Source organism: Symphalangus syndactylus, chromosome 6 (genome assembly GCF_028878055.3).
Source record: "Symphalangus syndactylus isolate Jambi chromosome 6, NHGRI_mSymSyn1-v2.1_pri, whole genome shotgun sequence".
Taxonomy (NCBI): domain Eukaryota; kingdom Metazoa; phylum Chordata; class Mammalia; order Primates; family Hylobatidae; genus Symphalangus; species Symphalangus syndactylus.
The window spans coordinates 32952168-33240525 of record NC_072428.2 but is presented as its reverse complement, the minus strand read 5'-3'; the positions used below and the strand labels follow the sequence as shown (position 1 = coordinate 33240525).

The window sequence follows — 288358 nt, the reverse complement described above, 5'->3', positions numbered from 1 at the left end:
CAATTAAGTATTTCATTTTTTGAACAATTATAAATGACATTGTGCTTTTCACGTTAGTGTTTATTACTCTTATATTAGCCCTATGCTTAATTTTGTATACTTTTTTGTATCATGTAAATATGCTGAACTAATATTAATTCAATAAGTTTTGAGTTTGTTTTTTAGTTTTCTGGGAATTTTCTGTGTAGATTTCACATCATCATCATCAAATGGGGACAGTTTTACTTCTCCCTTTGGTGTTTTTAAATTTCCTTTTATTGCTATTGTATTGGCTAGAATAAGAGTCAATATATTGAATAAGAGTGACGAGAGAAGACATCCTCATGTTGTTCTCAATCTTGGGGAAAGATATTTAGCCTTTCACCATCAAGTATAAAGTTAGTGGTAGGTTTGTCTTGTAGATGCTCTTTATCAAGTTTAGAAAGTTTCTCATCTACTTCTATTTATATGAGAGTTTTTATTATGAATGGGTGTAAATTTTGTCAAATGTACCTTCCATATCAGTTGATATGATCATGTAAGTTTTCTTCTTTAGTCTTCTAATATTGTGGATTACTTTGATATACAAATGTTGAACCAGACTTGCATCACTATGTTTCACTCATTTATAATTCTACAAATAGTTATCATTTTTTACGTAGCAAGATTATGGCTTTGCTTAAGTTTTTCTCTGTCTGTTTTATTCAAAATCTACATAATTTTAGGAAACGAAAACATGAAGTGTCTATTCAGAGTCTGGTCTTCTTAAACTGGGTTGTTAAATTTCTTATTGTTGTATTTTGTGTTTAAAAAATTATTTATATATCCTGCATATACCCATATTTTTTAATGTGGGATAACATATACTATATATTTCTTTTTTTTATTATTATACTTTAAGTTCCATGGTACATGTGCACAACGTGCAGGTTTGTTACATAGGTATACATGTGCCATGTTGGTTTGCTGCACCCATCAACTCATCATTTACACTAGGTGTTTCTCCTAATGCTATCCCTCCCCCAGTCCCCTACCCGCCGACAGCCCCCAGTGTGTGATATTCCCCTTCCTGTGTCCAAGTGTTCTCATTGTTCAGTTCCCACCTGTGAGTGAGAACATGCAGTGTTTGGTTTTCTGTCCTTGTGATGGTTTACTGAGAATGATGGTTTCCAGCTTAATCCATCTCCCTGCAAAGGACATGAACTCATCCTTTTTTATGCCTGCATAGTATTCCATGGGCATACACCCATGTTTTTTACTGGATATATAATTTTCAAATAGTTTACTCCAGTCTATGGTTTGCTATTTCATTCTTTTTACAGTGTATTTTGCAAAAAAAATTTAATTTTTGAAAAGTCCAAATTAGTCAGCTTTTCCTTTCATTCATCTTGCTTTTCATATTTTACAATTCATGAATATATAACATAAGCTTTATTTTGTAGAATGTGTAGATAACTCATATATGTATTTTTATTCATATCTCCATCTGTATCTTTATCTACATATATATGTTTATCTATCTGTATCTATATTGGGTTTGTATCATAATCTTGTAAAACATATTTCTGCACACTATAATCCTGAATATTTAAATCCCAAATGATCAAAATCTCTAAAGATCAATACCTGTAAAGTCTAAATGAATGAAGTCTAAAATACATAACAACAAAAATCCTAAAAATCACAATCCCCAAAGATTAAAATTTTGAATGTTGAAATCCTGAAAGCAAATTCTGAGAAAGGAATTAGCGTGGTTTTTGTTGTATGTAGAATAGTGGCATCATGTTTGCTTTATTGTGTTTGGTGGAACTATCATCTTGTTATTTTTATTATTTTGAAATTAAGTAAGGTTTAAGGAGATGTGTATGGATGCCGAGTTGACCAAAGATGAACTTGATTCAATTTTAGGTGTCAGCTTGACTGGATTAAGAATGATCTAGAAAACTGGGAAACATTATTTTTGCATGTGTCTGTGAGATTGTTTTCAGAGTGATTGATGTGTGAACCCATGTGGACTAGGTGGGGAAGATGATCCCTCAATGTTGGCCTTCCACATCCAGTCAGCCAGGGTTCTCTCCTGGAGAGAACATATGCAGAAGGCAAACTAGACTCTCTCTGAGAGCAAATACAGACTTTCTTTTACTGCCTTGAACATCAGTAATTTAACTCCACCAAAGTGCATTATCACAAAGCTGACTTTGTGTGTAAGCATTGCACATGTATGTAAAAATGCTGGCACTTCCTCAATAAGTGAAGAGATATCCTTTTGTACATCTGCAATTGTGAAAGGTACAATTTCTCAAGATCGCGGCTCTTTGGATGAATGCATATGCTGTGGTGGCCTGTCACAGTTTTTGATCGATCTCTTCAAAAGACTTAGATTGTTTTTCGTGGTATTTCAGGCAGCTACAGTATAAAACTGAGTGTACACAATTACCAACCACAGTGGTATTCATTTATACATTTCCTTTTTGTCCTATTTCTTTATGAACTTGGTTAATCTGGTCATAACTGTTATATATATATTTAACTGTCATTACTATATTTGAGTGTTTATGCTTGCAAAAATACATGTGTTGTTATTGCTTATTTTATTGTGTAAAGTTGCCTATGAAATATTCTGTCATATTTATATGTTCCTCAAATAAATCTTTTAAAATTGTAAATAAGTATATTTTAGAGAATTATAAAATTCTTTTAGAGTAATATTTTTGGGATTTTGATCTTTTGAGATTACAATTTTTAGAATTTTAGACTTTTGAGGTTTTGTTCTTTTGGGATTTCAACATTCAGGATTATGGTGTTTGAGATTGTGTCTTTTGGGATTATGATTGGCTCTCATATATATCTATATCTAATCATCTATTCTGATTTCTTTTGTCCACAGTGGACCCAGAAAATGCAATAACGCACTAGTAACAATGAGTCTATAATCAAAGTCTTAGTTTCTAATTCCCCTTCTCCATTAAGAAGACCAAGGGTTCCTGGGAGAAATACTAAATTGAGAGTAGCAGCCTTATACTAGAAGAGCCAAGAAAACTTTGTTGTAGTAGAATGTAAGAAAACTCAAAAAGATAAGATATATCAAATAACACAAGATCAAGTTTGAAAGAATTATCCTTCAAATTTAATGAAAATATGGGTCACTTTGAGCATAAAATAAATAGCAAAAGGAGTGAATTATCACTCACTGAATAAAATACTCTATTGTCTTCCAATGATACAAAATTCAAAATGAATAAAATCTAGAGGAGAGGAAAATGCTCTCCTTATAGAGGAATACAAAATAAAATATAAAGAAATGGTGGAACCAGAAAATTACCACTTGCGGCCATTATAGTAGTAATTGATTTAGCTAAGAAGGTTCAATGTTTCCTACAACCAGTTTGTAAAATTTTAATAAGAAATAGATGTTTTAATATTCTAATATATCTCCCCACATATCATTGATTAATTATATAAGGAAAATTTTAGTGACTAAACCTGTAGAATCCTACTTTATTGATGTGATGAAAGTTAACCTGACCAAAATTGGGAAAAATTGACCTCAATTTCCTAAAAAAAAAAAAAAAAAATAACCACCCATAATCATAATCTAACATGACAAAAAAATCAGCAAACTAAAACTGAAGAACATCCAAAATATGTTAAATGCAATCCGTTATAAAACCATCATATCTCATGAGACTTACTCACTACCACAAGAACAGTATGGGGAAAACCGTCTCCATGATTCAATTATCTCTACGTGGCCCTGTGCTTTATACGTGGGGATTATAACAATTCAAGGTGAGATTTGAATTCAAAATTAACCATTTTGAAATGAACTCTAACAAAGTATATTGTTTTGGTGAACATCTTTCTCATTTAGAATTATTATAACTTACCTTGTTAGCAAATATGTAAAATGATTTTGTTCTCATTGCTTTTATGTATTGTTTTGCCTTCTCCTGATGACTCAGTAAATAAGCTGTTCACCATAAATACCCAGAGAGGACAACAGTTCTTCCCCTTTCATTTAGTTAGATAATCCTGCTCTATTTTACTTCCACCTCTATAATGATTTTACTATCAGCAAAATTTCTGGTATGTTCCTTTAAAGCATTTTAGTTTGATTATATCATTCTGGTATTCACTTTTCATATTTTAGAAGACATAAGGAAATGTCTATAAGTAATTTTTCCTCAACTTTACATACTTACAGCCTTACTCAGGAAATAACAAAAATAATAAATAAAGCTTTAGTGGATTTCCATGACTGAAAAAAAATTATTTTGCAGTACAAAAGCAGAAAATGTTTTAAAGGGTAAACTAAACACACAATTTTGCTCATATTTACATGACCAAATTAGTTCCTTGACCATGATTGGATATGAAATAGAAAGGTTGTGTGGGTACATATGTGTGTTATATATCACACTGGGGATAAACTGGGTTTCAATTTCCAGTGTAAAATTGTTCTCACAGTCAACTTCTTTCATTACATGGGAATGCATTTTTGCTTAACATAAAAGGACTTGGTATTCTGAAACTGCTATTTTTGCATAAAGATAAACAAGTAGAACTTCTAATATTAATAGCTTGTCCCCTAGTTTTCATAAATACAAAATGTATTTAGAGTTCATGCCTTTTTGCAATTTCATGATAATATTTAATATTGTTTAACCTTTGAGCTAATGTTTTAAATGTTAGAGAAAATGAGAAAAATACTTAATTCTATTTTGAGAAATACTGCCTTTCTTAAACAATACTAAATAATGAAAATGAAGTCTTTAAAAGCTAATGTATCTAAATAATATATGTAGATACAACCAAGATGTAACTTAGTCCCCTATCCCTGTTTTTATATGGGTTAGACTTAGTAGCTGACTCCCCAAAATAGAATATAATAAATAGGGAAATAGATTAACTTTATAGTGGAGAAATCTGATAAACACTCTTTAATCCAATGATTGTGGTTAATATCACCAGGGATATCATGTGGAAGTCATGTAACCTCTGACAGGATGTTACAAGAAGAGAAGTTCACTTCTGATAGTCTTTCCAAAAACAAATAATCCTAGTGTAATTAGTTTTTAAACATCAGACCATTCAAATTTGAAGGGCATTTTGCAAAATTCTTGACTAGTCTTCCTCAAAACTGTCAAGGTCATGGAAAACAAGGAAACACTAAGAAACAGTCACAGACTAAAGAAGGCTAAGGAGACATGAGTAAATGCTTTATGATATCTTTGATTGAATCTTAGAACAAAAACAGGGTATTAACAAAAAACTGGTGAAATATAAATAAAGTCTGCAGTTTAGTTTATAAGCATGTACCAATGTTGGTTTCCTAGTATTAACACATATATCATACTAATGTAAGGTGTTAACAGGAGGAAATGAAACTAGGTGAGGGAAATATGTAAACTGTCTGCATATCTTTGCAACATTTCTATAAATATAAAAATATTCCAAAATAAAAATGTAATAAAAATATATATCAATGGAGGAGACTCGATGGCTACCGTGAAACTCCTTATCTATAAACTTGTTTTATTAATTTCAGGAAAGATTTTAGATGTGGGTTAATAATATCTTCTATTTGAAGTCAAAGCCTTAAATTTCTACTGCCTGAATACATCACTGATGTATGAAATACACACTGATTAGGATCCAAACAAATCTGTTTCAACACCAAGCCAAGTTATCAACTTAAAATTCGTCCTTATTCAGCTTATAGAATCGCTAATTTTTAGAAGTGTTACATTTCCACATTAGAAAAAAAAATCTTTAAAGGTCATCTAGTCTAAATATCTATTCACTATTTGCTTTCTCTTGTGTCCATTTCTCCAAAGTGGCTGTCTAATTTAGTTAAACTTCTGCACAGATGACGTTCCCATTCATGCAGTATAGCACATTAACTGGATAGCTGCAATTACTAAACCACTTCTTATATTAAACACAAAGTCAATTTTATTGTAGCTCCCATATTGGTCTTAGCACTGCCCTCTGGTTCTATTTAACACAAGTGTCATTTCTTTCCCACTGGGCATGTTTTCCAGTTTTGGAAGACAACAATCATTTCCACTCAAACGTCTTTTTTTGCAGACAGAATTTATAGAATGATCATTAAGGAGATTTCTAAGTTAAAAATGAAAAGCACACCTTTTCCTGAAACAAGGTAAACGTTAAAAGAAAGCATTTTTAATTTCTCAACTAAAGGTTGAAATAATTTCTAGCTTAAAGAGTAAAATGAAATTCTACTCATATTCACGTTTACTCCCACAATCTTGTTTTTGTAGCAACTCCATATATTGGCCTGCTTTATTTCACACTAGATAAACCTGGCTTTTCTGAGGCACAACATCATTTCTCTCTTTTTTTTTTTCCACACTGTAAATGTCCATTTCTCCCCAGCCCTAAAACTACACCCATCCTTCAGTACTGTAGGTCTGTCTTTTTAGTTCATATCCTGTGATATCCTCCTTGGGCATTACTCCTCTCTCTACTTTCCTACAACCCACACACTGCAGTGAATCATTAAGATTTATCTGGGCAAACTCTGTTGGAGAAGATAAAATTGTGTATGGTAGAATATGCTTATGTGTTACTTGTTAAAGTGAGAAGGCATATACATGGTGAAAAATGAGCAGCACCAATAATATTTCCTTAAAATATTTTTAATTTGCTCCCATTATATTTACATTTCCACACATACTCTCATTATATATATATTTACATTTATATTTGCTCCAATTATATTTACATCCCATTCCCTCTTTTTGATCATTTGTAAGCAAATACAACATATTTGAAGGGGAATAAATGAAATGATGCTGAAAATGTATATTTTAAAGAGCACTGGAAGACACTTATAATATTATTTGAAAAAATGCCATGTGGAGGAAATAGTTTTTTTTCTTTTTACCATAATATTACAGTAAAGGGCAGAACAAGAATCAATTAGGTAAAAATGGCAGAGATAGATTTCATCTGCTAAGTCTCCCAGGCATCTCCCACTTATTCTACCCAAATATAACCCTTGATTCCCTCCTCAATCTAATCTATTCCTCCCAAGTCATCCCAGTCAGTAAATGCCTTCACACTTTGATCCAACGAAATCCTAAAATTACTTCTTGATTGCTTTTCTTCCTTCCCTCTGAATACCTAATCTACAGCTGCGTCTTTCAGAGTTAACCTACAAATGCATCCATCCACTTGTTTTTAATCTCCACTGGCGCGACCCTAGTCTAAGCCATCACCATTCCTCACTAAGTCTAACTGGCTTTCCTATTTCTATTATGGTCCTTGTACAACAGATTCTATTTAAAACATCATACTCCTTTTTAGGATACAGTGTAAAATTTTAATTGACTCTATAAGTTCATATGTTTCTCTTCCTTGTCCAAAATTTCTTGATGATTTCCCATTCGTCACCTAGCTCCAGACATGCAAGCATATTTCCTTTCCTAAAATATGTCAATTTAATTATATGCCTTAGAAAATTTTGGGGGTTGTTGAGTGTTTTTTACCCTTATCTTCATGTGGTTGGCTTTTTCTTGACATAAATGTTTCAATGTATGTGGCCTTAAAGAGACCTCTGGCCTCCAATCTAAAATAGCTCCCAATCTCTATCACAAAACCTTGTTGCCTTTGTCTCTTTTATTAGAAAGTTAAGTTCCACTGGAACAGTGTCCATATCTATTGTCTTACTATTAAATGTTTAGAAGTTGGATGAATATCTGGCACATTGTTGAGTAGTATTTAGTAATATTGAAGGTCAGAGAAAAACTGCCTAAGGATAAAACGACAAATAATAAGCAACACAAGAAGTGATGGATGTGGCTGTGTTAGAATAGAATTCAATCAGCTGAATGGAGGGTTGTATTCGATAACCATTAAAACTTTATTAAGCTTGAGATTATATGGGTTTATGATTTTGGATATTTATCTGGAAAAACTTTTTGAAAAATAGTACATCCTGATGGTGCTTATGGGATTTGGAAGTGGACTGAATAGGGTTCTCACATTTGCTAATCCTATGATCCTGGACTATTTACTTACTTTCTCTTTTCTCAAGATTCTGATCTGTAAAACGAGAACAATGTTTGTATCTCTATAATGTACACTGTTTGCTGTATCTATAATGGCTGCTGATTTTATTAAATAAGAAACTAAAAATAATGCAGATAAAATGCTTAGCCTAGTGCCTTCCAGATAAGATGTGACCAACACGTGTAACTTTAAGTTTTAAATTTATTATTTTATATTGAACCGCATAAAAAGTTCAAGTTTGCTTTGCTAAACCATTCTCAGCAATGCCACTATGTTTTCATCAACATCATTCCAGTGCCGCATTTTCATGTCTGGTTTTCTTTGCTGCTTCTCAGTTCTCATGAGCATTCTGTCTGTAAAGTGTATAATATATGTGTGTCATGTGGAAAATATCACATAATACACCATGAGGCTCTTTCACTTTTATATTATCTTTTAATGACATAATATTTTCTGCATATTTATGAAGCTAAGCAGCCTTATTGAGATTATATTTATGCACTTTAAATATGTTGAAATGTGTTTAAATATGTTGAAATGTGTTCACAACATATGTGAAAAAGTGTTTAACGGACAAGAGCTCTGGGGCTGTTGGACGGCTAATGGTCTTTCCAATATTTTTACTAAGTTGCAAAGAGTTTGGCCTTAAAGATTCTTAAGGCTAAGCATTTAAGGAGGATATAGGAACCTCACATGAATGGGTAGTTGCTTTTAAGAAACACCACTTTTCCCTCTACTATTACCATGGTTTTCTAAATGTACTAATGGGAAGTTTTATGGAATAAATTATTTGATATTTCTGAATGGTACAAATTTCAGGAAATATTAGTAATGAGAAAGACTTTTTATGAAGAGGAACATAATTAAGTACATTTCTCAATATGCATGTGATGATTAATACTGAGTGTCAACTTGATTGGATTGAGGGATCCAAAGTATTAATCCTGAGTGTGTCTGTGTGGGTATTACCAAACAAGATTAACATTTGAGTCTGTGGGCTGAGGAAGGCAGATCTGCCTTTAATCTGGTGGGTACAATCTGATCGGCTGCCATCAAATATAAAGCAGGCAGAAAAATGTGAAAAGGAGAGCGGGGCCTAGCCTCTGAGCCTACCTCTTTCTCCTGTGCTGGATGCTTCCTGCCCTCGAACATCAGACTCCAAGTTCTTCTGCTGTGGGACTCGGACTGGCTCTCCTTGCTCCTCAGCTTGCAGACAGCCTATTGTGGGACCTTGTGATGATGTAAGTTAATACTTAATAAACTCCCCTTTATATATATATGTGTATGTGTTTGTATGTATATATATATATGTATACATACAAATATATACAGTATATACATATACATATATATATCCTACTAGTTCTGCCCCTCTAAGAGAACTCTGACTAATAGAATGCATTAACTTTAGAAACCTTTGTGCTTGGCCATCCAAAAGTACATTATTTTGGAGAAACTAAAGGAATATAAATAAAAATATGCAGTTGAATTATACTCTTAAATAGCTGAGTGATCAACCTTCAAGAATACATGGAATCAATTTTTAAAAATTCGTAATTGTGTATTTAATATTGCTAGAATATGTTACTAAACATCTGAATATACTTGACTGGTCAGGAGGAAGATTCCTGTATGACTGTACAATTAAAGTCATTTGGGTTTTCTGTTGAACATTAAAAACTAAAGTATTTTCATATGGTTCACATGTTTTCCTTTGCATAAAGGAAAAAATAAGAGGTTTTGTTAAATGATGTTGAAAATTAGCTCATTTAAGAGATGACAAAATGTTCGATTAATAAAGCTTAAAATATAAAAGTAAAAGCAAAAATAAAATCTCTACCTATTTAAATGCAATGCTTTGTTGTAATGAGCCAATTGAAATATAAATGGAAGATATTTTAAAATATAATATATTACAATTATGAATTTCAGAGGGTCAAGTTGGCCAAAATACTTAGCTGTTCCCCATGCATTTTACCTTTTTTTTAAAAAAAAAAAATTAAAAACATCTCAGGATCATTTTGGCTCTGAGAATGTATGTCAATATCAGGAAAAAGGAATTCTTCAGCCCAAATGCCCATCAACAGTAGACTGCATAAAAAAAATGTGGTGCATATACATCATTGAATACCATGCAATCATAAAAAAAACAATGAGATCATGTCCCCTGCAGCAAAAAAGATGGGGCATATCCTAAGTGAACTAATGCAGGAACAGAAAACCAAATGCTGCATGTTCTCACTTTTTAGTGAGAGCTAAATATTTAGTACATATGGACACAAAGATGGAACAATAGGCACTGGGGTCTACTTGAGGGTGGACGATAGGAGAGTGAAGATTGGAAAACTACCTATCAGATAATATGCTTATTACCTGGGTGACAATTTGTACACCAATCCTCTATGACAGACTGCCTACATAACAAACTTACACATGTCCCTCTGAACCTAAAATACAAATTGTAGAAAAAATTTTGACATAGATATGAAACATCTGTACACTGAATACTGTAAAACAAGATATGAAACATCTGTACATTGAATACTATTAAACATTGCTGAGTGAAATTAAAGATCACTTAAATAAATGGAGAGTTATGCCTTGGAGAAAAAAAAAGAAAATGGGATTTTTAGTAATAACCCTTATTCTCTAAATGTTAAAATTCCACCCAGACTTAGCCTATTTTTTTGGATAGGACTGATGGCCTATTTAGTGAATAGTTTCAGGATAAGAATAAACAAAAAGACTGAGGACAGAGATATGCCACAATCTTCACATAAATGCAGAATACCTATAAACATGAGTATTGGTTTATTAGGCCATTCATTATATTCTGCTAAGTACGTGAAGGAACAGGAGGGAAGTGATTTAAAAGAGTTTTAATTTCCTCAAAATGTTGATATAAGAGTCTCTTCCCCTGGATTCTCATGTAGCCATTATGCTAAAAATCTTTCATTTAAAATGACCTTGTATACTATTCAAGCTCCACAAAATTAAACTGCTAAATATTATTTCTGTCAAATTATTCCAATATATCATTACTCCATTTTTTTAAAAAAGAGCTGAGCTATTTTGTAATTAAATAAAGAAACCATTTTTTTCATTTTCTGAGAAGTTAAAGAAACTTCTAACAAAGTTTTATTTTATGATTCTTTTTTCAATACTGAGAATGTCACTAAAATATAAATCTTATGTGACTTTAATTCAATGAAAATAATAATCCAAGATGTAATTGTTAACTTATGACCTAAAATAATTCTCTGCAGCAACTATGTCTAATTATACAAAGGAAATCTCAAGAAACATGCTCATTTTGTATAGATTCCTTTAGAAATTGCCTGAGCTCATTAATTAAAGAAAAACTGAACTATATAAACACAAACAAATTAACATTGTATATTTCAGCTTCTTCTGGGGATATCAAACTTAATTTAAATTTAGAACATTCTGTGGTAAGAATGCTGCTGAAATAAACTAATACTAGCTATAAGTACAGGTGTGACAGCTATGAACGATGAGTAAATTAAATAGTATTCAATGATTCTGGCAAATCTCAATGCTTATTTGGTAGTTTCTTATTATATTAACAATAAATAGCAGATTCATCATGCAAATGAATCCCAATACAAAGGAGCCCCATCTGTAATTGATTATTTGGTTATCAGTCATTTAAAAACCATTTGGTCTAATTTAAAGTTGCTTCAGTGAATATACAGTTATTGAAAGTAAAAGTGGAGAAAGGCAAATGAAATAGTAAAATTACAGTGCTTTAAAGAGATAAATAAACATAAAATTTGTTTGTGCAAATATCTTAGAACTTTATTTTACCATAAAAAGAACTTTCAGAGTTGGAAGTGACTTTTGAAATCATGTATTCTTTTCTCACACTGTCAGTTCCTCCCAGCACCTAGCAACTTAACGGCAAAGGTAGACAAACACAGCGCCCACAGCTCCTTTCCTGTGAATTTTCCACTGACTACACCATGTAGACTTTCTATCTGAAAAATATTTAATAATTCGTGAATACAGTTAAAATACTGTTCTACTTCAGTAGAATTTTATGGTACATAATATTCTGTTTCCTTCTGATCCCCTGAGTTGGTTCTAATTAGAAAGAAGTGCAGTTTAAGAACTTTATTCACATCGAATCCAATATCACAATGTTTCCACATTCTAATCTTTTTCACTGAAACAAAGAAGCCTCTATGTAAATGACTAACTCCAGCAGGTTAAAAAATACATACATTTAGAGAATATGACTCACCCTATTGTAATGATTAACAGAAGTCTAAAAATACTCACAATGCAAGGGAAATGTGAATGTGGTGAGGTGCAAAGGGTATTGAATAGACTGAAATTATTGCACTTCTTCAAGCCTTCATTTCTTGATATTTAGAATAAGTTGGGTTAAAATGCTTCCATTTGACACTCAACTGACTCTCAACTGACTCTCTCACTCAACTGACTCTCAACTGACTCTCACTCAACTGACAAATTTGGACAATTTGCCCAAATGAATTAGAAAGTTAACAAGACTAACATTATTCTGAATTTTCCAATGATACCTAGTAAATCATACTGACTGTATTGCAATAAAGCCAATGATATCTATGATTAATATTTCAGAAGGAAATCATAGCAGCAAAAATATTATCTATCATTTTAAGGACATACATACTAATAAGAACAATGATAGCAGAAAAATTAGATTTTTTAAAATTTTTAGGTGCCAGAGAAAAGGGACTGTGACATTCACACTTCTGTAATGGGATCCTTATGTTTTTGAAGATGAATAAATGAGCTTGGAAGTGTAACTCTTTTGATTAGAAACAACAAATCCTAAGCAACTGGCATAGGAATTTATTGCAAGGTTTTAAGTATACAAGGTATTTCAGAAAGTCCAAGAGTAAGAAATGAGTCAGTCCCACAAAAGAGTTGAAAGCCGACCTGAAAGTATTTTGGTAATTTATTTAGTCTCCTCTTGCTTTTGCATGACTTTTTTCATCCTGCATTGTCTGTTTTCATTTCTCCATTTCTATAAACTGTTTTTTTTTTTTTTCAGTGAGAGCCAAAAATATCTCAGCCATGGCTCAAAAGATTCATTTGTTTTTCCTACTGAGACTAAATAATCATCTCTTGGGAGGGACATTTCTTTGTTAGTAGGATCAGATGTCCACCCTGTTAATCTCCTGTGACAATTAGAGGTGAAGTCATGTGATAAGAATCTGACTGCTTAAAGGCTCATCTGTGTCTTTATAGAGCAGGTAATTCTCAAAAAAGGGGTAATGGTTTCTGCATTGAATGAAAAAAATACACACAACATTTATTATTAGTATTTTTAAATTCCATCCCAAGGACAATGTTCCATACAAAGGAGATGCTAAATAAATAATTTTGAATAAATATCTTTTTTAGAATGACAATTTTCAACTACCATTCTTTATTTCTGGGAGAATAATTTGCCTAACCACACAAACTTATGGAGGAAAAATAAATAATAATAACTGAATTTAATAAACTTTTATTACATGCCAGAAACTATGTTAAATACTTCACATGTAATCAATAGAACAAAGCATATAATTGCTTTATTATATGTCTAATTTTTCAGATACCATTCTAAGGACCAGAGATTCAGATACATGAAACATTTAACTGCAATTGTGGTTAGTATTCCTAAAGGGAAGCAAAGGATGCTATGGAAAAGTAGAGTCAGGAAATCTATCTTATTTCATGCTCACAGGAACCCTACTACATAGAGTTACAGATGAATTACCTGACATTTAGCACTATTGAATTACTTCCCAAGTGTCACAGAAGGGTGGGACAGAGCCTACATTAGAACTCAAGCTTTTCTGATACAGAAGTCCTTGTTCTACTGAGGGGATACTTGTCCTAGTCCATTTCCTGTTGCTATATCAGAATACCATAGACTGAATAATTTGTAATGAACAGAAATGTATTTAGCTCATGGTTTTAGCAGCTGAGAGGTCCAAGAGCATGGTGCTGGCATCTCATGAGGGCCTTCTTTCTGTACCAGAACATGGCAGAGGGCAAAAGGGCATCACATGGCAAAAAAGCAAGAGTGTTCATGTCAGCTCAGGCCCCTCTATCTCTTCTTATGGAACCACCAGTCCCATCATGAAGACCTCATCCTGATGATCTCATCTAATCTTAATTACCTCCCCAAAGCCCCATCTTCAATCGGTGTATGGATTTTGGGACTATATTTTCAATACATGAAATTTGAAGGACACGTTCAAACCACAGCAATACTAAAACTTGTAATTTGTGATGGACACAAAGTCAAACACATGGTAATTCCTGGCATAAATGAAGGCCAGAACAAAGGTTTGCTGACTTTAAGTCACACTCTTTCTCCTGCCAATAATTTTTCTTTACAGAAATAAATAAGTAAAGAAAGAATGGGCTCAGCTTTCTCATGAACTAAATTATAAAAAGTGTCAAATCCATTTAGTTTTGTTGCTAGCAGTGACATGAAAACCTCAAATCCACACTTTTCGTTAGATTTACCTTTTGGAGAGAAAATCAATTTCTTGTAAAAGAGGTGCTGGCACAAATAGAATCTTTTGAATTTTACTATTACAAAGGTATTTATTGGAAATACAGTTTTATGTTTTGTATTTTTTAAGTGAGATTTATTTTAGTTCCACTGCACAAATAAAATTGGAAGAGTCGGCTTTCAAAATCCATCAGTTTGGATGTCTTTTACAGCAACAAATTGTTGCCCTCACCTCTGCAATTTTTTTTATGGCTGAGTATACTCTAAAAATCAAATGATTCTCTATAATTGAAGTATGAATCTTATTTTCAATGAAATAATTACTGGTTAACTAAATGACATACTTCTTATGTAATTTTTGAATTGTGCGTTTTTTTCCTCCTGTTCGATTTGTAGAGAAAATTTCTGCTATAAATTCTTAAGATTATTTACCTTAGTAAATCACTTTATAGCATTATATAATAGCTAATGATAATTGCTAAAATATATTCAAATGTTACCATTTGCTTAATATGCATCAGTCAGGAGTTGGAGACCAGTCTGGCCAACATGAAGAAGCCACATCTCTACTAAAAATACAAAAAATTAGCCTAGCATGGTGAAGGGCACCTGTAATCCCAGCTACTCAGGAGGCTGAGACAGGAGAATTGCTTGAACTCAGGAGGCGGAGGTGGCAGTAAGCCGAGATCACGCCACTGCACTCCAGTCTGGGCAACAAGAACAAAACTTTGTCTCAGAAAAAAAAAAAAAAAAAAAAAAAAAAAGCCTCAGTTACTAAAGCAACAGTTAACAGTGCCATTAAGGGCTAACATTCTAACATGACATATTTCAATTTCAAAATATCACAAAATCTATCTATTCAACATAACTTTACTTTGGGCTAATAAGAAAGGGCAAAATAGAGAGTTTCTTTCTCAGTGTTCCCTTGTTTCTTAATGCATTTTACTTTCTATCTGGCTTTGTCCTCTGAAGACGATAACGTATTTTACATTTCCTAAGTTTTCTATGAGGGGTTAATAAATACTTCCAGTATTTCCAAGAAAAATAATAAAACACAATAAACTATATATAAGGCTCTTACAAATTTTTTCATTATTTTAACTTGAGTATTATGATTGTCTTTTGTGTTTTTCTTTTAAATTGGGAGTATTTTAATGCTGAATGAAATCTGAATATGGCAAATTGAAAAAGTCATGCACTTTCAATTGTTTCAAGATTAAATAGATTAATCAAGTTTGTCATATGTTATGCTTTCCTATGGTGTTCCAGAAAGATTGATGTTATATAGAGACATTAGAAAATAATCAGGCCAGGAATGCTGGCTCATGCTTATAGTACCAGCACTTTGAGAGGCATAGGTAGAAGGATTGCTTGAGCCCAGGAGTTCAAGACCGTCTTAGACAACATAGGGAGACCATTTCTCTATAGATTTTTTTTTTTTTGATTAGGCGGCGCATGGTGGCTCACATTTGTAATACCAGCCCTTTGGGAGGCCAAGGTGAGAGGATCACTTGAGCCCAGGAGTTTGAGACCCATGTAGGCAACATAGTGAGACCCCATCTCTACAAAAAATAAATAAATAATAATAATAATAAATAAAAAATTAGCCAGGTGTGGTGGTGTGCACCTGTAGTCACAGCTACTTGGGAGGCTGAGGCCAGAGATTTGCTTACGCTCAGGAAGTCAATGCTTCAGTGAACTGTAATCTTGCCACTGTACTCCATCCAGCCTCGGCAACAACCTTGTCTCAAAAAAAGAAAGAAAGAAAGAAAAAGAACATTAAAAGCAAACAAAAAAGTACCCAAGCCTTTTCTTGTGTGAGTTTATGAAATTATTTTCTTCAAATAGCACTCACTGGTGTGTCTGACTGAATTTTTAATTAGATGATATGAAATATTAAGCTTTTCAAGGTCAATAATTGAATCTATTATTATTTTGTCTATGGTTTTGAACTGCATGCACTGTGAAACACATATGTAAAAGCTGCTAAGCGAAAGAAGTGAGTTGTATTGGGAATGGAAGAGAGTTGGTAATTAAGCGTGCAGCAGGCCAGGCACAGTGGCTCACATCTATAATCCCAGCACTTTGGGAGGCCAAGGATGGAGGATTGCTTGAGCCCAGGAATTCAAGACCAGCCTGAGCAACATAGCTAGATCCCACCGCTACAAAAAAAAAAATAAAAAAATTAACCAGGAGAGGTGGCACATGCCTTTAGTCCCAGCTACTCAGGATACTGAGGTGGGAGGGTAACTTGAGCCCAGAAGGTCAAGGCTGCAGTGAGCCATTATTGCGCAATTGCACACCAGCCTGGGCAATGGAGTGAGACCCTGTCTCAAAAATAAATAAAATGAAAACTAATAAAAATAAAAGAGTGCAGCAACCAGAATTGCTTGGGCTAAGAAAAGTCCAGGCTTTACATTCGGTAGCTATATAAATTTGGGCAAGTTAGTAAACCTCTCTGTAGTTATTTCCTTATCTATAATAATAAAACTAGTACGCCATGGTGTTGTAGGGATTCATGTAATAACATCTGCTAATGCTTCATAAATTTCATATAGTATCATAATTATTTATCCCTCAGCATATCAATACTTTTTTCTATACTTATCATTGCTTATTTTTGAACTGTTGTAAAAAAGTAAAAACTGTGGCACTTTATGGAAACTCTTCAAAAACAGAAGGCAACTTGTAGAGGTAGCAATAGATGCAGATAAAATATAAAGATCTCTGATTTCTGTGACTTGACTAGTTGCCCTAGGATACTTTCTCTTAACTCTTTTTATATAAATTGTGTCAGTTTTAGTTTTACATACTTTAATGAGATTTTAATTAACTGCTGTGCCAAATTTGAAATAGATAAGTAACAGTAATAACAAAAGTAATAGTAACAGGAATTATAGTAATTATTTATTGTAAGTCAAGCTATGTGCTACTTCTTTATATTTGTGTAAATTATCTCATTAACTGAATTAAATATAATCTATAGTTGTCCCTATTTTGTAAAAGAGAAAACTGAGGTTTAATTAGCCATGAGTATGACAGTGAAGAAGAGTTTTGCAACTATTGACTATCTGCTAAGAAGTCTAATAACTTTCTTCCTTGCCTCGTTTGTGTATACATATTTCTTAAGTTAGACTTTCCTAAGTTATAAAATTCAATTTTTGTTTGTTTTATACAGAAGTTATTTTTTTATTGTGTTTTTTTTTCCAAAATGAATTCAGTATCAGAACTTAAAACTGCCTTAAAAAAAAAAGAGGAAGAACTGCAGGTAAAACACAGAATCCTCATACTAAAATTCTAAATATATTAGAGCTAGATAGAAGAAAGTTCTAGTGTTCTTTACCATTGTTGGATGAGTATAGTTAACAATAGCATGTAGTTTCAAATAGCTAGAAGGAAGATATTGAATGTTCCCAATACAAATAAATTATATGTTATCGAGATGATGGATATGCTCATTATATCTATATCTATATCTATATCTATATCTATATCTATATCTATAGAATGTATCCCTTTAGTATAAGGTCAGACTACTGTATCTATTTAATTTTGTTGTTACCTTTTTATATAGATGGGTACATTTTCAGAGTTCTCTTTAGCGTATTTCATAGTGATCTGATCACTATGCATTATATTTATCAAAACATCACTACGTACCCCATAAAAATGTACAATTATTATGTCAATTAAAAATAAAATAAATTTAAAAAATAAAAACACCTTCAAAAACAATAAAATAAAATGCTAATTATTTATTTTCTCCCTTTGTTTAAAAACATTACCTGTACTTATGAATATTAATTGTACTGTTCAATTCTTTAATAACAGTAGAGTTTTTATAAAATGATGGTCACATAAAAAGTTTATTTCTGAATTACATTCTCTAGAAATCTACATCTTAGGAGCATAAAATAGTGCATAAACATAAAATAATTCATTGATAAAAGATTCTTATTTAATTTATTTGAAAAAGGTGTCAAATATTTATAAAGCTAGATTTTTGTGCAAAGTTTGCATTTTGTGTTTTACTTCTAACTTATGCAGATACAGGAAGCTGCTTTTGGGACTTTATTTTCACATAAATTCAAAAATGTTTTCTACATGATTATGGAGACAAATTTTCAAATTAACTCAAAGCTCCTGAATTGTATTGAAATGGAAATGTGCTAATGTACTTTAGTATTGTAGAAATAAATATTATTCTGGAATTATAATTTCTGAACCTTTGCATTCTTAAAAATTATGAATTGCTATTTTCCCTGTAGATGCTTCAGTTTGGCAGAGTAATATGATTTGACAATAAGAATTATATAAATACAGTAGTACCCTCATTTGCAGTTTTGCTTTCTGTGGTTTCAATTATCCCTGGTTAACTAGGGTCTGAACATACTAAAGGGAATGTTTCAGAAACAAATAACTCATAAATTTTAAATTGTATGTCGTTCTGAGTAACATGATGAAATCTTCTGCCATCTCTCTCTCTCCTGCCTGGGACATGAACCACCCTTTGACCCGGCATAGCCACACTATATATGCTACCTGCCCATTAGTCACTTAGTAGCTGTTTCAGTTATCAGATTGACATGGTTTTACAGTGCTTGTATTCAAGGAATCCTTATTTTACTTAATAATGGCTCCAAAGCACAATCGGAGTGATGCTGGCAATTTGGATATTCCAAAGAGAAGCGGTAAAGTGCTTTCTTTAAGTAAAAAGGTGAAAGTAAAAAGTGAAAGCTCTCAATGTAAGGGAAGGGAAAAAGTCATAAGCTGAAGTTACTAAGATCTATGGTAAGAATAAATCTGCTATTTATGAAATTGTGAAGGAAGAAAGAGATTCATGCTTAGTATATAGTTTCAGACATTTATTAAGGGTCTTAGAATGTATCCCTTGAGGATAAGCGCTGACTACTGTATCTATGTAATTTTGTCGTCGTCTTTTTATATAGATGGACACATTTCCAGTGTTCTCTTTGGCATATTTCATACTATGTAATTTAGTTTTCTTCAAAAGAGAATAGAATAATTCATCAGAAATAAAAATTTTCAATTCATAATTTTTTTAGAGGGTAGGATGTGCTCAATAGTGTCAGACTATTATTCCCACCAAAAAAACAGGAAAAAAATGGATGAAATATATGTATACACACATATATATACGTCTGAAAGACGTATTAAAGGGAGCTCTTGAGACAGAAAGACTATGATCCCCAAGGAGAAACACAGATTGAAGAAAAAAAAGTAGGAATAGGGTAGTGCAAACAAACATGTGGGCAAATATAAATACCTAAATCAGATATTGAAGGTATAAAAACAATAGCAATATCTTGTGTGTTTTAAAATTTATGTAAAGTTATTACGTTTGGCAACAATAATGAAAATACAGGAGAAGTAAATGAAACTAAAGGGTTATAATTTTTTAGCAATACCAAGACAAAGTAAAAATTATTATTGGTTTTATAAGCCAAAGAGTTAAGTTATAATCTTTAAGGCTACTAATAAAAGATAGAAACTGATTTTATACTTAAAAAAGTAATAGAAGTGAAAACATGATTATTCAAAAGAAGGCAAAAAGGGAAAATTAACATAAAGCAGGTTTGCTGGTATAAAACAAGCAAAAAGATGGTAGTTATGAACCCAACTTTAGCTGTAATTACATTACCTATAATATAGGAAATTATTTTGTGTGTTTCCTGTATTTTATTATAAAGCTTTATTTTTTAACCTTTCATATTTAAATTAAAAATACCTCAGATAATACCTTTGTGTATAGTATGAGATAGAGGTCAAGATATAACAATATCCAATTGCTCAGCATTACTTACTGAAAATCCATCTTTTCCCTTCTGCATTGCTGCAACATCTTTGTTGTCAGAAACCAATATGTGTTTACGTGTCTATATCTGGTCTCTCTTCTTTGTTAGTGTAATTTTAAAAAATTTTATAATATGTCTTGACACTTAGACCGACATAACTTTTACTTAGGCCCTTACTTCCAAAGTTAGTACCCACTTTGCATTTGTAACTATTAATAACTGAAACTCTTTTGGGCACCCCCTTACGTCCTATCTTCTCCTTGAAAGAACATCCTGACTACATAAGCTTGTGTGTGCATAGGAAAATTATGGAAGATGAAAGATCTTACAAAGTAAAACAATATTGTAGGTTTGAGCAAGTTATTTACTTTCTCTTCAGTTTTTTTCTTCATAATATTGAAATTATAGCTGTAGTTTGTCAATAAAAATGTTACAGGGTTAAACTTGATAAGAATATACAGTAATTTGCACAGTATCTGGCACATCGTTATCCTTCAATAGATGTTCTAAATTCAGGTTACTTTATTTTTTTACTATTTTATTATAGATGAGAGTAGGCACACTGTATATAAAGACTCAAGAGGAATTCAAGTTGGCTATATTAGGAATTTATAATAAGCAGAGAGAAATCAGTTAAGAGAACAAATTATTCTCTTCACTAGGTGTTCTCTTAACTAATAGGTACTAGTTTTAGAAATAGGGGTTGTAAATCAAAATGATGTTAATCCAAACAGATTTCAAATAGAAAGTGATATAGTACAGTCTTGACAAGGGTGTAATCCTCTCCCATGATTATATGTATCTACTTAAATCAATAATAAATAAGACATACGTGCTGTGAAAAGTTTCAAGCTTTCCAAAACATATTTCAGCCAATAAACCAAGGTGACAACAATCACATATCATCCTGCTTAAATGATGTATTGCTATATATAGCAAGCTAATAAAAAACTGTGTTTTATCCTTACAGCAACATGTTAGAAGGTAAAGAGTCACTTTCGTTATGGTCAGGAAATGTTGAAATTGTATCACGCTTACAACGTGTTTAGCACTGTTCAATATGCTATATATATATGTGTATATATATGTGTGTATACATATATATATACACACACACATATATTTACCAATTTCCTCCCCAGGAAAACTTTCATTGCATAGTCACTGCCAGTTTACAGATGTCAAAATTGAAACACAGATAATTTAGATAACTTGCCCAAGGTCACCCACCTAGCAAATAGAGGAGCTGAGATTCAAGCCTCGCCCTTTAGCTTTGAAGTCAATACAATACAGAAAATCAATATAATGTTTATGAGAACTTGAATACAATATAAAATTACTAATGTCCACCAGAATGCTTTCAATGTATTATAAACACTTCTAATATTGATCAATATAAAACATTACGAGATTTGGAGGACTGAAGAGTTCTCTGACTTCCCAGGTTGAAATATCTTTAGTGTGACATACTAGGATTTTCATGACATAGACACTACCTCTCTGTCTTCTCCACCCACCATTTCCTTAAACATCATTTGCAGTTGTGTTTCAATATCACAACATATCTGAAAATTTCCAGTTATACCAGACTCTCTCCTTGATTCTGAATCTGTTCCTTCCATCTGACTATAATGTCTCCCCCATCTAACCCTGCTGATGTCACCTTCTTCATCAAAGTTTTTCTCACAAATAAAATCAATATCTCCTTTATAAGCAGTTTTGCCTTTTATATAATTTTTTGGCAATATTTTTACTTGATATAGATTTGTTTGTTTCTGTATCAATTTATACTAATTGATATTAAGTAAAAGATTAGGTCTTATTCATCTTTTTATTGCCATTGTTTAATTCAATGCCAATCACATGGTTTGTAGTCAAAAGTTATTTATCATACAAATAAAAAAATATAAATGAGGCCAGGCACAATGGCTCACACCTGTAATCTGAACACTTTGGGAGGCCGAGGTGGGAGGATCACCTGAGGTCAGGAGTTAGAGACCAGCCTGGCTAACATGGAAAAAAACCCATCTCTACTAAAAATACAAAAATTAACTAGGGGTGGTGGCTCATGCCTATAATCCCAGCTACTCGGCCGCCTGAATCGAGGAGGTGGAGGTTGCTGTGAGCCAAGATTGCGCCATTGCACTCCAGCCTGGGCAAGAAGAACGAAACTCCATCCCACCCCCCACAAAAAAAAAAAAGTGAATGAATGAATATGCCAAAAGTTTATGAAATTTGACCACTAAGATTCTAGGTTTTGAATAATTTTTTTTCCTGAATTAAGGATAATAATGCATAGAAACATACACTAATTTATAGAATGGATAATTTTTTTTTTTCTGAGACATAGTCTTGTTGTGTTAGCCGGGCTGAAGTGTAGTGGCATGATCTCAGCTCAATACAACCTCCGCCTACTGGGTTCAAGCCATTCTCCTGCCTCAGCCTCCCCAGTAGCTGGGATTATGGGTGCGCACTACCACGCCCAGCTAATTTTTGTATTTTTAGTAGAGACAGGGTTTCCCCATGTTGCCCAGACTGGTCTCGAACTCCTGACCTCTTGATCCACCTGCCTTGGACTCCCAAAGTGCTGGGATTACAGGCGTGAGCCACCAGGCCTGGCCTTAGAATGGATAAATTTCTATACCATGTGTGCGTCTCTGTACTAGACGGCCACAGAATAGCTAGAAAGGTTCATAAAAGATACTAACAATTATAAGATACAGTAGAAGATAATAAAGGCTACAAGAAATGCTCTGATAAAGTGCTATAGAATTTTAAAAGAATTTCTAGTCATGTGAAAATAAATTTTAAAAATTCTGTTACTCATCTATTATTTTAAAAAAAGTCTTCGATGTCTTGTTCAGTGCTGGGCACATAGTAGATTCTCAATTTTTATGCCATGACTAAATAATTTAGGCATGTAAATAAGTGTAAGAAGGACATTTTATTTAGGGAAAGAAATAGATAAAACAATCTCAGAAGCCAAAAACAGTTGGGGCAGGTGTGGGGGAAAAGTGTCTATTTGTTTTAAGTAGGGGGATAAAGGGTTTGGGGGTGTGGTATGAAGACCCAGCAAGAATAACATTGCACTAGAGTATTTATGGATTCTCTGTCCTGCAGAGGTAGAAAAGGAAGAATAAGTCAGACTGATTTTATAACAGTTTTATTGAGATATAATTTACATACATACAATTCATTCAAATAAATTGCACAACAATGATTTTTATTATATTCACAGAGTTTTGTAACGATCACCACAAACAATGCCTTCATTTAATCATAATTCTAATGGCTCAAGGTTATGATAATTAAATACCATCAGTACAAGTCACTCAATATAGCATCTAGTTCCTATTAAACATTGTTTAATAAATTTCAGCCACATCTCGTTCTAGTAAATTATAAGTGACAAGAGAGAAATTCTTTGAAATGTCTGCAGTTATCTGAACCTCTGACTGCCACAGTTATTAAATATGAGCAAATTGTTGACCTACCTCAAAGAGTGTTCAGGAAACATCTAAACAGCAAGTCAAGTTTTTTTTTTTCATTCTGTTGCACAGCATGGTGAATATCATTAATAATAGAGTGTCGTACATTTAGAAATTGCTACGAGAGTGAATATCAAGTGTTCTCACCACAAAAAATGTTACACGTTTGAGGTAACAGATAAGTTAACCAGCTTGATTTTAACAATCACTGAAAAGCAGATCTGTAAGAGTCAGTAAGTCAGCAAATCTAAGAAGCTAGCTAAATTGACAGCATACCCACAGAGGAAGGGGCAAGCTCACTACCAAGAATCATTCCATTAGCAAAGGTCATGGATGAGGCAGCCTCTCAGGGCCTCCCATGGGTTCCGGGTGGAACAAGTTCCTCTCTGACCTGTGACTTAAACATGCTAGAAAAAAACGATTCCTCTATGATTTTTATTAGCAAATCTCTGTGGTCTTTGAATGTCAAATGTAAAAAGAGACAAGTGCAGCTGTCCACATGCAGTGGCTTATGACTTAAAATGGTTTTGAAAAAAAAACCTGTAATGTTACAAATCCTTCTTGTCAACCCTTTTATAAGTATAAAATGTCATATTCTCTTCCATCCAAAAAAGTAAAATGAAAAATAAATACTCTGAAAAGGAAAGTTTTTGAAGTCCCGTTTAGAGCATCAACTAGTGTAAAATTTCTGTGAAATGGGAGGTAGAAGGTGGAGTAGCTCAAGCCTGTAATCCCAGCACTTTGGAAGGCTGAGGCGGGTGGGTTACTTGAGGTCAGGAGTCCAAGACCAGCCTGTCCAACATGGGGAAAACCTGTCTCTACTAAAAATACAAAAATTAACCAGGTGTGGTGGCATGTGCTTTAGTCCCAGCTACTCGGGAGGCTGAGGCAGGAGAATTGCTTGAACCTGGGAGGTGGAGGTTGCAGTGAGCTGAGATCATGCCACTGCACTCCAGATTGGGGGACAGAGTGAGACTCCATCTCAACAACAACAAAATATTTTAAATTACCTTCTTATTGTTTTCATAGTAAAGAAATACATACCTGTCAGTTCAGTTGGAGCTGGGTGCATACGTATGTTTGCGTGCTTGCCTGTACATCCCTCAGGGAGTGGATCTGTGTTCTCCTTGTGGTTGCTAAGGATTCACTGTCCTCCCAATGGGGAACACTAGCAACATGCACTGTCTGATCATTTAGAGATCACCTGGTCTAACTCCACTGTTCAATGTGACTTTCCAATAGTTGCACAAAATGCTACAGGAAGAACAAAGTTCAAAAATAAATTTAAGATAGACTTTTCAAATTGTGACACGAAGCATTTCATAAACTATCTCCCCAGTGAAACTAGAATAACTGGTGAAAATTATTAAGGAATAACCATTCTATGTCTCTGGAAGTTGTCCCAAGGACAGAGAAAAGACACATATTGAGACACAGATCACAAGTGTGATTCATTGAAGAGATAAGTGGATTTTCTTACAGAGTTGAGTAGAGAAAAACAATTGGCATTAACTGAACACTCACAATATTTCTGTCAGTGTGCCAGACATTTGTAATACATTTTATTTAATTGAAATCCCACAAAAGTTCCAAAAGATTCCTACGCTTTTACTTTAAGTGAAATATTAATTCATTCATTGGATAACATATTTACTGAGCATCTTCTATATGCCAGACATTGGGTTAGGTCTTGAGGATGCAGTGACCAGCAAGGATGAATCTTTCTGTATAGTGCAGGATAAACATTGAACGACTGATGCTAAGTTTACAATGTAGTAATTATATTAGCACAAATACAACTATCTATCTATCTATCTATCTATCTATCTATCTATCTATCTATCTATCTAATCTATCTGCTATTGACCACTTAATGTGTACCAGGTTCTGAGCTACATTCTTACCTATAATACAACAGTGAACATTTATGTGTCAGGTGCTGTTTTAATACACAAAAGAAACTATAAGTTGAGTGCTATTAATGTCTCTGTTTTACAATTGCTGAAACCAAGGCCCATAGATATTGATAACTTAAGATCTTACAGAGCCCGTTAATGGAATTTTGAGGCTTCAATCCTAACTATATTGACTCTAGAAGCTTTCTCTTAAATACTATGCTATTTACCTTCTCAATTAACTGTTCCTGTCACCCTTTCAAACTTATAAGTAACCACGCTGAAACTCAAACTGTGTTTCAGCTTTAGAAACTACACTCTGAACCTCTCTGCCACGCTGTCAGCATGTGAAAAAGTGCAGGACAAACTACTTAGTGCTGAAAGAAATATAATGAGGAGATTCATCCAGATAAGGTGTCAGGAAGGAATGCTGAGGTTGAGTTGGGTGAGCTGTGTAGTGGTGACTTAGTAGAAGGGTGAAGAAGGGGAACAATGTGCTGGGCAGAGGAGACAGGTTGAGAAAGTACCAGAAATGTCAATGAACTTAAAGTGTTAAAGGAAGGTGAGTGTAGCTAGTGCATGTTCAGTGATAAGGGAAGTAGAGCTGTATGTGTCTGGAGAGATAGTCAGTGATCAGCTCATTCACTGAAGATTAAAACATGTACACACACAAAAAGAAAGTTAATTATCAGTTTTAAATGGGAGTCAGGTAAGAATCACACCTCAATTTCTGATTTCCACACAGTTGCATTTTTCCATTAATTATTGGGTTTAATTTCAGTTCTTGTTTTTAAAAACAGTTTTTCAGGTGTTCTTTCCAAAGTGTGAGAAAAATTAGGAATCTGATATGAAAGATTTCTACTATTTCTATCCAGTAGCTATAAGGAATTTGCATATCAGATTTGTGGATTTAGAAGTTTCAGTGGAAAGCCTTTATCAATATTAATTAGTAAATTTAAAAAAAGATTTTATCATCTAACAAGAACACTTAGTAAGGGGAATCAAATATATTCCATGTAAAGACAGATTGCTAGATCTGAAATTGAAATTTTATTGCAACTTTAGATAATGAATATGTTATTTTATGACCTGTGAACTGTTTAGCCATAATTATAATTCCTTCATACAGAACGCTCGTTTTGTCCTTCCAAAATTGCATCATTTTTTTGGACAAATTTCAGAAGAACTCTAATTAATAAGTGGAGCTATTTTCTTGTTGGCCTTTATAAAATTCCCTTAAAAGTCAGCCCTCCTGGGAATAAAATAGTTTATAATTAGCAATTCAAATCAGCCGTTATACACTGTTTCCATTTTTTTTTTTTAAACTCTTGCAAGTAGATGTGGTTAGGTAGAAAAACAATTAGAGATGTGCTGAAATATTTATAATAATTTTACACTAGCTATTTTCTGAAGATTTTTTGGGGTTCATGTCTCAATAGTATTTTAAAACAATCTATAAAGATAAAAATTTCTGTATTATACATGTTGTAAATGACAGTTGAAATAACAGAGATGAAAAATAACGACTGCCTTGATATCAGATTTAAGATGGCACAACTCTGACATATAACTTCATTTTTATTCACGCACTATTCATTCAACCCATTTCTATTGCATTTTTATTGAAGTTTTACTCTCGGCCAGATATGGCATTAATATTGGACATAAAAACTGAAATAAGCCAAGATCTCTCTTCTCTAGGACTTCATGATCCTAGTGGAAAAGGCAGAAATTTAAAGAAATGCAATGACAAGCCCAAGTACTCTAACAGATGTGTCTAAAGACTGCTATGGGTTAAGAGAGAAGAAAGACTGATGAAGTACTCGCAAGAATGTGCTTTTTAAACCACATCTTGATACACTTGGAATGGAGAGCTGAATCTGCATACCATTCACTCTGCCTCTGTTTCTGCACATTCATCTTTTAGTGTAGACTTGCCAGATTCCCCCATATCCTGCTGTCCTTCACCTCCACGCTTTTGCACACATAGTTTTCTCTGCCTAGAGTGCCCTTTTCCAAGCTCCACCTTTCCTTACAGTATCTCTTTTTTTGGGGGGGAAAGGGGGGACAGAGGCTCTGTCACCAAGTTGGAGTGTGGTGGCACTATCTTGGCTCACTGCAACCTCCACCTCCTGGGTTCAAGTGATTCTCCTGCCTCAGCCTCCCGAAAAGCTGGGAGTACAGGCATGTGCCACCACGCCCAGCTAATTTTTGTACTTTTAGTAGAGACGGGGTTTCACCATGTTGGTCAGATGGTCTTGATCTGTTCACCTCGTGATCTATCTGCCTCGGCCTCCCAAAGTGCTGGGATTACAGGCATGAGCCACTGCACCCGGTCGTGCCTCTTACATTATTAGGTTGGTGCAAAAGTAATTGCTGTTTTTTTTTGCCATCAACAGAAATGGCAAAGACGGCAATTACTTTTGCACCAACCTAATATGTTAAATTTTAGCTCAAAGATAGTTGCCTTTGAACTTTCCATTATTCTTTTTCTTCTCATATATCATTTAATCTTATTTGTTATATTAATGTTTTCCACAAAGTTATGATTATTTGACTATTTTCCCCAGTGCTACCCTTGAATGTAGGAAATATCTAATCTCCTTTGTATCATTTATAGACAGCAATTAAGACGTAGTTGGTGTTTAATAAATGTTCACAGAATGAAGTTGAATTGAGGAAATGTTTCCAAGGCAGACGAGATAGGGCATGTGGAGTTCCAGGCAAGGGAGGAGTCTATGAGCAGGAAAAGGAATGCAAGACAGCACAGTGGTTTCTAGCAATGGCAATCAATCCAATGTGGATGCAGAAAGTTTAGAACAAGGCTATAGAAGGACAGAGATTTAAGAAACAAACTGGAACTCTAGCTTGCAAGAGGGCCTTGTTTACTTTGCCAAGGGGTCTGGGCCACCTCCTGCAGATGAATTGCAGAGAAGATTTGGAAGAACTTAAGCAGAAAAATGAGATGATCCTATTGCCAGTTGGTGGTATGAATGATGAACTTCATATATGAAGCTCTGGAGTTAACCAAATCGGAGAAAAAATTTTATTTAAAAAAGAGCAAATTAATTAGAAAGATGCTTTACAGATGGGAATCATAGGCTCTGAAGAAAATATGGACTTAGACATTATTTTTAATGTACTTTTTCTAATGCAGTATGATGGCATGTCATACTGTACAAGGCAATGTTAACTGTGATTTTTGGTCAAATATTGTGCAAACCATTGTTGGATAGTGCTGGAGCAGCACAGTTCAAAAGGAAATACTGTAGTAATTTTCCTCCACCACTAGCCACCCTTCTCCAACACATGGATCCTATCTTTTTGGAGGAAGAGGTGAGGAAAATTCAGTCTGACTCTAATGCTTTCAAGTGAAATCAGCTGTCTTTGATTACAAATTTAGGGAACAATTAAGATGCCATTACTGTGTGTAAGGTTTTGCCTTGAAATAGTTTCAATAGACCTTTTTTGTGTGTATGCAAACTCAACAAATTATTTTTAGTCAAAAAAATTTATTTCTTGGGAAACATGGCCATCCTTTTATTTTTCTAGTTCTAGTAACTGGCACACAGTTATCACTTAATAAATGCTTAAATGAATGAATGACTGAAAGGAAGATAGAAAGCCGAATGAAGAGCGAAGAAAGAATGGCATGTAACTGCTTCATGATTCTAGCACAAATGTGTAAGGAACCATTTACTTGATTCCCAGCAATAAATACTTTTCCCAAATGTTTGAGCATAAGAGGTTTTACAATATTGTTTTTTTAAATTTGCATGCAATATTTGTTTTTGTCAATTTTTTAAAAAATAAAATAAGCATACTCCAAAACATATAACTTTCAAATTTTAATGGCTATACTATTCCCAAAATAATATTTATTTAATATATTTGTCACTTAAAGTATTTATTGCATTACAATCTAAATGTTCTTTTCCTTTTGCCATCAACTTAACATATATTTATTGAGGAACTAGTATGCCCCACATGCTGCCGCAATGACGAGACATAGTCACTATTTCCAAATAGTTTATGGCCTTGAGAGGAGGAAAAAAACCATGCACATAAACAACTTCAATAGCAGTTATGTAGTGTGTTAGTCTACAAGCGCTGCCATAACAAAACAGGCTGGGTGGCTTAAACAACATAAATCTACTTTCTCACAGTCCTAGAGGCTACAAGTATAAGATCAAAGTGTGGGCAGCTTCAGTTTCTTATGAGGCGTCTCACCTTGTCTTGCAGATTGCCACCTTCTGGCTGTGTCCTCACATGGTTGAACCCATGAATTGTACATTTGTCTCTTATCTCTGTGTATATCCAAAAGTCTTCTTATTATAAGGACAACAGTCATATTGAATTAGGTCCCACCCAAAATATCTCATTTTTACTTAGTTATACATTTAAATAACTGTTTCCAAATATGATTACATTCTGATGTACTAGAGGTTAGGACTTCAATATATGAATTTTGGGGAAACACAGTTTATCCTGCAATAAGTAGAATATAAGATATGGTCCATTTAAAGGGAGCAAGTGTCTCAGATTCTCAAGTTAAACTTGAAAATAGAGATTTTTTTTTAAGAAAGTAATTGTATACACAATTCTGTGCTGATGAAGATGTTTACATAAAAATATAAAATTTTTACAGCTCTATTACTGTGTCGGCTGCCTGCTTTAATATGTCATAATTATTTCCACAACCCCAATGGATATGTCATGAACAACAAGTTTAGGTTTTTCTACAGAACAGGAGAAAATTTTTGCAATCTATTCATCTGACAAAGGCCTAATATTCAGAATTGACAATACTTAAAAAAATTTACAAGAAAAAAACAACCCTATTAAAAGTGGGCAAAGGACATGAACAGACACTTCTCAAAGAAGACATTTATGCAGCCAACAAACATGAAATAAAGCTCAACATCACTTATCATTAGAGAAATGCAAATTACAACCACAACGAGATATCATCTAACACCAGTCAGATGGGCCGTTATTATAAAGTCAAAAAACAACAGATGTTTGTGAGGCTGTGGAGAAATAGGAATGCTTTTACATTGTTGGTGAGAATGTAAATTAGTTCAACCATTGTGGAAGACAATGTTGTGATTCCTCAAAGACCTAGAAGCAGAAATACCATTTGACCTAGCAATCTCATTATTGGGCATATGCCCAAAGAAATATAAATCATTCCATTATAAAGATACATAAACATGTATGTTCATTGAAGCACTGTTCACAATAGCAAAGACATGGAATCAATCCAAATGTCCATCAACAATAGACTAGATAAAGAAAATGTGGTACATATACACCATGGAATACTATGGAGTCATAAAAAGGAATGAGATCATATCTTTTGCAGGGACATGGATGGATCTGGAAGCCATTATCCTTAGCAAACTAACGCAGGAATGGAAAATCAAACACCACTTGTCTCACTTATAAGTGGGAGCTGAACAAGTAGAACACATGGACACGGGGAGAGGAACAACACACAGTAGGGTCTGTTACGGGTTTGGAGGAAGGGAGAGCATCAGGATAAATAGTTAATGCACATGAGGCTTAATACCTAAGAGATGGGTTGACAGGTGTAGCAAACCACCATGGCACATGTTTACCTATGTAACAAATCTACATATCCTGCACATGTATCCCGGAACTTAAAATTAAATTAAATTAAATTTTAAAACAAAGTTTATGCTTTTAGAAAAGTATCAATGCCTGCAGCAGATACATGGCAGGCACAATACATTAGATGACAATTTTAATGCAAATTTCTTTGCAGAAAGAATGAGGACAATAGACCAATGGATACAGGATGGTGCCTGTGAATTACATCTACAGAGAAATCCTCTCTAGCAAAGCTCATCCAGGACACCTACCTGCATTTTTCCATCAAGGTTGAAACAAACACTGCTTGTTCACAAAGGAGTAGACATGTACTCCAAAAATATATTTGCCTTCCTTGCCTGAAATGCTTCTGCCAAACCCACCATCTGTGAACTTAAGGAATGCCTTACTCATGATCATGTTATTCCATACTCCTGACCAAGGAATTCATTTTACCAAACATAAAGTGCAGAGATACTCATGAAATGTATTGCTCTTATCATGATCTTCATCACTCTAAAGCAACTGGCCTGAAACAAAGGTGAAATGAGCTTTTGAAGTGTTAACTGAGTGACTAAATTTTGTGAAGCTAGGATAACGTTCTCCACAATGTGGCATATGGCCTCCATCAGCAACCAATCTATGACCCTGTTTCTCTCATAGTCAAGATTCATAAATCCAGAAAACAAAGGATAAACAAGAGTGACTCTTCTTACTATTACTCCTAAAGATACAGTAACAATGCTATTACTGCCCATTCTCAACACCTTTGGACTCTACTGGCCTAGAAGTCTTAGTTTTCAAGGGATCAATGTTTCCACAAAGATCTATAGCCATAGTTCCACTAAACCCAAAGCCAAGACTCTTAGCTGGCTTCTTTGGGCTCCTCATATTCAACAATAGACAAAAAGAGCACTGGTGTTTGGCCTGAGGTGACAGATTCTGATTATCTAGAATAAATTGGGCTGCTAACACACAATGGGAATAAAGAAAAGTATGTCTGGAGAGCAGGTGGTCCTCTGGGTTACCTCTTAATATTCCCATTCCCAGTGAGTAATGCCACTGGAAAATGAAAACAATTTAATACATGGGGAACTCCTATGGCTTAAACCTGTGGTCCCCAACCTTTTTGGCACCAGGGACCAGATTTGTGGAAGATACTGTTTCAGTGGACTTATGGGGTGGGAGATGGTTTCGGGATGAAACTGTTCCATCTCATATCATCAGGCATTAGAGTGTCATAAGGAGCATGCAACCTGGATCCCTAGCATGTGCAGTTCACAATAGGGTTTGCAATCCTATGAGAATCTAATGCCGCCACTGATCTGACAGGAGGCAGAGCTCAGGCAGTAGTGCTTGCCTGCCACTCACCTCCTGCTGTGTGTCCCAGTTCCTAACAGGCCATGGACCAGGGGTTGAGGACCCCTGGCCTACACCAAATTATAACAAGCCAAAGTACTTGCTTAAGACAAAGGGTAGTAGAAAAAGGTAATTATAAATACTATGCATGACCATATGAACAATGGCAGAAATGAGCACTGTAATACTTATGAGTGTTTTCCTTATTTTAATATGCAAATAGTTGTGTGTATATTAATATTTTTTCTCTTTTACATTTGCCTAACATCTAACATAAAAAGTATTAATAGTAATTAATCTTGTATGATAGTGTTTAATTTGTAAGATATCAAAGAAGGAATGTGACTCAGGTAGAAGGGTGATAAAAGTCACTCAAGAGGCCGGGCGCGGTGGCTCACACCTGTAATCCCAGCACTTTGGTCAAGGCTGGCGAGGCGGGCGGATCACAAGGTCAGGAGATAGAAACCATCCTGGCTAACACGGTGAAACCCCGTCTCTACTAAAAATACAAACAAGCTGGGCGTGATGGTGGGCGCCTGCAGTCCCAGCTACTCGGGAGGTTGAGGCAGGAGAATGGTGTGAACCCGGGAGGCGGAGCTTGCAGGGAGCCAAGATCGTGCCACTGCACTCCAGCCTGGGCCACAGAGCAAGACTCCATCTCAAAAAAAAGAAAAAGAAAAAAAAAGTCAAGAATGAATAAGTGGATTTTGTGTCTTATTTGAGGAGAAAGTTGTACAAAGGACAATTTCATTATGTTATAGGGAAGCATGACTTCGCTATTGTCTTAAGGTAGAAGTTATGTTAAGTGCAGTTAACAGAGGTGTACATAAATGTGACATTGACAGGGAGAATTATAGTAGGATTGTATTGTGCCAGTTTAACAAAGATAGAAGTACATTTCCCAGAAGTCCCTTCCCTTTATCATTCTGGTTTAGTGTGAACCAGATATTTTTGGCAAATATTAGAGGCTAGTATTGAAATAATGGTTGTCTTTTTCCATTCAAGAGGCCAAATCAGGTCACCAGGCATGAAAAAGTTTTTGTGTTCTTTTGTAAAAACCTGGAAATCTGAAGTTAAATGTGTGTATCGGATTATTATTCTCAATCACTGTGCAATTCGAAGAAATATTTTATCAATTTTAAGAAAACAAAATACTGTGAATTGTGTCATTATTAAACCAAATATGATGCCTGCACAGCTGTAGAAAACACATTTTAGAGGGAACTGACAAAAGCCAATTATTTCATTTCATTAAAAAACCATAAACCTTTTCTTACCATTTAAAAAAATGCAAGAATGATCATTTTGTAAATATTCTATGAATCATCAATCCTGCCATTTTAAAGTAGTTTGTAATTTAGGAAGTTAGGTTAGTGTTTAAGTATTTCTTAAATTTTAAGCCCTATTTCCATTATCATTATTAGTTTTTGCATCCTACTTTGGAAAAACTAGTATGTTTTAAAGAATTCTATCCTTACACTGGCCATTCAAACAACAAAATTTTTTCAACGTTTTGATTTATTTTTTCCTCTCTAAGTATGTCACCCTGGGTAAAAATGCTATTAATGACCAGATTAAGGCATAAAAGTAAAAATATGGACTTGGCACCTGATAGCAGTTATCTTTTCCAGCTCAAAATTATATTCCCTTCTAAATTTGCATTATAGTGTGAACAGATGGAGAGTCAGCCAATATATGGTTTGTTATTGCATTTATAATCTTAGAAAGCACAATGAACTCATAAACTTAAATTTGAAATTCTTGGGCAACAGCTGAAATCTGTTCACTTGGCAATAATGTTATCATTATATGGAAGCTATACAATTCAGATAAGAAAAAGATGGTATAATACAGAGAAAAGCCCGGAAGACAATTATAATGACACATTTTTTAAAATCAGAAAACAAAAAATAAGTTGTTTAATAAAACAGTCAAATAAGACATTGTGACTTATTGTCACAATATTTATTTATTTATTTTTATTTATTTATTTATTTATTTTTGAGACGGAGTCTTGCTCTCTCACCCAGGCTGGAGTTCAGTGGCGCGATCTCGGCTCACTGCAAGCTCCTCCTCCCGGGTTCACGCCATTCTCCTGCCTCAGCCTCCCGAGTAGCTGGGACTACAGGCGTCCGCCACCATGCCCTGCTAATTTTTTTGTATTTTTAGTAGAGACGGAGTTTCACCGTGGTCTCAATCTCCTGACCTCGTGATCCACCCGCCTCGGCCTCCCAAAGTGCTGGGATTACAAGCGTGAGCCACTGTGCCCGGCCTTGTCACAATATTTAAAAACCATCTTTAAATATCAAATGAAATTTTACTTTAGGGAACATGCCTTTATATCTTTTTAAAATTATATTTTGCCACTTGCTTTAGCAGGTAACAATACAAGTTGTACTTATACATAGCAAATTAAAAATTTGAGAAATTAGGACTTGAACTTAAGATTCTAATGTGTTTTAATACATTCATTTATTGAAAATTATGTTGGATTTCTCTTTCAGTTGGCAAAAGTATGTAGTGAAGCAATGAGAATGCAGTCATCAAGTGATTCTTTATTAGAGCTATATAACATCTTTAAAGACATTAAAATAATCTTCAAATTGACAACCATTCTGCAATTAATTACACTTGGAAATATATCACATTTAGATCCAAGTCCAAAGTATTATGTGCCATGTATTATGTATTGACTCAATTACATCACATATTAAATGCAATCATTGGATTTATTTTTCTAAAATTATCCTTTAGAAAATGGGTCCCCAAACCTCAGGCCATGGACTAGTACCTGTTTATGGCCTGTTAGGAACTGGGCTGCACAGCAGGAGGTGAGGGGGAGGCAAGCAATCATTACCACCTCAGCTCTGCCTCCTGTCAGACCAGTAGCAGGATTATTGTGAACTGCGCACACAAGGGGTCAGTTGCACGCTTCTTATGGGAATCTAACTACCTCGTGATCTGAGGTGGGATAGTTTCATCCTGAAACCAGCCTCTACCATCATCTGTGGAAAAAATATCTTTCATGAAACCAGTCTCTGGTGCCAAAATGGTTGGGAACTGCTGCTTTAGAATACATACAGACTACAGAATTTATAAGAACGCCTAGAATGTTTAGGAAATGAATAACAATGTAATTTGTAGCCCCTTATATTTGAAATTATTTTTAAATAAATTATCCTTATTAGTTTCTTGAACTAGTAACTGTGTATGATAGTTTCCTCACATGCGTATCAAAAAATCTCAACCATGTGCTGTACATGAAAGACACTGCAGTTAAGAGAGATGGATTCAATAGTATTATTTTTACTAAATTTATAAGCCCTTCCATGGCACTTTGATTTCCAGTACCTCTTAGTGGAAGGGGTGTGTACTCTCCCTTCCTTTGAAACCAGGCTTGACACAGGAGTTGCTTTGGTAAAGGGAATGTAAGCATCCATCACTTAATGGAATGTCCAACAGAAGCTTTATGAACCATCTCATAGTTTCACGAAGATTCTTCTTTTCTATTTTCCATGATAACAACAAGTTATAGATAAAGATTACTCCATTAGCCTGGATCTACAAATGAAGAAGATATATAAAACAAAATTGAGCAGGGACAAGCAAAGCCAAAGCTATGTCCTGAATAAAGGTGATGAGAAAGAAATAACTTTTGTTGTTGTTGTTGTATGGCACTCTCACTAAATCATTTGCTTCCAAACGTTTCTATTTTATTTATATTTTTATGAAGCTCCATAGTAGATTTTATCTATTTTCATCTGTTTATATAATTATATATTTTTCCCTCTTTAATGTATTGATTGAGTGGGTTATGCTGCTACAATTCCTTAGTTATAACAATACTCTTGGAATAAATACTACTTAGTTATAGTGTGCTATTCTTTTGAGATTTAATCATTTCAAAATGATTAAAAGCTGGATTTTACATTATCGTATTTTCATTGGGATTCTATATTATAGTAATAAGCTAAATTAGGTTTGTGGTATTAAATTTGGTGAAAATAATTTTGTAATACTGTATAGCATGAATAATTGTAATGTTATAGTTACTAGCTTTCCAAAAGTTGCTGGGAACTTCACTTTACAACTCTCTGTACTAAATTCCTTTTTTAAGATGGCAGCCTGAGAAGAGGCTGCAATCCTCTTCATCTTCTCCATATTTCTAAGAATTATGAGAAAAAATAGAAAACTAAAAGATAAGCAGAAAGAGAACATTTCCACAATTCTAATACTATGAAAGAGTGATAAATATCTAAAAGATGAACAGTATGAGATAATACAGGAAAGTCACCAAATATAGGGCAAAGGCAAAGAGGCAAAAATAGCACTAAGACTGTTTTATACATGGAGATGGTGGGTACAAGGAGCTGATAGAACCAGGGGGACCGAAACAGGAGTAGCTAAGCAACTGCATTTCCAGTATTTGTTTCCAAACAGGAGCAATGGGTGAGTGAACTCAGGCAGAAGAGACAGTGCAGTGTTGTTGATGGCAGAAGTTGGGTGGTATAGGGAGGACCCATATATAAAAGTATAGCACTGAACATACCATCAAGCTACTACCTTCTTACTTTCTCTGAAGCTAGGCCAGGATTCAAGACATATTTTACTCTCTCTAAGCAGTCTGTATAAACAAAAACAGAAAATAGTCTAAATGGAAACAAAACTGCAAAGATAAGCAAACAATCAAGATGTCTAACAGATCAAGACACCCAATATAGATGAAAATCTCAACATATGGAAGAATCTAAACATCAGCGAAGTGTTAACTGATGGGGCAGATTTAGACTTTCAAATAAGAATATTAATCATAGTAGCTAACATTGATTATTTTCTTTGTGGATAGAACCTTTCTAAGTCTTTGTATTCTACCCTTGATTGGGTTATATAAAGGAATAAGCCACCATTATAATACAAGAACTGGAGAAATGGAGAAGTGGAGAAAAAACGGAAGGTATCTTAGAAATAAAAACTGTTGTTCAAATTAAAAATAAAAGGACAGAATGGACTGTGAGGAAATGTAGATTTGGTCTTAGAAGATCTTGTTAAAGAGTGAAACCAGAAGGCACCACAGATAGAGAAGGAGGTTGGAGATGTAAAGGAAGTTTGTGAACCAATGAGGATGCATCCAATAGTTCCAACATCAAACTAGGAGGAGATTCAGAGGAGTATGTCACCCTGGGTAAAAATGCTATTAATGACCAAATTAAGGCATAAAAGTAAAAATATGGACTTGGCACCTGATAGCAGTTATCTTTTCCAGCTCAAAATTATATTCCTTCTAAATTTGCATTATAGTGTGAACAGATGGAGAGTCAGCCAATAAATGGTTTGTTATTGCATTTATAATCTTAGAAAGCACAATGAACTCATAAATTTAAATTTGAAATTCTTGGGCAACAGCTGAAATCTCTGACATATAAATGGTCAATACAATGAGTAATCTAGAAGTGAAGAATGAATTTTTTTAGTGAAAATAATCCACTCTTTCTTAGGGAAGACATACTAAAAGACGAACTAAGAAATTTAGATACAATGGCAAAGAGTAATTTTACCAAAAATAAAAACAATCTAGAAAATTTAGTTACAGTGGCAAACGCTAACTTTACCAAAAGTAAAAACAAAATCAAAGAATTTTCTAGGAAAACATGAAAATAGGGTACTGGAGGAAGATGGCAATGAGACGACATCTTCACGCAGAAGTAATGCAAACAGGTAGGGAAAATATAGTCTTAAATTCATTTGTTAATAAAAAAGACTAAAAAATCAGTAAACTATGCTGTCAAGTTAGGAAATAAACCTATTCAAGGTATAAGAAGGGATTAATAGAGAAAAAATAGAAACTAATGTAATAAAAATGAAAGAATAGAGTTAACAAAAGAACAAACCTTAAAAATAATAAAATAATAATACATAAACTTTGTTGTATGACAAAGAAGAGATATGGAACAAATAAACAATGTTAGAAATAAAAGTATGGAATAAGTACAGATACCAAGAAGACTAATTGTAAGAAAATAATATGGACAACTTACCCTATTTTGTTTCTGGGCAATACACGACAAAAAAAATAGCTCTAGAATCAAATAAGTGGAATAAAAGTGGAACCAAATTGTAACCTCCTGAGACATTGAAATATTTGATGAAGACCTGCCAGCCCAGAACACTTTCCTTTTGATAATCCAGATTTCAAATTAAACATTATTTCCTTTGAGACTTTCTTGACCATCCTAAGGAAGTAAGTTGCCCAGTCTTAGTTCATTACCTACTTAATTTTCTCATAGCTTTTATCAGTGCTTGGTAATTTGTTACATTGTTATGTTATGTTTTGACCTGACAGTAGCTACTAAGTTGTTGTCTAATTAACTGACTGATTTATTAATTGCCTTTAATTTTCTGATTTCTTTATTATTCTTTTTGTTGTTTTCCTCTTTCTCAATTCTTACCATTTGTTTGATTAATCTTTTTTACTTTTCTCTTTTTTTTCCTACTGAATTCCAAGTTAATCAGACATGACATTTCACCCAGTGACAATTTTAAGGGATGAATTTTAACAAACTTTCAAGAAACAGAGTTTCCATCTTATACTTACTCTTTCAGCATTGGAAAAAGAAGAGATGAGTTTCCCTTCTCATGTGGCATGATGTTTTCTTTATCTTGATTGAATGGAGCTCAGAATCATCCCATAATGTAAAGCTCAGTAAAGCTCAGTAAAATCAGTAAAATTTCAAATGGGCATCACATGAGTTGTTATAAATAGATGAATCCCAATCTAAATAACAGCATCTGCACATACATTAAAAGGAGTAAGTTCTGATGAATGAATGCCAGTGTGGAACACAAGATCAGATACTTGTGAATTAACAGAAAAACTGTAAAATTTTCAAATAAAAGTATTGTTAGAGACCAGAAGCCACAGTAAGATGCAGCCATAGGCAGCAGGAAGGCAAGTCATCCAGAGCTGGATTGGTGAGGTATATTTAAAGTTCAGGGGTGAAAGGAACACCTAAGTGGTGGACGAGGCCACCACGGTTGAAACAACAACAACAAAACACTGACCTAGGTTGGGAAATAGTGAAATGGCATCAGTTTTCTGCCTTGAGACTCTGAAACTCAGGCCATTTGCACTGAGACTGCCACGTGGTTCAAGGTATTATTTTATTAATCATTAATTAATGGATTTTCTGAAAGCACAAGTTAATTAAGTCAGTACTGAAAAAGAATTCTATAAATCATGAATGCTGCAATCCTTCAAAGCCCTTTTCTTATATAGCCAGGGCAGTCATTATACCACTTAAAAAATGAAATTTTTATCATCAGATTATTTATTCACATTCTTTTCCCTTTCCTAAAGTTAGTGATTTTCATAGCCAACTTGATTCCTAGGCATGGTTTGATATATCTAGCTTCTTAGACCAAAGGCGCATTTTTAATGTACAGAAGAATGGAATGGCTCTCAGTCTTGTTGTAGACATAAGCATACTCTAAGTAGGTGTTTTTTGCATTTAATTTTGGATTTTTACGTAAAAGAAGGACGATATGCTGTAACTTTGAGATAGGTAACGTAGTGTGATTTCTTGACTTTGGATAAGTGGCAGCTGTGAAAATGAGCTCTCTAACTGCTGGGAGAGTGATTGACTCAGGGTCCCAGAGGCTGTACTCTGAATCCACCAACACCCAGTTCATGTCAAGATCATACTTCCAACAGGCTGCTCCCAGGCAGTGGCTGAGTGTAGGCAGGAGACTGCGGCAGGACTGTTTCTGGGGGTTATTTCCACTGAAGGACTCAGTAATATCCTTGATGAAATTTCTTGGAACTGCACTGCAGGGTAACATGCTTCTACACAAACTCCCTTCCCTCCCTCTCTCTCCCACATGGATCAAATATGCACTGATTGCTTCCTGTGGCTCCCTTCTCATTTACACTCACAGGCAGTGCCCTAATAAATCTCTTGCACATACAGTTATGTCTTGGTATCTGCCTCTCAGAGGACCCAGAATAGCAATAGATTCTAAAATTGCTTTAAAAATATCTTTCAACCTTGTCTTTGGTAATATTTCTGGAAAAGTTTCATCTTGCTTTTTCTTCTTGTAATAAATTGTCAGGTAAAATCACCTTAGTGTTTGAAAACCCCAAAAATAAAACTTGGTAAAATAATTCCTTTGATGTACTACACATATCAGTTAGTATGTTCTGCTTTTCTGGGCTAGAGCTGGACTAGTACTTCTTTTTACTGATTCGGGAAACGAATGTCACAAACCAACAAACACCTTAAAAAGTGTATGTAAGAACTGTAATTCTTTTTTAAAGTTGTTTAAAAAATATAAAAATATTCCCTGAGAACTGTGTGAGTTCATTTAGATCACTGAATTAAGGGCTGAGTGTAAAACACTGTTTCAGATGTTAGAAATACACATCACTCCCTAAAAGCATCTAGGTGCCCAGCGTATTTGTTCCTGCTTTGCAGATATTTACCATAGTTTAACAGAGTTGAGGGTACTTTCCTTTAGTTGGGTCCCTCAGGAGAAACCACTTGAACAAAAATCAGAGTGTTTTCGGCTTCTCAGCTTGACTGTGCCACAGCAGCATGTATGGTTTTTCACTAGCTGTTGATTCTCAAGGCCTCCTTTTGGGCTTCTCTAGTTCCCCTGCTTCATTTACACAGGAGTAGAAGAGAAAGGACTCTAATGGCAAATGCCTGAGAAATTCTTGAGAGTTCTGTGTTCCCAGAGGAGCATGGTCCAGCTTTTACTCCAGTTTCCTCACATTTCTCTTTGAAAATTCTACAAAACACAACAAAAAATGTTTTAAATATTTCTACAGGACTAATACAAATAATAAAACAATCTATACCTTCAGGCAGAGAAAATCAGCCTCTTCCCAATTAAAAAAAAAAGTGCCTATGTGGGAGGTAGGGGTAGGAGATCCTTCACAGCTCCAGTGTCAGAGTGGAAGTCACAGCTGTGGAGCAGATCAGTAGCGGATCAGAAGGACTGCTGTACTGAGAAGTGAAAGAAATACAGACACAGCATGAGCAGTGACAGAACTCAGAAACCTCAGCAAATAGAATGCCCTGCAGGAGGGGAGAGCACCATCGTAACGGACATGGAGGTGCTTTGGTCAAGAATGAGGTCTAGGCAGACATCCAGGCCTGTGTGACTCAGCGAGTTTAGGGTGCAGGTGCATACTCCACTTGTTATATAACCTGTTTGTGTAAGCTCAAACTTGGCTCTGAGCCACTATTGTCTGTAGAGGGTGTAACTGCCCTGCTGAAGCTATGGGCTGTTAGGTATGGCTTGACATGGCGCTGGCGCCCAGAGAAAGAGAGAGAGAGAGAGAGCCAGAGCTGTCTGTCTTGCAGAAGGATATATAGGGGAGCCACAGCACGGCTCATGCTGGTGCCCAGAAAGGGAAAGAATTAAGCTGCTGACCCTGAAGGCAAGGGAGAGCCAGCTGTGTAGCTGCAGGTTTGGGGTGGCAGGAGCCACAGAGCTGGAGCAGACAGCCAAGATAAAGGTGGACAGTGTTAGAGGGCTAGTGGGAGTAAGCCGCTGATGAGAAAGCTGCTGAATAAAACTACATTTCACCTGCCTACGGCCCCCCTAGAGAGTTCTTTCAGCTATCCATCCACTCCCCTCAGACATCAGCCAGGGCTGGACCCTAACCCTGGGCGTGGCATTTGGCATAATCGTGGACCTGCACCTAACAACTATGAGTGGGAATCTGCTGTGGCGAAGTTTGAGAATGAAATGATCAGGGCAGGAGAACTGGGAAAGCAAAAGGAAATGATAGGGAAATTTGGACTAAAGCACAAACTTTAATTAAATAAACTGCCTGAGACATAACAGAAGAGGGAGCCCTTGAGCTGAGAAACCCAGACAGCTTCTGTAAACTTTTCCTCTCCTGTGCTGGTAGCTCTCACTTCTCACCTGCCAGGTGAGATAGCTGGTCCAGGGGAAATTTACTAATATGGAATGGAAGTAGAGGCAGAGCAGAGAGGGCAGGGATGAAAACAAAGAAACGAAACATCTTCGTATGCCTGTCTATATCATTTTGACTCAAAGATCCTGTAAGTGTATTATGCGTAAAACCAACAATTTCTTGAAATTAAACACAAAGGGAAACAAAGTAAACCCAATCATACATCAATTTGTAAAGTAACTGCACAAGGAATGGGACTTCACAGAGTAGACTTTTGACTGTACATCCTTAGTAAACAGCATTAAAAGCACAAAAACAAAACAACTAAAAAGAAGTATCAATTTTATGTAGTAATTAATAGTAGTATGATTAGTAATTATTTTATTCTATTTTATTTTATTTTTTTTGTGACAGGGTCTCACTCTGTTGTTGCCCAGGCTGGAGTGCAGTGGTGAGAATATGACTCACTGTAGCTTCAACCTTCCCAGGCTCAGGTGATTATCCAATCTCAGCCTCCTGAGTAGCTGGTAATATAGGTGCACACCACCATGCACAAATGATTTTTGTATTTTTTTTAGAGACAGGGTTTTGTCACGTTACTCAGGCTAGTCTCAAACTCCTGGGCTCAAGTGATCCACCCACTTTAGCCTCCCAAATTTCTGAGATTATGGATATGAGCTACCATGCTGGCCATAAATGTTATCTTGAGACTGTGTCCTTCATATATTGAGTGTTAACACAAGATCTTAGGGTCTGTGGAAGAAAAACAAAAGGGCACTTTATTTTCTAAAAAAATAAGAGTCTACAGATCAGGGAGATGTGTAGCCTCCAATGTAAAGGGAAAGCATGCTCTGGAGAAAAAGAGCAGGTCTGACTTAAATAAAGGAAGTTCATGACCCAACCCTCAAACACATCAGTTTATGCAAATGAAGAAATCAGGCCAAGTGCAGTGGCTGATGTCAGGGATCTCAGCACTTTAGGAGGCTGAGGCAGGGGAATTGCTTAACGTCAGGAGTTTGAGAGCAGCCTGGGCAACATAGCAAGATCCCTCACTGCAAAAATTAACAAAAATTAGCAGGGCATGTTAGTGTGCACCTGTGGTCCCAGCTACCCTGGAGGCTGAAGTGGGAGAATCATTGAGCTCAAGAGTTGGAGGTTATAGTGAGCTATGATCATGCCACTGCGTTCCAGTCTGGAGGACAGAGCATAGGCCCTGTCTGTTAAAAAAAAAAAAAAAAAATCAAATTTGGTCCTAATTGGGTGGTTTCCAAGCCCAAACTAGAAGTCTCTGTTGGATGACACTTTTAGGCTACTGGTGGGAGAAGTTTTCCAACTACAGTGTCTCTATTTTAGCTCAGAAGTACAAACAGGATGTTAGGTAAGAATCATGTATTTTAATACAGTTCATCTAAAAGCTGTACATGTTCACCTTGTGCCGTTCCACCAGATCTAGTCATTTCAACCTATTCAACTGTAAATAGGATTGGGAAAAGTAATAGTCTGTGCTTCCAGGACAGAGAGAAGAAAAATATTGATGATCACTAATGTCTACTACATTGATATCAAAGTTTCCTATTAATAAAAATGTAGGTATAAGCACTTAATTTGGCACTCTTTGATGTATTTGGTAGGTTACATGATAAAATATGGGGGTGTGGTCCAGGCATAGATATATATTCTAAAGCTATCCAGGTGAGTATAATGTATAGCTATGTTTAAGAACCACAGGGAGGAAAGCCTGTTACAGTTTCTAATAAAGATATTCAATATGCCCAAATTAAATCTGCGGACACGTAATTTCATATACTGTTATTTAAAGTAATAAATTTAAAAAACTAATAATAAAACAAAAAAATGCAGAAATGTTAAATAATAATAATAAAATAATTTTATGTGTAGCAAATATTTATGAATGATCCAAATAAGCTTAGAAAGAGAAGAGAAACAAAAAAAAAAACTATTTTAGAGTAACAACACTCTTTTTTTTTGTTTTCAAGGATCTTTTAAAATTCTTACAAAGGATTAAGGGTTTTGGTAAGTCTTTATATGGGTTATTTCTATCTATATTTACTACATTAGAAATAAAAACTGTTAAATATTAAAATGTGTATTTGCTAATTCATTCAAAAAGAATAGTAAACCAAGTACCCATTAACATAAGCAACATATTTTTATGAAAATTACTAAAATTTCCAAAACCAAAGAAAACATTAATGAAAAGAGTGACAATGTTTCACAATTTTACAAACACTATCAATGTTTGATTTTATAGGCTGGATTCTCATATCTTTTCCTGCATTCATCTTTTCAATATTACATACCCTTTCCATAGCTTCTGAAAAATGCCACCGTACACTTGACAGACTATGAGAGCAGAAAAGGGCAAATAATATATTAGCATTACTTTGAAAATGCTTTTGGCGTTATGAGTCTGCAGAAAAGATTGCAGAAACCCCTAGGAGTCTCCAGACCATCCACTGAGAGATATTTGTGAGTTGTTGTATACGTATTTCAGCTTCTGAGTTCAAATGATTATATTCTGCATCTAGTTGTGATAATGCTAGGAAATGGTAATATCAAGATTATGTTCTTTATATTCTCTGACAAATCTCTGGAGAACACATAATCTCTCTTACAGGTTATGTACAGTTAGCAGTAAGTAATATTGTTAGAGCCACTCCAAAGGCCATTTTCACCTGCAATATTTACTAGACGAAATTGCCACTGCAGCCTGTGTATCATGGCTAATTAAGATGACTGAGAGCACTGGCTGTTCTGTCTTGATTAGACTCTGAGGGGGATATAGTCTTTGAGGGATTTTATTATCCCACAATGTAAGAAAGCTCTCCAGAGATTTTACCTCTGTCTCCTGGGAAAGAAACAAACAAGCATTATGAGGCTGGACAGGACATCCAAGAGTCTGGGCTTAGATGCTTATCGGGGGAACCAGCCCCCAATATTTCAAGGTAGGTTCTTTCTATTTTCCCTAAGTGTCAGCCGGTCTGAGAAATAAAGAGAAAGAGTACAAAGAGGGGAATTTTACAGCTGGGTCTCCAGGGGTGACGTTACATATTGGTAGGTCTGTGATGTCCCCTAAGCTGCAAAACCAGCAGGTTTTTATTTGGGATTTCAAAAGGGGAGAGGGTGTATGAACAGGGAGTAGGTTACAAAGATAACATGCTTCAAAGGGCAAAGCAAGATCACAAGGCAAGGGCAAAATTAGAATTACTGATGAGGGTCTATGTTCCGCTGTGCACATATTGTCTTGATAAACATCTTAACAGAAAAAGAGCAGAGAACCGGTCTCACCTCAAATTTAGCAGGGAGGGATCTTTTCCCCACCCTAATAAGCCTGAAGATACTGCAGGAGACCAGGGTGTATTTCAGTTCTTATCTCAACTGCATAAGACAGACGTTCCCAGAGCAGCCGTTTATAGATCGCCCCCTAGGAATGCAATTCTTTTCCTAGGGTCTTAATATTTAATTCTGCTAAGAGAAGAATTTAGCGATATCTCTCCTACTTGCACGTCTGTTTATAGACTCTCTGCAAGAAGAAAAATATAGCACTATTCTGCCCGACCCTGCAGGCAGTCAGACCTTATGGTTGTCTTCCCTTGTTCCCTATAATTGCTGTTATTCTGTTAATTTTCAAGGTGCACTGATTTCATATTGTTCAAATACATGTGTTTTACAATCAATATGTACAACAGCGGTCCTGAGGTGACGCACATCCTCAGCTTAAGAAGATAACAGGATTAAAAGATTAAAGTAAGACAGGCTTAAGAAATTATAAGAGTATTATTAGGGAAGTGATAAATGTCCATATTTAAATGAAATCTTCACAATTTATGTTCAAAGATTGCAGTAAAGACAGGTGTAAGAAATTATAAAAGTATTAATTTTGAGAACTGATAAATGTCCATGAAATCTTCACAATTTATGTTCCTCTGCCGCAGCTCCAGCCGGCTGTGTATGGCATCATTCTCACTAGAAACTAATCACTAAGAGTGGGGAAGAAATATAGAAATGTGTTCCTGAAAGAAAACCATGTGAATAGAGATTCACCCAGTGAGTGGCCAACACACCACACACACACACACACACACACAGACACACAACGTCAATTAGAAAAGCTAAACCCGGTAGGTTCACAGTCAAATGTCAGTTGGCTCTTTCTCACAACATCTTTCACTGTAATAATGTTATCACTCGACATGAAGGCCTAGCACTTCCAAATTGTCTTCAACTTATTTCTGCTTTTGACTCTCCATATTTAAACATTTGCTAAGTTCAATAAAGTCTACTGCTTCAGTGACTAATTTATTTCAGCATGATTATAGTTCTGTATCTCATTGCTGCTTGCTTAAATTATTGAAGTGCCTCATCAGTGGTTTGAGTTTTCTGGTTTTTTTTTCAGTCCCACTCTTGCAATCACACAGTTCTAATCATTTTCTGTTTTTTCTTAAGTATTTCAAATATTTTTCCAAAACTATAGTAGCTGGAATAAGCTTATTATTTATATTTAATAAACTTTAGTTCTTTAACAAGATGTAATATTATACAACTCTTAGAATTATAATTCTCAAGAATGTAGAGGTTATATGCATATTATGGTGTAATATTAAAGAAATAAAAAAGCACATTGTGACAACACTAGTTATGCATGGTGCACCATGAGCACCTGAATGAAGAAAGAAATTAATTCACAAACACCTTGGTGTGATGTTAGCATTAAGTGTTTTCTTTATATTTTTCTTTAACATCCATGATAAGACATCTGTGGTAAAGACTTCCAGTGCTCAAACATTTTGATGGTCTGTCTGAGCCTATGGACATTTGAGAGGTTTGTGCTTCTCAGTCCTTTTGCAGCCAGGTGGGATCATTTGATTGGTTCTGTCCAATGGCATGTGACAGAAGCGACATAGGACATTTTCATGCTGAAGTATTTGTTTCCTGGGGTGAACCTCTCCAACTCTCTTTCTTCCCTTGGCACAGTGATCAGAGAATAATTTTCATGTGGAGAAAGGGGAGCCACAGGATGTAAGCATCTTGGGTCACGCAGTTACTTTACAGAGGACAATTGCCTTGCTGAGTCATCCAGGCCACTGTGCACTGAACATGCGTGATAAATAATCCTTTGTTGTGTTAACATAATGATTTATGTGTTTATTTGTTTAAGCAAGATAAGTTAGCTTATCCTGATTAACACATCTTTTAAATGATAAAAGTAATAAAGCAAAAATATTCAATAATCAAATGAAGAAAAATTCTTTTACATGCTTAAATAAATAGAAATCACAATTACAATTGTCCTGAGGTTTTAAATCCATTTAGAAATAAAGTAGATTAATTTTAAAATATATTTTAAAATGAATTAATTTTCTGCTGAAAAATATTAATTTGGATTTATTTTGCACTTTCTTTATGTCTGGCTTGATTATTCCCTAGTACATTCTAAATTTGTACCAGCCCTTCTATGACTAATAGAATTGCCATAAAAGATAGCCATGCTTTTATTTAATTCCAACAGTAATTCAGTTTGATGTATTTGTTCATTCATTTATTCTTTTGTTAATTTATGTAATATATCTTAATTGAAAATCTACCATGTGTCAGACACTGTTCTAAGTACTCAGGATACAAATAACAGTAACCAAAATAACTACATTTAATAACTCTCTTTTTTTTCTGTTCTATAAATTATTTGAAGCATTTTACCTCATTTGATTCTTGTATTTATGATGAGCCTGGTTATTATTCTAATCTTGGGTAACGAATCTAAGTCCTAGAGAATTCAAGTAATGTCCGTAAAGTACCACAGCTGATAAATGAAAAACCTAGGATTCAAATCCATGTCTGAAACCAACATGTAACCTCTTTTCTTCATGTTAAGTGTTACCATAAACCCCAGTTTTCAGTTTACATTTATTGCCCTATTTTATGTAAATACAATAACCTATCACTCTTCAAAGTATCCTGGTGTGGAAGATAAAATATATGGCCATTTTACTCATGCTTTATAGCTTCACATGGTCACTGCTCACAGGATAGGGAAAATTCAACCATGTCCAGAGGTATTTTCAAGGGTAATCAAACATAAGGGTAACATTGAAAGACCAGTAAATCTTCCTAGTTCATTGTTATCCTATGTAGTAGAGGAGTCTCAACAGAAAAGGGCACTTTAGGAAAAACAAACAATAAGCAGGAAATTGGAGTAGTGATACATAAAGAAATTCAGAAACAGCCAAGAAATGTCAACAAAGAACCCAACTGTGCTAATTTACTGCCAAGAAGGCACACAACTGTATTTCATAATGTTAAATTATATATGACTTTCCCAAGCTTGTTTATTTACTGGATTATGCAAGAGTACCCAGATGGCCAGCCAAGGTCGTATAGATAAGTGGCATAGTACAGAATGTTGACTGAAAAGAGCAATATCACTGCTAAATAAGAATAATCAGTCCCTGAACATCACACTCATTTGTGAGCCTACATATAGATTAAGAATGAAATGCTGTGAGAGTTTATTTTGTGGCTACAGATATCAGCCATGGTGGGCCTCTTTGTCAGATTATAAATTTGGAAAGTTATTTTATATTTTACTTGACTGACCACTAGTTATTATCTGATTTACGTCCCATAGTTGTTCTAAATAAATGAATAAAAAAAGAAATGGGAGAGAAGAAGAGAGAAAAGAAGAATTGTAAGACAGTTTCTACCGCAAAGATATAGACAAACTAGATTTCAAATCTTCTATCTTAGTAGTTATGGCACATGTGGAAAATGTTTAATAACAGCATCAATTGTCAGTTTTCTCATTTATAAAGTGGGAGCATATCATTTTGTTAGAACTGTTGGGGGCATAGTAGGTGCATATATGAAAAAATAAAATAACTTTCAAAATGAGTCAACGATACAATGAATTCATATACAATTTTAATGTTACTTGGGTTGGATACTTTTATGTCCAATGCAAAGCAAATAATCCTGTGCTCTACCCCAAGATCAGCCCATTTCTACAGGACTGATACTGACACTTGCCAGCAAATAATAAGTGAATATTACCAGTCAGGGACTCACTTGGGGGATAGTGAAGGCCCTGGAATCCATGACATATCCTTTCAAAATAGTAGAAAAAAAAATGTGGATATTTAGGTTTTATCTGGAAAAACATGAGAGAACTTATCTTTAAATACTCAAAAGGCTTTCACAATCAATCAGCATAAGTAAATCAATCAAATAGTAAATGGCCTGGGAGTTAGGTTTGGTGTAATAATTGTAACAGTCCATAATTTGTAGATTTAAGAGCGTGCTTTAAGTGGCTGGGTAACCATTTACAAGGGCATGAGAGAAACTAGCAAACATTTTTAAAAAGTTGAAATTCTTGAATTCTAAGAATTCTTTCAACTCTTATATGTTTCTCCATGCCCAGTAGTTTACAGTGAAGCAGTATATTTGAAATGTCATGCATTCACTAGAAGTTTATGCAAAAAATGAAATAGAAACAAAACTGTGGAGGACAAAGATGTAAAAAATAAGATGGAAAATATACATTGCAGAAACAAATCAGCTAAAAATTATTAACAAAATAATTTAAGAAACATTTTAGGACTTAAGAACTTGACTTTCTAGATTGAAAGGGCTCACAAAATGATGAAAAACTATGAAAACATAAAATCGTACTGAAGCAAACATACCATTGTGGATGTTCCTAACACTGAGAATAATGTGAAAAAACTAACGCCTTTCAGAGGATGGGAGCAAAAAGGCCACAAAGCTAAGGTGTCAAGAAGCAAAATTGCTTTGGACTTCTGTTTTCTAATTTTTGGAGTTTGAAGTAGTTTGGTTTCTTAGAATGTCGGAATGTATTTTCTGCTAGTCTTGTAAAGTAGAAAAAGTAAAAACACTTTTATGTTCCAAATTCTTTTAATTTTTTGAGCATAAATATTTTTTTTAATCCAGGGTTGGCAAAATAAAGCCTGCAGGACAAATCTGGCTCTTTTCCTAGTTTAATAATGACCTGTGACCTAGTAGTTTTGACATACTAATGACAACTTAAATAGCTGGAAATATCAAAAGAGGAATAATATTTTATGACACATAAATATTATATTAAAATTCAATTTCAGTATGCATAATGTATTATTGGAAAATGATATGTTTATTCATTAACATATTGTCTACAACTGTTTTTGCAATGCAGTGAAAGAGTAATTGCAACAGAGATGATATATGGCAAAGTAGTAGCGGACTACAATCACAATACTACAGTAATAATTGAATAGCACTTCCAGTATTGTCTTGCCACAGCATTTTAGTTATATTTGTTTAGTGCTTCTTATCTTATTTTGCACGTGCATACCAGTCATGACAAAATAAGAGTAGAAAAGTGGGCTTTGAATAATGTGATCATCAGCCACAGTACACTATAGCTTGTTTTGTTACTGAATTTGATAGCACAGCATGGAAGTTGTTACGTGGTAACATTAAAGGCGTGCTAAAATAATACATCATACATTAATACTACCTGACAAAGCACTTGTCGGATATTCCCAACTCCCAAGAAAACGATGGTCAGAAACATTAGAAAATTTAAAATGTTTTTATCAGAGAAGAATTTCTTCTAAAAATTAAAAAATCAAAATGTGCCTGCTAGTAAAGTAATCTTTTGTGTAGCTCAATTGTTAGTTGAGCAAAGAAAATCATTTGCTGATAGTGAGGTAATAAATTGTGTTTGGTAGCAGCTGCTGAAGAAATGTGAACAAAGAAATACACTTTTAAAAAGGTTGGCCTTTTGCTGAGAGGAGCATATAAAATAATGTAATTGACATTCATAGTGAATTTTTTAAAACTCAAATGATTTTTGTGGCTTCCCTTGTCTTTTGAAAGGACTGATATTACTAGGTTATTGTTTATTCAGAGAGTCAACAATAAGTCACTGAGAATTCACCTCCATGAAGTACTTTGTGGAAAACTATGACTCCACCATGTGTTATTGAACTAGTAGTGACAGTAGTACACTTCATTTGCTCTTGTATATTCTCATGTTCTCACTCATTGTGAAATAATTATATATATAATGTGTGTATGTGCTTAATGTGAAATATCAACAATCGATATTTGAATTACAAGAAATGTTAATTTGTCTTGTATAACTGCCATGATGTCAAAAGTTAAATCAAGTAGAGACACCTTCATTCTTACACAGACTTGCGGCAGAAAATTTTCTGAGCCCAAATTGGAGTTCCAGCCGCATTACTTGGATTTCGAATCAAGTGCCAGGGAAATTTTTATATTTCAAAATCTATTTAACAGGGAAATTTGGATATTTCTACCAAATCTTCAATTAGAATTATCTCAAAGAAATGACAAGCAATGAGTTAAATATTAATCCATAAGATGTACATAAATGTCTTCAAATTAATGAATGTGCTCAATTAAAATCATATGCTTGTGGATTGATATTATAGTACCTATATGTGTAAAAACACACTTTTTTTTTTTTTTTTTTGAGATGGAGTCTTGCTCTGTTGCCCAGGCTGGAGCTCAGTGGCACGATCTCGGCTCACTGCAAACTCCACCTCCTGGGTTCACGCCATTCTCCTGCCTCAGACTCCTGAGTAGCTGGGACTACAGGGACCCACCACCACTCCTGGCTAACTTTTTTGTATTTTTAGTAGAGACGGGGTTTCACCATGTTAGCCAGGATGGTCTCGATCTTCTGACCTTGTGATCCGCCCGCCTTGACCTCCCAAAGTGCTGGGATTACAGGTGTGAGCCACTGCGCCTGGCCAAAAACACACTTTTAAATATGAGATATTACACAATGTTATTAAAAATCACCATTAACAGATGAACATATGTAACTGATTTGATAAAAGGGAATACTGACTTTGGATCCCAATTAAGCAAAATATTATCACTCCCCAAAGGAATTATATTATTCTTTTTTAACTTTTATTTTAAGTTCAGTGGTACATGCACAGATTTTTTACATAGATAAACTTGGTTGTGGGAGTTTGTTGTACAAATTGTTTCATCATCTAGGTATTAAGCATAGTACCCACTAGTTATTTTTTCTGATCCTTTCTCTCCTCCCACCCTTCACCCTCCTATAGGTCCCAATGTGTGTTGTTTCCCTCTGTGTGTACGTGTGTTCTCATCATTTAGTTCCCACTTATAAGTGAGAACACACGGTATTTCATTTTCTGTTTCTGCATTAGTTTGCTAAGGATAATGGCTTCCAGTTTCATCCATGTTCCTGCAAAAGACATGATCTTCTTCTTTTTTATGGCAGTGTAGTATTCCATGGTGTATATTATGTATCATGTTTTCTTTACCCAGTCTATCATTGATGGGCATTTAGGTTGATGTGATGTCTTTGCTATTGTGAATAATGTTGTAATTAACATACTCATGCATGTATCTTTATAATACAATAATTTACATTACTTTGGGTATATGCCCAGTAATGGGATTGCTGAGTTGAATGGTGTTTTTGTCTTTAGGTCTTTGAGGAATCATCACACCATCTTCCACAATGGTTAAACTAATTTACACTCCAACCAACAGCGTATAAGCATCCCTTTCTTTCCACAACCTCAACAGCATCTGTTATTTTTTGACTCTTCAATAATAACCATTTTGACTGGTGTGAGATGGTGTCTCCTTGTGGTTTTGATTTGCATTTCTCTAATGACCAATGATGTTGAGCTTTTCTCATATGTTTGTTGGCTGTATGTGTGTCTTCTTATGAAAAGTGTCTGTTCATGTCCTTTGCCAACTTTTTAATGGGGTTGTTTGTTTTTATCTTGTAAATTTGTTTAAGTTCCTTATAGATGCTGGATATTAGACCTTTGTTAGTTGCATAGTTTGCAAATATATTCTTCTGTTCTTTCGGTTGTTCATTTGTGATAGTTTCTTTTGTTTATACACACACTCTTTAGTTTAATTAAATGTCATTTGTCGATTTTTGCTTACATTGTAATTGCTTTTGGCATCGTCATCATGACATCTTTGCCTGTGTCTATGTCCTGAATGGTATTGCTTAGATTTTCTTCTAGAGTTTTTGTAGTTTTGGGTGTTACATTTAAGTTATTAATCCATCTTGAATTCGTTTTTGCATATAGTATAAGAAAGTTGTCCAGTTTTACTCTTCTGCATATGGCTTGCCAGTTATCCCAGCACCATTTATTAAGGAGTTATTTCCCTATTGCTTATTTCTGTCAGGTTTGTTGAAGATCAGATAGTTGTAGGTACGCTATATTCTTTCTGGGCTTTCTATCCTGTTCCATTGGTCTACATGTCTGTTTTTGTACCAGTACCATGTTGTTTTGGCTACTGTAGCCTTGCAGTGTAATTTGAAGTTAGGTAGTGTGATGCCTTCAGCTTTACTATTTTTATTTAGGATTGCCTTGGCTATTCAAGCTCTTTGTCAGTTCCATATGAAACTAGAAAAATAACATTTTCTAGTTCTGTGAAGAATGCCAATGGAAGTTTAATCGGAATAGCATTGAATCTATAAATTGCTTTGGGGAGTATGGCCATTTTATAAATTATTGATTCTTCCTATCCATGAGCATGAAATCGTTTTCCAATTGTTTTTGTCATTTCTGATTTCTTTGGGTGGTGGTTTATAGTCCTCCTTGTAGAGATCTTTGACTTCTCTAGTTAGTTGTATTCCTAGGTATTCTGTGCTTTTTGTTGCAGTGGTGAATGGGAGTTTGTTCTTGATTTGGATGTCAGCTTGATTGTTAGTATATGAAAATGCTAGTGATTTCTGCACAATGATTTTGTATCCTGAGACTGCTGAATTTTTTTTTTTACCAGATTAAGAAGCTTTTGGGCTGAGGCTATGGGATTTCTAGATAAAGGATTATGTCATTTGCAAACAGGGATAGTTTGACTTCTTCTCTATTTGGATGCTCTTTATTTCTTTCTCTTGCCTGATTTCCCTGGCCAGGACTTCCAATACTATGTTGAATAGAAGGGGTGAGAGAGGGCATTCTTGTCTGGTGCTGATTTTCAAGAGGAATGCTTCCAGCTTTTGCCTATTCAGTATGTTGTTGACTGTGGGTCTGTCATAATAGCTCTTATTATTTTGAGGTATGTTCCTTCAGTATATACTTTACTGAGAATTTTTAACATAAATGAGTGTTGAATTTTATGGAAAACCTTTTCGGCATTTGTTGAGATAATCATGTAGTTTTTGTCTTTGGTTCTGTTAATGTAATGAAACACATTTACTAGTTGCATATATTGAACCAACCTTGCATCCTGGGGATAAAGCCTACTTGATCGTGGGGGATAAGGTTTTCGATGTGCTGACTGATTCAGTTTGCTGGTATTTTGTTGATCAACATTGATGGGCATAAAGGATACTGGCCTGAAGTTTCCTTTTTTGGTTGTATCTCTGCCAGGTTTTGGTATGAGGATGATGCTGGCCTTGTAGAATGAATTACAGAGGAGTCCTTCCTCCTCAAATTTTTGGAATAGCTTTAGTAGGAATGGTACCAGCTCTCTTTTGTACATCTGATAGAATTCATCTATGAACCTGTCTAGTCATGGCGTTTTTTTGTTTCGCAGGCTATTTATTACTGCCTCAGTTTTAGAGCTCATTATTGGTCTGCTCAGAGATTCAATTTCCTCCTGGTTCAGTCTGGGGAGGGTGTATGTGTCCAGGAATTTATCCATTTCTTCTAGATACTCTAGTTGATGTGCCTAAAGGCGTCCATAACATTCTCAGATATTTGTTTGTATATTTGTGGGGTCAGTCATAATATCATCCTTGTTGTTTCTGATTGTGTTTATTTGAATTGTTTCTTCTTTATTAGACTAGCTAGTGGTCTATTTATTTTTTTTAATTTTTTTCTGAAAACCAGATCCTGAATTCACTGATCTTTTGAATGGTTTTTCATCTCTCTATCTCTTTCAGTTCAGCTCTGATTTTGGTTATTTCTTGTCTCCTCTTAGCTTTGGAATTTGTTTGCTCTTGTTTCTCTAGTTCTTTAATTTGTGATGCTAGGTTGTTAACTTGAGATCTTTCTATCTTTTTGACGTGGGTAATTAGTGCTATAAACTTCTCCATTAACACTGCCTCAGCTATGTGCCAGAGATTCTGGTATGCTGTATCTTTGTTCTCATTAGTTTCAAAGAACTTCTTGATTTCTTCCTTAGTTTCATTATTTATTCAAAAGTCATTCTGGGGCAGATTATTCAATTTCTATGTAGTGTTATGGTTTTTAGTTAATTTCTATGTTTTCATTTCTAATTTGATTGTGCTGTGGTCTGAGATACTTTGTTATAATTTTAGTTCTTTTGCATTTGCTGAGGAGTGTTTACTCCAATTATGTGATTGATTTTAGGGCATGTGCCATGTGGTGATAAGAAGAGTATATATTCTGTCATTTTTGGGTGGAGAGTTTTATAGGTATCAGGTCCATTTGATATAGTGCTGAATTAAGGGTCCTGAATATCTTTGTTAATTTTCTGTTTAGATAATCTGTCTAATATTATCAATGGGGTGTTAAAGTCTCCCACTATTTTGTGTGGGAATCTAAGTCTCTTTGAAGGTCTCTGAGAACTTGCTTTCTGAATCTGGGTGCTACTGTGTTAGGTGCATGTATATTTAGAAGAGTTAGATTTTCTTGTTGAATTGAACCCTTTACCATTATGCAATACCCTTCTTTGTCTTTTTTTTTTATCTTTGTTGGCTTAAAGTGTCTTCTGTCAGAAACTAGGATTGCAACCTCTACTTCTTTCTGTTTCCATTTGCTTGGTAGATTTTTCTTCATCACTTTATTTTGAGCCTACCTGTGTCATTGCATGTGAGATGGGTCTCTTAGAGGCAGCATACCAATGGGTCTTGGTTATTTATCCAGCTTTCCATTCTGTGTCTTTTAATTGGGCCATTTAGCCCATTTACATTTAAGGTCAGTATTGATATGTGTGGATTTCATTCTATCATCATGGTGTTGGCTGGTTATTTTGCAGACTTGTTTATGTGGTTGCTTTATAGTGTCACTGATCTGTGTAGTTCAGTGTGTTTTTGTAGTGGCTGGTAATGGTTTTACTTTCCATATTTAGTGCTTCCTTCAGGAACTCTTGTAAGGCAGGTCTGATGGTAACAAATCCACTCAGAATTTGCTTGTCTAAAAATTATCATATTTTTTTCTTTGCTTATGAAGCTTAGTTTGGCCAGAAATGAAATTCTATGTTAGAATTTCTTTTCTTTAGGAATGTTAAATATTGGCCCCCAATCTTTTATGTCTTGTAAGGTTTCAACTGAGATGTCCACTGTTAGTCTGATGGGCTTCCCAGTGTAGGTGACTTGGCCTTTCTCTCGAGCTGTCTTTGACTTTTTTTTTATTTTGACCTTGGAGAATCTGATGATTATGTATCTTGGGGATGCTCTTTTCATGGAGTATTTTGCTAGGGTTCTCTGCATTTCCTGAATTTGAATGTTTGCCTTTCTAGCTGGATTGAGGAATTTCTGATGGATGATATCCTGAAATATGATTTCCAACTTGGTTTCATTCTCCCCATCTCTTTCACATACACCAATCATTCATAGATTTGGTCTCTTTACATAATTCCATATTTCTCAGATATTTTGTTCATTCCTTTTCATTCTTTTTTCTTTATTCTTGTCTTCAGAAAGACAGTCTTCCAACTCTGAGATTCTTTCCTCTGCTTGGTCTATTCTGCTGTTAATACTTGTGAATGCATTATGAAATTATTATAGCTTGTTTTACAGCTCTATCAGATCTGTTACACTTTTTCCTGTACTGGCTATTTTTCAGTCAGCTCCTACAGTATTTTAGTATGCTTTTTAATTACCTTGCATCAGGTTACAGCATACTCCTTCAGTTCAGTGAACTTTGTTCCTATCCATATTCTGAATTCTACTTCTGTCATTTCAGCCACCTCAGCTTCATCCTGGTTCCAAATGCTTGCTGGAGAGGTAATGCAGTCATTTGGAGAAAATGAGGCACTCTGGCTTTTTGAGCTTTCAGTATTCTTTTGCTGATTCTTCCTCATCTTTGTGGGCTTATCTGCCTTTAATCTTTGAGATTGCTGACCTTTGGATTTTTTTCTTTTCTTTTATCTTATTTGATGACCTTGAGGGTTTGATTGTAGTACAAAGTGGATTCAGACAACTGGCTTCATTTCTGGAAGATTTTAGGGGCCCAATGTTCAGCCCCCAACTCCTGGATTGCATGGTCTAACTCTAGGGAACTTGTATTGATCCCTGAATTTGTTCTCTGGCTTCTTGATGTTTGAAGTCTCCTGAAATGGGGGGACCAAGTTGTGGTAGCTGCAGCAGAGTGCTAGCAGATACAGGGGTGCCTGCCTTTCTGTGGGCATTCACCATAAGGGTGGAAGCAAGGCAGCTGGAAAGAGGGAGTGGGGGGCCCTTTCTGGATACTGTGTGCACTGTTGCACTGGAAGTGGTGTTGGTTTTGGGCAGGTTGCTGGCCAGGTCAAGTCTGGGTGCCTTATCCGTGCCCCACAATTGCTCAATGTGTGCAAGAATCCCTTATTCTCTATGTGTTAGCACAAGCACTGGGTGCTGGCAGGGGTGAGGCTTCCCAGTCCTGTGCCTGCCAAGGCTGTGTCTGCAATGGTAGTCAGTAGGGATCCTGGGGTGTACTGCACTCCCACATGCTGGTAGGGCAAGCAAGGCAAAACCTGTCCATGCAGGCACACACCAGCAATGTGATGTGATGAGTTGCCATGGGCTTAGGGGAAGCTGCTGTATGGGGAGGGAATGTGTGGTCTAATGTGTGTCTGTAGCAGCTGCCTCTCTGAAGCTCTCCACCTGTTAGGCATGGTGCTGGCTCAGAAGCTATGGTGTGGGCCCCTAGTGCACCCAAGACTGTGCTGGAAGCATGCATGGCCTGGCTGGGTCCCTGGGAGAGGTCAGCAGACCAAGAAGTGCTCAGGTTGGACCAGCCCCATCTGGTGTGCAAGACCACCTTGCAGATATCCTGCCCAACAGTTCCCCTAGGGCTAAAGTTTCTTTTTTCTTTCTTTTTTTGAGAAGGAGTCTCGCTCTGTTGCCCAGGCTGGAGTGCAGTGGCGCAAATCTCGGCTCACTGCAAGCTCTGCCTCCCGGGTTCACGCCATTCTCCTGCCTCAGCCTCTCCGAGTAGCTGGGACTACAGGCGCCCACCACCATGCCGGGCTAATTTTCTTTTTTGTATTTTTAGTAGAGACGGGGTTTCACCATGGTCTCGATCTCCTGACCTCGTGATCCGCCCACCTCGGCCTCCCAAAGGGCTAAAGTTTCTTATGGGGGCAAGCCAAGCCTAGAGGGATGGCTGTACTTGGCCACGCTTCACCACAGATGTTTCTGCATCAAACCCTCTGGGCTCCACATCAGCTGGCTTGTCATTCCACTACTTTGCTTGTGTCCTGGGGAGTTCACCCTGGAGAGATGCAGGTCAGCAATTGCTCAGTGCAATCAGCCCAGGATGGAGGGTCTGTACTTTGGGCCCAAGCCAGGGGTTCCCTGTCTGGTGACAAGCAGTCAGGGGGTATGTGGGACCCAAGGGAGATGAACTGGCCTCCTCTTCTTGGGCCGACTGCAGCTTGTTGGAGGTGTGGATAAGGCACTTAAGGTCTCTTTGCTCCTTTGTTAGTTTGAAAGTAATAAGGATAGTTCCACTGCAGAGAGACGGTGGCAGAGAGGCTTTCAGTAGCCTCTAGAGGCTCTGTTCAGGGAATTGCCAAGTTGTTATTGGCTTGAGAGCTCTGGCTGGGGGTGGCTAGAGGCATAAGCCTGGAGGACCTGTCCAGTAAAAAGTTTGGGGATGGACACCCACATAACAATCTGACTGCTTTTCTTTATGGCTGCTGTTGTATGCTGGGGGTCTGCTCCAGTCCCTAGTCACCTCGTTTTTCCCATTACCTGGAGGTATCACCAGTGAAGGCAGTGAAACGGCAAAGATAGCAGCCTGCCTCTTTCTCTGGGAGCTCCATCCCAGGGAGGTATGAGCCTGTTGATGGCCTGAATGCACCTGTAGGAGGTAACTGAAGACTTCCGTTGGGGGGTTTTGCCAAGTCAGCAGGAACAAAATTGGTGTCCTACTTTTAAAAATAGCCTGGCCACATTTTTCTAGAGCAGCTATGATGTGCTGGGGGTCTGCTTCAGCCCCTAATTCCCTTGAACACTCTGAAGCCCAAAGACTGGAATGGCCAAGTCGCCCAAACAGCAAAGATGGCAGCCTGCCCCTCCCTCTGAGAGCTCTCTCCCAGGGAGTATTCAAATCTCTGTTGGCCAGACAACACTGGCACGGGTGGCTGGAGGCCGCAGTTGGGAAGTCTTGCCCAGTGAGGAGGAATGGGATTGGGGACCCGCTTAAAGAAGCAGTTTGGCCATGTTTTGATACAGCAGCTGTATTGTGCTGGGGATCCCTTCTGCCCCTGGTCAGTTTGGACTCTGCAAAGCCCAAAGGCTGGATTGGCTAAGTCACCCAGACAGCAGAAATGGCAGCCGGCCACTCCACCCAGATCTGTCCCAGGTAGGTGCAACATTGCTACCATTTGCTGGCTAAAATTCCAAGCCAGTGGGTCTTTTCTTGTGAGGTGCTGTGGGAAGGCGGTCTGCAGACTCTCACTACTTGGCACCCTGGATTCAGCTCCTCTCCTTGGAATATGTATGGGTGTCTAACCTCCCACTATGCCAGAGTTGCAGTTACTTTTGCTGGGAGGACTGGAAAGCCAGAGTATCTAAAGCTTCCAGATCTCCACACATGCTTGAGCGGCTGCTATGCTGAGACCCCAAATAGCTCAGTGTGTCAGACTGAAGGCGCTGGTAAAGTGGGCTCATGAGGGGATCTCCTGACCTGAGGGTTGCAAAGATCTGTGGGAGAAGCATGGGTTCCCGGGATGGCACATTCACTCACTGCCTCCCTGGGCAGGCAAAGTTTCCTTGGCTGTGTGTTGTTCTGAGGTGGGCCATCGTCCTGCCTTGCTTTTCCCAGTTCTCTGTGGGTCGAGTTGTCTCCTTGATTAGTTCCAGCGTGAGTACCTGAATGTTTCCTTTGCAGGTGCTGCATTTACTCACCCCTTCCATTTCCTCTCTGTGAGAGTCATGAACACTAGCTGCTTCTAGTCAGCCATCTTGGCCACTCACCCTATATTATTCTTAATGGTAGTACTGTATTAAAAATTGTACTCAGTGTTACAATATTTTACATTTCATCAATTAGATTTTGTGTGTATAGTGTTATCTCTTGTTATGTAAGTGCTTATGTATGTAAAATTCTGTATTTTGCATCTTGGTCTGCAATGCCTAAAACATTTTGGTCTTTACAGGAAAAGCTTGCCAACCCCTCTTTTAATTTTTCATGATATAACTTTCTTAATAATGTTTAATATTAATCTTAGTAATTATTTTATCATAATATTAATACTTAATAATATTGAAGTACTTTTACATATAAATATTTTCATATTTATCTCTTTCATAAATAATTTATAAGTATTTATTGAACCATATACTTTACATAGCTAAAAAAATATCTTCATAAGTACTCTGGGAAACTATAGAAGACAAATTCATTTTCAATTTTTATACAGAGGAAAAATGTCTTATTAGAAGCTAAATCTCAATTTTATTGTAAATATCCAAATACCAGAGACAAAAATTCTTTTTTGCTTGATTATTTTTGTGCCTTCTATTTATAAATGGTTTGATATGAACAAGTTTCTACATAATAAAATGATTACTTAGAAGCGCAATTCAATATGTTTATGTTTTTCTCGTATATCTGGTGGTTGTTTATAGTGTTCAGTGATATTTCTAGATCTCACCTTTTTTCATGGTAGAATAACAATCATTGTTCCTTTGTAGAGGTTCCATCAGCCTTGGTTCCTGAGTAACCATAACACAAAACTGACTTGAGATGGACACATAGCCTGAGTAAGAAATAAGAATTGGAGGTTCTTGAATTACTACAAAATAACCTAAGCTATCCATATTATTATGCTTCATGGTTGTGAATTTTTGAACGACTTTTAACACATAAACAAACCAACAATCATAACTAACCTCATAGTTACTTTTTCTCTTAAAAGTTCAATTAGTATCAGCCTTGAGTGAATGAATTAGTAAAGTTGCCAATCCATTCATTTTAGACCCTTAATTGGGAGAGCGACCAACCAGGACAGAATAAGTAGAGTCCACTAAAATTTGAGGGCATATGTAATAGATACACTGTCAACTATTTAAAACAAAGGAGGCAGTTAAGGGGTTTTATGATTATTTGAATCATCCAGTCTTGATGCTCACTCTATCAGCGAATGGAGAAGGGGATGTAAATATTTAAAGTACACCTGTTCCTTTTTCACTGCTACTGCTGCTTTAGTATTATATCTTATATTGTGAATAGTATTGTAACCTAACCACTATAACATTTAGAATCCTTAAAGTTCATGGGCTCCCTCACATTGAGCTTTCTGACATTGTGAATGTGATCCACTTGTCAGCAATGGGGCCAACAGAACTTACTTTACATTAAGGGGAGAGCTGGATGAGGTTATTTTCAAAGTTCATTCTATACTGAGGTTTTATTATTTTATGATCCACTACAATTTCTCCATATTATTCTGGATAAATAAATTCCATTGAATTATCTTTGAAGAATAGCAAAGGCTTTCTAAGAGTCTGCATGGAGGTGCATCCAAAGATTTACAGATAGGTACATAGCATCCTGAAAAATATTGCAAGATTAACCTCTTTTTCAGCAGTTACAGAAGAGAAGCAATTGTCAAAATATTGTACAGGTTAAAAAAAACCAGTCAACTGCTCAGTAAGATTAAATTTCTCTCTGCTCATATACTGTGGTGTGTCCCATAGGAGACCTAATTCCTCTGTTTTTCATTTAAACATGAAACTTAGAAGCTAAAATAAAAGCAGATCAGTTGTGCATGTATTGAAACAGTTCCCAAAATTAGCCTCCTGAGAACACTGTCAAAAGATGTTTAGTAAAATATCTAGTTATGTTATGCTGGTTGTATTATGGTCACAATATGTTATTGGTTCAGGGGCAGAAGTGAGAAGTCAATTGGCATTTTGCAATAATTTTCTACACTCTGATCAACCCAGAAAAAGACTTTTTAAAGGACTGTCAGCTCTTTCAGTTCATTGTACAGAACATATACATCCCCTCTGAACCTACTTTCTTCCTGTCACTCCCAGCTTGAAAACTAACTCCAATGGCTCCACAATGCTTATTGAATTGCATACATGCACTCTAACATAATAAATCTATTCTCTCTTGCACTCTGGTACACAGCTAGACTACATTTCCAACTCTTTCTTTTAATTAGGCAGGGCCATCTGTCTCACTTCTGACTGATATAATGTGTGTAGGAGTGACAAGGCTCTGTGTTTTCATGGAGTCATGCGTTTCTGAATAACCAAATGAAGAATGACCTTGCTAATCAAAATCATACCTGCTCAGAACTGCTATGCAAGTAAAAAATCAATTTATGTTTTATGAAAATATTAAATGTTGGGCCTAATTGTCTTTTAGCAGCTAAGCTATAACTAGTCTACATGGCATTCAAGGTTGCTTACAATATATCAAGCTAATATCATCTCTCACTCCATTTTTGAAGCATTTTTTTAGCCATAATAGTTTTCTTTTTATTTTTAATTCCTCAGTGATTTAATTTGTCCTTGTTCATACTGTTACTTTTTGTTAAGGATACTTTTTCACTGGATAACATTTAAATGCCTAGAAAACTCCTATTCAGACTTCTGCAGAAATAATCCAGTGTTAGTAGTGAAAATAATTATTTCTGACAAATACTCCCACAGCACCTTTTAAACACATGTTATGGATCTTATATCTATCTCATCAACAGTTCCCAGTGAAGGAACTAGCACTTAGTGTCAATAAAAACATTGTGAATGAATTCACAAATTTATCAGGATCTCTATTCTTCTATATTTTAATAATAAGCCTATTCACTGGTTTTCTGTTGTTTTGAATTTGATTTATTAAGATTCTGACATAATGCAAAAACACACAAAATAGTTAAAAGATCATTAGATTCTACATATTCATGTGAATGGATATGGTTGACTCTGAGGATAAGTCTATATACTAGAGAGGGATAACAGAGCATAGTACTTAAAATGGGGGGAGGGGTGGATAAAGGAGAAGAGATTTTAGGACAGAAATAAGAAAGAATTGGCTGGAAAGGGCTATTTACAAAAACTTATTGCTGTTTTATATAGTATTCTGTTACTTGTAGGAAGTTGAACATTACAATGTATTTTGGATGCCACATTTTAAACATGTCTTTCATGTCAGAAGTCATTTACTAAATTCCCACTTTATGCAAGTGATAATAGGAGTGAAAATGAACAAGAAAATAAGTTTGCCCTTAATGAGCAATTTCAGAGGGAGCTAACCAGGAGAATGAAGTTCAGGAAATTGGCGAACCAGTTATGGTTAAAGAACTTGGAGATGTTCATTTCAGGAATACAAGTTGTAGAGAAGACTATGCATGATACTCAACCAGCAGCTTGGGAAGAGGAATGCACTGAGGTTCTAGGTGATAGATCAAAAGGAAAAACTGGGAGAATGTACAGAGGGGTGTATTTTACTTCAACATAAGGATTATCTTTGAACATGAACTCATCTAGCAGTAGAAAGCAGTATACCTCTTTATAAAGGAGGAAATATTTAATTTTGGAAGAGGTTCAAGCAAAAACTGAATGACATCTCAGATGTGTTTGATAAAGTTTCCTGCCTCCAGTGAGAAATTGGAATGCATTACCTCTAATGTCTCCTGTAGTTCTATATTATGTTGGAACAGGTAGTTCAGGTGGAATTATCAGTCTTTACTAATTCTACTACTGCCCTTTCTTTAGCCAAAATCTAAGGTTACTTAATGTAGCTGCTGTTTATTGACACCCTATGAAGCTGCCTATGCAGTCGGTGTTCTGGGAATGATCAACAGAGCTAGGTGAATTGGGTACTTCCACATCTGTGCAGGTTTTAACAGATTTCCTCAGAACCCACAACTGTTCATTTAATCAATCATCTTCTATTGTTTTTCTTTCTTTTGCTATTTGCAGTGTTTTCCACTCATTTTGATCACTTAGTTCCCTGTCCTGTAAGGTCTGAGGAGTCTCTTATTAATATGTAATGTTGGAAATTTACAAGAAATAAAACAAACAATCCCATTAAACAGTGGGCAAAGACACTTGTCAAAAGAAGACACACGTGGTCAACAAGAATATGTAAAAAATCTCAACATCATCGATCATAAGAGAAATGCAAATCAAAACCACAATGAGATACCATCTCACACCAGTCAGAATGGCTATTATTAGAAAGTCAAAAAATGACAGATGCTGGCGAGGTTGTGGAGAAAAAGGAATGTTTATATAATGCTACTGGGAGTGTAAATTAGTTCAACCATTGTGGAAGACGGTGTGGTGATTCCTCAAACACTTAAAGATAGAAATACCATTCCACCCAGCAATCCCATTACAGAGAATATACCCAAAGGAATATAAATTGTTCTATTATAAAGACACATGCATGTGTATGTTCACTGCAGCACTATTCCCAATAGCAAAGACACCATATTAACCTAAATGCCCATCAATGATAGACTGGATAAAGAAAATGCAGTACATACACATTATGGTATACTATATAGCCTTAAAAAAGAATGAGATAATGTCCTTTGCAGAGACGTCAATGGAGCTGGAGGCCATTATCCTTAGCAAACTAATACAGGAACAGAAAACCAAATACTGCATGGTCTCCTTATAAGCGGGAGCTAAATGATGAGAACACATGGACACAGAGGGGAATAACACACACTGGAGCCTACTTGAGGGTGGATGGTGGGAGGAGGTAGAGGATCAGGAAAAATAACTAATGGCTACTAGGTTTAACCCCTGGGTGATGAAATAATCTGTACAACAAGCCCCTGTGACACATGTAACCTATGTAGCAAACCTGTACATGTACCCCTGAACTTAAAACAAAACAAAAAAGAAGATTTAAGGTTGGGACTAAACTCAGAAAAAGAAATGAAGAAGCATCTGTTGACAAGGCACAATTTGAAATTAGAGAGCTATTTGTAATTCTCTATTTATATAAAGAATGATTGGAGTTTTTCTCACTCTTTCTCTCTTGCTTGCCCCCCACCCCCACCACCACCCTGAGCCTGGGAAGTTATTTTAGTGAGTTTGAGCTGTTATAACCAACATTTAAAATAGTTAAAATTTATGTGGCACCCATGGAAGACAATTTTTAGAGCATGCATATTGTAATTATGAGGTTTGCTTATTAATCTTGAAAATATGAGAACAAAAAGGCAAATTATTTTACTACATATTTCTTCTTCTCACCCCAAGGTCGTCATGGCTACCTCATTGTGCTCAGCAACTACAGGCAGAGTCCACCCCATGTGATCACTTTCTCAGTCTTCATTATCTCCCTGCAGGGCTCCTGCCAGTCAAAGTCATTATGCAGGTAACTTGCAGTTTCCATTTGTACAAAATTTCCCTTGACCAATAAATATGATAAAAAATGGCATTATTTTGGTCAAAGTAGCTGAATATCAGTCCTCAGTTTAGACTGGAGATTTGCACTAATCAGAGCAAAAATTTACACCAGAGAATCAAATTTCCTGGGAAACTGTTAAAGCTCCACTCTTCTAGGACTCTGAGGTGAATATTTTTAGAGGAGTTCTCTTTCTGTAAGAACAGTGATTCCAATTACATTCTTTGACAGAGTCGGACAAGCCTTGGTCAAAACCTCAACTCAACCACAGACAAACCAAGTGACTGAGCAAGTTATCACTATCAAATGGAAATATTGACCGGCAGCAGTGGCTCATGCCTGTAATCTCGGCACTTTGGGAGGTCAAGGTGGGTGGATCACCTGAGGTCAGGAGTTGGAGACCAACCTGACCAACATGGAGAAACCCCATCCCTACTAAAAATACAAAATTAGCCAGGGGTGCTGGTGCATGCCTGTAATCTCAGCTACTCGGGAGGCTGAGGCAGGAGAATCACTTGAACCTGGGAGGCAGATGTTGCGGTGAGCCTAGATTGTGCCATTGCACTCCAGCCTGGGCAACAAGAGCAAAACTCCATCTCAAAAAAAAAAGGAAATATTAGTAGTATTTTCATTTGGGTTTATTGTATTAAATTATGTGATGAATATAAAGCACTTTTAGAGATTCATGGCACGTAAGAGCTTGGTTAATGACAATTATTATTAAGTGTCCTGAACAAGTCCTTTTTCCTTTATATTCACCATCTCCTTGTTATCATATTTATTTAAAATAAAAAGTATTAAACTAATACCTATTAGTTTTGCTTCTCGGGGCTTGGGGAAAACTATTTAATCCTTTTTAAATACTCCAGAAGTTTGCATGTTGCTGAGCTGTGGTATAGAAATCAATACTTAGTTGAAGTCCATTATTCATGCACTGCTGAAAGAAAATGGAAGCAGTCAGTGCCAGAGATATGTTGACACAGTGTTGGGTTGTTTATTTTTAATTAAGGACGGAATAGAATGGAGCACATACTTCTGAGACCAGACCATACAACTGAATATCTGAAAACTCTCGTAAATCTTCCCTCTGGATACTTACAACCATTTGAGAATTGTTGCAAAGATTTTATACCTTAAACAAATCTACAAAGCATCTCCTTGAACTTCCTGGAAGCTCTGATGCTCATGAACTTCAGAATTTATTTTCATCATAAAGTTCATTTCTAAATACCCCTTACCCCCATTTTTGTTCTGTTTTCTTTTCCTTTGTCCCTTCTAATTCCACAGATTTGTCAGATACATTATTTCTGTGGCATAAAAGAATGTATTTTTAGATGTATTTGATCTAACTAGTAGAGATTATACAGTAGATCAAATCTGTTCTGCAAAGGCCCCCTTATATAAAACAGAGCATTTTGTTTTGGATTTCTCTTACTTTGGTTTTTTTTTTGTCTCTCCTTTCTCCATTTACTGTGATCTTTACCAATCTGTTTTCCTATGTATTTCTCTTTAGTTTCTGTATTTTCTTTGTGACAATTTTATATTCCTTTTTTCTTTAATTCTATTTCTTTTAACACATGCATCCTTATTATCTGGCATTTTCAATATTCTTGCTTTTTCTGTATTCTCCCTACCAATTTTTTAAACTCTCTAATTTTATGTTTCCTATTAATTACCACATAAAAGAGGACAAAATAATTTATGTTTTTGAGATTTTGTCACATACCAGCCCCTCAAATGAGCTCTTTTCTTTGTAGTAGATGGTATAATTCCTATTTTTCAATTGAGGAGACTCAGTGAGATTATAGAGCATGACTCAGGGGGGTTATGAAGCAGCTAGATAATGATGTAGAAGTTTCAGCTGGATAAATGGGTTTCCAAAACTCACTGTTTCTGAAAACTAATGAGTAAAAGAAATAGTGAAACATTTTACAAATGGGATATTGTTCTTTTCTCCTTAGTTTTCGTAGAACATTTCTAGCATCATCAGTTGCATATACGATGACTAAACATTTGGTGGCAACAAGGAGAGAAGACACTAAGAAAAGCTGTGCCAGGGTCCCATGTGCTTGTCAACGGGAAGAATCCCTGGGCTATTTTAATGATTGTGAGGGACCATCTGCCTTGGTCCTGAACTCTTTAGGCATGCAGACTCACTCTTATTTTTTTTTTTTTTTTTTGAGACGGAGTCTCGCTCTGTCGCCCAGGCTGGAGTGCAGTGGCGCGATCTCGGCTCACTGCAAGCTCCGCCTCCCGGGTTCACGCCATTCTCCTGCCTCAGCCTCTCCGAGTAGCTGGGACTACAGGCGCCCGCCACCACGCCCGGCTAATTTTTTGTATTTTTAGTAGAGACGGGGTTTCACCGTGGTCTCGATCTCCTGACCTCGTGATCCACCCGCCTTGGCCTCCCAAAGTGCTGGGATTACAAGCGTGAGCCACCGCGCCCGGCCACTCTTATACCACAAAATTACACATATGTGGCCTACAGGTTTGTGCCACATACAACTTTTATTCAGTCCCTAACCAGTTCTTTAACTTCTTGGCTTGTGACCTTCTTGGCTATTCTTGCTATTTATTGTTGTATTCATCATTCATATTTGATACTCAGCTCTCCATCTGTAACTTAGACTTTTCCCTTTCTACTTCAATCATAATCAAATTCTCCCTGAGTTTATAGCAGTTTGGCTGCTAGTGGTAACTACTCCACTTTGCAGCCTAGACCCATAAATATTATAGTTCTGTTCAAGTTCTTGTGAGTAGTTACCCTAAAGTTGTTGGCTCTGCATTCATGAGCATTTCTGAGACTCAGGGAAGAAATTTGATTGGTGTGGAACTTTTTTAGTCATCATAAGCAAGTAACAGAACTAATAGTTGTAGCTTTTCTTGTAACAGAACTAATAGCTGTAGCTTTTCTTGACTGGTCATTAAACCTGTTTTTACAACATTGCACCACTAATAGTTTATGAAAACAAGGAGTGCTGAAAAAGTCAAGAAGGAGCATTTTTCTGTTTCATTGGATAGGGGTCCTAAAAATAGGGTGGACTCTTATACATGTCTGTGTTCTAGGAGTTTCACTTATTCAGGAATTACTTAATTAGAAAATGGGGAGAAACATAATTTGAACCCTTTACAGTATGGTTGCATCAAAACACATTTTATTGAGAGCTCAAACTTGTAAATGATCCAATTTGTGATTTTCTGTGCCTTTGAGATTCAAGACTGTAATATTGACAATTTATTCTGGCCAAGTGGAGTTGACTGCAAAGGAGTAGGGCAAAAGCACTATTCCATTACATCTGTGTGCAAGTCCACCGGCAACTATTGAGGGAGTGTGTGTGTGTGTGTGTGTGTGTGTATGTCTCAGCTGAAAGACTCTTGTAAAAAGTTTCTTTAGTGCATTTGAGGAAACTGACATCTATAATTCATCAAAACAGCCATTTGGAAAATGAATAAAACATACCCACACTACTTTTGAATCACAGGTTTCAGATCTGCTTGTTAGAATAAAAGTTACTTATTTTGAAAAGATGTGAGTTATAGTTCTGGTATGTATGTTTATAGCTTTTGCAAATATGTTTCAATGTTGCTGCTTTAAACTTTACAGTTTTTTTTTTATTTTTAGGAGTTTAATGTAAGATAAAAAGCGATTTTATTTTAAATAATAAAAAAGGCAGTGCAATTAATGTTGTAGTGTTTGAGAGGTCTCAAAAAATAACACCCAAATTCCCTGCCCAAATTTTGAGAAGAGAGTGACAGATGAGATATCAGAATACCACCTGTATTCCTGATAAAGCTGTTATTGGAAGGCATGGATACATATGTAACAAACCTGCACATTGTGCACATGTACCCTAAAACCTAAAGTATAATAAAAAATAAGAAAGCAAAACTATCTACTGATATAAACTTTAAAGTTTTTAAAGTGAGACATGTATCAAGAAATAAACACCTTTTTTTCTTTTTTTGCTATCATTCTTCCCCATGCCTCCCCCCAAAAAATACTATAACACCTGAAGAGATGTTTGCCTATACAAAAGATCAAACCCACTGGAGAAATAGAAGCTTGCATTATGAATTAATGCAGTATTTGTTTCGTATTTGACTCATAAACAATGTTTAAAAACCTTTGAAAACAATTCAAATTTTAAAAAGTATAAGTAATCACAAGAGAGCCAAAGAGATTAGAAAAGGGTAAAAGAGGACAGTAAAAATGAAAAAAAAAAAAAAAAAAAAGAAGGAAACCCAAACTGCAGTCATTACAATAAAATTCAATGAAAAACTTAGGTCAAAGAATGATAATAGAGCAACAGAGAGATTCGTCTGGCAACAACAGTGATGACAAAAAAATTTATTTTTTTTAATGTTACATTTAATCAGAGTTGTTTGACCAAAATTCTTAATGTGGAATTGTGGCATAGTTAAAAGAGTACTTTAGCCAGGTATTTTATAAAACTAAATGTAATTACTGTTACACATTTTTCATTTCCATATGAAATGAAATGAAGAAGGTGGTTCCTTTCGTATCAATGGCTTTATTGTTTTCCAATAATTTAAATACATAAGGAAATGTGATTCCTGAAAGCTTCGGTCAAGCATATCAGTAGCAATTGAAGAAAGAGAAAAGGGAATTGACTAAGAGATTTACACAACTGTGAAGCTTTCCCAACTTTCTTCTCGTGCAGGGAAAAGTGCCACAAAATAGCTCAAAAGAAATAGTCTTATACACTCTGTGGTTGGCAGAAAATTTCTGGAAAGAACAGAGATTTTGCCTAAAGGTTGACAGTTCATCATAAAAGCCCTTAGGATTTCTGTGGACTTATCAGGTTATTGGTGAAGCCTGGTATTAATTTAATGTCCTGTAGATAAGCCTCTGGTTTCCAAATTCATTGATCTCTTTGCTCTTGACAAAGCATCTTGTCTTGTCAGGATGCTGAATAAATAATCTTTCTTAAAAATGCCTTAAGGACAAATTTAATTTCAGATAATTCATCTAATTTCTCCAGTTATTCCTTTAGAATATATTAGCAACTTCAAGTTGTGAAAAAGGACCACTAAAATATAAAACCTGAAAGGTCAGTTGGGAAAACAGAATTTTGTAATTTCTAAGATTGGTAATACAGAGGTGGCCATGAAAAACAAAATTTGGGGGTCTCCTTTGCTTATATACAAAAAAACTCATTTCTTATGAACTTTGTGTTTGTAAGGATACACTATTATTGCCTGGGAGAGTGCTACTAATTGATTATGCTATGAAAGTAATTGTTCATATTGTTATAAAAACCAAGAGGTAGGGAAAGTCTTCCCCCTTACCTATGCCATGTGGTACAACAGCTGGGATACTATAAGGAGTTAGACAACTTAAACTCCATTTTTGTCACTTATTAGCTGGTGAATTGAGCATATCAGTTACTTATTTGATTCACAGTTGTTTCACCAGAAAGATGTTAAAATAATATATAATTCATAGAATGGCTGGAAATCTAAAAAAAGCATTGACAAAGTGTCAGTAGTCAATAAAATTGAGTCTCATCCCCCTCAACAGTTCATGAAAAGTCATATTGGTCAACTGCTGATTGATCTGCAGATTCTCTGGTACCAGTATTAAATAACTTCTGTATGAATTTCTCTTTTCTTGGCTGGATCTTCTTTTACACAATGATTTAATCTCCTTGTTAAGTATCATTAGCATAAGCTTTTAATTGGGTTTTACCTTCTGAATTATTTCTGGTGGATCTCATTTTCCTGTTTAGCCTAGATTTATAAAAATTGTAATGAACTAAGTGACCAGATGTTTTTATGCATCAGGAAAAGCTTCATAAGTCTAATTTTACTATACTTTAGCCCTCCCATGTCTCCCTCCCATTTGTATTTACAAGTAATTGCACATAGTAAACAAGTACTTAGATAATTTTGAATTATGCCTGTGAAATCATATTCCTGTTTCATTCTCATTTCTAAAAAATTATATTTCAATAGCTTCATTGTTCTCAAAAGCTATAATAATTTCTCATTTAAATATTGTGCTTTGTGCCTATTTACTATTTATGATCTATCTGTGTTGTTAAAATCTTGCAACTAAGACTTGGGAATTAATGAACTGTTGGATAAAAAATCTTCTGATGTTGGCCATTGAAAGACTAGATTATTTTCTACTAGTGAAAAGATAGAACGGAGATATTTATACAGGTGCCCATTTACTTCCACCTTACCATATGGTTTGCTGGCTGGTTTGCAATTACTGTCAAATTGAAGATAGTTTTGTAGCTTTGCTGCTGTTGGATGGGAAAGTTACATGTTGAACATTGAGGGTAAAGAGTAGGGATTATAAAGATTATAATTACAAAGATTACAAAGATTATAAATTGCCCAGTCTTCAATGTATCTTGTTCAGTAGTTTGAAAACAGACTAATACAGAGTCTTTAAAAGGGCAGATCAAATAACAAAAACTTATCAGAATATCTTTCATAGTATTTTGCTATTGTAACTATGGGCATACTATATGCCCATCCACCCATTCATCCATCCATCCATTAGGCAGATATTTATTAAGCATCTTCTATATACAAAGCACTATTTTAGGACCTGAGGATGTATAGGTGAGATACGTAGGTCACTTTCTTTCTATTGGATCTAAATATGTAAACAAATAAACATGTAATTACAGATTATGTTAAGTGACATAAGAGAGATAAATAAGGTGATGAGATAGAGAGTAACTGGAGGAATGTGTATGCAAATATTTGTTAACTAAGGGTTAAAACTGTGGAAGTTGTAGATGTTAAACTTGTAAGATTCAAATTTCTTCTGTCTGGTAGCAAAGATAATCCTGAAGTTTATGGTTTATTTTCTGAAAGACATTAACTTATTTTGTATCTAGAAATCTTAGTCCTGTTTAAAGATAAACACCATGTAAACCCAATTTCTCAAAATGTTCTTGGAGAAGAGTTTTATCTTCTTATTGGTTTCCTCATTAATTAATGAGTTGAATAAAATTTTTGACACATTTTTAAATAATTACAAGTAATATGCATGATAATGAATCAACCACATAAACCAGGAACTACAACTATTTCTCCAAATGAATCATGCAGAATTACTTTTTTCAATGAATTTGACCAAAAAATGGCACAGTACAAAGAGGAAAAAGACTTGTAAATACAGTTAATCAAGAAATCAATCATGTAATTTAGCTAATTGTACAGAACAGTTATTTGAGTTGTTAAATATTAGCACTTTGTAATGAATTTTGGGCCTTCTGTGGTTTCTTAGATAGATAAATGAAAGAAAATAATTACTTGAACTTTCATGTAACATCAGAAGAAAAAGATGGCTTTGGTTAAATAAAACTATCCTAACAGCAATAAATTACTGTATCTGAGAATACATAAGATTTCATGCTTTTGATTTGTATTTCTTCAATTTCATAGACTATTTAAAATAACCTCTTAAAATCACTGATAAAATTACTGCGGTAATTGATTTTTAAGTCATTGTTTATTGGAGTAATGCAATTGCTATTAAAATTGCCATCACTTCTGCAGTTACAGAACTTTGCTTAAAAGCAAAATATTATAACATTATTTATTAATAAGGTTAGAAGCCTGAGATTGTACCAATTAATTTATTTTTCATTTCCCCCACCATGAATGCTTCAATACATCTATCTTTAAAACAAACATTTTTCTTTTGGCTGCATTTTGAGGTAGACAGGTATATACACTTAGGGCCATTCTCAATGCCATAAATTCAGAGAAAGTTTTGGGGAGAAAATGGAATCTTCTGAGATAATGCACCATATAGCCTTCGAAACCTTCAGAAAAATAAATGTGCCTTATCCATTCTATAATATAGGTTTTGTTGTAATTTTTGTGTTAAAAACAAAAAAAAAGTTGTAAGGCTTCATCATTAAGCTATCTTAAAATTATATTATTAAATAGTTGATTGCTGATTTGTTCTCTCAGAAGTAGTATACTAAGGGAAACAAATAAAACAAATACAGATAGTGTATTTTCTGAACCCAAAGCTCATATTATTTTCATTGTACATGGCAGCATGCATCAACATTATATTTCCCCCCTTACAATAAATTTTCTCATTACCTACCATCGTCAGACCTGTTACCTAAGGCTTGCCATCATTCACACTTAAGATATTGAATTAATGCAATACATCAAACAATTCTGTCTGTGATTCTGTTCTTGCTATACACAGCTAGGTGATTAGCCCTATATCATGCTGGAGTATACTTTATACCTTGAAAATTATGGTAGAAAACTTGATTGAATGAGGCAATGGTCTTAATGAGACTTCCTTAATGAACTGACCATCAAGCAAATACAAATATTATTTGTGAATAACAAGTGATCAGTGACTTTGCAATATCCTATTAAGTACCCAGAGACCAAGTGGATCAAAATGAATAAAAATAATGTAAGCAGCTCCTGATAAGTATCTAGTGATTTTCTTTTTTGGAGTATGGACATATTGGCTTAGCAAAAATGGTTGACTATTCTTTCTGCCACTGGAAACACTGAGTGAGCAGTAATGGACTTCTTCCATCAGAATAGTCTTTCTGTGACCGGGGCAAGTTTGGTCCCTAGAAAGAGTTCCCCACAATCAGTTTATCTAAATCTTGTTTATTATTTAAAAATCATTATATGTCCCTCCCCTAACTTTATTTCTATCTGCAATTGCAATGTTATCTATTACTTGAACTCTATGAAATTGTTGAATATTGGACATTTTTACCTCAAAATAGCAATTTTCTATGGTTCAACCGAATATATTTCCAATGAACTCACGAGCTGTAATCCATTACAGATAATGTTCAAGATGTCTGTTTGAGGTTAGTTCAAAAGATCTAAGATTATTTTGGAAAGCTGTTAACCATAACAACAACAAAATAAATTTCGTGTGTGTGTGTGTGTGTGTGTGTGTGTGGTGTCGTTCTCACAGCATGTAAAATATTGTTAAAAAGTAGGAAGAAGAAGACCACCACCGTTTATAGAATATCTGTTAAGTGCCACACCCCAGGTTGGGACATTACCCAATTTCTTTTGTTTTAGCTTAATGACCAGATTTTCAAATTATTGCACCTATTATGGAGAGAAAATATGCTTACAATTAGAATCACTAGATTAAGGCCACTCAGACTACAGACAATATAGCCAAATTTCATACTCTGGTCCATCTGTCTCCAAATCTTCTGTTATTTCTAACACCCTCACTGCGTTTTGTGTCACAATTTTGATATTATTTTTATACATAAAATTTCTCAAGCTCAATTAAAAAGGAGCCTTTTTAGATACTTATTTTGCATATAGCACCAGACATGGCTGTAGCTTTGTTTAAGTGGCAACACAGCATTTTGCCTTTCCCATGTCTATCATGAAATCAGTGAATCAGCTAGGGAAACTGTAAAACATGTATCATATTCTTGTATGTTTACTGTATAACTGTATAAAGTCCTGCAATATCTTTCAAAAAAGAATCTAACGTCAAGTGTAGGTGTTACATGTGGATAAATGTAAAGTACTTGTGTTGGAATCTGCCACTTAAATCATAGCACCTCTACGTAGAATGTTTGTGTTTGATTATCCATGGTGGGCAGGGTGATGGCCGATTATACTAGTAAGGGAAAAGAAAGAATATTGTGGTGTGTATTCTTAAATCTCTACATAGAGAGCTTTCCTGCTTGGTCACTGATGCCCAACCATTTATGCATTAATCAGTTTTCTCCTTAATAACTTTCTCCTTCAAGAGTTGTTGCTCTTCTTTTTGTATACAACTAGAAAAACACAGAAGCAAGGACTTCAGATTCTCAGGAGACCTAACAGAGCAATCAGCCGCTTATGAGAGTTGACAAAGTACATCTCAGAACATTTTTTTGTTAGAGACTAATGTACTTCTGAGCACATTAATGATAGGAATTAGTTATTACTGCCACGTGCCTAAATGCCCTCCTATTTAGTCTCCCTGTGTTTGAATCTAAACATGAGTATAACGAATAGAAGTGATACTGGTCATTCTCCTCCAACATCATTACAGGACATTAGCAACAACAAAATAACAAAATAGCAGTTAACAATTTATAGAACTATTACTCTGTAGTTTATATGAATTATCTTAGTTACACTCACCACTTGTTTAGGAGAGGTATATCATTCTTATCTTCATTTTATAAATAAGAAACTGAAGAACCAGAGTGGCTAAGAAACTTGAATAAGGTCACAGAGCTGATAAGTGGTAGAGCCAAGATTGACGTCTGTTTATCTCCAATATCCAAGCTATTAATTACCAAATTATACTGACTATTCTGGTTATCTACTGCTGTGCAACTCAGTGAGAAAGGTTCCTCTCTGCAGCATCAAATGGGCAGCTCATCTAGGCTGAGGAATCCACTTTCAAAGTGGCTTATTCACTTCGCTGGTAAAATAGTGTGAGCGGTTTTCTTCTTTTCATTTGAGCATCTCTGCAAGGCACATGGGATTTCTCATAACATGCTGGCTGAGTTCCAAGAGTGACTTAAGAAATCCAAGAAGCTGCAATGCTTTTCATGACTTAATCTCATTACACACTTACCTTACTTCTTCCATAGTCAGAATCTACCCCTCCTCAACAGCCAGAACACAGACATCATCTCCCTATGAAAGCATTGTCAAAGTCACTTGGTAAGAAGAGTTGAGAGTTCCTTGTATCCATTTTTTTGAAATAAAGTTTACCACATAGACTCACTTGCCTGTTTGAAGAATCAACAACCCACTAAGTATATGAGTACATCATAAATTTTATTTAAATAAATTTTACTTTTGTATATTACAAAGCAATATACATTACAGAAAATACAGGTATATTAAGAAAAAGAAATTAGGAAGTACTTCCACATCTCACTCACCCAGAGACAATGAGTGTTACACATCTTTGGGCATATTCGTTCAGTCTCTTCTCTGCATACTCAGATACATGCTTAGAAGACACAGGGATATATCTATATGATACACACACATGCACACCCATAGACACATACACACATGCACAGGTGTGCACGTGCACACATGAGTATCTATTTGAGTCAGGTTCATGATCTTTCATCATTCTTCCTATCTGCCATCAGAGCCAAGCATATGGAATCTACTGGTGTCCAGCATATCCCCTACATTTTAGTTATAGCCATCACAATCCATAAAATTTGTAGGACTTAATTGACTGCAGAAAAAAACTGACACTCTCCATTTACTTATTATTAATGTTCTTCTTATTTTCCTGCCTTTACTGTTAAATTTTTTAATTCACAATTAGCACACATGCTGATAGGAGAGCCTTTGGATAGTTATAACTTGCTAGTTGTTATGTATGTAATATGCATATAAACCTGAAATAGGTTTAAGAGAGATTGCAGGGAGAACAACTGAACTAAAATCATAAAGACAAGTTTTTACACTCCGGGGACTGTTGTGGTTTGGGGGGAGGGGGGAGGGACAGCATTAGGAGATATACCTAATGCTAAATGACGAGTTAATGGGTGCAGCAAACCAACACGGCACATGGATACATATGTAACAAACCTGCACATTGTGCACGTGTACCCTAAAACCTAAAGTATAATAATAAAAAAAGACAAGTTTTTAAAATGTGAAGATTTTTTTTAATGAGGGAACATATTTGATTTCCAATGAGAATGACTCGATAGAGAGTGAAGAACTATGATATAGTAGAGAGATGGTAAAACTACTGGAGAAATGTTCTCAAATAGGGAGAAAAATAGTAGAACACTACATATCTGGAGGGTTTGGCTTTCTGCAGGAGCATAAAAACTTATCTGTGATGAGAGACAGGCAGAGTATGTTGATATAGATACCACTGTAACTGGCTATTCATTCTATAGTTAGCCTACAACAGTTTTCTACTGTGTGTTTGTATTTTATTAATGGTAAGAAACAAGGCCAATATGCACCTATATATTTGCCATTATTTCAGGGTGACAGGTCGTACTTTCTGACTCTTGAGACACAATATACGGCTATGTGAGATGCTTTATCCAATGGCATATTAGCAGATTATAATGTGGTGAGCAGAGGTTTGAAATATGCTTGCATAGTTGGTCTTGTTCTTCTGCCTTTAATTATAAAAAGAACATAACTTCAGTCAGTGTTGGCCTAAGAAGGAAGAAGTGATATGCAGAGCAGATACAGACCTCATCTACAACTTGGAGCTTAGCACACACAGAGCCTAGCTTCAATCAGCAGAACCAGCTGACCTACAGATGCTTTAGGAAGAATAAATTACTGAAGTTCTAAGTCACTGAGCTTTAGAGTTCTTGTGAAGAGCAAATAGTTTGCAAATATATCAGCAAGAAATGTTGAATATCTATCTTCCAACAAAATTTACATCAAAAGTAAAATTTTGCATCAACTGTTTAACAATGACAATTATTCTCAACATAAACAAATAGCAAAATACCTTTTTTTCTCTCCTAAAATTCTCCCCCATTTTTTCCAACCTTGTCCTCAACCTAAAATATCCAACTTAACACTTGATGCTTTAATTTTTTTTAGCTATCCCAGAGAGGTTTTGATACTAAGAAGAGGGGTTGGCATAGTCTCAGCCCACAGTGTATCTTGTTCTCATAATAAGGAACATATAGAGACACCTAATGTTTTGGTTTTATTTACATCTCTATCTCAGTGCCTAATGCAATGCTTGGGCCATGGCAGATAGTAAGTATTTGCTGAATCAATGAATAGATAAACAGATGAATATTTCATATAAACCAGGATGTGATACATATCATAATAGTGATACAAAGAAGGAAAATAAAGACAAAGAATGGAAGAGATTCATTTCAACTCAGAATTGTGTATGTGAAAATGGAGAAATTGTTTAGGGAAAAAATAATTCTATGGCCCCCAGGAAGATGATGAGTTTTTTTACTTCATATTAAAATCATCTAAGATCTTAATGAAACCCCATGAATTGGTCATCTCTAATGTACATTTTCACACCATTTTAGACTATAATTAACACCATATTTTACTTGCTTCATTTAACATAAAAACTCTAAATCTGGCCTCATAATAGGGTCAACTTTGAAATTCATTCCAAAAGATGATTTTAGCATTTTTAATTAAATATTTTCACCTGATAATTTGTTATCTGTCATGGTATTGGCAGTAAGCATTTCTTCTCCTATCTGGATTTAATAAGAAATAATGAATTAAGCCTGGGCTTTAGTGTCAAGAGACTTTAGGTCATTTTTTCTGTTCACATTAATTATATTACCAAAAGAACGTTATCTAATCATGCTAAATCTCCCTTTTCCCTTGTGTAAAATGAAGTTTTAATTATAATAGTTCCTGTTATTACTACCTAAGAGTTTTTTTAAGGATTAAACTAAATTCTTAAAAAGTAACTTTTTAAGTTAAAAAAATAGAATAAATACTAATTATTACAAGCAATTTACATTAGCTAACAGTAATAATACTGTTTCTTATAAATGTACAAACTCCAGCCATTTGCATTCTAAATTGTGTGAAGTGGGCGTGTTTATGTGTTCTGAGGTATTTTGGGATGCTAGCATCTCTAAGTGAATCTAGAATAATTAGTATGCTTACCTAATTATTTCCTTTTATTTGTCAACATTTAATAAGTATTGATTCCTTACAACTTGGACATTATAAGCAGGGTTGGATTCAGGTTATGTGGGGTCTAAAGTTCATACAGCTTGGGGGCTATTTTAAGAAATAGAATCAAAAATTATAAACAAAATTCAGCATATAAGTTAATACACATTTAGAAAGAAAAAGTAGCTTACAACACATTACAATTTTAAAAAGCAAACTAATAAGAGAAACTCAAAAATAACATTTTTATTAATTATCTGTATGTCATACCGCTATAATGTAATGTATATTATCTGTATGTTCTTGATTGCCTTCTGATATGAGTAAAAATTCTGTTTTGTTTCCTGTGGAGATAATAAAAGAAAAATTAATGTTTTACGTAGCATAGTTGGTTGAAATTGTTTTTGTATTTTGATATATATAAAAGCATGATTCATCTTCTCAAATCATTATATAACTCAAATATTTAGAGTCCCATAAAATTTTAGATATGTTGTCAAATTTGGAAAGCCTTTTATAAAAAGTGTCTTAAATATGTGAGATATTTGCAAATCTCTGCATATCTGAAAGATCTTTCAAAAAGGAACTCTTGGCTCTTTATGTATCAAACCTTGTTTCTGTTCTGCTACACACATATGTCCACTGGGTAGAAAGTGATCATATCAGGCAACTTCATTTTAATCCACCAGTTGAGTTGATCTAGAACAGCAGTGTATTTCTGGACATTCTTATGCCCAAAATTCCTAAAACATGGCTATGATTTTGAGCTACATAATTGCATTTCATTAAACTTTATTCAAAGATATCTTTCATTCACTATCCCTTAGCCAGATCACAACATTTCTTACAGATGCTCCATTGGTCCTCAAGAGGAATATGTGGTAAGATGTGATTTGGAGACAGCAGTCTAAACTACTTACAGTTAAAATATTTTACAAAAATAAGTGGAATACGAAATGGTACAGCCACTTTGGAAAACTGTTTAGCAGTTTCTTATAAAAGTAAACGTGCAATTACCATACTACCTAACAATTACACTACTGTCGAGATAGTGCAAGAACTCCAGAGAGATTTACCTAACTCCAGAAGTATATGATTGCCTTTCAAAGTAAAATAATAATCCAGAATTTGGAAACATCTCTAGATCACAAAGCCAGGAACACCAGAGATTTTCTGCCCCTTGGAAAGATGTATTTACATTACAAAGGCTAGAGTGATAACCCAGGAAATTTTCTTAATACTTTACGTACTATTAACTCTTGGGCAAAAATAAACAGGGCATTTTACTTTGTGAGAGAATCTGGAGGATGAAACAAGAAGAAAGCAGAAGGTGGAGCAGAGAGGAGTGAAGGCTAAAGTTATACAGAAGGAGGGTAAAGCACTCAAAAGTATTGTAGGAAGAACAAGAGCAAAGGGTGATGAAAATAGGTCAAGAGAAGTGTAGCAGCTGTCATATATGTTTAAAGAAAGCTACAAAAATAACATCAATTGCAATTTACTGTTATAAAATTAAGAAAGAGCTAAAAAATGAAGCTAATGTTTTATTCCAACTGCTAGGAAAAGCAGAGGGTAAGGTGGGAAACAAAGCAAAGCACACACTTCCCAAGAGCAAATGAAAGGTATGATTAAAGAAAAGATCACACCAGCATCAGTGATCAAAGAGAGGTGAGTCCAAAGAATACCAAGGGCCTGGGCAGAGCATGTGTGCAGCATGGCTTATATGTGCATTGTTTGCTGACTTTATGCTCTTAGGGCTTTCAAAACTGGAAGAAAAATGACCTAAGTGATTATCATCTCCTCTAGTTCCCCATGGTGCATCTAGAGAAACTGAGATCCCAAAATACAAAGGAATTTATCCAAAGTCACATTTTACTTTGATCTCATAGAGCCGTGACCTTTGTTAAATCAAATTTAGAGTAAAGCTGCCTGCTTACATATTTTAAGTTCAGCCTAAAGGTTTTTCTGTACATTGTGAATTATAACAAGTGAAGTTGTAAACAGTCTGTGGCCTACACTTGTGCCAATCACTGAGTTTTGACCAATCAAATATAGCCAACTGTTCAAACCGTGTTCAAATAAGTTAAATGCCGAGCTGTAACCAATCCAGTTGTTTCTGTACCTCACTTCCATTTTCTGTATGTCATTTCCCTTTTTCTGTCCATAAATCTTCTTTCACCGTATGGCTGCACTGGAGACTCTGAGCCTCCCCTGGCTCAGAAGGCTGCCAGATTCACAAATTGTTTATTGCTCAATTAAATATATTTAAATTTAATTTGGCTGAAGTTTTTCTTTTATCATCTTGTATGTTTCCAGCATTATCTTTTTCAATTATATTATAAAGTTTTCTATTTTTAATTCAGATTTGAAGTAGGAATAGTTAAAACTATATACACAGACGTTCTCTCTCTCACACACACACACAGAGAGACACACACAGGAAAAGAAAGAAAGGACATTTCATTTATAGAAAATGGCTCTTTGTAGTTTGTCATGGTAAGTTAGCATGTCACTTTAGGCAAAGATGTGAAAGGATGTGGTGAATACTGTGCATTAACCTCAAACACCCTCCACCTTCTCAGAGCTACTCAATCCTCTGGAGCAAGACCTCTATAACCTTTTACCAGCAGTCTAAGATACCCTTGGAAGTATTAAGCTGGTGTCACATAGAATATGAAGTATCGATGGCTAAAATGTTCTAGACCATGTAGTTCCTCAAATAGAATTCCTCTATTCTATTTTAACATTTATTTTGTTCAGGGATGTTTTACTGACTGTCACTCCATATCTTTTTATAAGGAAGTACAACATATGTTCTCACTCATAGGTGGGAGTTGAACAATAGGAACACATGGACACAGGACAGGGAACATCATACACCAGGACATGTTGGGAGTTGGGGGCTGGGGGAGGGATAGCATTAGGAGAAATACCTAATGTAGATGGTGAGTTGATGGGTGCAGCAAACCAACATGGAACATATATACCTATGTAACAAACCTAAACGTTGTGCACATGTACCCTAGAACTTAAAGTATGATTAAAAAATAAATAGATAAAAAGAAAGAAGCGCAGTGTAATTTATGAGTGAACACACAAAAATAGCAATAGAAAGGCTTTCAGAGGAGAAGTCAGGGACTTTTACTGTCACTTGCTATGTGACATTGTATTGCTTCTTAATGTCTATGGGCCCCAAGTTCAAAGAATCAGGATAGTGAAATAGATAATATCTAATATCTGTACCTATGTCTATATCACATTCTGTTACCTAGATTTAAAAAAACACCTTGGTAACCTGTATATTTACAGCAAGTTTATAGCTCCTCTCCTATAACTCTCTCTCTACCCAGGCTCTTCTTTCTACTATCTCTTCTCTTCTTTCCTCCGACCTTCATTTCTCCACCCTCCCCAATTCCTTCAAGGTGGGGAAGGGGGGAGCAAAGATAGCATTGGCTTTCTTTTATTATGTGGCCAGAAATTGGTCCTTTGTAAAGGAAACTTGTAATAATGGTTTGTATTTGGCCCTTTCTTTAATAGCTTTTTAGATCAGTGAGAAGATGGATCACAATTTTTACCTAGCTAAATAGCACTCTATGTTTTTACATCAGCCTTAAAGGGCTTTAGGGAAATCTCTTTCCATTTATTAAAGCTATTTGAATAAAGACCCTTTCTAACCTTTGACAACTCTGTCACAGCAACAGGAAAATATTTTGTATCTAAACCCTGGGAAATAATAGATAAAAACTTAGGGAACCATAAATGAGATTTATTGTTAGTAGTATCCAGGGCAATTTTGTCTCTCCACAAACATCAGACTATTTCATCCAAAAAAAAAGAAAAACTGAAAATTAGATCTTACCATCACTGCTTGTAAGATGAAGTAGAAAGTTGCATCATTCCTTTACTACAGATTTATTGATTCAATAAAAGTTGCAGTAATAAGAAAGCTTCAGACACAGTGCTATGTGACAGAGCTTGTCTAGTAATGAAGCCAACATGTTGCAGAACAAAGCTAAGAATGGCAAGAGACTGAGTCCTACTATGTCATTCGAAGATTCAGATAGGCTTTTCTTAAAGCCTAAAATATCCTTGGACCCTTCAGTTGTGCATATCAAACAATTCCCATTTTTGTTTGGCCAACTTGAGTTATTTGTATTATTTGCAATTTTTTAAGTGCTAAAATAAATCAAGGGTGTAATGTGATCAGGTTTATATTTTATATATAGAGTACTGTCACTCTGATGCCAGAACAGGAACAGATTGGAGTGGAGAGAATAGGAGAAGGAAGATCAATTAAAAACTAGTTTACAAGAGAAATATAATGAGGGCCTAAACTAAAAGCGTCTTTGCTGGGAGGGAGGAAAGTTTAATGAAATCAGGATTTTCTTATTTTATTTCTTCTTACAGTTAGACCTTGCCCCCCAGATATTGGCACATAGATTATGGTAAATACATCTTTAATGAATTAATAAACACAGGGACATATTTAAAAAATAGAAGTTGATGATGGAAGAGGTAGAGATGGTGAAGGTTGGTGAGGAAGTTGTTGAGTAGAATGCTTATGAAGTACTGAGGGCAGTTGGCTGGGTGATATTGGTATCACTGAGTTTGAGAAGGAAGAATGGTTGATGGTTAGTGAATAGGGCTATACAGAATAGCAAATAAAAAATTCAGCTTTCCACACTTTGAAGGCCTTGATTTTTGGCTTTTGATGTCTTCCATTACTCTTCTATGTCTTCAACTTAAAGCGTAATAAAGTGGAATCCCGTATTCACCTATTTAAAATCTTACCTAATCTTCCAGAATTCTTACAAAATGTCCTCATTGGTGGGTAGAATTTTAACAGGTAGTTATGAAAACTTTGGCTACTCTTGTTTGAACAGATGCCCTCTTATCCTAATTCAAATGAAAGCTCTTGTATCTTTTTGATGGCATTTTCTGATAACCTATTTCTCACATCCCTTGAATTGCATGCCTTAGTAGCTTTACTTCCCTGCAAAATTAGGAGCCTAGATCACTCATGTATTCCTTTTGATGTCCTAGGACAATGCTTGGGACCTTTTGGATTTCAGCAAATATTTATTTAGAAAATTAAATGGAAATTTTAAAGTTCTCTTGAATTTCCTTGTTTTGGTCAAATGCACATAGCTTGCCTTTTTTCTTCTTCTTTTTATGAATAGACTCTAGCTTTAAAAATATATCTACAGCCAAACACCTATGAGCACCTACAGGGCTACCAACCTTGTACAAGACAACATCATCTTTTTTTGGTTTGTTGCATTAGCTCCCTAACTGTTCTCTTGTACCCTTACCATCCTCAGTCCACAGTCAACACACAGTCCAAAGTGACCATTATAATTTTTAGTTGGCTTAACCAGAGATGTTCTCAAAACACTGCAATATCTTCCCATTAACTCAATGTAGATTCCAAGTCCTTGCAATAGATTACAAAGCACCAAGTGGTCTGGTCCACAATTACCTTTCTGACTTTATCTCCTATCAGTCTCTTTCATAGCTTCCAATACATAGCTTTTGTATCATCTTACTCCTATCTTCTGGAATATTCTTTCAACTTATATCTAGGTGGCTGACTGTCTCACCTACTTTAGTTTTGTTGTTGTGGTTGTTCTCAACTGTCGTCTTCTGAGTGAGTCCCAATTTAAAATTGCAACCTTCTCTCCATTATACACACAATTCCCTATCTTCTTTCTATGATTTATTTTTCTCCATTGCATGTACCACCTTGTAAAATACTACAGCATCTTTTTTTTGTTTGTTTGTTTGTTTTTTTTTGAGATGGAGTCTCGCTCTTTCGCCCATGCTGGAGTGCAGAGGCACGGTCTCGGCTCATTGCAAACTCTGCCTCCTGGGTTCAAGCAATTCTCCTACCTCAGCCTCCTGAGTAGCTAAGATTATAGGTGCCTACCACCACACCCAGCTAATTTGTTGTATTTTTAGTAAAGATTGGTTTTCACCATGGTGGCCAGGCTGGTCTTGAACTCCTGTCCTCAGGTGATCCATCCACCGTGACTCCCAAAGTGCTGGGATTACAGGCATGAGCCACTGCACCCTGCAAAATACTACAACACCTTTATGTTCAACCAAAAACCCTCTCTCAAACTTCAAACTCACATATCTAACTATTTACTCTATCCATCTCCTTGGATGTCTAACAGACATCTGAAACTGAACTCTATATCTTCCATTGAAAATGTGTACCGTATCAAAGTTATTGCAACTGTTGCCAACATCTCTGAAAAAATGTTTGGGCCAAAGCTTGGAAGCCATTCTTGACTTCTCTCTCTTGTGAAAACCACAAATACAATTTACAATAAATATTATTGGCCCTGCCGCAAATCTATTCAGAATTCTACAACTCAGCAACTCCAGTATACCCACTTTGGCCCAAGACACTATCACAACTGACTTGGATGATTTCTATCATGTCTTCTTTTTTTCCACCCTTGACCTTTTATAGCCTGTGCTCAATATAGCAGTCAGAGTGTGTTGTAATTTATGTCAGATCATGTCACTATCAACGAGCCCACTTCATTTAGAATAAAATCCAGAGTCTCTATAGAGGTTTACAAGGCTATGACCTGGCCTCCTAATGCCACTCTGTGTTTTGTTTTTTGTTTTTCGTTTTTGGATTTTTTTTTTTTTTTTTTTTTTGAGACGGAGTCTCACTCTGTCGCCCAGGCTGGAGTGCAGTGGCGCACATCTCGGCTCACTGCAGGCTCTGCCTCCCGGGTTCACCCCATTCTCCTGCCTCAGCCTCCTGCGTAGCTGGGACTAAAGGCGCCCGCCACCTCGCCCGGCTAATTTTTTGTATTTTTAATAGAGATGGGGTTTCACCATGTTAGCCAGGATAGTCTCGATCTCCTGACCTCGTGATCTGCCCGCCTCGGCCTCCCAAAGTGCTGGGATTGCAGGCGTGAGCCACCGCGCTGGCCGCCACTCTGACCTCATCTCCTAGCGCTTCTCCCCTCCTAATTCCAAAACACTGGCCTTTCTATTTGCTATTCCCAGAGCCTGCCAGGCACTCTACATTATTAGGGCCTTTGTTTTATCTTCCCCCAGATATCTACTTGGCTAATTCTACTATGTTCTTCAAGTCTTTGTTCAAACATCTAACCTGACCATATATTTAATATTGCAAACTTCCCTCACTTAAGCTACACTTCATATTCTTTCTTATAGAACCAATTATGTTCTAATATTAATATTTAACTGGATGGAAGCCCTGTGAACAACAGGATCTTTGTTGGTCTTGTTCATTGATATAACCCAAGTTCCTAGAAGAGTACTTCACACAAAGTACCCATATCGTCGTCTAGTGACCATTTGCTTGTTTATTAACGAGGTTGGCACATTGTGTGACAATCAGGAGAGCTATTCAAATGTATTAGGATTGTGCCGTGAATAGCCTATTGGGCTAAATGCAGAGCCCCCCCACCCACCCACCCTCACTAAAATGCAGTCTTTATGGGGGTAAGAGTTTTTGTCCATTTTCTTCATTGCTATATCCTTATGTCCTGAGCAGTTTTCAACACAGAGAAGGTGCTTGATAAAGTAATTTTCCGGTAAATAGATAATGGAGCAAATGCTCCGTTATAAATTATTAGAAGAAAAAAACTGCTGTGGGGTTGATAGCGTAGACTTTTTAAATATAATACTGCCAATCACTAATGTAATGAAACAGATACCACTTATATGTCTCCCATAGCAATCAATACAGCTCTTTTAAGGAGTTTATGATTCACATTAAAGAGCGAAAATCCTAAACCATTAAGCCTTAAATTTATTTCTTCACACTCCAATTTACCTCGTATCACCATAGGAGCAGAAAAAGAAAAGGAAAATGCTTACAGCTGAGCACAAATAGGAATAGGAACAAGAGATACTCCATGAGTTAGGGCCAGGAAAAAAAAATAAATAAAAAAAAAAACAGGATAAAGTGGAGAGACATTGCATGCTGGTTCTTTTATATATGCTGGTGTTTGCAAAGAAGATTGTGGATTACATTGTGATTTTCTATCAAAAGTAAAACCTAAACATAGAAAACACCTAGAAATGACAAGAAAAATCTTTTGCAAAATGAAAAAGGAATTCAGTATACAGCACACACACACAGAGTTACCTGCAACCTATTATTGTAACTGAATTTCTTTTTTTTTTTTATTTTTGTTTTTAGCTTTTTTTATTATTATACTTTAGGTTTTAGGGTACATGTGCACAATGTGCAGGTTTGTTACATATGTATCCATGTGCCACGTTGGTGTGCTGCACCCATTAACTCGTCATTTAGCATTAGGTATATCTCCTAATACTGTCCCTCCCCCGTCCCCCTACCCCACAACAGTCCCCGGAGTGTGATGTTCCCTTTCCTGTGTCCATGAGTTCTCACTGTTCAACTCCCACCTATGAATGAGGACATGCGGCGTTTGGTTTTTTGTCCTTGCGATAGTTTACTGAATTTCAAAACTTTGAAAAGAAATGGGATCTGCAGGGTATGCTGGTGCTTATTCATGAGCAGGCTTTACTCAGTGAGCAATAACAGGGGCTGCAGGTTTTTGTTTGCACCCATTGGTGGGAGTCCGTAAAAAAGTGTGCTTCCAGGATCCTATTCTACACCATCAGTTGTTCAGGCATGCTGCTGTTCCATACTAATCTCTACCAACATCCCGTTTTTAGAAAAACTTTATTGAGGCATAAGTTACACTATATAACATGTAAATTATTAGGTATATCTAATAATTTTTCCTATTTTTAGTGTACTAGTCAGTGATGCTTAGTAAATTTACTGCATTGTGCAACCATCACAGCACTCCTGTTTTTCAACATTGTTATTACCCTGATAAGACCCTTCATGCCAGTTTACAGTTAATCCTCATTTCCACTCTCATCCATAAGAATTCATGATCTACTTTTGTCTCTATACATTCTGTTTTCTGAACATTGAATATAAATGTAATCATACAATGCGTGGTCTTTTTTTGTCTGACTTCTTTCACTTAGCATAAGATTTTTGAAATTATCCGTGTTGTAGCATGTGTCAGTAGTTCATTGCTTTTTGTTGCCAGATTGTATCGCATTATATGAACAGACCATATTTTTTTCAATCACAAGTGGATCTACACCTGGGTGGTTTGCACTTTTTGGCTATTGTGAATAATGCTTCTATAAACACTTGGATGAAGAACATGGACAAAGCTTCTACCCAAACATGCTGGTGGTGAGGAGGAGATAGGCATTGAGATAAATAAAAGTAAAATGCATGCTAGAAAATCATAAGTGCTATGAGGAAAAAGAAAAAAGCAGAACAGGGTTAGAGAGGTCAATAATTTGCAGGTGGAATGGAGAGACAGGTTGTACTAATAAAAACCTGATGTCGTAAAAACATTGAGTAGAGGTTAAAGGCTTCAAATAAGTTTTCTGGGGAAAGAACAGAAATTGAGAATGTATATGGAATATCAAGAAAAAACAGAAGGTGAGAATATATCTGGCATAAGATCAGTATAAACTGTTAATATTTAGGTCAGTAACAGAGACTGGCTATTCTTTTAATAATTTCAGATCTGCCTCAATTAATGTTAAGACCCTGCACGGATTATTTTGTCTTTTAATATTACTATTTTCTCAACCTTACAATGAGGAATATTGACTAAGATTGTTCAGTTTCTGGTATGGTTTGGCTGTGTCCCCACCTAAACCTCATCTGAAACTGTAGTTCCCATAATCCCCATGTGCTGTGGGAGGGATCAGGTGGAGATAACTGAATGATGAGGGCAGTTTTCCCCATTCTATTCTCGTGATACTGAGTTAGTTCTCAAGAGATCTGACAGTTTTATAAGGGACTTCCCCCCTACTTCGTTCTCACTTCTCTTTCTGCCACCATGTGAAGAAGGCCGTGTTTGCTTCCCTTTCCACCGTGATTTTAAGTTTCCTGAAGCCTCCCCAGCCACGCTGAACTGTGAGTCAATTAGACCTCTTTCCTTTATGATTTACCCAGTCTCAGGTATGTCTTTATTAGCAGCCTGAGAATGGACTAATACAGTTCCCTTTCAGCTAATATATGTATTAGTGGTAAAATATTTTTAAAATACCATTGAATGTGATACTTGTCTTGAAAAACAGATATTTCTTTAAAGAATGAATGCAAGCAAATATCTAGTATCTGCTTCCCCCAAACAACAGGATGGAAAAAGAAAATGAGAAATCAAGAGAGCTGGAAGGAAAATTTAAGATGTTTTCTAACAATTAGTAAAAAGGAATTAAATAGTAAGAAGACAAAAGGCAATCTTGTGTCTAAGAAAGAAATGGGGATTACTAGAAATAGCCTGCATTCAGGAAGGCAAGTAGAAGCAATTATTGACTGCTACCTCTCAGATATAAAAATGCTTGCGATGTGAACAAATGAGCTTTGGAAACTTCAATTAATCCACATTTATTGGCATAGATATGAAGCGATACTGTGAAATAGTTAAGATAAAGGGCCTTAAATGCAGATAAAATTGTTTCAGCCTACAAGTCCATCAGGTACTAGCTGAATGTTTGGGAGTAAATTGTAAAAGAGATTGAAGCCTCAGTTTTTGTGACTATAAAATGAAAATGATAATATCAACTTCATAAGATTGTGAGGATTATGTTAAATCCAACATATTCAACATGCTATGCAAAGGCACTGGCAAAATCTTGGCATAGAGAATGCACAATAAACTGTAGAGATTGTTACTGCTATTAATGAGAGAAGTACCCTTGAGAGCATGAGATGCTTCTTGATTCTTCCCCAAAATAGAATTAGTCAGCTTAAGTTTGTCCCTATTACCTCCAAACCAAAGAAAATTAGAAAATAAAAGGACAATTTGAGCTGCTATATAATCCCCTTCAGTAAATCTCAACTCGTTAATAACAAACACATGAACAGAGTCCCAAGTCCCTCAGTGTACTTTATCTCTTCTACGGCTATATTGAAAGAAAGAAAGGAAGGAAAGAAGGAAGGAAGGGAACAAAGCAGTCTTTGCCTGCCATTTATTCTAGTTGCATATTTTTTTCCTAATCCCCAATTATCTCTTTAGTCCAATTAAGTCTGTAAAGAGCATTGGTGACAATGGAGCAAAAAGAAATATTTATTTATTGAGGCAAAGCAATTTTTGTTCTCCTTTTCAAAGCACTAAAGTACCTCTCTAAATTCAAGGCTTATGCTGAGTACCTCTTACTGCTGAAGCCAAATCAAGGCATACCTACAGCTGATCCTGGGTAAATCTCTCATTTTTAAACAGATCAAACTTCAAGGAGCATTGTAGGCATCAAACATGCAGACTAGCATTCAATTTTTCATTCTCAATAAATCCAACACCCACTTGATTGATAGTTAAATCTTTTTCTATTTCAACGTTTGTCACTCACATGAGCAATTAACAGCTTCTTACAGTTGCAACGATTTTATTGGTACATCCCTATGAGAATTCTCAGGGTAATTTTGTAATGACATTTTATTTGTTTTACTTCAAATTACATGGTTATGAGAGTTTTCAGGGTAATGACATTTTGCCTGAAAAGTGAATGACAATGAAGGCAAGAATAATGCAAAGTTCAGGCTTGAAAGTGGAAATGAACGTTTTTTCAAGGAACATAAAAAAGCCAGTGTTGACAAAATGTAGGGGGCAAGAGGAAGTGAGGTAGAAGGGGGTATAGAGCGAGGTAGAGGCTAGATTATTAGTGCTGCTGTGAAGAGAATGAACTTTGTCAGGGAGACCAGTTGGGAAGATGTTACATTCGTGAGCATGAGAGTTTGATGGTGGTTTTGTCTAAGGTGGAAGTAGTGGAGAGCGAGAAAAATATATTGATTTGGGGTGTGATCCCAGATAGAATTATTAGAATTACTAATGGATTGGAATAGGGAGAGTGAGATAAAATGAAAAATTAAGGATGACTCCTAGATTTGGAAGTCAGCAAATTGTTTGACAGTGATGCCATTTACTGAGATACAGAAGACTGATTTAGAAGCAGATTTAAATATTGCAGAGTGGTCATATTCATCCTGCTACCTCCCGGCATTTTAAATGATAACGCTATGCACATTATGAATTCACACATTTAACTAATGTAAAACAACATTAATTCACTGATTTGAGTTTGTAGCTATAAAATACACTTATCCCTGTATTGCCACCCTGAGAGGCATGATTTCAAGATGATTAAAACGGTCCTTGAACTAGGCTGCCTTCTTTTCCAGCTTTGCTATGCTTATCTCAGTGACCTTGAGCTAATTCTTAGTCTTTCCATTCCTCAATTTTTTCACCTATAAAATAAAAATATTAATAGACTATGCTTCACTGGGTAAGATTAAACATGTTAGTTAATACCTGAGACCTCAGAACAGTGCCTGGCCCAAAGGATATGCTGAAAAATATTTTGATTGTAAATAAGAAATCCCTCATCATGAGTATCTATTCACTGCCACATGACAGGAAATGGAATAATGTTCTTGTGGATTTGTCCTCTGTTTGCTCAGGTGGTAGTACCTAAGGGCTTTACTCCCTGCTCGGTCCCTGCTCGGCCTATGACAGATATACTATGGTAACGTTTTCTAGACATCTTTATTTAATTATAAAAATATCTGGTACTGAATGATTAATTCCCATATGCTAGTAAGGAATGTTTATACATAATTTAATTTATCTTAAGAATTCCATGAAACAAGTTTCGCAGACCCTTTTTCACAAATAAACTGAAGCTTAGAAAGGATAAAAAAATTGACACAAGCAGGCACAACCAGTAACTGACTAGGTTTGGTATTATATTCAAAACTATATAAATTTGAAATTGTGCTTTATCGTTTCATGACCATCTCCAGTTAATTCCGAAATCCCAGTTCTCACATAGCAGGAGACAATTATAACGTTGTTAAAGGAGCGATAGTGTTCATTTCTTCTCTCTATTAAAGTGACCACAGCCCTCTCTATGAGACATTTCCTCCCACACACCTGTCACTTCTAGACCTCTCCTGAGGTGCTTTCTCTCAATCAGCTCACTCATCACTTTCCCTATGGCAGAATTTCCCACAGTGCCTCTGATATCTCACACATTGACCTTCTTATCACTGTTTCCTTCTTCCTTGAAAGAAGCATATGGCTACACTTGATTCTGAGTCTTTTTCAGACATCCCAGCTCTAAGACTAGCATTCAAGACCCCTCGACCTGTGTTAGAGATGGTCTTCCTAGTACTCATGAATCTACATTCCGGAAGCATCAACAGAGCCTTTTAAACCTGCAAAGTCCCAAAAGCTTATTGTTCAGAACAGCGAAACTCATGTCTAGAAAAACTATTTTCTGCAAAGGCAGACAGGGGAACCTAGTTCTCTTTTTTTTCTTTTTTTCTTTTTTTTTTTGGTTACCTTTTGGAAACGTAGTATTCAAGTTCAGTAGATTGCATTTAGAATCAATTAGCTTAATTACTAATTTTCTGAAAGGATAGCAAAGTGGATAGAGCTTGAATGTTTATGCTTTGTTGTCCTTCCTTCTCACCCCCACACACCTCTAAAGAATAAGTGAACTTTTTCGATGTTACTTATCAGAAGACAGAATAAAATCATAGAGATATAAATCTTGATTTTTATGAGCAAAATGCTTAAATACTGCAGAACTATTTAAAAATTCGGATCACGAGGTCAGGAGATCGAAACCACGGTGAAACCCCATCTCTTCTAAAAATACAAAAAAATTAGCCGGGCGTGGTGGCGGGCGCCTGTGGTCCCAGCTACTCGGAGAGGCTGAGGCAGGAGAATGGCGTGAACCCGGGAGGCGGAGCTTGCAGTGAGCCGAGATTGCGCCACTGCACTCCACCCTGGGCGACAGAGCGAGACTCCGTCTCAAAAAAAAAAAAAAAAAAAAAAAAAAAAAATTCATTATATAGGGAGCAGATGGAAAGGGCGGAGTTGAGGAAAGACAGAGAATATGGCTGTGGGAGGTAAGAATGGAGTTGGAAGAATGTGTCAGTTAAAATAAATGTTTTGGTGTTACAACACGGATTCTCAAAGAGAGGATAAAAAAGTAAAGGATAGTGGGAATTCTGAGATGTGGTAGGATAGTGACTTATATGCATTTTTAAGATCATATGCAATATTAGAATATCATTTTGCAATTTAAAAATTATAATTCTCAAAATGCAAACTATAGAATGTAGAGCTTAGAGAATTCTTGGCTGATGATGCATGGTTTAAATAAGGATTGAAAAATATTGCCTTAGAAATTCGATGTACTCAGCTAATTAGATGAATATATAAATAAATCATTTGGTTAAAAGTTGCCATAGAGTACATTTTCCTGCTCGTAATAGGAAAGGTTATAAATTGCTCAGCAGTATCCTTTTGAGAAATTATGATTTTTTTCTATAAGAGAAGGAATAAAGAAAAAAGGCATAAGTCTTTAAAATCCTTTTATCCTAAACTACTGCCCTATGCTGCTTTCACTTAGCATGATAAATGATTGCTGATTATATGAATAAAGTCAATTGAACAGAAAAGAAAGATAATTGTGTCATACATGCTTGGAATATGTCCTATGAAACAGCTTTGTTTTCAACAATGACTGTATCTGTTGAGACAATTTTCTGCAATTATCAATAGATCTGAAAGTTCAGTTCTCTTTTTCAGTTTTAAGACCCGGGGAGCTATATAGCACAATATTAAGACTTATGCTTAATCCTTGACTTGAGACTCTCAGGGTGAATTCTGGTTCTTCAGCTTGCCTCCTCTGTGATCTTGGTGAATGAAGTTACTTTAGCTTCTAACCCTGAGTTTCTCATACACAATATGCAGAGTAATAGCAACAACCTTATAAACTGGTAGTAACATAAATCGAACTAATGCAAGTAAAGTATTTACCACAGTGCCTATACAAAGAAAATTCTCAAAAATGCTAACAGTTTTTACCATCTACTTGTTTTTCTCCTTCACATGTACCTTGCTTATTCCAATAACACAGAAAATGTCGTGGCTCATGTATTTTGTCTTCCTGTAAAAGCAGCATTATCTTGTGATAAGCATACCACTTGAAGTTAGAACATCTAGGGTTTAAATTCCGGGTCCACAGTTTACTAATTGGATGAGAATGGGAAAGTCATTTAACCTTTGTGAGTCTTGATTTTCTCATTTGTACAGGATTTGTTGAGAATTAACTGACCTGTAAATTACTGGCAAATACCAAGGAGATTTCTCTCTCCTTTTATTTAGTCTTTCTCCCCTAAATATCATTGTTATTACAATATAAATAATTGCTCTAAAGGTTTAATATTTTAAAACTTGGAACGCATAAAATTCCAAAGGAGCTAACCTTTTTTTATTCCAATGCAGAAGCTGTAACATTCTGAGTTGCTGCAACATTGAGTTGCTGCAACAAGAACACAAAATAATATGCAAGGCAACTATATTATGTAAGGATAACATCAGTGACTATACCAAATAAACCCCCCAAAGTCAGTGATTTAACATAACAGAAATGTATTTTCTCACTCAAAATACAATTAGCATTGCCAACCAGTGGAAAGACTCTTCTAACAGGGATTTCAGGGACTTGAGCTCATTTCGTCTTGGGGCCTCTGACATATTCTCACATTGCCATGCTCATCTGCATCTAGAAAAAAAAAAAGGAAAAGTATAAAAGAAACATGCAGAGAATTTTTTTTGTGAGTCGAGCTAGAACTTAGTCATATAGTCACAACTAAGTAGGGGGGTGCTAGAACATGCATTTCACCTGGGTTTCAGATAACACTTTTTAATATTTTATTGTTGAGTTATAGGAGTCTGTGATGTATTCAGGATACATCCTTGGTTAAGCATATGAATTGCAAATATTTTTCCCTGCCAATGGTTTGACTTTTCTTCATCTTTATAGTGAAGTTTGACATAGGGAAGATCTTAACTTTTATGGGTTTCTATTTATCATTTTTTTTTGTTTTATGCCATTTTTATGTCCAGTCTAAGAAATATCTGGTTTTGTAGTTATTATTCTATATTTTCTATGGGAAGTTTTATAGATTAAGCATTTATGTTCAAGTCTGTCATATCTGTTGATATGAGGAAGGGTTGAGGGTACTTTTTATATTTAATTTTTCACCACTATATTTGTCCATTTTCACACTGCTGATAAAGACATACCTGAGACTGGGTAATTTATAAAGGAAAAGGTTTAATGGACTTAGTTTCACATGCCTAGGGAGGCCTCACAATCATGGTGGAAGATGAACAGCATGTCTTACATGACAGCAGACGAGAGAAATGAGAGCCAAGTGAAAGGATAAACCCCTTATAAAATCATCAGATTTCGTGAAACTTATTCATTACCACGAGAATAGTATGAGGAAACTGCCCCCATAATTCAATTATCTCCCACCAGGTCCCTCCCACAACACAGGGGAATTATCGGAGGTAAGACTCAAGATGCGATTTGGGTGGGGACACAGTGAAACCATATCAATCACCATTTATTGATGGTTATTGAACCATCAATTATTGAAAAGTATCCTTTTTCTATCAAGTTAACATCAAAATTGTTGACAATCAACTCTAAATACTAGTTATCACATTACCCCAAAGTTTACCCCAAAGTTTACCCCAAAGGTTAATGGCAGCTGTGGTCTCAATGTGTCTCCAAAATTCATGTATTGAAAATTTAATCCCCAATGCAACAGTGTTGAGAGACGGGGACTTTTGGAGGCGTTTAGTCATGAGATCTCTCATGAATCAATTACTGCCAATATAAAAGGGTTTATAGGAGTGAGTGTCCTTTACCTGCTCCTTCCACCTTCTACCATGTGAGGACACAGTGTTCCTCCTCTCTGGAGGAAGCAGCAACAAGGTGTGCCATCTTGGAACCAGAGAGCAAACGTGCTGGCTTCTTAATGATGGACTTCATAGCCTCCAGACTGTGGTATTCTGTGATAGCACAAAACAAACCAAAGTGGTGGCTTAAAACAGCAAATATTTATAATGTCACAGTTTCTTGTGGGTGGAGATCTGGGAGCAACCTACCTGGATTACTCTGCCTTGAGGTCTCCCATGAAATCGCAGTCAAACTATTGGCTGGGCTCTTCTTATGGCAAGATTTTCTGGAATTGCAGTATCTGTTTCCAAACTGAGGTGGAAATTTACATGTGTCTTCCTATCTCCCCTCCTCTAAGGAGCATGCATGCACCAAGTATATGTGAGTTAGGCATAAATCAAAGGCTTTGATTCCTTTCAACCACATCTCTCTGTCCCTCTTCTACCTTCATAAGAGTAGCCTTGAATTTATGGGTTTCTTTTGTTTAACTTCCAGATATGGTTTCTTTTGAAAAATGAATTTCATTCATGAAGATAAAAGTTTGAAGAACAGGGACTGTTGAGCTAAGATACATGTATATGTCTGTAGACTTTAATTTCATTTTCTTCCTTGCTGTCAGTTATTCGTTATCACTTCTTCTATTATTAGATGTCTGCCTCTATCACAGCTTTTCTTTCCATATTGCTTCTAGTTTGCAAATTCTGAACTGCTGTGAGACAGAAAATCATATACATGTGCCACTGATTAGAATTCAAATATTTGAGAAAGTTCCTTAAAAAGAAAAGGCAAAGATTTAAAAGCTTTTAAAAATACTCAGAAATATGCACAAATAATTACAATGATTATGCTAATTTTTTGTAATTATGCCTGTACATTATGGTTTTCCTCCTAAGCATTAAGCTCAATCGGAATAGATACTATGTCTGCTATTTTTTTAATTGTAGATCTTGTGCTTGGCACACACAAAAAATCAATAAATGTTTCTGTTAGACTGGATTCTATAGAGTTGAGATTATTTTAAAAATTCAGTAAAGGCTGTTGCCTCATTTCTGTAAGTTTTCAGAATATTGAGACACATATCAGAATAAGTAAATGTCACATTAGCAGGCTTTGTTTTTATTCCACTGATGTTCCTATTGCTTACAACATTTTTAGAATAATTCCTCAGTTGTGGAAAATCTTTATTATATGATTGTGGACTTGCTATTAAGATTAGGCAAACATCATTCTCTACTCAGTGCTAGAGACTATAGTGAATCCTAAAATTTTATAAACCATTAAAATGAGGTTTGAGGTATGACAATAAAGATTTTGATATTTATAGGTTTCTATAACTTTACTTTAACTTAAAAATAACCCTAGAAGTTACTAAACAAAAAAAAAGGGCTGTATGAGTTTGCAAGGTGGATTAGATAAATGCATTCAAAATCTACTTAGATATATAAGTGATAGAAACTGTGTTTTAAATAATCTGACTACTATGTAAATTCTCAGTTATACTCTGAAATTGTCTCCAAAGATTTAGATCACAAGTTGCCAAAGTTAAATATTTTATACTCTCTTAATTCAAAATAGAGAAAGTCTCCTTGTATTATGGTTCTCTAGAGGGATAGAACTAATAAGAGATATATAGATATATATATATATGAGTTTATTAAGTAGTATTAACTCACATGATCACAAGGTCCCACAGTCGGCTGTCTGCAAGCTGAGGAGCAAGGAAGCCAGTCCGTCCCAAAGCTGAAGAATTTGGAGTCTGATGTTTGAGGACAGGAAGCATCTAGCACAGGAGAAAGATGTAGGCTGGAGGCTAAGCCAGTCTAGCATTAATTAATTAATTAATTAATTTCTATTTTACGGTAAATTCTGGGATACATGTGCTGAACGTGCAGCTTTATTACATAGGTATATATGTGCCATTGTGGTTTGCTGTGCCTATCAACCCATCTAGGTTTTAAGCCCCACATGCATTAGGTATTTGTCCTAATGGTCTTCCTCCACTTGCCCCTCAACCCCCGACAGGCCCCAGTGTGTGGTGTTCACCTCCCTGTGTCCGTGTGTTCTCGTTGTTCAACTCCCACTCATGAGTGAGAACATGCGGTGTTTGCTTTTCTGTTCCTGTGTTAGTTTGTTGAGGATAATAGTTTCCAGCTTCACCCATGTCGCTGCAAAGAACATGAATTCATTCCTTTTCATGCATAGTATTCCATGGTGTATATGTGCCACATTTTCTTTAGTCTATCGTTGATGGGCATTTGGGTTGGTTCTTAGTCTTTGCTATTGTAAATAGTGCTGCAATAAACATACGTGTACATGTCTTTATAGTAGAATGATTTATAGTCCTTTGGGTATCTACCCGGTAATGGGATTGCTGGGTCAAATGGTATTTCTGGTTCTAGATCCTTGAGGAATCACCACACTGTCTTTCACAATGATTGAACTAATTTACACTCCCACCAACAGTGTAAAAGCATTCCTTGTTCTCCCAACAGTTTAGCCTTTTCATGTTTTTCTGCCTGCTTTATAGTCTACCTGCACTGGCAGCTGATTAGATGGTGCCCACCCAGATTAAGGGTGGGTCTGCCTTTCCCAACCCAATGACTCAAATGTTAATCTCCTTTGGCAACACGCTCACAGACATACCCAGAATCAATACTTTGCATCCTTGAATCCAATCAAGTTGACACTCAGTATTAACCATCACACACTTCTTCAGCAATATGCCCAAGATATAAACAAGAAAGATATGACAATTTTTGTCTTTTTATTAAAATTGTATACTTTGGCAAGGGCTAAACTACTTAGGTATATTAAACAGATATTACTAATACAATAGTAAGATATGATGCATAAAATGTGCTAAGTTTTGCAAGGTTGAAATACTTATATTCTGTATATACTGTGTAAGTAACTAGATGTGAAGCTAGCTCTCTTGGAGTGCTTTAGGCAGTTATTTAAAGAAAAATCAGATAAATTGCTGCCTGGGCCCAGGCTATTTTGTCTTGATGTAGGGTTGCCAGATTTATCAAATAAAAATATAAGACACCCAGTTCAATCTGAATTTGAGATAGTCAATGGGTAATTATTTATAAAAGCATGTTTATTTATAAAATATTTTATTTATAAATGTAATATAGTTTTATAATATGCAATATTTGGGATATATTTATCCTAGTCATTCACCGTGTATCTCAAAATCATATTTAACTGAGCACACTACATTTTAGCTGACAATCATATTTTTTAAGTTTTACTGAAACATTCACAAACAATTCACCCGTTTTTAGTATATAATTCAATGGTTTTTAGTATACTCAGAATTTTAAAACCATCACCACAATTAATTTTAGAACATCTTTGTCACTATAAAAATAACCCTATGCTCATTAGCTGTCAATCCTCATCCTCACACACGTCCCCATTAGTGGTGGCTCCAGGCAATCACAAATCTACATTCTATTTCTAGATTTGCTCATTGTGTGTATTTTAAATAAACAGAATAATAAAATATGTAATCTTTTATAACTGGATCCTTTTATTTACCATAATGTTCTCAAGGATTTTTTTTCTTTTATACCATGTAGCAGTATGTTAGTACTTTATTCATTTTATTGTTAAATAATATTCTACTGTATGGATTAACCACATTTTATCCATTAATCAGTAGATGGACATTTGAACTGTTTTCATTTTTCCTATTACAAATAATGCTGTCATAAATTTTATGTAAAATTTTTTGTTAAGAGTGGAAATTCTGGTTCATATGATAACTCTATTTTTAATTTTTTGAAGAACTGACAAAATGTTTTCCAAAGTAATAGTACCATTTTAAATCCCTACTAGTAAGCATAATGATTATAATTTCTTCATATCCTCACAAACACTTACTATCTGTCTATTTGATTATAGCCATTCTATTGTGAAGTGTTATTTTATTTTAATGTCTATTTTGTCTGATATTATGATAACTACTTTAATTTTTTTATAGTTGTTGTTTACGTGATAGTGTTTTTCCATCTTTTAAATTTCAATCTATCTATATATTCGATTGTGTTTCCTATAGACAACATATTGTTGGATCTTGGTTTTTATGCACTCTGCTGATCTCTGCCTTGTAATGGAAGTGTTTCATTCATTAATGTTATTTGATATGGTTGCACTTATGTCCGTAATTTTGCTTTTTGTGTATCTGTCTAATGTCTTTTATTCTCCTTTTTCTCTTTTACTATTTTCTTTTAAATTAAGTAAATAGTTTCTAACGTAGTATTTTATTTTCTTAAATCAAACTCACTTATAAAATGTTTTATATTTTTTTATTTTTATTTATTTTTTATTATTGTACTTTAAGTTTTAGGGTACATGTGCACAATGTGCGGGTTTGTTACGTATGTATCCATGTGCCATGTTGGTGTGCTGCACCCATTAACTCGTCATTTAGCATTAGGTATATCTCCAAATGCTATCCCTCCCCCCTCATTCCCCCACAACAGTCCCCGGAGTGTGATGTTCCCCTTCCTATGTCCATGTGTTCTCATTGTTCAATTCCCACCTATGAGTGAGAACATGTGGTGTTTGGTTTTTTGTCTTTGCGATAGTTTACTGACAATGATGATTTCCAGTTTCATCCATGTTCCTACAAAGGAAATGAACTCATCATTTTTTATGGCTGCATAGTATTCCATGGTGTATATGTGCCACATTTTCTTTATCCAGTCTATCGTTGTTGGACATTTGGGTTGGTTCCAAGTCTTTGCTATTGTGAATAGTGCCGCCATAAACATATGTGTGCATGTGTCTTTATAGCAGCATGATTTATAGTCCTTTGGGTATATACCCAGTAATGGGATGGCTGGGTCAAATGGTATTTCTAGTTGTATATCCCTGAGGAATCGCCACACTGACTTCCACAATGGTTGAACTAGTTTACAGTCCCACCAACAGTGTAAAACTGTTCCTATTTCTCCACATCCTCTCCACCACCTGTTGTTTCCTGACTTTTTAATGATGGCCATTCTAACTGGTGTGAATTGGTATCTCATTGTGGTTTTGATTTGCATTTCTCTGATGGCCAGTGATGCTGAGAATTTTTTCATGTGACTGCTGGCTGCATAAATTTCTTCTTTTGAAAAGCGTCTGTTCATATCCTTTGCCCACTTTTTGATGGGATTGTTTGTTTTTTTCTTGTAAATTTGTTTGAGTTCATTGTAGATTCTGGATATTAGCCCTTTGTCAGATGAGTAGGTTGCGAAAATTTTCTCCCATTCTGTAGGTTACCTGTTCACTCTGATGGTAGTTTCTTTTGCTGTGCAGAAGCTCTTTAGTTTAATTAGATCCCATTTGTCAATTTTGGCTTTTGTTGCCATTGCTTTTGGTGTTTTAGACATGAAGTCCTTGCTCATGCCTACGTCCTGAATGGTAATGCCTAGGTTCTCTTCTAGGATTTTAATGGTTTTAGGTCTAACATTTAAGTCTTTAATCCATCTTGAATTAATTTTTGTATAAGGTGTAAGGAAGGGATCCAGTTTCAGCTTTCTACATATGGCTAGCCAGTTTTCCCAGCACCATTTATTAAATAGGGAATCCTTTCCCCATTGTGTGTTTTTGTCAGGTTTGTCAAAGATCAGATAGTTGTAGATAATGCGGTGTTATTTGTGAGGGCTCTGTTCTGTTCCATTGATCTATATCTCTGTTTTGGTACCAGTACCATGCTGTTTTGGTTACTGTAGCCTTGTAGTATAGTTTGAAGTCAGGTAGTGTGATGCCTCCAGCTTTGTTCTTCTGGCTTAGGATTGACTTGGCGATGCGAGCTCTTTTTTGGTTCCATATGAACTTTAAAGTAGTTTTTTCCAATTCTGTGAAGAAAGTCATTGGCAGCTTGATGGAGATGGCATTGAATCTATAAATTACTTTGGGCAGTATGGCCATTTTCACAATATTGATTCTTCCAACCCATGAGCATGGAATGTTTTTCCATTTGTTTGTATCCTCTTTTATTTCATTGAGCAGTGGTTTGTAGTTCTCCTTGAAGAGGTCCTTCCTATCTCTTGTAAGTTGGATTCCTAGGTATTTTATTCTCTTTGAAGCAATTGTGAATGGGAGTTCACTCATGATTTGGCTCTCTGTTTGTCTGTTATTGGTATATAAGAATGCTTGTGATTTTTGTACATTGATTTTGTATCCTGAGACTTTGCTGAAGTGGCTTATCAGCTTAAGGAGATTTTGGGCTGAGACAGTGGGGTTTTCTAGATATACAATCATGTCATCTGCAAACAGGGACAATTTTACTTCCTCTTTTCCTAATTGAATACCCTTTATTTCCTTCTCCTGCCTAATTGCCCTGGCCAGAACTTCCAACACTATGTTGAATAGGAGTGGTGAGAGAGGGCATCACTGTCTTGTGCCAGTTTTCAAAGGGAATGCTTCCAGTTTTTGCCCATTCATTATTATATTGGCTGTGGGTTTGTCATAGATAGCTCTTATTATTTTGAGATACGTCCCATCAATACCTAATTTATTGAGAGTTTTTAGCATGAAGGTTTGTTGTATTTTGTCAAAGGACTTTTCTGCATCTATTGAGATAATCATGTGGTTTTTGTCTTTGGTTCTGTTTATATGCTGGATTACATTTATTGATTTGCGTATGTTGAACCAGCCTTGCATCCCAGGGATGAAGCCCACTTGATCATGGTGGATAAGCTTTTTGCTGTGCTGCTGGATTCGGTTTGCCAGTATTTTATTGAGGATTTTTGCATCAATGTTCATCAAGGATATTGGTCTAAAACTCTCTTTTTTGGTTGTGTCTCTGCCAGGCTTTGGTATCAGGATGATGCTGGCTTCACAAAATGTGTTAGGGAGGATTCCCTCTTTTTCTATTGATTGGAATAGTTTCAGAAGGAATGGTACCAGTTCCTCCTTGTACCTCTGGTAGAATTCGGCTGTGAATCCATCTGGTCCTGGACTCTTTTTGGTTGGTAAGCTATTGATTATTGCCACAATTTCAGAGCCTGTTATTGGTCTATTCAGAGATTCAACTTCTTCCTGGTTTAGTCTTGGGAGGGTATATGTGTCGAGGAATTTATCCATTTCTTCTAGATTTTCTAGTTTATTTGCATAGAGGTGTTTGTAGTATTCTCTGATGGTAGATTGTATTTCTGTGGGATCGGTGGTGATATCCCCTTTATCGTTTTTTATTGCATCTATTTGATTCTTCTCTCTTTTCTTCTTTATTAGTCTTGCTAGCAGTCTATCAATTTTGTTGATCTTTTCAAAAAACCAGCTCCTGGATTCATTAATTTTTTGAAGAATTTTTTGTGTCTCTATTTCCTTCAGTTCTGCTCTGATTTTAGTTATTTCTTGCCTTCTGCTACCTTTTGAATGTGTTTGCTCTGGCTTTTCTAGTTCTTTAAATTGTGATGTTAGGGTGTCAATTTTGGATCTTTCCTGCTTTCTCTTGTGGGCATTTAGTGCTATAAACTTCCCTCTGCACACTGCTTTGAATGTGTCCCAGAGATTCTGATATGTTGTGTCTTTGTTCTCATTGGTTTCAAAGAACATCTGTATTTCTGCCTTCATTTCGTTATGTACCCAGTAGTCATTCAGGAGCAGGTTTTTCAGTTTCCATGTAGTTGTGCAGTTTTGAGTGAGTTTCTTAATCCTGAGTTCTAGTTTGCTTGCACTGTGGTCTGAGAGACACTTTGTTATAATTTCTATTCTTTTACATTTGCTGAGGAGAGCTTTACTTCCAACTACGTGGTCAATTTTGGAATAGGTGTGGTGTGGTGCTGAAAAAAATGTATATTCTGTTGATTTAGGGTGGAGAGTTCTGTAGATGTGTATTAGGTCTGCTTGGTGCAGAGCCGAGTTCAATTCCTGGGTATCCTTGTTAACTTTCTGTTTCGGTGATCTGTCTAATGTTGACAGTGGGGTGTTAAAGTCTCCCATTATTATGGTGTGGGAGTCTAATTCTCTTTATATGTCACTTAGGATTTGCTTTATGAATCTGGGTGCTCCTGTATTTGGTGCATATATATTTAGGATAGTTAGCTCTTCTTGTTGAATTGATCCCTTTACCATTATGTAATGGCCTTCTTTGTCTCTTTTGATCTTTGTTGGTTTAAAGTCTGTTTTATCAGAGACAAGGATTGCAACCACTGCCTTTTTTTGTTTTCCATTTGCTTGGTAGATCTTCCTCCATCCTTTTATTTTGAGCCTATGTGTGTCTCTGCAGGTGAGATGGGTTTCCTAAATACAGCACACTGATGGGTCTTGGCTCTTTATCCAATTTGCCAGTCTGTGTCTTTTAATTGGAGCATTTAGTCCATTTACATTTAAAGTTAATATTGTTATGTGTGAATTTGATCCTGTCATTATGATGTTAGCTGTTTATTTTGCTCCTTAGTTGATGCAGTTTCTTCCTAGCCTTGACGATCTTTACAATTTGGCATGATTTTGCAGTGGCTGGTACTGGTTGTTCCTTTCCATGTTTAGTGCTTCCTTCAGGAGCTCTTTTAGGGCAGGCCTGGTGATGACAAAATCTCTCAGCATTTGCTTGTCTGTAAAGTATTTTATTTCTCCTTCACTTATGAAGCTTAGTTTGGCTAGATATGAAATTCTGGATTGAAAATACTTTTCTTTAAGAATGTTGAATATCGGCCCCCACTCTCTTCTGGCTTGTAGAGTTTCTTCCAAGAGATCAGCTGTTAGTGTGATGGGCTTCCCTCTGTGGGTAACCCAGTCTTTCTCTCTGGCTGCTCTTCACATTTTTTCCTTCATTTCAACTTTGGTGAATCTGAGAATTATGTGTCTTGGAGTTGCTCTTCTCGAGGAGTATCTTTGTGGTGTTCTCTGTATTTCCTGAATCTGAATGTTGGCCTGCCTTGCTAGATTGGGAAAGTTCTCCTGGATAATATCCTGCAGAGTATTTTCCAACTTGGTTCCATTGTCCCCGTCACTTTCAGGTACACCAGTCAGACGTAGATTTGATCTTTTCACATAGTCCCATATTTCTTGGAGGCTTTGTTCGTTTCTTTTTATTCTTTTTTCTCTAGACTTCCCTTCTCGCTTCATTTCATTCATTTCATCTTCCATCACTGATACCCTTTCTTGCAGTTGATCCCATCATCTCCTGAGACTTCTGCATTCTTCAGGTAGTTCTCCAGCCTTGGCTTTCAGCTCCATCAGCTTCTTTAAGCACTTTTCTGTATTGGTTATTCTAGTTATACATTCGTCTAATTCTTTTTCAAAGTTTTTAACTTCTTTGCCTTTGGCTTGAATTTCCTCCTGTAGCTCTCAGTAGTTTGATCATCTGAAGTCTTCTTCTCTCAACTCGTCAAAGTCATTCTCCATCCAGCTTTGTTCCATTGTTGGTGAGGAACTGCGTTCCTTTGGAGGAGGAGAGGCACTCTGCTTTTTAGAGTTTCCAGTTTTTCTGCTCTGTTTTTTCCCCATCTTTGTGGTTTTATCTACTTTTGGTCTTTGATGATGGTGATGTACAGATGGGTTTTTGGTGTGGATGTCCTTTCTGTTTGTTAGTTTTCCTTCTAACAGACAGGACCCTCAGCTGCAGGTCTGTTGGAGTTTGCTAGAGGTCCACTCCAGACTCTGTTTGCTTGGGTGTCAGGAGCAGTGGCTGCAGAAAAGCAGATTTTCGTGTACCGAGAATGCTGCTGCCTGATGGTTCCTCTGGAAGTTTTGTCTCAGAGGAGTACCTGGCTGTATGAGGTGTCAGTCTGCCCCTACTTGTGGGTGCCTCCCAGTTAGGCTGCTGGGGGTCAGGGACCCACTTCAGGAGGCAGTCTGCCCATTCTCAGATCTCCAGCTGTGTGCTGGGAGAACAACTACTCTCTTCAAAGCTGTCAGATAGGGACATTTAAGTCTGCAGAGGTTACTGCTGTCTTTTTGTTTGTCTGTGCCCTGCCCCCAGAGGTGGAGCCTACAGAGGCAGGCAGGCCTCCTTGAGCTGTGGTGGGCTCCACCCAGTTCCCCGGCTGCTTTGTTTACCTAATCAAGCCTGGGCAATGGCAGGGGCCCCTCCCCCAGCCTCGCTGCCGCGTTGCAGTTTAGTCTCAGACTGCTGTGCTAGCAGTCAGGAGGCTCTGTGGGTGTAAGACCCTCTGAGCCAGATGCGGGATATAATCTCCTGATGTGCAGTTTTTTAAGCCCGTCCGAGAAGCGCAGTATTAGGATGGGAGTGATCGGGTTTTCCAGGTGCTGTCTGTCACCCCTTTCTTTGACTAGGAAAGGGAAATCCCTGATCCCTTACACTTCTGAAGTGAGGCAATGCCTTGCCCTTTTTCGCCTCGTGCACATTGTGCTGCACCCACTGACCTGCGCCCACTATCTGGCACTCCCTAGTGAGATGAACCTGGTACCTCAGATGGAAATGCAGAAATCACCCGTCTTCTGCGTCGCTCACGCTGGGAGTTGTAGACTGGAGCTGTAGACCAGAGCTGTTCCTATTTGGCCATCTTCTATAGTCTATATTACTTTCTTTTGGATTGCTGTATGCCTTACAACATACATCTTATCAGACTCAGCATTTATAGTAACATAAATCCATTGAGACATAATAACATTAATTCTTTACAGGTCTATGTATTCTACTTATTCAATAACTGTTATACATATTACGTCTACTTATGTTACAAACACAACAATATATTGTTATAATACTTGTTTTTATATAATTTTATGTCTTTTAAAAACATGAGAAAAGAAAGGAAAGCAAAGTAAGTATTAGCATTGTTATGTTAACATTATTCTTGACAATTTCTGGTTCTCTTCATTTTTTTCCTGTTGATTCAAGTTGTATCTTAGTGTCATTTCATTTCTTTAATACGACTTTGCTCCAACTATTTCTTTTGTGCTCTTACTGTCAAATATATTAGTTTTTTTGCATTATACGCTCAACACTATTATACATATATTGTTTTATGCATTTATTTTGAATTAAGAGAAAATAAAAATATGCAATTTAATGTCTTATATAACTATTCATATAATTACCTCTATGAGTGTTCCATATATATGTGTACAAACATATATAAATTTAAATTACTGTTGGGTGCCAAATGCTCCTAGCCTATTAGCCTGAAAAAATCACTTAGTATTTCTTGTAAGGTAGGTGTGATAGGAACAAACTCTTTTAGTTTGTTTTGTTTTCCTTATCTGAGAATGTATTTTGCTTTTATACTTTGAAAAATATTCTGGATATAAGATTTTTGGTTGACCTTGTTTTTTTTCTACATTTCATCTCATTGCTTTCTGGTCTCCATTGTTTGTTTGTTTGGCACAGAATCTCCCTCTGTCACCCAGGCTGGAGTACAGTGGCACAATCTCAGCTCACTGCAACCTCCACCTCTCGAGTTCAAGCGATTCTTCTGTTTCAGCCTCCTAAGTAGCTGGAACTACAGGTGTCCACTACCATGCCCAGCTAATTTTTTGTGTTTTTAGTAGAGATGGGGTTTCACCACATTGGACAGGCTGGTCTCGAATTCCCAACCTCAGGTCATCCACCAGCCTCGGCCTCCCGAAGTGCTAGGATTACAGGTGCAAGCCACCACTCCCGGCCCTGGTCTCCATTGCTTTTGATAAGAATTCAGCTGTTAGTGTTGCTGGGGTTCCTCTGTATATAAAGGGTTGATTTTCTCTTGCTGCTGTCAACATTTCATTTCATTCTTGCCTTTCCACATTTGACAAGATGTACCTGAATGTGGGTGTCTTTGTGTTGATCTTACTTGGGGTTCTGAAAAAGAATGTAAAGATTAATGTTTTCCATCAGTTTCGGAAAATTTTCAGCCATTATTCCTTCGAACGTTTTTCCACTGTTTTGTCTTTTCTTATCTTCTAGTATTGCCATTATATGCTTGCTGTGTGCTAAATGGTGTCCCATTTCTCTGAGGCACTGTACTCTTTTTATTTAGGCACTATTGTTTAGATTATATAATTTCTACAGATCTACCTTGATGTTGGTTGATTCTTTTTTTCTTCCCATTGAAATCTGCAGTTGAGCCCATCTAGCGATTTTTTTTTCCTTTTAGTTACTATATACTTTAACGCCAGGATTTCCATTTAGTTCATCTTTATAATCGCTTTTTTTTTTTTTTTTTTGCGATAGGGTCTCATTTTGTCGCCCAAGCTGGAGTGTAATGGCATGACCTCGGCTCACTGCAACCTCTGCCTTACAGGTTCAAGTGATTCTTCTGCCTCAGTCTCCCGAGTAGCTGGGATTACAGGCACACACCACCATGCCTGGCTAATTTTTATATTTTTGTAGAGACGAGGTTTTGCCATGTTGGCCAGGCTGGTCTTGAACCCCTGACCTCAGGTGATCTGCCGGCCTTGGCCTCCTAAAGTGCTGGGATTACAGGCATGAGCCACCATGCTGGGCCTATAATTGCTATTTCTTTATTGGTATTCTCTATTTGATGAGACCATGTCATTATATATTCCTTTACTTCTGTAAGCATGATCTACTTTAATTTTTTTACCTGTATCCTTAAATAGTTGCTTTTGCTAGGTCTAACAACTGTGCCCTCTTTCAGACAGATTCTGTTACCTTTTTTTCTTGGCATATAAGGAAAACTTTACTGCTTCTTTGCAGGTCTCATAATTTTTTGTGGAAAACTGGACTTCTAAGATAATATGTCCCAGCCATTCTGGATACTTATCTCCTTCTCTGAGGTTTGGTTTTGTTGTTGATTCCTTGTTTGCTTGTTTATTAGTTTAGTGACTTGACTGGACTATTTCAGTTAAGTCTATTTCATATGTAGGATAAAGCCTCTGTTTATTCTCCTCAGAGAAGGAGTGGGTCATGCACAGCAGCATTCCGTCATGAAATGGAAGTGGTATATATGTGATACATATTTACCATATCCTATTATTTCTGTTCCTCTAAGAAAACCCTAATATTCCACTTCCCTTCCTCCCTTCTTTGGGAGTCTCCCACTGTCTATTATTTTCATCTTTATGTCCATGTATACCCCCCGATGTGCAGCTCCCACGTATAAGTGGTGGTTATTTGATTTTGCTTCTGCATTATTATTTTGAAAAGTCCATTAGCCTTTTCTCCCTTCAGGGGCATGACCTATAGCCATTTTAACTGCATCCTCTTTTTCTTGTTTAACTTCTGTTTTTCTTTTCTACATCACAAATTTCTATTTTTTATTCAAAGCAAGTAAAATAATTCCGTCTCACCTCATGTCACTCAAACTGTAATAACCAACATATTCAATGAGAAGGGTTATTGAAAAGATGACTTTCTAATAAAATTTATGTGGTTAACTCTGATAATAGCCACATTTTCTTTCTCTGTTAAATGGATACTTTCCTTGAGTACTAATAACTATTTGATTCACTAATATAGTTCATTAGGTGAATGGGAAATTTAAAGTATATTAGAGTGAAGGCAATATGGAAATAAATAAGGCATGGTCCTTAGCTTCAAACAACCCACATTGTTAGGAGGAAAATAGTTACATGCACCATTAACTATTAATAAGAGAATGGATAAGAATGAGCAATGTAAGGTACTTTTAAAAAGCCTTATTCTAGAGGCTTCCAAATAAGATGTCTTTGTTATTGTGTGGCCACATTTTAAACTATATATTTTTTTTTTTTTTTTTGAGACGAAGTCTCGCTGTGTCGCCCAGGCTGGAGTGCAGTGGCGCGATCTTGGCTCACTGCAAGCTCCGCCTCCCAGGTTTTGCGCCATTCTCCTGCCTCAGCCTCCCGAGGAGCTGGGACCACAGGTGCCTGCCACCACGCCCGGCTAATTTTTTGTATTTTTAGTAGAGATGGGGTTTCACCGTGTTAGCCAGGATGGTCTCGATCTCCTGACCTCGTGATCCACCCGCCTCGGCCTCCCAAAGTGCTGGGATTACAAGCGTGAGCCACCGCGCCCGGCCAATGGATACAATTTTAATATGATAAAAAAATGCAAAATATACATCTCCAAGCCCCAAAAGCTGAAAATGTGGATGTTCTGGATTCTGGTTTTAAAGTAAACAAAGTTCTACTTTCGTAGTTTGATGGAATATTGGAATATAGGTTGAATATGAAGCATATTGCTTGAAAGTAGCTATGGCATGGGTATCTTAAACCACTGAGATTAAGCCTAGCAATATTTTCTCAGTGGCTGAGGAAAACAGTTTCAAAGCCAGGACATTAGCAATTTTGCCTTGTCTTAGTGATTGCAGAACTACATTATAAGATATATATTTCAAGTAGTGAACCTATCAAATCTAGGTGGGATAATTACTCATCTCTAGAGTTTTTAATAAATTTGAGAAGGAGACAGAAGAAAAAGCCACTAAAGATGGAAATGATTCCCCAAACAATTCCAAAGCATTTTTTTAAAGCAGAAAAATTTAAAAAATAAAAATAGACTAAGAAACATAGCTAATAAAGTGCAATGGAGACTTTCACTTTCATCCAAGATACAGAAACAGGGACTCAGTTTAGCCTCCTAATTGAAACAATTAAGACACTAGATTATATATATATGCATGACTTTCTACATATTGGCTGTCAGGCATTAAAGGACAGTGATCTCTGAAAAATGGAAAATAAAGGCAGTGAGACCGAGGATTGCTCCTATCTACTTTATTTTAAAAGTTTCTAGGAAGCAGCACCAGAAAAGGGAGCCCAGGCAGATCCCAGCAGACTTCCGCAGTTGAAGAGACAGTGCAGAGTCTGCGAAGCCAATGGAACTAGCATTTGCAGAGCAGAGTACTACAGAGACACAGCTGCATGAAGCAATATGTTCCAGAGGTCTACTAAGAGACCTCTCTTGACTATTCAGCTGAGTACTTAACAACATATGATGTGAGAAAACTGCTAGAGTTGGAGAAAAAAGAATGCAAAGTGATCAGAGGTTGATATGTGAAATTAGTTTTTATGATCTAAGAATCTGTTTAGACTACATTGATGCTAATTGAAATCTTTCCTTATCTGTAAAATTCAGTGAATTTCCTTATCTGGGAAATTTTGCTATGTATTTTTATTATTAATTGTATAAATTTAAGGGATACAAGTGCAGCTTTGTTGCATGAATATATTACACAGTGGTGAAGTCTAGGCTTTTAGTGTAACCATCCCTCGAATATGTCCATTATGCTCATGAAGTAATTTCTCATCCCTCATCCCCTCCCACCCTTCCGAGTCTCCGGGGTCTACTATTCCACATTCTATGTCCATGTGTACATATTATTCAGCTTCTATTTATAAGTGAGAACATGCGATATTTGACTTTCTGTTTCTGAATTGTCCACTCACCATGCATTAAATCCATGCCATGAATTTACAAAGTAAGGCCTTAATTCAAGTCAATATATATGGTAGGCCATGTTCAGAAACAATATTGTCTCTGTTTCTTTCATAATTATATTTTGGATCTCTAGTAACTATCTTTCATACCCTTATCCTTCTTTTAAATTACTTCAGTGTTTTTTCCCCTTCTTATATTTCCTGGGTAATTCCTCCAGGTTTCTCCTTCACTTGACTGACTTTATTTTTTCTAAGTTTATTTTTTTCTGCTACTAATGCAGTCTTAAATTTTTCTAATAAAATTGTTATGCTATTTTTTAAAATAGGTTTTCTAATTTATTTTGATCCTGGTTTATAATATTTTAATTTTACTTATTGTCTCTAGTTTTATGGAGAACAGGGATTTTTACAAAAAATCTTCTAGAATATAAGCAGCTTTTGGATTTCTTTTTTTTGGATGGATTTCTTTTCCCTTGGGAAAATATTGTTATAAATTTTGATCAGATTTTTCTGATACTATGTTTATTTCTTATATTTGATTGCAAAGTTCTTTGAATGTTTTTATATATTTTTTGTTTTGTTTTCACAATCCCAGTTCTGCTACTAACCCAATACATCTATTTACAAAAGAAGTTACATGAGTCTCTTTTTTTCTCCAGTTTTTTGTTTACATAGGCAAATTTCTCCTTACAATGAAAACTGTAATAATAGTTGAAACATGTGGTTTTATCAATTCTGTTTTACAGCAGCCTGAGAAGAGTGAAGAAGAAAGCACAGAATCTGGTCATTTATAATCAGAATTTTGATCTTCCAAATATTTCACTTATATCTTGTGTTATTTTGTTTGGTTGGTTTATAATAATGGACTAGGGCCCAGATCTATTGAATTGGACTAGTAAAGTGGGCCATTTTGAGCTATGTATTACCTAATTTAAACTGTTGTTCTAATTCAAAATGAATTGAACTCACTGATTTTTAGAGAATCTATGGTCCACATAAAATTTTTATCTTCCTAAGACCAAGCTTCAATCAGAAGTGTTCTACTGATGCTCGTAAAATACATTCAGGTGCACATACAGTGCACGATTCCTTTATTCAGACTTCCCACATTCAATACGTTGCTTCCAAATCCAGGGCATTTTCTCCAGGTTGGTACTTTGAACTTCAAGAAAATAAAAAGGTTATTTGTAAATTTGTGAACATGACTGTATTAGGCTGTTCTCACCCTGCTAATAAAGAACACCCAAGACTGGGTAATTTATAAAGGAAAGAAGTTTAATTGACTCACAGTTCCACATGGCCGGGGGGCGGTGGCTCACAATTATTGTGAAAGGTGAATAAGGAGTGAAGTCACATTTTACATGGTGGCAGGCAAGAGTGTGTGCGGGGGAACCCTTCTTTATAAAATCATCAGATCTCATGACAGTATCACCAGAAGAGCATGGGAAAGACCCACTCATATTATTCAGTTACCTCCCACCAGGTACCTCCCATGACATGTGGAAATTACAGGAGGTACAGTTCAAGATGAGATTCAGGTGGGTTCACAGTCGAACCATATCAATGACTTATACTCACACAAATTGGCCTGGGATTCCATGCTTAGAGGTTAGAAGCTTAATCGGAAAACTTTAAAGAAAAATAGTTTGTTTTAATACAATATAAACATGCTTCTGTGGTCAACTTTTCTGAAAATGTAAAATACAGGTTCAGAGCACTGAAAGATACCCGGGGAATTCATGTACTGGGTTAGTAGCTATCCAACCTTGAGTATCTGGAATTCTGTAACATAAAACAAGGCACAAAGTATTGTCCAGAGAGAATTAATTGACAGGCTCAAAAAAGAAATAGAAGATCAGAATAAAATCTATATAGAGCATTTTAGAGACTCTTCAATGAAAAAGTTCAGATTTTATAATATAAAAACAAGAGCGGGGAGAAGGTATGGAGGGTGTTCATTGAAAACATTTATAAATTTTTTAGCTGAAAGAATACCTTAAAATAATTAAGTTGGAAATGAACCAAAAACTGATTAGAATAAATGCCACCTCTTCTTTATCTGTGAATACTTTTCACACTTAGATTGTATTAGAAACATACAGGTACCTTTATATTATGAAGATTTGGTGTAGCATAACTCACAGAGGGACTTAAAAGGATGATAAGGTGAAAATATTTCAGGCATAGGAAATAAGTGTATGGATTGATAATGATAAAGAGGAAAACTAAAGAATTTATCCATGTAACCAAAAACTATACACACACACACACACACACACACACACACACACACACACACACACACACACATTATTAAATACACTAAAAGAAGCAGCAGCAAGAACCCAGTAGAATATCATTTGCTCATATCATACATTCCATTATTTCGACTTGAAGTACTATGGGGTAGAATTTTTATCTTTAATGAAAACTATAATTCATCTTAGTGATCTCTGGAAGTATCTAATGTGCATATAGTAGCCATAACATCCTACGTATGACAGAATGTGGTAGCACAGTTTAATGATTTTATCACTAGGTATTTTTATCTCTTAATGAAACAACTTGTTTGCAAAACATGAAAAGGTATCATGGATGCTGGGGAATGTAGAAGAGTGGAGACATAATTTGCTATTTTATTGAAACTGAGTTTGGCTGAATTTTGTGCCTTCATTTCCGGCTGGAGGTGTAGAGGCTTGTTTTCCATTCTGTCTGAAGCAGTTACTTAGGAGAGAGAAATACATCAATTACCTAGTCTATCCTCAAGGAGCTCATGTTTGTTCAAATAAAGACAGACATGTAGCTACACAAATATAAAAAGACAGCATAAGATCAAAAAATTATATGGGACAGATCACTTCCAGAAAGCATTGGGAAGTAATTATGGAGCCCTCATTAAGGAGTTGATGTTTGAACTAAGGCTTGATGAGTTTTTGACAGACATGGGGACATACAGGGCAGAATATCTCAGAGAAAGGAGAGTGCATTAAAGCACATGGACAAGAAAGCCCAGAATGGATGAGGACAGAATGAAGAACACTAAGTCCAAGTAAATTAGGTCGGCTAGAATTGAGGGTCTGTCTAATGCTCTTAGAATAATCACAATGTTATTTTCAAAATTTTCTATTCACATAATTTTGTGGTGTTAAGTATAAACCTCTACAATGCAAAATCTCTATTTTCTGTGCAGTAAAATAAATTTGGTCGTCACTCTATTTTGTCAATTAGTATTGTTTCAAGCTATATTTAAATTGAAAATGCTACAGTTAGTCACATCATTAAAAATTCTATAATTAAAACATACACACTCACATTTTATCATAACTTCATGCAAGAAAATTTTGTTAAAATAGTCCTCAAACATAAAATCAGTAAGTTCCTAAATGAGCCAAATGCTGCTAGGAAAAGTATATATTGAAATTATTTATTGACTGTACTTTATTAATAAATTTAATTTTCTTGTTACAAATAATTGGGTGATTTGACCTCACTTTTCAAAGAAGCAATCTACAGATTAATATTTCTCATAAAGCAGGGAAAATATAAATCTGTGTAGACAACAATTTAAAAAAACACTTAAGAACCAATTACATTGAATTATGTTGAAAAATTATTAAAAGCAAGAAACCTGTGGAAAGGAGAAAGTGAGTTTTGGGTACAATTAATAAACACACATTACCCCAAGCACATATGCTACCAATTCTAGTTTATATTTCATTAAATATACTGAGCAAATAAAAAATAAATTGTTAAAGTGAGAATTACTAGCCAGCTTCTTTCAAGAATTAAAAGTAACTCTGGGCAATAAGTCTGAGTATGGGTTTTTTTTGTTTTTTTTCCTTGAGGTTTTTTTTTTTTTTTTTTTTTTTTTTTGGTAAGTTATTAACCGAATGCAACAAATCTGGATTCTTGACAAGGAGAACAGGTTGCAGCATATATTAAAATGGGGGCAATGTCAACAAAGTAAATGTAACTAACTTGCTCATTAAACTGGAGTCATTTTTACTGTATTCTAAAAACCATATTAAACCACTAGAGATGCAAAAATGAAAGAAAGCCTATAGTCAGAAATGTCAGGTATGGAATTTTTTCCTATGCATCTTTCAGTTACAAGCGTACATGGGACTGTTTAACAAAGCTTTGTTGAGTATCTACTTTGTTCCAGGTACTATGCTGGGCAAAATGAACTTATAAAAACAAAAGAGAATGATGAAGAAGAGCAGAAGTAGGAGGAAGAAGAAAATCTCCTGCCTTCAAAGAGCCCCAAATCTATGAGTTCAGGATTTAATACCTTAAATATTTTCAGGACACGCCTACAAATTGTTACGCTCCTGCTTCTTTCCAGGGCCCAGCCCAGCCTTGAGCAGACACATCAATATATGAATGAATCATAGCCTGGATTCTTAGCCTTGCACAGCCCTCTGTGAAGTTCCTGTTGTAAAGTTGGGTACTATATTAACTCTATTCAAAACAACTACAATTTTTTTAAACTTTCTAAAATAGTTTTATCTGTAAAAGAGTCTCCAGGGGTATATTTTCCTGTATAGGCTGTAAAGCCAAGGAGCACTTCTGGGGTACTTCAGCCACCGCTCCTATAAGACTCGATACCCTTGTCGTATTAAAATGGTATGTCATGCCAGGCTTCCCTAATACAACAAAATCTCTGAATAAAACCTTTTAAATATACAATTTCTATCAACATGCCTGCCATACATGCCTAATAATTGCTTAGTGAATACAAGATTAATGCATGAGTGCCTGTTACTTCATCTAGTTTACCAAATGATACTAACTCATTTGTTTTCCTAAGTATCCTTATTCCACTCATGCTCTGAAGAGAGAAAGTATTGATATTCTTCCTTAATTTTTTCTGCATTCACATCTCACCATTCAAATGATTTTCCAATAGTAGATTCCCCAAAAGCAGTTTAAATAGTTACATTTGTTATAATTTTTGAAAGAAACATTGGGAAAATTTTATTAAGACTCTGAATGTACTTACTGCCAATTCATGAAGAAGGCAATGTAATATGTAGATACTTCATTCCACCCTTCCCTCCATCATAGTTTATAACTAATTAGGAAATGTTAAAGATCAGAGCTCCTTACATTATTCCTGAAGTCAGCATTTTATACTCTTTTTTACTAAGAGCTAGCACCTTTAATTCATCATATAAAGCAGTTAACTTACTCTACTATCAAGTTATATTTTCTTGCAAATATGGTGATATGTGTCATGTGTCATTCTTCTAAAAAATTCTCCTAATATATCCTCCATTTAATCAGACACAGGACCCTGTGGGTTCCACTAACCATAGAAATAAAAGTAACAATTTATAATTATGTTTTAAAACATTTTATTAAAAATTCTGCTGAGTGTTCTGACATATGTAAGAAATGAACATATATGCAATTTAAAACTTTATTTTCTGACTTTTTGAGGAAGGCAGACATTAAACTGTATCATCTCTGAAATAATTATATTTTTGACTAAGAAGCTCAGTAATTTCTCAGTTAACATTTTTCATATACAAATATGCATACCTGTAACATAAATTTCCAGATTATGTACTTGACACTGAAGGTAGTTCTCTTTGTTGCATGTCATCTTCTCCCAAACGGCAGCTGGAATATCAGGGAAAGTATGATTTTTAAAGGCCAGTGAACTCTGGCAACGCTGTTTCTTACACGAGGGCATCTCTTAAAGATCCTTGTTATTTCCTTCAGTCTTTAGATACACAGAAACCAAACAATGACAAAAAAATCTGCTTAATGAATGAATTCTCCTATTTGCTCTTTGGTATATGAAATTATTCTCTAAAGCTGATACAAGTACTTTTTTATACCAAAGAGTCCAGAGGGGAAGCAGAACCAAGTACTGCTGGGAGAGGGAATGGGTGATATCTGCACAATTCAGTAGCTGCAAATTAGAGCTTAGTAACGCTGAATATTGAATATGTGTAGCTTTTCCTCTTGATGCACTTTTGCTTCTATGAACCACTTTGAAGGTGAACCTGAATTTTTAGGCAAGTAATTAGTAGCATCTGCTTTTTTATTCATTAAAAAATGGTTCTACCTACCATTTTACACATTGCACGGGGGATGTTGGTAAGGTAACATTGCTAGGGTTGTCAATTATTGCTTCAAGTGGGCTTAGAGTCCCAGCTAATAATGAGTTTTTTTGTGCAATTTTTAAAAAATAAAACAGAAAGCTTAAGTTGGATCGTGTCGTTGAATATCTAAAAGACAACAGTGTTTTCTTTAGCTATCATTAGCATATGTATTCTGTGGCCTATGACTGAAAAAGACCTCTATGTTCCAAGAGTGATGGAAAAAATGTGTTCTTGGATTGGTAGTTCCAAGAACGCTTATGCAGGGGTCACACATTCAGAGAGTGAAGGGAGATTGTGTTATCTGTGGGCAACCAAAAATACCTGTGGGTCCCACAAATATACAGCGATTCTGTATTCTGGTTCTAAAGGGACTTGGGTTACACAGCAGAAAGGGGAAGAAAAGCAAATCAAAGCATGGTAAAAGGTAAACTGTTATCATTTATTAAAGTCTCAGAACTTGAGGGTAAATTGGCTGAATGTAAATGAACATACAAACAGTGACAGAAAAAAGGGGGTTCAGCAGGGAAATTGATGTAAGTAGTGTTGCAGTTTGAATTGTGTCAATAAATATGTTGAAGTCCCAATTCCCCATACCTGTGAATGTGACCTTATTTGGAAATAGGATCTTTGCAGATGCAATTGAGTTGAATTAAGATTATGGGGAGGAGGAGGCCCTAATCTATTATCACTGGTGTCCTTTTAAAAAGAGGAAAATATCATGTGAAGACAAGATATACAGGGAGAATGTCAGGTGATGACAGAGGCAGAGATTACAGTGATGCAGCTGTAAGCCAAGAAAGAGTACTGACAACCACCACCAGAAGCTAGGAAGAGGCAAAGAAGGAGTCTTCTCTGCAAGTTTTGCGGGGAGCGGGCTGGGGATGTGTGTAGACTTGCTGACACCTTGATTTTGAACTTCTAGCCTCCAGAACTGTCAGACAATATTTTTGTGTTGTATTAAGCCTCCCAGTTTGTGCTACTTTGTGTAATAGCCCTAAGACACTAATACAAGCAGCAATAACAAAAAGGAGACTAGTGGAAGAGACAATGACACTTCTTAGACTGCCTAAGCAAACTTACTCATAATTTTGAACTACCCTGAGTTCTTGTCAGGAGGGTGTTATTGGGCTCCAAATGAAATAATTACTTGTACTTTCCAGTTGATCCAGCCTACACTGCAATCTTTGAAATTAGGAAGGAAGTAAATCGTGTTTTCATGTGCTTTAAATTGTGTTTCTCCATTTATTAACATATATTTTTGAAAGCCTGCAGACATGCTGATCTCTAGAGTTTAAAGACTAAGCCCAGCACTGTCTCTCAGGAGAGAGCATGTGCCTGACTGTAATGAACTGTATTAATTGGTCTGTGAAAAAGCACATTCAAGATAGATGGTGGAGGCAGAAAGCAGGACAGAGTGTTTATTTTGGAATTGCACAGAACTTGGCTCCAATTCGTGCTCATCAAATTACTAGTTGTATATCGTGGCATGAATAATTTAGTTTTTTAATTCTCTATGTCTTCACTTACAAAATAGTTATAGTAATATATGCCTTGTAAAATTAAGGATGCATTAAATGAGGATATATGTAATGTTTTAGAGCAGAGACTGCTATAGACTAAATGTTCAATAAAAAGAAGCTTTTATTAATGATACTCATAATATAAAACAAAGCAGAAAAATGTAAGAAAAGGAGCAGCTATAACTGTCTGAAGATATCTGAGAAGGTTTCAGGGGAAAAGTAGTTTTCAAATCTCAGCAAAACAGCTAAGTAGAAATTCCTTAGGAAAGCAAGAAGGCTAGGTATTTCAGGAAGAAGAAACTTGATGCGCAAAGACATGGAGACAGTTTTGTCTCCAGATGCCTGTCCCCACCTGTGTGATGGGCATAGCATAAGCAGTAAGCATTCACCTAATAGTCTATGTGCTGTCCCAGCTTTCCTTGCAATTAAGTTAGGTAGAATGACATTGGGTGCTGACCAATGAATCAGGCAGAGGTGATGTAGGCTACTCCAAGTCCTGCCCCTTGGAAACATCCCCTGTGAAACCTCAGATTGCTTTTCCCTTGTCAGGTTGATCTAGGAGTCTATATTCCCAGATAATTGAGTTACAAGTTGGAGAGAGCCTGTATTCTTGTGTTCCAAAATGGAGAAGACTGTTCACTGACATGCATTAGGCCCTGCATCAACAGTAACTTTGTTGGTGTATGTGTCCCATCACTGAGATTTCAGGGTATATTGCAGCAGCTAACATGAATTACCCTGACAATGACAATAGCCTCTTTATTTATTTTTTAATGCATTTTGATAATATCTGCCTTTTATTTTTTTTAATTTTTTTATTTATTTTTTATTTTATTATTATATTTTAAGTTTTAGGGTACATGCGCACAATGTGCAGGTTTGTTACATATGTATACATGTGCCGTGTTGGTGTGCTGCACCCATTAACTCGTCATTTAGCATTAGGTGTATCTCCTAATGCTATCCCTCTCCCCTCCCCTCACCCCACAACAGTCCCCAGAGTGTGATGTTCCCCTTCCTGTGCCCATGTGTTCTCATTGTTCAATTCCCACCTATGAGTGAGAACATGTGGTGTTTGGTTGTCTGTCCTTGTGATACTTTGCTCAGAATGATGGTTTCTAGCTTCATCCATGTCCCTACAAAGGACATGAACTCATCCTTTTTTATGGCTGCATAGTATTCCATGGTGTATATATGCCACATTTTCTTAATCCAGTCTATCACTGATGGACATTTGGGTTGGTTCCAAGTCTTTGCTATTGTTAATAGTGCCGCAATAAACATATGTGTGCATGTGTCTTTATAGCAGCATGATTTATAATCCTTTGGGTATATGCCCAGTAATGGGATGGCTGGGTCAAATGGTATTTCTAGTTCTAGATCCTTGAGGAATCGCCACACTGTCTTCCACAATGGTTGAACTAGTTTACAGTCCCACCAACAGTGTAAATGTGTTCCTATTTCTCCACATCCTCTCCATCACCTCTTGCTTCCTGACTTTTAAATGATTGCCATTCTAACTGGTGTGAGATGGTATCTCATTGTGGTTTTGATTTGCATTTCTCTTATGGCCAGTGATGAGCATTTTTTCATGTGTCTGTTGGCTGCATAAATGTCTTCTTTTGGGAAGTGTCTGTTCATATCCTTTGCCCACTTTTTGATGGAGTTGTTTGATTTTTTCTTGTAAATTTGTTTAAGTTCTTTGTAGCTTCTTGATATTAGCCCTTTGTCAGATGGGTAGATTGTAAAAATTTTCTCCCATTCTGTAGGTTGCCTGCTCACTCTGATGGTAGTTTCTTTTGCAGTGCAGAAGCTCTTTAGTTTAATTAGATCCCATTTGTCGATTTTTGCTTTTGTTGCCATTGCTTTTGGTGTTTTAAACATAAAGTCCTTGCCCATGCCTATGTCCTGAATGGTAATGCCTAGGTTCTCTTCTAGGGTTTTTATGGTTTTAGGTCTAACATTTAAGTCTTTAATACATCTTGAATTAATTTTTGTATAAGGCGTAAGGAAGGGATCCAGTTTCAGCTTTCTACATATGGCTAGCCAGTTTTCCAAGCACCATTTATTAAATGGGGAATCCTTTCCCCATTTCTTGTTTTTGTCAGGTTTGTCAAAGATCAGATGGTTGTAAATGTGTGGTATTATTTCTGAGGGCTCTGTTCTGTTCCATTGGTCTGTATCTCTGTTTTGGTACCAGTACCATGCTGTTTTAGTTACTGTAGCCTTGTAGTATAGTTTGAAGTCAGGTAGTGTGATGCCTCTAGCTTTGCCCTTTTGGCTTAGGATTGTCTTGGCAATGCAGGCTCTTTTTTGGTTCCATATGAACTTTAAAGTACTTTTTTACAATTCTGTGAAGAAACTCATTGGTAGCTTGATGGGGATGGCACTGAATCTATAAATTACCTTGGGCAGTATGGCCATTTTCACAATATTGATTCTTCCTATCCATGAGCATGGAATGTTCTTCCATTTGTCTGTGTCCTCTTTTATTTCGTTGAGCAGTGGTTTGTAGTTCTCCTTGAAGAGGTCCTTCCTATCCCTTGTAAGTTGGATTCCTAGGTATTCTTTTTGAAGTAATTATGAATGGGAGTTCACTCATGATTTGGCTCTGTCTGTCTGTTATCGGTGCATAGGAATGCTTGTGATTTTTGCATATTGATTTTGTATCCTGAGACTTTGCTTAAGTTGCTTATCAGCTTAAGGAGATTTTGGGCTGAGATAATGGGGTTTTCTAAATATACAATCATGTCATCTGCAAACAGGGACAATTTTACTTCCTCTTTTCCTAATTGAATACCCTTTATTTCTTTCTCTTGCCTGATTGCCCTGACCAGAACTTCCAACACTATATTGAATAGGAGTGATGAGAGAGGCCATCCCTGTCTTGTGCCAGTTTTCAAAGGGAATGCTTCCAGTTTTTGCCCAATCAGTGTGATATTGGCTGTGGGTTTGTCATAGATAGCTCTTATTACTTTGAGATACGTCCCATCAATACCTAATTTATTGAGAGTTTTTAGCATGAAGGGCTGTTGAATTTTGTCGAAGGTCTTTTCTGCATCTATTGAGACAATCAAGTGGTTTTTGTCTTTGGTTCTGTTTATATGCTGGATTACGTTGATTGATTTGTGTATGTTGAACCAGCCTTGCATCCTAGGGATGAAGCCAACTTGATCGTGGTGGATAAGCTTTTTGATGTGCTGCTGGATTCGGTTTGCCATTATTTTATTGAGGATTTTTGCATCGATGTTCATCAGGGATATTAGTCTAAAATTCTCTTTCTTGGTTGTGTCTCTGCCCGGCTTTGGTATCAGGATGATGCTGGCCTCATAAAATGAATTAGGGAGGATTCCCTTTTTCTATTGATTGGAATAGTTTCAGAAGGAATGGTATCAGCTCCTCTTTGTACCTCTGGTAGAATTCAGCTGTGAGTCTGTCTGGTCCTGGACTTTTTTTGGTTGTAGGTTATTGATTATTGCCTCAATTTCAGAACCTGTTATTGGTCTACTCAGGGATTCAACTTCTTCCTGGTTTAGTCTTGGGAGGGTGTATGTGTCCAGGAATTTATCCATTTCTTTGAGATTTTCTAGTTTATTTGCATAGAGGTGTTTATAGTATTCTCTGATGGCATTTTGTATTTCTGTGGGATCGGTGGTGATATCCCCTTTATCATTTTTTATTGTGTCTATTTGATTCTTCTCTCTTCTTTGTCTTGCTAGCGGTCTATCAATTTTGTTGATGTTTACTAAAAACCATCTCCTGGATTCATTTCTTTGAAGGGTTTTTTTGTGTCTCTATCTCCTTCAGTTCTGCTCTGATCTTAGTTATTTCTTGCCTTCTGCTAGCTTTTGAATGTGTTTGCTCTTGCTTCTCTAGTTCTTTTAATTGTGATGTTAGGGTGTCAATTTTAGATCTTTCCTGCTTTCTCTTGTGGGCATTTAGTGCTATAAATTTCCCTCTACACACTGCTTCAAATGTGTCCCAGAGATTCTGGTACATTGTGTCTTTGTTCTCATTGGTTTCAAAGAACATCTTTATTTCTGCCTTCATTTTGTTATGTACCTAGTAGTCATTCAGGAGCACACTGTTCAGTTTCCATGTGGTTGAGCGGTTTTAAGTGTGTTCCTTAATCCTGAGTTCTAGTTTGATTGCACTGTGGTCTGCGAGTTGTAGTTTGATTGCACTGTGGCAGCGAGGGAAGGAGGGCCTGGCAGGCAGCGGCGTAAAAGTCAGCCCTGCTGCCTCTGCTGCCTGCGCTGTTCCTCAGCACCAGGTGAGTCCAGGAGCATGAGTGACCTGAGCCCAGGAGCGCTGCCAGGGGTAGGTTGGTCCTACCACCACTGTCCACCACTGGGGGCCAAGGACTAGCATTTTAACTGCATGCATCTCCGGAGACCTGGACCTTGGGAAAGCAAGGATGGTTTTTATTTGTCCCAGCTCCTTGTGGGAAATTTCAGAACTCCCCCAGTGAGAGACCTAAACCTTTTTATTTCAAAGGTACTTTTCCCTCCAGCCCTAGTCATAGCGAGGAGATCACAGAGGTACAAAATAAAGAGGAAATAGACAAGGAGGGAATTGCCACCAAGCATTGTCCTCACAATAAAGCTGTGTCAATCACAGCAATGTTTCACCCTCAATGTCCTCTGTCTCAAGTGTAGGATTTTAGGATACTTGGAGCCAGAGAAAACCAATTGGCCTGGGGATGCTGACAGCATAAAAACGTCCTTGGGCTCCAGTAATCACTACTTTAAGGTCTCAGGTTGGTGAGGGAAAGTAAGCATTTCCTTCTCAGTGTCTTCCGAGCTGGGGTCATTAAAGAGCACACAAAGTGATTAAAAGTTTGAAGACAATTTCACAATGCTGATGTTGATGCCTGCTGTTAGAAACAATTAAAATATTGATTTTTTCTATTGGATGGGAATTACTGAGGATTAATTTATGTACAGTTAAGTGTGTAAATTTTGTGTGTACTGTTAGTTGAGATTTGACAAGTGAATACACCATGTAAACATCAACTCAGTCAAAATTAACAGCATTTTCATCTTCTCCAGAAAGTTCCCTAGTAGTTCTTTTTAGTTAACTCTCCTCTTCCAAAAGAAAAACAAAAAAAGTGAAAAGTTTACTCTGCATCATCGATTTGTTTGTCTGCTCTAGAACTTCCTGTAAATTGATTTATGGAATATGTAGCTTTTTTACATCTGACATCTTTCCATAACATGTTTTTAAATTTACTCAAAATGTTGAATAAATCGGTAGTTTGTTCCAACTTATAACAGAAAAAATACTCCAATGTATTAATATACCACAATTTATTTATTTATTCATCCACTGATGAATATTTGGTTGTTTATAATTATTGCCTATTATGAATAAAGTTACTATGAACTAATTTTTAAAATTTTTTTTGAGGATTCAGGTATTTAATTCCTTTATGTAAATGTGTCAGAGTGTAATTCCTGGGTTATAGGATAGGTATTTGTGAAATTTTATTAGAAACTGTCAAACTATTTTTCAGTGGTTGTACCATTTTTTACTGCAGATCAAACTGCTCCACATCCTCTACAATGCTAGACCTTTCTCCTTTATCTTGTCACTCAAGACTCAACAATTCCATTAAGTGCAAAGTGCAATCTTGTCATTGTGACTTTGCCCTCATGACAGATGATACTGAGCATTTATTATGTGTTTACAGATTTTGCTTATATCCACCTCTTAAATTGCATATTCAAGTCTTTACCCAATTGTGTTAAATTGTTTGTCTTTTAAAATTATTGAATGGTTAGAGTTCTTTATATATTGTAGATACAAGTCATTTATCAGGTATATGATTTCTAAATATCTTCTACTGCTTCAGCATGACTTTTATACAGCAGAAGTTTTTAATTATTAATAAATCCAAATCTCTTTTCATGGTTAAAGCTGTTTGTTCCTTTTTTACCTTTTGAAAAACAGTATCTACTGAAAGTCACAAAGGTATACTTCTATGCTTTCTTGTGAAAAATTCAGACATTTAGCCTTTACTTTCAGGTTTATGATCCAACTCAAATTAATTTCTGGGAGTGATTTCATTATGGGTCCATGTTTATTTTTTTTCCTGTGTGTATATCAAGTTGTTTCATCACCATTTGCTGCAAAGACTAACATTACCCCATTGATTTAATTGTACTACTTAATTGAAAATTAATTAGCATAGTGTGTGGGTATATTTCTGGAATATGGATTCTGTTCTATTGATCTATTTGTCTATCATCATGGCAAGACCATAAATTGTCATGCTTAATGAAAATTTACAATAAGTCTTGGCTGGAGTGTAGTAGCATGATCTTGGCTCACTGCAAACTCCACCTCCTGGGCTGAAGCGATCCTCCCACCTTAGCCTCCCAAGTAGTGATTAATTCATCAAAACAGCCATTTGGAAAATGAATAAAACATACCCACACTACTTTTGAATCACTGGTTTCAGATCTGCTTGTTAGAATAAAAGTTACTTATTTTGGGCCAGGCGCGGTGGCTCACGCTTGTAATCCCAGAACTTTGGGAGGCCGAGGCAGGCGGATCACGAGGTCAGGAGATCGAGACCACGGTGAAACCCCGTCTCTACTAAAAATACAAAAAAATTAGCCGGGCGTGTTGGCGATTGCCTGTAGTCCTAGCTACTCAGAGAGGCTGAGGCAGGAGAATAGCATGAACCCAGGAGGCGGAGCTTGCAGTGAGCCAAGATTGCACCACTGCACTCCAGCCTGGGCGACAGAGCGAGACTCTGTCTCAAAAAAAAAAAAAAAAAAAAGAATAAAAGTTACTTATTTTGAAAAGATGTGAGTTATAGTTCTGGTATGTATGTTTATAGCTTTTGCAAATATGTTTCAATGTTGCTGCTTTAAATTTTAAAGTTATTAAAGTGAGACATGTATCAAGAAATAAAAACCTTTTTTTTTTTTTTTTTTTTGCTATCATTCTTCCCCATGCCTCCCCCAAAAAATACTATAATGCCTTAAGAGATGTTTGCCTATACCAAAGATCAAACCTACTGGAGAAATAGAAGCATGCATTATGAATTAATGCAGTATTTGTTTCGTATTTTACTCATAAACAATGTTGAAAAACCTTTGAAAACAATTTAAATTTTAAAAAGTATAAGTAATCATGAGAGAGCCAAAGAGATTAGAAAAGGGTAAAAGAGGACAGTAAAAATGAGAAAAAAAAAAAAAGGTGGGGGGTGGAGCCAAGATGGCCGAATAGGAACAGCTCCGGTCTACAGCTCCCAGCCTGAGCGACACAGAAGACTGGTGATTTCTGCATTTCCATTTGAGGTACCGGGTTCATCTCACTAGGGAGTGCCAAACAGTGGGTGCAGGACAGTTGGTGCAGCGCACTGTGCACGAGCTGAAGCAGGGCGAGGCATTGCCTCACTTGGGAAGCGCAAGGGGTCAGGGAGTTCCCTTTCCTAGTCAAAGAAAGGGGTAACAGACGGCACCTGGAAAATCGGGTCAGTCCCACCCTAATATTGCGCTTTTCCAACGGGCCTGGAAAACGGCACACCAGGAGATTGTGTCCCGCACCTGGCTGGGAGGGTCCTATGCCCACGGAGTCTCACTGATTGCTAGCACAGCAGTCTGAGATCAAACTGCAAGGTGGCAGCAAGGCTGGGGGAGGGGCACCCACCATTGCCTAGGCCTGCTTAGGTAAACAAAGCAGCCAGGAAGCTCGAACTGGGTGGAGCCCACCACAGCTCAAGGAGGCCTGCCTGCCTGTGTAGGCTCCACCTCTGGGGGCAGGGCACAGACAAACAAAAATTCAGCAGGAACCTCTGCAGACTTAAATGTCCCTGTCTGACTGACAGCTTTGAAGAGAGTAGTGGTTCTCCCAGCATGCAGCTGGAGATCTGAGAACGGGCAGACTGCCTCCTAAAGTGGGTCCCTGACCCCCGAGCAGCCTAAATGGGAGGCCCCCCCCAGTAGGGACTGACTGACACCTCACTCGGCCGGGTACTCCTCTGAGACAAAACTTCCAGAGGAACTATCAGACAGCTGAATTTGTGGTCTCACGAAAAGCCGCTGTTCTGCAGCCACCGCTGCTGACACCTAGCCAAACAGGGTCTGGAGTGGACCTCTAGCAAACTCCAACAGACCTGCAGCTGAGGGTCCTGTCTGGTAGAAGGAAAACTAACAAACAGAAAGGACATCCACACCAAAAACCCATCTGTACATCACCATCATCAAAGACCAAAAGTAGATAAAACCACAAAGATGGGGAAAAAACAGAGCAGAAAAATTGGAAACTCTAAAAAGCAGAGCACCTCTCCTCCTCCAAAGGAATGCAGTTCCTCACCAGCAACGGAACAAAGCTGGATGGAGGATGACTTTGACGAGTTGAGAGAAGAAGGCTTCAGACGATCAAACTACTCCGAGCTACAGGAGGAAATTCAAAACAATAGCAAAGAAGTTAAAAACTTTGAAAAAAATTAGACGAATAGATAACTAGAATAACCAATGGAGAGAAGTGCTTAAAGGAGCTGATGGAGCTGAAAGCCAAGTATCGAGAACTACACGAAGATTGCAGAAGCCTCAGTAGCTGATGCGATCAACTGGAAGAAAGGGTATCGCTGATGGAAGATGAAATGAATGAAATGAAGCAAGAAGGGAAGTTTAGAAAAAAAAGAATAAAAAGAAATGAACAAAGCCTCCAAGAAATTTGGGACTATGTGAAAAGACCAAACCTACATCTGATTGGTGTACCTGAAAATGACGGGGAGAAAGGAACCAAGTTGGAAAACACTCTGCAAGATATTATCCAGGAGAACTTCCCCAATCTAGCAAGGCAGGCCAACATTCAGATTCAGGAAATACAGAGAATGCCACAAAGATACTCCTCGAGAATAGCAACTCCAAGACACATAATTGTCAGATTCACCAAAGTTGAAATGAAGGAAAAAATGTTCAGGGCAGCCAGAGAGAAAGGTCGGGTTACCCACAAAGGGAAACCCATCAGACTAACAGCTGATCTCTCAGCAGAAACTCTACAAGCCAGAAGAGAGTGGGGACCAATATTCAACATTCTTAAAGAAAAGAATTTTCAACCCAGAATTTCCTATCCAGCCAAACTAAACTTCATAAATGAAGGAGAAATAAAATACTTTACAGACAAGCAAACACTGAGAGATTTTGTCATCACCAGGCCTGCCCTAAAAGAGCTCCTGAAGGAAGCACTAAACATGGAAAAGAACAACCAGTACCAGCCCCTGCAAAAACATGCCAAATTGTAAAGACCATCAAGGCTAGGAAGAAACTGCATCAACTAACGAGCAAAATAACCAACCAACATAATAATGACAGGATCTGATTCACACATAACAATATTAACTTTAAATGTAAATGGGCTAAATGCTCCAATTAAAAGACACAGACTGGCAAACTGGATAAGGAGTCAAGACCCATCAGTGTGCTGTATTCAGGAAACCCATCTCACGTGCAGAGACACACATAGGCTCAAAATAAAGGGATGGAGGAAGATCTACCAAGCAAATGGAAAACAAAAAAAGGCAGGGGTTGCAATCCTAGTCTCTGATAAAACAGACTTTAAACCAACAAAGATCAAAAGAGAGAAAGAAGGCCATTACATAATGGTAAAGGGATCAATTCAACAAGAAGAGCTAACTATCCTAAATATATATGCACCCAATACAGGAGCACCCAAATTCATAAAGCAAGTCCTTAGTGACCTACAAAGAGACTTAGACTCCCACACAATAATAATGGGAGACTTTAACACCTCACTGTCAATATTAGTCATATCAACGAGACAGAAAGTTAACAAGGATACCCAGGAATTGAACTCAGCTCTGCAACAAGTGGACTTAATAGACATCTACAGAACTCTCCACCACAAATCAACAGAATATACATTTTTTTCAGCACCACACCACACCTATTCCAAAATTGACCACATAGTTGGAAGTAAAGCTCTCCTCAGCAAATGTAAAAGAACAGAAATTATAACAAACTGTCTCTCAGACCACAGTGCAATCAATTGTGACAAGTTAACGGGTGCAGCACACCAACATGGCATATGTATATATATGTAACAAACCTACATGGTGTGCATATGTATCCTAGAACTTAAAGCATGGTTAAATAAATAAATAGTATTCTAATTAGAAATGCGTAATGATCCCCCTAACATGAGAGTGGAAGCACAGCAGGAGTCAGCAGCATCTAGAAATGAACCTTGAGCCTCTAATGCTTCTTGACTGGTAAACGTGGACTAGAAAAAAACGTTTAAAAATGATACAAACATCTGCCGTTTTGAAGATTCTTGATCTTCCTCTGACTTCAATCTTTGCTCCCACTAGCCTCTGCCAGGGGCTTGAAGTTGGAGAGTGGAGTTTATCCACCTACAAGGGTCCTTTTCCTCAGGGTGACACTCAGTTGGGAGACCTAAATGAAGAGAAATTAGTCAACGGGATAACAGTAATTAACTGAGAGTGGTGGGATTGGAAGGGGGAGGATTTTAACTGTCTTTTTTTTTTTTCCTAAATTTTTCTTGGGAATGAAGAACTCCACCAACTATAATTTCAAAAATATACAAATAAAATGGCACTTTTTTTCTCACAATACATAATTCTGGAAACTAGAACCACCTTCACCTACTGAAATGTACAACCCAGGAATTGTAAGATGCGGTCTATTTGGGGATTCTGGGAAAATATTCAGGGTAAATTCATGTTTGTAAACCAGGTCCTCACACATTATATCATTGGTTCCTCATAACACTCAGCCCAGTGAATTAGGGATTAATAGTATTAGCTGCTGTAGACATGAGAAAACCAAGCCTCATCAATATTTGTGGTTGATTAGCAGAGGAAAAAAAAATAACAGATTTCTGGCTGTCCTGAATCATCAGCCGTTCTGCTGAAAACGTTTCATCTAGTCCAGGGCTTGGCTCAAAATTGCAGTTCAGTGAAACTTGGAATGAATAGAAGAAATGAAGGTCAAAAACAAGCTGATCTCTGGAAATTCCTGTCTGTAGAGTTCAGCTTATATTCTTCATCTTAGGGGCAAGATATTTATAAAGCAATTTTAAGAACAGTGTCCCTTGTAGTCTAAATTTTTAAAAAAATATTATTTGTAGGAGAAAAAAATTGGGACCTTTATTATTAAAATGATATGCATTTTAAAACCAATCCTTAAAGTTTCTGTTCTTAATAAATTGAAATGTCAGACATTTGTATGGGACAAAAAATATTGCTTTAATACTCCATGTGATTAAAATTCAATTAATAGAAGCTTGTGTGACCTAGATACCAGTCTCTTCAGCAATAGTAAAACTGACAGCAAATAAAACGAGGCATGTAAAAGTCAACACACTTGGGAAGTGTATGTCATTTGGAGGAAAAAGAGACGACATCATGCTTTGCTAAAACAGAGCTCTCACCCCAAAGTGGAGTGGGAAGTATTTTTTGGTTTGTTCTTAATGGGGTTTTCTAACAACGCTGCTTAGTTTGGAAGATGATGTTTTAAGCTGGAAGTACAACAAGGACATATGGATTCTTGGTTATAAGAAAAAGAATTGCTAGGAAATGACATTCACATTTTTGGAACATCTTTTTTGCATGTTAAGATAGTACTTATCATCTCATATCCCCACTGAGAAGCCAAGTGTGCCAGTTATTTTTATTATTCTCTTATTTAGAAGTTGAGGAGTGGCTCAAGGAGGCCAGGTAATTTGCTAAAGATCACTCTGTAACTAATACAATGGAGATGGAATTCACATTCGGTCTGCATTAGTTTCACTCTAAAGCTTAGGCTTTCTTGAGGAACACTGTACAGGGAAAGATCTTTTCTTATAATATATTATTCTTTTTTTAAATACCTGAGTAAGGAAAGATATTTCACAACTCAAATTGTATTATTTCTATTAGATATACCAGCATTAAGTAACAACCAACCTTCCAGTTTTTCAACTAAGAAAAATAATCAATAGACTGACTTTTAGACTGTGTTTACACTGTGTTTAACAACTCTGTTTTGCTGGAGTATCAAGCACCCATAAATAACTCCATGGATAGTGGGCCTGTTACATATTTTCTTTTTTGGTGTGGGGTGGAGGAGGGGTAAACAGAATCTCACTATGTCACCCAGGCTGGAGTGCAGTGGTGCAGTCTTGGCTCACTGCAGCCTCTGTCTCCCAGGCTTAAGCGATCCTCCCACCTCAGACTCCTGAGTAGCTGGGACTACAGGTGAGTGCCATTATGCCCAACTAATTTTTGTATTTTTTTTGTGGAGACAGGGTTTTGCCATGTTGCCCAGGCTGGCCATGATCTCCTAATCAAGCGATCCACCCACGTTGGCCTCCCAAAGTGCTGGGATTACAGGCGTGAGCCACCATGCCTGGCCCTGTTATATATTTTCTGCAAGCAGAAAAATATGTCTAACTTAACATGGGTTGAGTGCATCAGCGACGCCCATCCTGGAAGGTGAGCCTAAGAGAGGTTTTGGAAACAACTGCAGATTGAATAGCTGCAGGATTGTATTATATCCTGAATTACCATACCAACCTACCTCTCAAAAGCTTTTTTTCTTCGTGTGAAATTGCAGGACTGTAAGTCTTCATTGCCTATGACATTCTGTTTTACGGTCACAAGAAAATTTAAATGCAGAATTATTTTTATGGCTTCAGAGTATGGGTACAAAAATTGTAGTGATCAAGCAGTGCAGACAGCAGCCTCACTTATCCTACAGTACTGTCTTATTCTGAGTCCCCTGTAGGTTGAGGGAGAAGTGTTTGCTGCATCCTCACCCCAACCTAAAGAATATCAGAAAAATCCAGGCAGTCCCCTCTAAGCCCATCCATTATAAAATCTGAGATTCAGGGCAATACAGGCTAAATAGAATAAGGATGCATTTACTGAAAATAACCTACACTGTGAACTTTGATTTCATTCATAGCTGAATCCATCTTATAATTGAAGTTGAACTTAGTTGATATTATCTAAAGCCTATTATTTTGAGTATATCAAATTTCTACCCAATAGTTTTTTTAAATCATGTAATAATTGCTTATTAAGCTTCCACTATGTACCAAGCATGTGTTAAGTACTGCGAGTTGATTCAAAGAAAAAAATCAATCACGTTTGAGCCTCTAGGGCTACAATAGGAAGGTCAGACTTGGATAACCAGTTATACCAGAGTGAAAATCGCTGTGTTTTTGTTTCTCTTTTAATGAAATGCTCTGGTCTACTTTCAAGACTTTTCTTCTTCCTACATCTTTTAAACTCTGGTGAAGCCTGAGATTTGATCATTAGCTTACTCCTTTTAATAGTCTAGATTTTTCTTTCTCCATCCAGGTGAGCTTATTATTTCTATGGTTTTGATTACCCCCAGTCAAACTCAATATCACTTTCTTCTTTTTTGGTTTTCCTCTGCAAGTACTGGCACTTCTGTCAACTCATTTAAGTCATAAACCTGAGAATTGTCCATTATTCCTATTTACACCCGCTCATCCTGCATCCAGTTAATTACCAAGTACTGAATATTTTCTCGTTAGTACTAATTTATTCCAACAGACCACTCCTAACTCTATTATTATGGCTTAAGAAAATTTTGATTTCTTGATTTATATGCTCACCTCTAAGCTGTGCATCTGTGAGTCTAACCCTTTAAAATATAACATAACAGAACCATGGGTTATACCACAGTTCAGGCTCAAGACTGGCACACATGGAAGGCAAATTCCAATAGCACTGATATTTGTATCCGCAACCACAAAATGCTGGTTGGCATTTGTGGCCTGAACACAAGCAAGCGATCACCTGATAAGACAAAAGTATCAACATCCCTTATAGGATTTTAACAAAGCATAAAGTCTTAGAACATAATAAAATAGAAACCAAGTTTGCAATGTGGATGAAAAAAGTCAAACTCTATAAAATATTTAAAGAAGTTTATTCTAAGCCTTTATGAGGGACCAGGACCCAAGGGACTCGAATTGTTTTATTTCTATTAGATATACCAGCATTAAGTAACAATCAACCTTCCAGTTTTTCAACTAAGAAAAATAATAGACTGACTTTTAGAGTGTGTTTACACTGGGCTTAGCAACTCTGTTTTAGCTGTGTTTAACAACTCTGTTTTGCGGGAGTATCAAGCTCCCATAAATAACTCCATGGATAGTGGGCCTGTTATATATTTTCTTTTCTGGTGTGGGGTGGAGGAGGGTAAACAGGGTCTCAAGAGGTCCTGAGAACATGTGCTCAAGGTGGTTGGGTTATAGCTTGGCTTTATATGTTTTAGGAAGACATAAGAAGTCAGTCAATAAATGTGATGTGTACACTAGTTTAGTTCAGAAAGGTGCGGCAACTTAAAGTGGAGAAGGATAGTCAGCTTACAGGTCATAGGTGGAGTCAAAGATTTTCTGAGTGGGAATTAGTTGAAAGAGTTAGTATTATCTAAAGACTTGGAGTCCATAGAAAGGAGTGTGTGGGTTAAGATTAGGGATTGTGGAGATCAAGGTTCTTATTATGTAGGTGAAGTCTTATAGCTATCTACCCTTAGACACAATAGATGGCAAATGTTATGAGAGGATGAGGTGATTGAAGTTTAATTGACTTTAACAGTGTATCTTTTATTTATTTTTATTTTTATTCTTTGTAGTAGAAGACTTGCAGCCTTTTTTCATTCAAATTAGGTGTTGAAGATGGTGACAAAATTCCCAAATGCTTCTTATACCCTAATTAAGGAACAGAAATATGCAGGACCTTAACGTCCTGCCAATCACTGTCACTAAGCTCAGCTGAAAACAAGCTCCTTGAGATCGTTGCCAGCTTAAAATTACCACTCAAAGCTCAGGTTGGTTGTTTGAATAAATGACAAAATGATTGATGCTGGTCAAATGCATACTTGCTCCTATTTACAAGAAAAACCATGAAATAGCCATGCCAGTCTAGACAAAACGATCAAGTAGAGAGTTGAGGTCATAATTCACCTTATATGCAGATTAAAGGTAGCCAAGGTAAAGGCAGAGTATGACTTTGTGCTGTCTCCTAAATATATCAACACCAGTGCAAAGAGGGGAGCATAAGCAGTGAAAAATATACCAATCACAAAATCAAGATTCATCACATCAGATTGAAAATATCAGGAAGAATTGGAATTATAAAAATTAAGCTACCACAGACTTTCAAGAATCAAGCCAAGGAAAAACAGGGAAAGATAAAGAAGTATAGTTGCCCGTCAGTATCTGCGAGGGACTGGTTCCAGGATCACCTATAGATACCAAAATCTGAAGATGCTCAAGACCCTTACATTTCAAAGAGGTGGTTACTAGTTTTTGAAAAAGACATTCCTGGTTTGTAATATCAGTAGAAGGTTTATAAAAAGATTTACATCTCAAATATAAGTAGAAGGTTTATAAAAAGATTTACATCTCAAATGGGCAGAGAAAGGTTTAAAATGACCAGTTTTCTAAAGCAAATGCTCAAGGAAAAGGGAATTAGTCAAGTTGAGGAAAACATTAAGGCCATCTCAGTGGCAATGTAACACTATTGTTGCCTTCACTAAAGCAATGGAATATATATTTAAACACCTTTCTTTACTTAGGGTCCAAATATGCATTTTCCACTTAGAGCGCAGGCCTCAGGAGTCCACGTATGTTTCTGCTTATGTTCTTGCCTTTGCTATTATCATAAGAACATGTCTAAGCTAGTTCACTGGTCACTGGGTGACCATGTGACAAGTATAGAACAGAACAACTCCCAGTTGACCACAGATACATGAGTGAATCCATAGACCAGCCAATTCTCAGGCAATCTACAGACTCTTGAATTACAATAATTAATGGCTATTGTTCTAAGCCACATTTTTAGAATGCCTTGCTACTTGGTAAGACTAACTGATAAAATACACATGAGGTGGGGATGGCAAGAACACTGTGGGAGAAATTATACTGCATGAAAAAGCTATGGTAAAATATTGTAGTGTATACAGCAGAATAACATGAAGTAGGCCACATTGCAAATAGCCTTGTAAACTAAGACTTGGAGTGTAAATGCCATTAGATAGATAATATGCTAATGTAAATAACTGTTATTTTCTGTGTACTTACTTTGGTCAGGCTCTGTGTTGAAACTTAGAATAGATTAATTCACTCAAGCTCCCCATAGCACTGAAAAGTAGAAATCATTATAACCAGGGTGAAAAGTGTAATTTAAAAGCTGTTGGAACCCCCCAAACTCTTTAAGACTTGAGAGTGATATGACTGTAATTTGAGTCACATGTGGTTGCAATTTCTGTTTCTCATAAAAGAGAAATTGTTTTCTTGTTCTATACAATGACCAGATAAAATTAGAAGATGTCAGGGACAAAAACCTTCTGCCTCCTTAATTAATTATCCTTGTTATGAATTAACTTTCCCTTTGTTGTCCTGCTGTTCTTAGACCAGATGACAGAAAATCCATGACTACTGCACCCTCTGTAAAAAATGCTAAATGTACACTTCCAAAAAGAAACACTGCTTATAACCAATCAAATATGCACCAATCTCATGTGAAAAATGCTGTAATCCTGCTAAAAACTCCTCTCTCTCTGCCCATATAAATGAAACCTTAAAAGTCCCTACTTTGGAATGCTCGCTGTATTCCTTTGGCGTTGGTATTTTCAGGTGGTCCACTGTTATATTTTGCACTAGAATAAACTCTCTTTTAATTAGATTCTGACCATTTTGATTATTTTTGGTTGATACCAGTTTTGCCTAAGAAACCTGAAAGCCAGAAAGTCTAAATAACTAGTTTCACAATTAATATTTAGCAGATCTAGAATCTAAATGTCGATCTAATTGACTTTAAAGCTCAAAGTCATTCTGCCTATGTTATGTGGCAGATTTCAATATAATTTTAGGGGAGAAGTATTAAGGGCTCTGTTGGTTTTACAGTTAAAGTGCTTAACTGCATATATGCCGTGAGTATTGCATTGTTAAAATTTTATTTTAACCCAAAGCTGTAATGAGAATGACTCTCACGTTTTGTAAAACTGAGAAGTTAGATCCCATGCCTGATGAACTTGGAGCTCCAGTGAATAGATTGAAAGAAAGATAATGGGGGTGGTGTTTATTGTGTATGTCAATGTATTACAAGAAAGTGATGAGCTCAGGAAAGCGTTAGCTTGCTGGCAAACAGAAATACATGAAACAGAGATTCTAGCAATTATGAATTTGCAATATTGTGAAAAGCATATGTTCGCCAATTTTGCCCATGGCTCATGTTTGTAATCGCAGCACTTTGGGAGTCTGAGGCAGGAGGATCACTTGAGCCCAGGAGTTCAAGACCAGCCTCGGTAACATAGAGGGACTCCATCTCTACAAAACAGAAACAAACAAACAAAAAATAGCCAGGCATGGTAGTGCAGGCCTGTAGTCCCAACTCCTCAGGAGGCTGAGGTGGGAGGATCTCTTGAACCCAGGAGTTACAGGCTGTAGTGAGCTGTGATCATGCCACTGCACTCCAGCCTGGGTGACAAAACGAGACCTTGTTTCAAATGTGTATATATATATGTGTGTGTGTGTGTGTGTGTGTGTATTTATATGTATTTATATTAGGTGTGTGTGTATATATATATATATAGTCATTCATGTATATAATCATATATATATATAGTGTCATTTAAAAGCTAATGTGACTTCCACTCTAGAATAGCATGCCATTGCCTGATTTGAGGAGAAACAAGTGAAAAGAAGGGAAGTTAACTTCTTAGAAAAATAGGGTGTGAAGATGAAATTTAGTCAGTATATCCAGTACTACGAAGGGGAGAATACACTGGGAAATAAACACAATAAAAAAGTAAATTAATGAACATTCTCTAGACTGACATTCTCTGTGACAGTTTAGTAGGAGATGACTGGTGCTCTTTGACTTTAGGGAAATATTACCTTTAATCCATTCTGAGTCTATGCTTACCAAGTAATCTTCTCATGGACAATTTGCCTATCCTGGTGTCTAGCATCTGGAAAGGAGTGTCTTGGATCAGGGACTCAAACATCCCCATTATTTAACAGGCATATTTCACACTACAAATATACACATGTGGATTCTAGGTTTATCTGTCTCTTTCTTCTGCGATTAGTTTGTGAAAGTCTGTTACCAAGAGATAGAAGGTCTCTGAGGGAACAAGAACATCCCAGCCTTTGAGCAGAAGAGACTCTTTCCAGCTTTATTTCACAGCGACCAGCAGATTCTGCTCTTCAGGCTGGCATTCCCTCCTCCACAGCTAAGGTAACTGATTGTTGGGTGGCAAGGATCCTGAGCTAAATGCTACAAGACATCCTACCTGGCACAAGTTTATATATGCCTCTTAAGAAGAAGATAACCTTTAATACAGACATGCATTTCAGTAAAACATCACAAGATAACAAGTGAGAGGAATAGAAATAGCATGACAACTACCTGGAAACCCTCAGATGGCTAGCAGCCCCCTGCCAAAGAGAGAAAATATTACCTAATCTGGACAGCTGCTCTCAGATCAATAAACTATACATGGTGTTCAACAACAAAGTCTGTGGCTGCATGTGCTGCCATACACATACATCCACCCACTCCACACATACACACCCACACACATATATATTTCTGTCTATGAAGTGGGTGCCATTGAGACAAATAACATACTGAACAAGAGACTAGAATCCTCACTTAAATTGGATCATTTTGGGAAACTATCACTTGATCCTCAGTTTCTTATTCTATAAAGCACAGAGGCAAGAGGAAGAGAAGAATGAAAAATATTTCAAAGTATTATAAAGATCAAATGGGATGATAGATACAAAACACTTAGGACCATGCCTGACAAATCATAAAGTCTCAGTATCATTTATCTGTATTCAGTTCAATAAACACTGAACCACAGTCATAAATTCATGGTACCTGAACTCATTCATTTACTTATTTTATGGAGCACCTCTCATGTGCCAGCCACAGCTATGAAGGATGCAAGAATGAATAAATCATGCTTTCTGCCTTTCAGAAGTTCACTTTTTATCAAGGGAGAAAGACATGCAAATCAATAATTGTAACTAGTATGATGGAACTCCAATTGTCCACATATAAACTCAGACAGAAGACTCAAAAAAAGCTTCACAGAATGGTGGCTTCTTGATCCATTTCTTGATACACGATGCTTAGTTCAAGCCTTGAAAGACCAGGAAAAAGCATGTAGTTTCACCTCTTTACTCCATTCTCACCTAGTGATTTCCTCTTCTTTGTTGAATGCTGTCTTGAACTTCTGAGAAATGGGGAAGAGACATGAAAATCTAGTAGCTGTTTAGCATTTTAGTGTGCTAGTTGCTTTATGTATAATTTAATATATGACATAGCTAGAATTAAATGACTTCAAATTTTTAAAACAATAGACATCTTGGTAGCTATTGTGTTTGTCTCCTTGGCAAATTCCCACTATTCCCATCCTTCAGATGATAGATTTCCCCTTTTGAAAAATGCTAGTAGACTCCTTTGCTCACACAAATTGACCGTTTGGATGGAAAATGATGGGCATTCAAAATCACTTCACTGGCTATGTTTGTTGGAGGTAAGAAGAAAGTTTCCCCCGTTTTTTTCAATTCCATCCATTCTAAGCCGCAGAACTACTAGGTGCTTTTTCCATGCCCCATGGTGGTTTGAAGAGAAAGAGGAAAAGAAATAAAAGATGGACAGAAAAGAGCATCCTAATGATATCAAATCCCCTATTCTAGTCCCTGAAATGCTGGAGTTGGCCTAGTATCTTTGCCTCCTGGTTCCTGTGAAGCATCAGTATGTTTCTAATAAAACCCCTTTATTAAAAAGTTGAGTTTCTAAACACAACGTAAATAGTCCTTACTAATGCAGATTATACAGTTACCCAGAATGGTGAAGACTTGAACTCAGATGTGTCTGACTCCATAGCCTGTGCTCGTGTTTACAAATGGGAATGCTCTATAAGCATGTGAGCTCTTTGAATTTCTCACCATTTGCTCCTGGACATTCATTTTTCAGTTATTTTGCTTGCAGGACATATACTTGTCTAGAGCATGCTAAAGTAAATGATGGAACTGCTTGCTAACGACATCAGGGAGAGGAAAACAATATTTGGACTAATTGAAAGAAGGCAATATAAAGTGTTGTCTATGTGTGTGAGCTCTGAGCCTTGTCTGCCTACTTTCAAATCCTGGCTTAGTAGTTATGCAGTTATAGGGCCAAGGGAAAACTTCCCTTTGACTTCTGAAGGTTTGATAAAAAATCAATACTCAAAAGGCAGATTTATAGGAGAAAAGTCATACAAATGTATTAGCATGCATAGAGGGAAACTCACAGAGTGATTGCCCCACCACACAATGGAGTATAGATGGTATATACCCTTCTTCTTAGGGGAAAGGGATATGGGGAAGTGTGCATAAGTTTAGAGGGATAGTAAGTAATTTTTAGGGAAATTCAGTGGGCTTGAATTAGATGAGATGGAAATTTATAACTTGTTTTGTAGAATTATTGTGCCCTTGAACAAACCCTAATCCAAACTTATGAGACAAGTTCAAGTTCAAGTCTTTGCTGAGCTTTATTCTGAAGTTATTGATATATGCCCTCAATGAAGTAATGAAATTATAAGGAAGATATTGTGGAATTAACTAAAAAATAGCAAACTTAGCAAAGAGCAGACCCTATGTAAGGATCTTTTTTCCTGCAATATGAGCTCAGTTAATGAAAACTCTGGGGAGAGATCAGAGGTAAATGTTGTCTTCTTTTGCAGATCTAGACTTTAGGCAGATGAGGAAACTTCAGAGAACAACTTTTTCCTGTGCTTTGGGATAGATAGAAGATTGAAAGACAGAAAAAAGGAGGGGAGGTCAGGGAGACCTTGAGGCTTCTTAAGTTCAGCATGTTATAGTGCCATATTTTGGGGCATTGGTTTCTGAGCCTCAGTACAATCTTCCTCAAATTTTTCTCATTTGTAAAATGAGGGAAAGGATCACCCACCTCATAGGATTGTTGTGAAGATTAAATGAGTTAGTGCTTTTAAAGCACTCTAGTTACAGCTAGTGGTTTCTTGATAAACACCAGATTTTTGTATGAATGTTAAAAGAAACCAAAATATTTTACCCTAATATATTTTAAGATGGCTATTCAGAAGGGCTAGAAAAGCAGCAACATCTGAAAAGCTGTCTTTTGTGGAGGATATTTGCATTTGTAGAGAAAATTTGCGTTGATGCAGTCAGGCTTTCTCTGATGTTCCCCTGTGTCAAGATCTAAGAAAGATTAACTGAGTCTGACACCTTTAAAGGTCTGAAAGAAACATTTACCATATATTCTGTCTGAGGGCTGCTACCTGTAAGGTTTCATCTGCATAGCAAGACCACCTGTGGAAGCCAAGCCTCTTCTCTCCTTCCCATAACTTGTCTTCACACCACAACCCATTTTGTTACCATAACCTGTTTTGTCACAATCTAAACTTCCATTTTTTTCTGTAACCTCAAGATGGTATTGTAGGGCCGAGAAAAAACTTCCCCTCTGCCCCTTGAAGGTTTGTTGAAAAATCGCTGACAAAAGACAGGTTAATAGCAGAGAAGCATACAAATTTATTTGATGATAGTTTTACAGGAGCTTTCACATTGAAGACCCAAAGATACAGGAGAAACTGTCCATTTTTGTGCTAGGTTTAACAAGGTATGGGCAGCCATGTAGAGATATGACTAGAAAAAAATGGGTATGATCTAATACTGATAGACTGAGTGGGAAAATCCAGCAAAGCCTGTCTGTTCAGATTTTTCTTGGCCTTTCTGTGCAGCATTCCTTTCTTCTGGGTATGGAGAAGACCCTCTCTGTAATGGGGTCCTTACATCCTACGATCAAACAACGTAAGACAGATAACTTATTTTTCACCAATTAATACACAGAAAGGTTGCTGTGGTGTTGAAATTGGAGTAATATTTTTAGGTTTTATGGCTGATTTGTGGTGAAAGGTGTTCTGGTTTCTGTGATCCACCTTGGAGAAGAAAGATTCTAATTCTTATGGCTAGTCTCAGGGGGGCAAAAGGCCAGAGACAAAAGGGCATGAGTTCAGAGAGAGTTGCTCCTGAAGCTTTCATTCTGGGGTATTATTTTCTGAGAACTTACGGTATAAAAGTGTCAGCTATCTTCTTTTTCTTTACAGTTTGATATTTTGATAAGATTCCCATGCACATTAATACATTGTATGGTCTTTCTTCTGTTAATCTGCTTTTTGCAAGTTAATTTTTCAGTGACCCTTCAGAGGGTGATGGGGAAGTTTTCTTTTGGCCTCTAGTGCATGTTTTTATTTCTCTGGGATAAATGCCCAATAATATAATTGCTGAGTCATATGGGAATTGCATGTTTATTTCATAATAAGCTGTCAAATGATTTTCCAGAGTTACTGTTTTATTTTTATAGTCCTACCAGCATTGTATGAGTAATCTTGTTTCTCCACATCCTTGCCAATATTTGCCATCTTTTTTTAGTTTTAGCCATTCTGATGGGATAGTAGTGATATCTCACTGTGGTTTTAAGTTGCATTTATCTAGTGGCTAATGATATTGAATATGTTTTATGTGCTTATTTGTCATCTATGCATCATCATTGGCAAAAGGTCTGTTCATATCCTTTGCATATTTCCTAATTTTTAAAAAAATCGTTCAGTGTCAAGAGTTATTTATATATTCGACATTTTAGTTCTTTGTCAGATGTATGGCTTGCAAATGTATTCTACTAGTCTGAAGCTTGTCTCTTCATATTTTTGACATAATCTTCCACAGGGCAAAAGTTTAAACTTTACTAAAGTTCAATTTACCATTTTTTTCTTTCATGAATTATATTTTTGGTTTCAGGTCTAAGAACTCATTCTTTAGATCTTCCTGAATTGAAATTATTTTGCCCCCTTTTTAAATTTCATAATTGTATGTTTTACATTTAATTCCATAATTAATTTTAATTTTTTTGTATAAGGTATGAAACACTGGTGAGGTTCAATATTTTGTCTATGGTTGTTCAATTGCTTTCATGCCATTTTTTAAAAAGTCTACCCTTCCTCTATTGAAGTGCGTTTCCATATTTGCCAAAAAACAGTTGACTATATTTGTATGAATATATTTCTAGGTTTTAAAGTGTGTTCTATTTATCAATGTGACTATTCCTCTGCCAGTACCAGGCCGTTTTGATTACCAAAGCTATGTAACAAGCTGGAATATCTGGTACAGTGATTTCTCTCATTTTGTTCTTATTTATAAAGATGTTTAAGCTACATTGGGATCTGTGCCTTTCAATATAAATTTTAGAATACTGTAGTCAATATCTACAATATTTGAATGGATTTTGATAGGATTTCAATAAATCTTGACATCAATTTAGAAAGAATTAAAATTTTATTATGTTGAAGCTTTCAATCTATGAGCATGGTATGTCTCTTCGTTTATTTTAATCTTCTTTAATTTCTTTCACTACGTTTTGTAATTTTTAGCATACAGATTCTGTACATAATTTGATGATTGTATTCCTAAATATTTAATTTTATTTGCCATGATTGTAAATGGTACTATGTTTTTAATTTTGGTTTTTATATGTTCATTGTTAGTAGAAATGTGAAACACTTGTGACTTTGCTAAACTCATTTATTCATTGTAGGAAAATTTTAAAGCATTCCTTGAGGTGTTTTACATAGACAATTATATCATCTGCGAATAGAGAAAAAAAATTTTCTTCCTTTTATAGTGAGAAAGAATGGATACTTCTGTATGTCTTATATCTTTGATTTATTGCAGTGCCTAGTACTTTCAGTACTATGTTGAACTAGAGTGATTATAATAGACATTTTTTTCTTGTTCATTTATTAGTTAGAAACTATTGAGCCTTTCACCGTTCCATTTCCCTCTTAATAAGGACACGTGTCATTAACAATGGGCTTGCATGGGTAATTCCATGATGATTTCCCCATTTTAGATCTTTAGTCACATTTGTAAAGTCTCTTTCACTAAACAAGGTAACATACTCATAGGTTCTGTGATTAGAATGTGTACTTTTTTTTTTGAAGGGGGGTAGTTATTTATTCTACTACCAGCTCCATGTATTTTGCTCCATGTATTTTGAGGCTCAGCATTGGTGTGTACACATTTAGGACCCATATGTCTTTCTGACAGATTGATTATTTTATCATTATATAATCTCCTTCTTTGTCCCTAGTAATTTTATTTGCTCTGAAGTCCCCTTTATTTGATATTTATATGACTCCTTTTGCTTTTATTTTATTTTTTGACCTTCATGAGCTGTAATATTTTGCTTTTAGTTTTGATTCGTGTTGGCATGGTATATTTTTTCTAACATTTTATTTCAACTTATCTATGTTGTTAAATTTCAAGGTAGTTTCTTGTGAGCAACATATAGTTAGGTCGTGTGTGTGTGTGTGTGTGTGTGTGTGTGTGCATGCGTGTCTGTGTGTGTGTTTTACCCGCTCTGCCAATCTGTCTCTTGTTGATATATTAGGTCATTTGCATATTAGTTAATTACTGATATGTTAGTGCTCAACTATGCCATTTTATAACTTGTTTTCTTTTAGTTTCTCCTGGTTCTCATTCCACTGTTTCTCTGCTTCTCTTTTCTTGTATTTCTGTGGGTCACTTGAAAGGTTTTTTTTCTGGATTCCATCTTTATTTGCTTATTATGTTTTTGAGTGTATCTCTTGTATACTTTTCATAGTGGTTGCTCTGAGTATTAAAATATGTATTTGTGACTTATAACAGTGTACTTATATCAACCTTTTTCTCAAGTATAAAAATCTCACATCCGTTTAGGCCATTTTATCTCCTCCACTTTTAAAATGTCCTTTTTTGAATATCAAATGGAGTTATTAGAACTCATAAGGAAAAAGCATAGTGATTGCAGCATTAGGAAGGAAGAAGAAACAACAGAGCCAAAAGGGGGGTACATGTAATCACTATGTTTTTTCCTTATGAGTTTTACTAACCCTATTTCCTGATTGAAACACAATTATAACATCATTTGATACTCAAAAAAGCTTAATTTAACCAGGTCCACCAGTGACAAATTCTTTAGGTTTTCTTTGCTGTAGCTTATTTTCTTTCCCTGGTTCTACTCCTCACTTTTGTACCCCTAAGAGGGGGCTTGGGGATTCTCAGGCCTAGTAGAGAAAAAGAGTGCTTTCCCTGGCTCCATATTATTGGTGATTCCCATTTGCTCTGGTGGGGAATCAAAAGTAAAAGTAATTTTTTTTTTTCTATTACCAGATTTGTGTGGTGAAAAACACCCACTTTGAGATGCTTCTATGTTGTGGAGGTGAGGACATAAGATGCTCTTCCACGGTGTTCTTAAATCCTGGAGGTCCATCCAGTTTGCCTTTTTCTTATCATCCTTCAGAGCTCTCCTTTGCTTCTGTCTCACATTGTTTTCAGGGTTTATAGTGGTGCTTACGAATGACACACAGGGAGAAGTAGGTTCTACACAATCTTCTGAGTATCAGAAGTCATAAGCTGAATTGTGACTCAAGGTTCCTCACCAGTTTCAGTGATGGCCATTACTAAAAACAGACAGACATGGCCGGGCGCGGTGGCTCATGCTTGTAATCCCAGCACATTGGGAGGCCGAGGCGGGCGGATCACGATGTCAGATCGAGACCACGGTGAAACTCCGTCTCTACTAAAAATACAAAAAAATTAGCTGGGCCTGGTGGCGGGCGCCTGTAGTCCCAGCTACTCGGAGAGGCTGAGGCGGGAGAATGGCGTGAACCCGAGAGGCGGAGCTTGCAGTGAGCCGAGATTGTGCCACTGCACTTCAGCCTGGGGGACAGAGCGAGACTCCGTCTCAAAAAAAAAAAAAAGACAGACAGACAAGCATAGCACTGGAAATATCTTCTGGGTTCGGCCTTATGCTGACTCTTTAAAAGCCTTTGTTTAAATACGAATATCAAAGAAAAGAAAAGCTTTTACAAGAGTCTAAGACACACTGGTAAAATGGAAATTGTCTTTTCCAAAAATTTGCTTATCCCCATGTAGCAATTGCAAACCGTACCTTCACTGTCCGTTCTGTCCATTCTTTGAACTGAGTGATGTTCCTTAAGAGCTTGGAAGTCTTTCCGCTATAGCAAGCAATACATATGAGGATAGCCTTCTCAGGAAAACCCTCTTGTCAGTAACACATATTCCAGATATTCATGTTTTCTTTGCTTTTCTCATCAGAATGCTTATATTTCATGTTCCTTCCATTTACAGTTTTTCTGCCTGACTGTAGCTCATTTGATTATTTTATGCTAAGGTATTAATAGACACACATTATGCATCCTAGGAAATGTTCTCAGTATAACAATTCTTTTCAATGTCTCAACCTCAAGGAATAGTTAATGTAGATATTTAATTATTTTTGACCAGATGGTGACCAAAATGTTGTGAGCTTGGGCTTTTCTGTTTACAAAGGAGTCGAACTATTTGACCTGAGTGTCATTCCAGTATCATGACTCTAATTGATAAAATGTGAATGTTCATAATTAATTATGTCATTTCTCCCATTTCTACAATAATAAAAAACACCCATATTTTCCAAATGTTAAATGATCAGTGATTTAAAAAGGGATAATTATGCTACCTTTGCCAAGAATTTATCAAATGTACACAGATGGAGTATATTGTGAACTCAGTGGCTATATTTATCTGCTAGGAATAACTAGATATAAGGAGAAAAATGATACTCTATAATTTAAAAAATATTTTATCTTTCATTTTGCTTTCTGCCTGTACACATAACTACATTCCACAGTTAGACTATGCAATTACCACAGAAGGAACACGTTGCAACACGTATTCTATGTCTCATGCCCTTTGTATGCAGTTGGCTGTCACTGTATTAAAAGAGATGCTACCATTTTGGCCTTGTCCACTAAAAACTCAGGTCTTCAGGAAATTTATTTATTGGCTTTCTTCTCACAAATTCTTCATAGTAATAGAAGACTTATTTGATAGTCTTATTGCATTAATTATATTGATTTTATGTGTTCTTATCCATGCACATTTAAGGCAAAGACAGATGAAAAAGAAGGGAGAGGGAGAGTGACATAACTAGGAAAGATGTGTACAATTCTACCAAAAGCAACCGTGGCAAGTTAAATATTTTGAGCTCTGTTTTCTGCTTATGAAATGGAAAAACAGTGAGGTAGGAAGTCAGGATTCTAGTGAATGCTTAATAATAATTTCCCTTCTCTCTTTTATGACAGGGTTAATTCTGACATGAATAAAAAATGTAGAGAACAATATTTATCTTTCTTTGTCTTCAGCTTTCTCATTTAATAGGGGGCTTTAGCTTAGTAGATTTAGATTATAGATCTGTTTACATTTGTGACTAATTCCTTTCAAAACTCCAGAATTTCCTTGTTTGTGTGATTGGTGCAACCTCAGGGAATATAAATGATTAAGACACAGTCGCTAGAACCATGGGGATAAGCTGTTTCTTCAGCAACTGCAGAAATGGCAAGGGGGGACAAAATAATTGAGTATAACTAGATATTTAGAGAGGATTTTGAGCTTTTATTGAGTTCTCAGATGCTTTCTTTATGCAGGTGTACAAGTATTTAATTGCATTTTTCTCCTTCTCTGAATTTTAATCTTTTTTCATTTCAGAAAGCTTGAGTGATTACCAAACAGTATATTCCACTTCTGCATACATAAGAGCTGCTTCATGAAGTTCTCTGAGAGAATGTTACTTAACATTCCTCTCAGTTTGTGGAATGATGTAACAGAATATGGATAAAAGTAGCTAGGATTGCTTTTCATGTCTTTAGCTAGCTAAAATTTTATGGCATATGTTATTTTGCTGTCACACTATTGGCTGTGTGCCATTGTAGGAAAATTGTATGTTAAGTTAAATTTTTATAAATCCTATCATTCATATATATATATATTTGAGACAGAGCCTCCCTCTGTTGCCCAGGCTGGAGTGCAGTGGCACAATCCTGGTTCACTGCAGCCTTGACCTTCCAGGTTCAAGTGATCTTCCTGCCTTAGCCTCCCGAGTAGTTGGCACTATAGGTGCACACCACCACACTCAGCTAATTTTTGTATTTTTTTGTAGAGACGAGGTTTCATCATGTTGCCCAGGCTGGTCTTGAACTCCTGGGCTCAAGCGATTCACCTGCCTCGGCCTCCCAAAAGGAATTACAGGTGTTAGCCACCACACCCAGCTTCATTCCAATCTATTTATTTTGTTAATAAGCTTACGCTTTACATGTTGGGCTCCTATTAAAGCATTCTTGCTGATTTATTTAAATATAAATTGTTACCAAGATAATAATAATTCTACCAATGTAGAAATAATCTCTTGTGTACTACTTGGTCAATAGTGTACTCATTCTTTCTTTCTTTCTCTCTCTTTCTTTCTGTCTCCCTCTCTCTCTCTCTCTGTGTGTGTGCCTTTAACTGACACATCAATTTTTAACATTTGTTTGATGGAACATTTTCTTTTATTATTAAAAATAGATATAGTAAATAAGAGATGTTTAGAGACAAAAATGAGGAAATTTTTCCATCCAAATAAAATTACTATTATTATCACATACATACTTCTGTTAGCTATTTACATGCATATATATTCTACATAGTTGTATTCTTTATGCACACGGCTTTTCTACTTTTAAAATCATATTGTAAACATTTTTCCTTCTTTTGAGATATTTCATAATTTGAATGTCAATCTTATTCTTGGTTGATATCCCATAATTTACTAAGTTATTTCCTCTTAAAATTTGTGCAGTTGCTTATTCATCTGCTGTCTCAGTCCATTCCTAATGCTATAACACAATATTTCAGTCTGAGTAATCAATAAAGAACATACATTGATTGCTCACAGTGATGGAGGCTTGGAAGTCCAAGATCAAAGAACCAGCAGGTTCAGTGACTGGTGAGGGCCTAATCTCTGTTTCCAAGATGGCACTATGGATGGTGTGTCCTCACATGGTGGAAGATGGAAGGGCAAAAAGGGCAAACACTGTGTGAAGCCTGTTTTATAGGCCTTCAACTCCATTTATGAGGGTGGAGTCCTGTACTTGATTATCTCTTATAGTTTCTAACTCTTAGTATTATCACATTGGCAATTCAGTTTCAACATAAGAATTTGATGGGCATACTCAGACCGTAGCATCTGCTATCTACTATCTATATTTCTCTTTATATTTTGAACTATTAGAGGTTATCTTATTATATGACTTTGTATACGTATGTTTCTGTGTATGTAGTTTCTGTTCAATTATTTCTCCATGATGAATTCCTAATAGGAGAGCTAGAAGACTGACAATTATAAATTCTTATGTTGTTCTTGCTGTGTATTTTGGCAATTTTTTTTCTAAAAAGGTTGTATAAATTTTAAAAAGTTATTTTTAAAATTGTATGGTTCTGGAGGTGTCAACAGTGTACAAAAAATATTGCTTGAAAATATAATGTGGAAGTGTGTCCACTGTCAGTATATGTGGAAACCCCAAAAATATTTGTCTTTGAATCAGAATATTAACTTTCTAATTTTTATTTACTTTAATATTTAATTTTATTATTAAAACAATAATCAATAAATCAAGTTTTAGAGGATTTTTTTGAGACATCATCTCTCTCTGTCATCCAGGCTGGAATGCAGTGGCAAAATCTCAGCTTACTGCAAACTCCACCCCCTGGGTTCAAGTGATTCTCTTGCCTCAGCCTCCCAAGTAGCTGGAATTACAGGTGCCTGCCAACATGGCTAGCTAATTTTTACGTTTTTAGTAGAGATTGGTTTTGTGATGTTGGCCAGGCTGGTCTCGAAATCCTGGCCTCATGTGATCTATCCACCTTGCCTTCCCAAAGTGCTGGGATTACAGACATGTGCCACCACCACCAGCCAAGTTTTAGAGGTTTTTGAAGAATTTTTAGAAATGATTGTTTTTATTTGTTTTTATGTGGACAGACACACAAGCATAGAAAAAATGTTTTTAGCAAGGTGTTTTTTCTGATACATTATGCTATTCTGAATATTCACTATCATCTGTTAGTAATTTTGCTGTAATAACTTTTACAGAAAGACATTTTTATAGAAGTCTGGCTGACTAAATGTGTACCTGTCAGTTAAATTGAGGTCATATTCTGTCATATAGTAAAGTCCTGATGTTACTGGTCTTTTTCCACATTATAGTATTTAATAACATCTAGAGTACTAGTTTTAGCTCTTGAGAAAATTTTGAATATTATCAAGATGAACTTAACCACAACATGCAATTTAATTGAGAACTCATTAGTAATCTATTATCCTTCATTCACACTGAGGAACACACCTGGATTTTCTTTTAGACTTGATCCATATTTACATAATATCCACTTGAAAATGCATGCTATCTAACAGTTATCTAAATATCCAGATTATGTGTGTCTTAGTCTGCTTTGTGCTGCTATAACAGAATATTACAGAATGGATTTTTTTTAAAAAGAACATTTTTGTTTTCTCAGATCTGGAGGCTGGGAAGTTTAATCTCAAGGTGCTGGCGTTTGGTAAGGGCTTGGTTTCTGAGTTCTTACGTAGCAAAAGGCAGAAGGGCTTAAAAAGGAATAGACACTGTACACTGACAGGGCAGAAGTGCAAAAGAAAGTGAACCCACTCCTATAAGCTCTTTTTATAGTAGAATTAGTCCATTCAGGAGGGAGAGCCTTCACGATCTAAACATCTCCTAAAAGGTGGCAACTCTCAACACTGCTGCATTGAAGATTAAGTTTTCAACACATTAATTTTAGAGGACATTCAGACTGCAGAATGAAGATAGCATGGCAAGCCATCCAAATGATGAATTGTATTTTCTCATTCCCCACACAGATGATTTTTGTTGTTACTTTTTTGTAGGCAGCTTTGTTGATTTTCTTCACCCCTTAAATTTTGGTGTTACATGCAATACATATGCATTGTTAATTATTCTTAAACAAATACCTTCTGACATAGGTCAAAAGGATAATTGACAAAAGGCTGAAATTTAAGAAGGCACGTGTTCTTCCTATATGTGCAGAGGTCTCTGTACAGTTGAACTATACATGTAATATTGGCATGCTGATAATGTATATTTTAAGGGCAGAAAATCTGATTAAGCATTCCATTTGGCTTCTTCCTGCATAGAAATGAGAATGTTTTTAGGAAAGATAGATCTGATCAGATTTTCATTTCAACTTCATAAAATAATAATCTTCTAAAAGAAAGGCAATTAAAATTATCAGATGAAAAAATTTTCATGAGATATTAAACGTTTCTTAACTTTTTCTATATTAACTCTATCACAGATATTATGGCTTTCATTTATTTGTTTGGCTACCTATGATAGTTCAATAGTTTTATTCATGTATGACTAGGCCTTTCAAAGTTCATTTTTCAAAACAGAAATGTATTAACATTTAATGAAAAGATTAATTAATTATTTCTAGTTTGGGTTTTACTTTGGTGAAAAATTTTAAAAAATGACCTTGTAATATTTTTTCATTCTTATTCATCCTGGCTATTCTTGATATGCATTTCTTCTATCCTTTATGTGTTTCTATTAACCTCAAAACTAATGTAATATTGATTATTTTCTAAGGTTATATTTTATTGGAAAGTGTAAGCATTTTTCAGATCAAATGATAGGCTAATTTTTAATTGTGAGATGTTGAATGAGATGAATTGTTAATATGCTGAAATATCTAGGAAAGTTTATAATACATTTGATTCTAGTAAAAGAAAAACATATGGAAAGGGTAATTCAACTCTCAAAATTTCCCATCAGCACTTTAAAACCAGTGAGGTACCTGCAAATTCTGTGTCTATTATGTTTTAAGAAGTTTATTTAATTTTAATGAAGTGTTAAAAAATGATGGTAGCAGAAGAAAGGTTAGCAATTCTGGTAAGGTATCACTTTTTTGATGTATTGTCTGTTAATTGATATCATGAGTGGTGAATATTTCTTTATATACAACTGTTGTATCTCCATTCTTAACCTCAAAGATTCCCCTGCATTTCGTCAATTCTATGAGCATTCATTGTGTAACTCTAATTTATAAAGACTTGCCAAATTAAAAATAAAATGTAATGCAGTTGAGGAAAGAATTTCTTCCTTTCACCTCAAGAATACTAGAATTATGTGCTCTTCCATTTTAATCCACACTTTTTCTACCATCTTCAAACAAACAAACAACCGCCCCAAAACACAAGTAGCATAGCATAAATATTAGTAATATGCATTTCTTGGAAAATAGATAAACAGGTCTACCCCCTAAATTTGTAAAGTCCTTGGTAAGTGGAACCAATTGAAGTACAAATAAAATATGTCTATAATTTGAAAGTGATAAGCTATAAAACTGTTATGAGTCATAAATTATTACATAAAATATTTAATTTGCTTTTATTTTGACAAATATACCTTCATAGTGACCTATGAAGAAACTCAAGTTCTTATTTAAAATGTTTGATCATTGGCTGGGCACGGTGGCTCATGCCTGTAATCCCAGCACTTTGAGAGGCTGAGGCTGGCAGATCATCAGATCATGAGTTCGAGACCAGCCTGTCCAACATGGTGAAACATTGGTAAAAATACAAAAAAAATTAGCCGGGCATAGTGGCACATGCCTGTAATCCCAGCTACTTAGGAGGCTGAGGTAGGTGAACTGCTTGAACCCGGGAGGCAGAAGCTGCAGTGAGCCATGATTGCGCCACTGTACTCCAGCCTGGGCAACACAGCGAGACTCCGTCTCAAAAAAAAAAAAAAAAGTTAGATCATCGTAGAGTTCTGCATAAAAATATGGCACTATGGAGATACTTGGCCACTCACTCCTTGATCTTGGCCCCCAGGCTGCAATCCAAATTCCCTTCTCTGTCCTGTACCAGGAGAGGCCTGAGTGGCTATTTCAGCCTGCACATCCATGCTCAGTTCACATCCCTGCAAAGCTGCTTTTGACCACTTCTTATATTTAGTGTTGCCCACAGTGGGAGTGTGTGCATAACTGAGGGGATGCTAAGTTGAGTTTCTAGCTATGTTCATCCATTGACCCCATGGACCTTTGCCCCATGGATCAGTGCCTGGCAGGAGAATGTTGATTCTCTGAAGTGAATGCTCCAGACCAGGGGCCCCACTTGCCTAGTTTTCAGGGTGGTATTGGAGATAGACGACTTATGTTTGAATCTTTTTTGTCTCAACAAAAAGTTGTGTTTTCTTTAGTATAAAGGCAGAGTGCCTGGATTTGAATGCCAGTTTCACCACTGAGTAGCTGTGTGACTTTGGGAATATTATTTAATTTCTCTTTCCCTCAGTTTCCTTATCTGTAAGTGAGGATAATAATAATACCTAACTTGATTACTTGGAAAATTCAGCAAATAAGCATTAAATGATATTTATGATGTGCATAGTAAAGTGCTTGGCATATAGGAAACACTTGATAGGTGCTTGTTAAAGAAGTAGGATAGTTTCTTTGTCTGTAAAAATTGGGATTTTCATAACATTTTCATCATGAAGGGTTGCACAAGATAATGCCTAAAAAGTGCTATCCAATGTGTGGTACAAAGAAAGTACATCAGATTATTAAATAATAATAGAGTGTCAAGAAGTAAGCATAATGTAACTGTAATATATATAATAAAAGTAAAAATTAGAGAATTTTTATATTTTTGCTCTTTAGTACATTTTTTGACAGTAATGCTATAGGCAAGCTTGTCTCGGTTTTGCAAGTTCGAAGAAATAACTCTTACCCTTTTAATACATTTTATTGTTTTTAACGACCATTAATTTGAGAAATTAGAAATTCTTGTCTCACATTTGCCATTGTAAATGAATCCATTTTTGTTACATGGTTTAATGGTATAAAAGTGCTGGGCAGTTAACTTCATAGTTAACACACGGGCTAATAATGTATCATCAGTCAACTGCATGAAGTCACTTTGCTCCTCTCAGAAGCAATCTTTTACCTAGAATGACAGATAATGATGAATTAAATTTATTTTCACAAAAATGGTGTACAAAAGGTGAAAATGGTAAACGAAAGTACATACTCAGTGTGTTCTTTCTGGAAATTGCCTTAGGCATGAACATAAAAGCTGACAATGATCTTTTCTCCAGTTTTTTTCTTTTTTTGCTTAAAAATAAAAACATAAAGGTAGCTTTTAAGGTTCTTCGATGTCAAGAAATAGTAGACTCCATTCTTGAATTTAATTAATGGAAAATAACAATCTGTCTCCTTAAATTTCTATCATTGTCTATTTACACTGAAATGAATGGGCATCTTCAGGAAATGATCTATAAAGCTGTATGAAATCTTGGAAATACTGTATTTAGGTTGTTGACATCTTAAAAGTAAAATTCAGTCAAAATTCATTAGAGATACAATGTAGTGCAAACACTTTTTTTGCTTAAAAGCTTAATTTTGGAATTGAATTACTTAGAAGTATGATGGTTGATAACATGTTTAAATGATTCAACACCAGGTTATTACTAAGGTTCTGAGAAAATATTAATATTTTTTGCACATTTATAAAACTTGAGCTTGCCTTTAAACATATTCTTATTCAGTTTAATGGCTTTCAGGAAAACTGTTATGCCCAAATTATAAAATATATATCGATTTCCTACTAAACTCCAAATTCTTTTGAAAGTCATCAATCAAATGGTGAATGCATCATATTTAGAGATATGAAGTTCTCTAAAGGTGGTAAAGATACATTTGAGACACAGTCTGTTTCTTACAACCAAGTATTGACTTGAATCTTAATCAGGTACTCTATGAAAAGTCAACCTTTTAGTTAATTTTTTTAAAGTGTAAGTGTATACTTTTTAGTTTAAACATTTTAGCTTTTTCAAATTTTAAAACATTTTTCAAATGTCAGATTTGTGTTTCATTGCATTTCTGGTTTGAATAAAATTAAGGAAAAAACGTGGCAACACATTCTTATTTAGCATAGAAATATGCTAAGCATCACTGCTCTCATTTACACATTTAGAGTAAAAACATTTTCTCAAATATATATTTTTAAATGTAATAGTTTCAAATAAGACCCTAAACCTACTACAGTGCCCAGTAAAATATTCATACCAAGTCCTCTCACTCCCTCTGCAACTGCCTATTTTGTTTGCAATAATCTACATCTACTTTTTTAAAGTATTTGACGGCTTGTCTGCCTCTCTCTCTGTTTCTCTTTCTCTTTGTTCTCTCTTTTTTCTCCCTCGCAAAACATTTTAAATTATAGAGTTATAAAAATTTGATATCTATGGCAAAAAAAGTTCTCAAGTGAAGCCTTCTTGAGACATATAGAATCCTGTATGTATAGTTAGTAAGCTTCAGTTTATTTTCTGGTAAAATACATATCTTCTATTCTCTGTTTAAGTGAAATTTGTGTGTTACTTAAGTTAATGATAGCTTCTTTAATAAACCAAGTTCAAAATAAATTGTTTATCAAACATGGTTGAAGTTGCTCTCTTCTTCACATAAAATCCCAAACAGGAGTTCCTAATAGGCCAGTGGTTTTCTGGCTATTAGTGTGGGATTCTGTGACTCAGGACTGTAAAATAAAGAATTGATTTTATACAATGGGAGTCTGTTCAGGGCATCAGGATTCTTCCAGCTTGTGTTTCTGTCTTCTACCTTCTTTAAATAGCCTCCAAATTCATAGTTTGAGATTGCATGGTATCAGTGCGAGAGAAAGGGTATCAAGAATGATGAGGAAGATTTTTATATACTTTGTCTGAAAATGGCTCACTTCTTTCTCCTCGTATTCCATTTGCTACAACTCAGTAATGGCCACAGCGAAGTACAAGGAATGCTAAGAATTGTAATGCAGTTATATTTTAGAGGGATATTATTATTATCCTTTACTTTTAAGGATAGCAGAGCAGACACAGGAAATTAGAAGATGATTTTAAAGTTACAAACTCTTATTACATAAAATCAGTTCTTTAGTTTACAAGCTATTCTAAAATGGCTTGACAGGTTTCCTGAGTATAAACAAGTGAATAGAATAATAATTGACCATGAAAGTTATATGTCATTTTCTGGATTAGGCTGTTCTTCCGTTGCTATACATAAATATCTGAGACTGAGTAATTTATAAAGAACAGAGGTTTAATTGGCTCACAGTTCTGCAGGCTTTGCGGGAAGCATGGTGCTGGCATTTGCTCAGCTTCTGAAGAGGCCTCAGAAACTTACAATCATGGGGGACAAAAGGGGGAGCAGGCACATTACATGGCCAGAGCAGGAGCAAGTGTGAGAGAGTGGTGGGAGGGAGGTGCCACAGACTTTTAAACAACCAGATCTGTATGAACTCAGATTGAGAGCTCACTTAACACCAAGGGCACGGCCCAAGACATTTATAAGGGATCTGCCCCCATAATCAAAACACCTCCCACAGGGCTCTACCTCTGACATTGGAGATTATATTTCAGCATGAGATTTGGGTAGGGACAAGGAAATATCCAAGCTATATTAGTGCATGAGTCAATTGTGACAACTTAAAAGTTAATTAAATTAAGATGAATGAAAATGATGATGGCAAAGATTTGGTCAAAAAATGTGATTGTTTGCTAAATTTAGTTTCACTATAGGGAAGCAACTTTATTTTTCATTATAATTGAATTTTATATTGATAGCAGATGATACCCACTATGATATAAATGATTGGTGCATGTTTAGTAGCAGAGGCACTAGGTGCCATAAGAATGGATACAAGGGGAACAAAGATTCTTCTAAGGGCAAAGTCACCATTATCAGAAATGCAAGCAGACAAGTAGATCAATTATATCGAACTCTAATGAAAACAAAATTAAAGAAAGACACATATATAATAGTCAACAATGGGAGTACAGTCATCTTGGATGGCTGGGCATCTTGCACTCTGCACAAAGAGGCAAGTGAAATCTTGCCTATGTTCTACTGACCAAGCCATGTGCCAGGGGCAAACCTGGGTCAACGAGGAGAAAGGGAGATATCTTCTTAAATTACAATTTGGTCCTGAAGTGATTGCATGGGTGTACGTGGGTAGGGGTTTTCTAATGCACCTAATCAGAGGAGACATTTTTCCTTTTTTAATTTGCACAGATAGACTTATAAGCTACTGGAGTCCTAGAAGTGAGTAAAAAATTGAGGTGGATGGGGTAACACAGAGCCAGATCAGGGAAAAGCAAAGGTTTTGGTAATTTGAAGTTCCATTTCTTCACTTCTGAAATGAGAAGATGGACTTGATTATTTTTATAATCCTATTTAAATCCAAGAATCTATGACTTTTTAAAAAGTATTGTTTATAATTTAAAGACAAAATTTGATATAAGTTCATATTTGTGTAAAAAATATTCAGTTGACTCAACATCATGTATTTTCAAATCCCTTGGTTCCTTATTTTTGTTGATACATAATGATTTTAAATATTTAGGGAGTACATATGATATTTTAATATAAGCTTACAATATTTAATAATCACATCATGTTAATTGGGACATCCATCACCTCAAACATTTACATTTCTTTGTGTTGGGATCATTCCAAATTATCTTTGCTAGCTATTTAAAAATATATAATGAATTACTGTTAACGATAGTCACCCTACTGTGCTATCCAATACTAACACTTATTCCTTCTATTCAACTGTATGTTTGTACCCATTAACCAATTGCTCATTATCTCCCCACCCATTAAACAATTTTTCTTTATCTCTTCACTCCCCACCCTTCCAAGTCTCTGGTAACTATCATTTTACTCTCAACCACCATGAGATCAACTTTTAAACATCTGACATATGAATGAGAGTATGCTGTATTTTTCTTTCTGTACCTTTCTTATTTCACTTAGCATAATGATGTCCAATTTCATTCATGTTGCTGCAGACAGGATTTTTTTTTTTTGGCTAAATAGTAGGTTGATTTCATATTCATATACTATTGCCTTTGTCAAAAATCTGTTTGAGCCTGGTGTGGTTGTATGTGTCTGTAGTCCCAACTACTCAGAAAGTTGAGGTAGGAAGATTACTTGAGCCAGGAATTTGAGGCTGCAGTGAACTGTGATTGTACCACTCCACTCTAGCCTGGGGTACAGAGCAAGACTCCCTCTCAAATCAATCAATGAATCAGTTTGCTGTAAATACGTGAATGTATTTCTGGGTTCTCTATTTTGTTTCACTCATCTATGTGTCTGTTTTCATACCAGTACCATTGGTTTGGGTTACTATAGTTTTGTATACTACAAAAGCTATGATGTCTCCAGCTTTGTTTTCTTTGCTCAGAATTGCTTTGGTGACTCGAACTCTTTTGTGGTTCCATACGAATTTTAGGATTGCCTTTTTTATTTCTGTGAAGAATGTCATTGATATTTTGATAGAAATTCTATTGAATCTGTAAATTGCTTTGGGTGGTATGATCATTTTAGCGATATTAATTCTTTTGATTCATTAGCATAAGAGGTGTTCCTATCTGTGTCCCCTTTAATTTATTTATTTTATCAGTGCTTTGCAGTTTGTGTTGTTGAGGTCTTTCACCTCATTGGTAAAATGGAATCCTAGGTATGCTTTTTTGCAGCTATTATAAACAAGATTGCTTTCTTATTTTTCAGCTAGTTTGTAATTGGTGTGTGGAGTCACTATTGATTTTTGTATGTTGATGTTGTACCTGCATTTTTACTGAATTTTAAAATCAGTTCTATGAATTTTCTGCTGCAGTCTGTAGCTTTTACTCTATATAAAATTACGTCATCTACAAAAAGGGACAATTTGACTTCTTCTTTTTCAGTTTGGATGCTATTTATTTATTTATTTATTTATTTATTTTTACCTGATACCTCTGGCTAGGATTTCCAGTGCTTTATTGAACAACAGTGAGGAATGTGGGCATCATTGTCTGGTTCCAGTTCTTAGAGGAAGAGCTTTCAGTTTTTCCCTATTCCATGTTATGTTACTTGCGAGTTTGTAACATATAGTCTTTAGTATATTCATGTACATTCTTTCTATGACTAATTTTTTGAGAGTTTTTATCACGAAGATGTGTAGAATTTTATCAAAAGTTTTTTCTGAGTCTATTGAGGTAATCATATCAATAGATATGACTTTTGTCCTTCATTCTCTTGATGTGATGTATCACACTTACTGACTTGCATATATTGAAACATGCTTGCATCCCTGTGATAAATCCCACTTGATCATAGTGTATAATTTTTTTGACATGTTGTGGGATGCAGTTTGCTACTGTTTTGTTGATAAATTCTGTGTTTATTTTCCACAGCAATCCTGGCCTGTAGTTTTTTTTTGTTGTTGTTGTTGTTTTCTATCTTTGTCTAGTTGGTATTAGGGTAATGCTGGTCTAGGAGAGTGAGTCAGGAAGAGTTCCCTCCTCTTCAGTTTTTTGAAATACTTTGAGAAAAATTGATGTTAGTTGTTCTTTATAAGTTTGGTGGAATACAGGATTAAAGCCGTACACTCCCTCAATTTTGTTTGCTGGGAAATTTGTTGTTACTGATTCAATCTTATTACTAGTTATTGGTCTGTTTGGGTTTTCTATTTCTTCCTATTATAATCTTGGCAGGTTCCATGTGTCCAGGAATTTATCAATTTTCTCTAGGATTTCCGTTTTGTTAGAGAATAATTGTTCATAATAGTCTCTAACAGTCATTTGTATCTCTGTGATATCAATTTTGATGTCTCCTTTTTCATTACTGACGTTATTTATTTCAGTCTTCTTGGTTAGTCTTGCTAGAGGTTTATTGATTTTGTTTATCTTTTCAGAAAACTGACTTTTCATTTTGTCAATATTTTGTATTATTTTAGCCTCAATTTCATTTATTTTTGCTGCGATTTTTTTTTTTTTTCATTGAGGTGGAGTCTTGCTCTGTCGCCCAGGCTGGAGTGCAGTGGCGTGAACTCGGCTCACTGCAAGCTCCGCCTCCCACGTTCACGCCATTCTCCTGCCTCAGCCTCCCTAGTAGCTGGGACTACAGGCGCCCACCACCACACCGTGCTAATTTTTTGTATTTTTAGTAGAGACGGGGTTTCACCATGTTAGCCAGGATGGACTCGATCTCCTGACCTCGAGACCGCCTCGGCCTCCCAAAGTGCTGGGATTACAGGTGTGAGCCACCGCTCCCAGCCTTTGCTGTGATTTTTATTATTTATTTCCTCCTACTAATGCTGTGCTTGGTTTGTTCATGCTTTTTTATTTCCTTGAGGTGTATCATTAGGTTGTTTGTTTTAAATATTTCTACTTTTTTGATGTAGGCATTTATTGCTATAAACTTTATACTTAGCATTGTTTGTGTTGTATGTCATAGGTTTTGGTACACTGTTTCAAATTTTCATTTACTTAATTTTTTTCCCCTCTTATTCATTGACCCAGTGGTTGTTCAGGAGCGTGTTGTTTACTTTGTATGCATTTGTACAGCTTCTGAAGTTCTTCTTGTTATTGATTTCTAGCTTTAGTCCATTATAGTCTCAGAAGATACTTGATATAATTTTGATTTTTAAAGAAGGAAAACAAGGACCAATGGAAATTTAATTTCTCTAGCCAAAAATTTATATTAAATTTCTGGCTAAAATCCATTTTTAATTTCTTTTTAAATTTTTCTAAATGTTTAAATATGAATCTTAATTATTTTATTACATGGCCTGTTTGAAGTTCAACATCAGGTTGGAAAAAATGAAAGCTTGACATAATCTTTTCTCAAATAGAAACAGTGTGTTTATGTATATTAGTGAATTATTTCTGCTGTCACCAAGGAACTAAGTGAGACTTAAACATGCAGCCTTCAGTCAAAACAACAGATTACTCTCTTATCCTCCTCAAAAAGAATTGATCATAATTTGGGCCAGGTGTGGTGGCTCACTGCCTGTAATCCCAGTACTTGGAGAGGCTGAAGCAGGCTGATCACTTGAGGTCAGGAGTCTCAGACCAGCCTGGCCAACATGGCAAAACCCCGTCTTTACTAAAACTACAAAAATCAGCCAGTGTGGTGGTGCATGCCAGTAGTCCCAGCTTCTCTGGAGGTTGATGCAGGAGAATCACTTGAACCCAGGAAACCGAGGTTGCAGTGAGCCAATATTGTGCCACTGCACTCCAGCCTGGGTGATAGAGCGAGACTCTGTTTCAAAACAAAACAACAAAACAAAAAACAAAAAGAATTGATCATCATTTATTGTCCTGTTGAGGTCAGAGAAGAGTTGGCTAAGTTTATGTAGGAACTAGAGTATGCTTTTTAGTTAAAAAAAATAAATCCCTAAAGATTTAAAAGTCTCTAAAGACTTTGAGCACTTTTACTTATTCTAATATGGAAAACCTTTTTTATTGATAAAAGAATTTTGTACTAAATTTAATAAAAAGGATTATTATTTAATAAACTCAGAAATTTCAAAATTAGATATATAAGTTAACTTGTAAATTCAGTGTTTTAATTATAATTTATTCACTCTGCTTTATCCAGTTGAGGGGAAGGGGGTAAGACAGTCTTCAAAATGAGAAGTTGAGCACATTTTTATTAATTTATTTTAAGGCAAGAAAGCCTGTGTAATATAAAAACAAAACCTCATTAGTTATAGTCTAAAGAATAGAAAGACATAAAATGTGTTTCCGAGAATTTGTAAAACTTTGCTTTTTTCTTAAACTTTTAGCACATACATGCTCCCAGATAAAAACATGTGGACTGCATGTTAGTTTTTGACGCATATTTTTAAGTTTTCTAATTCCAAAATTTTCGAAACCATAGGTGAAATATTTATGTTTTGTTTTATGATTTCTAAAGAGGTGATGGATTTGTTGATACCTTGATTTACTAATTCTACAATGTAAACATATGCCAAAGATCATATTAAAACCTGTATATATTAAATTGTTATCAATTAGAAATAAACTTTAAAAATTTAAAAAGTATTTATTTTTAACCATTATATCTAATTTAAAAAATCAATCACGTTTAAATTGAAGTATATTCATTTAAAAAGCCAGTGATGTGTCCAATATTGCTTGGCAATGGTTGTCTTTTTTAAACAAAGTGATTCTCATTTGATCACAGGAATGTGATTTTCATATTTAATATGTAATGATTCATATCAGCTGTTACATTCAGTGAGGAATGACTAAATATCAATTAGCTAGGCAACACACCTCTCTTTGAAGGCAGGTTGCCTAGTTTAAATGTCTATCCTGAAATATAGTAGTAGTAAAACCATGGGCAGATTGATTTTCCCTTTTAAGTCTCTATTTCCTCATCTGTATACTAGAGAAAACATAACATCTACCTCATAGGGAGGACTTTAAGGACTAAATAAGATATGATTTTATACCATTTCGTCCAATGACTGGTAAGTAGTAAATGCTCTATTAATATTAGCCTTTCTTATTCTAATTCTCATCCTAGCTATTTATTATGTGGCAAACATTGCTCTGTGCTCGAGATAGAAAGCTATAAATCAGAGTTCCTAGCCACAGGAAGTACCTACCTAGTGTGTAAGACTGAAAACAAACCAATAATCAAAGTGTGCTGTGGTGAGTGGTAGCGTGGAATGCTGGTGGTTGCATGCGTGTTATTGGAATACAATGAGAATTATCCAAAATCACATTTGAGCTAGTGATGGAATAGGAATTATATCATAGATCCACTCTAGCATACCAACTTCTCTTGAGATTTTAATCTCTTCTTTCACTGTCTGCCATCACTACTCTTACATTTTGACCTCTCTTATTGCAGACCACCAGGTCTTCTTCCTTCTAGGGGTTTTCTTGGCAGCATGTGAACAAACTCTTCCTGGTCCTTGCCAGGGTAATAAACTCTTTATCATGGAAGAATGACCCCAAATTGATAGACTTCGTTTGGCCCACTTTATATTCCTCTCATCTTGAACTTGCACTCTGAGAATAAAGTATAACACTCGGTATACTCTCCCTCCTCTAGCTGGTGTTTACTGGGTAAATCCTGCAGCTTCTTTAGAGTATAGTCTCTTTCCTCCTCTATTGGGTCCAGTATGTCCCTGGCTGGGTTGTAACTTAGTCCAAGTTTTTGGCCTAGTGATCAATAAGGGAGCTGGGACTTAAGCTTTCATGTTGGAGAGTGTCCTCTAAGTAATCTTCAAGTAAGAAGGGAATACTAATCCAGCAATGAATAGGTCACATCTGCAAGCTCAGAACAGAAAAAAGGAAGAAGAACAACCTCTCCTAGATGATATTTTCCACAGACATACTGTTTTGCTGGAGTTTTTCCATAACACTTCATTCTTTTATATTTTTACATGTGTATTCACATCATGGAGGATTTTAAAAAGCATAGCTTCAATAATAATTTGTACTGTACCATGTAAGGTGTACTTTTAAATTTTTACAACAAAGTCTGAGCGTGTCAGGATGATGACAGTTTATATTTAACATGATTTGCCTTTTAGAAAGAAACAAAATTGGAAAGAAAATAAATAGCATATGATTCTGAAGAAGAAAACAAATTCTGCTATGGAGGTTAAAAGAAAATAAATAATTTAAAAATATTTGGAAGTATAAAAATAGTCATCTTTGCTTTTAAATGAAAAACTAAAATGTGTGACAACCCTTGAAGAGCCTTTCTTATAAATAGAGAAAACATAAGTTCTTGTATTTTTCAGATAGTCATGCTTTTGTCTGCTAAATCTCAGTTTTCCAGACTCCAAGTAAATGCAGAAAAGTAACATTGTAGAAACAAAACAAAACACACCTACTATAGATTCTTTTACAGCCTTTTCTTTTTCTTTTGTTTGTTCTTTAAATAGTTATGAATTTATAGCAAATATTTTAAGATTTATTATTATTAAATTTTAAAAATGACAAGAACCAGAGTTGTGAATGTAGCACATAAAACAAAAGCACATTCTTGGTAATATTGGAGTAAGGAGATAGTTCAGAAGTTGCTGTGGTCATTAACAGCTCACTGTTATGAACTGGTGGGCAAGGCAGCCCAGATTGATGGCCTGGGAGCAGAAATTACACTAACAGATTTTTAAAATTGTTGCTAGCTTCTAAAATAATATACGATATTCTCAGATGCAGTGACCTGTTTAAGTAAAGTAGAGCAGATGCTCCATAACCACCTCTAATAACAAACACCAACATGAATATAAAAGCAAAATAAGTTAAATCCACTTTGTGGTGTCGGAGAAGTCTGCACACATAGAATTTGATTAGAAAAATAGACATGATATTTGAGGAAATACTTTTTTCACTAGCTTAAAATTTCCAGAATATCTTTACTCATATGTCTCTTTTCAAAATACTATTGACATCTGAAGAGTATAACAACCAATGTTAATATGCTGGCACATACATTATTTTTCAGCAATGGGATTTTTTTTCAGACTTCCAACTTGAGTATGAGTACTGCTATTTGTATTTTTAATCTATAACCAAATACGCCCATTTTTAAAATATCTGTTGAGCACTTACTACGTAAAATGACACTGTAAAGGGTATTTTGTTGACTGCCAAAACAAATGGGCATAGATTTTGACCTCAAGGGACTGTGCCAAAAAACTATTAGAATTGAGAAACAAATGTAGTAGTTTCAGAATACAAAATCAACATGTAGAAAGCAGCAGCATTGCTATATACCAACAGAAAACAGTCTGAAAAAGACACGAAGAAAGTAATCTCATTTATGATAGGTAGAAGTAAATGGGATTGTGTTGGGTGCATATATATGTAGGGTAGTTAGGTCTTCTTGTTGACTTGAAACCTTTACCATTATGTATTGCCCTTCTTTGTCTTTTTTGATCTTTGTTGGTTTGAAAAAATAAAAAATTAAAAAATTAAAAGTGGGCAAAAGATTTGAATAGACATTTCTCAAAAAACAGCACATGCATGGCCAGAAGGTATATGAAAAAAAATTCTCAGCATTATTGATCATCAGAGAAATGCAAATCAAAACTACAATGAGATATTATCTCACCCTATTAAAACACCTTTTATCCAAAAGACAGACAATAAAAAATGTTGATGAGGATGTGATGAAATTAGAACCCTCTACACTGTTGGTAGGAATGTCAATTAGTACAGCTACTATGGAGAACAGTACTAAAGTCCCACAAAACACTAAAAATATAACTTCCATACAATTCAAAATTCCAACTGCCTGGTATATATCCCAAAAAGGAAATCAGTATATTGAAGAGATATCTGTGCTCTCATGCTTATTGCAGCACTATTTGTAATAGCCAAGTTAGGGAATCACCCTAAGTGTTCATTATTACATGAATGGATAAATATAATGTGGTATATATACACAATGGAATATTATTCAACCATAAAAAGAATGAAATCCTGTCATTTGTAACAACATGGATGAAACTGAAAGACATTATGTTAAGTGAAATAAGCCAGGCACAGCAATACAAATATTACATGCTCTGACTCATATGTGAGAGCTAAACAAAAAAAAGAACTCACAGAGATGGAAAGTAGAATAATGGTTACTGCAGGGTGGGAAGGGTAGTGAGGAAGGAGGGGATAATATAGGAATTGTTAATGGGTACAAAAATATAGTTAGAAAAGATGAATATGATATAGTATTCGGTATCCCAATAGGTTGACTATAGTTAACAATACTTTATTGTATATTTAAAATTAAAAGAGTGAAATTGGAAAGCTGCTAACACAAATAAATGATAAATCCTTGAAGGGATTGATACTCCAATTAACATGATTTGATCATTATACATTATAGGCAAGTATCAGAATATCATAGGTACCTCATAATTACATACAACTATGTACTAATATAATGAATAAATAAATACAATTTTAAAAAGAAATAAAATAGTGGGAATGAATCTTAAGCACAGCTATTTAATTTACTCTGAAGACAATTTCAAACGAAGGACTTTAAAGAATAGATGAATGTAAGAAGCTTATCAAAAGCATTGCTACAGAAAATAAGACTCACTTGCAATATTTAATATCAAAAAATTCTACTTTATCCTTCATTCTATTAATGTGGGCTATCACATTTATTGATTTGTGTATGTTAAACCATGCTTATACCCCAAGGATAAAAAACACTTGTTCAGGCCGGGCGCGGTGGCTCACGCTTGTAATCCCAGCACTTTGGGAGGCCGAGGCGGGCGGATCACGAGGTCAGGAGATCGAGACCACGGTGAAACCCCGTCTCTACTAAAAATACAAAAAATTAGCCAGGCATGGTGGCGGGCGCCTGTAGTCCCAGCTACTCGGAGAGGCTGAGGCAGGAGAATGGCGTGAACCCGGGAGGCGAAGCTTGCAGTGAGCCGAGATTGCGCCACTGCACTCCAGCCTGGGCGACAGAGCGAGACTCCGTCTCAAAAAAAAAAAAAAAAAAAAAAACACTTGTTCATGGTGTATGATCTCTTTTTTTTTTTTTTTTTTTTTTTTGAGACAGAGTCTTGCTCTGTCCCCCAGGCTTGAGTGCAGTGGCGCGATCTCGGCTCACTGCAAGCTCCGCCTCCCGGGTTCACGCCATTCTCCTGCCTCAGCTTCTCCGAGTAGCTGGGACTGCAGGCGCCCGCCAACACGCCCGGCTAATTTTTTTGTTTTGTATTTTTAGCAGAGACGGGGTTTCACCGTGTTAGCCAGGATGGTCTCGATCTCCTGACCTCGTGATCCGCCCACCTCGGCCTCCCAAAGTGCTGGGATTACAGGCTTGAGCCACTGTGCCCGGCCGGTGTATGATCTCTTAAGTTTGCTGTTAAATTTGGTTTGCTAGTATTTTGTTCAGGATTTTTGCCTCTACATTATTGAAGGATATTGGCTGTAATTTTCATCTCTTGTAGAATTCTAAGTTGGCCTGGGTAAGAAAGTAATAATGCTAGCTTCATAAAATGAGTTTTGACCCTCCTCCTTAATGTTTTGAAAGAATTTGGCAATGATTGGTATTCTTTGTTCTTTAAGTGCTTGGTAGAATTCAGCTATAAATTGATCAAATCTTGGGCTTTTCTGTGTTGGGAGGTTTTTGATTACTGATTCAATCTCCTTACTTGTTATTATTGAAATCAGATTTCTATTTATAATATAGTCATGCCATGCTGTATATTTCTAGGAATTTATCTACTTCTGAGTTATACAATTGAATGATGTATAATTATTCGTGATAGTCTTCTTTGATCCTTTATATTTTGGTGGTATCAGTTGTAACATCCTTTCTTTCACTTATAACTTAATTTGAGTCCTGTCTTTATTTTTCTTGGTTATTCTAACCAATAGTTTGTCAATTTTGTTCCTCTTTTCTAAAAACTCTTAGGTTTTTTTTTTAACCTTTTCTATTGTCTTTCAAGTCTTTATATTATTTATTTTCACTCAATCATTATGATTTCTTTTGCTGACCTTTTGCTTACTTTGCTTTTTTTCCCTAGTTTTTTGAATTGTCAAGTTAAATTACTTATAGTCTCTCTTTTTTTATTTTTTATTTTTTTATTTTTTTATTTTATGACTATTACACTTTAAGTTCTAGGGTACATGTGCACAATGTGCAGGTTTGTTACATATGTATACATGTGCCATGTTGGTGTGCTGCACCCATTAACTCGTCATTTAGCATTAGGTATATCTCCTAATGCTATCCCTCCCCACTCCTCCCACCCCACAACAGGCCCCGGTGTGTGATGTTCCCCTTCCTGTATCCATGTGTACTCATTGTTCAATTCCCACCTATGAGTGAGAACATGCGGTGTTTGGTTTTTTGTCCTTGCGATAGTTTGCTGAGAATGATGGTTTCCAGTTTCATCCATGTCCCTACAAAGGACATGAACTCAACATTTTTTATAGCTGCATAGTATTCCATGGTGTATATGTGCCACATTTTCTTAATCCAGTCTATCATTGTTGGACATTTGGGTTGGTTCCAAGTCTTTGCTATTGTGAATAGTGCCACAATAAACATCCGTGTGCATGTGTCTTTAAATCTCTCTTTTTAAAATGTTGGCATCTATTACTATAAACTTGCCTATTAACACTGCTTTTGCTGCGTTCTATAAGTTTTGATATGTCATGTTTCCATTTTTGTTTGTCTCAATATAGTTTTCGATTCCCTTTGATTTCTTATTTGGTTGATTGATTTTTCAGGAGTACTTTTTTTTGTTTCTACATATTTGTGAATTTTTCAAAATTTCTCCTGTTATTAATTTTTATCTTTTATACCATTGTGTTAAGAGAAGATACTTGATTTGATTTTAATCTTAGGTATTTTTAAAACTTGTTTTTTGACCCAGTATATGATCTATCTTGAGAATGTACCATGTGCACTTGAGAAGAATGTTTATCCTGCTGTTGTTGCGTGGAATGTTCCGTATATGTCTGGTAGGTTCATTTGCTCTACAGTGTTATTTAAATCCACTGAACTCTTACTGATTTTCTATCTAAATGGTGTTTCCATTGTTGAAAGTGAGGTATTACAGTCCCCTACTATTATTATATTGCTTTCTATTTTATTCTTTAGTTTTGTTAATATTTAGTTTGCATATTTAGGTGCTCCAGTGTTGAGTGCATATATATTCACAATTTTTATCTCACTTATATGTAGAATTTAAATAAATTGAACTCAGAAGCCGATAGTAGGACAGTGGTTGCCAAGAACTGGGGGATGAAGGAAATGAAAAGGTCTTGGTCAACGAGCACATACTTTATAAGATGAACAAGCTCTGGGGATTTAATGTATAGCATGGGTCTTGATGTTTTAATTGACTGTGGTAATCATTATACACTGTATATGTAAACCAAATAATCACATTATAGATCTTGAATATATATAATTTTTATTGTCAATTAGGTGTTTTAAAATAAAATAATTTCACCTTCAATTTATATTATGCATTTATAATTATTTCATATTTCATTTTGTTATATCAATTCTAAAAGGGGAACAAGGCAAAGTTTATTATGCCTACTTTTCAGGTAAGAAACCTAAAGATTAGAAAATCTTAAACTTACTAAAAAGTAGACAGTAGAAACAGAACATAGACACGTACTCAGGGCTTCTGATATTTTTTCAGATGCTATGCTACCTATGAAAATCTCAATTCGGACTCTACACTTAATAAATAATTTCAGTGATTTATTATTTATTGCATTATAGACTATAAAAGTACTAAAAGGGTATTAACCCTTTTCTCCTCACAATAACCTTGAAAGGGTATGCTATTATAATCCCCATTTATTAGATGAGGAAACCAAGAGATCAAGTGAAACTTAATGCTTATTGACTCTGCACTTTGATCTCTACCTAAAGACTTTGGTTGAAATAGGGGCTGTAGTGGGTCAAACAGTGTCTCCAAATAGTCACATTATTTGGAATCCTGGAATATGATCTTATTTGGGTACTGGGTTCTTGCATATGTACTTAAAGATCTCTAGATGAAATTATCCTGGATTCAGAGTGGGGTCTAAATCCAATGGCTGGCATTCACATGATAGGTGAAGACACAGGAAGGAAGGTCATGTGAAGATGGATGTTCAAAGTGCATGTTCTGGAGACAACAGGCCAGGGTTCAAATCTTGGCTTGTCAATTTCAGGTAATGGATTGTGAACTAGTTAGTTAATCTCTTCAGGCCTTTATTTTCTCATTTGTAAAATGTAAATTGATAGAATGTAAAGAAAGGCAGCAAAACAGATATGTTTCTACATTATAAGGCCATCAAGTATGCTAACATTTCAACAAAGATTTTCTCAAGAGTAACAGTGAAAGTCTCAAAAATAAAGCCTTCTAAAATTTGTGATTTTTTTCTTAAAAAAATCCACGTTTTAAAAATAGAAGAAGAAATAACATGATATCAGATAGGTAGATAAGACAGATACAGATAGACATTGACATATAGATTTATAAGTACATCTTCCCTTAATTCAACTGTTTTTTTTCTACTCTGAGTATAGTAATACATTTCTCTGTAACATATTAAGATTACTAACGAGTATGAATTATGTTTGATAAATATGGTCTATGTGCCCATGAAACTAGGAGTATAAAAAGAAGAGAGTAATTACATTTAGAATCCAAAAGTTTTATATTTTATGATAGAGTTTATTTTGCTTATGTCTCCCTTATGAAATACTGTCTGAAGTTTAGGCTGATAGGCTACTAGTAGTACCTCCAAAGAGTCTCCAGCATCCCCATTCCCAGTGATGTCCAGCCTTGGATGGCTCTTATTTTTTTCTGGGTCCTTTTATAGATTAATTCAATAAACATTTATTTTAGACAGATTGGACATTAGGAGAATACCGTAAAATAGTGTTCAATAGCATAATAGGGCAACTACAGTTAACAATAATTTATTGTATCTAAAAAAATAGCTGGAAATATAGATTTGAAATGTTCTCAACTTAAAAAAATGATAAATATATGAGGCAGTGGGTATCCCAATTACCCAAATTTGAACATTACACATTTAATGAAAGTATCAGAATATCCAATGTATTCCATTAATATATACAACTGTAATATATCCATAAAAATTAAAAATATAAAAGGTAAAAATAAAAGAATAAAACAAAACGGCTATTTTCTTTTTTTATTTTTATTTTTTATTATTATACTTTAAGTTCTAGGGTACATGTGCACAATGTGCAGGTTTGTCACATATGTGTACATGTGCCATGTTGGTGTGCTGCACCCATTAACTCGTCATTTACATTAGGTATATCTCCTAATGCTATCCTTCCCCACTCCCCCCACCCCACAACAGGTCCCAGTGTGTGATGTCCCCCTTCCTGTGTCCATGCGTTCTCATTGTTCAATTCCCACCTATGAGTGAGAACATGCAATGTTTGGTTTTTTGTCCTTGCGACAGTTTGCTGAGAATGATGGTTTCCAGCTTCATCCATGTCCCTACAAAGGACATGAACTCATCCTTTTTTATGGCTGCATAGTATTCCATGGTGTATATGTGCCACATTTTCTTAATCCCATCTATCATTTTTGGACATTTGGGTTTGTTCCAGTTCTTTGCTATATGAATAGTGCCACAATAAATATATGTGTGCATGTGTCTTTATAGCAGCATGATTTATAGTCCTTTGGGTATATACCCAGTAATGGGATGGCTGGGTCAAATGGTATTTCTAGTTCTAGATCGCCACACTGTCTTCCACAATGGTTGAACCAGTTTACAGTCCCACCAACAGTGTAAAAGTGTTCCTATTTCTCCACATCCTCTCCAGCACCTGGTGCTTCCTGACTTTTTAATGATGGCCATCCTAACTGGTGTGAGATGGTATCTCACTGTGGTTTTGATTTGCATTTCTCTGATGGCCAGTGATGATGAGCATTTTTTCATGTGTTTTTTGGCTGCATAAATGTCTTCTTTTGAGAAGTGTCTGTTCATATCCTTCGCCCACTTGTTGATGGGGTTGTTTGTTCTTTTCTTGTAAATTTGTTTGAGTTCATTGTAGATTCTGGATATTAGCCCTTTGTCAGATGAGCAGATTGCAAAAAATTTTCTCCCATTTTGTAGGTTGCCTGTTCACTCTGATGGTAGTTTCTTTTGCTGTGCAGAAGCTCTTTAGTTTAATTAGATCCCATGTGTCAATTTTGGCTTTTGTGGCCATTGCTTTTGGTGTTTTAGACATGAAAACTGGCACAAGACAGGGATGCCCTGTCTCACCATTCCTGTTCAACATAGTGTTGGAAGTTCTGCCTAGGGCAATCAGGCAGGAGAAAGAAATAAATGGTATTCGATGAAGAAAAGAGGAAGTCAAATTGTCCCTCTTTGCAGATGACATGATTGTACATCTAGAAAACCCCACAGTCTCAGTCCAAAATCTCCTTAAGCTGATAAGCAACTTCAGCAAAGTCTCAGGTTACAAAATCAATGTGCAAAAATCAGAAGCATTCTTATACACCAATAACAAACAAACAGAGAGCCAAATCATGAGTGAACTCCCATTCACAATTGCTTCAAAGAGAATAAAATACCTAGGAATCCAACTTACAAGGGATGGGAAGGACCTCTTCAAGAAGAACTACAAATCACTGCTCAATGAAATAAAAGAGGATACAAAAAAATGGAAGAACATTCTATGCTCATGGATAGGAAGAATCAATATTGTGAAAATGGCCACACTGCCCAAGGTAATTTATAGATTCAATGCCATCCACCTCAAGCTACCAATGACTTTCTTCACAGAATTGGAAAAAACTACTTTAAAGTTCATATGGAACCAAAAAAGAGCCTGTATCGCCAGGTAAATCCTAAGCCAAAAGAACAAAGCTGGAGGCATCACGTTACCTGCCTTCAAACTATACCACAAGGCTACAGTAACCGAAACAGCATGGTACTGGTACCAAAACAGAGATACAGACCAATGCAACAGAACAGAGCCCTCAGAAATAATACCACACATCTACAACTATCTAATCTTTGACAAACCTGACAAAAATGAGAAATGGGGAAAAGATTCCCTATTTAACAAATGGTGCTGGGAAAACTGGCTAGCCATATGTAGAAAGCTGAAACTGGATTTCTTCCTTACACCTTATATGAAAGTTAATTCAAGATGGATTAAAGACTTAAATGTTAGACCTCAAACCATAAAAACCCTAGAAGAAAACCTAGGCAATACCATTCAGGACATAGGCATGGGCAAGGACTTCATGTCTAAACCTGCTATTTTCAAAATCTATTAACTGCAGTTGTGCCACACAGATGAGACTATTGAACAATTGTCAGTGGAGAGGAAGAAGCACCTAAGTACAATTTAAATAGTGTAAGCAGGAGGGATAGAGCATTAACAAAGCATTAATCAAAAACATAAGTGAGAGCTGCCTGATGAAAGAAGTATTTACCTATTAGACAAAGTGGAATGGAATCTTGAGACACGGGAAAACCAGTAAATATCACTCACTAAGAGTAATGAAAAGGTTGAACAGCATGAAAACAGAATGCTGTGTTGGAGAAGTTATCTTCAGTTAAATATGTTTCAAGTTCACTTTTCCATAGAGGTGACTATGTTGAAAATAAATAGTTCTGAGGGGAAAGCCAGTGATGAATCAGGTAGTAGGCCTGCTCTTAAACAGGAGCTAGGGAAAGAGCACACATGGAGGCTCATATATTATGCTTCTAAAATTTTACAAGTTCTAAATCAAGACAATTGCTTAATTAAACATATATCTTTCTATATGACACATGTACTTTCATAACGCCCTGGAAGGCCAAGTTCTAATCTAGAAATGTTGGATTTATGTACTTCTCCATTGGAATGACTCAACAAGAGAAGACCTGATCCACAGTTTAATCCTCTTTTCTTTCTTTCTTTTTTTTTTTTTTCCTTTTGAGACAGAGTCTCACTCTGTCGCCCTGGCTGGAGTGCATTGGCGCGATCTCAGCTCACTGCAAGCTCCACCTCCCAGGTTCACGCCATTCTCCTGCCTCAGCCTCCCAAGTAGCTGGGACGACAGGTGCCCACCACCACACCTGGCTAATTTTTTTGTATTTTTTAGTAGAGATGGGGTTTCACCATGTTAGCCATGATGGTCTCGATCACCTAACCTCGTGATCTCCCAGCCTCAGCCTCCCAAATTGCTGGGATTACAGGCGTAAGACACCATGCCTGGCCCTCTTTTCTTTCCATATCTGCCTTCAACAAGCCCTAGAAAGGGGGCTGTTGCTCTTGTATAGGGACATCACAGACTATAACTGTGCCATGTTTTTATGAATTGGAACCCCTTGTACCTTTGTTGGAACTAAAGATACATACATTGGTGACAGGTTTCTCTCTTAGGAGCAGAAATCTTGGGAAAAGTTCACAAACAGGTCCTAAGCAAGTTCAGGGCCATTTAGTCAAGATATGAGAGGAACTCAGGGATCCTGAGCATGATCTAAAGCGTGCCAAGTTGCCCCCTTCCCTATACCATACAGTGTCCTCATCCTGGGTAAGGATATAGTCAAAGTAGAGTTGTTATAGAACCTTCTAAAGCATGGGAACTAGGGCCTCATATGTTAGTTATGAGTTTGAACAATTTCCTGCCAATTTACAAGAACTATTGAAGACTTTTATATGGTAGCTGTTTTATGTACAGTTTTACTTTTTCACATAGCTATAAATTATGAAAGACAAAGATAGGGATTCTTTTCCTTTCAAGGAAATGCAATATTGTATGTTGTCAAACCTCTTCAAAAGGCTTCATTTATTAAAGTGTTGCATAATAGATATAATTAGAATTGGCAAGCTACCAAAAATCTGTTCATGACCATTTGTCATGTGTAATTTTCTATGTCTTTTAAGTATTCCACACAATGCTTCCAAGCTTTGGATTTAATCCTCCTGCTGAGAAACCACAACAATGAGAGTAATAGATTTACTTCTAAAGAAATTTGAATATTTCTATACTAAACTTCATACTACTACTCCTGAAACTGTCTGTTCACTTTGACATAAAGAGACAGGAGAAGGAAGCAGAATCTAGGCACCCTGACTTAAAACAGTACCAACCATTTGTTCCCCATAAATCTGCTAAGGATACTAGTTGAAACTATGTACTAATTCCCAAGCAATTTTTCTCTGAAAAATTATTTACCTATACTGTTACCAAGATGCTAAATGAATATAAGAACAATGATGAATGAAGAAATAATGTTGACTTAATATAGAAAAATTTTAGACACATCTGGCTCTGTCCCTAAAGGTTAAAAATAAATTTAATTTTAAAGAACACACATAGTAGGCTAGTGACCATCCAGAAAGGAATAATTTGACCCTGAACTGATTTCTGACAGAAAGGTTAAAAGAAAAGAAAAGAAAATTAATCACTGCAAATGTCTGATGTCATTGGTTTTTCTGTCATTCCATATTCCTGGGAATTGGATTTAGGGTTAATTGTGTCTTCATGAGAGTTAACCTTATTTGGAGTGAATTGGGGAAAAGTCATAGAGACGGCTGGACCCAGGTTTTGGTATTCTTGTTTATACAACGTGAACTCTGAGAAAACTTACAGTTCTCAGCACGACAGAATTTGAATCGACTGCCGTGTGAACCCTGAGTTTTAATGAGCTCTTTGAGGTATGTAGGGTGTCCCAGTCCAAAAACAGACATCTTTGGTTTATTTCTTCAAGGACAGTGGGGATTAACTCTTTGGGTTTTCACTGAGCATTGAAAAATGTGCTGAAAGCTATGAAGTTTAGACTTCGAAAAGCACATGTATCCAACGTACACTGAACATTTTGCAAATAATTTCAGGGAGATCCTGTCTTTCTCAAGACTTATAAAATCTCTTAGATATTCCTGGCCTCTTTATTCTTGCAATATGGAATCCGTGATTCCCCAACACCAAATGATCTGCATTTATTTACTTCATTCAGTAAATATAGATTAATCTTAATGTTCCTTGTGTTACCCGTGGGTCCTTGTTCTTAGAGCTCCCAAGATAGTGGTGGGCACTTTCAAGATGGTGGCAAGCCTCTTGTTCTCTGACCTGGGGTTCTTGGCTTCACGGATTCCAAGGAATGGAATCTTGGGCCATGTGGTGAGCGTTATAGCTCTGTTAGAAGCCGTGGGTCACGGAAGAGAACTGTGGAACCCAGCGACTAGTGTTCAGCTAGATTAGGACGAAGCCGGGCACTTAGCCCTGCAGGAACAATGGCGAGCCTTTAGCCCGATTGGGAGTGGCAATGGGGCCTTGCTGGATCAGAAGCACAGCAGACACCCTGCGGATCCGGAGGGGTGGAAGTTGGCGGCGGGTCTGCGACGGTGGCAAACAGCAGTGGTGGACGGGCAAGCAAAAGCTCAGCCCCAGCTGTAACAAATACCGACCAGAAGAGTGTGCAGTTGCAAGATTTAATAGAGTGAAAACAGAGCTCCCATAAAATGGGAGGGGACCCAAAGGGGGTTGCCCCGTTGCTGGCTCGAATGTCTGGGTTTATATCCCAATCATTGTCCCTTCCCCTGTGCTCTCAGGCAATAGATGATTGGCTATTTCTTTACCTCCTGCTTTTGCCTAATTAGTCTCTTTACTACCTGATTGGTTGGGTGTGAGCCAAGTTGCAAGCCCTGTGTTTAAAGGTGGATGTGGTCACCTTCCCAGCTAGGCTTAGGGATTCTTAGTCGGCCTAGGAAATCCAGCTAGCCCGTCTCTCACTTGGAGAAGTGAATTGCGGGGAGGAGGCTATGGTTATAATTATATATTTTTTCTTATTTTCCATTTAATAATAGATTCCCTTGAGTAAAGGAGTTCTTAGCTACCCTAGTATCTCAATTTAATTAAGATTTCTTGTTATTCCATGAGTGCCCTTCCTCTACACATTAAGAAATGCAGTCTTAGTGGTAAAGAACATAGTTCCTGTATTTGCATTGGGTTTGTTTCCCTAAAACTCTGCATCTCGGTTTACCTATAAAATGCAGATAGGTATGACATCTAGCTCATAAGATTGTTATGAGTGCTAAACAGGATAAGCCATGTAAAATACTTAACAATGTATGTGACATGACAAACACTCAAAAACAGTTATCTATAATTTTTATAAGAAGAAAGCTTATACAAGAGGCACACATGTGTATTTTAGAAAAAATGACCATCAAAAAAGTAAATATGTAATTTTAAGTACTGAGGTTTTCATTTGTACTTGAAAGTCAAAGTTTATTGGGGCATTTTAGTAATGTGTGCAGACCTCTTCTTTGAGGCTGAGCTGGTTGCAATGAATGGAGTGAAGTAAAAGATCAAAATAGTAACCATTATTTAATTCACATAGATGTATTAAATTGACCTGAGAAGCACTTCCATCTGGATGTTCTAGTAGTTCTCCAGGAAAATTTTTACAGTGCTTAATAAGATAAACACAATATTATTTTTATGTGAGATAAATCACATTTTCTACATAAGATTTCACAGATTTAAATTTTATGCATGGAGAAAGAAAATCAATCTTGATAATGAAGTTGTGCATAATGTGATTGAATTTAAATGCTAGAATATTGTAGTGTTTGGAGAACAAAGCTTATATTAGAATTAACTCTGCTATTTCTTTTCCAAAACCTTCTTACATTCTCTTTTTCTCTACTGTAAAATTATGTTTAAGGAAAACTTGTCACTACCTAAGTAGCTAACTATTCCTGTTTCAATATGACTGCACTAAATGTGCAAATCCAAATCAGTCAGCTCACTGTTTGTGAACAACTTGAAAATGGAGATAACATGGTTAATGCAGTACCAAGATTTTATTTTGTGATCGACCTAGATATCCAGGGAATACACCTATTTTTTCCCCTGCTTCATTATTTTTCAGGTTCCATAAGAGATATGTAGATTTTCTCTCTTTTGCAGGATGTTGTAGGGTATTGAGACTACAAATCCCACCCACCAGAAAAACTGACAACATTTTATGTATGATTGTAGAATAAAAGACTATTTTTTCACAAACACTGGCAACATCCACTTAGCCATTTTTGTTAATGGCTGCCCTGCTACTTAGAACATTACTTTGCAATTTGGAGTCCTGCTTTTACATTGCTGCTCACGTTGTTCTTTATGGTTCCAATAATTTTTTACCTGTCTACATTTACATAAATTCTGTTGGTGGTTCAATGCCTTATTAAAGCTTCATCTCCCCCATGAAGCTCTCTCTCACTACCCAATGTGAATTGAATTGATTGTTCCTTCCCCTCAACAACATTGATTGTTTGTGACATTTATTTAGCATTTATGAATTGCTTCCTAGGCAAAATCAAATTTTGCGATTATATATGCAAGTGGCAAGTGTACAAGTTGGATTTTGCCAATGAAAACATCGGCTTCCCAAGATAGAAATTATATTGTACTCTACTCTTTGCATTAGCCATGGGAACTAGTGCTCCATAATTAAAGCTACAGAATGCAGAAATACAGTTAGCAAAGCTTTAGCTGTAAAGCCCCCCGCCCTGCTTTTTTTTTTTTTTTTTTTTTTTTTAACCAGGGCTAATTCCAAGGGTTTACTTGTCCTATTCTAGCTACATGAGAATAGCAACAACTCCAGTTATAGGCTAGAGTCTGGGGTCACTTTTACCTCTAGTGGTGATCCTATGGCTATGGGTAAAACTTAAGGCTGCCTGTACCTGGAAAACCCTCTGCCTCCCTCCAACTCCAAGTGACTTCCTATCCTGGGTGAATCTCATCAAGCTTTTGGATTCTATCTTTGAACCCAAGGAGTAAGCTAGAAAAAATAAAGCTCTACTCCTTGTGTTGGAATCATAGAGACAGCAGGTTCACGATCATTTCCTCTGCACTTCCCATATCTCAGAAACCATGGAGTGTACAGAGGGTACAGATAGCACCTGGATGAGCTGAATGGGGCCACATCAGATGAGATAAGATGGTTGGCATTTCCGTTGGACTTGTCTCCAGCAAGAAGCACTACTTGAGTAAGAAACTGCAGAGAAAGTTGCATAGGTGGTTTATCAATGAGGTTTTGGACACTAAAATAGATTTTCTAAATTATTGTAATAAAAATATATTTCAACAAAATATGCTAGAGGATGAATTATCTATTTTCTCTTTAAAAATATAAAATTGTTGTTTTGCAATCAGGTGACCAAAGAGTATACAGCAAAAAGCAAAAGAAAACATATAGAAGTGTGTCAGCATATTTTGATAATAAAGATTTACATTAGCTTTTGCGATTTTTATATTTTCTCAGCATTTATTAACTTATTAATTATTTTTAAATAAGTAGTAATTATTTATCTTTAATTTATCAATAAAAGCAGAAAAAATATTAAAATCTGAGACATAATATAAAATATTTTTATATTTAATATTTAATTAAATAATTTTATAATAGAAATATTTAAAATTTTAAAAATATAAGTATAAACATTTTTATACTTTTTATTTATTAATAAAATGCATCTATTGAAGTATTCATTCGTGTACTTATTTTTTAAAATTTACAGGTTGTATTCTTTGTCTAAGAAGGCTCCACAATTTTTTAAAAGCTTCAAGTGCCACAAATTATTTCCTGACTCAATCACAAAGTTTCTCTATTTCACTTATTCATTTTATCAATAAGTAAACATTGTACTGAAGATTAGATGTCAGATTTGTGCTGGAGATGGGCACACAATAAGGGTTATGATGCAAATTTATTTCATGTTGCCTTTAAGTTTTATTAAGTACTTTCTCTGCTCTGGGCACAATAGCCATAAAAGGTATGTATTATTATAATAATACCTTCTTCTTAGAGAATAAGATACCAAGATGTTAAAAATAAATGTTTCATAGCCAGTAAGTGGCACAGCAGGATTTACATTTAGGCAGTCTGGTGCCACTCAGTGAACAATGAACAACCTCATGCTCTAGTAAGCTGTTTGCAGGAAACTTTCATGTTTCAGGTACTTTAGATGTCTAATACACAAATGCATTAGACATAATTGTGGACTTCAATAACTCACTGTAAGCAGGAAAAGTTAAACAAGTAAAAGCTGTTACTAAATTAAACAGACAATTCAATAACCAGAAGTTGTTAATAAACAAAGATATCTTTTATAAATAATTTTTATTATGTTATTCATGTTCATTTCATCACATCACAATTGAAGCAATTAAATTATAACTACAATAATGACACACTGGTAATGTTATTAATAATTAAAAAGGAGAAAAGTAAGCTATAGGAAAGTTATTAGATATAAAAAGAAATTAATAATAGAAAGACAACTGGAAGATACCAAAACGCAAGAAGACTAAGCACCACACTTATAAACACATGGATCAAAGAAGAAATATCAAGAGAATTTTTAAATATTTTGAACTGAATAAAAATGAAACACAGATTATAAAAATTTGTTTGATGCAGCAAAATAATAACATATCCTTAATATATATGCATCTAACAAGAGCACATCAAGATGCACGAGACAGAAACTAATAGAACTACAAGGAGAAAGATACAAATTTACTATGAAAATTGGAGACTTCAACACCATTCTACTAAAAAAGGACAATTTTAGCGGGCAGAAAATAAAGAATTTAGTTGAACTCAACAACATCATCAATAAACTGACTATATCAACATCTATAGATGACTTCATCAAACAAGAGCATAATACATCCTTCTCAAGCTCACATGGAAAAATCTCTAAGATAGACAACATTCTAGACCATAAAACACACTTTAACAAATTAAAAATAATAGAAGCTATACAATGTCTGTTCTTAGACTACAATAGAATTAAGCTAGAAATCAAAAATAGAAAGATAACTTGAAGATACCAAAATATAAAATTAAACCACATACTATTAAGTAACACTTGGATCGAAGAAGGAATCTTGAGAGAATTTTAAAAATATTTTGAACTAAATAAAAATGAAGCACAGCATCAAAATGTGTGATGCAGCAAAAACAGTACTTAGAAACTTGTAACATTGAATACTTACATTAGAAAGGAAGAAAGATCTAAAAGTATCATCTAAGCTTCCAATTTAGGAAACTAAAAAAGAGTTGACCAATTTATAAGCAGAGTAAGCAGAAGAAATAAATGATGAGGATTAGACCAAAAATCAATGAAACTGAAAAGCAAATATAGAAAATCAAAACCAAAATTGGTTTTCATGGCCTCTAGGAACTGAAAGAGGACCATAACTGACAGCCAGTGAAGATATTGATACTTCAGTCCTACAACTGAATTCTAACAACAAGAAAAAGCTCAGAAGTGGATTTTTCTTCAAAGCCTCCAAATGAGAACTCAGTCTGGCAGACACTGATTTCAGTTTTGTATTACCCTGATCAGGAAGCCTATCCATTCTGTTTCAGACTTCTGAACGACATAAAAATAAATGGGTTTTGTTTTAAACTGCAAAATTTGTGACAACTTGTAATGCAAATGCTATCCTTTAAAATAAATCACATGAACATTGCAGTCAGAAAGACTGTTCAAAATCTCTGCTTCATAGGGCCCTAAATAGGAAATAGTAAAACTTCTTTATTCTTGGCTACCTTGTCCAGAAAATAAGAATGGTATATTAGCTCCTTCTCTGGGTTATTACAAATATTAGAGAATATATGTAGACAAAGGTCCATGAGAGAAGCTTACAAACAAGCCATAGGTAAAATGACATGGTGCAAATAGGTTTACCAGCTACTCAATGGTAGACATTATGATTATTAGTTATAAAGACATTATTACTATTGTTAAAGAACCTTCTAGTCTTAGAGAAGACACAAACCTGGGGTTAAATCATTTCAGTAAATATATGTGTATAGTTATATGGTGTTCAGGACATAAAGCAAGTAAATATCTGAAAAGACAGATTAGGAATCTACTTGGTGAAATGCTTCAAATAATGCAATACCCTGAATCTTGCATGGGAGATTTAAGTATATTTGCAGAGTTTTCCTATTAAGTCATTTTAGAATGCTTTACAGCTAAAGTTCCTACCAAAAAGATCCAATTACCAGAGTTGCCAACTTTCTGAGTATTTCTGAGGATTAACTGTACCATATTCTTTTCAAATCTCTTTTTGGTATGCGATTGATAGGGGATTTTGTGAGTCTACCTTTACCAATGGTTTAGTTAGAGGTTGTTCCCAGATGTCAGTATAATCCACTTAAAGTTTTTTCTCTAAATTTCATATATGAAACAAATTAGTTTTGTAACCAAAATGAGATGTACAATGGAAAAGCAAAGTAAATGTAACTTACTTTGCATCTCTTTTCCTTTGTCCTTTGTTTGCCTTCTCATGAATTTTCCATGTATTTGCTATAAGTACATGTTATTATTGATAGTGTAACAAGAAAGAGGAGAAAGTAGCAATAGAATTAATTATAAGGCTATGTATTCCAAGTCCATGCTGGAAAAAAAATGTAATGGCTTAACAGTTTTGCACAATTCTTTGCAAAGCTAAGTTAATTTTACATTTGTCACTTAGGTGGAGCTATTCAGTGTTCCACTTTGAGACCTAGTAGCAATTTCACATCACTTGCTAAATCATCTCTTCTATTTAAAAAGTGGTTAGAACTCTTATACCTTATGCTTAAATGAGGCCATTCATCATTGAAATAGTCAATTCATGTTATTTTGCTATCCAGTGACCAGTAGAGTTCATTTATATTTTGCTTAATTTTAGCTCAGCATAATAGGTGACAAACTGTGCATTACAGAAGTGCACCTATTTATTAGCATCTGCACTCAACACCTGTGAAATCTATAGCTGCTGCTTATTTGGTATGTGGTTTTTCGATAAAAGAATGTTAAAGTAAAGTTCTTGGAGACATTTAAACTTCAATGTCTAAATTCTATTTGTAGGAATGCTTCAATAGGCTACTTACCCTCTTTTAAGAACCTATAACGAATAGAAATGCATATTGGGTATTTTAAAGACCTCAAAGATAATTTGACATTTCAAAAAGTGTTTAGGAAAGTACAAAGCAAGTTGGACTTGTCAGTAATTAACTACTTCAAAATCAAATATGGCTAATTTTAATCAACATGTCAGCTTGGGACTCCAGAGAGGGATAAATGCCAGCTTCAGGTTTTCAGGAGAACTTATGCTATCTTGTCAACAGTGACTTACAAAACGAAATCATTTTCAGAAAAGAATCACTTAGGAATTGAAAGAAGGATGACATACTAAATGAAAATAACATATGCTAAATATATAAGAAATTTAGAGACGAGGAAATGCTAGTGGGTATGTGGACCAAATAATATCAATTGCCTAAAAAGAAGACATACAGTTCTACAGGGACTCCTGAATCTATGACTTTCATTTCTTATGTTAGGGCTCATTATTTATCTTATAGTCCCTTGTTCACTTAAGTGCTATACTAAAGCGGTGGATAAGAGTTCTAGTGCCTTTATCATGTAGACCCTGGGACTGCAACCAGGCACCACTTGTGAATACATACAGACAATTGCAAAACAGTTTCACTTCTCTTACCCTTGGGGCAACCCCTACTCCAACTATGCCCCTTGTCAGTAGGAAGAAGGTGGAGTAGTCATTGGCCTTTTCCTGTCTCGGTAGGCTCACACAACCCAGGATGGGATTGGAACTGCCTTTGCAAAATTATGACAGCAAGAGAAATCTGACATAGTTGACTCCATTTTGCTTCTAGCCTCATAGATTGGCTGTCTTTGCTTATTCCTAGAAGTAAGCCAACCTTACTTTGGGAGGAATTTAGTTTATAGTTTAACCTTAAAGCAAGGATAATAACAGCCCTTCCCAAATTCTAAATTTGTTATTTTGCTATCCAGTGACCAGTAGAGTTCATTTATATTTTGCTTAATTTTAGCTCAGCATAATAGGTGACGAATAGGTGACAAACTGCATTACAGAAGTGCACCTATTTATCAGCATCTGCACTCAACACCTGTGAAATCTATAGCTGCTGCTTATTTGGTATGTGGTTTTTCGATAAAAGAATGTTAAAGTATTCCCAAAACTAAACCGGCTTTATAAAACTAATGAAAGCCCACAAGACCAGGATTATGAGAGGTGCCTGAATTCTGCCAAGATGTAGCCGCAGTTATATTAGCTTTTGTATAAAGATAACCATATAAAAAATCAACTCAAGATGGATTGAAGACTTAAATGTAAAACTCAAAACTATAAAAACCCTGAAAGATAATTTAGGCAATACCATTCTGGACATAGGAACAAGCAAAGATTTCATGATGAAGATGCCAAAAGCAATCACAAGAAAATAAAAAATTGACAAACAAAATCTAATTAAACTTAAGAGCTTCTTCACAACAAAAGAAAGTATCAATAAACAAATAACCTATAAAATGAGAGAAAATATTTGCAAACTATGCATCTGAAAAGGTCTAATATCCAGCATCTGTTATATTAGGAACTTAAACAACTTTACAAGAAAAAAAAATCCCCATTAAAAAGTGGGCAAAGACCCGAACAGACACTTTTCAAAAAAAGACATATATATGGCCAATAAGCATATGAAAAAAGCTCAGTATCACACTAATCATTAGAGAAATGCAAATCAAAACCACAGTGAGATTCCATCTCACAACAGTCAGAATGGCTGTTATTAAAAAGTCAAAAAATAACAGATGCTGGCATGATTGTGAAGAAATGGCAACACTTATACACTGTTGGTAGGAGTGTAAATTAGCTTAACCATTATAGAAAGCAGTGTAGTGAATCCCAAAGAGCTAAAACCAGAACAACCATTTGATTCAGCAATCCCATTACCAGGTATATACCCAGAGGAATAGAAATCATTCTACCATGGAGACACATACAAGCGAATGTTCGCTGCAGCACTTTTCACAATAGCAAAGACATGAAATCAACCTAAATGCCCATCAATGACAGATTAGATAAAGAAAATATGGGACATTTACATCATGGCATACCTTGCAGCCATAAAAAAGAGTGAGCTAATGTCTTTGGGGGAACATGGATGGTGATGGAGGCCATTATCCTCAGGAAACTAACACAGGAACAGAACCATATGTTCTCACTTGTGAGTGGGAGATAAATGATGAGAACTCATGAACACAAAGAAGGGAAAACAGACACTGGGGCCTACTTGAGGGTGGAGGGTGGGAAGAGGGAGAGGAGCAGAAAAAAATAATTATTGGGTACTGGGTTTAATACCTGGGTGCCAAAATAATCTGTACGACCAAACCCTATGACACAAGTTTATCTACATAACAAACCTGCACATGTGCCCCTGAACTTAAAATAGAAGTTAAAAAAAAAATCTCAAAGCACCCCCCCAAAAAAAAGAGAGAATAATCAACCATTGTCAATATTTGTAACTTCCTCAATTGCTCCTACAGATAACATCACTATTGTAGAACCTAACATTGGTCTAGATGTTTTTGTTCAGACTTTGAGATCATCAGCTGACTCCAGCTAGACCCATGATTCATAATTGAACCAGTTTTGTGACCTCTACTCAGAGGCTGACTCTTCAGGAGGATGGTTCTCCACACCCCTATGATTTCATCCCCAATAAATCAACATTCCCCATTTCCTAATTCCCTGCTCACCAAACTATCCTTGAAAACTTCTAATCTCCATGCCTTCGGGGAGATTGATTTGAGTAATAACTGCTTCCACATGGCTGCCCTTATGTTAATTAAACTCTTTCTTTACTGCAATAAAAAATTTAAATAAATAAACAAAAGAAATAAGCATATGTTTCAAATATTAATGGTGCTTTCTGATGTCTGAAGAGCTTAAACACATTGTGTTGATTAGTCAATAGATAAAATTGTTTTCAATGAAATGGCTGTGGTAGGAAAATGAATTTGGCAGGTATGATACAGAAGATTTTATTTCTAATGTATGTATTGAGTTATTGTTTGTTTGGTTGGTTGGTTGGTTTTAAAGGTAGATGTAATCTTAATATGTATGCACTGTGGCCTACATTTCTTAAAAACATAAGGAAGTTGAAGATTGCTTTCATAATCTAATCAATCTTACATCACTTTCCTGCCTGTAACAGGAGGAAAACTTTTATGGAAAGTAATTGACTTTACAACATAATGAAATCAATTTATTCAGTCAAAAACTTTAAATTACTTATTAAGCAGCTATGCATGGTAAAAATTAATTTAACAATATAAACTATCATTTTTTGCAACTCTTATCCAAACCCCAAGCCCTACATGGAATATTAATCCTTTTCAGTTTTAAGTTTTCCTTATAACTAATTTCATTACCCTAAGTAATATTATTATGTTTCCACTTCTTGGTTTATCAGATTCAAACTGTATAGACATACTTTCTCACTTTTTATCTCAAGTCCTAAAAGACACTTTTTTTCTTTTTTCTATTAGTTATATTTAAAACTTAAAAAAATTAAAACCATAGTTTTCTTCTTCATCAAATATAATGGTATATTTTTATTATAACAATATAAAATGAAGAAATTTGTATTTACAATTTAATGTATCTCTTACCCACCTTATTTCCAAACTTCTATCTGTTATAATATTGCTTTAATATTATTGATGCATAATTCATATTGCTTTGTAACAATAATTGCATTTTTCTCTATTTTGTTATGTAATGATTCTAAAAATTGAAAAAGCAAAAAGTAGCATTTACTGTCCTGTTATTACAACTACGGTTCATTTAAGACTAAGAACAATTACTGTAAATTATAAACATTATTATTTTAAATTATAACATTTTAGTTTTTTAATATTTGATTTTCCTACATAGATTTTTTTTTATTTCTTCTGGAGTTTCTTTCTGTTTGTCCTTCTTTTTAAAATAGCAAATGACTTTGTCATAAATCTAAGATTTATTTCTCCTATATGTAGTATTACTTATTATATTACGATTCCTTTATTTCAAAATTATTTTTCCTAGTGCTCTCTGACTTCAAGCTCAACTAGCCCAATTGATCTTTAGGCCATTTCCATGACTAAAATTATGAGATGTTTCTTCATACATTTATAAATTGAAAACATTATTTCTGGAGAATAATGTATTTCTTTTTGCCTTTGCATTTGTGTGTTTGGTTGGTTGCTTGGTTGGTTGGAGTATTCGGTCATTCTTTTTTTTTTTTTTTTTGGGATGGAATCTCGCTCTGTTGCCCAGGCTGGGGTGCAGTGGCAACATCTCGGCTCACTGCAACCTCCACCTCCTGGGTTTCAAACAATTCTCCTGCCTCAGCTTCTGAGGAGCTGGGAGCACAGGAGTGTGCCACCACCCCTGGCTAATTGTTTTTTTTTTTTTTTTTTTTTTTTTGTATTTTTTAGTAGAGATGGGAGACGGGGTTTCACCATATTGGCCAGGCTGGTCTCGAACTCCTGACCTTGTGATCCACCCCCCTCAGTCTCCCGAAGTGCTGGGATTACAGGTGTGAGCCACCGCGCTCGGCCTGTTCTTTCTTTTTTCCAAAATGAATATATAAAAAGTAAACTTTTAGTTTTTATATAGTGAAGCAATCTTTATACCTCACGTTTGCTATAGATACTATGAAGTCCATGGGAAAATTATTAGAAGTAATAACTCTAAAGTCAGATGTCTTATTCTCCAGTAGCACCACTGACCTATGACCTTGGGAAATGTACTTATCCTCTCTCTACTTTTAATTCCTAATCTGAGAGATTGGATTTTAGTTGTGTCTAACACACAAGATCAAGTAAAAAAGTACGTGTAGAGTTCTTAGAACAAGGTCTGGCCCATTGCGAGCATTGAATAAATATGGGTTGTCAATAGCATATGGATTTTGAGTCTGGGTTCCAGTCATATTCCATCAAATTCTGAAAACCCTTGCTTCCTTGTTGTCTAGCATGTGGTATTGCTGGTAAAAAATCTGGTCAATTTAGTTTTTATTAGTTTGAATCTCTCTAAAACCATTTAGGTTCTGGTCTCTGTAAAACCTTTTAGAATCTCTCTTGGTATTGGCATTCTGAAGTATCATGGGACTGTACCTGGATGTTGAGGAATTTTTCCATTCATCTGTTCAGGCTTTGTTGGTCCTTTTATTCTGAAAAATGTGTTTCTTCTGTTTAGTAAATTTTCTTCATTATCCTTGAACATAATTCTTATTCTGAAAAATGTGTTTCTTCTGTTTAGTAAATTTTCTTCATTATCCTTGAACATAATTCTTGTATATTTGTTTCTCATCGCTTTTCTCTTTTCTCTGTTTATGACCATATATGGCGGCAACAAATAGACATTCTCAAATGAATAACATACTCAAAACTATATTGCCCATGGATCCTCCTTAAATAACATTCTATTTGAAACTATGTTAGGGAAAAGGGCCACAAAGAAAACAACACATATTAGAGAATTACTGAGTAGATCCTGCTTTTACACTTAATATATCGAACATTTACATACTGTTAGAAAGTGTTACTATTATATTAATGCCTTTTTGATATTTCATCCTTTAGATGCAATAAAGCTTCTTTTTTTTTTTTTTTTTTTTGAGACGGAGTCTCGCTCTGTCGCCCAGGCTGGAGTGCAGTGGCGCAATCTCGGCTCACTGCAAACTCCGCCTCCCGGGTTCACGCCATTCTCCTGCCTCAGCCTCTCCGTGTAGCTGGGACTACAGGCGCCCGCCACCACGCCCGGCTAATTTTTTTGTATTTTTTAGTAGAGTCGGGGTTTCACCGTGGTCTCGATCTCCTGACCTCGTGATCCGCCCGCCTCGGCCTCCCAAAGTGCTGGGATTACAAGCGTGAGCCACTGCGCCCGGCCATAAAGCTTCTTTAAACAAAGTTGTTGTAATTTGCTCAGGAGGGGAATTTCTTCCCATGTTTCCTAACTTAAACAGTATCCATTAGCATAATAACCCTTACTTCTCTCACTTTCCTCTACAATCTGTGTCAAAAAAGACTTACCTGATTTGTGAGTTTGGGAGAAGAAACTGGAGGCACACAGCCCTCTGTCTTTCCTTTGGACTGTCTCCAGAAATGAGTATGGTTGTGAGTTTGCTCTCCTGCATGTCATTCAATTTAAATAACTTTCTGCTCCTATGGGATGGTGGTGGCAGTGAAGGAGCTTTTAGTTTGAGGAATATAAGTCAAAGAACCTAACAAATTAGGAAATAAGTGAAAATTTAAGAACAAACTAATAAAAATTAAATATTCTGGAATAGGTGGGCAGGTAGATTTAACCTTTTGGTTCTTAACTAAGCACAGATTTTTCTATTGGTAATGTGAAGCCTATATTTCCAAAGTTACTATGCTTTCACACATGCAATTAGCTGGTTTTCAATACTTGCAGCATGGAAAAGTACTTTAAATCTTAATTTACACGATGTGTTTTAAAGAAGATTGCAGTTTAAACCACCTTACTTTACATGTAGGTGGCTGTTTCTTTAGAGGCAGGGCTGCAAATATTAGGCCTTAGGAGAAGCAAAAGTTTTAGAGTTTCAGAGTCTTAACAAAAGCATAATCCTTTAGGGGCCTTAGCTAGATTTGGAACTACTGCCCATAGAAGACACCAAACATTCTGGCCAGATATTATTTGGGACCAAAAGTTTCCAGGATGTTACAGGTTGATTGTCAGTTCTGAAAGCACAACTTTTATTTAGTAAGCATTAGAACACCAGTGAAGGTTGTTAATGCTAGATAAAAGCAGTGTGTTCAAAGAAGAAATTAAAATGAAAATTCTTTAATATACTGGGTAGAAAATAAACACAGTTTAAATAACAATTGGAGATAATCTCATTTCAAATTTCTAAACATTTCAAGAAGGCAGCAATGTCTCAAAAATAAAATTAGTAAAATTATTTCTTACGAAATATATTTTTCTAAACAATTGAGAAATAAAAATTATTGAACCCTGTATTCTATCCAATAAAATAAAATGAGGAAACAACGAAAACAAAGTCAAACCAGAACCAATGATAAAGTCAACAAGAATAAAAAAACTTACATATATTATAAATACAGAAATTAGTACATATGAATATTTAAATAAAAGTTATATTTTGATAGGATTTCACTGAATTTGTAGATTACTTTAGGTACTACAGCCATTTTAATGATATTAATTCTTCTGATCCATGAACATGGGATGTTGTTTCCATTTGTTTGTGTCATTTATAATTACTTACATCTGTGTTTTATAGTTTTCCTTGTACAGATCATTCATCTTCTTGGTTAAGTACATTCTTAGATATTTTATTGTTTTTTGCAGCTATTTTAAATGGAATTACCTTCTTGATTTGGCTCTCATCCAGATGGTTATTGCTGTATACAAACGCTACTGATTTTTGTACATTGATTTTGTATCTTGAAACTTTACTGAATTCATTTATCAAATTTAATAAATTTTTTTGAAGGAATTTTCTAGATATAAGTTCATACCATCAGCAAAAAGGGAAAATTTGACCTCCTCTTTTCCAATTTGGATGCCTTTTATTTCCATCTCTTGCCTGATTGCTCTGGCTAGGACTTCTGGTACAATGTGGAATAGGAGTGGTGAAAGTGAGCATCCTAAAACTAACATGAACTGAAAAATGTCCAAATAGCCAAAGCAATCAAAATCAAAAAGAACAAAGCTGGAGGCATCACATTATTTGACTTTAAATTATACTAGAAGGATATAATAATCAAAACAGCATGGTACTGTTATAAAAAACAGACACACATATATCAATAGAACAGAAGAGAGAACCCAGAAATAGAGCCACATACTTGCAACCAACTGATCTTTGATAAAGTTAACAAGAACACACACTGGTGAAAAGACACCTTTTTAATAAATGGTGCTAGGAAAATTGGAGTGTCACAGGCAAAAGAATGAAACTGAACTCGCATCTCTCACCATATATAAATACCAATTCAAGATGGATTAAATAATTAAATGGAAGGCTCAAAATTATAGCAATACCAGAAGAGAACCTAAGAAAAATTCTTCCGGAAATTGGCCTAGGCAAATAATTCATGACTAAGACCTCAAAGTCACAGGGAACAAAAACAAAACAGACAAAGGGGACTTCATTAAACTAAAAAGCTTCTGCACAGCAAAAGAGACTATTGGCTGAGTAAACAGACAACCTGCAAAATGGGAGAAAATATTTGCAAACTGTATATCTGATAGAAACTAATATCCAGAATTTACAAGGAAATCAAACATTCAACAACAACAAAAAATACACACACACACACACACACACACACACACCAAATCCCATTAAAAAATGGGCAAAGGATATGAATAGACATTTTTTAAAAACAGCATACAAATGGCCAACAAGCATATGAAAAAATGCTCAGCATTACTAATCATCATAGAAATACTAATTAAATTCTTAATGAGATAGCATTGCACATTGTATTAGTTCATTCTCTCATTGGTATAAAGAAATATTTGAGACTGGGTAATTTGTAAAGAAAAGATGTTTAATTGGCTAATAGTTGTGTACGCTCTATAGGAAGCATGATCCTGGCATCTGCTTGGCCTCTGGGGAGGCTTCAGGAAATGTACAATCATGGCGAAAGGTGAAGGAGGAGTGCACATATCACATGGCCAGAGCAGGAGCAAGAAACAGAGTGGGGAGGTGCTACACACTTTTTTTTTTTTTTTTTTTTTTTTTGAGACGGAGTCTTGCTCTGTTGCCCAGGCTGGAGTGCAGTGGCGCAATCTCGGCTCACTGCAAGCTTCGCCTCCCGGGTTCACGCCATTCTCCTGCCTCAGCCTCTCCGAGTAGCTGGGACTACAGGCACCCGCCACCACGCCTGGCTAATTTTTTTGTATTTTTTAGTAGAGACGGGTTTCACCGTGGTCTTGATCTCCTGACCTCGTGATCCGCCCACCTCGGCCTCCCAAAGTGCTGGGATTACAAGCGTGAGCCACCGCGCCTGGCCGCTACACACTTTTAAACAATCACATCTCAGGAGAACTCACTCACTATACAGTACCAAGTGGGGATGTTGCTAAACCATTCATGAGAACTCTGCCCCATGATCTAATCACCTCACCTCTAACATTGGGGATTACAATTCAATGTGAGATTTTATGGGGACACAGATCCAAACATTATCAAACACCAATCAGAGTGGCTATTACTAAAAACAAAAAATAACAAATGTTAGGATGAAGAGAAAAAGTCACAATTACACACTATTGATGGGAATGTAAATTTGTACAACTTCTATGGAAAGCAGCATGGAGATTTCTCAAATAAGTAAAAATAGAACACCATTTGTTTGATCCAGCAATCCATCTACTGTATATCTACCCCAAGAGTAAAAATCGACATCAAAAGGATACATGCACTCAAAAGTTTATTATGGCACTATTCACAATAATGAAGATATGGAATTGACTTCAATGTCCATCAATAGCTGACTGGCCAGAGAAAATGGCATATATACACAATAGAATACCATTCAGCCATTAAAAAAAGGAATCATGCCTTTTGCAGCAGCATGAATGGAACTGAAGGACATTATCTTAAGTGAAACAACTCAGACACACAAAGGCAAACACCATATGTTCTCACTTGTAAGTGGGAGTTAGATAATGTGTACACATGGACACAGGGTGCAGAATGATAAGCAATGGAGACTCGAAAGGGTGGAAAGTCAGAGGGGTTTGGAAGATGAAAAATTAATTAATTGGTACAATGTACATTATTCTGGCTATAGATACATCGAAAGCCTTGACTTTTCCACAATGCAATATATCCATGTAACAAAATTACACAATACCCCATAAATGTATATAAAAAGTTACAAAGATTCAAATATGACATTATTGAAAAGACTAGTAAAAAGACATAGATAGCATAGTTTAAAAAGCAGAAAGGAAACCACTAATTCACATTTTGTGTAATGAAGAATAGGAAGTTGAAACAAATACAAAGTAATTTTTAAAAATTATAAACAGGAAGTAAATTATAATACTTGATGCTAACAAATTTGCACATCTGTGTGAAATCTACAAATCTATGAGAACTCAGTGAGGTTTAGAAAATTAAATTAGATTAAAATCATGGAAAAAACTTATGCATTTGTCAAAAACTCTTAATAAAATTTTACAGGTAAAATCTTCTTTTAAGATATAGATAATTTCTTTTTTTTTTTTTTTTTTTTTTTTGAGACGGAGTCTCGCTCTGTCGCCCAGGCTGGAGTGCAGTGGCGCAATCTCGGCTCACCGCAAGCTCCGCCTCCCGGGTTCACGCCATTCTCCTGCCTCAGCCTCTCCGGGTAGCTGGGACTACAGGCGCCCGCCACCAGGCCCGGCTAATTTTTTTTTGTATTTTTAGTAGAGACGGGGTTTCACCGTGGTCTCGATCTTCTGACCTCATGATCCGCCCGCCTCGGCCTCCCAAAGTGCTGGGATTACAAGTGTATAATTTCTATGTTAAACTGTATAATGACATTCACATTAAAATTCAGCATTATAGTATAAATAGCAATGGATTAATGATAAAGTTCCTGACATTTGATTATCTCTCATCCAACTTTTCACAAGCTCCTGATCATTGTACCTCCTGTCTTTCAAATTCATCCAATTCTCTTTACTTCCAATATGTTTACTCATAGAAAGTAGACAAAATATTCTAACATGGCTTGCAGACATTGCCTTCTCTGCCCTCTACCCATCCCTCCAGATTCATCAGGCAATAAGCATTATCACTAGCTCATTTCTTGTCAGTCAAACATGGACCTTGGTCTTTACAAGTCCAGTAAAAAGGAGCTGAACTTGTGTCAAGTTGAAAGGCCCTCACCTAGAGCACTGACTGAAGAATTGCTGTAACCCCAATAAGAGAATCTGTGTAGGGTTGGAGGCTGTAAATCTGGAGCTGTTTGGGGGTCATAAGTGGCCAGATAAAAAGGCAAGTAAAATGTCAAGACTCCGAAGGTGGAGAGTTTCAGTAATGGAAGGAGACTTTCAAGTAACCCTAAATTGTGAAATATAACATGGTTAGTAATGGGGCATGGATTTGAATTTAATACTTGTCTTCTAAATTAAAAATTTCTTCAATTATATCATTTAAGATTAAAAATATGTACTCTTCTTCATCTGAGAGTTTGTTCTGTAATTTCTATTTTAAACTATTAAGTTCTGTGCTGTATAGGGAAATATACAACATTCTGAGGTATCTTTATAATTAATCCATTTTTTTCTGCATGTAAATTAATACATACCAAAGGATACTTTGCCAGATGCCTAAATAACTGATAACACTGACACCTATCTTTGTCACTTATTATTTTTCTACTTATTTTCATACTTTACATGTATTCTATAGGCTATTTTTAAATACAAATAGTTATGGGTGTTTTAAATGTTAGAAGATAGCTTTATGGTCAAAAATATTTTTAAGAGGCAAGTGAGAAAAAGAGATTCTACCCTAAAACACAGATGTGATGAAGTAGAAAACTAAAATTATTATTTTGTTCTGTTAGACATAATGAGACTTTGACTCAATTACCTCCTATACTCTCCAAACCTGGAGTTTGTTTCAAATAGGAATTGGGCATCCCACTGGCCCTTTTATTTAGATGTTTAGTCACCATTTCAATCTCAACCATGTCTTTCTTAAATTACTACAATATAATTACAGAGGGTTCCAAAGTGCAGAGGAACCAAGTCTTTACTCAAAGGGAAAATCATGCTCTCTGTTTCTTTTGTTATATATGTATACATATATAATATGTATATATATATATAGATGTTTATGTTCACCAAGTATTACATTTTGAAAGTGGTTTGGAAAATGCACGGATAGGGAGGGGGAAAGCAAAACTATATGTAGATTTCAAAAACCAATGTATAAACATATGAACATTAACATAATTTCAGAATTATCTTTTCGTTTTATTTTGCATTTTAATTACTTCATTTGCATGCATCTAGAATTATGCTATTTTTAGCATGTTCTTGATTAGGTTAGTTAATGGATGTGTTACTTGTTTTATATTTAGAGTTGGTAAGTTGTAGGATATTTCTGTTCTTGAATAAAGTATAACTAACCTCCAAATGTTTTTTTATTCTCCATTAGCATATCTTGTAAGTTGCCTATTTGCTCTAGAAAAACATGGGAAAACATAGTTGAAAGCTAACTTAGCAAAATATTGAAATTTCAGTGTTGTATTTAAAAGCAATAAAAGGACTTTAAAACTGAGTAAAAAGTAAAGCACAATATAGCATCATCTCACCTTAACTTTGAGGAGACTTGCTCATATTTTTTGAATAGTAGATAACTATTCAATAAAAGCAAAATGGTCATTAAGACTTTGCCAGTAAGGACATATTTATATGATCTTATACCATATAACAACATTTTGCTCAATGACAGTTATAAGATTATAGTGGAGCTAAAAAGTTTCCATCTCTCAGTGATGATGTAGCTATTGATAGTGCAGCACATGACTCACCTACTTGTGATGTTGCCGGTATAAACAAACCTACTGTATTTTCATGCACATAAAAGTATTGGATGATACAATTATATATAATAATGATAATTGAATATGTTATCAACTTATGTATTTATTATAATATACTTTCATTATTTTAAAGTTCACTTCACCTACTTATTAAAAAAGAAAGCTAACGGTAAGCCTTAAGTAGTTCCTTCAGTAGGCATGTCAGAAGGCATTGTTATAAGACATGGCAGTTTCAAATGTGTTTTGCCCCTGAAAACCTTCGAGTGGGACAAGATGTGGAGGTGAATAAACAGTGATACTGATGATTCTGACCCTATGTAGGTCTAGGTTAATGTATGTGTTTTTGTCTTACATTTTAACAAAATATTTTAAAGGTAAAAAAATAAAAAATGGAAAAAAGCTCATAGAATAAGGACATAAAGATAGGAAATATTTTTGGTACAGCTGTATAGTATATTTGTGTTTTATGCTAAATCTTATTATGAAAGAGTCAAAAAGTTTTATAAATTTAATAACAAGTTGATAAAGTAAAAACCCTATAGTAAGGTAAGGTTAATTTCACATTGAAGGAAGAAAAAAATTATTAATTTTGTGTTGCCTAAGTGTACAGTGTGTATAAAGTTTACAGCAGTGTGCAGTAATGTCTCAGACCTTCATATTTACTCACCACTCACTCACTAACTCACCCACAGCAACTTCCAGTCCTGCAAGCTCCATTCATGGTAAATGTCCCATGTAGGTGTACCATTTTTTATCTTTCATGTCATATTTTTACAATACCTTTTTATGTTTAGATATGTTTAAATATTCAAATACTTAACCATTATGTTACAGTTGCCTACAGTATTCAGTATAGTAACATGCTGTACAGGCTGGTAGTCTTGGATCAATAAGTCAGACCATAGATCCTAAGTGTGCAGTAGGCTTTGGCATCTAGGTTTGTGTAAGTATAATTTATGACATTTGTACAATGACAAAATAGCCTAATAATGGATTTCTCAGGATATATCCCAATCATTAAGCAATGCATGACTGTGTACACACACACACACAGGCACACACACACCCCACAGATTTTTGTTTGTGATTGTTGCAGAGACTATTAGTATTCCTTTTCATCTCCCCCATCTCTTGCAGTTGGGCCATGTGATAGGATTTTGACAAACGGAAATGTAGAAAAAAGTATTGGCCATTTCCAGGGCTGGTCCCTCAATACATCGTACAAACCTCTAGATCTCTCTTTCCCTGCTGTATCAGCAGTTTCAGAGCCCACATTTTCCAGATGGTATTGCTGCAAGACAGAGGAGGGCCACCTGACCACATTATACCATGCATAAATAAGAAAGAAAACTCTACACTGTTAAAATACTGTTGTTACCTGTGGCAAATCCTTACCAGTCTGCAGCAACCTCAACTCTTGGCTCCTCAGAAGAAAGAATTTGAGCATCATAAGGCAGAGGAAGAGAGCAAGGGAAGATTTAGAGCAGGAGTGAGAGTTTATTAAAATGCTATAAAGAAGGAATAAAAAGAAAGTAAAGTACACTTGGAAGAGGGCCAAGCAGGCATCTTGGAGCTAAAGTGCCCCGTTTGAACTTGGGCCTAGGGTTTTATATGCTGGCATTCTTCTGGCATCTTCTGTCCCTTTTCTCTTGACCCTTACCTTGGGGTGAGCTGCCTGCATGTGCGGTGGCGTGCTAGCACTTGGAAGGTGAGCATGTGTGGTGTGTTTACTGGAGTTGTATGCATGCTCACCTGAGGCATTCTTCTCTTTACCAGTGGCATGCCCCCAGAAGATCACACACATTAAACTCTGCCTCTTGTTGTGCATGCTCGAGTCTACTCACCCAACTCCGGAAATCTTATCCAGAAGCTGCTGATGACCGGTTCAATTGCTGCCTATCTATAAGGAGACTGCATTTCCCTGGAGTTGGTTGAGACCTTTTATTAAGAAGCAGTGTGACAACTGCCTGACAATCATCTGATAGTCGCCTGACTTTTTTGGTGGGGTGTGAGAACCCTCTCTTGCCCTGTTTGTGTCTGACTAGCTACCCACTATAACATTATGATTTCGGAATTTTTGTTGTTGCAAATTAATAGTTATAGTAATAGTTTTCAGAATGATGAGATTAAGGGAAAATCCAGTGGAAGAAAGTTGATGAACGAAAACAGTATTGTTGAGAAGGCAAGATAGCCCAATAGTGAATTCATAAAGTAGAATCAGAAATGTGGTCTTATAGATGACAAATAAAAACACAATCACTACAAACATTCCCAAAATGACCTGAATAGATGTTGTCTTTCTTATGACAACTGGGAAGGTTGTCAAGCCATTTTTATTATAATCTTCAATTTGGCCCTTTTGCATGTCAGGTACTGTGTTAAGCATGCGTGTGTTTTCATCTTTATAAGAATATCCTGAAAAGGTGTTACTATAATTCTTCTATAATGATTAAGAAACTGATGCTTAAACAGGTTAAGTAAATTACCCATGGAAACAGAGATACTACTGGTGGAGCTGAGGCTTGAACTAAGTTTTTCTCTCCCAAAGCAGGGAAATGCAACTCACCATACATACTACTTCTCTTGAACAGAGAAGTGCACTCAGTAAGTTGAACCAGCATTTCTGTGAACTGTACAAATCAGACACAGTTTGCACTGCACCACTGGATACTGATATAGATATTCCTGTAGTCACTATTCCTCCATATTTCATTAAGCTGTCATTATGACACTATAAATCCTTTAAATAACATCTTAAAAGTTAATAGTGGTGGGGTTTGAATGCCATACCTTTAATTCTAGTAACTTTGCTGACTTCTTGACTTTTAACTCTCATCAATAGACAAGAAAATAACAAATTTCCTCAATTTACATAGGAAAGATTTCCTACTTAAAACCTTCCTAATGGTTTGCCTGTGACTTTACAGTATGATCTTATCCTCTTTGTCATTGCTTACAGATTTCACCATGTCTGTTGTCTGCTTTTATCTCCAAACTCATCTCACTACAATCTCCATCCCCCTCCATATTCTAAGGTTACCTGAACGCACCAAGTTAATTCCCTCTAAATGTCTTTGCATCTGCTGTTCCTTCTGTCTAAAGGTCCTTCTACTGACTCTTCAAATGCTGGTCCTCTCCTCATTCTTTTGGTCTCAACAAAATTTGTCAGCTACTTAGAGAGACTCTTCCTGTTCAAGGGCTGTAAAGGGATCCATCCCCATTATACTTGACCCTGTTTTATGTCTTTCCTGGAGCTCATGTTGCTGAAAACTGATCTGGTTCATTAATTGACTTATTTATTAATTCCTTTTTTAATCCAACAAGAGCATGAGTTCCATGAGGGCAGTGATTTTTTTCTCCTGCCTTTAATTTGCGGCTATATTTCTCCACTTGGAACAGTGACTGACACAAAGTAAAGACTCAAATCTTTGTTGAATAACTGAATTAAAGTATATTTGATGTATTTTTAAAAAGAACTGAGATGAGGCCAGGCACGGGGACTCACGCCTGTAATCCTAGGACTTTGGGAAGCCAAGGCAGGCAGATCACCTGAGGTCAGGAGTTTGAGATCGGCCTGGCCAACATGGTGAAGCCCCATCTCTACTGAAAATACAAAAATTAGCCAGGGGTGGTGGCAGGCACCTGTAATCGCAGCTACTCGGGAGGCTGAGGCAGGAGCGACAAGAGCGAAATTCTGTCTCAAAAAAAAAAAAAAAAAAAAAAAAAGAACTGAGAAGAAACACTGGAGAATATACAAGGTAGTAGTTAGAAATTTGAAAATGGGAGACAAGACTTAAGGGGTTGAAACCTGGTTTTGCCATTAACTATGGTCACATTCCTCAAACTTTCTTTTCTTCAATTTCCTCATTTGTAAATAGGGAAAATAATATGTTTCCTCAAGGGGTTATCTATATTTACAAATCTAATTTAGAATAGTTCGCAACATAGAAAAAGCAATACACATGCATTTACATAAATAAATCATAGACAATACAAGTTGTATGTCAAAAGCTTCAGGTTTCTTTCTTTGCTTTCAGTTCAGATCACTGACTTCATTTTTCAATTAAAAAGACATAAAACTGGGTTACTCAGTTTCCATCAAAATTTCTGTGTTTGTTGCTATGTCCACAGCTGCTCTTATCTGGACTATTATTTGGTGCTATGCCCATAGCTTCCATTATTTGGGAGAGTGTGTGACTTCATGGGGTTGGGGTAGGGTAAAGTGATGCAGCCTGTGTCATTTCAGTAAAGAAATGGACTGTGAATCATTTATTTTAATACATTTTACTAAAAATATTTGTTAGATAGTTTGCACCCACACCCTCATTTTGTTTAGATAGATTTTCATTTTATAAAAATGAAAGTAAAATTCTTTTCAGAATTAGATTACACTTTTTCCTTCTCTCAATAATATTTTAAACTCTCTCTGTATAACACTTTTCTAAGTCACTGGAGGAATTTAAGTTTGGCAGTATCACAAACATGCTTGTACAAAACTCTTGTTATCACATTGCAAGACCATGAAAATATATGTTCAAAAACAGATCAATCATTTAACAAGAACTGGATAGCTCTGACTGAGTCAAAAGTAACTTCTTCCCAGTTCTTTAGATATGTTGTTCAATTGTGTTTAAATATGTAAGCCCAGGGCTGGCTCTGGGCAAAATGTCAACTTTAAATCTTCAGCCTGTCATTTAATGCCCTCCACATCTTGTTTTTTCCCTACCTTTTCATTCTTATTTAGAGTACATTGTCCCTTGCATCTTGTTTTTCAGCCTTATTGACTAGTAAGAAGTCTTTTAAAACTCTGTGCAATATTTTGTGTTTGTTGTCACATGTCATTGCTAGGAGAATACAGCATTATCAGTATGACTAGTGGCAAAAGACAACTAAAAGCTGGTGACTAAACTATTTTAGGCTCTGCTCTGTGAACCTTTTCTCATTCCTGATTTTAATATGTGTTCTTTCATTGAAAAAAACAGTATCTTTGAGTGTAACAGCTTTTTGGGGTTCTGTGAGTACTTTTATTAAATAATTGAGCTTGAGGGTAGTTCTGCAAATCTCTGACTACAATAACAATAAATGCAAATGATACATGCATCTTTCTCTGGGAATATCTCCTCAGAGAAGTTAAGGAAGGAATACTTAAAAAAATAACCAAACTCCATTCTAAACACAGAGGAGTGTGTGCCTGTGTGTATGTGTGTGTGTGTGTGTGTCTGTTTATGTGTATGTTTCTGTATGTATATTTTTATAAGGGTATATTTATGAGTTTGTCTATGTGTATGCCTATGAGTGTGCATGTGTGTAATATAATATGTGTGTGCGTGTGCATATGCATGAAACATTCTAGGCATTGAACACAGCATGTATCAAGACCCTGTAATTGTAACGAGAGTGTGCTTTCAAGAAACTGTAAGAAGGACTGTGGTTAGAACTCAAAAAATTAAAAAGGAATGGTAGTCAATGAGGTTAGATATAGGTAAAGGGCAAAATACAAGGCTTTAAGAACTTTAAAGTTTTTCTTGTACTGTAATGTATGTGTAGACAAGATAAGGCATAATAAGATCACTCTATTGGAAAAGTAAATTTTAAAGAATCTGCCCATAAATGAAGAAACTGAATAAATTATTGTACATCCAAACCATACAATATTACGAAGCCACTGCAAATAACAAAGTTTTAAAAATTGATTTGTAGGAATACTTAACAATTTTTTCTTTAGGGAGAAAGTGACATAAAAACTTAAAAAATATAATGTTTCTTTAAAACAATGACTACCTCTACATATGTGTGTGTATATAAGTATGCATATATCTATATATATATCTATATATATATATATGGATCATAGAAAAATACATGCGTTACTTGGGGTAGAGACCAAATGAGATATGTATGCAGATGGGATTAGGAAAGAAGGAAAAGAAAAGCAAATTGGTACAAGACAAAAACATATATGAAACCATATTTATGCATGAAAGTAAAATTAGACATGTTTATTCAATAAATAATTTAACAATTTATTTAGAGAAATGATATAAATGATCACCCTGAAAGCAGTGTGAAAAACATTCGAATAGGTTTCAATATATAAGTTACTAGGCTCTTACAGAGTTCGAGGAGATAAGTGATGTGTGCTCGGATTAGGAGTTAAAATCAGTAAGACTTGATAATGATTAGATACGGGAAGTTTCAAAGTTGACTGCTACATGCCTGATTTGTGCAGTGCCATCGGTGCAGTAGGGAATAATGAACGAGCCAGGTTTGGCAGGTAGGGATTTTGTTTAATACATAATTTACCTATGCTATTTTGCAGCACCCAGGTGGAGATTTCAAATAGAATGTTGAATGATTGAGTCTAGAACTCAGATTTTAGGCCTCAAAATAGAAATGTATGTGTAATCTGTGTACGCATGTTAATCAAAGCTATGAACTAGAATGAGATTACCTAGGAAGAGATAATATAAGAAGGAGAAAAAAGAAAGTCTATGAATAATCTTTGGGTAGCATCTTATCACAACAGAGAAAGACAAAGATGCAAAAGAAAAAGATAACTAAAATAGAGAGAACACAACAGTGTATTGAGCTAAAGGCTCCACAATAAGAAAGTGTTTCAAAAAAAAATCTTCTTTTTTTTTGAGACGGAGTCTTGCTCTGTCACCCAGGCTGGAGTGCAGTGGCCCGATCTCTGCGCACTGCAAGTTCCACCTCCCGGGTTCACACCATTCTCCTGCCTCAGCCTCCCGAGTAGCTGGGATTACAGGCGCCCGCCACCACACCCGGGTAATTTTTTTGTATTTTTAGTAGAGACGGAGTTTCACCACGTTAGCCAGAATGGTCTCGATCTCCTGACCTCATGATCTGCCCACCTCGGCCTCCCAAAAAAAATCTTCCAATAGTATCAATAATACTATGCAGTAATGAAAGATGATTGGGGTAAATAAACTGAATTGACTTGACATAAAGCAGACTGAAACATATTGAGGTACCAATAAGGGGGTTAGGAAATGAAAATGAGTAACTGTAGACAATTTTTTCCAGCTCTTCAATGGAGCAGAGATAAAGCTGCAGCCAAAGAATATAGGGTAAAGAGAGAGGAATGTTGTGTGTGCATGTTTGTGGTATTTAATACGGTGGAGACAAAAGTATTCGAAATACTGAAGGGAAAGATCCAGTGAAAGAAAAAGAACAATAAAAAAGTATTAAAATAGGATTTCAGGTAAGACTATAATAAATTGTACAGTAAACACTTTTAAATAATTTTGTTTAATGGTTCAAGCTAGAAATTAATTAATTAAACTTTGATTTTTGCCATGCCCTTATATGAAAAGCTCTTCTGTTTTATATGACATGAATGTTGTCCTTTTAATCTCATTAATTTAATGAGGTATTCATAATGCTATTTATGTTCATTTCAATTTTTGGTCTTGGCAAATATATGCTTATTTTGGGAGGAGTTTGCATCTCATAAAGGGTGAAGATGTGAATGGTTGGGTTTTACATTGATGTTGGTTATCAATCTATCTGAATTGTTTCTTTTGCAAACAGTATGCAAATTTGAGCTAAGATTCAAAGTATGTTTACATCTCATATGCAAATGAAGGGTTTTGGTTTACTTGATAATGTAAATTTGTAAGATGTTACATGGGTTTCTAATTAAAATAGTATTGCTAATTATGCCTCTAAAGATTTCTTTCTAATGTGTCATTGCTAGGTAAAATACATTATTTAAATATATTTGATGAGCATTTAAATTAAGTAGTAAATGAAGTCAGTGATATTATTATTATTATTATTATTATTATTATTTAAGACAGATTTGCAATCTGTTGCCCAGGATGGAGAGTAATGGTGCAATTTTGGCTCACTGAAACCTCTGCCTCCTAGGCTCAAATGATCTGCCTGCCTCAGCCTCCCAAAGTGCTGGGACCTAACAGACGTGAGCCACTGCAAACTGCCTGTGATGTTTAAATTTTTTTACTTTTTTATTTTTGAGATGGGATCTCTCTATGTTGCCCAGGCTGGAGGGCAGTGGTGCAAACTCAGGCTCACTGCCACCTATGCCTCCCAGGCTCAAGCGATCTTCCAACCTCAGCCTCCCAAGTAGCTGGGGCCGCAGGCACATGCCACCATGCCCAGCTAATCTTTTGTATTCTTGATAAAGATGAGGTTTCACCATGTTGCTCAGGCTGGTCTTGAACTCTTGAGTTCAAGCGACTCTTGTGCCTTGGCCTCTCAAAGTATTGAGATTACAGGCATGAGCCACCATGCTTGGCCCTGTGATACTATTTTTAATAAGAGTTTTAAAACTTTATTTCTGAGAAAAATTACATTGTCTCATTCAGTTTAACATTTTATATTATATTATTTTGACATGCCCAAATTCTTTTATGGATTAAGCAAAAATTCCCTGAATGGTAAATGGCACTCGATACATGATTATTCTTTCACTGACTATTTATACAACCCTAAGAAGTACTTACCTAGAATTCACTCTGCTCAAGTGACTTCAACAGCTGAAAAAAAAAAAAAAAAAGGCGAAAAACTGTCTAAAGAACATCATTTCAATTCTCAAGGTTAAAAAAGATGAAAATAGTATTTAACATGTTTCAAAAGTTCATTTTATTTGTACAAATTGGCTAACGATAATTGCTTAAGAGATTATCCAGATTTTTATTGATGAGTAAATTAAACTTTAAAATCAACAGGAAACTTTTTCCAGATGATATCATTAGGAAGTCATGATGATATCATCAGTTTATCCTCTCCAAATCCCATGGTTTTTCAACCATAGCATAATACTTGAGTATAAGGCTGTCATCTGAAGTTGTGGGTTCTAGTAACAACTAAGTTCCTAACCCTTGTTGCATCTTGAATAAGTCATTTACTATTTTTGGTTTTATGTTTTCTAAACTTTTTTATTTGCTTCTTGCCTTTGCTTTATTTATTTATTTTTCTTATTTTCCTACATTAAAAATGGGCATGGAATGAGCTAGATGATTTTTTAAGCTATTTTCAGTCCTGTATCAACACATAGCTTCTCCTGGGTCACCATTTTTCAGGGTTAGCTCAAAAATATTTGTGAGGTTGGTATTGATGAATTTTTTTCTTTGAAGTTTTTTTGCATACATGTGTTTCAGTAAAGAAAATAAGAGGCCCTATGCAGTAATTTTGTCTTTTAATATCTGAATCCTATTTACCCGTGGGGTACTCCACTAACATTTTCTCCTTTTATCTTCATTTTCTGTCTTAATTATTGATCTGAGATTTAGTTGCCCTTGAAACTGATGCGCTCAGCAGCTCCAGGGTGGTGGAGTGAGATGGTTGCTAGGCAACCTCACTAGTATCAAACGGGTTATTGAGATCTTTACCTTTGAGAGTCTTGCTTGTGGAGAATCTAAGGAAAAAGCTACTTCTGACTCCTGTGTCTTTAAGTGTCAGAAAATACAGAGATTTTGAACAAATATACAACATATTTAGAAAGGATTTTCAGGAAAAAATTAGGTAGAATATTTGTGTTTTATTTCCAGGTTTAAGGAGGTTGCTTTAAAAGAAAAAGTCTTTTGATCCTGTTTTGGTTTTCTGTTGCAACATAACAATCATGACAAAACTAATGGTTTAAAAATATAAATGTATTATCTCACAGGTTCTATAGATTAGAAGTCTAGGTATGGTCTTGCTGGGTCTCTGCACAGGGTCTCCTAACGCTGTAATCAAGGTATCTGCTGGGGCTGTGGTCTCATTTAAGGCCTAAGATCTTCTTCCATGTTCTTGTGGTTGTTTGCAGAATTCATTTCCTTGCAGCAACTGACCTCTTCATGGTTTATTTCTTTAATGCTAGCAACAGAAAAAAAAAGAGAGTTTCTGTTGCTTCCAAACTCTGAGCTCAGAAAAGTCCAAAGCCCTTTTTCAAAGGGCCTAATTAGGTCAGGCTCATACAAAGCAATCTTCCCTCTTTAATTGATATGTCATAATTGTACATATTTATGAAGTACGTGTGATGTTTTGATATATGCCTACAATGTGTGATGATCAAATTAGGTTAATTAGAATATCCACTACTTCAAACATTTATTATTTCTTTGTGTTGGGATCATTTCAAATCTTCTTTTCTGGCTATTCTGAAACATGCAATACATTGTTGTTAACCATAGTCACTCTACTGTGCTGTAGAACACTAGAACTTATTACTTCTAACTGTAGTTTATACCCATTAACCAACTTATAACATCCCTTTGATGAACTAAATTTAACTGATTGGGGACCTTAATTATATCTGAAAAATTCCTTCATTTTAGTCATATAACGTAAAATAACCTTATTGTATTCACAGGTCTCACCTACACTCAAGGAAAGGAACTTATTTAATGGTGTAGATTATTGGTGATCACCTTAAAATTTTACCTATGACAGATGTATTTTAAGTATATAATCAGTGTTCTATTACACTCTCAAATTATGGGATGAGATAATAACACAAATAGTTAATTCATTTCTAAGTTCTACTGACTATCAATTGTTTTACAATCATATTTTAATAATCACTAAGTGTGATTTATTTTAAAATATTACAGTTAGAGCTATTTTCTGTAAATCAAATCATACTTATCAGAGCATTATTTCTGGAGAAATGAATGTGTAATAAATATTGAAGAATATTATGGGGAGCATCTAGTATTAGATGATTCAATTTTATGGCTATGCTTATTAGATTAATTTTAACTGTGATCCAGGCTGAGGGAAGAAATGAAGGCTGAAAATTTTCCATTACTTTTGGTTGATGCAGGTAGTAAATTTTTATACCAGATTAACAGCCAAATCTTGTCTTCAAGCTCGTAAATTAGAGTAATATTTCCTCTAGGGAATACAAGAGCACATTTTTTTTGCCATTGTTCATTTCCTACTTCTCTGATGTTATCTCAACACACGAGGGAAAAGTTGGTTCAGAAATAGGAACTGGTCTATTAAATGTAGTCTGTTTTCAAGGGTCATGAGGACATTGTTGGAGCAATTCTGTTGGTTAGTTTGCATTTCCTGAGACCAGAAGAGTTGATGAATAAGAAAATATGACAATAATAGAAAAATAAGAAACAGTACAAACAATTATGTCTCAGAGATTTCTTTAGAGGCATTTGTGAGAGATCACTGTGAATATATTAGAGTACGTATTTTATTGGGCTCTCATAGATTTCCAACTGCAGGTAAACTTTCTTCTGAATTAGTTTTGTTTCATTTATAAATTTCATAAAAATTCAAGCCCTTTGTTTATAGTTAAATGGTTAGAAGGACTTTAGAAAGAAATTGACAATTTAAATCATGCCAGAATATGTCTGAATATATATTTTCCGCGGCAGACTGATCTATTCAGGAAATGTGTCTATGTAACCAAGGCAGATGGGAAATATTTGACAATGGTTATTGTCACCCTTCCTTTCCATCCCTCATGTCCCATCATGGACCCCTGAAGACAAATCATAAGTATGAGGGGCATAAATTCTTACACAGATTGCATTATTATTTGTTCCACTAGCTAAAAAGAATTTCAAAGGCTACTATTATGTTTTAAATGTAATTAAGAAGGCAGTAAAGAGATAGGTTAAAATATCATGTTGGATGCAGTATTGCCTTGTATTCTGTCTGTACTTGGAAAGCTGGATAAACAGAATACTTTTTAATAAACTAGTATGAAAACACACAAATTCATACATATACTTATGCACAATTATTAATAAAACTACTTAATAAGCCCTTTAATGTGAGCAAAATTTTGGACTTTCTAATAAGAAAAAAACTATGCTGGTTGAAAAGCAGTACCATCTATTAAAATATTATGAAGCTATATATGTAGTTAAAAATTTTTTAGGAATCACATTAAAAACATAAAAAGAAAAAATAAAATTAATATATTTTATTTACTTTTCAAGAAACAATACATTTTGAAAGCAAAATAAATAAATTATAACATAAAACAGGGTCTGCCAGAGTCTGAATATTTTATTGTCAGAGTTTCCAGAAAAGGTCATGTCATCACACATAATGAGAAGCAGCTGACTCTCTAATGGAGCTTTCTGGACCAGCTGGGTGGATATTTTGGAATTCCTGGGGAGGCTCTTTCACCACCTTTATACCACGCACTTCAGCATTTGATTGCAAATGGATGTCTGTGATTCTAGGCATCTACTTTGTGATAAAACATCTTGCATGTATATTGAGATCCACTGTTTATCCAATAACAAAACCAAAGTGGCCATTGTAGAAGTAAAAAGACTTAAAGCAAACTTTAGCAATTGAGCCAGGATATCAAGATGCAAATGCCTGGATGGAATGGATTAAATATTCAGTCTGCACTCTAAGCAAAAGCAATAGTTACACTTGTGTGCATCGTAGGCCAGAGGCCCAGGTTGTCCCCTTTCCCACTTGGATGGTTATTTATACATGGCATATCAATCCAATGACACATCTCTAATCAGCGATCTCATGGATCTCTTCTTTTTTGTACCTTATTCGTGGTCACTTAGACTGATGTTGGTCTATCCCTTTAAGATGTTCCTAAGTCCCAGAGTTACTGCAAAGACTTGTTAGTGCTGCAGAAAATCCCTCTCAAGTGGCCACAAGAAAGCTCCCTCCCTGTTTTGTCTCAGTTAATTTCCTGGTATTCCACCAGGCTATCTTTTAAACCAGGCCATCCTAAACAAATTCAGATTGGTAAAAATTCATTTAGCCATTTTACAATGATGTCATCAGTGGGTAAATGGAAGAAATTTTATTTTTCTGTAGACAGACATCAGAATTAATTTCTTAATATAGTCTGAATAATCATATAAATTCCTCTTAAGTTATCATAGATTCTTACCTAGAGATACTTTGACTAATACACTCAATTTTACTTTTACTTTTAAAATTTAAATGCTAATACAAACAATTGAGGCACTGAAAGCTTTCTTTAAAATGACACATTATCTACACTGTCAATGTAGACATCAGTTTTGCATTACTCATAATCTTCACCTACCAATTATTTTAATGTATGTCTTATATTGATTTCCTGTTTCCACTTACTCTTATTTCTTGCTACTTATCATTTTCTGTATGGTACCCTACTTCTTCTAGTTTATGTCTAGTTTCTGTTGGGGTTATTTTTACATTTAGATGTTGGGCTGGGAAGAAATACAGTATACAAATTATGTGAAATATGAGTTTTGAAAATTGTGTGCTCAGGATTATTAAACACACATGTTACTTCACATTTGGCTTGATTTTTAAACTCAGATTCAATTTCCATTGAAAGAAATATTTTACTGGCAGCACATTTAAATCATGTGAAGAGTGTTACTAACTCAAATTATTGCCAACCCAGTGACTGCGTCAGGAGGAGGTAAAGTATGAATCTCTTCATGGGTGCCACTTTTTATCTTCAGTGAATATAAAAATATAAAACATGAATAATAAACATGAAAACAATTTTGAAAAATATGTGATTGTTCGTTTTACTTTACAATTCAAAATAAAATTGCCAGAGGTGAAGCTCCAATGTACAGTCTGTCTCTTTAATCTGTTGTTTGTGAAATGTTCCAGTTTGCTTGTGTATATTTTGCATGCATACCTCCTGTTAATGCAGTGGAATTTATTTCAGTAGAATAAATTAAGGAAGTTTGTTGGCATAGTATAAGAGAGTTCTCCCCTCCAAGTATCACAAGACTGAATTCAAGGTGTCATCCAAACTGATTTTTTCTCTGGAGTTATTAAAAATTTCTCTTAAGTTAACAAAGATTCTTACCTCGAGATACTTTACTAATACACTAACTTTAATTTTACTTGTAGTTTTAAAATTTAAATACCAATACAAACAAGGCATTGAAAGCTTTCTTTAAAATGACACATTATCTACACTGTCAAGGTAGACATCAGTTTTGCATTACTCGCAATCTCCAGAGGAACTCCAGAAACTCCAGAGGAAAATTCACTTTGGATCATTCTTACTGACAGAAATTAGTTTCTTCAGATTATAGGGCTGAGGTCCCTGCTTCTTTGCTGACTGTCAGCTGGAGGTTACTCATTTCCTAGAGAATTCCTCCATTCCTTGTTGCATGGTCCTCTCCATTGTCAAACAAGCAATGACATGTCAAATCCTTGTCAAGTGCAAATAAATGCATTTTTAAGGTCTTACTTCCTCTGTCTCTAACCTCTAGACTTAAAGGATTTGTGTGATTAGGTGTGGCCCATACCAGCTGATCTTACTTTAAAGTCAACTGAGCCAGGTGTGGTGGCATGCACCTATAGTCTCAGCTACCCAGAAGGCTGATGAGGGAGAATGGCTTGAGCTCAGGAGTCTGAGACCAGTCTGGGCAATATAGCAAGACCCCATATCTAAAAAATAAATAGTACTACAAATCAGCTGATTTGGACCTAATTACATCTGCAAAATCCCTTCTGTCATAGAGCATGAAATAATTATCATGGCATTCATCTTTATAGGTTTCATGCACAGTCAAGAGGAGGAGATTATATAAGACAGTGCCTCATTGAAGGCCATGTCGAAATTCTGCCTACCACAATCATTTCATGTATAGTTCACATTTACAGGACAAATTTTATATATGAACAACTATCTGTAAACGAGCCATAGGATGTCAGAATGAAAATGAAAAGATGTATTTTTGTTATTTCAGGAACTCTATCAATACACATTTTGGGTTTAGCTGTTAATTACAAAAACTGCATACTTATGAAGATTCCAACTATTTTACTTGTTTTTAATTAATCTCTTGCCACCTATCACTTTGAATATTTTATTACTAATTGTTATGTTATTTTGGGGTTTGTTTTTTAGAACACATAAATTATTTCAAGTGTTTCTTTTCAGGGATTTTAACTAATAATTAGTGTAGATATCTTAATATGCAACCCAAATTTAAATCTAATAGTTATCTGGATTTGTGTTATTTTTATGTCAGCTGAAGGGGTTTAAGTTCTTGTTGCTTACAATTTTCTCTTTGTGGGCTGCATTAGTGTGAAACAAATATTTTATGTATGATATTGTGGAAATGAACAATTTTGCAATTGTATGACACATTTGAGTCTTTGCTGTTAATCATAATATTTTGCAGATATCTTCTGGAGCTTCAACTGCAAATTTTGTAACTGATTTTGTTACAGTAGGTAGCTAGTCAGACATGAGGACAGCAGTAGAGGGTTCTACCCCCATGCCCTCACTCCAACACACACCAGGAATGTCAGGTAACCACTAGGTGATGGTCAGGTGGTTGTTAACTGTCTCTCTAAAGTAATAATTGGTCACAGCCAGCACCAGGGAAGGCAGTCTCCCAATAAACAGAAACACCTGAAATAATCAGTAGCCTCCTGATAAGATCTCAGGAGTTGGGCCAGTGGGTTCAAGCATGCACATTACGAGGCAAAATGGTGGAGTTTAACTGGTATATGACCTTCTAGGGACATTTGATTGGTAGAGGAAGAACATCTCAAATTAGCGTGCATATAACTCCAGTAAACACACTGCATAGGCTCTGCTCCCAAGTGCTAGCAGGCCACTGCATATGTGGACAGTCCACCCCAAGGGATGTTCAGGGGAGAAGGATTGCAGGACCTTGGAAGCATGCCAACATATAAAACCCCAAGTCAAAAAGGTCAAACCATGCTCTTGATCTCTCAAGTTGACTGCTTGACCCTCTTCCATGTGTACTTTACTTCCTTTCAACCTGCTCTAAAGCTTTTTAATAAACTTTTATGCCTTCTCTAAAACTTGCCTCACCTCTCCTTCTGCCTTATGCCCCTCATAGAATTCTTTCTTCTGAGGAGTCAAGAACTGACGTTGCTACAAACCCAAATGGATTTGCTGCCACTAACAGTTTCATAGGATAATTTTGTTTTTGTATTCTATGCTTACATGACCTTAAATAAGTTAAATTGTGTTTGTATGTGTGTAAAAGAGAGATGCTTTTTGGACAGGTGCTGGTTTGATTTCCATAGCATCATTGCTTATTTGACAGCATTTACATGTAAATAAGACTGAGAAGCTAAGAAAGAGAAGTGCTGGGTCATATAAATTAAAATTTACATAAACCTTATTTATATTACCCAATTAGTGATGTACAAAACTTTTATAACTCTTGCATCTTGTAATCCTGATGACTTTATTGCCTTAATTAAAAAGTTATTCACTGTAGTAGAAAAACATCTATTTACATGAAAATTGCTTAAGAGAATTTAGGCCTTTATGGCTTTATAAAATCAATTTGTCTGTGGGTTCCAAGATGGCCAAATAGGAACAGCTCCAGTCTACAGCTCCCAACATGAGCGACACAGAAGATGGGTGATTTCTGCATTTCCAACTGAGTTATCTGGTTCATCTCAATGGGGCTTGGCAGAGAGTGGGTGCAGCCCACGGAGTATGAGCTGAAGCAGGGCAGGGCATCGCCTCACCCAGGAAGCACAAGGGGTTGGGGAATTCCCTTTCCTAGCCAAGGGAAGACATGACAGACGGTACCTGGAAAATCAGGACACTCCCACCCTAATACAGCACTTTTCTGATGGTCTTAGCAAATGGCACATCAGGAGATTCTATCCCGCGCCTAGCTCGGAGAGTCCCATGCCCACGGAACCTGGCTCACTGCTAGCACAGCAGTCTGAGATTGAACTGCAAGATGGCAGCGAGGCTAGGGGAGGGGCATCTGCCATTGCTGAGGCTTGAGTAGGTAAACAAAGTGGCCAGGGGAGCTCGAACTGGGTGGAACCCACCGCAGCTCAAGGAGGCCTGCCTGCCTCTATAGACTCCACCTCTGGGGCAGGGCATAGCTGAGCAAAAGGCAGCAGAAACTTCTGCAGACTTAAACATCACTGTCTGATAGCTTTGAAGAGAGTAGTGGTTCTCCCAGCACAGAGTTTGAGATCTGAAAAAAGACAGACTATCTCCTCAAGTGTGTCCCTGACCCCCAAGTAGCCTAACTGGGAGCACCTCCCAGTAGGGAACAACTGACACCTCATACAGCTGGGTGCCCCTCTGATACAAAGCCTCCAGAGGAAGGATCTGGCAGCAACGTTTGCTGTTCTACAATATTCGCTGTTCTGCAGCCTCCGCTGGTGATACCCAAGCAAACAGGGTCTGGAGCGGACCTCCAGCAAACTCCAACAAACCTGCAACTGAGGGTCCTGACTGTTAGAAGGAAAACTAACAAGCAGAAAGGACATCCACACCAAAACCCCATCTGTACGTCACCATCATCAAAGACTAAAGGTAGATAAAACCACAAAGATGAGGAAAAAACAGAGCAGAAAAGCTGAAAATTTTAAAATCAGAGTGCCTCTTCTCCTTCAAAGGAATGCACCTCCTCACCAGCAACAGAACAAAGCTGGATGAAGAATGACTTTGATGAGTTGAGAGAAGAAGGGTTCAGACGATCGGTAATAACAAACTTTTCCGAGCTAAAGGAGGATGCTCTAACCCATCACAAAGAAGCTAAAAACCTTGAAAAAAGATTAGATGAATGGCTAACTAGAATAAACAGCGTAGAGAAGACCTTAAATGACCTGATGGAGCTGAAAATCATGGCATGAGAACTACATGACGCATGCACAAGCTTCAGTAGCCAATTTGATCAAGTGGAAGAAAAGGTATCAGTTATTGAAGATCAAATGAATGAAATGAAGTGAGAAGACAAGTTTAGATAAAAAAGAGTGAAAAGAAATGAATAAAGCCTCCAAGAAATATGGGACTATGTGAAAAGACCAAATCTACGTCTGATTGGTGTACCTGAAAGTGATGGGGAGAATGGAAGCAAGTGGAAAACACTCTTCAGGATATTATCCAAGAGAACTTCCCCAACCTAGTGAGGCAGGCCAACATTCAAATTCAGGAAATACAGAGAACGCCACAAAGATACTCCTGAAGAAGAGCAACTCCAAGACACATAATTGTCAGATTCACCAAAGTTGAAATGAAGGAAAAAATGTTAAGGGCAGACAGAAAGAAAGGTCGGGTTACCCACAAAGGGAAGCCCATCACACTAACAGTGGATTTCTCAGCAGAAACTCTACAAGCCAGAAGACAGTGGGGGCCAATATTCAACGTTATTAAAGAAAAGAATTTTCAACCCACAATTTCATATCTAGCCAAACTAAGCTTCATAAGTAAAGGAGAAATAAAATCCTTTACAGACAAACAAATGCTGAGAGATTTTGTCACCACCAGGCCTGCCTTACAAGAGCTCCTGAAGGAAGCACTAAACATGGAAAGGAACAACTGATGCCAACCACTGCAAAATCATGCCAAATTGTAAAGACCATCGAGGCTAGGAAGAGACTGCATCAACTAATGAGAAAAAAATAACCAGCTAACATCATAATAACGGATCAAATTCACACATAACAATATTAACCTTAAATGTAAATGGGCTAAATGCTCCAATTAAAAGACACAGACTGGCAAGTTGGATAAAGAGTCAAGACCCATCAGTGTGCTGTGTTCAGGAGACACATCTCACATGCAGAGACACACACATACGCTCAAAATAAAGGGATGGAGGAAGATCTACCAAGCAAATGGAAAACAAAAAAAAGGCAGGGGTTGCAATCCCAGTCTCTGATAAAACAGACTTTAAACCAACAAAGATCAAAAGAGACAAAGAAGGCCATTACATAATGGTAAAGGGATCAATTCAACAAGAAGAGCTAACTATCCTAAATATATATGGACCCAATACAGGAGCACCCAGATTCATAAAGCAAGCCCTTAGAGACCTACAAAGAGACTTAGACTCCCACACGATAATAATGGGAGACTTTAACACCCCACTGTCAATATTAGACACATCAATGAAACAGAAAGTTAACAAGGATATCCAGGAATTAAACTCAGCTCTGCACCAAGAGGACCTAATAGACATCTACAGAGCTCTCCACCCCAAATCAACAGAATAGATATTCTCAGCACCACATCTCACTTATACCCAAATTGACCACATAGTTAGAAGTAAAGCACACCTCAGCAAATTTAAAAGAACAGAAATTATAACAAACTGTCTCTCAGACCACAGTGCAATCAAACTAGAACTCAGGATTAAGAAACTCAGTCAAAACTGCTCAACTGCATGGAAACTGAACAACCTGCTCCTGAATGACTACTAGGTACGTAACAAAATGAAGGCAGAAATTAAGATGTTCTTTGAAACCAATGAGAACAGAGACACAACATAACAGACTCTCTGGGACACATTTACAGTAGTGTGTAGAGGGAAATTTCTAGCACTAAATGCCCACAAGAGAAAGCAGGAAAGATCTTAAATTGACACCCTAACATCACAATTAAAAGAACTAGAAAAGCAAGAGCAAACACATTCAAAAGCTAGCAGAAGGCAAGAAATAACTAAGATCAGAGCAGAACTGAAGGAGATAGAGATACATAAAACCCTTCAAAAAGTCAATAAATCCAGGAGCTGGTTTTTTGAAAAGATCCACAAAATTGATAGACTGCTAGCAAGACTAATAAAGAAGAAAAAAGAGAAGAATCAAATAGACATAATAAAAAATGATAAAGGGGATATCACTACCGATCCCACAGAAGTACAAACTACCATCAGAGAATACTATAAACATCTCTACACAAATAAACTAGAAAATCTCAAAGAAATGGATAAATTCCTGGACACATACACCCTCCCAAGACTAAACCAGGAAGAAGTTGAATCCTGGAATAGACCAATAACAGGCTTTGAAATTGAGGCAATAATTAATAACCTACCAACCTAAAAAAATCCAGGATGAGACCGACTCACAGCTGAATTCTACAGAGATACAAAGAGGAGCTGGTACCATTCCTTCTGAAACTATTCCAATCAATAGAAAAAGGGAATCCTCCCTAACTCATTTTATGAGGCCAGCATCATCCTGACACCAAAACCTGGCAGAGACACAACAACAAAAAAGAGAATTTTAGACCAATATCCCTGATGAACATCGATGCAAATATTCTCAATAAAATACCGGCAAACCAAATCCAGCAGCACATCAAAAAGCTTATCCACAATGATCAAGTTGGCTTCATCCCTAGAATGCAAGGCTGGTTCAATATACGCAAATCAATAAATGTAATCCATCATATAAACAGAACTAAAGAGAAAAACCACATGATTATTTCAATAGATGCAGAAAAGGCCTTTGACAAAATTCAACAACCTTTCATGCTAAAAACTCTCAATAAACTAGATACATCAATTATTTTGATGTATCTCAAAATAATAAGAGGTATTTATGAAAAACCCACAGCCAATATCATACTGAATGGTCAAAAACTGGAAGCGTTCCCTTTGAAAACTGGCACAAGACAGGGATGCCCTCTCTCACCACTCCTATTCAACATAGTGTTGGCAGTTCTGGCCAGGGCAATCAGGCAAGAGAAAGAAATAAAGGGTATTCAATTAGGAAAAGGAGAAGTCCAATTGTCCCTGTTTGCAGATGACATGACTGTATATTTAGAAAACCCCATCATCTCAGCCCAAAATCTCCTTAAGTTGCAACTTCAGCAAAGTCTCAGGATACAAAATCAGTGTGCAAAAATCACGAGCATTCCTATACACCAAGAACAGACAAACAGCCAAACCATGAGTGAACTCCCATTCACAATTGCTTCAAAGAGAATAAAATACCTAGGAATCCAACTTACAAGGGGTGGGAAGGACCTCTTCAAGGAGAACTACAAACCACTGCTCAGTGAAATAAAAAAGGACACAAACAAATGGAAGAACATTCCATGCTCATGGATAGGAAGAAACAATATTGTCAAAATGGCCATACTGCCCAAGATAATTTATAGATTCAATGCCATCCCCATCAAGCTCCCAATGACTTTCTTCACAGAATTGGAGAAAACTACTTTAAAGTTCATGTGGAACCAAAAAAGAGCCCACATTGCCAAGACAATCCTAAGCCAAAAGAACAAAGCTGGAGGCATCATGCTATCTGACTTCAAACTATACTACAAGGCTACAGTAACCAAAACAGCATGGTATTGGTACCAAAACAGAGATATAGACCAATGGAACAGAACAGAGCCCTCAGAAATAACACCACACATCTACAACCACCTGATCTTTGACAAACCTGAAAAAAACAAGAAATGGGGAAAGAATTCCCTATTTAACAAATGGTGCTGGGAAAATCAAGTAGCCATATGTAGAAAGCTGAAACTGGACCCCTTCCTTACACCTTATACAAAGATTAATTCAAGATGGATTAAAGACTTAAATGTTAGACCTAAAACCAGAAAAGCCCTAGAAGAAAACCTAGGCATTACCATTCAGGACATAGGCATGGGCAAGGACTTCATGTCTAAAACACCAAAAGCAATGGCAACAAAAGCCAAAATTGACAAATGGGATCTAATTAAACTAAAGAGCTTCTGCACAACAAAAGAAACTACCATCAGAGTGAACAGACAACCTACAGAATGGGAGAAAATTTTTGCAAACTACCCATCTAACAAAGGGCTAATATCCAGAATCTACAAAGAACTTAAACAAATTTACTAGAAAAAAATCAAACAATCCCATCAAAAAGTGGGTGAAGGATATGAACAGACACTTCTCAAAAGAAGACATTTATGCAGCCAAAAGACACATGAAAAAATGCTCATCATCACTGGCCATCAGAGAAATGCAAATCAAAACCACAATGAGATACCATCTCACACCAGTTAGAATGGTGATCATTTAAAAGTCAGGAAACTACAGGTGCTGGAGAGGATGTGGAGAAATAAGAACACTTTTACACAGTTGGTGGGAGTGTAAACTAGTTCAACCATTGTGGAAGACAGTGTGGTGATTCCTCAAGGATCTAGAACTAAAATACCATTTGACCCAGCCATCCCATTACTGGGTATATACCCAAAGGATTATAAATCATGCTACTATAAGGACACATGCACATGTATGTTTATTGTGGCACTATTTACAATAGCAAAGACTTGGAACCAACCCAAATGTCCATCAATGATAGACACATTTAAGAAAATGTGGCACATATACACCATGGAATACTATGCGGCCATAAAAAAGGATGAGTTCGGCCGGACACGGTGGCTCATGCTTGTAATCCCAGCACTTTGGGAGGCCAAGGCGGGCGGATCACGAGGTCAGGAGATCAAGACCACGGTGAAACCCCATCTCTACTAAAAATACAAAAAAATTAGCCGGGCATGGTGGTGGGTGCCTGTAGTCTCAGCTACTCGGAGAGGCTGAGGCAGGAGAATGGTGTGAAACCAGGAGGCGGAGCTTGCACTGAGCCGAGATTGCACCACTGCACTCCAGCCTAGGCGACAGAGCAAGACTCTGTCTCAAAAAAAAAAAAAAAAAAAAATGGATGAGTTCATGTCCTTTTTAGGGACATGAATGAATCTGGAAACCATCGTTCTTAGCAAACTATCACAAGGATAGAAAACCAAACACAACATGTTCTCACTCATAGGTGGGAATTGAACAATGAGAACACTTTGACACAGGATGGGGAACATCACACACTGGGGCCTGTCATGGGGTGGGTGGAGGGTGGAGCGAGGAGGGGGGAAGGATAGCATAAGGAGACATACCTAATGTAAATGATGAGTTAGTGGGTGCAGCACACCAACATGTCACATGTATACATATGTAACAGACCTGCACGTTGTGCACATGTACCCTAGAACTTAAAGTATAATAAAAAAAAAATCAATCAGTCGATATAAAGTTTGAATATATCTGCAGTCCTAAGATTATTTTAAAGCAGTTCATATTGAACTTTATTTTTTTAACTGAGCATGCTGTAAGAAGATATAAATTGCTAGTTTTCATTGTTAGATGATTAAAAAGAATAAAAATTATAAAATATTTTCTATTTGTTTACAGTGCAAAATAAAGTTTAAATTGGTGGGGAAGAGGTGGAGTCATTGTAAAGAAGTAGGTGGCACAAGAGAGATCTTTGTGGTGATGGAATAGTTGTGTATCTTGAATACAGTTGTGGTTATATAAATCTCCACATATGAGAACAGTGACACAGAACCATGCACGTAGTTTATACCAACGTTAATTCCCTGGATTTGATATAGGACTATATTTATATAAGATATAAATAATGAAGCAACTTGGGTGAAAGGTACACAGGATTTCTTTGTACTATTTCTACAGCTTTCTGTGAATCTATAATTATTTCAAAATAAAAATGTTAAAAACTTTTTTTTTTTAGAGGCAAGGTCTCACTCTGTCACTCAGACAGGGTGGAGGGTGGTGACTCATTCAGAGCTCACTGCAGCCTGGAATTCCTGGGCTCAAGCTATCCTGCTGTCTCAGTCTCCTGAGTAGCTAGGGCTACAGGTGAATACTACCACATCCAGCTAATTTTTAAAAATATTTTGTAGAGACAAGGTCTTGTTCTGTTGCCCTGACTAGTCTTGAACTCTTGGCCTGAAGCAATCCTCCTGAGTCGTCCTGAAATACGGGGATTATAGGCATCAGCCGCTGTACCCAACCAAAAAACAAACAAACAAAAAACCTTTCAATCTATATTTAGTATATGTATACTTTTTCTTCCAAACCCGGAATGTTAATAAACTTTTTTTATTTACATATAAAGAATTCTTTCTTGATTTGTGGTTCCATATTGATGTTTATTAAACAGGGTTATATGTCCTTTTAAACAGAGCTTCTTTTTCTTTCCTAAGAACATAATAAACCTGCTTGAGATTCTGCATATTCTTGTAAATAAAATGTAATAACAGCTTTATAAATTAATTAGGACATAGATTTCAGATATATTGTGCATAGCATCAGAGTTACAGCCACAGACCCTAGACTTGGATCCACTCATGTTACATTCCATCCCCATTATTTAAAAATTAGAGCTTTGAGTTATAAGTAATTATTTTATTTTAATTTTTAAAGTATTGATCAACATATATATTTATGTGAATTCTGAATTTTTTATTTTTTAAATTGATACACAATATTTTACATATTTATGGGGTACGTGTGTTATTCTGTTACATGCATAGAATATTTAATGATCAACTCAGGATATTTGAGGTGAAGATTACTTATATTATGCAAGTCCTCTCTTTTATTTACTTTTTTTTTTTTTTTTTTTTTTTTTTTTTTTTTTTTTTTTTAGTAGAGTCGGGGTTTCACCTTGTTTTGTAGGCTGGTGTCAAACTCCTGAGCTCAAGCAATTCGCCCACAATAACCTCCCAAAGTGCTGGAATTACAGGCGTGAGCCACTGTGCCCACCTTTTAGCTGCTTTGAAATATACAATACGTTGCTGTTAAATATAGACTCTGTACTCTGCTGTCAAGTGATAAAACGTACACCTTTTGTTGTGCTGTATGTTTTTACCCATTAACCTTCCTCTACTTATTCCTCTTCTCCCACTCACCTACCCTTCCCAGCCTCTATTACTCATCATTCTACTCTCTACCTTTATGAGATCAATTGTTTTTAGCTCCAACACATGAGTGGGAACATGCAGTATTTGTCTTTCTGTGCCTAGATTACTTAACACAATGACTTCCAGTTCCATTTATGTGCTGCAAATGACATGAATTCATTTTTTTAAATGGCCAAATAGTATTTCATTGTGTATATATAAGATTTCTTGACTCAATCATCTGTTGATAGATCCTTAGTTTCCTTATTTTTGTTATTATGAATAGTTCTGTGATAAACATTGTAGTATATTTCCTATATTTTAGATAGACATTGAGTGTGATTACTGGAACACTTGTAGTTCTATTTTTAGTTTTTTGAGAAATCACCATTCGTTTTTCCATAGCGGTTGTACTAATTTACATTCCCACCCACAGTGCATAAGAGTTTCTATTTCTCCACATCCTTTCCGGCAATGGCTGTTTTGTTTTTATAGTGTTTGCCATTCTGACTGGAATACTGTATTATCTCATTGTTTTGCTATGCATTTCACTAATAATTAGTGACGTTGAACATTTTTTCATATACCTGTTGGCCATTTTCATGCCTTCTTTGTGTAGTCATGTCCTTTGCCCGCTTTTTAATGAAATTACTCTTTACTGTTGTGTTGAGTTCCTCATATATTCTGAATACTAGTCCTTTGTCAGATACATAGTTTTTTAAATATTTCCTCCCATTCAACAGTTTGTCTCTTCACTCTTGTTTCCTTTGGAAGCAGATTTTTTTTCTTTTATTATAGTTTCATTTCTCTATTTTTGTTTTAGCTGTCTGTGCTTTTAAGATCTTAGCCATAAAATATTTACCTAGACTAATGTCCTAAAGTGTTTGCCCTATGTTTTCCTCTAGTATTTTTATAGTTTTTGGTCTTATATTTAAGTCTGTAATCCATCTTGAGTTGATTTTTGTGTATGATGAGATATAGGGATTCAGTTTATTTCTTCTGCATATGGATATCCGATTTCCCCAGCAGTATTTACTGAAGAAAGTGTCCATTTTCAAGTACATGTTCTTGGAGACTTTGCTGAAAACTGCTCGACTATAAATAAGTGAATATATTTATGAATTCTTTATTCTGTTCCATGTATCTATATTTCTATTTTTATAGCAATATCATGCTGTTTTGGTTACTACAGACTTATATTTGGAAATTATGTAGTGTGATGTCTCCAGTTTTGTTCTTTTGGTAAGATTTTTTTTGGCTATTCTGGCTCCTTGGTTCTACATGACTTTTAGGATTTTGTCCTTGTAGCTTGCTGATTTTCTTTGGTAGTACCATTTAAGCCTTTTCTTCATTTGAGTATTGGATTTACTAATGAGTTTTTATTTTTTCATTGTTTTAATTATGGTAATTGGCGTCTTTCCACTTCCATGTTTAGCTTAAATGTCTCAAGTAAATGACAAAAAAAAAAAAAAAAAAAAAAAAAGAAAATCAGATGATTTTCTTGTGGGAAATGCTCAAGGGGGTCCTAAACCTGGAAGTGAAAGGTCATGTGGTCTAGTGGTCACAAATTCCTTCAGCTTTTGCTTGTCTAGGAAAGATTTTATTTCTCCTTCATTTATAAAGGATAGTTTTGTGGTATATAGTGTCCTTCATTGATATTTTCTTTTTCTTTATGCAATTTGAATATATCATCCAATTCTCTTTTGGCCTATAAGGTTTCTGCTGAAATATTCACTGTTAGTCTGTTGGAATTTTCTTTATAGATGACTAGATAATTCTATTTTGCTGTTTTTGGAATTTTCCTTTTGTCCTTCACTTGGAACATTTTGACTATAATGGGGCATGGAGAAGATCTTTTTGCATTGTATTGTTTTAGGGATTGCTGGGCTTCCTGTCTCTGGATGTGTATATCTCTTGCTAGAGGTGAGAAGTTTTCATCTATTATTTCATTAAATAGGTTTTTGAAATTTTTATTCTCTTTTCACCTTCTAAGATATCGATAACATATATATTTGGTCACTTTATGGTGTCACATGTATCACAAAGGCTTTGTACATTTTTAAATTATTTTTTCCTTACTTTTTTCCTTTTATCTGACTGGATTATTTCAAAAGACCTGTCTTCAACTTCTGAAATTTTCTCTTTTGTTCCTTCTGTTCTATTATTGAAGCTTTCGAATATATTGTGTATTTTAATCAATGAGTTCTTCAGTTCTAGAATTTCTGTTTGGTTCTTTTTGATAATACCTATCTCTTTTGTACATTCTTCATTAATGCCCTGAATTGTTTTACTGCTTTTTTTTGTATTGTTTTTCAATAGTCTCTTATATCTCTTCAAGTTTCTTTAAAATCAATAATTTGAATTTTATTTTTGGCATTTCATGGATTTCTTTTTGATTGGGATCTCTTTCCAGAGAATTATTGTGTTCTTTTGGAGGTATTTTATCTCTTTGCTTTTTTTCTGTTTCTTGTGTCCTTATGTTGATATCTATGTATCTAGTGTATCAGTTGCTTCTTCCTTTTTTTTTTTTTTAATTTGCTTTTGTAGAGAGGACTTTTTTCCTGAGGATGAATCGATGATGTTGGGTAGGGACAGCACTTTGGCTTTGATTATGAGTGCATGCAGTAGTGTAGTCTCTGTATGTTTTTTATGGACATAAACAGTGTTAGTGGTATCTGAGATTTCTTCAGTAGCTTGGGGTGTAGTTATTAGTGGAGTCTGTGGTGCAGTTTTGCTGGGGATTGGGACACCAGGTATGGCAGTACTCAGGCCCAAGTGGTAGCAGCAATGAGCTAAGCATGCCTATTCTTGGGCAGGGTGGGCATACACTACACCAGTGTTAGTCAGTCCAGGAGGGCTGATTCTTGGGCCTCCACATGGCTTACTTGTAATCCAGTAGTATCACCAGTGGGACTGACAGGTAGGTGGGTTCTCAGAGCCCTGGCCAGCCAGTGTAGAATAGGCATTTGCAGTGGCAGTGGTGGGATGAGCCTCTTAGTCCCAAGAAGTGTTTACTGGCATTGGCAATAGCTGCAATGGGCTGGACAGACCAGTCACCAGGCCCACAGTTAGCATGTCCAGGTATGTGCTAGCTATGGTGGTAGTAGCCAGCTGAGTAGGCCCAACCTCAGGTCCCTAGGAGGAGTGCTGCTAATGATAATGGGCAAAGTTGAGCAATTCGCTGACCTGTGGGTGGTGTGCTCTGGCATGGGGTAGAGACAAACAAAGCCAAGCCAGGCTGGCTAGTCCTCAGGCCGCCTGATTATGTGTATAGGCAATAGTCCTGGTAGTCATATGTTGGGTAATCACTAGGCCACTGGCGGAATGCTTGAATAGGGAGCAGCAGTGGCCAGCCTTGCCACTGGTGGAGGAGGGTGCCACTTTCAGTCTCTGCATCCTAGGCCTGCAGGTAAGAAGCAAATATGCCACTCATTCCTCAGCCCTAGGCCTGTAGCCCACAGTCTCTCATGCCTAAGTTCTGGGATCAGTAGTTGTAACTTCTCTTGCACATTAGCCCTGGCATGGACGGGCTCCAGGACAGTGCACACTCTGTTGGGGGCCGGGTTCTAGAATGGTGCCTCTCTCTTGCCTCAGTCTGAAAAGTGGCAGTCCACTGCTGGATTGTGCCTTGGCCTTGGGTGTGGTAGCCCATGGTTGTTCATGCCTAAGCCCTGGGGCAGCAGTCCATGCTTCTTTTACACCTCATTCCCAGCAATGCTAAGCTCCTAGACACTGGGCAGTCTATTGTGGGAGTTCTAAAATGCCACCTTCCTGTAGCTACTGAGGACTCAGGAAATGTATGGGACCCAGCATGAGCTTCTCTGGGGCAGTGCCATCACACAACCTTCTGGAAGGTCATTATGTTAGTTTCAGGTCCTGCAAGGATCCAGGGGCTCTCCTGTAGCTAGAATTGCAGGACTCTATGGTGATCATGTAAATCACTGAGAGTCTCTCACTTACCTTTTCCCCATATTGGGAGAGTAGTCTCAGCTCCAAGCCGATTCTGGCCAAATGATCTGGCTCAATTCCTACTCCTTTCTTGCTTTAGGTCACTCTCTGTTGAATTCCAATGTTCCTTCTTGAATGATCTAGTTAAAATGCAATTATCTACTTGCTATTTTGGTTCTTCTAGGGGAGGAAGTGACTATGAAATGCCATGAGCCAGCCATCTTGAATTAGTCAACTGGGTCCCAAATATTTTTAGAACTCTATAAAAGATTTTCTTAGGAAGAATTTGGAAAATTTAAAAATAAAATATAACTTGGATAATATTATAAACTATATTGTGGATAATGGTAGGTTCCTTGGTTGTGAAATTTTATTATGTTATATAGGAGGATGTTCTCGTTTTAAGAAGATATAAACTATTTAGGATGATATGTTTTACTGTAGCCTTTAAATGATTCCAGAAAAAGTATGTCATATATGAATTTATATGTGTGTTTATGTAGATACATATATATATACACACACACACATAGACATACAGAGAGATAGAGAGAAAGAGACAGAGACAAAGAGAAGGATATTTATCTGCATTTGAGAAAAAGAAAACAAGCAAATACAGAAACATTTTAGGAACTGATGAATTTAAATATAGAGTATAAGGGTGGTCCTTGTAATATTCTTTCAAACTTTTATATGTTTGAGATTCCTCAAAATAAAAAGTTAGAGTAAATAAGGGGAAATAAATCAGACTGAATGTTTTAATTATTAGGACTGGTAACATATAGATCTTATCCAAGCTTAAATTAAGGGGCAAGAAATTGAAATCAGGCAGAGCATATAAGAAAATAGCAATTAAAAATATATATAATTGAGTTTTCACAGTTCAATAAAAGAATCATTTTCTAAAATATTTTATTTGCTTTCTGCTTTTGTTTCATTATTATGTCTAATAGTATTGCTATAAAAGGGACTTTATCAGAATGTTATAATTGTATTTATAATTCTAGCAATTACTAAGAGAGAATTGTTGAATATTTATTAAAGAAATGACAATGTAAAGAGCTGCTAGATAAACAGCTACATTTTGGAATACTTGCTTATTTTATAGTCAATACTATTTTAAAATTACTTGTATCCTTATATCAACTAAAATAAGTGGGAAAAATCACTTTATTAACTCCAAAAACTTTCTATAAGATGAGTTATTTCTGTTTATTACTATAATTAGTTAAAATTGCTTTTCTTTATGCTTAAAAAAAGACATTTTGAACAAGCAATTTTCTAAATGGTTCACACCTATAGAGTCCTTTTGTAAGTTGATTATCTTAGCTGATATTCAATTGTCCTTTAATTTTTAGAAATATCATTGCTTCATATTAAAAATAATTCCTTACAAATTTTCTCTCTAAATCATAATTTGACTAAAAAACCCTGAAAGATGTATCACATCAATAAGTAATAGCATATTCAGTTATATTCTATTGAAGAACATCTAATACCAAATAATACCATTACTATTATTACTTTTTTTTTTTCGGAGTCTCGCTGTGTCGCCCAGGAGGGAGTACAGTGGTGTGATCTCAGCTCACTGCAACCTCCGCCTCCCGGGTTCAAACAATTCTTCTGCCTCCGCCTTCCAAGTATCTGGGACTATAGGTACACGCCACCACGCCCGGCTAATGTTTGTGTTTTTAGTAGAGACAGGATTTCATCATATTGGCCAGGCTGGTTTTGAACTCCTGACCTTGTGATCCACCCGCCTCAGCCTCCCAAAGTGTTGGGATTACAGGCGTGAGCTACCACACCCAGCCACTACTAGTTTTTATAGGTCAGCCATGAGCAGTACTATAATAATATTGATAAAGGAAATAGCATACACATATTCTACCCTAGTATAAATAATGTAAAAAAATAACACTTTAAATTTAAAAAGACTATCATGTTTCAGATTCAATCAAAGGAAAACACTTTCCTGTAGCTATCTTGATGATTACTGCTGTGGTAATCATACTCCCTGTATGATTCATGAGGAAGGTGAGAGAGAGCTATGATGTCTAGCCTCTTCAGACACTTTTGACCAGCTAGTGATATGCCCAACATTTTATATAAATAAATATTGTTAAATACTTACAATGTAAGAATTAATTGAAGTTTACAGAGGTTGTCAGTGTTCAAATATTACTTCAACTGTTATAAAACTTTGAAAGATTATTAAAATGATAAAAATTTTTATTAAAAAATAAAATTATAGTAATGTGGTTGGAAAGCTTTGCATTATTTAACAACTCAAATATATCAGAAGTGGCTAAAATGGGAAAATTGATACATTATTAAAAGTAAGAAAGTTACAGCATTTTAGTTGGTTTGAGTACACACAAAGAAAACCAAACATATGAGAAACAAGGATTTATTTTGAATAGGTGTCAGTCATACCTAATAGGATGCTTGTTTAAAAATGTAGAATGCCTTTGAAATATGTCAACTATAACAATAGAAAACATGTTATTTATAACCTTCTATAAATATAGCAGAGTGTTTCACATATACTAACTTTGTTAAACCTCAGAAAATACCTATGAGGTAGAGACAGTTATTTTAGATGAGAAAAAAAAAAACTTAGAATAATTACCAGATTTCATCATAATCACATAGATTTATATTAGACAATCCTTTGGATATTCAAAATTTGCTTTTGAGATTATGGAAAATTCCAGCTGGTTAAATTTAACCAAGCATCTTGATCAATGGCATAAACTGATAAGTTAACTAATATAGCACTCTGAGTATAAACTAGAGTATTTTTCATAGTGCAGGTGTGATAATCTACAACTAGCCTTGGTACACAAAGACATTTGGATTAATTTGGGCACTGCATGTTTTAAATTTAGCGTATTATCTTTATGTCAGACAAATCTGTTCCATTAAGTTTCACTGTTTATGAATATCACCTAAAATGCCTCACAGAGGAAATTCTGTATTGTCTTAGACATAATGAAACATTCTGTATGGTCAAACTACAGAACCACATCTTTCTAAGTTTCTCTTTCTGGCCGGGCACGGTGGCTTATGCCTGTAATCCCAGCACTTTGGGAGGTTGAGATGGGTGGATCACCTGAGGTCAGGAGTTTGAGCCCAGCCTGACCAACATGGTGAAACCCCATCTCTACTGAAAATATAAAATTAGCCAGCCTTGGTGGCACATGCCTGTAATCCCAGCTACTCGGGAGGCTGAGGCAGGAGAATTGCTTGAACCCGGGAGGCAGAGATTGTGGTGAGCAGAGATCGCGCCATTGTACTCCAGGCTGGGCGACAAGAGTGAAACTCCATCTCTAAATAAATAAATAAAAATTCCTCTTTCTCTGACAGTATCTCCCCAGTAATAGTAATGGTCAATACTCTGCACGTGCTGTTTTTTGTGTGAGTCATATGTGTATTTCTATACAGAAGTGTAGCAGTTGAATTACAAATAGAATATTTAAATTCTTAGTAAAAGAAAATAAATGATATCTAAACATACCAACTACATGAAGATTTTTGTAAATAACAAATTAATATTCGTGTTAAAAGTATCATATTAGGTATCTGTTTCAAAATAAGCATTTTGACCATAATTACAAGTAGGAACATTATGATTCCTATCTTGTTTTACTAAAAAATAATTCCACATTTTCATATATTCCTCAATTATTTTTTAAATGCCTTTTCCTACTTTGGCATCTGTTAGCCAAAATGTAATACTTAAGTGGTAAAATTGAAGAACTGAGAAGTTGCAAGCTCATCATGACAATATTTTAAAAAATGCTTTCTTATTAATTATAAAATGTGTTATGGGTTGTCCTAAGTAATAATGTGAACACTTATAAGGGTAACAGTGTTGAAGAAAGACAAAAGCAAAATTCAGATAAAGAATATAAAACCAAATAGGAATACAGCACATATACCAGAGTTTATGATTCTATTTGTATAGTTTTCTTCACATGTTTAGTTTTTGATATCTAGAACACAGTTTTCTTAAAAAGGTTCTATAATTATCACAGATTGGAATTAATTGGAATATAGTTTTTAGAATGAGGAATACTTTTTTTTTTTTTTACACTGAGGAGGGAGGTCATGTTTTTCAAATAAAATTGTGTCAATATTAAAGAAAGGAACAAAATGTAAGAAAATACTTTTTTCACAGAACACAAGACTAGCAATTTGCCACCAAAACTTTTTGAAATTTCTGTTTAGAAATATCGAAAATTCTGTAAATCACAATCCTCTTTAAGAGGACAGAAAACCTTTTCTTGAGAGACATACAACTGCAGTCATGACTGATCACAAAGAGAAACCTCAAAGGATGAATTTGCATTCCAAAGTCTAGGCACTGTGACATTTTGAGGTTGGTACCTGAGAACATTTAAAGTCATGTCTTCCTTTCTATCCTCTGCTTTCCTGAGGGAGGATGTGATCTACACGACTGTATTTTGAGTTGTTGAGAAGGACACACTGTGTTGAACCCTGCTTCTTGAAAAATCATTAGGGATAGTCAATACATTCCTCAGGATTTATTAGACACCAGCAACAGCCTTAATGACACAATAATTAATAAGATACAAACCTATGTAACATTGGCACACTAACAATTGTCTCCACCACTATAGTGGAAGCTCATTGTGGGAGGAATTTTCATCTTTTTTGTTTCCTATTTAATCCTCATTTCTTCAGATAGCATCTGGCACAAAATGTGCACATGCTGAAAGATAAAGAATTATGTTGTTGTAGCCCCTCTAACAGATGAGGGAAAAAGCAGTGAGCCCAGTGGTTACTTTGCTCCTCCTGCCTGCTGGTTCCTTACTCTGTGTAGACCTTACCCATACTGATCACTGAACTCAGGTGTGCGTCCATGAGAAATGAGAATGCATTTGTCCAACTTAAAACCAGCTCAGCCATTTGTAGTCTCTCATTGCTCCCTCCTGTATCTGCTTTTCCTTTACAGTCAGGAAAACATATTTATAATTCTTTTCATTGATCATTTATAATCATGGTGCTGAATATTTGCTTGATGAGTACAGAATTCATTAATGAGTCCCCAGTGCTTAGCATAGTACCTAACACAGAGTGAGTGCTCAATAAATACCTATTGAAAGAACGGATTATCTGTATCCTCAAGGCTCATTTCTTTATGACAATCTGCAAATGTGGTCAGTATTAGTTGAAAACTCCGTGTTTTCAAATCACAGTGCCTGCCAGATATCAAATCAATTGATGAAAATGTAAGACATAATCTGAAATATCTGGGGCTGTCTAAGTGGGAAAAGAGATATAGTTAAGATCATCTGGTTAGTGAAAATACAAATCTGTTTTTATGAGTGTTGCAGAATGAATGATGCTGAGAAAAATTCAAAGGACAGAAAATTATTAGATTAGAAAGTTTATAGAATATATAATTGTTAAGAAGATAATTTGAACTTCCCTTTAGAGAGCACATGAATTTGCATTTTGGGAAAGAGAAGGGCGCTGCATTAAAAACTTGTTACATTAGTGTCATGCTAGTTCACTACATTCTAGGCACTCTTTCCACCAGTTCTTCACCAAACGGCCTTTTATTATATGTGATTTCCTTTACCTAGAAAGCACTTTCTTTATTCTCTTTCCCTCTCTTATTCTCCTACAGTCATCTTCAATTCTCATCTGAACCTTTATTTTATTGTAGATGATAAAAATTATTTCTGCCATTCTCCACCCTTTAACAAGATAATCACTACCTTTACTCTGCATAGGGCGACTTTTTCTACTATTTACAATATGATTTGTAAATTTTCCTTGGTAGCATTTATCTGACATTAATTAATAAATAAAACAGTTAATTGACTGCAAGCTCATGCTGGGAGAGATTGTATCTTTTGAATCTCCAAAAACTACTTTAATATTCTAACATAGAAGATACTGATTAAATTCTTATTAAATTATTGGATAGATGAGTAAGGATAAACTTTTCCGAGTATAGATCTGAAAATGCCAGATTTGACTGATCTAAAACCCATCACTTTGGGGATTATATTTGAGGCCTCCAAGTTTCACCACAGGAAGTCTTGGGCCTCCTGGACTCCATAGACAATAGCAATAACAAGTTGAGAATTCAAGAAGTCAACTAATAATCACTGCTAGCAATTTATGAAATTATGTTATTTTAAGAGATGCTGGGACAATGCAGCAGCATTCACATAGGCCATTAAGCAAAGACCACAGTCTGCTAACTTCCCCAGGTAACTGATTCTACCTAGGCCCTAAATCTATAGTGTTTAATCAAATCTATAACCTTTAAGGGAGTCCCATTCCAGTGAATCATCTCCGACATTCTTGGTCACCAAACAAATGCAGTCCCCTCTGGCCAATTCCTATGTGATCTTATCCCCACTATCATCTATTTTTTTCTTTTATTGCAATCTCCAATTCAATACTTCCCACCACATACTCTGAAACACCTCAGTACATTTTAACTTTTTAAATAAAGCATTTTACATTTTCATCACTCAATACAATGTAATCTCTACTTGCCTGTTTCCACTGCAACCCGGATTGTCTCTGGGGACATCACTCTTCAAGTGCTTCCATAAGTAAAAGCAGTTTCCTCTCCCATAATGCACACATTTAAAAATCTAGAGGCATAAACTATAATTATCCAGTTGCTGTTCACTTCTTTCTGGCTATTGTGTTATACTAATTTTTCAAAATAGGCAAAATCAAAACAAAAACAAATAGAAACCTTTTGCCCTCTGTTTTTACCGCTATCTACCTCTCTTGGCCTTGTTTATTTATAAATCTTCTGTCATCACCCACACCAACTAACCACTTCAACAATGAAATCTTAGTTTTTATTTACACCCAGACTTTTATCATCATCACATTGACATCTTAAGCATGACTTGTTGTTCATGAAGCTGACCCATAAGTTATCTAGCACTCAATGATTCTTGTCATTATTCAAAACACAAAAGTTGCCTCTTTCCACTTTAATTCTTTTTAGTTTCTTTAAATTCAGAATTTAGCCTCCATTGCCACACCCTGAAACTTTTCAACAACTTTGCTGTGATACAATATTAATACTTATACATAGGACAATTATACAAACTAAATTGGAAATGAATCAAGAATAAAAACTTTAAGTTCATCATCTTTGCCTCCCTCTCTCTCTCTCGAAACAGGGTGACCAGGGTTCTCTCTATAGTGAAAGTCTGTCTTGATATCTGACTCTTCAACTTTCTCTCTGGGCATCACAGGAAGTCATTTACGTCCAATGTCTTTTAAAGTCATATAAAGCCAAGAATACTTAGATAAAGAAGAATATCATGTAAACAGGAAACAATATCATGCTTCTCAGTTTCCCACAGAACCGTGGCTAGGCACTTGCTTTGCCTTTTACATGTTTAAAGAGTACATTAAACAAGGTGACTTAAATCAAAGGAAGTTTGTATCAAAGAGGAATAGAAGTCTCCAAGCCTAGTGAGATAAGAAACTATAACTTACAAATAACAGTTCATACAACTTTAACCTCAAAATACAAGAAAAAAAATGAAAAGGAACAAAATAAAACAAAATGTTAGTTCCAAATGTAGAGAGGGAAAGCAAAAGAGGAGTCAGTGTTACTCTAGTTTTTGAACTCCCATGTACCCTATTCCCTGGACACTATTGGCCATAAGCCACTTCATGGAAATAGCTGTGCTTTCATGCTTCAGTACATTTTCCCATTATTCATTCAATTTCAGGTTTCTTTCCACCTCCAACCATCAACTCCAGACTTACTTGTAAATATTAAACTAATTTTAATGGTTTAGCATTTGATGAAATATTTATGGCTTGAGAGAATAGTATTACCAATAAAATTCAATAATAAGCACATATTGAGAAATAGAAGTTAGTGTTATTAAATTTTTAATAGGATCTGATCCATGTCTAATAATACGAACTTGGATAATGAGAAAATGGAAATATTGAGACTTCAGTCCAACATCTAATTTTTTGGGGTGGTGTTCTTCATCTATCATATAATTCTTTACAAAATAAATTTAGATGCAAAGTTCTGGATCATTTGAGGAGATAATGTTATCTTTGATATGATTGTTTTGATCATAAGAAAAGTAGCCCCCCAAAGATCTCCACTTCCTAACTTATAAAACTTCTGAATATGTTACCTTACATGACAAAATAAACTTTTCAGATGGATTAAGGTAAGGATGTTCACATGGAGAAATTGTTTTGAATTATCTATGTGGACTCAATGCAAACTACAGGCCAAAAAAGGCAAAGAATGGAACCTCCTTAAGAAACACAGTTCTGCTGACACCTTGATGTTAGTGCAGCAAAAATCATTTTACCCTTCTAATCTCCAGAACTGTAAGATTATAATTTTGCATTGTTTCACACAACTAAGTTTGTGGTAACTTGTTACAGCTGCTGGAGGAAACTCATACAATTATAAGCAGCTAAATTTAGAAATTTGAAAACAATTTAGGCTACGATTATTGATAAAATAAGCCTAATAAATATGGTAGTTAATATTGCTATTCACCATGTATTTTTTAACTTTTACCATACAGGGGATGGGTAGGCTTGTGTTTCTTGTCCTTCTTTGAAGTTAGGCAAAGCTGTGTTATTTTCCTAGGGCAATAACATATGGAAATATTGGAATAATTGATGTGTGTCACTTTCAGGGCAGGAGCTTTAAGAGTCCCTGCTACATTTTTTCCCTTGTTAGGTGATTTTGGAAGTGCAGATTGAGATGAACTTCTCTCAGCCCACGTTCTGCCAATCCTTGGTGCTTATGTAGCATGAGCAAGAAATGACATTTTGGTAGGACTTCCAAAATGGTAGAATAAGGAGATTCCTACATCCATTTCGCCATAAAAGCAATGGCAGGCCGGGCGCTGTGGCTCACGCCTGTAATCCCAGCACTTTGGGAGGCCGAGGCGGGTGGATCACGAGGTCAGGAGATTGAGACCATCCTGGCTAACACGGTGAAACCCCGTCTCTACTGAAAATACAAAAAAATTAGCCGGGCGTGGTGGTGGCCACCTATAGTCCCAGCTACTCGGGAGGCTGAGGCAGGAGAATGGTGTGAACCCGGGAGGCGGAGCTTGCAGTGAGCCGAGATCGTGCCACTTGCACTCCAGCCTGGGTGACAGAGCAAGACTCCGTCTCAAAAAAAAGCAATGGCAATGTTGAAAAGATAAATATAATATTCTATTTCAGAATTCTAAAAATTAGTAATGCCTTGTAACATGCTGAGAATCAATTATTCCAAAAAAAAAAAAAAAAGAATGAACCTCAGTGAAAACAATTTTGTGGTGTTTTAACTTGGCTTAAAACCTTTCCTCTCTCTCCAGCTTCACGATAGTCTTGAAATTCAGCAGATTCAGGGCCATACCAGCTGATAAAACCAACAGTTTTGCAGTCACTACAAGTGGGCACACTGCATATGAAAATCCTCAAAAGTCTCATCCCCAAAGAATTGTCACTATTGGCATGTTATGCAGTGCCCAGAAAAAGCCCCATTTACAGAGTATTATTATTATTGAACCTCATTCAAAACGCTTTCTCCAGAAAAAAATTTATCCCCAAGGCTGCAATCAGCTGCTTTTGCTTGCAGTGTAGCTGTGTAAGGCTAAAATACCAGTTGGAGGAAACAAAATCCCAGACAAACTTTTAAAAATTATAATATGATATGGCCATAGAGTGTTCTGGAAAGCTTTGACATATTAATGAGATGTAAAAGACCACTTTCAAATGCAGGGCTATCCACATGCCAAGGAATACTTGAGAGTTTTCTAATCTGTCGTTTCTGGTTGACTTTGATGCCTTTTGCAAGGAGGAACTAGAGATTAAGGCAGGCAGGAAAACTGCTCAAGTATTAAATGCCTTTACCAATGGACATTTAGAAGCCCTCAGCAAAAGGTGGAATATTTAGTGGTTTAAAGCATTTAAATAAATTGCTGAAACATTATTAGCTGACCACTGAGCTAAGTGAAGAGAAGCCTCAGCAGCCACACCCTACAGAAAACACTACAAAGTTAGTTATATAAAGTTATTAAAAACACAGTAAAGAAAACAAAAACAACAAATCATGGAATAATAACATGATTGCATAGTTGCCACATTATTATCTAAAATCTTTTTTTCGTTTTTCTTTTCTTTTTTTTCTTTTTTTTTCTGAGACAGGGTCTCACTCTGTCACCCAGGTGGAGTGCAGTGACACAATAATAGCTCACTGCAGTTTCAAGGTACTTGGTTCAGGTGATCCTCCTACCTCAGGCTCCTGAGTAGCTCAGACTACAGGTATATGCTACCATGCCCAGCTAATTAAAAAAGTAATTTGTAGAAACACTCTCTCACTGTATTGCTTAGGCTAAAATTGTTCAGTTTTGGACAAAAAAAGTACAAGATATGCAAAGAAAATAGAAAACTATGACCCATACACAGAGTAAACAGCAGTCAATAGAAGCTGTCACTGAGAAAGCATAGGTGTTGGGATTACTAGAAAAATGCTCTAAATTACTGTTATAAACATGCTAAAAGTTAAAGATAATCTGACTACAGATTACAAGTAATTATAAAATTTATGTTTCATAAAGAGAGAATATCAATACAGATTTTTTGAAAAACAAAAATTCGGCAAACTAGGAATAGACAGAAATTTCCTCAACTTGATAAAAATCAGCAAAACACCTACAATTAATAAAATAGCTAAAACTTTCTCATAGATCAGAAGCTTTCCTGATAAAATTAGGAAGAAAGCAAGGATGTTCTTTCTCATCATTCCTTTTGAATATCATTTGAAGTTCTATCTAATTTAATAAAAAAGACAGTAGATGATATACTTTTGGGAAAGAACAAATAATATCTTTGCAGTGGACATGATAACCTATGAAGAAAATCTAAAAAGAATCAACAAAAAGCAAAAAACAAAAAGGCAAAATGTTGCAAGATACAAGGTTAAATATACAAAAATCAATTACTTTCCTATATACTAGCTGTATATGGAAATTGAAATTGAAAACGCATTTACCAAAATATAAAATACTTAGCTATAAATCCAACAAAGTATATATTAGATATCTGAGAAGAAAACCAAAATACCATTAAAAAATCAAAGAAGAATGAAACAAATTAAGAGCTATCGCACATTAGTGGATAGAAGGACTCAATAGTGCCAAGGTGTCAGTTCTTTCCAATTTGATCTATAGATTCAATGCAATACCAATCAAATTCCAGCAAGCTATTTTGTCACTACTGACAAACTGATTCTAAAGTTTAAAAGAAAAGGGAAAAGGTCCAGAATAGCCAACACAATACTAAAGAAGAAAAAATAGGAAGATGGACACAACCTAATTTCAACACTTATCGTACAGTAAGCAAGACAGTATTTTATTGTTGAAACAATAGGCAGATGGAACAACAGAAAGAATAGAGAACCTATATATAGATCCACATAAATATATTTAACTGTTCCTTGACAAAGGAGTAAAACCAATACCCTGGAGCAAAAAGAGTCTTTTCAGCAAATGATTCTGTAACAACTGGACATTCACATACAAAATAATGAGTCTAGGCACAGACCGTAATTGAAATTAACTCATAATAGATCATTGAACTAAATTTAGAATGCAAAACTATAAAAACTTCTAGTAGATAATATAGGTGAAGACCTAGATGACTTTGGGTATAGTGATAGTTTTTCATATATAAAATAAAAAACATGATTTATGAAAGAAATAATAGCTGAACTTTCTTAGAAACTTCTGCTCTAGTCTGTGACATATTGTCAAGATATTGTGTGTGAAAGACATTGTCAAAAGAATGAGAAAACAAGCCACAGACTAGTAGAAAATATTTGCAAAGGACATATCTGATAAAAGACTAATTTTTGAAATGTACAAAGAGTTCTTAAAACTCAACAATAACAAAGTGAACAACAGAATTATAAATGGGCAAATGACCTGAACAGATATCTCAATAAAGAAGATATACATATGAATATAAAATAGGCACATGAAAAGATGCTCCACATCAGATGGCATGAGGAAAATGCAGAGTAAAAGAAGGAGATACCACCAGACATCTAGAATGGCCAAATTCCAGAACACTGACAACACCAAATGCTGACATGGATATAGAACAAGTGGAATTCTCATTTATCATTGGTGGGAATGAAAGCATTATAGCCACTTTGCAAACTCCTGGTTTTCTATAAAAGTAAGCATACTCTTACATACAACCCAGCAATCACACTCGTTGTTGTATACTAAAAGGAGTTGAAAACTTATGTCCACACAAAAACCTGCACATAGATATTTATAGCAGCTTTGTTCATAATTGCCTACAGTTGGAAGCAACCAAGATGGACTTCAGTTGATGAATGAATAAATCAACTGTGGTATATCCAAAGGCATATTATTCAGTGCTAAAAAAAATTGAGCTATCAAGCTTATCAAGCTATGCAAAGACAGGGAAGAAACTTAAATGCATATTACTAAATAAAAGAAGACAATCTAAAAAAAGATACATACTGTATGATTTCAACTGTATGACATCCTGGAAGTGGCAAAACTAGGGAAAGAGTACAATGATCAGTGGTTGCCAGGAGTTAGGGGTGAGAAAGAAAGGAATAGATATGGTACAGAGGATTGTTAAGATGGTGAAACTATTCTGTATGCTACTAGGATGATGAATACACGTCATTGTACATTCATCCACACAACAGGAAGAGTGAACCCTAATGTAACCTGTGAACTTTGGGTCATAATGGTATGCCAGTGTAAGTTCATTGATTGTAATAAACACACCATTCTGATAGGGGATGTTAATAATGGAGAAGGTTTTGTATGTTTGAGAGCATTGGATACAAGGATGTCTATAATTTCTTCTCAATTTGCTGTGAACCTAAACACGCTCTTTAAAAATTAAAGTTGTTGACTGGGCACGGTGGCTCATGCCTGTAATCGCAGCACTTTGGGAGGCCGAGGCAGGTAGATCACCTGAGGTCGGGAGTTCGAAACCAGCCTGACCAACATGGAGAAACCCCGTCTCTACTACAAATACAAAATTAGCTGGGCATGGGGTCGCATGCCTGTAATCCCAGCTACTCGGGAGGCTGAGGCAGGAGAATCGCTTGAACCCGGGAGGTGGAGGTTGCAGTAAGCCAAGATCGTGCCATTGCACTCCAGCCTGGGCAACAAGAGGGAAACTCCATCTCAAAAAATAAATCAATAAAAATAAATAAATAAATAAATAAATAAATAAATAAATAAAGTTGCTAAAAGACAAAGAAACAAACAAAGTATAAAAAATATACATCAGCCGGGTGTGGTGGCTCATGCCATTAATCTCAGCACTTTGGGTGGCCGAGGCGGGTGGATCACTTGAGGTCAGGAGTTCGAGACTAGCCTGGCCAACATGGTGAAACCTGTCTCTACTAAAAATACAAAAATTATCTGGACATGGCAGTGGGTGCCTGTAATCCCAGCTACTCGAAAAGCTCAGCAGGAGAATCACTTGAACCGGGGAGGCGGACGTTGCAGTGAACCGAGATCGTGCCATTGCACTCCAGCCTGGGAGACAAGAGCGAAACTCCTTCCCAAAAAAAGAAAAAAAAAAGAAAAATATACATCATGCAAATTATTCACTAAATAACACGGAAGTGTCCACATTAATATTAGACAACATAGACGTTAAGAAATAAATTTTTTTATGTCAGTCCTCTGTGATTTTAGAGTTGTTTGCTTTTAAAGCATAGAGTCTCATGATAGATACTACAAATGTGAGCCAAACTAATGACATAAAATTAACTTCATAGTGTGGAAAAGTAGCTTGTAAGCATTCCTAAAAAGTGAAGAACAAATAAAAAATTAGTATTTTCACTCTTAAAGAAGATTTTTATGGTAATTACTGTCCTCAGGCATGTATTATGGAAAGGAAAAAAGCAAAAGGAACATAAAAACTACATGAAATGGATTTGCTAAAGCGCCTGTAGTAATATCTGTATTCTAGCAGGCATTCATACATGTTAGTTCATTTTGTTAGTTCTATATAAAAAGTGGGAATTGAATTTTTAAGAACAAATTCAGTAAGAAATCTTGAATAAAGTAATTGATTCATTGCAGGAGTAGCCAATTCTGAACCAAAACTAAACTATGGACTAACAATCATATATATGGTCATAACAAACTTTTTAAAAATAACTTTCATTAGTTTTATCACAGAGTTCCATTAATGGAAAATATTTATATTTAATACAAAATCAGTACAGTGTTTTAACCATGAAAATTATTTAATTAAAAGCATGCTTAGGGAAAAGTTTGTGTTCAGTATTCTAAAAGTTAGACTTTCCTCTAGAGAAGAGGGACAACAAATTGCACTAAAAGGGAAAAAGGCATATAGGAAATAATATGTTTACTACATATTATAGGACTATAGGAAATATAGGAAATAAAATATACAATTTTGATTCTAATAATACAAGAAACAATAAAGGAAATAATAAAATAGAAATTTCTGATTCTTGTAAAAGATTTGAACACAATGAAGGTATTTTATGAGAAGACTGTCAGCAGAGATCCCTTCTAGAGTCCACGTGCTCAAGGTTTAGCATAATCTGTTTGTCCATTTGGAAAATAAAAGGAAGGAAAATGTATTATGTTCATTTGGCACTTCAGAAAGATCCTAACATGACCCCTTCCTTTATTATTCAGTAAAAAATTCCCCCAAGAATTGGATCTTATATTCTATTTTGGCCAGAAATAATGATTTCGTTTGGATAACCGTTGGGAATAATAGGAATAGCAACACAATGAAATACCAAATTTTACTTACCAATATTTTATTGTATTTGTTTCTTTTTATTTTACAATATTTTATTGTATTTGTTTCTCATTAATGTTTACTTTGTTTACTGCCTATTCTACCTTCACCTCCAAATTCTCCCCAAATCCTTTAGTCTTCACACATACACACACACACACACACACACACACACACACACACACACACAACTCGTGCTTGTGGTAGGTACATTCAAGCCACCATGCCCTTTGTTTAGTTTAATTTAATAAACATTGGTAGCATTACTGTTATTAAATATCCAGGTGAGAAAAGTGAGACTGAAGGTTAGATGACTCTCCCAACCTCTATCATACAACTCTAGACTATGAATCTGACATTCAAAATAAGATTAAATGGACCATGATCCAGGTTCTTAAATGTAAATTAGAGCATCTTTATAAAATAATTATCCTCAAAGAAATAAGCAAATATAATGCATTCACGAGCATGAATCGATTGCTCTAAATATTTACATAACACCAAAGAGCCTGTGAAAATTGAAAAAATATATAATACAGAAATGAAAACCCAATACAAGTGTTGTAAAATTAGATTGAAAAAATATTCCAGAAAATAGAACAACAAGATCAAGATATAGGAAATAGAAGCAAAGAAGAAAATTAAATGACCAGTCCAATAGATCCTCGTAGATCAAAGCCCCACCTCTGTTCCCAACCGCCTCCCCACTTCCCCTTTTGGCTTTGTCCTTCTTGATAGTACAAGAACTCCATGGAAACTTATCTTACCTTGTTCTCCTGCTGAGGACAACCACCACTGAGCAGAGATATGTCAGGAGGAGTTGAGGAAATTGGATTTATATTCCTAGAGGTTCCGAATGCTCAACCTGGAACTGAAAGGAGACATATCCAAAATTGATGACATTCAAAGATAGGCTAAATTATAATAATTTTTCAAGATTTTAGAGATTACATTGAGTTATAAAATTAAGTGAAAATAAACTTTAACATATATTCCAAGCTTACTTTTCTTCAATTTTAAATGTATCCTAATCAGGTGCTTTTAAAATGTTTATCTTTATTATTTACTGTAACATTCAGTAAGGTTGCCTGTTTTATCAGTCTATTATCTATCTGCCTATCTATGTATATACCTCTATTTATCTATCTATCATCTATTTAAAGGAGGGAATAACTTCTGTTGAATATCACAGAACATAGTTTTTATTCTCATGTAAATTATTCTTTTAAATGTTGCTATTTTTTTTCTGCCACTCTTGCTTTTCAAAGCTATATTCTATTGAATTTGACTTTTCACATCTAACGTTTCACAGTGATGTTTTCAATCACTTGCTCCAAAATGAGTCAATTTCAAAATAACCTCGGTGCTGATTTCTACAGTACAGTGAAATGTTTGTTGAGTAAAGATGCCTTTCTCTGATGTCTACTATATCTGGAATGTTATCTTTAGTGGTGAAATTTTTCTCCTTATTTAAGAATGAGCTAAAGTGTGTCTTCTTTAAGGAGACATACCTCTGAGCATGACTAAAGAACAGAATATAATTATTGATCCTATTTTTAAATCCACTTCTTAGTTTTGATATAATATCTAAAGTATGTTTTCATTTTTGCAATAATTGAGCTTCCTTTTAAGCTTTCAGACCTGTGTTAGCAGAATTGGCTTTATAAAGTCAAACACCTTATTAATTTTTCATAGTTCTTTAAAAAATCATACTCTGCAGTTGTGTTAATTATATCTCTTTTCAATTAACTGTCCACAAAAAGTCAAGTATCTCTTGAAGTCCTCAAACTTAAATTATATTACTTTGATGGTAAATGCAGAGATTTACTAAACATTAACCATCTGAGTCCTATTTAAAGACAGAAATGATCTAGTGTTTTCTATGTCCTCTTAGTATAATCTATTAAGAATTGAAAATGTATTAGTTACTTTGTGATTGCATTTTTACAACTTCATATCGAAAGCAGAAGAGTTCAACAAAATACATTTTAGCTACATCAAATAAAAATAACTACATATTTTAAATGTCATAACTAAGAGAAGTGTTTTTCATTTTATTTTATTTTTTGGAAACAGTATGTTTTATTTTATTTTATGTTTTTTGGAAACCAACTTGCTCCATTGGTCAGGCTGGAGTACAATAACAGTAATGTAATCATAGCTCACTGCAGTCTCCAATTACTGGGCTCAAGCAAACCTCCTGCCTCAGCCTCCATGTAGCCAGGATTATAGGCACGGGCCACCACACCCAGCTAATTTGCTGTTCTCCAGCTTTTAGTCTGAAACTATCCTTCCTACTCTGCCTCTCAAAGTGCTGAGATTACAGGCATGAGCCACCATGCCCAGTGAGAAGTATCTTTTTTGATCTCTGAGTTAATATCTGCATAGACCATAATGGAGCTATTCTAGAAACTTGACTGAGTGGATTAATACTGAGAACATTTACTATTCAGTAAATATTTACTAAAGATATTTATTTCACCTCTAAAAATTTTAAAACATTACTAAATGTTCAACACAACAGAAAATTTTGAACAAGGGATAAAAAGAAAGAAGCACAGTAGTAGCAGAGGTTTTGTGATTTAAGCATAAAATTGGTTTTTGAGCTTACTAACCTGCCATCTTCTGTCAGGTGGGAGAAACCATGCTAGTCAGGGGATTACAATACTTGCTACTGAATTATTTTCAAAAAGAGAACAACATGGTAGTAATATCATATTGCTTACCCCTTCCTCCCAAATGTATTAAAACATGCTTGTGAGATAATTAAATCTTACAACATATGAATTAGAAATATTAAAAATGTACTGGTGCTCCTTGTCTTATGATAGAGTTACAGCCTGAAAAATTCATCATAAATTGAATATCATAAGTTAAAAGTTTATTTTGACTTCCAGTATTTTTAACTTATGATGCATTTATGTGAACATAACCCATTGCATATTGAGAAATATGCTGAATGCTCATTGCTGTTCAACCATTATAAAGTTTGAAAACTGTTAAGTTGAACCATTCTAAGTCAGGTACCACCTCCATTAAGAGAAACTATTTTAAAATATTAACAAATAGATTCAAATTATTCATTAAAGAATGCAAGCTGTTTTTAATTAGACTAATTCATTTCTTCAGTATTGTTTTCACCTTAAGGTTTTCCAGAAGATAAAGCACAACAAAGACTTAATGGGAATTTGAAAATCTTAAATGTAATAACTATAAAAACTATAGGCGGCTCACGCCTGTAATCCCAGCACTTTGAGAAGCCGAGGCAGGTGGATCACGAGGTCAAGAGATCGAGACCATCTGGCCAACATGGTGAAACCCCATCTCTACTAAAAATACAAAAATTAGCTGGGCATGGTGGCGCACACCTGCAGTCTCAGCTACTCTGGAGGCTGAGGCAGGAGAATTGCTTGAACCCGGGAAGTGGAGGTTGCAGTGAGCCGAGATCGTCGCACCACTGCACTCCAGCCTGTGACAGAATGAGACTCTGTCTTAAAAAAAAAAAAAAAAAAGACTATTACTATATTTATTAATTAACAGTCATTTATTAATTCACCATATTTTCTAATTTTCTTGACCACTATAATTTTACCACTCACTTCGTCACCATAGCATTTGCAGGACCCTTGAAGTTTGTTGGAGTAAGATATCAATATTAAGATTATATAATAGTAGGCCAGGTGTGGTGGCTCATGCATGTAATCCCAGCACTTCAGGGGCCAAGGTGGGCAGATCACAAGGTCAGGAGTTTGAAACCAGCCTGACCAACATGGTGAAACCCCGTCTTTACTGAAAATACAAAAATTAGCCAGGCGTGGTGGCACACACCTGTAATCCCCGCTACTCGGGAGGCTGAGGCAGGAGAATCGCTTGAACCTGGGAGGCGGAGGTTGCAGTGAGCTGAGATCACGCCACTGCACTCCAGCCTGGGCCACAGAGTAAGAATCCATCTCATATATATATATATACAAAATAGATTTTATATATATTATATATATTTTTATATTTTATATATTTATTATATATTTATATATTTTATTTATATATCTATTTATTACATATATATATTTATTTTTATTTTATACAAAATATAAAAATTATATATTTTATATATATTATATATATTTATTTTATATATATATATTTATTATATATATAATATATATATAATGTAATAGTAAAAGCAGAGAGGACAGAAGCAACAAAGCATTTTAAACACATTTAAATGTGAGTTCTGTTGTTACTGTTTTGTTTGGGTAAACTTTAAGCTCCCAGAAAGGACCTCTGGTATGCTCTGTGGAACAGGTCAAGCATGAGGATTATTGTAAGAACAACTCTGTTTTCCAACACAGACTCTCACACCACACATCCAGACTGGATAAAACAAGGCTATTACTATGTCCCTTCAAAGTGATATAGTCACCAATTCAGTGGTGGCCTAACTCCAGTTACTTTTCCCATGTCTGCTTACCCTATCTTTTACAGCCATGATTTTTTTTCAGCACATGAAGAACATCAACTCCACACAGTACTTGATAAGAAATGCAATAAACTTAAGTATGATTGCAGTAAGTCTTGAACTCATGGTGATATCGAGGACAACTTCAGCCCCTCTGGAAAAAGAGTGATCTTAAGATTGATCATGGGAACAATTTCCTATCCTTCAGAACACTCAAGAACTGGAACCAAGTAAGACTAACAAAACCCTGGAAAACTGGTTACTGTTTTCCCATAAATAGGTAAAAGTTCAGCTGCCCTATAAATTATTTGTTTATTCAATCAATCAATTATTAGTTTCTATATTTACTCTATAATACTTAATGCACACCTACTATGTGCCAGATGATATGATTGGCACTGGATTACAATAGTGGTGAAACAATAGTTATGGCTTTCCAGGAGCTTAAAATGTTGTAGAAGACAATTTAAAACAACGTAATTTCAATATAGTGTGATAGTGCATTGCTAGGGTTATGCTCTGGAAGTAAATGGTTATGGGCATTATACATGTGTCATGACACTTGTATTAGTTTCCTGTAGCTGCAATAAAAATTATCACAAATTTAGTAGTGGCTTAAAATAATACAAATATATTACCTTATATTTCCAGATGTCAGAAATATCACTGGGCTAAAAACAGGCCTATTTTACTGGTAATATTCTATTGATCCAGAAGCTGGTTGTAGAGTGGTGTTTAATTTATTAAAATTAATCAAGCTTTATACCTATCATATATTTTTCTTTTATAAAATACTTCAAAAAAGTATTACAAATGTACTTGGACCTGTTGTTTTAAAATTGATTACTGTATTAGTTTGTTATTGCTGCTACAACAAACTACCTCAAACTTAATGACTTAAAGAAACAAACATCTATTTTCTTACAGATTTTAGAAGTGCAGATGGTTATCACTGGGCTAAAATCAAAGAGACAGCAAGTCTGATTCCTTTCTGGAGGGTCTATGGATGAATCCATTCCTTGTATTTTACGGCTTCTAGAGCTGGTCAGCATTCATTGGCTCATGTCCTACTTCCATCTTCAAAGTTGGCAATGACTGGTCTCTTTTTTTGGATTGAATCACCCTGACACTCTTCTGCCATTTCTCCCTATTTGAAAAAAAACAAAACAAATAAACAAACTTGTGATTATATTGGAGACTGCTGAATCTTCTCTATATTACAGTCTTTCCACTTTGGTGACTTCATCCTTGAGGTAGTTTTGACAATATGTGGTAAACATGGTCAGTGGCAACTTTCAGCTAATATCTTACTAATTTAGGAACTCTGTGCCTGGGCCACAGAGCAAAACTTGTCTCAAAAAAAAAAAGTTATCTGGTGTTGCTTACCCTTAGAAACTAGTGCTCTCCGTGTGCATGTGCAACCAGCAGCCTCAGTGGTGATTGAAGGGCAGTTCTCTGGTCACTGGGGTAAAGCTCCAAGAAGGAGTACTGCTGCCTCTGCTGCAGCGAAGAATCCACTTAGAGAGCAGGGAGTAGCAGGTGGCAGTAGGCGCCACCCAACTCCCACACACTTGGCAAGGCAGGTCTCACACGTGCTGTGTTATACTAGCAGCAGCTAGCTAGGTTTCAGGTAGTCTATGCTCAGAACTCAAAACTGTCCCAGACCATAAGCCTTCTCCACAGAGACAGAAACCACAGCTTTCAGGCCTTACCCTCTCTGGTCTGCCCATGAAACAGGGGTGCCCAGGGTTACAGCATACTTACCCCTTGGTTCTGGCCAATGGGGTTTGTCACCCTTCGAGATTATATCGGAAATCTCAGCTGGGAGCTTCTCTCCACCTGTAGTCATACATTTTCTCTACCCCCTGAGTTAGCTGTCAGACTTTCACAAGGTCATCTGTGAGATAGGATCAGGAATGACTTCCTCTGTTTTTACTTGGGTCTGGGAGTTCACTCAAATCATGTTCTGATGCTGCTCCTTCTCAAATATTTCCCTCTGCTGACTAAATCAGCTCCAGTGCTGGATGGGGTTAAGGCCTGGCCTTCTGGCGTGGATTGCCAGGTTTCCCAGGGAAAGTGTATGTTCCAGAGGCAGTTTGTCCCCCTTTCACACTCTGGGAACTTATGGTTTTCCCCCTGGATCACAGTGTAGCCTGCAGTTTACCACTTCTTCCAAAGAGTTTGTGGTTTCTTTCAGTTTTCCTGTCAAGTTCCTGTGTTGCTTCTTGGAAAAATGTTCACAGCATGAATCTATACACATTGGCATGCTAGCAATGCCTCCAATCCACCGTCTTGGAAAAAAAGACATTTTCGATAGCGACACATTTTTTCCCTGCTGGATGTGCTGCCTCAGGCTGTCAGGACCGGCCCATGGAATCACATCATAGCACCATTCCTCTTGGGGTAACTGGGTTTCACAGACACAGGAGAATAATTTGGAGAGAAGGCATCTTAGTTTACATAGCCTATGAAATTTCTCAAATTTAAATAATAACATTATTCCAAACATCCCCTGAGCTAAATTTTGACTTTACCTTAATAATTTCTGGATGCTATATTGTGAGTTATTATTCAGTGTCTGTTCAGTGTATCTTAGCTGATTGAGCTTAAGATTGAATTTCTTTTGCTCTTATCATTTCTCAGCTAAATTGAGTGTAGTCTTATTGTCTATGCATATGAAATGTTTATAATTATGAAATATTTTATGTTTACAAATATCAAATATTTTACTTTATTGAAGATGTCATTTTCTCAAGACCTTTCTGAATCACCTCATGATCCATTCTCTTGCCCTGCTTTATTTTTTCCATACTATCTGCTGTTTTATGTGTTTATTTTTATTTTTTCAAATTTTGTCTCTTTTCTATTGGAACGTACACACCATAAGGGCAGGAAATTGTGTTTGTCTCATCACCTCTGTATATCCAGTACCTAGAATTGTATCCAGCACATATTTAGTATTCAAAATACATTTATATTATAAAACAATCCTGCAAGGCAAACATGGTACATTTGTTGATGATGAAGCAAATGCAGTAGGGCCTCTTAATTTGCTAAAGATTCAGAGCTAATAAGTACAACAATCTATTACCTTCACTACTTTCTGTCTGGGTACCTCCATAGATTTATTTTGAAACCAAGTTCAATTAAACTTAGCATTTCAAAAAATGATTTGATATGCAGAAGAAGAATCTATAAACAAATTAGAATCATTAAACTTTTAAAAGGAGACTAACACTTTTATGGTATAACATAAGTGATGTAGATAAGCAACCTTTTTGAATACCCCAGATGCATTAAAGCTTTTAAAATTAGAAAGTTCAATAGCTCAGAATTCTTTAACACAGATATTTTGGAAGATTTTAAAGAAAGCCTCTCACCAAGCACTTGTCAGATGCATCTCCCAAATAATTTCGATTCATGATTTCTTTCATAATACCTAAAATCACAGTACTGTATCAAATTTCCATTGTAATTAATGTGCATTTCATAGAGACTAATAAAATAGACATATTGTCTGGCTTTCTAATACCTTTAACTGTCCCTCCAAATTTATCAGAAGTTTCCCCTTTTTATGGTAATTATGACTACTGATTCAAGAAGAGATTTCAGATGTCAATATTAAGTTTTCTGCCTTTGTGTGGCCATAGATTTTTAGAAGGATGTTTGCAGATATATTAGAATCCACATAGAATGACATATATCTATTTATATGATAATGTAATGCATTTGAGATTGCTACATGACTTCCTACTTCACTAAACATAAAAAATAAATATGTGGATAGTGCATTTGGCTGTTTTTGAAAAATTTGTGTTACTCTCAAAACTCTTAAGGAGTCACTCAAAAGCAGTTAGTTTCTTACCTTCTAGTTGAAAGCAGTGACCTTGAGATAAAGTAAAGGTTAACTTAAAAAGGTTCACCAGCTGTGACTGCACTCAATAGCTTTCCATCTACTTCTTCTAAAGCTACACAAAACACAATACTAACACAATATATGTTTAAGCTCTTTGTAATGGTACCCAGGGGTACTCTTCTCCCAGAGCCCTTTCAATTTCACTTATTTCTCTTAGGCCTGGGAGCGGTGAGCAAATTGCCACAAGGCTAAAAATATCACCAATATGTGCATGTCCACCCTTTTCAAAAACTCAGTAAAGGGCATATCTTGGTAGTGAATTATTCCTTACTTCCTTCTGTATCCCACTTCTCAGAATAAATAGAGATATGAGTCCTGTTTGCAATGTTGCTGATGACTGAAGTTCAGAACAGAACACCTCTTGAGGAAGTACTGGAGTCCTTGTGTCTATGCAATGATTTCAGTAGAGCCCCAAACAAAATTTCTCCAGATTTTCCCTTTCATTTTTCACTCTTATTCAAGTGAATTCTGTTTCTTCTCAAACCATTAAATAAATGTAAAGTACTTTGAACAGATCCTAGCATGGAAAAACTGCTATGCAAATATTTGTTTGGATTCTGGACAGTGCAGGCCCACACACAAACATACACTTACACAGTCACAGCCATGAACATGAATTTGCAGCTTGTTTGTTCCTTTTTAGGTAAACTCCTATTCTTTTATTAATCATTAAATTGATATGTTCAAGGTACCAATGCATGCCAAAATATTCTCAGGTAAAGGCTTGCTGCATATAAATGTCCCATGTTTCTACACACTACTTAGACTAGTGTTTAGAGGGTTCATTGAAATTTTTCTGAATTATTCCTGTGCCCAAATATTTATCCCACTGTCTAACAAAAACAAACTTCCTATTTCCTGAGGATTACCTGCATTTTCTATAAGTCATATTGTGTTCTGTTTTATCTATCATTGATATCTATCTTAATTTCTTTCCATCTTTCCCTTTAGTGACCAATTCAAAATTTAATTCTGTTATGATGATTTCTCCAATTATCTATTCAACCTGGCTCTGTTTCTAATGCTTCAGTTGCATTTTGATTTTGTTTTATGTCTCTCTTTCTTTAAAAAAATAAATATTTTTGAGGTATAATTTACCTATCTAGAAATACTCACATTTTAAACCCACATAGTTTAGTGAGTTTTAACAAACGTGTTTTTCTATGCAACCCTACATTCCTATAGTTATAGGACATCTCCTTCTCTCCAGAAAGTTACATTGAGCCCCTTCCCAGTAAATCCTCACCAACCTTCTCAGTTAAGATTTGTTTGGATGTCTATTATCATAGATTAGACTTGCCTATTTTAGAGCTTCTTATGAAATCAGGCAGTAAATACTGTTTTATATGTGAGTAATGAATTAAAGAACAGAGAACTCTAGCCAAGGTAATGGTAGAAGCTTGTCTCAGGTGAGAGAGAGAGCAACATTCAAGAGATATATATATATATCTTGAATATATATCAGGGTTGTCACTATATAAATATTTGGGTTGAGTAATATATTAACTGTAGGGTTTTAGAATCAATAACAACTTCGTCTAATATTGGAAATTCCATCACATAAGAGAGACTAACATTAGGAGTAGGCATTTCTCATCCTCTTCACATGATATCTTTTTCTCCCTTATATTTGAGAGCTTACTCTGCGTTTTAACCATGACTACATACATTTAGTAGATTATGAAAAACAAATCCTTGACCTTGAGAAGAAAAAAGTCGAGCCTAAAGAGTGCTTTATCTAGTACTTTATCCAAAGTGTACCTAAAGCACTCCAAAGAAGTTTCACATTAAAAGATAATTTTACCATGTTTATAAATATCATAATGAAATGCCAAAGTTGTATAACTTATTACACTCTATGCATTATCTTCCTGCCACTGAATTGATAATATCTTTTTAATGTGTATAAGTAATTTAGCCTTCCCTAAAATATATCATCTTGTCAAAATAAAGAAATTTTCAAATCCCTTTTGACTGTATGCTTGATATACTATTGAAGGAGAATTTTCCATATTTAGAAGAAATGTAATCTAAAATATTCAACATTGGCAACTAGGGACTTCAAATCTATGGATGTCACACAAATTCAGATTATGTGTGGAAACCTCTAAATTAGATTTTATTAGCGAAGATTATGTAACTAACATCTTCATAAATACTGCCTACACCCAGTAGTCCACATTGGAGGGTTATATGCTTATTTTTCACTTATTTCTTGCTACAGGAATGGTTCAAATACAAAGTTATAGAGAACCAGAAAAAATATTTTTTCTTACTGTATTTCTTGCTCACTTTTAATGCACTACCATCCTAATCACTCAATCCTAATATTGCATCTATACTCAGAAAACAAAGATATGTCACAGCTGGGGAAAATCTTAAGAACATGCTTCAACTTCAAAAACAAACCCAAAAGAAATGTCCTAAAATGTGAGCAAAAACAGCATTATCAGAATAAGAAAAACACTTGTGAAAGTTATATTACTCATGTGGAGTATATATAGATACACACAGAAGCTAATACAAGTACATCAAGAATAAATTTCACAATTGCTATTTTAGCTTCTGAAAACTCTAAGCCAACAAAATGTTTATTTATTCTGTCTGTGCCAGGCAAAGGATCTACAATACCAAATAAGGCCTGTACCTTCTCTACTTCCATGGTACAATACACTAAATAAATAATTACAAAAATAATTATTGAATTTTCTTGACCTGTGTGCATGAAAAAAAATCTCTATATCATTGAACTGAGCATACCTCTTTTTTATATGCTCAGTTCAGTAATATATTCAGAGATTTTTTTGGCATCTCTTCTTTCTGTGGACTCTCAGTTGAACTTTGACTCACAGGCATTGTGTGTAGTCGTGTCGTTTCCTTGCCCATACCAGCTCAAAAATCGAAGGTAGGAAAAGTATGACTAGAAAAAATCTGGTGGAGGCAGGTATCTGACAACAAATAATTACCAGTAGACAGCAGACCATTTATAACAATGTTGAAAAGAGATAGAACAATAGCTTAGTTCAATAATTCAATATTTTCCTAACTTTTTTTTTTTTTTTTTTTTTGAGATGGAGCCTCACCCTATAGCCCAAGCTGGAGTGCAGTGGTGCGATCTTGGCTCACTGCAACCTCCACCTCTGGGGCTCAAGCAATTCTCCTGCCTTAGCCTCCAAAGTAGCTGGGACTACAAGCATGCACCACCAAACCCAGCTAATTTTTTGTATTTTTACAAAATACATGGGGTTTCACCATGTTGCCCTGAGTGGTCTTGAACTCCTGAGCTCAGGTGAACCACCCACCTTGGCTTCCCAAAGTGCTAGGATTACAGGTGGGAGCCACCGCACCCGGCCCTAACTCTTATCTTTATATAAATAACTTCATATTTAAAAGAAACATAACCTGGAAGTTCAAGCAAATAAAATCCATAAACGTAGAGTGGCTATTAAGGTAATCAGAAGATAAAATATGGACGATGGTAAAGAAATAACAGCTTGTATTTATTCTCATCTATGACCACTTCAAGTACCAAACCTGATGGATCTCACAAATGTTCCTTAGAAACCTTAGGGTTTATTACTTTGTCTTAAAACCAACAATAAAGGATACCATTACGCCAATAGAAAAAGTTTTAATTCAACTCACTATCTTGTTTAAAAGATGACAATTGTAAAAACAATACAAATATACATTTATAAAGAGTTAATGCTGGTAAAATGGAAGGAGTCTTTGATTAATGTGGAAAATCTTAGATTTAGATTTAGTTCTGCCTTTCGGTGTACATTTTTGTGCAACTTAGTCACTGTTTGTTTCTTGTTGATTTTTTTTTGCTTTTGTAATAAGTTAACTTACATGTTTAAATAATACAAACTTATTATCTTTCAACTCTAAAGACTGGAAGTCTGACATGAAACTAAAATTAAGGTGCTAAAATTAGGGATAAAATTAAGGTGCTAGAAGAAACAGTTTTTTTGTTTTTTGTTTTTTTTTTTGTCTGGAAGTTCTATATTGTGTAAATACTGTGATGCTCCAAAATTCATGTCAAAACCTAATTCCTAATGCAAAATATTGAGAAATGGGGTCATTAGGAGCCAATTGGGTCAGGAGGGCTCTGTGTTCAAAATGGCTTAATGCTTTATAAAGTGACTTGAGGGGAATAAGTTTATCCTTTCATTCCTCCTGTTGTGTGAGGATACAGTGTTAATCTCCTGAAGAGTTTTCAGGAACAAGGCACCGTTTTGGAAACAGAGAGTAGCCCTCATCAAACATCAAACCTGTTGATGCCTTGATCTTGGACTTTCAAAAATAAATTTTTGCTCTTTATAAATTACACAGCCTAAGGTATTTTGTTATAGCAATGAAATGACACTAAGACAAATATTAGTATCGAGAAATGGAATGTTCTGCTAATTAATACCTAAAAATGTTCGTGCAGTTTTGCAACTGGGAAAAAGATAAAGCTGACAGTGAAGGACTATCCTGGTGAGAGCTCAGAAGAGGAGAGTTGTAGGGAGAGCCTAAAGATTCTTAGAGATTACTTCAGCGATTTTAATCTGAATTCTGCTAGAAATATGGACAGCCATGGCCATTCTGATGAAGTCTTAGATGGAAATGTGAAATATGTTATTGGAAACTAGACAAAAGGCAACATTTCTTATGAAGTGGCAAATAACTTGGCTATATTATGTCCATATTTTATTGCTTTTTGGAAAGCAGAATTTAAGAGCAACAAACTAGTATATTTGGCAGAAGACATCTCTAAGCAATGTGTTCAAAGTGCTGCATGGCTTCTCTTGGCAACTTATAGTAAAAGTTGAGAACGGAGAGTGAGTTAAAGACACAATTTTTAATTAAAAGAGAAGAAGAGCTTCAAGATTAGGAAAATTATCAGCCTGACCAGATTTTAAAGAATCAAAAGCTGTGTTTGGGAAAGAATACCAAGGGTGTGGCCAAGTGACGTTTTGATAAGAAGATTAGTATGAATAGAAGGAAGTCAGATGCTATCCATCAAGATAATAGAAAAAAGAACCTTAAAGCATTTCAGAAATTATTGGTCCTGCCACTCCCATCACAGGCCCAGAGTGCCAGGGTCTTGTGGACAGAACAATTGAAAAGAAGAGACCATGGGTACCTAAGGAAACTTAGGGCTTGCTACTCAGCTTCCTAAAATTTTTGCTCTAAAATCACAGTGCACCTCTCCTTAGCTGACCCAGCTGTGGCTCAAGCAGCCCTAGCTGCGGCTCAGACTGCTGCTTGGAGTCACAAGCTGTAAACTTTGGCAAAATCCACATGGTGTCAACTCTCAAGGTGCACAGAGTGGAGGATTTGTGGAGGCATAGCTATCAACTCCTAGATTTCAAAACCAACACCTAGATTTCAAATGGTACATTAGAGAGCTTTGGGGCCCAGGCAAAGAACTCTACAGGAGGAGGACTACCACAGAAAATCCCCACTAGGGCAATGCCTAGTGAAGCGATGGGGTTGAAGCCACTGCAGAGAGTCCCCATTAGGTCAATGTTTAGTGGAGCCATGGGGGCAGGTGGGTCGGAGAGAACTCCACTAGGGCAATGCCCAGCATAGCTGTGGAGTGGGGCCAGGAAGAAAGCCTCCGATATGACCAAACGTATTGGAACCATTGGATCAGGGCCTCTAGGGTACTCCAAATCTGTAAAGACACCAGTGTGCAATGCCAGCCTGGGAAAGCCACAGGTACAAGATACCAATCCATTAAAGGAACAGTGTGGGCTATGCTCAGCAAAGCTGTGAGGGTTGGACAGCCTAGCGCCTTAGGGGCCAAACCCTTTTCTCAGTGTGTTCTGAAAGAAGGGTACAGAGTCAAGGAAGGATTATTCCTTGATAATTATTTTCAGCCTCAAAATTTAATGTTTGCTTTGTCGAGTTTTAGACTTACTTGAGACCTATTACCTCTTTCTTCCTATTCCTTCCTTTTTGGAATGGAAATGTCTGTCTTACGCCTGTCCCACATTTGTGTTTTGGAAGCACATAACTTATTTGATTTCACATGTTCACAACTAGAGAGAAATTTGCCATAGGATTAATTGTACCTTAAGTGTCACCATCAGATTTAGATGATATTTAGATAAGATTCAGGACTTTAAACCTTTGAGTTGATTTTGGAGCAATTTAAAACTTTGGGGGATATTTTAATAAAATGAATATATCTTCAATGCAAGAAAAACATGAATATTTGAGTTTCCTCAAAAAGTTACATTGAAACTTAATCCCCAGTGCAATAGTGTTAAGCAATGGGGCCTTTTAAAGGTGATTAGGTCATGAGGTCTTTGTACTCATGAATAGAGTAGTGCTTGAGGGATTGAATTTACCCCTTCATCCCTTCTGCTTTGTGAGAATACAGCATTTGTCCCCTCTAGAAGATGTAGCAACAAGGCACCATCTTGAAAATAGAGAGCTGTCTCACCAGAAAACAAACTTGCCAGTGCCTTGATCTTGAACTTCCCAGCCTCCAGAATTGTAAGAAAAAAATTTCTGTTCTTTAAAAATTATTCAGTCTAAGGTATTTTGCTATGGCAGCATAAGTAAAACTAATATACTTGAGAAAGAATCTTGCCTATTTCAGCTTTGTAAGCCACCAACTTTTATTAACTAATGGATCCCTTCTATTTTCTAAGTCAGTAACATAGCATCTCTTTGGCCAGTCTTCGTTTTCTCACATTCATTTCTTTGATCCCCTTTTTCTGCCTCCCCTTTCTACTTTAATGATTATTTTTATTACACGTGGCCTACTTGAATAATCTAACCCAAACTCTTCATTGTCTTTCACAACCTGGGAAAAGTTCTTTTTAGACTTGGCCCCAGTTTTTGGGAGTGTGGCTCCACTGTTAAATAATCCTTACTTCAGCAATAGTAGAACCTGGTTGTAGTTGAATAGTTTGATTGGCACATTTCTTGCTTGTTGAATTTTGGGGGTCTGTCAACCTTCTTTAACATAGTTTTCTGCTCTCTTCAGTCCATCTAGTGATGTTTCTGCTGATATAACATTTTCAAGAACCTTAAGAATATCATGTGTATTAGACAAGAGGCTCCTCAACAGATTTTTCTTAGATAATCTTATCTTTACTTTTAGCTTTTACTGAGATAGTGAATGAAACCACTTCCTATTTCTGAGATACGAAGAAAAGACTGTCCAGCCATACTTTCCGTGTATTTTTTTTCTCTAAATAAGGCTTTTCTGACAGTAAATTTGCAATTTTAGCATCTTTTGCAATCCAAGTAAGCTGAGAATTTTCAAAGTAATCAAATCCTGATTCCTTTATTGCTTAATAATTCCTTCCCCAATTGTTTATTTTCCTCTTGCATTTTGCTATAAGCAGCAAGAAGAAATTAGGCTACATATTTAAAACATTGCTTGGAAATCTCCTCAGCTAAGTATTAAAATTCTTCATTTATGTTTTGCTTTTCACATAAGTATAGAAAACATTTCATCTATACTTTTTGCAGCTATGCATAAGAGTTCCTTTCCTTCAGTTTTCAAAAACATATTTCTCTTTTCATCTAAGGAATTACCAACAATACCTTTAATATTTTTTTTTGAGACAGGGTCTCTTTTTATCACCTAGGCTGGAGTGCAGTTGCATGATCATGGCTCATTGCAGCCTTGACCTCTCAGGCTCAAGTGATCCTCCAACCTCAGCCTCCCAAGTAGCTGGAACTATAGGTGTATCTCACCACACCTGGCTAATTTTTTAAAAATGTTTACAGACAGGGTCTCAACATTTTGCCCAGTTTGGTCTCAAACTCCTGGGCTCATGTGATCTTCTCAACTCAGCCTCTAAATGTGCTGAGATTAGAGGCATGAGCCAGCATGCCTAGCAAATGTGCATATTTTTACTGACATTCTTTTAGTGACAATTAAGTCATTCTCTAAGATTATATATATTTTTCTCTCCCATGCCCCTCATTTTCTCTTGAGCCCTCAATAGAAGAATTATGTATATCCATGTTCCTACTAATAGTATATTAAAGGCAACCTAGGATTTTTCTATGATGTGTTTGAAGTTCTTCCAGACTCTGTTTACTGCTCAAACACAAAGCCACTTCTGCATTTTTAGATATTTGTGATAGAATCACATCACTTCCAGGTAACAAAACCTACGTTACTTTCCTATTTCTGCTATAACATATTATCACTTCATGACTTAAAGCATATATATTTATTATGTTATAATTTCAAAGATCAGAAATCTCACATGGATTACACTAAACTCAAGTGGTAAATAGGGCTTTTGGAGGCTCTAAAAAGAGCCTTCCCTCTTCCAGCTTCTACATTCCACCCACTTTCTTTGGGTCCTGGGCTCCTTCCTCCATCTTCAAAGCCAGAAATATTGGGCTGACTCCTGGCATCTCTGGTTCTATTTTTTGACTACTTCTCCCATTTTTAAGAATTCTTGTGATGACTTTGGGCACTATCTTAGTTGGCCCAACTTGCAATAACAAAATACCTTAGACTTCATAGTTTTTAAGCAAGATAAATTTATTTCTTATAGTTCTAGAGGCTGGGAAGTCCAGGATGAGGGTGCCAGCATGGTCAGGTTCTATGAGGACCCTCTTCTGTTTATACTTATTATTGTGTCCTCACATGGTGGAAGGGGTAAGGAAGCTCTCTGGGGCCTCTTTTATAAAGGAACTAATCTCATTCATGAGGATGGAGCCCTCATAATGTGATCACCTCTCAAAGGTTCTACCTTCTAATGCGATCATTTTGGTGATTAGGATGCAAGGTATTAATTTTGTGGGACATGAACATTCAGACTATTACAGGCATACCTGAATAATCTAGGATAATCTCTCTCTCTCTCTCTCTCTCTCTCTCTCTCTCTCTCTCTCTCTTCATATAGGGTCTCACCCTGTCATCCAGGCTGGAGTACAAATGACTGGATCACCATTTACTGCAGTCTCGACCTCCTGGATGCAAGCATTTCTCCCACCTCAGCCTCCCAAGTAGCTAGGACTACTGGAGTTTGCCACTACACCCAGCTAATATTTTGTATTTTTTGTAGAGAGAGGGTTTTGCTATGTTTGCCAAGCTGGTCTTGAACTCCTAGGCTCAAGGAATCTGTCGGCTTTGGCGTCCCAAAGTGCTGGGATTACAAGCATGAGCTGCAGAGCTTGCCAATCTATTTTAAGACCAGCTTATTATCAACCTTACTTCATTGTACAATCTTTATTTTTCTTTGCCATGTAAACTGACATATTCACAGATTCCATAAATTAGAACACAGACATCTTTGAGAGACAAATATTCTGCCTACCACAATGCCCTACTTTCTTTTTCTCTAGAAAAGATTTTAATAATATGTTTGAACATGTTGGTTTTAAGGCTTAATAAATTTTACAAATATATATGGAAGCACTTTTGTGTATAAAGTGATATATAGGTTGAATTTATTTTGATCATGTAAATTTGTTTTACAAAATATATAAGAAAGATGCCTATAAGACATATCTAAAATGTTTGAAAACTTGTGTCCATTTGAAATGATTCTATGAAGAAATTAAGATGAGGAAACTGGTAAGAATGATTAAAAACAGTAATATCATTTTCCAGTCATTTAACAGATATGCCTGGCAAAAGTATTAGGTCTTTTTACAGATTAGTTTAAACCCTCACAGCAATCAATAAAATGAAGATTTACAATCTGCATTTTATAGACACTAAAGCTGGGTCCAAAAATGGTCCAATAATGCAAATGCTAAGTCAAGTTATTAAGTAGCACAGGCAGAGTTTGTGCTTCAAATGCCTTAGTCGTTTCACAACTATGATTTCTCTTTCTCTCTTGTAACATAAGAAAGAAATACATATTTTTTAATTAGTCACTTACTGACATTCAGGATGTTTCTGGAGTATAACTTAACCCACCCTAGCAGATAAACTTTCCAAATTTAAAAAAATATTTTGAATATAATTATATCTAGTTTAAGTACATATTAGTATGAATATATGTTTTATGTATAAAAATGGAATAAAACCCATATAATATAAAGGAGGTTGTGTTTATATGCAGATTAAGGGTTCAGTTAAGAACAATTTCAGGAGAGACATAGTTTTGTTACTTTTTAAAGGATGGAATAGAATTTAACCTGAACAAACTGGTGTTAAGAGAAGGCTTGTGGAAGGATGGAAGGTAATTCCAGAAAGTGGAACCAACAAAAACAAATGTAGAAATGTGGGACACTTTACATTTATTTAGAAACATTTGGCTGACACGTAGTTTGCATGAGAAGGAGGAGTGAGAAATAAGGCATGAGAGGCAAAGCAGGGACAGACTGGCTCAGAGGCTTCACCTTCAAGGTGAGAAGTTTGCACTTAATTTAGTAGCCAATTTGGAGTCATGGAAGAACTTTGATTCAGAGGGAATTGCTTATAATATAATTGATCTTATATCCTGGCATTTTAATGTTAAAAATATTTTCTGAGTATGTAACGTATGGACAAATTATAATTAATAGGTGAGGACTTTGAGAAGTGGATACAGGTATTTTTGTTTGTTTCCTTTTCTGAAGTTCTGGCTCTACATATTTCAAACCTTGTGTCTACTGTGTTTCCACATGTCACACACTATAGAGCATATTCATACTGCAATGCAACTTTAAACTCTTCACCTTGAGGTACTTTGCAAGATTTATTGGCACAGTGAGCAGTAAGAAAAGTCCTAGGAGCCATTTTTATACTGGGATAGCTAATGTGATTATACATGAATATGACTACAGGTACAGAATACCTACTAAACCTGAACAAAATGTATCTCTAGATTCAGTCTTCCCTTGGCTGAGTCTCAAAATTGCCCACAATAACTACAAATAGGGTGGCATAAGGGAAGTTGGAGTGGAAATAGAAAGTAGTCATAGCTAATTTTAGTTAAAGTGTTTTTTGTTCAAATTTAAAAAAAATATGTGACCATGTGAGCATATTTTCTTTAGAGCACATTTTAGGACCTTAGGAAAGTTCTGTGTAAGTGAGGGTCTCTGGAACTTTGCTTCATTCCTATCCTAGCTTATTTTCTGTTACTTGTAATAGAATACCTGCAAGTGGGTAATTTATACAGAAAAATGATTTTTTTCCTACAGTTATGGAGGCTGAGAAGTCCAAGGATGAGGGCTGCATTTGGTGAGGGCCTTCTCGCTGGTGGGAACTCCGCAAAGTCCTGAGGTGTAAGAGGGCATCATCTGGTGAGGGGGCTGAGTGTGCTAGTTCAGATCTCTCTTCCTCTTCTTAAAAAGCAACCAGTACCACTACCATGATAACCTTTTAAATCATTAACCCATTCATCCATGAATCCATGAATGGATTAATCCATTTATGAGGGCACCTCATAAAGGCCCCACATCTCAATACTGCCACATAGGGAGTTGTTAATACAAGTTGGAGGAGACAAACATTCAAACTATAGCCCTTAGTTCTATAATGAAAACGCTTCCGTATACAATACATCCTCCTGACCTACACTTCTGGAGCATATATTTGAAATCAGGCTGGGCTTTGATCATAAGCTTCATTAGATCAGGGATTCATGCTTGTTGCTGTCCTAGATGCCTACTTTAAGTGTAGTTTAGTATAGGCCTTCCAAAGAGACTTTGGCATGATTGAATACATGAATGAACTGTATCTATCTTATTTTAATTTTAATGAGTTCTTGGTTATCAAATTCAAGTAATTCACCTATTCATCAACAGTTACACTTTTGTAAAATAGTATGTGCAGCTAAATGATTTTAGTGAACATAAGTTGTCCTAAAGATATTCTTTGGCATTTCTGACCATTGCTACTACTCCTATGAAGAAATGATGAAGTAAAATTTAGTTTCCTACTGAAGAAAATGCCTGATTAAGAATATAAATTTAGAATGAGGTATGAATTATTTTAAGAAGACTAATAATGGAGAGTTAAGATTATAAGAAAGAAGAAAAACGTGCTTAAAAGCGATCAAAATATGTTACTTTTCTTTCATTCTTCTTTCTCAGCCACCTGATACTCTTAGAAATTATTTAAGTATATTTTTAAGGCCTCCAACAAACTTAAATAAGTAATGTTATCACATTTTACAGTGAAAAATATTAAGGCATAGAGCATTTAAATAACTTGCTCAAAATCTCAGTAGATGAATGCTGAAGCTAAAGTTTGAACTAAGAACTAAGGTCTATTATCGTTTCCCCTGATGATTACAGTCTTCTGTGAAACATAAGAATATGTGAACATTCTGTCTGTAATTTAATATATAAGGAGAAATTACAGGCGGAATGGTCACATATTCTTTATGTTTCACATCATATTATAAATGTCTCCACTTAGACTCCTAAAAAATTAACTTGGGTGCTCATTCTGACTTTTTGTTCATTCTTTTATAGAAGAGTATTCACTTACTCGGGATGATCCCAATGGTAATTTTGAAGAAGATGCATTTGGTAGTTAGTGAGAAATGTAGCTACTCTTCTTTTTACCTTGTGAACTTTTTAAGTCTTGGATTGAAGTAAATGTGATATTTTGCTTTGAGAGAATCTGCAAGATGATAAAAGAAGGCTACAGGTCAAACAGGGAGGAGAGAGAGGGACTGTAGTTAAAGGTAAGCTAAGTGATTTAAAGCAGGTTAAGACAGAAAGGAAAGCAAAGGACACTAATGAAAGGAGAGCTAGAATGGGTTGAAAGCAGTCACCAGTCTTTAAAGGAGATCAACTGGATAATAAATGCAATGAATTCATTTCAGATCCTTATAGTGCTAAAAATCAATATTTTATTATATTTAAATTATTAAGAGAAGCAAATGGGATGAGGAGAAGTCAGAGCAAAGGACACATTTCTCCTAATGTCAAAGAAGAATGTGCATAAAATATAGATCACACAAGTATTAGTGATCAAAGAGACAAGTGAGGTCCAAGGTCTGAGTGGAGCACAGCTGCAGTATGACTCAAATGAACAGTGCTTGCTGAATTCATATTCACAGGAGTATCATGAACAAATGAAAGAAGTCCCTGGGTCATAATCTCCCTAGTCCCCTGATGTAATTTGCAATGACTCAGACTTTCATGGTTTCAATTCTATCTTTCATTGTACTATTTTTTAAATTCAATTTAACTTGGTCTAACCAAAAGCAAAACAGTAAATGTGTGTGTGCGTGCGTGTGTGTGTGTGTGTGTGTGTGTGTTTTAAAGAGACATTTCAGCTATCCAACATTTTGGAAGATAAGCTCTGAAGCTTCACTCTAGAAGCCTGAGAAATCTGAAAGCAGAATATTACCTTGAGCAATGAATAATGTATGAAGAAAATCCATACCATATAATTTCTTCAATGCCAGCACTCAATTTCTGTTTTGATCCTCTTATTTCCCACTCACATTTTATGGTATGTCACTATAAGTCCTTTTAGAAAGCAAGTAGTATATACATTACAAATGAATACACAGATAGGCCTGGAAATCAGATGCCTCATAACACAGCTTTGCCACTTACTTGCTTTGTAACATTGGTTTATTATTCAATCTCCCTGGGATCCAACTTCCTCAGCTCCATGGTATAAGGTCTAATGTTGTGTTTGTTTGTTTTGAGCTGGAGTCTCACTCTGTTGCCCAGGCTGGAGTGCAATGGCACGATCTCAGCTCACTGCAGACTCCACCTCCTGGGTTCATGTGATTCTCCTGCCTCAGCCTCCCAAGTAGCTGAGATTTCAGGCGCCCGCCAAAATACCTGAGCAATTTCTGAGTTTTTAGTAGAGATGGGGTTTCACTGTTTCGACCAGGCTGATCTTGAACTCCTGACCTCAAGTGATCTGCCTGCTTTGGTCTCCCAAAGTGCTGGGATTACAGGTGTGAGCCACCGTGCCCACCCTATAAGGTCTAATGTTAAGGCCCAGTATCATGTGCTGCCTTGATATCTGCAAAACCTGGGAGTTCCTTGAATGGCCTCATTACAAGTTTCCCTCTACACTCTGTTCCCACAGATAAGGTCCCTTAGCAAAACAATTATCTTAACCAAGGGAACCAAGAGCAGTTTACACTTATTGCTGAGTAATGGGTTTCAGTCTCAGCCAACTGCAAAATTATTCAAACAAGCCAGTCTCACCTTCATGTGAGAATAAGGTGTCACTTCACTCTCTTGGTGCTACAAAGCTACCTACCACATTCCTTGCTTATTACTCTTATTTTCTTCCAAGAGCAATCATGCTATGGCCCTGCATGCTATGTGATGCCCTCCTCTTCTGAGCTGTGAGTACGTGTGGCTAATAAAGTGCTATCAATTTCATCTGTCCAAGCCAGGGAACTTCCATTACCCTATGGGAATTCATTTCTCCCTAATTGGGTGAAGAGTTGGTTATCAAAGTAATGTCCCATCCAACTTTGTCATGTTGTAATTGATACATAAAGATACTTTGGACAGAGAAAACTGGTAATCCTACTTCTCACTGGCCACACGGTTCCTTGTATTTCTCAGTCTATTCCCCACATTAACTCCATGCAGGAGCAAATCTATCACAGATTTTCTTCTACTACATAGCCCAGGTAGGGGTTCTTTATATGTGAAACTTGTGATATTTATTGTTCTTTGCTCTAAATTATGTGAAGACAGGTAACAATTTCCTACCTGATCAAATGAAAATTTATATTTTCATAGTAGTCTTAAAGGCCTTTGGGAAACTCTGTTTCCATTTGTTGTGAAGCTATTAAAATAAAAATCTTTATTTTCACCTTTGGTAACTCTATTGTAAAAACAGGAAAATTATTGCACTTAATTGTTGGAAAATAACAGATATCTATAGATATATAAACCTGTTAGCAGGTCTGCCATAGACTACTTCCTGGTAAATTTTTGTTCCACAAAATTTTCAGCCTATTTTCACAAAATATCTGAAGACAAATACCATCACTTAAGTCTAAAATATGATGGTTGAAAATTGCGTGTTATTAATACTTCATTTTAGGGCTTTTTCTCTAGTTATTTCTACCACCCCTGCTTTCAAATATCTGTGCTACCTGCTTCATCTGATTCAAATGCTATTCATGATAACTACTATATTTATTATTATAAGACGTGTTCCCTTGGAGCAACTCCACTATCTTTTACCCTCTTCTATGTTTTTTGTTTGTTTTTCTTTGCCATTATATTCTTTGCCATCCAATATAGGATATAATTTACTTTTTAAAAAGTATTATGTTATCTAAACTTCAACTAGACTATATGATCCATAAAATTTGGAATCTTTATTTTATTCATTGAAGTAATCCAAGTAACTAAACTGTGTTTAGAACATAATAGGAGCTCTATAATATGTATTGAATAAACAATTATATTTCCATCTGTATCTTCTAAGTGGCTCCAGAAAAGGCTATGAATGAGTTTGGCCATCTTTTAATTTCTTCTGTGAGAAGACCAAATGATAGAATTATTTTCACTTTATATGCACAAAAAGCAGAGGATTAGAGATATTTCACGAATAACCCATGGGTATGCAGCTAGTAAATTAGGACATTAGAGTTCAAACCTTTGATTTTTCTTCTGTAAAATCAAAATAATTATAGAATCTACCTCTCATGGTATGGTATATTACTTCTTTTTCACGTTGCTGATAAAGACATACCCAAGACTGGGCAATTTACATAAGAAAGGTTTAATTGGACTTACAGTTCCTTGTGGCTGGGGAAGCCTCACAGTCGTGATGAAAGGCAAGGAGGAGCAAATCCCATCTTACATGGATGGCAGCAGGCAAAGAGAGAATGAGGAAGATGCAAAAGCAGAAACCCCTGATCAAACCATCACATCTTGTGAGACTTATTCACTACCATGGGAATGGTATGGGGGAAACCACCTCCATCATTCAATCATCTCCCACCAGGTCCCTCCCACAACATGTGAGAATTATGAGAGTAGAATTCAAGATGAGATTTGGGTGGGGACACAGAGCCAAACCATATCATTCTGCACCTGGCCCCTGCCAAATCTAAGGTCCTCACATTTCAAAACCAATCATGCCTTCCCAACAGTCCCCAAAAGTCTTAACTCATTTCAGCATTAACTCAAAAGTCCACAGACCAAAGTCTCACCTGACACAAGGCAAGTCCGTTCCACCTATGAGCCTGTAAAATCAAAAGCAAGCTAGTTGTTTCCTAGATACAATGGGGGCCCACAGACATTGGATAAATATAACCATTTCAAATGGCAGAAATTAGCCAAAACAAAAGGGCTACAGGGCCTATGCAAGTCCAAAATCCAGCAGGGCCATCAAATCTTTTTTTTTTTTTTTTTTTTTTTTAGGCTTAGAAACTATTTCTTTCTTTTTTTTTTTATTATAATTTAGGTTTTAGGGTACATGTGCACAATGTGCAGGTTTGTTACATATGTATCCATGTGCCATGTTGATTTCCTGTACCCATTAACTTGTCATTTAGCATTAGGTATATCTCCTAATTCTGTCCCTCCCCCCTCCCCCCACCCCACAACAGTCCCCGGAGTGTGATGTTCCCCTTCCTGTGTCCATGAGTTCTCATTGTTCAATTCCCACCTATGAGTGAGAACATGCGGTGTTTGGTTTTTTGTCCTTGCGATAGTTTACTGAGAATGATGTTTTCCAGTTTCATCCATGTCCCTACAAAGGACACGAACTCATCATTTTTTATGGCTGCATAGTATTCCATGGTGTATATGTGCCACATTTTCTTAATCCAGTCTATCATTGTTGGACATTTGGGTTGGTTCCAACTCTTTGCTATTGTGAATAGTGCCGCAATAAACATACGTGTGCATGTGTCTTTATAGCAGCATGATTTATAGTCCTTTGGGTATATACCCAGTAACGGGATGGCTGGGTCAAATGGTATTTCTAGCTCTAGATCCCTGAGGAATCGCCACACTGACTTCCACAATGGTTGAACTAGTTTACAGTCCCACCAACAGTGTAAAAGTGTTCCTATTTCTCCACATCCTCTCCAGCACCTGTTGTTTCCTGATTTTTTAATGATGGCCATTCTAACTGGTGTGAGATGGTATCTCACTGTGGTTTTGATTTGCATTTCTCTGATGGCCAGTGATGATGAGCATTTCTTCATGTGTTTTTTGGCTGCATAAATGTCTTCTTTTGAGAAGTGTCTGTTCATGTCCTTTGCCCACTTTTTGATGGGGTTGTTTGTTTTTTTCTTGTAAATTTGTTTGAGTTCATTGTAGATTCTGGATATTAGCCCTTTGTCAGATGGGTAGGTTGCAAAAATTTTCTCCCATTCTGTAGGTTGCCTGTTCACTCTGATGGTAGTTTCTTTTGCTGTGCAGAAGCTCTTTAGTTTAATGAGATCCCATTTGTCAATTTTGGCTTTTGTTGCCATTGCTTTTGGTGTTTTAGACAGGAAGTCCTTGCCCACGCCTATGTACTGAATGGTATTGCCTAGGTTTTCTTGTAGGATTTTAATGGTTTTAGGTCTAACATTTAAGTCTTTAATCCATCTTGAATTAATTTTTGTATAAGGTGTAAGGAAGGGATCCAGTTTCAGCTTTCTACATATGGCTAGCCAGTTTTCCCAGCACCATTTATTAAATAGGGAATCCTTTCCCCATTTCTTGTTTTTGTCAGGTTTGTCAAAGATCAGATAGTTGTAGATATGCGGCATCATTTCTGAGGGCTCTGTTCTGTTCCATTGATCTATGTCTCTGTTGTGGTACCAGTACCATGCTGTTTTGGTTACTGTAGCCTTGTAGTATAGTTTGAAATCAGTTGGCGTGATGCCTCCAGCCTTGTTCTTTTGGCTTAGGGTTGACTTGGTGATGCGGGCTCTTTTTTGGTTCCATATGAACTTTAAAGTAGTTTTTTCCAATTCTGTGAAGAAAGTCATTGGTAGCTTGATGGGGATGGCATTGAATCTATAAATTCAAATCTTATAGCTCCCAAATTACCTCCTTTGACTCTATTTCTCACATCCAGGTCACACTGAGGCAAATGGTGGGTTCCCATGGTCTTGGGCAGCTCTGCCCCTGTGGTTTTTCAGGGTACAATCTCCTTCCTGGCTGCTTTCATGGGCTGGCATTGAGTGTCTGTGGCTTTTTCAGGCACAAGGTGCAAGCTTTCAGTGGATCTATCATTCTGGGATCTGGAGGATGGCAGTCCCCTTCTCACAGCTCCACTAGGTGGTGCTCCAGTAGGGACTCTGTGTGGGGCTCTGCCCCTACATTTCCCTTCCACACTGCCCTAGCAGAGGTTCTCCCTGAGAGCCCCACCTCTGTAGCAAACTTCTGCCTGTGCATCCAGGCCTTTGCTTATATCTTCTGAAATCTAGGCAGAGGTTTCCAAACCTCAGTTATTGATTTTGGTGTACCCACAGGATCAACACAATATGAAAGCTGCCAAGGCTTGGGGCTTACACCATCTGAAGCCACAGCTGGAGCTCTACATTTGTCCCTTTAAGCTACAGTTGAAACAGCTGGGACACAGGGACCCAAGTCCCTAGACTGCACATAGCACTAGGACCCTGGGCCTGGCCCACAGAAACACTTTTTCCTCCTGACCTCTGGGCCTGTGATGGGAGAGGCTGCCCTGAAAACCTCTGACATGCCCTGAAGACATTTTCCCCATTGCCTTAGGAATTAACATTTGGCTCCTCGTTATTTACGCAAATTTCTGCAGGAGGCTTGAATTTCTCCTCAGAAAATGGGATTTTCTTTTCTATCTCACATTATCAGGCTGCAAATTTTTCAAACTTTTATGCTCTGTTTCCCTTTTAAAATGAATGCTTTTAACAGCACCCAAGCCACCTCTTGAATGCTTTGCTGCATAGAAATTTCTTCCGCCAGATACCCTAAATCATTTTTCTCAAATTCAACGTTCCACAAATCTCTAAGGCACAGGCAAAATTCCACCAGTCTCTTTGCTAAAACATAACAGGAGTCACCTTTGCTCCAGTTCCCAACAGTTCCTCATCTCTATCCAAGACCACCTCAGCCTAAACCTTACTGTCCATATCGCTATCAGCATTTTGGCCAAAGCCATTCAACAAGTCTCTAGGGAGTTCCAAACCTTCCCACATTTTCCTGTCTTCTTCTGAGCCCTCCAAACTATTTCAACCTTTGCTTGCTGCCCAGTTCCAAAGTCAGTTCCACTGAAAAGTCATACCTTTTCAGCAACACTCCTCTCTACCTGTACCAATTTACTGTTATTAGTCCGTTTTCATGCTGCTGATAAAGACATACCCGAGACTCACCAATTTATAAAAGAAGGAGGTTTAATTGGATCTATAGTTCCATGTGGCTGGGGAAGCCTCACAATCATGATGGAAGGCAAGGAGGAGTAAGTGCTGCATTACATGGACGGCAGCAGGCAAAGACAGAACGAAGAAGACACAGAAGCAGAAACCTCTGATCAAACCATCAGCTCTTGTGAGACTTATTCACCATCATGAGAACAGTATGGAGGAAACCGCCCCCATGACTCAGGATCTCTCACCAGGTCCTTCCCACAACACAGGGAAATTATGAGAGTAGAATTCAAGATGAGATTTGGGCGGGGATACAGAGCCAAACCATATAATATGGTAAAATTAATGGTAAAAATTAAATTATGGTAAAATTAGGCTGTCTAAGCCTAAAACTATTGTCTGTCACATGGCATATACCTCTAAAATGTTAGCAGTGATTAATTGCCACTATAAGTCAATGTTTTATCTCATGAGTATATGTGCTTTAATATATGATGAATAGAAGCAAAGTCAAATATTCAATATTAGTTTTTCTCATTTTCTTAGGTCTAATACCCAGATTCTTTATTTTCTATACTTTTAGGTGTCATGGCCATGACAGTTATGTTAATGACTTAGAGAGTTTGTGCTCTCATATTAAAATATTATAGACTGGGTAATTTATAAACAACAGAAATTTATTGGTCACATTCCTGTAGGCTTGGGAGTTCAAGATCAAGGTGCCAGTAGATTCAATGTCTGGTGAGAGGTCTATTCCTCATAGATGGTTCCTTCTGTGTCCTTACTTGGCAGAAGGGCCAAGACAGCTCCCTTCAACTTCTATTTTAAGGACACTTATCTGATTCATGAAGATGAAGTTCTCATGACTTAATCAGCTCTAAAAATGCCCACTTTTTAATACCATCACAATAGGGGTTAGGTTCCATGAATTTTAGAGGGACCCACATTCAAACAATAGCAGTTGTGGTCATCTTCTTTAGGTAAAATTTTTGTTTAATAATTTAAAGAGCATTGCTTAATCATCAATATCCATGTACTAGTTTCAGTGCTATGAAATATCTACACATGACTTATCTTAATCCTCATATCATCCTGTAAATCAGGTAGAACAGACAAAAACAAATAAACCTGAATTTGAGAGGATAAAAGAGCAACCTAAACTGAAACACACAACCAGTAAGTGAACAGAGCTGTGCTTGAACTCCCAGCAAAAACTGCTTTTTAATCATATAATGTGACCAACGGCCAGCTTATTTTGAAGTCCCAGGATTCACATGGCAGTGTGAGCAGACAAATTTTCTTAGCGGAAGCAGTAGGATTTATTTCCCTTCTCTGTGGTCCCCATTTCCAACCCTTTCATTCTAAAAAGTATTTCCCCACCCAGATGGGCTATCACTTCCAGACCTCTGCTGAGGCCTTTTCTCTTCATACTGATCATTTGCCCTTTTCACTGTGGCAGAATTTCCCACTCCACTCCACATATTACCTTCTTATTGTTATTTTCTTCTATCTCCTAAAAGAATGTGACTTCATCACATTCTGGGTCTTTCTCATATATCTCAGCCATGAAATTTACACCTAGGACCCTTTGGCCTGCTTTACAGATGTTTATCCCAGCACCCATAAGAAGATATTCTACAAGCTTACTTATTGTTTGCGCAAAAACAATGCATGAAAAACTGAAGAGTCTATTTTCTGTAAAGGCAAACAAAGGTACAAAAGTATTGAGTTTCTTTTACAGTTTGTTTTTCCTTTTTTTTTTTTTTGTTACAGCCTATTGAGGTGCACTTGAGTCTGTTCAGAATTAACAAGCCTCAGCAGGAATGTTGCCAATTTCCTTTGCAAAATAATAGCAAAGAAAACAGGGTTTGTGGGGTTTTAATATTTGAGCTTTGTTGTTCTTGTTTGTATTTTTTATTTTTATTTATCCTTTAAAAAAATATTAACTATTTCATCCGTTAAAGGACAGAATAAAATTGAGACAACATTTGCTCAAATTCTGGCAGATTCTAAAATATCCTTATATCCTGATGAGGAGGTATAGTGGGCATAGCTGAGAGACAACAGAGTATAATAAAGGTGATATGGATAGGAGTCAGGGAGCAGTAAGACTATTGAAAGAATTGCGGCCAGGCACAGTGGCTCATGCCTGTAATCCTAGCACTTTGGGAGGCCAAGGTGGGGTGATCACTTGATCCCAGGACTTTGAGACGAGCCTGGGCAACATGGTGAAACACTGTCTCTACTAAAAATACAAAAAATTAGCTTGGCGTGATGGCTTGTACTTGTAGTTCCAGCTGCTCAAGAGACTGAGGTGGGAGGATAACCTGAGTCCCATAAGTGGAGGCTGCAGTGAGCTGTGATGGCACCACTACGCTCCAACCTGGGAGATGGGAGTGTGACTCTATCTCAAACAAACAAACAAACAAACAAAAACTGCCCAGGTGTTATAGCAGGGATTATCAAGTTGAGGAGTAGGGGATAAAAATGATATATGGAAGACTGACAGGAATTCAGAAGTGGAGATATGGACGAATTTGAAAACATGTTTGAGATTATAATAAAATTTTATATATGAGAAACATAAAGAAAATTCTGAATACCTTGCTCAGAGAAATGTTTTGAGTGAAAAATGAAGAGTTACAAAAAGCTTGAGAAGCACTGCTTTAGAGAATCTGTGTGCTTAATTAAATAATACTTAAATAATTTGATTCAAATCTGACAAAACTGATTGCATTTGCCTGCTCTAAATTCTTTATTATAGTAGGAAGATTTGCAATTACATAATTTTAAATATAGCATTACCCAGCAGTGACCTCATGATGTGTGAAGCAAGATGTAATCAGGGTTTTCCTATAAGAGAAGAATAAAAAAGAAAGAAAATCCTTATATACTAAACTAGCACTTTTAACATCTCTCACTTAGCAAGCTGAGTGTTGATTATATTAATAGAATTAATCGAGTAGATAAGACAGACAATTGTCTGATAAATTCTTGGCTTATGTTTGTTAGAAGAGCATTTTTTTAACAATGGAGTACAACTGTGTATAATGAAATAACTTCCTGTAATTATCAACAAAGCCGTAAGTTCACTTGTTTATCTTCTTTCAGATCAGGGATGCAGTATAGCACAGTAATAAAACTTTTGGTCTCAAGTGAGACTGCCTGAGTTTGAATCCTCTTTTCAAAACTCTCCTATGATCTTGAGGTAGTCACTTCAGTTTTCTAAGTCTCAGTTTCCTCATGTGCAAAATGGACGTGATGATAGCACAAATCTTATAAGATTGCAGTGAATATTAATTGAGATAATTTAAAAATGCTTTAGTAAAGGATCTAAGACAATAAAGCTCTCAATAAATGTTTTATAATCCTTTCCATATAGCTTATCTATGCCAAGGTCATGAAGAACATATTGCACCTTTTGTTTTGTCTCAGACTTAATGAAAAATCATGCTTTATAATGCACATTAAATGAGAATTAGAAAGTCCAGGGTTTGAGTTCAGTATTCTCAGTTTACTTCTAAATAAGTTTGAAAAAGTCATTTAACTTTCCTGACTTTCATATTTCTGTTTGTAAAATAAAAATAATAATAGCATCTTGGGAGGGCTTTTGAAAAAATTAAATGATCCAGGTTCACCTGCAACATAGTGGCACTCAATAGACACTCTCTTCCTTTTGTTTAGTCTTTCCTAAATATTGCTGTAGAAATATACTATTAAATATTCATAGGAGGTATCACTTTAAAATCAAATTGGAAATAAAATCAAAACATGCAAAAATGTTTTGTATGTTAAAATTTATTTGAGTTTATCTAAATAAAAGAACATGCTCTTCTTAAATAATATTCATCTGGATCTTATTGTGTAATTAAATGATGATTTTGAGGCCAGCAACTCTTCTCACATGTGTGAACTAGAATTATTTAAATTCCTTAAAAAGATCTAAATCAGCACTTGTGAGCAAGGTGACCAGAGCTGGCATAAACTGAAACACAAATGTTCTTCAGCCTCTGCAGCTGATGCAGGTTGAAAGCTCAGTGACTTCTGATTAGGGGCAGGAAACACTAGTGTCTCTGATGGCTGGCATGGAGCGAGATGGTTGAATAGAAGCCTAAACTGATCATCCTCCCAACAGAAACATCAAATTTAACAACTATATACACCAAAAAAGCACCTTCATAAGAACCAAAAATCAGGTACCAGCTCAGTCACAATGAGATAGAGCAGTAAGAGAGCTTTTGGGGTACCCAGTTCAATGCCATGGCTCTTGGATGGCATTTCTGGATTAGCCCTAGGTCAGATGGGAGCCCACTGTCCTGAAGGGTGAGTCTCAGGCCTGGCAGCATTCATCACAAGCCGACTGAAGAGCCCTTGGAACTTAAGGTAACATCAGCAGCAGCCTGGAAGTATTTCCCATGGGCTGTAATGGTAGTGGCAACGGAGGGAGGCTCATCTGTCTGTGGAAAGGGAAGGGAAGAGTGAAAAGGACTTTGTCTCCTCATTTGAATAACAGCTTAGCCATAGTACAATAGAGCACCAGGAAGATTTCTAAGGCTTTTGACTCCAGTGTCTGACTCCAGATGGCATCTCAGGACTTATCTGGGGAATAGGGGAACTGGTCACCCGGAAGAGAAGAATACAGCCTGACTGGCTCCAATACCTGCTTATTGTAGAGCCTCAGGACCTTGAGTTAACATAGGTAGTAATCAAGGAGTGGTTGCCACAAGCCTTGGGCAAGACTCAGTGCTGTGCTGGCTTCATGTCTGACCCAGCGCAATCTCAGTGGTGGTGACCACTGGGGTGCTTGCATCACCACACAACTAGTTCCAGGTGACTCAGCACAGAGATAGACAGGAAGACACTGTTTCCGAGAAAGTAACGAAGAGAACAAGAGTCTCTACCTGATAATCCAGAGAATTCTTCTGGATCTGATCCAAGAACACCAAGGTAGTACCTGTGATTCTGCAAGAACCACAGCATTACAGGTCTGGGAGTGCCTCCTAATGCGGATACAGTTTAGATCACAAAATACAAGTTTTAGAATACCTAGAAAGCCTTCCCAAGAATGATGGATACAAAAAAGCCCAGACTGCAAAGACTACGATAAATAATTAACTCTTCAATACTGACAGATACTGACAAACAGCCACAATCATCAAGACCATACAGGAAAAGATAATATCACTCAATAAATAAAATAAGGCACCAGGAATTAATGCTTAAGAAACAGAAATGTGTGACCTTTCAGAAAGAGAATTCAAAACAGTTGTTTTGAGGAAACTCTCAAAGAAATTCAAGATAACGCAGAGAAGGAATTAATAATTCTATCAGATAAATTTAACAAAGAGATTAAAATAATTAAAAGAATAAAGCAGAAAATTTGGAGCTGAAAAATGCAACTGACATACTGAAAAATACATCAGAGACTCTTAATAACAGAAATGATCAAGCAGAAGAAAGAATTAATGAGCTTGAAGATGGGCTATTTGTAAATACACAGAGGAGACAAAAGTAAAAAGAACAAAAAACAATGAAGCACCCCTATAAGATCTAGAACATATCCATAAACAGGCAAATCTATAATTTGTTGTCTTTAAAAAGGAGGTACAGAGAGAAGTGAGCATAGAAAGTTTATTCAAAGGGATAATAACAAAGAACTTCCCAAACCTATAGAAAAATATCAATATTCAAGTATAAGACAGTTATAGAACACCAAGCAGATTTAACCCAAAGAAGACTACCTTAAGGCCTTTAATAATCAAACTACCAAAGGTCAAGGTTGAAGAAAAAATTCTAAAAGGAGCAAGTGTAAAGAAACAAATAACATAAAATTGAGCTCCAATACATCTGGTAGCAGACTTCTCAGTGGAAACCACAGAGGCTAGGAGAGAGTAGCATGATTTTTTAAAGTGCTGAAGGAGAAAAAACTTTTACCCTAGAATAGAATTTACAGTGAAATATTCTTCAGACATGAAGGAGGAATAAAGAATTTCCCAGACAAACAAACCTGAGGGATTTCATCAACACCAGACCTGTACTATAAGCAATGCTAAAGAAACCTCTTCAATCAGAAAGAAAAGGATGTTAATGAGCAATGAGTAATCATATAAAGGTACAAAACTCACTGGTAATAGTAAGTACACAGAAAAACACAGAATATTGTAACACTGTAATTGTGGTGTTTACTCTTAAGTAGAAAGAATAAAATATGAACCAATAAAAATGATAACTACAACAACTTTTCAAGATATAGACAGTACAATAAAATATAAATAGAAACAACAATAATTTTAAAAGCAGGGGGATGAGGTTAAAGTGTAGAGATTTTATTAGTTTTATTTTTGTTTGTTTAGTCAATAGATGTTAAATTGTCATCCGTTTAAAATAATGGGTTATAAGATAGCATTTGCAAACATCATGGTAACCTCAAATCAAAAAACATATAACAGATACACAAAAAATAAAAAGCAATAAATTAAATTATACCATCAAAGAAAATTACCTTCATTAAACAGAAGACAAGAAGAATGAGAAGAAGAAAGAGATAGGGGAAAAAACAACCAGAAAACCAATAACAAAATGGCAGGAGTAAGTTCTTACTTACCAATAATAACATCAAACATAAACAGACTAAACTCTTCAATAGAAAGACAGAATGGGCTGGGCCTGGTGGGTCATTCCTGTAATCCCAGCACTTTGGGATGCCAATGCAGGTGGATTGTCTGAGCTCAGGAGTTTGAGACCCGCCTGGGCAACATGGAGAAACACAGTTTCTACTAAAATTACAAAAAAAATTAGCCGGCTATGGTGGCAAACACCTGTAGTCCCAGCTTCTCAGGAGGCTGAGGCACAATACTCCTTTGAATCTGGGAGGCGGAGGTTGCAGTGAGCTGATATTGTGCCACTGCACTCCAGCCTGGGTGATAGAGCAAGACTCTGTCTCAAAAAAAGAAAAAAAAAAAATGAAAGAAAGAAAGAAAAATTGGCCAGGTGCAGTGGCTCATGCCTATAACCCCAGCCACTTTGGGAGGCCAAGGCAGGTGGATATCACGAGGTCAGGAGATTGAGACCATCCTGGTCAACATATTGAAACCCTGTCTTTAGTAAAAATACAAAAAAATTAACTGGGCATGGTGGTGCACGCCTCTAGTCCCAGCTACTTGGGAGGATGAGGCAGGAGAATAACTTGAACCCGGGAGGCAGAAGTTGTAATGAGCCGAGATATTATACCACTGCACTCCAGCCTGGCAACAGAGCAAGACAAAAAAAAAAAAAAAAAAAGAAGGAAGGAAGGAAAAAGAACAACAACAACAACTACAACAAAAACACACTTCACCTATGAGGACATCGACTGACTATAAAGGGATGGTAAAAAAATATTCCATGTCAAGGGAAACTAAAATTGATCAGAGATAGCTACAGTTAAATCAGACAAAATAGATTTCAAGATAAAAAAAGTAAGAGGCAAAGAAGGTCACTATATAATGATAAATAAGTCAATTCAGCAAGAAGATACAACAATTTTAAATAAATATGCACCTAACACTGACGCACACAGATATATAAAGCAACTATTATTAGAGCTAAAAATAAAAGAGAAAAGCCCCCATACAATAACAGCTGGAGACTTCAACACCCCACTTTCAGCATTGGACAGATCATCCAAACAGAAAATCAACAAAGAAACACGAGACTTAATCTGCACTATAGACCAAATGGACCCAATTGATGTATATAGAACATTTTATCCAAGAGCGTGAAATACACATTTGTTTCCTCTGTGCATGGATCACTCTCAAGAATAGGCCATATATTAGGCCACAAAACAAGTCTTAAAATATTCAAAACAATTGAAATTTTATCGAGCAGTTTCTCTGTCCACAATGGAATAAAAGTAGAAATCAATAATAAGAGGAACTTTTGAAACTATACAAATACATGGGAATTGAACAATATGCTCCTAAATGACCAATGGGTCAATAAAGAAATTAAGATGAAAATTATAAATGTCCTTGAAACAAATAGTAATGGAATTACAATATGCTGAAACATACGAGATACAGTGAAAGCAGTGCTAAGAGGGAAATTTACAGCTATAAGTGCCTACATCAAAAAAGAAGAAATATTTCAAATAACTAACCTAACGATATATCTTAAAGAACTGGAATAGCAGGAGTAAGCCAAACTCAAAATTAATAGGAGAAAAGAAATAATAAAAATTAAACATAAATAAAATGAAATGAAAACATTACAAAGATCAACAAAATAAAAAGTTGGTTTCTTGAAAATACAAACAAAAGTCACAAGTCTTTAGCCAGACTCACGGAAAAAACGAAAGAAGGCTCAAATAAATAAAATCAGAGATGAAAAAAGAGATGTTAGAATGAATACCACAGAAATTCAAAGGATCATTAGTGGCGACTATGAGCAACTATATGCAAATAAGTTGAAAAATCTAGAAGAAATGGACAAATTCCTAGACACATACAATCTACCAAGATTGAACCATGAAGAAATTCAAAATCTGAAGAGACAAATAATAAGTAACAAGATCAAAGCCATAATCAAGTCTCCTAGCAAAGAAAAACTTGGGACCTGATGCTTCACTGCTGAATTCTACCAAACATTTAAAGAACTAATACCAATCCTACTGAAACTGTCCCAAAAAATAAAGGAGGAAGAAATATATCCAAACTCTGATGGCCAGTGATGAGGAGCATTTCTTCATGTGTTTTTTGGGATACCATCTCACACCAGTTAGAATGGCCATCATTAAAAAATCAGGAAACAACAGGTGCTGGAGAGGATGTGGAGAAATAGGAACACTTTTACACTGTTGGTGGGACTGTAAACTAGTTCAACCATTGTGGAAGTCAGTGTGGCGATTCCTCAGGGATCTAGAACTAGAAATACCATTTGACCCAGCCATCCCATTACTGGGTATATACCCAAAGGACTATAAATCATGCTGCTATAAAGACACATGCACACGTATGTTTATTGCGGCACTATTCACAATAGCAAAGAGTTGGAACCAACCCAAATGTCCAACAACAATAGACTGGATTAAGAAAATGTGGCACATATACACCATGGAATATTATGCAGCCATAAAAAATGATGAGTTCGTGTCCTTTGTAGGGACATGGATGAAACTGGAAACCATCATTCTCAGTAAACTATCGCAAGGACAAAAAACCAAACACCGCATGTTCTCACTCATAGGTGGGAATTGAACAATGAGAACTCATGGACACAGGAAGGGGAACATCACGCTCCGGGGACTGTTGTGGGGTGGGGGGAGGGGGGAGGGACAGCATTAGGAGATACACCTAATGCTAAATGACGAGTTAATGGGTGCAGGAAATCAACATGGCACATGGATACATATGTAACAAACCTGCACATTGTGCACATGTACCCTAAAACCCTAAAGTATAATAAAAAAAAAAAAAAAAAAAAAAAAAAAAAAAAAAGAAATATATCCAAACTCATTCTACAATGCCAGTATTACCTTGATACCAAAACCAGGCAAAGACACATCAAAAAGATAAATTCAACAACACATTAATAAGATCATTCATTGGAAGAATCAGTATTATTAAAATGTTCATACTACCCAAAGCAATCTACAAATTCAATGCAGTTCCTATCAAATTACCAATGACCTTCTCACAGAAATAGAAAAAAAACAATTCTAAAATTTATATGGAATCATAAAAGACCCAGAATAGCCAAAGCTATCCTGAGCAAAAAGAATAATACTGGAGGAATCACAATAGTAACCAAAACAACATGGTGCTGGCATAAAAACAGACACATAGACCAAGGGAACAGAATAAAACCCGGGGACAAATTCAAACATCTACAGTGAACTCGTTTTCAAAAAGATGCCAAGAACATATTTTGGGGAAAGAACAATATCTTCAATAAATGGTGCTGGGAAAACTGGATATCTATATGTAAAATAATGAAACTAGATCCTTATGTCTCACCATATACAAAAAAAATGAAATACAACATGAATTAGATACTTAAAACTAAAACGTAAAACTATGATACTACTAAAATAAAACATTGGGGAGACTCTCCAGGACATTGAACTAAGCAAAACTTTCCTGAGTAATACCCCACAGGCAACCAAAGCAAAAATGGACAAATGGGATCACATTAAAAAGCTTTTCCATAGCAAAGGAAACAATCAACTAAGAAACAACCCACACAATGGGAGAAAATTTTTGCACACTATCCATCTGACAAGGGATTAATGACCAGACTATATAAGGAGCTTAAATAACTCTACCAAAAAAATCAAATAATCCAATTAAAAAATGGGCCAAATATCTGAATAGATATTTCTCAAAAGAAGTCACACAAATAACAAATAGGTATGTGAAAAGGCACTCAATATTATCGATTATCAGAAAAATGCAAATGTAAATGACAATGAGATATCATCTCACCCTAGCTAAAATGGCTTTTATCCAAAAGACAGGCAATAACAAATGCTGGAGAAGATGCAGAGAAAAAGAAACCCTCGAACACTCTTGGTGGGAATGTAAATTAGTACAGCCACTATGGATAACAGCTTGGAGGTTCCTCAAAAATCTAAAAATAGAGCAACCAAAAGATAGAGCAATCTCACTGCTAGGTACATACCCAAAAGGAAGAAAACCAGTCTATGGAAGAGGTATCTGCACTCACATCTTTGTTGAAAGACTGTCTACAATAGCCAAGATTTGGAAGCAACCTAAGTGTCCATCAACAGATGAATGGATAAGGAAAATGTAATATATATATATATATATATATATATATATATATGTAAAATATATATGTAAAATATATATGTAAAATTTATATATAAATATATATATACACACACAATAAAGTGCTATTCAGACATAAAGAATGAGATCCTATAATCTGCAACAACATGGATAAAACTGGAGTCATTATGTTAAGTGAAGTAAGTCAGACACATAAAGTGAAATTTCAAAAGTTCTCATTATTTGTAGTAGCTAAAAATTAAAGCAATTGAACTCATGGAGATAGAGAGTAGAAGCATGGTTAGTAGAGACCAGGAATGATAGTAGGGTGTGGAGGGTGGAAATAAGGATGATTAACAAGTAAAAAAGGGCCAGGCACGGTGGCTAGCCTGTAATCCCAGCGCTTTGGGAGGCCGAGGCCGGCGGATCAGGAGGTCAGGAGATCGAGACCATCCTGGCTAACGTGGCGAAACCCCATCTCTACTATAAATACAAAAAATTAGCTGGGTATAGTGGCATGTGCCTGTAGTCCCAGCTACTCAGGAGGCTGAGGCAGGAGAATCGCTTGAACCTGGGAGGCAGAGGTTGCAGTGAGCTGACATCATGCCACTGCACTCCAGCCTGGGCAACAGAGCAAGACTCCATCTCAAAAAAGAAAAAAAAAAAAGTAAAAAAAATAGTTTGAATGAATAAGATCAAGTATTTGATAGCAAACAGGGTGACTATTGTCAATAATAATTTAATTTTACATTTAAAAATAAATGAAAGAGTATAATTGGAGTTTATAACAAAAAGAAAGGATAAATGCTTGAGGAGATGATACCCCATTCACACTAATGTGACTATTACATGTTGCATGCCTGCACCAAAATATCTCATGTATACCATAAACATATGCACCTATTATGTATCTACAAAAATTGAAAATTTAAGAAAGAGTGTCTCTATACTCCAGAAATACCTCAAAATCTACTCATGAAAAGCAGCAGTTCCCTAGTGAATTTTTAAAACATCTTATCTTCACTTTTAATTATGGTCTCATATTTTGTATCACCTTCACTAGACAAACTTTGAAAAAGTAACTGCTTCAAACCAGTCTCTTGTTTCTGTTGACACTCCCTCATAAGGCTGTGGGCATGAGGTAGACTTACAAATTTACTGCAGTCATCCTTATCTATAACACAGATGCAGCAGGGTGGGAGCTGCAACACCACAGTGGACCGTGCACCTGGAGGTGTAGTTTTAGCAGCACCCAGGGCAGTGTCCTGCAGGCTGAGTTCTTGGAGCTGGGCAGTCCTGTCTATGTCTTTGGCACTGTTGGAATTATTTGCAAAATCCACAGTAAGCTGTGGCGAAGGTGCCTCCTCACTCCCTTTTCCTATCTGCACCTTTGCACCAGTCCTCAGCTGATGGCAATATTTGTTTCTGAATGTCCTGCACTTCTTTTCTCTCTAAAATCTGCCAACTTTCCTCATTCAAAGCTTGGGAAGATCATAAGGCACAATGACTTCCAATGCCCTGTTACAGATACATATTCTTTCCTTTTTCTGTCTTTATTAAATTATATTATTTTTATTAAAGAGACATTTTTAAAGTATAAACATTTTGCTTTCGTGATCAAAGGTGACTTTTGCCAAAAGATTTGTTTCTTTTTAGTGCAAATGATACCATTGCAATAAGGACTTTCTATGGCTCTTTCATATATAAATCACAATGTGATCTTCATTAAAAATCAAACCCTCTGGATATTCCCTGACTTCTTTAATGTTTTAAAAGACAACTTTCTTTAAATTAGAACCATCTACTTTGCCTAGCTTGACCTTGACAGCAGGAGCTTGTCACTGCCTTTACTTAGTTATAATTCTGGAAATTGATCAGAGAATTGTATAATCTTAGAACTTCAAAGGACATTGGGAATCATCTCTCCAATCCCTGTTTCTTACACTGTAAAGGTAATGAAAATCAAAGTAGCTAAATGATATCTCCCCAAATAATCTACTTAATTTACTGTACAACTTCCAATTTTAGAACTTTTTTCAGTAAGTGCTTTTTAAATGCCTCTTATCCCTGTCTCTCTTTATGTCTCATTTTCCATAACTCCTAAGCTTTTCTGTCATTGAAAAGAAACTGCTTTAATCAGCTTGGAAACATTCTTTCTCATCAAGCTGTAAAGAGCCAGTTTTAATACTACATTCTGACACAACTTGAGAAACTAATTATTGTGACCTTGTCCCAATTTTTCACATGGAGGATGGATGTCATTGACAGTTGATGGATTATTTTATGGTTTAAACAGAATTGGATGGCTGGCAGTTCTTCAACATTTTATTGCCGTTAAGTTTGCAAATTATTCGGGTAACACAGAAGTTAGTTAATATTATATTTATAACATAGAATGGTTAAGCAGAGAGAAAAACAATTTCTGACTATTTAAATATTTTTTATAGGTACCTTAGTAAAATATTTTGTATAGGTACCTTAGTTAAATTTATTTTTATTTCAGCATGTCAGTAGGAGAAATCTATTTATTTCTCTAATTGTTTTTATTTTTTGAACTATTTTTTGGTTTAAAAATTATTTTACAATACATCTGTGATAATTATCAAGGCCTATACATTATTTAAAATTGAATGATTTTAAATTAAGCTAAAACATTCTTTCAGAAATATAATTGAATTATAAATGTAGCAGAGTTTTTATTTTTTCTCATTTATTAATTATTGATTAATAACAGATACTAAATTGCAGAGAACTGTGTTAGGAATTCAGGACACTCAATGCCCTCAAGGACTTCAAAATAGGTTCAAATACTACTCTTTTTGGAAATGAGGGCAAAGAAGAAGAAATGACTTTTATTTGAGCCATCAGAAATGTTGATAAGTGCACTGAACAAACCAGGAAGGGGACAGAGAGCATGTGCTTCCTGAATTCTGCCTAGATCAAGACTCCTTCCTATGGAAAGCTACTGCTAATCATTCCGTATCTCAATGATATCTTTCTCTTTGTGCTTAGAATATTTGGTTTTTCATTTGATACTTACCTAGAAAGACTTTTTTGGATATTTTAATACATATATATGTATATATATATATATATATATATGTGTGTGTGTGTGTCTGTGTGTGTGTGTACATATATATTTCTCTTTAACAACGCTTTGAGAAGAGGAAGAATGTGTTAAATATAAGGCTTCTAAAAATAACTGGCAATGTCCATTGGGATTGCAGGTATTAAAAATTATTTGCTGAATGACTTAACTTATACCAACTAATATCCATACATTTTTTTCTTAGTGTAAATTTCCTGGTCTACCTTTATAATTGCCTCTCCATAGTCATTTCATGGATATAGACCAGGTGAATTTAGATTTGGTTCTCAATCATAGATTCTGCCCACATTTGCTCTATGCACCTCTAACCCTCCTTGAACCAGCAGTTAACCAAATTGTATTCATTCTATGAGAAAAGGCAGAAGAACAAAAGAGCAAGACTAATCATGAAAACACAATATAAGTTTGATCGCATCATGTATGCTATCCCATTGCACAAAGTCACATGGCCAGGCCCAAAGTCTCAAAAGATGAATAAACAAATTATTTCTACGATGAGGTTATTAAAAAGTGTGGATTTACAGTTCTTTGACTTGAGTGTGAAAGTGTGTTTGGAATAAGTCTACCTGCCATACTAATAAAATCTAATTACCCCATGTACTATGGTTCTCTAGAGGGACAGAACTAATAGAATAGTTATGTATATAAAGGGGAGTTTAGTAAGTATTAACTCACATGATCACAAGGTCCCACAATAGGCTGTCTGCAACCTGAGGAGCAAGGAGAGCCTGTCTGAGTCCCAAAACTGAAGAACTTGGAGTCTGATGTTCAAGGGCAGGACACATACAGCACAGGAGAAAGATGTAGGCAAGGAGGCTAGGCCAGTCTAGCCTGCTCACGTTTTTCTGCCTGCTTTATATTCTACCCACACTGGCAGCTGAATAGATGATGCCCACCCAGATTAAGGGTAGGTCTGTGTTTCACAGGCCACTAACTCAAATGTTAAGCTCTTTTGGCAACAGCCTCACAGACATACCCAGAATCAATACTTTGCATCCTTCAATCCAGTCGAGTTGACAAGCCGTATTAACCATCACACCCCACTATGCCTATGTTGCACTGAGAAGATAAACAGGGTTTTTTCTTTAGAGATTTTTCTTTGGAGATTTTCTCTAGAAAAACCTCCAGGCTTACAGAGTGGCTTCACTTTACATTCATGACCATTCCTCTAAAATAGATACTCAATATTGCCCAACAGTCCTACATGATAGCCCACTAAGTTAATTTTGCTACTCTCTCCAAAATAATTATTTTGTTCATTTCCCTCTCCCTTCCCTTCAAATGTACTTATAATTTGTCTTTCTCCTCTAGAATGTAATCTAATGAGAGCAGAAATCTTTCAAGGTTTTGATCACTGATGCATCCCAAGTGCTTTGAATAGCACCTGGTATATTGTATGTGCTGTATATATATTTTAAATTTTACACATTATTCTAATTTAGATTAAATAGTTAATATAAAATATTTCCCACTGAAATATAAGTTATGTTTCTGAGTGTATGTATGAAAAGCAGCAGTTCTTGTCCAATTCACTTGGACAATTAGTAATAAAAATTGATATTGTTTGGCTTTGTGTCCCCACCTGAATCTCAAAGTTTCCTCCTTTTAACTAACAAAAATCCAGAAACCAGCACAGTTCCTTAAACAAAATAAGCTTTCCTTGAATGTAATAATTTACTGCAATATTACAAATGCTATTTCAAGATAGTGGAAGCCAGGTTCTGAGACTGAATATTTATTTATGTATTCACTTGATAAAGTGAACAAAGTTAGAAGATATGTTTATTATAAGGTGTTATTTATTAGAGAACTGGTAGCTTGTTTTAAAGCATATATCACATATATACTATAATTCTATGGTGGTTTTCTACTGTATAACTTTATTTTATATTAAAATAAACTATCATCAAAGATAAATAAAAAATATAAAAATGCAGTTCACATTTTATTTGTATTCTTTCTTTAATTATCATGTTACTCCATTCCAAATAAATTGCTTTCAAAAAAGCAATTACTAGATTTACAGATATAATAACATTAAATGTCATGAGATTAAATGCTGAGACACAGTAGTCTTCAGTTTAGAAATATGGAAAACGATAGATTCAGAATTAATGTTTACTACATTTTTTGATGATTGTTCACCTTGTTGTAAGCAATAACATTTAGAATCAGTCATTAAAAATTGGTAGTGTCCTCATACAAAAGTTAACTCAAGATGGATTAAAGACTTAAATGTAAAACTCCAAACTATAAGAACCCTAGAAGAAAATTTAAGCAATATCATTCAGGACATATGCTCAGGCAAATATTTCATGACAAAAACACCAAAAGCAATTGCAACAAAAGCAAAAATTGACAAATGGGATCTAATTAAACTAAAGAGCTTCTGCACAGCAAAAGAAACTATCATCAGAGCGAACAGACAACCTACAGAATAGGAGAAAAATTTTGCAATCTACCCATCTGACAAAGGTCTAATACCCATAATCTACAAGGAACTGAAGCAAATTTACAAGATAAAAACAACCCCATTAAAAAGTGGGCAAAGTACGTGAACAGACACTTCTCAAAAGGAGACATTTATGCAGCCAACAAACATATGAAAAATGCTCAACATCACTGGTCATTGCAGAAATGCAAATCAAAACCACAGTGAGATACCATCTCACACCAGTTAGAATGATGATTATTAAAAAGTCAAGAATCAACAGATGCTGGCAAGGCTGTGGAGAAATAGAAACACTTTTACATTGTTGGTAGGAATGTAAATTTGTTCAACCATTGTGGAAGACAGTGTGTCAATTCCTCAAAGACCTAGAACCAGAAATGCCATTTGACCAAGCAATCCCATTACTGGGTATATACCTAAGGAATATAAATCATTCTATTATAAAGATACATGCACGTGTATGTTCACTGTAGCACTATTCACAATAGCAAAGACATGAAATCAACCCAAATGCCCATCAATGATGGACTGGACAAAGAAAATGTGGTACATATACACCATGGAATACTATGCAGCCATAAAAAGGAATGAGATCATATTCTTTGCAGGGACTTGGATGGAGCTGAAAGCCATCATCCTCAGCAAACCAACACAGGAACAGAAAACAAAATACCACATGTTCTTATTTATGAGTGGGAGCTGAACAATGAGAACACATGGACACAGGGAGGGGTACAACACCTACCGTGGCCTGTTGGCAGTGGGGGAAGGGGAGGGAGAACATCAGGAAAAATAGCTAATTCATGCTGGGCTTAATACCTAGGTGATGGGTTGACAGGTGCAGCAAACCACCATGGCACATATTTACCTATGTAACAAACCTGCACATCCTGCACATGTATTCCAGAACTTCAAATAAAATAAAAAAATTTTTAAAAGGGGAACAACAAAACAAAAGTTTGATTTTTAAAAAAGATAAAATCAATAAACCAGTAGCTAGACTATCCAAGGGAAAAAACAGACTCAAATAAAATCAGAATTCCAAAAAAGACATTAGAAAAAAATACAAAGGATAATTAGAGACTATGATGAACAAGTATATACTAACAAATTAGAAAACCTAGAGGAAAATGCTTGGACACACAAAACATACCAAGATTGAACCAGGAAGAAATAGAAAACCTGAACAGGCCAATAAGAAATCGAGAGATTGAGTCAGTAATAAAATGTCCCCAACAAAGAAAGGCCAAAACTGGATGGCTTTGCTGCTTAATTCTACCAATTTGTATAGAACTAACAATTCTTTTCAAACTGTTTCAAAAAATTCTTTTTGGATTGAATTCTTCCTACCTCATTCTATGAGGCCGGCATTACCCTGGTACCCAAACCAGACAAGGACACAGTAATAAAAAAAGAAATTTACATGCCAATATCCCTGATGAACACAGATGCAAAAATCCTCAACAAACTAAATCCAAAGTACATCAAAAACATAATACACCATGATCAAGTTGGATTTACCTGAGAGATGCAAGGATGGTTCAGTGTAGGCAAATCAATAAATGTGATACATCACATTAACAGTATGATGGGCAAAAGCATATAGTCATCTTAATAGACACAGAACAAGCATTTGATAAAATTCAACATCCCTTTATGATAAAAACTCTCAAGAAATTAGGCATAGAAGGAATATGCCACAACATAATAAAGGCTCTATATGACAAACTCACAGCTAACATCATACGAATTTTGAAAACCTAAAATCTTTCTTAACAACTGGAACAAGACAAGGATGCATATATTCACCACTCTTCTTCAACATAGTACTGAAGGTCCTAGCCAGAGCAGACAACAGAAAGAAATAAAAGGCACCCAAATTGGAAAAGAGAAAGTCAAATTATCCCTCTTTGCAGATGACATGATCTTATATGTAGAAAAACCTAAAGACACCTTAAAAAAACCTCTTAAAACTGATAAACATATTCGATAAAGTTGTAGGATTAAAAATCAACATACAAAACTTAGTAGCATTTTTAGACACCATTAATGAACTAGCTAAAAAAGAAATCAGGACAGCAATCTCATTTACACTAGCTACAAAAGGGGAAAAAATGGTAGTGTGTTTTTGGTGATTTATTGGGCAGCAATTCATTTGGACAATCAGTAATGACAATTGATATGGTTTGGCTCTGTGTCCCCACCCAAATCTCATCTCGAATTGTAATCCCCATAATCCCCATGTGTTGAGGGAGGAACCAGGTGGGAAGTAATTGAATCACGGGGTCGTTTTTCCCCATGCTGTTCTCATGATAGTGAGTGAGTTCTCATGATGTCCGATGGTTTTATAAGGCAGTTTCCCTGCTTTTGCTAACTCTCTCTCATCTGTCACCATGTAAGATGTGCCTCTTCCTCTTCTGCCATGATTGTAAGTTTCTCGAAGCCTCCCCTGCCTTGCAGAACGGTGAGTCAATTAAACCTGTTTTCTTTATAAATTACCCAGTCTCTGGTATGTCTTTATAGCAGTGTGAAAATGGACAAATACAATAATGTTAAAGTAGGAATTGGATGTAGATGGCAAATTTTTTTATGCACTCTTGTCCTTCTTTTTAATTTTGTTTATAAGCAAAATTTAATTCAGCTCAATATATGACATATTTCTCAGTGGCTGTAATATGGTTTCCAGAAATGTGCAAACGTTGTGTTTAGTAGATAGATCTTCCTATATTAACAGTTGGTCCAAAGCTAAAGAAAAAGGTTGGTTTTGGAGATTTAAGATTCTATGATATTTACCACTATGCCTTAAGAAAACATTTCACAAAGGATCTAATTTTTTATGGAACATTTATTATTTTCCTAATGACTCATGTTCAAATCTCAGAACTATTTATTAGTAGTAATGTTATTAACAGGATCAGAGCAAGTAGTCTGATGACAGTGCACTCGAACATAACCAAAATTACCATGTTTTGTTGGCTGCCTAATCTCTACCACACAAAAGTCTGGGCACTGAGAGTATAATAATGAATAAGATGTGGTCTTTTCTTAAAAGAATTCCCTATTACAGGAAGACAAAAATGTACATTATTTAAGTCACACTCCAGTATGATAAGTCACACAATAGAGGCTTAAGACAGCACTGAGAGGGTGTTAACTTTGCGCTGGTCACTGGGGTCATAACATTACGTGATGAATTCCAACTGGGTCCCGTATGGTGTGTTTAAGGTTACTAGGTATAAAAAGCAAAACTGCAGCACTAGCACAGAATAAATCACAGCTGGAGAGGTGATACATCCAGTTTCTTCATTTTAATTATGATAAAACTGAAGGGCAGAGTAGGTACAGGATATAGCCAAAGTCATGCAGAGATTTTGATATTTATCCTGTACTAGAACTCACAACTCCTGCTGTTAGTTTTATTCACCTGTAGCAGACACTGCTGTATATTGTTTGTATCTCTCCTGTCTAATGAGATGCAGGAAAATACCGATTAGTTCAAGAAAATATGTAATCCTTTTTTTCCTGGGATGTGGCAGAAACATTTTTAGAAGAGACTCTTGGGCTGTGTCCTCACCAATTAAAGAGAAACAATGAAAGAAGCAAATTTATTTTACTGAGAAGTTGTCTATGCTTGTGATGTCTAGTGTATTACAAACATCTTGTGACCAAGAGGAGAACCAAGCTAACAAAGTGAAGATGGGAGAAAAGAAAGATGAAAAAGCCCTGGGTCTTTGATGACATTTATGGGCCACTGGATTAAACAACCCTGGAATTGTCCTTTCTAGAAACTTCTGAAGTGATACGATTAGTTTTCCCTATCATTTAAGCCAAATGAATCACAATGCAGTATTTCTATAGCTAGCTCATTCTAAGACACCACTCCATGTTATGGGTAATAGCAATATTAAAAACTGCACTAAAATAAAAACAATATTAAATTGCCAAGTGTTTGTGTCATTGTTACCAGAACATGTAAATGTTTAAATTAGTTTTATAAAATTGTTGAGAGAAATGTACATTTATGCATATTTGTAAAACATAATGCAGATAGATTCCTTGTACGCTTTACAAGTTTTCCCCATTTTGCAGAACTACAGTACACTATCAGAACCAGTGTATGGACATTGGTACAAGCAATATGGATATGGAATATTCCCAACAACATAGATTTCCTCTTTCATAAACATGCCCACTTCCATCTCTCATTTCTGATGACCATTAATCTATTCTCCATTTCTATGATTTTGTCATCACAAAAATGTTACAGAAAATAGATCACATGGTATATAACCTTTTGGGATTGACCTTTTTTGCTCAGCAACATTTCTTGGAGATTCATGCAAGTTGTTGACTGTATCAATAGTTTGTTTCTTTTTGTTGCTTAATGGCATTCCATGGTAAGGGTCTGTCCCAGCTTGTTGAACCATTCGCCTTCTCTGGATTGTTTCTATTTGGGGCTATCACAAATAAAGATGCTATGAACATTCTTATATGAACATTCTCATATTGTGAACATATGGAAATAAAACATATGGTTTTATTTCCCTGAGTAAATGTCTGAGAGTTCAGTTTCTGGGATGTATGTTGTTTTATGTTTAGTGTTTTTTTTTTTTTTAATGCCAAACTACTTTCCAGAGATGATGATTTTACATTCCCACTAACAATATATGCATGATCTGGCTTTCCATATTCTCCCTAGCATTTGGCATTGTCATTATTTTATATTTTAGCCCTTCTGATAGGTATGCAGTAATAGCTTTTTTGTGGTTTCAATTTGCATTTCCCTAATGGTCAAATAAGTAATTATATTGAACAACTTTTTCGTGTGCTTATTTGTCCTCTTTGAGGAATTATCTGTTCAAATATTTTCTCATCCATTTTTAATTGGATTGTTTCTTATTGATGAGTCTGAGAGTCCTTTACATTTTCTAGATAAAAACTCTTTGTCCAAAACATGGTTTGCAAATATTTTCTCCTAGTTGACAGTTTGTCTTTTCATACTACTCACATGGGTTTTATTTGAACAAAAGTTTTAATAGAGAAGTTTAAACTTATCAATGTTAATTTCATGAGTTGTGCTTTTGGTGTCAATTTTAATAACTTTTCTCCTACTTCTAGATCCAGAAAACCTACTCCTAATAATTTTTCTAACTATTTATACTTTATGCATTTAAATTTGTAATCTATTTTTAGTTAATAAGTCATTTTCTGACATGTATTTTAGAAAACAATTTACCTTTTTGAAATAATTGTTCAAGATATACTTCAATTAGACAGGGATTAACAAAATAAAAATATCAAGACTATAAAAGTAAGATATTTATATAAAAGATTCTGGAATATAAAACAAAGCTTTTAAGAAATAGAATATACTTTCAAATAATTATTCTAAATATGGCTGTAAAACTTAATGTGAGCATAAAACATTGAATATATGTAAATACAAAACAATATAGTATAAATGCTTTTAGAAATTATTGTGTATGATACGAGGTTTAAGTTGCCAAAGTTTTATCTTCCCTTCTCTACCCTCACTTGAGGTTGCCCAACTGCTCTGCAACATTTTGATGAAAAGAGCATCCTTCTTCCACTGAATTGCTGTTGCATTTTTGCCAAATTATATATTATGGGTGTATTTCCTATGGAAAGGCACAACCCCTAGAATATCTAAAATAATCCTAAATTAAGAAAAAAACAAATCAGTCTATAATTTCGAGATGCATTTTATAGCTATAGAAATCAAGGCTGTGGTATTTGTGCAGGGAAAGACACATTAATGAAGGGGAATAGAGAATATAGAAAAATACATACGTTCACTTTTTTTCTGTCTTTAGTTCTTTGAAGTTTAATTATAGTGCATTTGATATGGATTTATTTAGGTTTATCCTACTTCAAGTTCACTTAGCTTTTGAACTTGTAGGTTTAGGTCTTTCATTAAATTTGGGAATTTTCAACTATTATTTATTTTAAATTTAATTCCAACACTCTCCTTTTTTTTTCTGGGACTGGAAATATACACATATTGGATTTTTTTTTTATGTCCTGTAGGTCCCTGAGGCTCAATTCATTTTGTTTTTCAGTCTCTTTTCTCTCTGTTGGTCAGAATGAGTAAATTGTGTTGCTCTGTTTTATGTTCACTGATTCTACATTCTGTCATATTCTCTCTACCACTGAGGTCATCAAACAAGGTTTTTATTTCTGCTATTGTATTTTTCATTCTGTAATCTCATCTGTGTGGGGTTTCTTTTTGCCTTTAATTATTTCTATTTTCTTTCTACACAACTTATTAGAATTTATTTTATTTTATTTTATTGAGACAGAATCTTACTCTGTCACCCAGGATGGAGTGCAGTGGTGTGATTTTGGCTGCCTCCTGGGCTTAAGCGATTCTCCTGCTTCACCCTCCCTAGTAGCTGCAATTATAGGCACCCACCACCACTCCCAGCTAATTTTTGCATTTTTAGTAGAGATGGGGTTTCACCATGTGGTGAAACCAGGTTATTCTCAAACTCCTGACCTCAAGTGATCCACCCACCTTGGGCTCCTAAAGTGCTAGGATTACAGGCATGAGCCACAATGCCGGGCCTAGAATTTTATTTATATTTGAAAATTTTTTGGGACAGTTTTATGTTCACAGCAAAATTAAAAGTAAGATACGAAGACCTTCTATATATATACCCTGCCTCCAAACGTGCACGGCCTCTCCCATTGTCAACATTTCCCACCAGAGTGATACATTTGTTACAATTGCTGGACCAAATTGACACATCATCATCACTCAAGTCAATAGTTTACATTAGGATTTACTTTTGGTGTTGCACATCCTATGGGTTTGGATAAAGGTATAATGACATGTATTCACCTTTATAGTATCATAGATTACAGATTTATAGAGTTAAACATTTTCTGTGCTTCAACCTATTCATCCCTCCTTCTCCACCAAATTCTGGCAGCCAGTGATCTTTTTGGTGTTTCCATAATTGTACATTTCTAGAATGTCATATAGTTGTAATCACAGAGTATGTAGC

The 288358-nt window shown here is 35.8% G+C and overlaps 1 long non-coding RNA gene across 2 annotated transcripts; it reads left to right on the top strand.

The window, feature by feature from the left end:
- Positions 1-89670: 89670 nt before the first annotated feature.
- Positions 89671-243074, top strand: LOC134737006 (uncharacterized). 2 transcript variants are annotated; one of them, XR_010121521.1, is made up of 3 exons: positions 89671-89768; positions 241929-242115; positions 242813-243074. It is a non-coding gene; the product is annotated as an uncharacterized lncRNA (long non-coding RNA). The 2 variants fall into 2 exon arrangements; XR_010121520.1 differs by having other exon boundaries at positions 89703-89813.
- Positions 243075-288358: the final 45284 nt, after the last annotated feature.